Source organism: Sciurus vulgaris, assembly GCF_902686455.1.
Source record: "Sciurus vulgaris genome assembly, chromosome: 15".
NCBI classification, from domain to species: domain Eukaryota; kingdom Metazoa; phylum Chordata; class Mammalia; order Rodentia; family Sciuridae; genus Sciurus; species Sciurus vulgaris.
Window position 1 is genome coordinate 76,307,074 of NC_136476.1, and position 288,358 is coordinate 76,595,431.

The following is a 288,358-nucleotide window of genomic DNA, read 5'->3' on the forward strand; positions in this document are numbered from 1 at the left end:
TGTAGTAGACTGAAACTCCAAGTCTATCCCAAGTGGGATCATGCCCATTTTATATGGGAACAAAGTGAGGTTTAGAGAATGGAGACCCAGAGATGATGCCTGGGGTGTCTTTTGGGTATCAGGATGAGGATGGGAAGTGGGCACTTCAGCCAGGAGACACTTGTGCAGAGCCCAGGGATGCAGATGACTCCAGGGACCTGTGAGAAGAAAGGCAAGGTCCACATGGACAGGCGAGGGGGACACCACCAAGAACAAGCCCAGATCAGTGGCAGTGAAGGCTGGGTCGACACAGAAAGGCCAGGATGTGCAGGAGTGGGAACTGGTCCCAGGAGGGTCCCCATGCAGGGGAGTGATGGAGTTGGGCTTAGCTGCTGGAGCGTACCCTGGCTGTGCAGAGCAGGCGGGGTGGGGCAGGGAGACCGCAGGCCCCCAAACCTGGATGCGAAGGTGGCTGTGAGGAGGAGGTGTGGGGGCGAGAGGGCAGAGGGGAGAAAAGCCAGGAAGGAAGTGGAACTCACTGGCTGTGAGAGGGAGCGAGCTGGAGGCTGGCCTCCGGGGCACGAGGGAGGCAACCCTGAGGTAGATGGGGGTTTTCCAGGGGGAGGAGGGGGGGTGGAAGAGCAGTGCTGTCATCCCCCACCCCTGTCAAAGGTGAGGAAATGGTGGCTGGGAGCACTCAGGTCACTCCCAGAGGGCAGAAGCAGCAGCTGTCCAGGAGCTGCGCGGACACCATCCTGTCTCTAGGCGTCACCCTGTCACTCTAGGGCAGGGCCCAGAGGCCACGTCTTAACAGGAGTCCTGCAGTCAAGTCCCCTGGAGGCCACCTCCAGGTTGGTGTTCCCACGGCTGCATGGTGGAGGCCGCTTCCTCTGGCTGTCAGCCTCCCTGCAGCCCACTGGGACCCCAGTGAGCCCACAGCCACCAGCTCACCCACCTTGGACGCCCCGAGTCCTTCACCCAGCCCGGCAGGCCTCACATTCAGCCTCTTCTGCCTCCTCTCTGACCTTTCTCCATCTCACAGACACAATTGCCATTGGCTTCCCAGTGACCTCCCAGCCTCATGTTTGACATGGTGGCTGCACTTCACAGTCGCAGGTCCCTCTGCAGCCTTTGCACAGGCTGCGCCCTCCTCCTGGAGGGCCCTTCCACCTCCACCTGCTCTGCCCACTGAAAGACGAGGCTGCTGAGTCGCCGCCTCTCCTGCTCTCTCCCTGTGAATGCAGTCACACCACTGCCTGAGTCAGAAGCAGCAGCCCCCACCCCACCCGATCTCACCCCCATCCCAGGGCATGTCCTCCTGGGTGTCTCGAACCCACCACAGCCTTGCCTCCAGGCCTGCCCCTTGCCCAACACCATCTTTCTAGGCCCTTCCCTGCATCCCTGGATGAAGCCTGCTTGCCCCATGGTGCCACCGAAGGCCCTGCCAGCATGGCTGAGTGGATTCTAACCCCAGCCAGATCCAGGGCACAGACTGCGGACCTTTACCAGCTCCATCCTCTGCCTGGCGCCCCCTCCTCTTCACCTGCTCTCCCCACAAATGCCCAGGTGGTCTTTACCACTCACCCAGAGTCACCACAGGACACCCTCCATTCACCTCCAAGGCTATTAGGGGCCCCTCTTCCCGGAGCCTGATGGAGCAGTCACCCATGGGCTTTCTCAACACCCGCCCGGGAGTGCCTCAGGGGTACGCAGGACCTGGCAGCCTTGGAGAAGGCAGGCGCTGGAAGTGGACCTGGCATCGTGAGTCTTCAGAGCCCTTCCTGCACTCAGTACCGAGCCACCGCCCACCTGCTCAGGCCTCTCTCACACAGGTTCCAGCTGGACTCCTGGCCATCGGCCCCGCCCGCAGGGAGCCTTGTGGCCTGGTCACCTATGTCTTTGGACTCTGACCCCACTGTCATTTCAGCCGAGGAGGAGGAGTCCAGGGTGACCCTGTTCGGCTTCCCTGGGCCTGCCAGCCTGTCGTCCCCTGCCCCAACTGAGCTGGGACCACATTGTTCTGTTTACAAGGAAGTGGCGTTAATACAAGTAGAGTGTCTTTTCAAGCCTGCAAACATGTAATTAAGCTCCAGTGTGAACGCCAGCTAACAGCCACGCTGATGACAGCATTTGAGGGGCGCGGGGGAAGGTGTTGGAGACCACTGTGCAGCTGACAACACAGACCCAGGGGCACGGGCTCACCACACCAGTGCTGCCTCTGGGCCAGGCCACGGCAGAGGCCTCCCCACAGATGAGTCAGTGTGGACACTGCTGAAGGGCAGGGAAGGTGCAGACAGAGGCTGAAAATGATGAGCCTTCCACTGAAGATGGAGACGGAGACCAAGAAAGGAGCAGAGATGGGCCAAGCAGGACAGGGCCGGGCTTCGGGTCCCTGGTACGACTCTGCTGGGCAGGCAGCATGCCAAAGTAGACGCTCTGCCACTGCAAACTGTGCACCTGCACAGCCCAGCACTCCAGCACTGAGGGCGGCCCGACCTGGGCCCGGGGCACCTGCAGGCTCCACTGGAACACCACTCCCAGCTCCTGGCCCTGTGATTCAGGGCGGGTGGCTCTGCTTCCATCTTTCATCCGAAAATGGCAGTTCCATCCCCACAGAGCTGGCACAAGGACCACCACGTGGTAAGGTTCCCAATGCCACCTGCTCACAGGACCCCAGGGAAGTGTTCCCTCTTAGCACCATTGTTTGTCTCTTCTGCTCTTGTGGGAGGTGCGAGTGGCTGAGAAAGCTGGGTGAATGATGTATTGGCTGGCCCTGTGCCAGGTGCCAGGGCTAGACACTCACAGAGCCTCAGGCTAGTGACAGGAAGAGGCATCACCACCCCAAATCATACCCATGGTGGACAAACGCCAGTGAGACCGACTCAGCTGGCACCAAATGTCAGCATTAGGGCCCCTTCTGATGGGGGAGACCAATGACTGGGCTCTGGAACATGAGTAGGAGCCACCAGCACGAGAAGCCAGGGTGAGAGGTGCTGGGCTGGGGGCAGCAGCCGGGCCTGAACCACCCAGGTGAGCAGGCTTTCCGCGCCGACCCTGGGGCTACGTGGTTGGCTCTGCATTGCAGGCCACTCTACCCGTGGCCTGGGGGATATCTGGAGAGGGGTCAGGTGGAAGTGGGGAGGTCCCATATTGCAGTAAGTAGTCCAGGTGGGAGCTGATGGCCATCTGGATGAAGCAATGGCTTTGGGAGATAAAGTGGCCCTGAAGGCAGACAGAACAGAGGGTGAGGGACGAGGTGCTGGCTGGAGGCAGGACTCTCACAGACATGAATGAAGCCCTGGGCCTGGGCTGAAGCTTAGGCCTCACCTTGGGCCATTACGTGTCCTTATCTTTCCCTATCTCATGACTTTGCAGATGAGGAAACTGAGGCTTGGTCTTTTCAGGCATCTCCTAAGGCCCAGGACAGACCCCTGGGTCTGTGGATCTGCCCACGGCCGGCCCTCTGGCAACAAGCAGATCCAGCTGGGAAGGCTCCATTGAGGCCAGAGGTAAACACATCTGGCCCCTGAGACAGAGCCTGCTCCTCAGGAGATGGGATGAGTCATCGATAACTGGATTTTTGAGTTAGACATAAAATATGGCCAAGATTGGAGAGGCTATTTGGCAGGCTAGGATCCCCAGGCAGGTTTCTTGGCCTCTGCGAGGCTGAGAACATAGTAACAAGATCATTCTTTTTCTGTCCTTGGGCCATTCACCAGCAGTTCCCAGGCTACTGTGTGGGGGAATTCACCTGTGGGGTTCTGGGTGCCTGCTCTGGTCATCCAGAGACACCAAGTGGGAAAGGGCATGTGGGGACACTGCCCTTTGTAATGTAGGGCAGGGCTGCGGTGTTTCAAACAGACAATAATCTAGAGGGCAGGAAGATTCAGAGAACAGGTTCTGAGTGAGTTTCCTCGTCTGTGAAATGGCGGAGGCAGCGTGCAGACTAAAGAGCTGATCCCAGGGCAGGGGGAGGTGGCCACTGCTATCCAGGCTGAGGCCGCCTGGGGGCCCAGGAGCTTGCCTTTCACCTCTTGGCAGGGAAGGTTCAGAAGCGAGGTCACAGCACCACTCCCAAGGTGGGCCAAGTGGAGCCTCTGCCTCTCCTTCTCCTCTCCTCTCCATATTTAGCCCCTGCAGCTGTTTCTCTCAGGTGTGCTGCACACGTGGTAATTAATTTTGCTGAGGACGTGAAATTGACGCATTTTCTGATTGCTGCTCAGGAGTCTCCTGAATTCAGCTGCTGGTGAAATTAACTCACCAGGGACAATGGAGCTTTTCCCAAGGTCCAAATTGTCCTTATTTACAGAATTTGTTCTTGGCCCTAATCCAGCCCAAACCGTCTGCTCTGCTACCTCCTAGAAGAGGGCGGGCCTTCACTAGAACAAGGCTGGGACTATTTTAAGCTAAGGAATAAAAAAATGTTTGCTTTGATCACCACGTCCTGAAAACCCGTGGTGAGCTGAAGAGAGGGCCACTGGGCTCCCACAGGCTCCTTGCAGGCCGTGCTCCTGGCACCCTGGGTCAGCAGCCCGGCAGGACATACCAGAGGTTCCTTCCTCAGAGCAGCCCCGCTCAGGCCCCATGGGCTGTGCACTAACCATGTGCTAGGCAAGGTGGTACTGTTCCCCCATGGGTAAATCTGAAGCCAGGTCTGACATCAAGCCTGGCCTGAGCGCTAACCACTACACTGTACAACCACCTCTACCCATTCTCACACACACACACACACACACTGCCTTCGTGCACACCTGAAACTTCAAATAATTCTTTAAAAACTTGCTTGGGCCCAGCCACGGAGAGATACTGAAGAGTCATTAACTTTTGACAAGGATGTTACTGTTCGGTCACTTCTAAATTTTGAGGCACTCATCAACTCTGCCATGAGGACTGGGCAGAGGGGTAAGCCCCACCTGACAGGCGTGGAGGCTGGGGACAGGACCCAGGCCGCCTGCTCTCCTGCTGACCAAGCTTCTGCACGGCAAGTCCATGGTGTGACTTCTTGGAAAAGAAACTCCACGTGACACTATGCCTAAACCTGAGTTTTCACACACCGGCAAGTATGAAAATGGTGTGGCTGTGCAGGAAGAGCAGAGGTGATAGGACCCCCGCAGGAAGGGTGCTCTCCCACCTCTTGCCCCAGCCCCTCACTCAGTGGAGAGCAGGGGGCCTGGGGTAAGGCCCACTCCTGGGCTCCCCTGGGCTTCTTCTCCCTCTGTCTCCAGCTAAGCATCACTGCATCTGAGCAGCTGGGTGGGTAGCAGAAGCCAGTCTGGGGTTTGGAAGGACAGGAGGGAGCCACTCATAAGCTAATGCGCTTAGCTGTTCTGGGAAGACAGCGTGATCCTGACCACCACAGCCCCCCGTGGCTCCAGGGACTCCAGGGCAGGACTGCTGGGGGTGTCTGAAGCTGCCCTGGACTGAGCAGTGGAGTCAGTAAGGCAGCCTCTTCAGATCAAGTCTCTCCCAGGGACTGGTCCCACCTGCTCGGCTGTGTACCAGGCCTGCAGGAGCTCAGGGAGGTTCTCGAACAGGGAGCAACAGCTGTGGGGGCTGCAGGAGAGAGAGGAGGGGCGTCAGGAGCATCGGTGGTCAGGAGAGGCTCCCCAAAGGGGGAAAGAGTTCTGAAAGACCACTCAAAGCTAGCTGGAAAGAGAGGGTAGGAGGGGCACTTCAAAAAGAGCATCCTGGTCAGGCTGGGTGGGGTGGCAAGACCCCACTAGGGAGCTGAAGATGGTTGGGTATACCTGGGCCTGGCAGGAATGCAAGGAAGTGGAATGAAAGGGGCCAGGGGCATCAGCAGGGGCCAGACATGGGGCCCAGGCGAATGCTTCAGGGACCTGGGCTTGGACCAGAAGGTGGCGGGAGGCCACCAATCGGTATCGAGTGGGAGGAGGCACTATTTTCTCAGCACCTCAGCTGCTGCAGGGCAGAGAAGGAATCTGGGCAAGGGGACAAGATCCAAGAAACTGGACAGAAAAGGAACTGAAGGCTAGAAAGGGGACAAGAGACAGGAGAAGAGGACGAGGACCAGTGATGAGAAACTCCAAGAGGTCAGGACACAGGGGGACGAGGCAGCTGGAAGCTGGATGCACGGGAAGTTATGGCCAGAGGCTGAACGTCAGCATGAGTGACTTCAGAAGGCAAGCAAACTGCAGGTCATCCAAAGGGACACACAAGTGCCCAGCGCAATGGCGCGAGCAGGGGTAGAGGTGCTTCCTGCCTGGGCTCCCACTGGCACTCCCACTGGCACGGGGCTCTGAGACGGGAAGACAAGGCCAGGCGTCAGAGAAACACGTCAAAGCACGGCTGGAGGCTGTCTACCAGTCTCCAGGAGACGCCCTGGGCCAGGCTTGAGCCCTGCTTTGTTTACTTCTCAGGGACACCATGCTGCTCAGGGCTGTTCCTAAGCATGAGGGTCAATGACAGGGCTGCAGCAAGCAAGGACCCCAGGCAGCAATGAGGACAGCTGGGTAGACAGGTCCCTGTCATCATCAGGGCAGTGCAAATGCCGAGTCCCAGTCTTACTCTGCTCCTTCCTAAGTCAGAACAGCACCACCTCGGAGGCTGTTCCACAGGTGACCGAGAAGCCGAGCGCCTGCAGGGTGCGGGCACAGTCCCGCGGCCACGCTGCCCAGAGCCCTCCTCTCTGGAGACCTGAGTGGGTTCAGCACGAGACCTGATGACCAACGACTCCTGAGACCTGGGAGGTGGGGGCCCAGGCTTTGAGGCTCCACACAAAATGACTGAATCATCCCCTTGGAATGAAATGAATCATTTAGGGAGACTCTTCCAACAGCAGAGCCAGCAAGAGCTAAGCACGCGGCAGCGGACAGGAGCCCAGCACTGTGCCCAGCCTCCGGGAGCTCAGGGCCTGCTCACGCTCACTGCAGAGCACCTGAACCCCTGCGACAACAACCAGGAGCCACCGTGAATGGAAAACAGGAGGGAGGGGTCTCCTCGGCCACGCAGCCCCTTCTCCCCTCCTCCCTCAGTCGCCAGAAGCCTCAGCTGCAACAGAGACGTGTGATCTTGGGGCCACAAGCTTTATTGGCTTCAAGTCCTCAGGAGCCGGGTCTGCTGGGACTGGACGTTCCTGGATGGACACCCCCGGGCCTCAGCTAGGGAAAAGGAGGGGGAAAAGGAGAGTTTTAGGTCCAGGGGAGGGTTTTGGAAGTAAGATCCCTGACAGAGCTAAAGGCAAGACATTGTTCTGAAATTGATTTCAAAGACATATTGTTTAATCAGAAATATTTACAGAACAAAATGGCAATGAGATCATACTGTATTGATTCATTTCAGAAAGATTTAACAAAGTCCTACTATGTGCCAGTCACTGGCTGCTGCTTTTCTCACTGGTAAAAACAGAATAGAAATCTAAAAACCAGAATAAATACTGAAGACAGGCATGGAACTTGTCATGCTTTGTTGGCAGAAAAATACAACTCTTTGTGGAGAACATGATCCCTGGTTCCACTTCCAACTCCATTTTTCAAGAGGTCATCTCTGGTCCTGCACCCATCCCTACCCACAACATGGCTTTTAGTACAAAAAAACTCAAAGGGACATAGTTACCTCTAGGTTTCCTCTGGCCTTCCGAAGGACTTTGTGGGTTACAAGCACTGGGAAGAAAGCAAAGAACAAGGCGATCAGAGATGCCGGTGTCAGGACCACAGGGGAGGAGCCGGAACCCGAGGGCTCAGACACGAGAACCACCCAGAAGCATCCAGAACAGAGAGAAGCTGAAGGCCCTGCCTGTCCCCTCATAGGGCCCAGCACAAGTAACACATCGGAAAGGGGGGACCACTGCCACTCTCACTCCCACGAAGCAGTCCCACAGGGACACACGGGGTGGAGCATACCATGCTGTTGTTAGAGGAATACCAATGTTGTGCAAGGCCACCTGGCTGCCCGGGCAACCCCAGGGCTTGTCTCTGTGGGCCAGGGGGGGCGTTGGTGCAGGCCAGGTATTCCTGGTGTCCTGAGCCCTCTGGGAAGCAGAGGGCAAGCAGGTGTGGTGGTCCACATCAAGTGCCAAGGGAAGTTAAGCAGAGCTGGGTTCTCACAAGGCCAAGTTCCTAAAGGCCTGGGGTGAGGAAAACGGTAGCATTTTTGTCTCCCTGACCCTTCAGCTGGCAGAAGGGCCCCCACGGTCTCCCTGCAGAAGCTGCATTCTGCCCAGGCAGGAGTGGACTGGTGGGGCTCTCAGGATGCTGCCCACTGACCCCTGAGCTGTGTTGGAGCAGACACGCAGAACCGGAACTCCAGAAGAGCGGGGAACAGCTGTGAAGGGACGCCACTTCCTCCCGCCATCTTTTCTTCTCCAACACAAACTCCGGCAATGGCAGGAATGGCACCGCTGAGCGGATTTCTGAGTTTATCGGGAACCTGTTCTAAATAGGGCCTGGTGAGGGTCAGGGAATCAGCCGCTGCCCAGTGGCACACACATGAGCTCTGGATCCGGGCCTTTGGCCAGCAGTGCCTGCGGCTAAAACAGACTGAAACCAACACAACAGCCCCGCTTCCCAACGGCCTGTTCAGAGCAGGTGCTCTGGGGACCTGGAGAAAATATTTTTTGTCCTTCACAAAAAATTCCACCTGGAGGCAATAAAATCTATTTGCAATCTGCAAAATCAGGGGAAGGGACAGTGTGGGCTTTAACTGAACAAAATAAACTTCAGGGGTGGCTACTGCTTCTCTGTACCTCCACCCCCACCACAGGCTGCAGGGCAGAAGTTTGGGGCCATGGATGTGCTCTGGAGAGCCCTAAATCCTGGACATGGTGTGCAGGTTTGTGTGGCTATGGATGTGTGCACTTGTTCTGGGGAAAAAGACCACAGCTTTCTCAAAATTCACCAAGGGGCCTGTGACCCAGAAAAGATTAAGTGTCATGATATTGAGGTTAAAAATAATCCTGAAAGAGTTCTGAATGTACGGAGAGAACAACACCAGGTTTTGATGTAGCCCTTACATCTAAACAGCACCACCCACATTCCCAGGCACAGAAATTCCCACTGTGACGAGAAGACAGAGGGACAAAGTGGTAAAGAATGTATCCCAAATCAAGGCTTGTCCCAGCATAAAGAGGAGGCTCATACCCCGGGTCACACGAGTCAGTCCAGGGCCCTTCCCCACTCAGGGAAGGCTGACAAGGAACATGCCTACCTGAGAGCGCCCCACCTGGCCAGGTACCAACTAGGTACCTCCACCCCACAAGCCACTGTCTTCACTTGACAAGAGAGGACCTGAGGCTCTGAAGTGAAGCTGGTGGTTCCAGGTCACATGCCTAGTGAGCGACAGGGTCCTTAGGTCTCTCCCTACTTTTCCCTGTGAACTCTAGGAGGACACAGGCAGGGACCAGCTCGAGCCCTCGCTCGTCCTTGTCACCATGTGGGAAAGGAGGAGGCAAAACGCTATCCAGCCTTCATTTAGTCACTTCAGAGTGAGAAGCAGGCCCGTGAGGCCGGCAGGATTTGGGGAATTCCCAAGGACCTGGCTGGTCAGGACCAGCTGCAGAGCCTGGACAGGAAGAGGCTCAGCCTGGTCAGCTGCAGCTGCAGCTGTATCTCGGGACGAGATACAGAGATGGTGACAGCTCGTCAGATGGGGAGATGCTGAGAGATGTTCGCAGGCTTGCTATGAGTGACCTGCCACCTCTGTGCCCAGCAGTTCATCTGTACTAAGTGAAAGAAGGAAGCAGCTCTGTCCCTGCACTGTGCTAAGGACAGTCCAGTTTCAGGAGCTTCACATACCTCTACAGATGAGAAACAGAGGTACTGTTTATACAGCATGATTAGAACCCAGGCCTGTGGTGTGTGGCCAGTCTTAGTCCTTTGGAATTACTGTCACCACTGGGGATAAGGCAACTGAAGCTCAGAGTTAAAGTCACACAGGAGAGCAGAGCTTTGCATTGTGCCTGTTCACGATTCCTTGCTCAATGACCCAGGACACAGGGTGTGGCATGGTCTGCTGTGGTCACTAAACTCATCCGAACCTCCTGCCTACTTCTGAAACCTCCTTGTGCCCTGCGACTATCCTGGCCAGGGTGCAGAGAAGAGGGTGCCAGGGCAGAGTTCTGCTTTTCCCAACCTCGGGGGCTACAGAGAGCATCACTTCTGCCCCCTGCTGCTCAAGAGTCTGACCCAAATGTTCCATGGCTCCCTCGATCTGACCAGACTGGCACTGTTTCCCACAGTGCCCCTCTTGCCTAGAAGAGACATGAACACCTCAGCCAGAACTTCATGACACCCGCCCCTCTGCTGGCCCGACCCTCACTATCTTTCCAAACCTCCCCCTCTCCTCCACAGCCTCACCCTGGCCCCTAAAGGGATCCCCACTGCCCACATGGGGACTGGCACAACCCCAGAGACCTCTCCTGCTGCACGGTCCCTCTGTGCATGGGGAAGACCCTCAGCCATGGGGTCTTCTGACACACAGTGGACAGTATCAATCCCTGTCCAATTCAGTCCAGTCCATGAGGCTCCTCAAAGGCCCTGGCACATCGTAAGCATATTCCAGAAAGCTCTACTCTCTTGCCTCCTGGGCTGTGGTATGAGGTCACAAGGTAGTCACCAGAATCCTGTTCCTGCCCCCGTGCTGTCTGTCTGATCCGCTCATCCTTCAAGGCCCAGTCAATCTTGAACCAGAACCTTGTCCAGGGCCTTGACCAGGCCACCTGGGTGCACTCAGCAATCTCCCACAGCTGACCCCTCAGTTAAGCCTGAGCTCACTAACAGGAACGGTGTCTGTCCTCGGAGCCTGTGCCTGCTCACGAGTGAGATTCTCGAACTGCCATTCACTCTGCCAGTCTCAGAGTTCACTTTCAGAAGGTTTGGAGGGAGGTAGCGTCAGTGAAATTCCTGCTTGACAACAATCTATGTTCTGTGCCTCCCAGCATGACCCCAAGAAAACGGGACTTTGCTGACGGAGTGTCCAAGGCTGGCGAGCACCTCGAAGAGGAAGGTGCTCCAGGCAGAAGGTCTCCCAGGATAGGCAAACCAACATGCAGGCAGCACAGGACCAGCCAGGGCAGGGTCACCAGGAGGTGCTGAAGGAAGCTATAGTGAGCAGTGCTGAAGGTTTAAACCAGGGGACCAGGTGAACAGCCAGACCAGAGCTGGGACTGACTGGCTCTGACTCTGGGTTCTGCACCTGCCTTGAGAAGGATTCCTCAAATCCATGCTCTACTCTGGATTCCACCGTCCTTGCCTGTTCTTTCCTGCTCACTGGTAGAGCAGCAAGCCTCTTCACTGACAGGTGTGGCAGGTCAATCGTTTGCTCTACATGAAAGCCACCCCAAGCCTGTCACAGCACAGGGCCCAGTCCCTGGGCCCTTCCCACCTGTCTTAGGCAACCAACAGGAACACTTCTGGTTTATCACAGAAAACCTTATTTCTTGCCTTTGTCCCTGCTGTTCCTGGCCTGGACTGTCACTCCCTCTCCTACCTGATGACACCCATTCCTCCAGATTTGGCTCAAGGGTCACTTCATTCAGGATGCTCATCTTCCAGAACAGTGACACCCGCCCCACTGCCATCTCCAAGCTTCCATGATGCACGTGCCACACCTCCCTAGTGGGAGGAGCTAAGTGAACAGATGGACCTGTGCAGGTCGGAAGAACGCAGTACGAAAAGACACCCCACCCAGGAGGCCTGATTACCACGGTCTGGGCTCCAGCATGGCTAAGCCAGGGCAGGACTCCGCCCTGAGAGGCAGGAAGTGGTCAGGCATGGCGGCCACCCGCACTGCTCACTCACACTGGTCAAAGATGACTTTTTCCTGGTGCTTGCTCTGCTGCAAAAGACTCATGGTGTTCTGCAACTTCTTTTCTTGTTCAAATAATTTTTTATGTAGTTTGGTGATCTCTGCTTTCATTTCTCCAATCTAAAGAGAAAAGGAATCAGAAAACTGAACTAAGAATATAAAATGTCATATCACATAGGAACAATTACAAATCAGATAAAAAGATCCCAACTTCACTAGCAAAGATATTTAAATAAAAACTAGAAGCCTTGTTCTGTCCATCATATTGGCAAAACTGGATAAAATCCAGGGTGGGAGAAAGCAGTCTTGTGACCACTGGTGAACTGAAAATTGGCAAGGCCCTGCTGTAACAGCCAGCGAGGTCCACTGTGAATGCAGACATCTTTGAACCAGCAATCTACCCCACAGCATTTATCTCAAAAGCAGAAGAAGGTTCATGATTCTCCATGGATATTCCCTTGAGCATTGTTAGTGGTAGGAGAAAATAAACAATCTGATTTGTTTAATATGGATCTGGATAAATTACAGTATTTACACAGAAAGAAATAATTCTGCAGCTATTAAAAATGATGTTGTAGAGCTCTATGTATTGATATAAATATCAATATATATAAAAGATGGTAAAGAGACAAAAAGAGCCCAGAACAACAGAGACCGCACTCTGCGTGCATGCATCACTTCATGAAACTGAACAACATCTCCTTCCACAAAGCCGGAGACCAGACGGCAACAAAATGTGAAGTGTCTCCAGGAGATACAACTTCAACTGAGGTGTGTTTATTTTTTTAAATAAAAACTATTATGCTGATTTAAAAATTTTGTGTTTAGATCTTGAAAAATAATAATACAAAAGTATTAGCTGGTGAGTGCGATCCATTAGGAGGGTATCCTTTGATTTTTCAGAGTAGAGTGTGGATGGGAGGCCACGCTGGGTCCCCAGTCCTGGGAGGTGAAACAGAGACCCTCCTCAACAGCTCCCTTCCTCGAGGCAAGTGAGCCTGGCACCTGTTACTCCCGCCTGCGCTGAAACACCTTTGCTCTGCTGAGTCGTCAGCTTATGAAGAGTCCTTTTAGTTTGTTCCCAAACTTATTTATGGTAGTTGTAACAGAATTACAGAATCTAATTAAATATTAAGTGAACCTATGAAGTCTATGTCTGGACAGAGAGAACGGGCTGTATGAAAACTAACATATGCTTCTGGAAGACCAGAGAAAGGCGAGCCACTGAAAAACACATTCTGGCAAATTAGGTGTGGGTGAGACAGCTATATGAGATGTGGGAGGAACACAGTCTAGAAGAATTCTAAATTCAGATTGCTTCACAAGTGTCTAAGTTTTCTCTTCATCTTAAAGAAACAGAAATTGGAAGTGACAGACATACATTATGGATGTGGCTTATGAAAGAAAGGACATGTGGAACTCTAATCAGCAGACCCATATTTAAAGAAAGGCCCTGGCCCTCCATCAAAAGAATGGCGAATGTATGTACATTTATCTGTTTTAAGTTAAACTAAAATGTTTAAGGTATGTATCACTTTTTGATTCCCTAACCTACTTTTAGGATTAGCCAATCATGTCACGTAAAGTCTTCAATGGTTCTCCCAGCAGACCCTAATGCAGACATCAGATTTGCATGGTTCTCTCCCACAATCCAGGGCCCAAAAAGATTTGGGCTGGGGCCACAGTTCCACATCCTAGGATAAACTACCCCAAATTCAGAGCCTTAGTTCCACATCCGTGACACTGGAATAACCATCCCTGACCCAGCCACACACTGCAGGAGGATGAGAGTCAGAGGAGTCCGTGGAAGCCGGGGATGGCCACTTCACTCCTGGCCTGGCTAAACTGTTCCTCCAGGACGCTTCACCTGACACCCCTTCTGCACCAGGAGTGGAGGCTCCCCATAATCACCTACATCTGGTGGACCACAGCAACTGGCCATTGCAGGCCTGCATCCCCTACCCACTACCAGCTCCTTCTTCCCCAATCACCTTTGCCTGATGCAGAGCAGGTGCTGGGACATGCCTGCCAACTGGCAGGGTTGACTCTCATTGGCACTCTTCTAACACCCTGTACACATCCTGTCCAGCACATAAAACCATGGATTTTAATAATTTACATGTCTGCTGTTCCACTGGATTCAAACCTTCATTTTTACAGCATGAATATACTATAGTAAAAACCACAAGGGCTCCAAAACACAGCTCAGCCACTTCCTAGCTGTGATACTGAAGCAAAGCATTTACCTCCCTAGAGTTTCAGCTCCAACTTCTGGAAAATATGAACAAGAATACCTAACTCCAAGCTGGGCACAGTGATGCAAGCCTATAATCCCAGCGACCTGGGAGGCGAGGAGGGAAGACCTCGAGTTCAAAGCCAGCCTCAGCAACTTATTGAGGCCCTGAGTAACTCAGTGAGATCCTGTCACTAAATAAAATATAAAATAGGGCTGGGAATATGGCTCAGTGGTTAAGTGCCCCCGGGTTCAGTCCCTCAAAACAAAACAAAACAACAACAACAACAAAAACCCTAACTCCAGATAGTAGGGTGGATTTTGAATGATCACAAAGAAATGAGAAAAGTCTGGGGCAATGGATATGCCAATGACCCTGATCTAACCATTATGCATAACACATGTGTACTGAAATGTCACACTGTACCCCATAAATATGTAAAATTACTATGAATCAATTAAAAATAAAAACATTTTTAAATAAAAATTAAATTAAAAAATATATAATGGAGGTAGGGGATGGGGAGTGAGAAGAATGGAGGAACTTTATGTAGAAGGAAATGAGAGGGAGGGTGGTATGAAAAATGGTAGAATGAGACAGACATCATTACCCTATGTACATGTGATTATATGAATGGTGTGAATCTACATCGTGCATAACCGCAGACATGAAATGTACTCCATTTGTGTACAATGAATCAAAATGCAGTCTGTAAAAAATAAAAAAACTAAATAAATAATTAAAAAAATAAGAACATCTGAATCTTGTAATTCCACTTAGGACTTTAAAATAGAAAACAAAAAATCTAATTCCCCAAGGTCTTGGAAAGGGGTAAAATAAGATGCTGTGTATGAGTGGTGCCTGGTACCCAGTAGTCACTCAACAGAAGAATTCTTGTTTTCTCTCTTTTTTTCCTTTTTCTTTTCTTTCTTTTTAGTTAATAACAGACAACTTTACTGAAAACCAGTAAACATTTAAAGAAATCTTTCAAAATGTAACAATATACGCAAAAAAAATTGGATAGCATTTTTTAAAAATTTCACAATACTGAAAATTTCAGAGCATAATAGAGTATAATATCTATTTATTGATAATAGAGGAATTAGGAAGTGCTTATATAAGTAAGCCCACTAGTGACAACATCAACAGAACAGCTCTCAGTGAGCCGCCTGCTTACCAGGAGGCCATGATGTTCTCCATCAGTGTCTTGCAGCCTGGCCTCTGGAAAGGGGTTTTGCTTGTTTGCTTTCTTTTATGAGGAACATTTCAAATATTTATGCCAGTAGAAGGAATTCGATAATGACCCCCCAGGAACCAGTACGGTTTAACAATTGCCAATTCAAGACAAAACTTGTTTGGCCTACACCCCTGCTCCTTCTCTCTCCAAAATTAATCCGAAACCAATCTCAGGAACTCATCATATCATCTATAAAATATATCAGTATGTATCTCTAGGAAAAAAAGATTTTAAAACACCATGATATCATAAGTTCACCTAAAAAATGAACATAATTCCTTAGTACAGCTAGAGCATCCCTAAAATAAAAATCCGAAATCCAAAATGCTCCAAAGTCCAGAACTCTGAGTCCATGCATTTTGAGCATTTTGATCTTCAGATTAGGGATGTTCAACTCACAAAGTCTATGCAAATACTTCAAATCTGAAAAAAATTCAAAATCAGAAACACTTCTGGTCCTAAGCATTTCAAGTAACAGATGCCCAATAGGTATCACCAAATATGGAGTTAGTGGATGCATTTCCCTGAGTCCTGCATAACTGTACTTTTTAATAATTGGTTTGATTCAGGATTCAAGTAAGATCCATATTTTGAATTTGTTATTTCTTACATTTAATTCAGGGGGTTCTTGAAGCTCCTAAAAGGGCTGCTGAAACAAACTATTGGGGCCTCTTCCAAGGTGGCAGATTCAGCTGGTCTGGATGAGGCCCAAGAATCTGCATTTCTGATAAATTTCCAGGTGATGCTGATGCTGCAGGTTCAGGGTCCACACTTTGAGAGCTATTGTAAATCTTTGGGTTTCTTCCCCACACCTTTTCCTTTCTTACCAGGATAAAATAAGTTCTAAGCTCCTATTTTACATTTCCTGACCAGATCTAGAATCAAATCATTTCTCCAAAGAGCTCATGCTCCTTTCAGGGGAAAAGGCATTTAGATATTACAATATGGGCATAAGGGGTGCTTGCTGGAACTGGGTCAGATTTTATTACTTCAGCTTTCTACATGGAGTGAGTTAGTAAAGTTTTTTTTTTTTTTTTAACAGAAAACACATCATGAGTTCATACTGATGTTTACAATTTAAATTCAAAATTACAGGGTCTTCATTTCTTTGATTTTATATCTTTTAATTCATAGTAAAAATCTTTGTTTCTAATGAAATTAAGAGTTGTTTTATCTTACAATAGTTTCAGAATATTAATACCAATATTATTATCAACACTGAAAATAGTTTATATTTTAAAAAATGTTTCCGGCAAATTTTCTTCCCTGTAGAGTACTTTTACTAGGAATGTATGGTCAAATCACCGTTGCAGTCACTGAAATGTCCCATCTTTGTGTGAGCATGCTTCCAGTGCCGTCCATAGTAAGGCTGATTGTTTCATTTTTAGAAATTGTTATTTTCCCATTTTGATAAATTTTATTTATAATTGTTAACTATTTATACAGTTCTGAGGCCAACTGTATAAAACAAGTTCTATTCAGAGAAATCTACCTTTATCCCTGCCCTCCAATCTCTCCCCTTACATGCTGACATGAAGCCTATTATTGCTTATTCTTCATTTAAAGAATTATAAGCACATATGTGTCTATATATTTATATTCCTCCAATGACTTTTTTAGGTCAACTGATGTCCATGATGCATGCTTTCCAGAGCAGCCCAAAGGACTGTATGGGATGGTATGTTAAATGCAAAAGGCAAGTCAACGATTCTCAGAGAAAATAGCATGGAGCAAAAAGCCACCAGGTTGCTGAAGATGTGGAAGTCTGCTTTACACACATGCTTCACACCAGGTAAAAGGCACTGTATAAAACACAGGCAGTGACAGAACAGGGGCGAGAGGCAATTTAACACCACACAGGGGTCTGTACTAGCAGCCAGCAGCCACACTGCAGCATCTCCCAATCTCTATCCTAGCTCTAAAATTGTGACACTAAAGTGAACATAATCAGTTATCTGAGAAACCCTCAGAAAGAGGGCAAAACACCTCGAGTGCCAACCAGTTGCTGTACTGATCTGGAAGTCGGGGAGAATCGACACAGCTACAATTTTGTGTGTGTCCATAACGTGTGTTACATACACAGTAAGAACTGCATTCTATTTAACAAGTAAGCACTGCTTGTGCTAAGGACAAAACCATTGTATTGAAAGTCAATTGTTAAGTTCAGACATGTTTGCTTTAAAATTCCTAAGGGAGAGGAAATAGTTTGGTCATATGGGGAAAAAAATCACCCAATCCTACGTGTTATCCAAAAACACGTGTTCCCCTGAAGGAAAGCAGAGGAAGGCAGACATTAAAACAATCCAACAAGTAGTTATCTTTTGTGACGAGATGCTACCACCGAGTGACTGGGGAGCCCGCTCTCACTCAGAGCCAACACTTAAGCTGAGACATGAAGGTGGGAAGGAGCCCGCAGGGCAGCACAGGACATCCCAGGCAGTCAGAAGCGAGGAAAGGCCAGGGGCTGGAACCAGTGAGTCCCACCCACCCTCCTGACACTCGCCTTCCACACAACTCTCCATCAGCAAAAGCAGGCCAAAAAAAAGATTTTAATGGACAATGGGTGGCTATGCCCCTAGCACACCCAGCCTCCCCACAGGGATCCTTAAAAGGAAATCTCAGGACAGGCTCCTCAAGAGGACCTTCAGGAAGGGGGCTGCTCCACTGGCTGCTCCAGTGCCACATAAACAGATCTGAGAGCTGTCCGTGGGCTTTAACTCAAAGAGGCCATCAAATCTCCTTCAGCCTCCTTGCTGATCCGTAGCACATTCATAGGACAGGAGGAGAAAACCATCCAACCCCAACCTCCTTCCCTGCATGGCTCTCCTGGGGAGGTCCCCCTGCTTAGCCAAGCAGGGTGCTCACCCTGTCACAGTACACGTGCACCCCACAGATGGAAACAGGGCAGGGCTCTACCTGCCTGCGTGGGCAGCTGCACCAGGGTTACAGGCTGAGCTCTTGAGTGCTGGGGGGTCAGTCAGGTAAGAATGCAGCAAAGCTGTAATCAACCTGGTGCCTTTCCCTCCCTCTGACACAGCCCCACACTGAGTGACAGCCACTGGGGGTCAGTCCTGGGCTGGGAAAAGGAAGGGACTGAGACACAGGCCCAGGGGGCATCCTTGAACCTCTGAAGCATGTCTCAGCACCTACCTGCCCACAGTGAAGGGTACACTGGCCATCTGTGGGGAGTGAGACTCTCCAGAGGAGCTTCAGCAACCTTGAGGCCTCTTCCAGGATCAGCCTGGCCATGGTCACGCTGGAGACAAACTTGCTCAGAGGCGGCGAGTGCAGACCCTACATGGGGCCCGGGGATGAGAGAGCGGTTACATGTGGTCCTGAGACCATGGACAGGCAGCATAGATCTCCAGACTGCAGGGCTTGCACTGTGTGCTGCAGTGCCCAGAGATGCTCCAGAGCAAACGCAGCAACAGGAAGAGCAGCGACAGGGACGGTTGGCAACAGCGGTTCCTTTCTGTGAACAGTGCTGGGGCCTTTTAAAGTAACGCACCCTCACTGTCAGCAGAAGGAAACACACAGGGGTCGGGAAGAGTCAAGGCATGAGAAAACAAGGACTCAGATGGAGAAACACAAAACAGAAAAGAAATGAACAGCATTTGTCTTTACAAGTAATAAATATAAAAATAAAACCACATATACTTTTTTAGTTATTAAATTAACAAAAAATCATCATGAATAAAAATACTCAATGAAGACAAAGGTCTGTGGTGAGAAGGGTACTTATAAACAAGTGTGATTCTCTGGGAAGTAAGGCAGCAATGGTTATAATCAAGAGCCCTAAAAAGTCCACAAGTTTTGTTCATAACTTCATTTCGTACCTGATTTTTTTAAAAATATAATTTTAAAAACATGTGTGAAGATGCTTGCCCATCATAATTCTTATGTTCAACAAACAGTGAAAGAGAGAGTAAGTGAGGGTCCATCCACATGTGAGCCGATTTGGCAGTCACTAAAAGTGAAGGGTGAGGAAAAACCAATCAACATTGTGTTAGTTGAAACATGTGAAACTCACATATTTGGGTGTAGGTTTGATAAACTTTTGAATGTCCTAAAAGTACACATCAAAATTTTAAGTGCTGACTTCTAGAGATAGTATATTAATAGATGCTGTTTTTATGCTTTTCTATAATTTCTAGTTTTTGTGCAATAAAAATTTTAATCAGAAAAGAACAAGCATCTTATTAATATTTATTAATTTATTCAACAAATATTCAGCAAGCACCTAATCCACACTTGGCCCTGTGCCAGGCGATGGACATACAAAGTTGAATAAAGCAGACCCTCTCCCTGCTCTCCTAGCATTTCTCTGTCTACTGGAACATAAATGGTAGAATTGATTTTTTATAAAGTAAAAACAAAAAGTCAAATCGGGTATGGCAAAGCAGGGGGCTCGGACATCTCCAGTAAAGACCTGAGAAGACGAATCAGGAAATGTGGCTCATGGAAGCTTGAGGGGTCTGGTCAGTCTTGGGGGTGGGTGTGGACCTGACCCCAAGTCTTGGAGGAAGCAAGTGAGGAGGCGCATGCCCAGCAGCTGGGCCTGGACAAAAGGCAACGAGACGGGGAGGAGTCCAGCAGGATGGGTTGGGGGAAAAGAGTGGTAAAAGGGGCCAGGGGTTCCAGGACAGAGGGAAAAGGGAGGAACCTGGGCTGGCAACAGCACGCAGAAGGCAGGCAGGGATGGCAGCATGAAGCCCAGCCTGTTCAGAGTAGGATGCGTAGCAGGAGGGGGAGATGCTGGTGGGGAGGCAGGCGGAAGTCAGCCCCGACCAGAGCTCCCCAGAGCCTCTACCCAGGCAGCAGAGGCAGCTTCTACACAGGGAGTCAGGTGACTAGTGCTGTCCTGTGAGGTGGAAGCAGGGTCACAACATGGGAGGAGAGCACCTTAGAGGACAGAGTTCGGATGTGGTCCGCTCCAAGCCACTTCTCAGCATCTCTAAAATGGGCATGGAATCACTGCTTCACAGGTTGCAGTGAGGAGGGAACAAAATGTCAGAGAGAGCTCTGTGGAAGAGATGGAGCCACGACCACCTCGAGTTGGACGTAGGGTCTCACACGGTCAAGCTCCTCACAGGCCGATGCAGAAATTATGGTGTGCGCTGGTGTGTGTGGCACGGCGTGGCCTGGCATAGGCACAGTATGAGGCGGCATGCTGCTTGGGGTGGTGCAGTATGGCATGGATGATGCTCGGTGCGGCGTGCCATGGCATGGCATGGTGTGACACTGGGGATGGCATGGCATGATGTGACATTGGGGGATGGAGTGGTGTGACACTGGGGGATGGTGGGGTGTGACATTGGGGCTGGCATGGCGTGGCATGGCATGACACTGGGGGATGGCATGATGTGACACTGGGGGGTGGTGTGGCATGGTGTGACACTGGGTGATGGCATGTCATGGTGTGACACTGGAGGGTGGCATGGCATGGTGTGACATTGGGGGATGGAGTGGTGTGACACTGGGGGATGGTGGGGTGTGACATTGGGGATGGCATGGCGTGGCATGGCATGACACTGGGGGGTGGCATGGCAACACTGGGAGATGGTATGCAGTGGTGTGACACTGGGGAGGTGTGGCATGGTGTGGATGGGAAGGTGTGGCATGGTGTGACACCAGAGGATGGTGGAGTGTGACATTGGGGATGGCATGGTGTGGCATGGCATGACACTGGGGGTGGCATGGTGACACTGGGGGATGGCATGCAGTGGCGTGACACTGGGGAGGTGTGGCATGGTGTGGATGGGAAGGTGTGGCGTGGCCCACGTGGTGTGTAAGTACAGTGAGTCTGGCCTGGTCCCACACGGCATGGTAAGGACCCCCTGCCTTGTGAGGGTCAGGGCCTCTATCTTCTCCACAGGATCCTCAGAGTCCAAAAGCACACTGGGTGGCTGGACAGAAGGGAGGCAAACTAGCTAGATGAACAGCTGGACACACAGAGGGACGACGGGACGGAAGACTGGATGAAAGACTGGACAGACAGGCCGACGCGGGCACAGAGCAGCAGATCCCCATGAAGTAGCCACGATCATGCAGGTAAGGACCTCGACAAGCTGCCCCCCCACCCTTCCACGGTTTCCACACTGGACCTGACTCTGACCTCTCCTGGCCTACGCTTTCTGGTTCCTCCTACTTAGGGCCCTACTGAGGACAACTGTGCCACTTGCCTCCTAGCACCCTCAGTCAGTCCCTCCCACTCACTGCCCCAGTGAGCGCCTCTCTTTCCCCAACTCTGGCCGTCAGGTTACCTTTGTCTCCAGCTCTGGACTTGAGGGGCTAGAAGCCTCTTGGGTTTGCATGTCCATCTCAGCAAGGAGCCTCTGTCCCCGGTGGATCTGCTCACACAGCGCATCATAGTCCTCGATCAGGCCCAGGATGTGGTGGCCACTCCTGCTGGCCCACAGGCAATGGCGAGCAGCCAGGTGGGGCAGGCAAGGGGTGCTGGTTACAGAGCTGCCACTGTTGCAGGAGAGGGAGTCTGTGTCGTTTTCAGAGAACAGAGGAGCCTCTGAAGCTGCAAAATGAGAGGCAGAACATCAGACCTACTTGGTAGCACCCTGTGTTCAGAGATTACATGTTGAACCCCAAACCCCTGCCAAACACCTAGTTGGGACAAGGGACCCCCTTGCTTCAATTTAAAAGTCCCACTGCTATACCGAATGCTGCTTCAGTCACGCAGACTTCAGTTTTGTACCTGACTTTGGCATCATGGCCTGGGTGGAATCAAACAGGTCAAAGGAATGACTGCTTGCCATGGGACATTTGTCATCATCTGTAATGTGCAAAACAAGAGAAGGAAATAGACTGTTTCACTGCCACCGTGTTTGAGAAAGTAGTGAATGAGAGTACAGTCTCTCTCTCTCGTACACACACATTCATTCAGAAACACAGCATTCATTCAAGTTCTCCCTGGACGTCAGTCCTGCTAGACCTGTTCAGGACAAGAGAAAAGGAGTGACTGGGCCCAGTCCCTTCCTGGAAAACCTTCTCGTCAGACCAGAAACGAGAAGCTTGTCTCTGTTGCTCAGGACAGAGGGGAAGCACAGGGCTGTGGGAGCCTGGGGAGGACGCCGACCCCAAGGTGGCTCCTGAAGACTGGTGCTGGGCTGTGTTAAGACCACAGTGACTAAGCCCTGGGAAGGAGGGAAGGAGTAGGTGCAAGGTCATAGGGGTGTGAACCCTCATTCAGGGAGAAATAAGCAGGTCCTGAGGCCAAGGCCCTGATGCCAGAGGACACAGGAGGGTGCAAGGCCGGAACCAGGAAGACAGTGGGACCCACTCATGGTGTTAGGTTGGGCAGTACCTGTCGAGATCTCAGTTTGGGACTGCAGGAGTGAGTCTGAAGGCTGACGGAGTAACCTAAGAGAAAGGGAAGTGACCTACAGTAGAATATGGGGGTAACACATTTGAATCACCCTAAGAAGGCAAAAATCAACAGGTGCTCAAGATGACCGAGCAACACTCCATAACTTGGAAAGCACTTTCACATCTGAAAAGCTATTAAGCTTTCAAAAGCCAGTAGGCAGAATGGCACTGTAATTTAGATTTCAGGGAAAGAGAGGCCAAGGGGCAGCATAACCCAGCAAGGATGGTGTCCAGGTCTCAGAATCCCCCAGCTGCTCCTTCCACCCTAGGGAGCCAGGAGGTCAGCTCCAAGAAGTCAGCCCCTGAGAGGAAGCACTTTAAGCCAAAGATCACAGCCTTTAGAACTGAACACTCAGAGGGCTGCACTTAAATACAGTCTGGAAACATCTTTGCAGAGGAAGAAATGCTGCTGCCCAGGATGGAAGCCTGCCTTGTACTCATGGAGACAGAATTTGCCCGCTGAGGCAGCACTGTAAGCTGTGGGTACCCTGGATGGCCCCAGCCAGGCACACCAGGGCGCCTCTGGACAGACTTCAGACGCAAGGATGCGCTCACAGGCAGCCTGCTGCAGCTGCCCTGGCTGCTCTCCATCCGGGGGGCTCCAGCCCAGAACCATTCTCCCTATCTGCACCTCCCCTGGACCGTGACCACATCTCTTGGGTCCTGGCTTCTGGGAGCCCCGACTATATTTAAATGGTAGTACCCCTGCTTGCGGAGTCAGGCTAACACTGCTGCTTCTGGACTCTGCTGGCATAGAGACCACGTAGAAGACAGCGACGTGGCGCCGCCCCAACCCTTGCGATTCCCTAGTAGGATCTTATCCTGAGAACACAGTTTTAACAGAAAAAGCACGTGAACATAGAAATCACTAAAACTCCAAATCAGATACCTGAACAATCAACAGGGTAATGGTTTGGTGACTAATGATAATCCACAAAAAATTATTAGGAAGCCCACCTGAAAATGGGAACATTTATGATGTAACACTGGGCAAAAACAAAGGAAGTGGGGCTGGGGTGTGGTTCAGGGGTAGACTGCTGGCCTAGCGCATGCGGGCTCGGGATTCCACCCCCCGCGCTGCAAAAAGACAAAATCCAGAATGTACAAAAAAGCACATAAAATGGTACAAAAACCAACTTGAACAACATAAACTCAAGCCTGTATCTCATTAACAAATAAAAAAAAGTAAGCAAAGGTTAAAAAAATAATACAGAATCATGAAGAATCCCCCCCCCCCCCATTGTTACATTATCTTTCTGGTTAAAGTTTTAAGATCTTTATCACACAGAAATCAATGACCCAGTGTGGGCACTAAAGCAGACTCACTGGGTGCTCCCTAAGACACATGAACTTTTAAAATTAAGGGAAAAGACTTAATTCTTAATCCAAGTGATGATAAACTTTTGCACAACCCTTGTCTATAAAGCTTGTCAATGGTCCTTGCCCCTCTGAATGCACACAGCCACCTTATGGGCACCAGGATGACAATACCCAGACGCTTGAAGCTTAGGGTCAGGTGGGGTCAGGAATAGCTCTGGACTGAGAGGGAAATGAACAGTGCCATGTCACTCACAGCTCCAATTCCTTCATCCACACAGTAAAAGGGATGGCCTGGTCAACCGCACTGAGCTGATCATTTGTTGGCTAGTCCTGGGTTCTGTTGGGTTGGGGAAGGGATGTCTGGCCCTCTCTCTGCTCCCTCCACATCCCCTCCAAAAGCAAAAGAGGGCCGAGTGTTCTTTACCAAGAGGTTTTCTAGACCTATAGGACACTGAAAATCAGAGTAAGAGGCCGAGTTCTCTGTGAAGGGCAGTAAGAGGACTAAAAAGGCTTCTCAACCTTGGAGAGTCATGGGTAGGATGAATTGGATAAGAGAGAACAAGACTGGAGGCAATGAGGGTGGCTGGAAGCCGAGGCTCCACTTCCCACAGAACCAAGACATCCAGAGAGGTATGCCATTGTTCCAGAGGTAACTGGTGATTAGCGGTCAGGTGCCCTGGCTCGCAGGGTAGTGACGATGCCATCAAAGGCAACACTGGGCAGGGGCATCACTCAGAAGCTCACACATCACACGCAGACATACACAGCTGCATCTTCAAAAACTACAGAGAGGCAGATGCCATACCGTGTCTGTCTAGCTGAAGGGACCACTCAGGGACATACAGGGCTTGGACAGCCACAGTGAGGGCTCCTTCCTGGGCCTTCTTCACCCCCTGTGCCAGCTGCTCCTCCAGCTTGCTCTGCAAGGTGCTGTTGGTTTTGATGCCCATTTCCAACTGTGCCCGCAGAGCCTGGATCTCTGTCAGAAGCTTGTGCAGGTCACTGAGAGGCTCCTGCCCCTTCCAGCTTCCTGATGCCTCTGCTCCAGCCTCTGTGGACATGTGCAAAGGGAAGTCCTGACATCTTCCACAAACAAAGGGTCAGCCTTCAAAGGAACTCAACGGCATTTTCAACCCGCCACCACCATCCACCTCCCCCTCACTGAGAACTAGGTACAATTTAAAATAACAACTCGACTTTAAAAACAAAAATATTGGCTGACTTAATTGCTGCTATTCCACAGGCTAAATAAGAGCTGGAAATTAATTTTCACTTCTGGCCATAAAAGCCTAGCAAATTGCACACCAAACCCTGAAATTATGTCTAGTAGTAATAAAATCTATTTGGGCTGGAATTATAGAATGAAAGGGGATGATTTTAAGAGCCACAGTATATTAAAAAGACACAACAGCACGAATAAGAGAAGCAACTTGAGGAGAAATGAAAGCTGTGAGATGACCCTTTTCTAGATAAACTTTCAATAGGGAGAAACCATCTGGAAAATTAGTTTGAAAAAATCCCACTACACCTCAAAATTGATTCTGAAACATTAGTCCTTATAGTTGAGTCACTCTGATCTGGTATCTCTCTTGAAATAGACAGGACCAGGGCCAACATGGTCCAGCACCTGGTAGGCACCATGAGTATTTGCTGAATGAATGGGCAGAAAGAAACACAAACTAGCAGGAAGAGCACAGGGAAGTTATTTCTTGAATGCCTACTGTGTGCTGGAAGTACGCTAGGGTGCGTTAACACGCAACCCATTCAACTTTTACCACTCCACACTGTGGGTCTTTACAGACATGTTTCCCAAGGCAGGAACAGGCCAAAGGGTGAAGTGACCTGAAGGCCACACAGCCACATCGAGGGAGTGACGCTCCAGACCTGAGTTGGCATGATGCCTAACCTAGTCCTTCCATGTTTCCTGCTGCTATCTAACAGAAGTAGGCCAAAGAGCTGGCTTCAGATAAGCCACGCCTACCCTCAGGGTCACGCGGGTGTGATGGCAGCATGTGGGGAGGGCACGGAGCCAGAGCCCGCCCTCCTGCCCCTGCTGTAGGCGGTGCCAGCGGGCTCGCAGCCCTGGGATGTGACGAGCCTGGTCCCCAGGGCCCAGTACCTCGCCGCAGCCTCTGGTGCTCTTCATCCAGCTTCACGTACACCTTCAGCTCCACCCGGAGAGACTGGAGCAACTTGTGGTTCTGCAAGAGCAGCTGCTGCCTCCACTTCACCTCCTCCTGTGCCCTGCGACACCCCCAGTGGGGAAGAGAGGTTAACTCCAACCCGGGTGGCTTACTCATCCCCCAGGACAGGCCCACGCCACTCAGTCAGAAAAGGGGACAAAAACAGCACACGCATGGTTGAGAACTCCACCACAGCCTCCATTTCCCAAGGGCCTCTACCCTTTCTCCTATAGGCTTCACAGACACCCTAAAAGGAATGTGCTCTCTAATCCTCAATTCAGGGACAAGAGGAAGCCAAGTCCAAAAGGTTGTGTCTCTTACCCAGGGGTGCACAGCTCGGGAGCAGAGCTGGGACCCACACCCGGACCGCCTGACAGCAAAGACAGCGGATGGTCTACACCAGCACGCCCGGGCAGCCGAGGGCGGTGATGGGAACTCTGGAGGAGCAGGGCACCGGTGAATGCTGACACCAACAACTGAAATGCGGGGTGAGTCTAAGGGGACGCCGCAAGAGAGGATAGCCTCTCCTCCACTGGGAATCTCCCAGTGGCTCCCTGTGCCACTCAGAGTGAAAACCAACGTCCTCCTACAGCTCGGAGGCCTGATGTGACTCCACATCTGGACACCTTGTGCACTCGGCCCTACCACACCCTCTTGTCCAGGTGCACGGGCTCCCGGACGCCTCGAGCGGAGTGCACTCTGCTGGCTTTCCCAGAGGGCCACAGCATCATGCCCTCCGTGTGGTTCTCTACCCAAAGGGCATCTTTATAGAGATAGAAAGATGGAACACAGCAGCCCGCCCCCACCTCCCTTGGATGATCATCCCCCGTATTTCAGGCCCACCAGACACACGGCGCGTTTCTGTCCATCCCTGCACACCGGGGCAGAGGCTAGCATGCCTCACCCCGGGACTGCACCCCCAGTGCTGGCTGCAAGGGCTGTGGGGGAGGGGCCTGGGCCCACCTGCCCAGCTCCTGGCTCAGCTGCTGGTTGAGCACGTCCCTCTCGCTGACTTCCTTCCTCAGCCTCTCGTTTTCTCCCCTCGCAGTCGCGTGCTCCTGCCGCAGGTGCTCCAGGCTCGCCACGTTCCTGGAGAGGGACTCTCGTAATTTTTCATTCTCCTTCTGTTTATCTGCAAACACCAAGAAGTGCCACTGAGAAGGGATACCATTTGTTTTTTTCCAACCTTATTACGCAGATAGAGCACTTCAGCTCAAGCACTCCAAGAATACAAAAAGGAACGAGATTTAATCTGACACTGATGATTTTGGTGTTCTAATTATCTTATGCATTTTGGGCAGATAAATCTGTCAACATCAAGGCTGCAGATTAAACATCACTGGCAGGAAATGGGCCTGTTTAATTTTCTATTAAATAATGGGCCCTGCAAGCCTGGTTACTTTGCCTTCACAGAGTGGAGTGTGTAGAAACTACAGGTGGTGACAGGAAGCAGGGCCCCGAAGGCCAGCAGCCAGAGGCGACCGTGCAGGCCTCCCCTCCCACAGTCCGGCAGGGCTGGCAGAACTAAGCCTCCCATGAGGGCCTCACCCTCCTCGAGGTGCAGGAGACAAAGATGCTCAGAGCAGAGTGCTGGGGACAGGGTGGCGGGCTCAAGGGTGGCTCCTCCGCTTACTGACTCCATGGCCCTGAGCATGGGTCTCTACTGCTGTGTGTCTCAGTTTGTTCACATGTGCTGTAGAAGTAAAGGGTTAGCCCAGGGGGTGGTATGCAGGGTCGGGGCTGAAAGAACCCACATGGGTGAGGGGTGAGCAGGGTGGGTGGTGAGATGGCCGCGGCACCATGACACTAACCACGCAGGCATTACGTAAAGCCCACACAGGTGCTGCGGTACTCGACCTCCACAGCACACCTCCAAGTCCCGACTCACAAGTAGGAAACTGGGCATCATTGCCAGTGAGTGGCGGAGGGAGGGGTCAGACCCGGGGTTTCCGATGCCACTCTTCATCACGCAACGCAAGCACACAGAGGGCAACTTAGACTCGGGTGATCCCTCGGACGGCAGGCACCACTGTCCCCCACTCCTGGCCGGCTGTGTGCTCCTCACCTCCGAAGGAAGCTGGACCTGCTTGCTCCCTTCCATTTCAAAGATCTGGTTCTCTACCCTGAGCTACTCTGGCTAACCCCTCCTCATCCTTCGAGACTGGGCTCTTGGCAACCAGCTTCTCCAGGGTCCTGCGCTCCCCGGCCTGCCTTCATGCTGGCCTGCTGTGGGATGTCTGGATGTCTCCCCCATCAGACCCAAGCCCCTGAGAGGAGGACCAGGACTCACTGACTTCAGTAACACAGTCTCCACAGGCTCTGACTCAGAACTGGAGCTGGAGGATGCTTGCTGAGTGAATGATCTCCAGAAGCCCCAACTTCATTTCTAAAGCCCCAATCATATCAATATCCTCCAGAGAAAGCGGGTAAGCTGGCCCAAGCTCCAGCCCCACCTCCAAATAGCTGTGACTGCGGGCACAACAACTCCCACAGCCTGTTTCTTACGTGGAAAACAGGGATGATAATACTTCATTCCAGAATTGTTTTAAGTACTAAAAGAGAGCATGAGGGAAAGTTCTTTAGAGCTAAGCTCCAAATAAGAAGAATTAAGGAAGGGTCTTTTCAACCAACCAGCTGGCTGTTGGAAATCTCTGGTGGAGCCCTTCTCTCTTTCACTGGGAACCAAGACAAATGAGAGGTGGCTGTGTAGAGGGGACGAGTGACAAGGAAACAGTAACGTTTGCTGAGACCTTAGAGACACCATGCTGAGAGCTTTATACCATTTAATTGTCACAACAGCTCTATGAGGTATCCCCTAACCTCTCTGTACCCCATTTTTCTCAACTACGATATGGGAATACCTCACAGGACTGTTGTGAGAGCGACATGGGTAAAGCTGTCACGGGGCCCAGAATTCAACCTAGATTGCTCCGACTTCAGCCCCGCGTTCTTTGCCTGACACAGGGGCTCTGGGGCCCTGGCTGCCGGCAGCTCCTCTACTTCTTCCCTCGAGACCCTTTCAGGAGCATCGTATTGAGCGCCTGATTCTGCTTCCTCAGGAAATGAATCTCTGAGGGGAGAGAACTGTGCAGGTCTGAACCACAAGACAAAATGTTTCTAGACCCTATTAAAAACACAAGCAAACAGCTCTTTATGGACAGTCTCCAGCTTAGTATGGATGGAACTTCCTGGAAAAGTTTTGAACAATGAGGAAATACAACATGCAGTGAAAAATCAGCCCTGGGAACCATCCAAGTGATTTCTAGAGTCCAAGGGGAAACGAGAGTGAGCCTGAGAAGGTGGCAAGAGGGGACCCAGGCCTTCCCTGCCCGAGGTGAACACGGCAGGAGATGGGGCCAGGGTGGCTGAGTAGATGACAGCCTCAGCCTCCTAAAGTGCAAACTCACACACCAGAATCTGCCGGCCTCCAACCAATGAACCGCCCCCTCCACAACCCTCAGGGGACAGTACCACTGCAAGCCCTGGTCTCAGCCAGTACCTGGACCAGTCCTACACTCCCTCTTACACAGCCCAGTCAGGCAACCACACTGCTGCTTCTTCCTCAAGATGCCGAGGACCTGGGAGCCTCTCCTGTCCCCACGCTTCAGGCCTGTGGCCTCGCTCTGACCTGGCCTCCCTCCCCTTCTGCCCACGGGGTAGTTATCCTAAATACAATCTTTTCTTGTAATTCTCTGCTCAGAAACATCTGATGGCCCAGCACTGCAAGAGACAATCAAACAAACAAAACACAAGGTCCCAACTTCCCAGCCTAGAAGGCAGGGATCTCCAGGGTTTAGCTCCAACCTCATGGCACACCGCACCCCTCTCTTTTCAGAACCCATGTCCCTAAATGAAGTCAAACAGGGCCACTTCTGGTCCCCAGGCACACAATATGCTCACACCCCTTGCTGACTTTGCAGAATGAGGCTCCTTCCCTCTTTGCCTGGATGCCCACCAGCCTCTTCATCTGACAAAACCACCTTCAATTCTTGGCTAAGTGCATGGTCTCTGAGTGTGAACTGTAAAGGTCAGGGTCAAGTGGAGTGGAGGCCACTCCTCACTGTGAAGACTTCTCTATGCTGCTGCCCACTGCTGAAACCCTACCTCTTCTTCTAAATCCAGCTCGGATGACACTCCCCACCCTCTGAGCTTCCTCGTCTGCACCATTACAGTGCTCCCGTTCTCAGCTGCCTCGGAGAGCACCTACTGTATGCAAGGTGCCTCATCCGCGTGGCTTTCTTACTGAGTCCACTTACTACACCACAACCCAATGCCAGCTCCTGCTTGCCCAGCCACCCCACAGCCAGAACATGGTCATGGGCCCCTGCTGGTCAATGAGACCAGCAATGAAGTCTGCTGAGGCTACAAGGAGGACTTCCCACAACTACAAAAGGAGGACAGCAAGAAGACTGAGCCTCTTTCTTTCCATGCTTCAGACACCATCCACAGAGAACGGGATCCTCACAGACACCATCCCCAACTCTGATGTCACTGAGTCATGAAACCTGCCTCGGAACCACCTGCCTCTAGATCTCGTGTAAGAAACACAAGCACCATTGTTTCTAACAGTTCATACTCATAGTTCGTTATCTGCAGCTGCAAACATCCTGGTGAGAGAGTGATGACCTCCAACGTGCTCACTCCTCATAAGGTGGGACACCGAGCTCTCCAGAGGTGTGCGCCCACCCCTCTCTGCAGTACGACTGCTCTTCCTGCTAACTGCTCGCTGATCACACTATCATACAATTTTTTAATTCACAAATGTCTCTCCCCACCATCCTCCTCCACCATCTCCCTTACCCCAGGAACTCTGGTGCTGTTTCAGAGACACCTGGATTGAACCATGGCTCTGGCTTCTTAATAGCCGCAAGACCTGAGGCAAGACACATAACGTCCCTCAGTCTTCATTAGTGCAGTAAAAATGACGAATGCTGTTACCGTTACTGCTATTACCATTTGTAGTAACAGCACGATTGATGGCGGGCTGGAGCCAAAACAGGACTGAAGAGTAATCCGAGTGAGCAGGAAAAACTACCCAGGCCTACAGTGACCCAAGCCAAGGCAGTCGCCTTCCAAAGGAATGCCAGGCCAAGGAGCAGTTCTCGACAGTCTAAATCTGAGAGTTAAACCTGAGCAAGCAAGCTTTGAGGCTGGGAGGCCATTTCTTCCTCTGAATGCCACCACTACAGTAAACCTGGATAACTGTCAGCACCTGGAAATTCTAATGCAGAGGTGACAGTGTTTACCAATATTCCACCTCAAGGTTGTAAGGACTCCTGCCTTTCTCAAACCTACTCCCAAGATGAACGTTTCACAGCAGGGGGAGGCAGGGCCCCTTTTATTTCTTTGTCTTTTCAGAGACTGTGACAACATGGTGAGAACAGCATGTCTTTCCACCAGCGTAAATACTTTATGAATGCATTTTTGTAAACCTTCCCGTCAGAGGGAATTACTCTCCAGAGCAATTGCCTGCTCCATTGTAGCCGGTGGCCATTTGAGCCCCCAAATAATTCTATAATTGGATTTGCCAGGGAAAATGTAAAACAAAATGAATCTAATTCAGGCATTACCAAGAGTAAATGTGAAGGGCCCAGGCGTGTATTTCTCTCCTGTGTTTGATATGACTAATAACTCAGATTAATCCATTTCCCTGGGGGCAAGAGGGGGAGGGGCAGGGTGAAGGGAATGGGGTAGGAGGGGGAGAAATAATGGAGCCACTGTTTACCTTGTGAACTGGAGCGTACACAGTGCTTCTGAAAAGATGTTCTTCTACACTGATGGGGTTAGAGAGGAATGAGGAGTAGACTAGGGGTGGGAGGACTTGAGCACCACCATCAAGCACTACTTTTCTAGAAGTCAGTAATCCCACCTCTAAAAATGGAAATGACATTAGGGTCCTTGCCCACTGTAGTGTTTTAATGTTAAACTGGTCATGTTCTAAAATAAATAAAATAGTAAAATAAGACTGATAGTGACGATGGAAGCAGCCACGTGGCGAGCGAGGCATGAGCTGAGCCTCTTCATGGCACTGCCTCATCTCACCTTCAATGACCCAGTTTTGGGAAATAATTGAGCCTGGGAGAGGTGGTGAGCTGCCCAAAACCACGAAAGCAATAGAGGAGCCAGGATCCACACCCAGGTCAGTCCCACACCCAAAGCAAGCCAGGTCTTTCCCAGCACACCAGCTGCTGAGGGGACATTCTTCATGAAGCAAGGGCGCTTCCTGCAGCAATAAGGACAGAAGTCCAACATACACTGTTCAATGAAAATGGGTCAGAAGAGTGGATGCAGGGTATGTTAACTTTTGGATGAGAGGGGGACTAAGAATACATATTTGTACTTGTATTTTAAAAATCACTAGAAAGAAACAGAAGGAAACAACTAAAGTGTGGAGTAGGGCAGAGAGGACAGTGTTAACAGGTAGGATGGAGGGTCTGATTTTTGACCTCTGTGAAACTCTTACCTATGAGAAAAATATGTTTAGTGTTCATGGAAGATCATTTCATTCAGAGCTAGCCATGGTTATGCAGGAAGACTGGTGATCCTTTTGATTGGCATGTGAGAGTTACCAGACTGCTAAAATGCTGACATTTTTATGATCCATTAAGGGCAAAAAGACAAAATATGGCTTTGTCCTACCCTTGCATACCTATCTATATCTCTAAGCTTCCAAAGTCCAGTCAGGATGGTAGGGGTGGCAGACTTTGGCAGTGAAGGAGAAGTCAACATTTATCAGACACCTGCCTTGTCCATAGACTGTTCAATTGGGCAAATGTATCCCAATGAAGCACTCAGAGTTTGCACTGCCCTGTGGGAAAGTCCTTCCTTACCTTGATCAAACTCAGACCCTTGCCGTTCCAGCTGTTTCCGTAGCTTCTCATTTGTTTTAATAGATTCTTCTAAACGTTTTCTCAAAGTTCGAATTTCCTGTATGTGTTCCATTAGTAAGTCTAGAGGAAGGAAGGGCATTTTTAATTTAAAGTCTGAAGCTCCCAACAAATTGAATAATTTATAGACTATGCAGGGATCTTGAAATTCCAAACAGTATCAGAGGTGTTAAGATAGCAACTGGCAATCCTGTCCTAGGCATGGGGAGGCTGGGCTATTGTCCAAGGCCCACAGACATAGCTCTGTGCTGGTTCTTTGTGGCCTTCCACTAGGACGCTATTTTACATCACACGGAAAAATTATATTCCATACAATTTTAATGTTAACTCTAATGTAGCCTTTTATTCTTCTCAATATCAAATATTAATTTAAAATCTTCCTTATGGTGAAACCAACAGATCATTTTCAAGTCTGCTTAGATTGCCTGAGAGTTGATTAAACCACCTTCGTAATGAGTCCAGATATTTTTGAGACTAATTTTTTAAAGGAATGTGTTTATCTAGTTATCACTTATTAATTTAAGTCTGAAAAATAAAGCAAAACAATGCTAGTGAGAATGACTATAAGGGTAATCTCAAGAATACACCCTGTTAGCACAAGAATAAATGCATATGACCTTTTGGGGCTATTTATATCATTAGCCTCAGAAAAGTTCTTTTCCAATGTCTTTTACCAAATAATCCTACTTCTAGGGCTTGATTTCAAGAAATTGCCTGAGATGCTGACAAGTGTTTGCCAGAATACACAAAAATATTCATCTTGGCAGTATGCAACAGTAAAAACTGAAATAACTAAAATTGTTGAATAAACTGTACTGTATTTGTTATGATGCAGTATTTAAAACTGTTATGAAAACTATATAATACTATATAATGAAAAGGTTATCATCATATTATATTAAAATTTAAAACAGACACAAAATTGGTTATTCAATATGATCACAGCTCCACATAAAATCTTACCCAAACAGAAAAGACAAATATACAAAAGAAGGTGATATACTAAATATTGAAAGCAGTTACTGTAGGGCGAGCAATTTTAGATTTTCTAAAAATTCCATATTACATTTTAATATAATACTTAATAATAGATAAAAAAGTTTCCTGAACTTCCTAAAATGGGCCTGTATTATGTTTTCATCCTCTGAAACATTTCACTTTAACAAAGAAAGAAGGAAATTCAGTTTCAATCTAGAGATAGGTTTCTAGAGCCAGTTTAAAACGTAATCACATTAAGTATCCAAAGGCAAAACTAATGTCTTTAATTCATCAATTAGGGTACACTCAGTATGTCTTAGTAATGTTTGTTTTAAAACATTATACTAATGTTATGACCCAGTTTTAATTCCTCCAAAATGGCTTTCATTTAAAAGTAGCACAATGTTACAGATCTTTTCCTAATTAAATAGTAATTTTGCCATGAATTTGAATGTTTATGAGATGACTTAATTCCCAGACCTTCAGCTATCTCCTATTAATGCCAGAAGTGTGGCAAGTAATTTGGTGGCTGTCTGCTGCTCCCTCGGCAGCCCAGCTCTCAGGGACTCCACGTGCGCCACACTCGGGCACATCCCGGCACTGTACCTCCTGTCCCCAGCCTTCTTCCAGGGGCCAGTCAGGCAGGGTCGGCCAGGATCATATCAGCTTTGACTGCAACCTTCTTTGCTGGTTTACCCAAGCTCACTGCTGGCTCTGGGCTGGTAAATGCTCTGCAGTCATGGATACAAGTCAGCTTTCCCTGAGTCTGGCCGGGAGCCGGAAACAACACTGGGGCTTAAGGAAACACGACCAGTTGAATTGGACACCATTTGTTAATTATGCAGCCAAGGTAGAAGGAAATACTACACTAGCCTTTATGAAAGGGGAGAAAAGTATCCCTTACAGTAAATCCTTCTGACAAATGCTACCTCTTTAAAACCATAAATCCTGTAAGAAGCTACTGCCAAAAATAGATAAATAAATACATACATCATTTTGCCTGTTAGTTCCAGTTTAGAGAATCAATATTAAAAAAAAAAAAAAAAAGCCCCCAAATGAGGGGAAAGCTTCATGTTCAAAGATACTCCCCGCAGCACTGTTCACAATTGTGAAATCCTGGAAATGGTTGAAACATTCAGCAATGGGAACATACGGAAAACTGCAGTTCAGTCACTCAATGGACTATTCTAAAGCCATGAAAAATGACCTTATGTAACGGCATGTCAGGATGCAACGTTAGGTGAGAAAAGAAGGAGCAGTAGATCATCTCTCTACACAGATTATGAGCATGACAGAATGAAAAACATGCAGAGAATAAGAGGCTGAAAGAAGCGAGCACGAAGACAAGAGTGGCACATGAGCACGGCTCCAGAGGCACAGTCCCCATTCAGGGCACCGGCTGGTAGTCTACCAAGAGGGCACTAGAGAGCCCGGGTTGCAAGTCCCCAGAGGAAGAGAAACAGAAGCGAGGCCTGAACAGTCCCACGCTGGGAAGAAAGCAAGGCAGGGGAGACGAGGTGAAGGGAGAGAAGGGGCAGGCAGGAGGAGGTGGGCGCCTTCCAGGACGCAGCAGGAGGGCTATGAAGAAGTGGGACCTCAGAGTCCACGTGACATTATTTGGGTTGCATGGCAACCACCTCCTTCCTTCTGGTTCCTCCCCCTCAATCAAGTCTGCACAAAGCACTCGTGGGAGTGGTCCTGGGGTTCCTGGCAAGGAACTGAGCCCCCCACTGGGTTGACACAGCCCAGAAGAAGGTACACTAGGGACAGGCCAACACTTTGTGGTCTGGCCTAAAAACTAGGGAAAGGCAAAACCTAGAGCCAGACATGACCAGAAGGAATCAGCTACTCAGAAAACTGCAGAGGGATACTACAGAAATCCCGAGAAATGAGGTGCAGATAATGCTGCTTTAGACTCCGCGGACCTCTGAAGCACTGAGAAGGTACACTCATTGACAGGTGTGCCTACACCGCGTTCCTCCAGGCCCCGGGAGTACCAGCACGGCCTCAGAGGCACCGCTGCGCGAAGGCTCCACTGGCTTTCTTTGACATATTGGATGGAGCCACCTTGTAAAATTGCGTCTTAAAAAAAAAGAGTTCCATTGTTTAAAAATGGCTTCAAAAAAAAAATTTTTTTTTTTTTTAAACAATAACCTATGTGACCAAGTATCAGTGAAATTTTTAGCAAGAAGATGCCAGTGTCTGGTTTGTGTGGTGGTACTGTGACCAATCCTCAGGGAAGAAGGGAGAGACAACTAGAAACTACACTACCAAAGGGCCGGAACAATAGACTGTGGCCAAAGCTTGGCCCATCTCCATTCTGTCAACACGGTTTCACAGGGATATAGCTGTGCACTCACATCTGTGGCTGCTGTGTGCTGTGACAGCAGAGCTGAGCAACTGCCACAGGACCCTTGACCCCGCAAAGCCTAGAACGTTTTCTACCTGCCCCTTAGCAGGACGTTTGATGACTCCCAGTCTATCTGGTCTGGCCTATATAATCCTTCAAATCTCTGAAGCAAACTGAATCACAGTACAAAGGTCTACTTCTCACCCCAAAGAGGGACTGCACGTACAGAAAAAGCAAAGGGGATCAGGTAGCTTCCTGGGGAGGCTGACTGACTGAACTGGGCCCAAGGTCTGAGGCAGAACAAGAGTATTCGTGCTGAATGTCTGTGTCTCCAGAGGTCTCCTGCTGAGGCCCTCGGCTCCAAAGTGATGGCATTAGGAGGGGTGGCCTTTGGGAGGTAATGACATCGAGAGGCTGGAACCCTCATGAATGGGAACAGTGCCCCACAACAGAGACCCCAGACAGCTCTCTCGCCCTGTTTCCTCCATGTGAGGACACAGTGGGAAGACCACAGTCTGCAACTGGGAGAGGACCCTCACCAGAACCAAAGCCATGCTGGCTGGAACCCCGATCTCAGACTTCCAGCTTCCAGAACTGAGAGAAGTAAGCTTCTGCCATGTGTCAGCCACTCAGTGTGCGGTGTTCTGCTGCGGCAGCCTGGATGCGCTAAGACAGACCACCTGGCCCCACAGGCCGCGGGTCACACCAAAGAGAAACGTGGATCCATATGACCAAACTCCACTACAGAGAACCACCAGAACAGGGGCTCGGTGCTCGTGGCCTTCCTACAACGCAAAGCAGAAGGGTCTTCAGAGTGAGGAGTGACGGGAAGCCCTGGGCCTAGGCACTCCCACTGCTGCAGCTCCAGGGCTCCCAGCCCACCATCAGAGGAGCAAGGCAGCAGGAAGTCGCGTGCCCTTTCCCAGTCCCCACACTTTCACCACCATGGTTCTCTCCGATGATAAATGACACTCAGTGACCAGCTCGGGCCCTGGCGGGATCCCCTCTCACCTAAGAAACAGTCAAATGTCACCACACTCCACTCGGTAGGGCTGGACAGCGGGTCGGTGTTTAAACACAGCTGAGTTTACGATGCCTAATAAAGCTAGCTTACCTTGAGAAAAACGGTCGGCCATGACTGAAGTCCGCAGAGACTCACTGTCTTGCTTCTGGTCTCGAGAGAGGAAGGACTTATCGGACATTTCATCATCAGACAGCGCATGAGAGGAGAAAGGCTCAGGAGACTCAGGCAGAATCCGCTGGTAGTCTACGTTGTCTTCCTCAGTCCTTAACCATTGAGATTGAAAGACAAGTCATTCTCCTCACCAAGATCCCAAGCCAGGGCCAGCACCTAAGTACCCTCGAGGTCACTTTCCCTTCCTAACGGCCCCATGTGCTGACTTCCGTCAGCCTTTTCATTTCTTTACCGCGTTAAGGAATGACATTCTAAAAACAAGAAGGGCTCCATGTGCTTGAGTTTGAAACCAAGGAAGAAGGGGAAGTGAGGGGACTGTGCCTGTCCCACAGTCTGGCGTACAGCAGAATAACTCCAAGAGAGGAACGGGGTCCACAGCAGCTGCTTACCAAGTGCCCACTCGGAAGAGGCACCCCGGGTCTGACCTGGGCCTCCTGGCCCCTGTGAGGAAGGGAGTGTGGTCCTCCATGGAGCCGGAAAGCCCGTGGTTCAGCGTAAAGCAGCCCACCACGTACACTTGTAAGTGGCACCTCCCAGACCTGAACCAGGCCTGTCTGGCTCCAAGACCCCCGGAGAAGGTGGGATTCTGGTCCAAACCATGAAATGGCCTTTTGGACTAAAAAATCTCAAAATCCTTGAGGTCCCCCAGCAGGTCCCGGCCATCATGTGGTTATTAACCCGTACTTCCCAAGGACCACCTGAGCCACAAGGAAAAGCTCCCGTGAATCTCCATTATAGAGAAGCTCCTTGATTTACGCTCCTTTCCCTCCCACTATCCCATTACTTCTTGTCAGTGGCCACAGCCTCATTATTCATGAGCTCAGACAAGAGCAGAGGACTCCGAAGCTGCAACGCATTCATTAGCAGGTAAACACCAGGCGCAGCTCTGCCCGGACAGCCTGACGGATGCACAGGCTCGCCGCGGCCTGCAGGAGTGCGGAGTGGGCCAAGGGCAGCCGCTTAATTAGCTTAGGAGTGACCCATGTGAGGGCTGAGCCTGCAGCTGACAAAGAGGACAGAAGGAAAAGAGGAATCTGCCTGAAATGGCGAGGGGTGAGCACTGGCCGAGGAGGGCTAAAAGACTCTCCAAACTCATCAGCCTCCCCAAATGACGAGTCTGGCCATGTCTAGGCCCAGCCTGCCTTGCTCACGGATTCCCTGCCTCCCACAGAAGAACGTTGGGACTCTCATCACAGCCTGAGGAACGACAGGTCCAGCCTGCCTCTGGCCTTGACCCAGGATCCCTGCTCAGAGGGGCCATGCTGCCCTCATTCCAACAGCCCTGGGCCCTTCACTCATCCTCAGACCTCAGCAAGACCAGAGGCGTCCATGCCCTCCCCACGGCCTGACAGCGGGGTGTGGTCTGCCATCCTAAGGAAGGGAGAAGTGAGGGGAACTGGGCGGGGTCCCAGGTGCTACTGCAGGAGAAGTATGTCTTCTAAACTCATGGAAGACTTGAGTAAAATGTCTTCCAGTGAGTTACGAACCTCTTGCTTGCTGTAATGATGCTGGCAGCCTTTGTAATAACAATAAAATCTAAATTTCAGCATTCCAGACTGGTCTCTATTTCTTTATTTTACCCCTGGGAGTCCAAAGGGCCACATCCTTTAAAGAGAAGGAAGGAACCCTACAGTGTCAATAGCATTCAGAACCTTTAACAAGTTACAGGAGGATGAGACCATGGCATTTGCTGATGGCCATAAAGGCAAGCTAAGAAGGACTACAATTCACACGTTGTCACTGCCCCCAAAAGACTGCAAGCCAGGTACAGTGGCGCACACCTGTAATCCCAGTGGCTCGGGAGGCTGAGGCAGAAGGATAGTAAGTTCAAAGACAGCCTCATCAAGGGTGAGGCACTAAGCAACTCAGAGAGACCTGTCTCTAAAGAAAATATAAAATAGGGCTGGGGATGTGGCTCAGTGGTTAAGTGACTCTCAGTTCAATGCCTGGTACCCGCCCCCACCCCCACCCCCCAAAAAGCAATGTAGAATAACAATAAGAGCACAGGTGTTGATGGTGACAGACCCAAGTTCAAACCCCAAGTCTGCCTCTCAATGGCAAACATGCAACTCTCACGCACAGCCTCCTCACCCTAAAATGGGAATAAAAATGCTCACTTTGTAGGGTCAAAAGTAACAAGTGTGAAACACCCAGGGCGGCAGCTGACACACCAACACCCAGAAAGGCTAGCCAGCTCCTGTCCTGTTCCAAGGACTCTGGGAGTGGAAAGGTAAGGCAGAGTATCCCGACACCACGTAGCAAGTGCTGTGATGTAATTATGTGCCAAGCACGACAGGAAGAATAAGTAGCCCGGATGTGGTGAGAAGGGTACGGGGAGGCCCTTCATCTCCACTCCAGCCACTCTGAAACTCGAGGAGGGAGGCAGGGTGCACAGCGCACGCACAGCCATGGTCAGGGGACAAAAAAGAGCAAGATAAGGTGGGTGTGGGGCTCACGACAGGAAGAGGAAGGTGTGGAGGGGTACAGAGGGAGGACCAGTTGGCCCGGGGAGGGCTCAGATGCCAGGCTGAGGAGTCTGGAAATTTTATCCTGCAGGGCCCAAGAGCCAAAAGAAGCAATATGTCTCCTGATTCAAATCCCTGACAGAAACACCAGTAGTGGCTGGAATAAGTGAAAGGAGGCTGCAGGACACCCCCGTGGTCTCTGATTTGCACAGCTGTGGTCAGTCCTAGAGGTGATGGGAGGGAGCTGGAATATTACAAAAAGCTGGAGTCAAACCCAAACCAGGATGTCCCAGAAAGCCTTCATAACTAACGCTACACTCACCTCTCCATCGGCTCATTCTGGGGACTCGGCTCCACTCCAGATGATTTTCCTGAAAGCAGAAATACCATCAAGAAAGAAGGAAAGCATTTTTTTAAAAAGTGCTCCCTAATATGGTCTTGCGCACATATGTGCAGGGCACTGTTCCACTGGTTTAAACACCCTTTACAACAAGCCCAGATGTTAAAAGTGGGATTAGAAAGAGCACAGTTCAGACGAGAGACTCCTGCTTTATCGCTGGTCTGGCTCTAGTTCCAGGTGACAGCACTGAACCCAAAAGGCAATCACAATAGCATCACTGGGTGTAATTCTTTTTCCCTCTCTAAAATTCTGATGCTAACAGAATATACGCTCATTATAGGAAATGTGTAACAGAATCAAGAAAGCGCTCGGTCCTCCTGGTACCTGCAGACCCGCGACTGTGTTGCTTTTGCTTCTTTCTTCTAGGCCTTTGCGCAGAGAAGATGTTGTACTGACTTAATTTTTTCACTTTCTACTTTATTATAAGCATTTTTCCAATGAAATCTGCTTTAGAAACCTCAGTTCTAATGGCCACACTAATACTCCATTGTAGGTACACGTGTCACAGTCTGGCAGTTTTGCCAGTTCCCTATTCTACATTTAGGTCATCTCCAAATTTTCATTTTAATAAATAAATGAAATAAACATCTTTGTGCATGCAGCTTTATCTGCATTTGAATTATTTCCTTAGGAAAGACTCTCAGAACTAAGATTACTGGGGAAAGGAGTACTCGAGTGCAGCCGAAAACACCACTGTCTACGGCAGGGGCGATGACTAAAAGGGACGACAAAAGAAAACAAAATAAAGCTCAGGACATTGTTGGGCACAAGATGTGCTGCTCTGTTCCTGCATGTCATCATTGCTGTTTGAAAGGAAGCATGAGCCCAGATTTCAAAGAGGCTAACAACTTTATTTTTAAAATACTTCAGAACTCTGGAAATTGCAGACCGGGATGAGCTCTTTGAAGAAACTGACGCGTGGCTAAAGAAAAAAACAAACCCTTCTACAGCGGCACTTGAAAAATGAGACTATAATTAAACTGCACCCACACATACAATTTTCAAAACTACTCCTAAAAGGAAAAGTTCTCAAATGCCGCAGCGGAGGGAGGTGATCACCGGAGCTTGCCTGTTTGCTTCCTGGCTCACGGTTCCCACCTACAACTCGCAGGCACCAGCATGGCCGACCCGGCTCTCTCTGCACCCTTGCAGGCTAGCTGCCTGGGCACCAAGAGCCAGTGCCACATAAGGGCTTGAGAGCCACCTTCCACTGCAGGGCACTTGGGGCACTGCACCACCAGGAAGGAATCTGACGGGCCTGAGTGTGTGACTGGGCCTCCCAACAGCCCCAGGAGTGCGCTGTTCGCAACTCCACTGGAGAGACAAGAGCCCAACGCAGGAGGCCGACAGGCGGCTCTCTCATGCACCCGATCCTCACTCTGGCATTACTGAGTTTTCCAGTTCATCTGCGAAGGAGGTGGGGACAGCCTCATAGCTAGTGCCATCGCAAAGTGCCCAGCCAAAGTGTGTAAAGATATTTTGATTTCTTGCAAGGCAGGGAGAGGCTGGCAGACCTCCAGCACAGTGGACAACCTTGAGGCCTCCGCCTGCCTGTCCTCTAGCTCCTTCTCAAGGGGGAAAGTCACAGCTGATGTGGTCAGACTTCATGACCTTGACCCTAAGTTCCAGATCGGAAGACCATCCCTAATGGGGAGGGACAAATGTATGCTACGGAACATCTCAAGCAGCATTTTTCTTTCTTTCTTTTTTTTTTTTTTTTTAGCAGCTTCAAACAACACAAATTTATTATTTTGCCATTCAGAAGTCTGTAAAGAGTTTCAATGGGTTGAAACCAAAGAATTAGTGGAGTCACACTCCCTCAATAATTTAAGAATTTGTTCCTTAGGTCTGTGGTATGTATAGCTCAGTGGTAAGAGCACTCACCTAATATATGGGAGACCCTGGGTTCCATCCCCAGCACCACAAAATAGATAAATAATTTAAAAAAAAAAAAATCTGTTCCTTGTCTTTTGAAGTTGGAGAGCTGCATTCGTTGCCTTCCTTGGCTCATGCTCTCTTCTCTCTTCAAAGCGACATCCTAGCATCTAACAAATTTTGGTCTCCATCATCTAAGTCACATCTGTCCCTATGATTTCCTGCTTGCGTGTTATTTATAAATAAATAAATAAATAAATAAATAAATAAATAAATAAATATTTTTAAAATATCTTTATTTTGACAAGCAGCATTTTTCATCCCATGCCTGCACTAGGGCTGCTTTCAACATTCAGCTGATGATAGACGCTGACCCGATCGACACTGAAGATGGGCCATCTGTCCCAGCCCAGCCTTCCCTAGAGCTTAAGAGTTACAGGCAATCAGCAAGGAGACCCTTCTCCACATGCAAGAGTGTTCTTCAGCGCACCCCTCCCTCAGGAACCTCACAGAGTGGGTACCCTTGGTTTGAGGCAGGCTTTAAGCATCCTGAGTCTCCTGACCATAAACCCATCAAAGACCTCTCCTCCATTCCTAACAAAACCTGTGGCCACGGAAGGAAGTGCCCCAATGGCCACCAGCAGCATGAGTTCCCTCTTTTTCAAATAAAGACTCTGGGGAACTTATAATAACTCAAGAACAACAGTATCCCACATGTTCCCCTATCACAACAGGGTTCTTTTAAAACTCAATGACAAATGGTTATTGTGGGATTCATAGGGAGATCATAACAACTGATGCATTGAATTTCTTGGTGGAAACTGCCTTCACACAGGTGACAGGGAACCATCTGTTAGGCTATTCCAAATGCTTAGGATGCATGTCATGAAAATACTGCTGCCATCTCTCAGGCAAATCCTGTTGCTACACCTAAAGCCGTGTAGTCCATGGCGGCAGGGGGACTTTGTCTTTACAAATAAAAAACATCTAGTTGTCTCCTTCATTTCCAAACAAGCAAGGGGATCATTATGCAGGACAGACTGATGAGTTAACCCCCTCTAGTCTCCTCCACACACTAATTCATCCTATACATGGCTGCCATTGAAGAAGCCCCCAGTGGCCACACAAGGTGTAGTTCACACACCACAGGCTAGCGTCTCCACAAATATTTCTCCCTTCCCATCTCACTAGGAACTGGACACAGGTGCCCAGCCAGATGCTGGATACAGAGATGACAAGGAGCCATCCTGCCCCTGAGGAGTTCACATCTGAGTGGGAACGATGGACCCAGAAGACAACTACACGACAATGTTGTGATAAAGGGCAGCATGTGACCGTGGGGGCCAGACAGGAGGCAAGCACAATCCAGCAGGATGCTGAGGACATTTAGGGGAGGGACAGTGGAGTATATCTTTGAGGCAGGAAGAACTACTTTATAAAGAAAAAGCTAAGGGGCTCTGGGAAGGGCAGATTGCAGGGGTAATTAGAAGCCAAACCCTCCATTTGATCTGACAGCCCGGGTCACTGTGGTCCTCCTGTTTCCAAGCAGGACACCAAACATGTTGATCTCATTTAATCCTTATAAACAACTTTGTTAAGACAGGTGCTACTATCCCCACAGAGGAAATCTGACCCTTAAGGGGTAAGTGACACGTACAGCTGCGCTTTGAACTCAAACCTCTGAGGCCAAAGGACCTGTTCTTTCCACCCTTGTGAGGGCCTCCGTCCCAGGCCAGACATGAAGGTGTCATATGTGAGCTGCCAACAACCCTGAAGTGGAGAAAATCAACAGTCTGTTTCCTTGGGGTGAACAAAGAAAGCTTTCTGGAGGATGGGTATCACTTCCATAAGTGGAGAAGGAGGGGAGCCTTGGTGGAAAGGGTCTGGGGGGAGCCGTGACAGTGGGCAGATGCAAGGCCTGGCCCATGGAAGCATCCGACCAGGGCGGCCCCAGCGCAGGCAGCTTGATGGGACTGGGAGAGGGCAGCCTCGCGGTGGTTAGGAGGACGGGCTGTGGAAGTAAACTGCCGGGACTCAGATCCAAATGTGAATTGACCTCTCTGGTCCTCATATTAAATGCGGATAATATGTAATGCTTCCTCATAGGTCAGCATACAGCAAACACTCAACAAAGGTAAGCCTTCCTCATTTCCTCATCTTCGTCATCTTTCTCCTCCTCCCCGACCCCCTTCTCCTCCTCGTCTTCTTTACCTTCATCGTCCTCAATAGAGGGCAAAAGTCTGGAAAAGGCAGACTATGCAGGGCCTCAAGAAGAAAGGGCTGGGGTTCATCTCTTACAGCAAAGGAGTGCTGAGACAAGGGATCCCCACAGCTGTCTTCTGTTCACCTGGCCAGACCCTGACACCCACGATGAGCTCACTAAGGGACCACCTCACAGTCTTCTTTGTACCTTACTCAAAAACATTTGAAGATAAAACATTGCCTTCCTCCTCTATGCAGCTGGTCTGGGGAGGCACCAAGAACAAGGATGGGTGGGAAACCAGTTGTAACAACTGTTACTGATCTACTTTGTGTCCAAGGCCTCTTGAGGCATCTAAAAGTTACAGACCTTTACCCCAGAAACAGGGTACATATCCACAAAATCTGCAGAGTTCCAGACTCCTAGAGGAATCCTAGTTTAATGGAGCTAAAGAGGAATTCCAGATCTATCCCTTATGAGCATAAGAAAACACACTATCATCCTACGTTTTAGATTCTACCAACTAAACATTATGAAAAAAATACCAAGGATGTGCACAAAGATTCCAATTCAGTGTTCTTTACAAGAGCCCCAAACCAGACATAACCTGCATGTCCATCTATTGGGGAAGGATTAAATAAATTATGGTACTTTTACACACAAGAATGCTGTGCCCACTAAGCTGCAAAGTGTACATTAATATTTACAATTACTAAACAAAGTGAGAAGGTGCAAATAGTTGCATTTCCATAAAAAATACACATATGTTAAAAAGATGGAAGTGCATAAGCTCCAGGGTGTTCATGCATTATTGTGTAAATGATGCAATTATGAGTGTTTATCTGTTACTCCACAGTAAACATGTAACGTTTTGTATTGATTTTTAAAAGTTGATGTATAAATTTTTAAGAAGTCATGCCATGCAACTATCTCGATATAAAACTACTTCATAATTCAGGAACCAGAACGCTTACATGGCATCTAAGAAAAACCCACCTCCATGCTACTTTTTACTCTTTACCAAAAGGAGATGTAGTGAGGTTTCTGAAATTTTTAGGTCTTCTGTAGAAGAAAATAAAGTTTTATGTTCATGCTGTCTACTAAGCCTGAAATGTTCCTGTCTCCAGAACCCACAGCAAACAAGAAGTGGGATTTCCTTGGGCTGGTCAAAGCCAGTAACTGAAACATAAACCAGGAACAGCTGGATGGTGGGGCGGGGGCGCCACGCTGGTGCCAAGGGTGCTCTCCCTCTTGGCCTTGCACTGCCAGCACCTGAGGATTACAGGAAGAAAAGAGACAGGGACACACCTTGCGTCTGCGAGACACAGCTTTATTAGTCGCCCAGTTATTTCCCCTCTAATAAAATGAAAACCAGCTTATCTGAAAGCAGCCAAAAGAAGGTGTATTCTTATAAAGCTAGGAAAAGCCAAGTGCTCTTATACCCTGTGCTCGAAGGTACTGGGGAACGAGTACTAGAAAAATCAGCCTGTGACGGCTCGAGGAAACGCCCTGACTGCACCCAGATGGCAAACCACCCCTCGGTTATCCAGGAATGAAACAGCAAATGCAGACCCTCGTGGACCATGTGTTTTCTGTATAAGAAGACAGAAGAACGGAGTCCAATCCTGGTTCCCCCAGGCCAGCTGTGCCTCGGAGTGCCACACTCCCCTCTGCTATGGCTAAATTCCCCTATGAAACAGGCTGCATACCAGAAGCCCTCCGTCCAGCAGAACTGCCGATGGAGCACTGGGCTATGGCTCAGTGGATTTAATCCAACCCTTAAAACAGACTGTGAATTGGGTATTAGAATGCCAAGTTCACAGGTGAAAAACTTCATTTTCTCATGAACTGCTGAAGGTCCACAGCCCACAGGTGGGGAGCCAGAGCTCTCAGCCACCCCGGGGACTGTGTTCTTCACTGTGAGACTCACATGCTTAATGTGCAAGAAAGTTCCTGAAGCTCGGTTCAGCTTCAGTAAAACTGGATTCATTCCTCACCTCCAAGGTCACTGGGAAGTGTCAATCAAATAACATGTACCATACGAAGAGGAATGCACGCGATCTTGTGGAAAGAGGATCTTGTCCAGAGATCTGACTTGAAATGCGAGCTCTGCCATTCACTCCATAAATGCTCACAGGTGAGGGACAAGACATGGCCCCCAGGCCCACAGCAGATACTCGAGGTGCTGGCAAGCAGGAGAGAGGAAACAGAGCAGGGCAGGGGAAAGAAATGCTGGCAGCCAGGCAGGGTGCTGGCTGATATACAGAGTCGTCAAAGAGGCCCTCCCTGGAAAGGGAACAACTGAGAAAAGGCATGAAGAGCTGAGGGACACCAGGGAGAAGAGAAACCGAGTCGGCCTGGGAAAGCAACTCCTGGGCAGATGGGGCAAGTGCAAGGCCAGAGCAGGTGGGCGAGCTGGCTGGGCTGGGAGGAGAAAGGGACAAAGCTGGGCAGACATGGCACCCAGCTTGGAGGACTACATCTGCACTTTCCTGCTGACTGAAAGGAGCCTCTCATTTGTGAGCAGAGAAGGGACATGATCTGCCTGACATTTTTTTAAAGGTCGCTCTGACCACTGTGTGGAACATGGACTGTGCTGGGCAGGGGTGAGGCACAGAAGTGGGGTGGGGGCAAAAACCCGCAGGGACGCAAGTGCAAACTGCAGCAAGATGAAGACTGGCCAAACAGAGCAGCAGGAGGTCAGAGGAGCTGGAACTCCAAAGGGGTCCTCTTAGAGGCCAAGTGAGCAAGGCCCTTCTCCAAGGAGGGAGCTATCGAGCTTGCTGTAGTCTGAGAGAAGACACTGATCACTGCACTTGGCAAAGCAGAAGTTGTCAGGGACTTAGGCAAGCCCTTTCTGTGGAGAGGCTAGATTAGTTGAAAGCCCAAGCCCAATGGGATTAAGAGAAAAGGGGGGATGAGAGAGTAATACTAAGAGGTATAAGGAAGAGGGACAAAGATAATGACTTCGAGGAATGTGGCTCGGTGTAAGAGTGCCCGCTTAGCATGCCTGAGACCCTGGGGTCCATCCCCAGTACCCCACACACACACAAAAGACTTCATAAAGGAAACCTGGAAGGATAAAAGTTTTGACTTTGCAATCATGTTAACATGGTTCATATGTGAACAATAAAATTAAGTTAACAAGGATACAGGGTAAAAAACAAAAACCCTAAAATTAAATACAAGTAGAAACAAACAAATATAATTGTATTTCAAATAAGTAACATAAGAATGCTGTGGAAAAAATGAAACCAAGTAACTTTAATTCAATACCTAGTTATAAGTCCTTAACCTAAAAACAAAAAGAATTACAAGTGAATTCTTCTAGCAGATTTTTGTTGTATGGTTGAAGCAATTCTGGAACCATCTGCATACATCACAGAAATGAGCAGATCAGCAGAGACTGACGCTGCTGGAGCAGGGTTCTTACTGCTGGGGAGGAGAAACACAAATGTGGAGGCGGGAAAGATAAGAACGAACTCGGGTGTGCAAGGACTGGGACGGCATGTGAAACAATGACTTCTAAAATAAATTACACACACACACACAACACACACAGTTCTGCCTGCTTGAGGGTCTAGAAACACACTCCAGTGGCCAGGAACACACTCTTCACTGAGTCTTGGTTTTTAAATAGCATTCTCCACTGCAAGGAACCAAGCCTACTTGGAGAGATGACTGACATGGGAACAGGCAGTGTAAGAAAAGGCTAAACATCTTCATTGTGGCTGAAAAGAAGAAAGTGATCCTGAAGAGGGAGACGTATCCATCTTTGGAACACTCAACTTATGAATCTGGAACAATTTGAGCATCAACGTGAATGACAAGAATGGGAAATAGTTCACGGAATAAAATAATCTATAAGTCTATATTGATAATTAACAAATAACAAATACAGAAATGAATGGAAACTAATGTAGAATGCATCCTTTCACTAGCTGTCCCCTGATACAATGGAAGAGGAATGCTGATGTTAGAGAAAAACAAGACCATGTTGCTGCCATCTTGAATGGAGCAAGACTCAATGGATGGTCTAAACTCTCAGGCAAAAGTTTGAAGATGAATAAACTATTTACAGTCACAAAGTATCACCACCAATTAGCTGCTACACAGGGAAATATCATTTACAGTGAGGAAACCAGACAGACACCACCTCGGCCCATCGAAGATGTCAATGAAATGGGACAAACTGATCCTGTGATCCTTCTCGTGATATCATGAGAACAAAATGCCATCTATGTAGCATTCTTGCCAAAGCTGCATAACTAATCCAATCCAACCATGAATCAAATCATGAGGAAATAGCAGACAATCCCAAAGTTAGGGACCAGTTTAAACCCATCAAGTGTGTCAATATGACAAAAGATAAAGGGTGAGGAACAATTCCAAATGAAGAGAGACCGCAGAGACATGCCGACTACAGGTACCATGGGGGTGGAGTGGGGTTCAGAGGTAGAGCGCTCGCCTAGCACGTGCAAGGCCCTAGGTTAGATCCCCAGAACTACGAAACAAGGAAAAGTAACGTGGGGACTAGAGCCTGGATCAGGATTAGGAATAAAAACAACACCGAAACGCGATAAGAATCTGAACCTCTACTATATACCATATGCTGGTATAGCAGATAATGCTACTTCTGACTCCGATAACTGTACCATGGGTATGGAGGAGAAGCTCCTTGACCTGAATAGCTACCCACTAAAGTAGACAGGAAGGGATATGAGGTGGTCAATACACCCCCACAGTTCAGAAAGATGATTACCCGCACGCACGTGGAGGGGGGTGGAGAATGGTAAAACAAATGCACAAAATGCCAACAACGGATGAAGCCAGGTGAGGCTACGTGAAGTTTTTTGTTATGGTCTCAGAAAAAAAAATGTTTCATTGCAATAATGTTATTAAAATACCGAGCAAACAGCAAAGGACAGGTAAAGGTTTCCTTTCACCCTTCCTCTGGCCACTTGGACCCTTGGATATATTTCTTCACTGATAAAGGTTTTGTTTGCTTGGATGGGTTTTGGTTTGTTTATTTGTTTGTTTTTTGGTTCCCAACATTTAAAAATCATGAGTTTTCAGCGAGAAAAGAAAGACACATAATGAAGGACAGGGAAGGGAAGACCAATTCCCATCTTCTCTAGAAAATCCATAAGAACAGGCAACCATGTGGCCAGGGCTGAGGACAGCACCTGCTGGCTGGCTTCACCCATGTACCTCCACGGCATGGCACTGGGGGCACAGAAACTGGATTCCTGGCTTCGAACAGTGCAGATCACAGCCACAAGGAAGTGGCCACTGAAGGAAGAAGTGGCCAGTGTGGTTTCGCTGCCACCTGGTCCAGCTCTGGGGAGGTGACTAAGAGTAAGGAGTCAATTCCTTCCATGCCCACCGAAGAAGCCCCAGATCAATTACTGTGTCACAGGACTGGCGTCCCTCTTACCGTTTCCCACTTACCGCTGAGAAACAGCATTTCCAATTTCTCCAGCAGCTCAGCACATTGATTCAACTGCTCCTGGAAGCCCTCGGCCACACAGTGATCCACGTCGCTGGCCTGCAGCAACTCCTCAAATGCCTTAATCATGGTGTTCACGTGTTGACGGTACATGACACAGATGCCGTGGCTGTCCTTAATCTGCTGCCGCTGAAGGGACAGCTCCCTGGCTTGGGACTGAACTAATGAATCGTATCTGATAAAAAGGGGAAAGAAAATGCTTTTGCCATTTCAGAATTGAATTTTTGTGACCTTAGCACTAATTGGAAAAATGACAGAGCAAAATTTTTTAAAGCCTGCAGCTGTACAAGTATATCTACTTTTAGGAAAAAAATGAAACCATACAAGGTCACTCCTTTGAGTTCAAACAGCCAATAAATGCTAGAACTGAGATCCTTCTGCAATATTTTTAACCTTTTAAAGCCCCCAATTAAAGTAGAGATTGGCAAAGACTCTGAAGAACAATTAGTTTCCATACATTCTTCAAAAACACTATTCAGAATTGCAGAAACAAGTACCCCAAGGGTCAGCAGAGCCACCAAAAATCTTCAAGAAGTACAAAAAAGAAAGTGTACAGCAGGGGAAAAAGTCAGGATCCTCCTGCCAACAAAAAGCCAGGGAATAATCATGCTCAGAACCACCATTCACTGAGTGTCTAGGGCCTGTCAGTCACTATGAGGTATTATATGTGTTTCCTGATCCTCTCCATCTTCCAACAAATGTATGAATGTCGCCTTTTATAGAAAAGGCAACTGATTGAAATGTTAGAAATGTGGTGAACTTGCAGGATTCCAGCCACCTCTAACTGCAAAGCTCTCACATGCAACATTGCCTCCCTTCTGGTCACCAGGTGCCGTCTTTCCCAAGTGGGCCCACCGTATCATCAGGCACTGACAAAAACACAGGTGACAGCAAAGTGGCCCATATATACTGTGGCCACAGCAGCCTGGCTCCAGAGAAGCCTGGCCAACACTTCTATTCACATGCACCCCCTTCCCTCATGCAAGCACCTTCAAGGCCACGAATGGACATACAGACCATGTGACACACAAGTATTGAAGATGGGGACCAGGAGGAACATGGGCACCAGAGTGGGACTGTGTGGGCCTGAACCCTGGTGACAATTCTGAGCAGTTGTGAACACTCACAGGCAAGTCACAGCAACCTACGAGGGACTCGAGGGACTGCTTCTTACCTATCAAAACAAGTTTAGAACAACTCTCACCCAGGGAATTTTTGAGGATTAAATAAGAGAAGTTCCTAACCAGAGGCCTGACATAACAGCCAGTCAAAAAAATACAAGCCTCCTTCAATCTCACTGCTTAGAAAGTCTTGAAAAACTCACTCTGGCTCCTGACAATTCAGAACAATGTGTTCATCTCAAATTAGTGACGAATGAAGGTCAACTTTACAAATGATCCCATTTTTGCCATATCTCATGAAGCAAAACTCTATCTATTTATACTCATAAAGCATTATCTTCATGACCTAAGAATTCTTCTCTTTCAACACAAGCTTATTTCTCTCAGATGACCTTAAAGGGTAAAGATATGGAAAACATTTATATTCCTCCTACCCTGCCTAGGACATCAGTTTTAGTTCCACATCATGGCAAAAGCCAATAACAAAGTCCAAGAATAAACACTGCAGTTCAGCCATCGCGCTATAATTCACCAAATGATTGGTATGAAACCTCCCCAGCCCCGACCTGAGGAGGGCAAAATTTGCCCTGCCAACTTCAGAGGATGCGCGACTCATAAATGATGTTGGCATGCGTGGGCACCATGCTTTGTGGCCTCACATCTCACTTCTCCCCAGGGCCTGGCTGCTTCAGCCCCACTGTGAAGCCTTCCATGCCACATCCACCACCTGTCACACAGCACTGTCTCCATAGCTCATGGGCTTCTGCCTAGTGGCGACATGTGTGGACTGCAGGCTTAAATGGGGAGAAGATGGAGGTGGAGTGTACCTTGAGGGTGAGAGATCTCTGAACTTATTCTGCAGGTTATGGATTTCACTGAACAGTTCCAAGTTCAAATTCTGCTCCTTCTGCAACTCATCCCCCTGGTCCAGCAGCTGCCGCTTGAGGCTCTCTAGCATCCTACCGTCAATCATCTCTGGGGCCAGAGGACAGAGGATTTTCATGTGCTTCACATATCGTACTTGGTGCAAACTGGAAAAGGTCATTTCTTCTTCATCAGCACTGCCCTTGGGCTTGTTCAAGCCATCTGGGGCCCCTTCTGTCCCACACAAAACTGTAATAATGGCCTCGCTGCACTGGGAGTGCTTTTGAAGTTGAAATATGAAATTCCGGTAGCCCTCCAGCTCAGCTTCCAAGTCACGGATTTTCTGTTTTAAGTTTTCCATATCATTTGAGGAACTGATGTTCTCAGACTGGTCAGTCTCAGTCACATTAACTTTAACAGAAAGTTGACTCTTAGAACGCAAGTAAGTAGCTACTGACGCTGGGCCCAGAAAATCTTCAGGATTCTCCTTGCATGTTGGTAACATGGCAAGGTCATCAGGCAGACAAATTTCAGGATCTGAAAATCAAATATGTTAGTCAACATCTCCTTCTGCTACAATCTACCGCTGGCCCGCCTCCACATGTTATTGTTGCAGCAGAACTAAGACCAAGCAACAGCCTCCTGACAAGCTTACCTGTCCCTGGTACTTCATTCTGTTTGGTTTTTGGCTCTTAAATATTCTCCCAAAGGCCCATAAGCTAAAGTCTTGGTTGCACATCTGTGGCTCTATTGGGAGGAGGTCAAACTTTAGGAGATGGAGCCCAATGGAAGGAAGTCCCGTCATTGGGGACTGCCTTTGAAGGAGATCCTGGGACACAGGCTCCTCCCCACTCTGTGATTCCTGGATGTCATGAGGTGAGCAGCTTGGCTCCACCTCTGCTCCCTGCCATGATAGTGTGCCTCACCAAAGGCCCAAAGCAATAAGGCCAAGCAACCACACACTGAAACCTCTGAAACCTGAAGCTAAAATAAACTTTTCCTTCTTCTAAATTGATCTCAGGTATTTTGTCACAGCAATAGAAAACTAACATACCCTGTCACCTCTCAATCCAACCTCTTTCTTAAAAGAAATGTTCAAAGAATGAATTCACCAGTAATAAACCAGCTATATACCTAAAACTCCTCAGTATCCCCACTCCCTACCTGAGACTTTCCATGATCTGGTTCCAGGCAACCTTTCCAGGAACATCCCTCCAGAGCAGCTAGGAGATTTTCTACAAACCGACCATGATCCCAATGCACAGTGTGGGGTCACACGCCTCCAGCACTTTCACAGGCGCTGTGCCCTCTGCCTGGAGTGGCCTACCCTCAGCCCTCCCCTGCAAGTCCCATTTCCCAACTATGCAAAAGCCACTCCCCTCTGAGTTTCCATGGCATCCTACACTCATTACCAAGACGAGAGCACTGCAAGCTGGGGCCAATGCAGGCCTTACAGTCAGCTTATGTATTCATTTACACAGCAATTAGTGACCGTATGCCTCTCTTGCTCACCTGTCTGCAAGCTCCTTTACAGAGGGGCTGGCTCCTTCCATCCTCACATTCTCAGTGCCAAATATAGGACTCAGCACAGGCCAGAGGTCACTAACAATCTGAGAAATACTGAGGGACTCAGCATTTAAAGAGCAGTACTTTACACATCCATAATAGGAGAGTGCTCCTTTCTCCCTTCCACATCAGTGAATTTCCAGGAGAAACCCTGATGTCCCCTTTAGTTAGCTGTTTCACTGACTCACCCCTGGTCAAGAGTCACGACCTAATAGCTAGTTCAATACCCAGAGATGCAGCCCAACTGGTTTGAGAGGTGGACTGTAGAACAGAGAGAATGAAGAACTTCGGAGCCAAAGAGCAGTAGAATCACACACAGACTTGCCACCTGCTGGCTGCACAGCCTTTAACAGGAAATTATAATCCCAGAGTCTCAGTTTACCCTACAATGGAAAATGAGGAGAGATGCCTAATATGGCTGTGTGAGGTTTAAGCTCAGGCCTCATTCACAGCCTCTGTCCTTAATCACTACACCATGCTGCCTGCCACTCAGGAAAGATCAAGAAATTTAAGTACTTGAGTCAGCTGGAGATAACAGGGAAAACCCATCTTTGAAACCCAACAGATCTGTTTCCTGGCATTGGCTCTGCCACTGCTAGAAAAGTTGTATGACTTCAGTTGTAGGCAAATTAACCTCTCTGAGACTCAGTAACTTCATCTATAAAATGCAAAGAACTTCACTCACTATGGAGAGTTGTGTCTGTCTGCTTTTTAGGATTCTATGGAAATGTCTGTAAAAAGGCTGGCATGGTGTCTGGGACAGAGCCATGGAGACCAGCCAATATGAACATCCCCAGAATCATTCAAAGATGGAAAGACACGCCCATGGTGGGAGGCATGCGAGCCAAGGCTGGCCCAGGGAAGTACTGCAAGAGCAGCAATGCAGGCTGCAGCAGGCAACGCAGGAGGCCTCTGGGAAAATCATAGTGCAGCCTTGTGAGACTGCATGTTCCAACCACTGGTTCAAAATCTGCCCCTTGTAAGTTGAGGTCCACTCGTGTCTCTGCTCACAGTGCAAATACTGTAAAGTAAACCTCATTTTGGACAATAGTTACCATGTGACCTAAGGAAATCATACAGCCATTTTTGCTATATAAAAGTTATTAGGATCACAAGTGCATGAGGTCCTGGAGGGTAGAGCCCATGTCATTCACCTGTTTCTCCACTGTCTGGCACAGGAGAGATGGAGAAGGTGTTCAGTAAATACTTCTGGCTGAAGAGTTTAAGAGCACGCATGTGAGCACGAGGGACAAACCTCTCAACCAGGCTGTTCCAGTGCATCACCCCACAAGATAAGGATGTATACCTGTGCTACAACACCTCATAATAATAGAATTTTGTTCATGACAAGAAGCAATGTTTGCTCACAGAACTAACCTTTAGTTCCAATGACTTTCAATAAGTAATCATGAGACAAAGACAAATTCAAGTCCCATAGGAATGTCCCTTTATGATATCCTGTGGTCAGCTCTGATGCCTGTCTATATCCCAAGAATGTCTGGGGGGTGACCTCTCTACTCAGACTGAGACCTCCACTTTAAACTTTGTTCCTAACAATGAAACAAACATAATTTTCAGATACTTTACACTCAATACTTTTGACTTCAGAAAGACCCCCCAAAAGTCCATAATCTAGCGATTTGTGATTTAGCAGAGGCAAGGATTTGATTTCCTGGCCCCAAAGACAGTATACAGACAAGTCTCACAACTAGCACCAGCATGACAAGGCTTTGCTGTTCTCTGCTTAGCAACCCTCAATAAAGGGCCAAAGGAGCTGCTTCCATTGCTCAGTTAAATATCGCCTCACAAAAGGCATGGGGCACAGGGGAGCTCACAGGCTGTGGCATACATATGAACCTGCAAGGTCTCAGGACACACAGCTATATGCCAGGACCTGGCCTATGCACCTAGCACCTCACCTAGGCTGTCTATTTACCACAACCCTGTGAAGCATCACTAATATCCCCATTTTACAGAAGAGGAAGTCCAGGCTGAGAGCTTGAGAATTTGCCCAAGGTTCATGATGAGTAAGTGGAAGGGACCTCTGTCAAAGCCTGACCGCCTGCCCATAACATTCCAAATGCGGCCTCCCACACAGAGCTCCCACAGTAGGGGTCTCTTGCACTGGGTGCACAAGCAAAGAGACAGCTCTGCACCCCCAGTGGAAGGCCAATCACGCCTGTACAAGCCGTTATTCATACCCCAAGTGTTTGCAACAGGGTTCCTGATGAAGACACAGCAGGCAAAGTGTCCCACACAGCACCCAGTCCTGAGGGCAGTCACCGAGCAAGTCAATTCAACACCAGCTGGTGGGGGGGGGGGGGGATATGAGGCTAAAGGCAGTGTTCCCATGAAAACAGAAGTGTAGCAGGGGATCTACAGGATGGAGCTTCCGCTTGGCAGCGGTTACAGAGGCAGTTCAGCAGAAATAACAGCAGTGAAGTCCTAGATGCACATTCAGAAAAGTACAGGAAGGCCATATTGAAAGGAAGAGGAAAGTGTCAGGAAGTTTCCATTAGTCACTAACCATGAACAAGAATGCCAAAGATGTCCCCAGAAACATTTATATGTGTAATAAAATTACTGCAGTTCTAGAACTTTCCACTGAACTAACTAGCAGTAATACTGCCCAGTAGAGTAGTTTTCTCCTCAAAGCCCAGGACACCCAGGAGCGTGTGACCATTCATTCACTGCACTGACTTCTGGCCAACAGACCAGGGCCGCAGCGCAGTCTTTCTCCAGAGACCGGTGTTCTCATGGCCGTCCTATGACAGATTTATTATTCCTCATGGTCATTACTTCTCCAGAAAGAAGGAGAGCCAGAATAATACTATTTGTTTTTTAACAAAGGGAGAAAAAGATCTAAGTTAAAAAGAAAAAAAGTAAGACTTCGCTTATTCTGGTTGAATGGGAATGTGGATATTTGCTGTATGATCCTTTGTATTTACTGGTATACTTGTAATACTTTGCAATTTTTTATAAAAGGCATACAACTTGTCAATGGCATACATCTCTACAAGTTCCCCACTGACCAACTCTGTGCACACCTCAAAACAGCCAGCACCACACTGAAACGCTAATAGGCTGCTGTGTCGAACGACTCTGGTATGTAAGGCACCTTGAGAACAAGCCGCAGGTCTGCCCATCAACCACCAAAAACCACCCACTGCCTGGCACAGGGCCTGTCAAATGGACCATCAGCTCTTCCACCCCCTTGGCAGCTAGGTGACCTGCGTCAGCTTCCCCTGTGTTAGACGGAGTGATGCTGATGCACTGGGAGGCCTGTGGTGGGCCTAGCCTGGCACCCCATCACTGCGTCTTGCACCCAGGGCTGAGTTCTGACCGGTCCTGTAGCTTGCTTGTTGGCTGGTGTCCACCTCCTTGTCTTTCTGGGCAGAGGGCGTGGCTGCAGTTCCCAGCTGCTCTTCTGGGTTCTGCTGGTAGGCTGCTCCCACAAGGGGCTGAGCTGCAGGCACTGGCAAAGAGAAGGAAAAATGAAACCACAGACTTGAAGCTTGGCCAAGCAACTGAGAAGAACACAAAGATACAACAGGGAAAATAAAAACACTGGGGAGGCAAAATGCAATTTAAAAGATAAAATTAATCTATCGAACTGCCATAACAGGACATAAAAAGCATAAATATACTGCAGCTTGTCTGAAATGGTTTAAGTCCAGGCTCTCAAAAAACTATGAGTGAGAAAATGAATTCCATCAACTCATGCCCACTTTTCCCAAACAGAGAGGCCCCAGGATCTTCTGGGAAACGACTGGAGCAGCACCTGGCTGAGATCCCCTAATATCTCAGCAAGAAAGGAAAAGATCCTTCCTTTCCAAAGCCCCACAGCCCTGCACAGGATCATCTGCAGCTGCCCCCACCCCAGCTAGACGGAGCTCCCAGAAGGCAGGGGCTACATCTGAGTCACGGCTCCTACCAGGGTGAGGGGACACAGCAGGTGCTCAAGGACTATTCACTGCATGCGTGAACAGACGCCTAGAGGGTGAAAGAACGGACTGACAGAAAGTGGGGAAGGAAGGCGGGGAGAACGATTCTGCCCAAACCAACCTACCTTGAAACCTCAACTCTGGTAGACCCAAGAGAGAACCTAACATAAGCCACCTCCAGCTACAGATTATAAAATTCACAGAAGTGTCAGATACTAGGCTTCAAGAAACAGGGAAGAATACAGACTTTGAACTCAGGCAAGCTGCTTGGCATCACAGTTCTGAAAGCTAGTAACTGTGACTGTACACAAGGCCCTTCTCTCTGAAACTGCTGCGTCCACTGAAGATGAAGACAATACGGTACCTGCCTCCAAGGACTGTTGGGAGCATTCTGTTGGCTTGTGTGTTTATTATGCATGGTAAGGCTCAACAAGTAGCAGGTGCTTATTTTATGAGCACCACAGGAAATCCAAGCCTCCAGCATCATCTCCAACTCATCTCTGAAAATCCCCTGATCAGACCATCTTCCCCGGTACTCACACTCTTCTTGGCGAAGACAATCAACCTTTTCTCTGAATACTCATCTCATCCCTCATAAGTGGCCTGGGCTGTCCCTGAGGCCACTGCCTCTCCTACAGGTTTCCCAGTAGTGATTTATTCTCACATCTAGAATAAATGTGGATCTAGAAGTGCATAAGTACCTTCACTCTTTACTGTCACTTCCAGATCATTCTCTCTGCCCAAAACTCAAACTCTGAAGCTCATATTGCCAGACTATGCTGCTAACCCTACCTTATTGCAGTCACCAACAATCATCCCCTAATTCACTAGATCCCTGGAGATTCACTGATAATTTGGCTCCTGGATTCCCTATCTCTCTATATCTCTTGACAGTGTAATCCCTCCGAGGTTTCTATTCTTGCTGTCTCCAACAATTCTCCTCTGTTATACATGGTAATCCAGGCCAACTGAGCTCCACACATTCCATGGAAACAGCTCTTTAAAGCTCATGCTGTCAAATTCCAAGGCCCACCCTCCATCCTTGTCTGAGGCATCTTACCACCAACATCTGACACAGCTAAGTTTCTCTACCCAGTTTCTGAGGTGTCAATCTCTCTTGGTTCCCTTTCACTGGGTGCTTATGTGGACCATGATGTGCTACCTGACTATTCTGCAAGAGGGCTCCCAGCATTCTTCGGATACTCAAAGGGCACCCGAGGTGCTTCCTACAAGTCTCTGAATGCTAACCGTTAGGCACAATTTTAAACCAGGGAGTCTTATTATTTTTTTTTTTTCCATGGCACCCAGGAGGCCAGAGGCAGGAGATTCAAAGTGGGTGAGGAGGTAGGTCTCTTCTCGAGGAGGACACAAGGTCAGTAGGGTTCAAAATCTGTTCCAAGATGGCCCAGACATTCCAGAGAACCCTTCAAAGAAGACACTCCCACTCCTACTTCTGATGGCATAGCCTGTGGCTTCCACAGACAGAGTCAGGCCAACAGGCCCAGATTCAAGACATAACACAACTGGGCACCTGTACACAATTCCAACTGAAGGCAGCAGAAACCCTCACGGCCGGAGAGTACCACAAATCCTGTTTACCCAGATTCCAAAATAAAAAGAAAGCAACAGATTTATTTTCCGTATTGTTTTCCTCTACTTTACATTTGTCAAGAGTTAAGATTAGTCACTGCGATTCATGAAATTCATACTCGAACCTTCTGCAATCCTGAACAATAAGGTGGTCCCCTCAGGCAGCTCTCCCAGGCCGTCTAGTTCTTGGAGAAGGCACTTCTGTGCTTACCGTTCAGTAGCGTTGGGTCGGGCGCTGGCCTCCCTTCCATTATTGCCTCAGCCAGAATCAACTTTTGGTGCAGTTGCTTATTGCGAGTTTTAAACTCCTTCAGCTCCCTCTGCAGCTCTAGGACCTGGCCCTGTAGCTGAGACGTCACCCCCTGGGTGGTGGGGAGATGATACATACTTCCTAATGACCGGGATGACTTTATGAGTATAGGCAAGCGGGACTTCTTAGCATCCTGAAAACACACACACAACAATGAGCAACAACACGTCAAATACACTTCCTTTGGTTACCTGGTTGACATCCTCGTGCTGACCCAGACTTCTGGCTCCTGTCATAGTATCTATGTTCCAGCCCCCACTGTGGCTGTTAGGGCCAAGCTTCCCCGATGTCCAGTTAGCCCTGGACCACTGTCTCTAGGGATGATCCAGATGCTTCACATGTGGCAGTTCTTTTTCCAACACAATCTCCTGGAAAACATTTTTTTTAACTCTATTTCCTCTTTCTTGTCCACTCCTAGTGTAGCCAATCTGCCCTCCCCCACTGTTGGGCCACCAGAACCACCCCTTACATCAGTGGCTACTGGGTCTCCAGCCCAGCAGATTTCACAAACCAGAGCTCCCAAACTGCCCGTCCTGGGCATCTTTGTTTGCGATGGCTCATAGGCACTCCCAGGTCACCTGAAAATTCAACTCTCCGCTTCCATCACACTGTGTCGCACAAGTCTACGCCATTGTCCTACTACTATGTATCTTAGTAAATCACATCACCGTCCACTTCACAATCCAGAAACCTGGCATAATTTTGAAGAACCCCTTTATTCCCCTCATATACTTCTGTCACACAGGGTTCAGAAAATCCTAGCAACTCCTTTTCTCTCAATTCTTTCAACTCTTCTCAGCCTCCACTTCCACCAACCCCCACCACTAGCTCTCCCTCGGCCCACAGCATGGGTCTCCTGAGTAGTCTCAGGCATTCACCTTTGCTCTCTCTATCCTCTCTTCACATTGCAGCAAAAAGGCGTCTGCTAGTCTTCTCTTCTGCTTCAAACTATTTTAACTGCTTCTTGGTTCTCTTACAACAAAAGTCCAAGTCCACACCACAGTCTGCATCATTGCCCCTCTCCCACTTTCCCCCACTTTCCAGCCACACTGACCTCTGTCAGTTGTTCAAAATGCACGTTCCCTCGCACCGCAGGGCCTTGGCCTATAATGCCTCCTTTGCCTAGAACGCCCATGCTTGCTCATCCCCACTTCCCCACTTCCCCTAAAGCATTCATCAGCACTCAGTTCAACATGCCTTCCTCGGGAGAACGGACCTCGATTTCCAAGACCAAACACTCACTGTCCCCTACAATTCTCCTCAGAGGACAAGAGGAGTCTCATCATGATTGCGTAGTATAATATGTATGATATGCATGATAGTATGACACTATCTTCTGCACCAGCCTATGAGCTCCAGGCTGCACATACCTTGGTCGCACTCTATCCACAGCTTCCAGCACAAGAACTAGTACACGGTAAGCTCTCAACACTGTGCACACTAGACATACAAATGGTAACCGCAGAGGCCCAATGAGGTACCTGTTAAGTGGGGAATTTTAAACATTCCCAGAGCCGAGAGGGACTTGAATCTAAATATATGGAGATTGATCACAACTTGGTAATAAAAAAACAAATGCTCCAATTAAAAGATGGGCAAAAGACTCAACAGACATTTCTCCAAAAATGTCATATGGCTAACAAGCTCATGAAGATTCTCAACATCCTAAGTCACCAGAGAAACATAAATGATATCACAATAAAATACTATCACTTTATATCCATTAGGATGGCTATAATAAAAAAGATAACAAGTGTTGGTGAGAACCTGGAAAAACTGGAACCCTCACACGCTGCCGGGAGGAATATAAAATGGTGTGGCTGCTCAGAAAACGGCCAGCAGTTCCTCAAGAATTCTAAAAAGGAGAAGCCATGTGATCATCAGTTCTACCACTGGGAAGACACCCAGGAGAAACGAAAACGTACGTACACAAGAATCTGTACATGATGAGCGACGTCATTCCTAAGATCCAGAAAGCAGAATCAGCTCAAATTACATCAACTGATAAACAGATTAATAAAATGTGGCATATCCATACATCAGAATACAACCCGGCAATAAAAAGAAATGAAGTACTGATCCACACTACAGCATGAATGACCCCAAAAACATTATGCTAAGTGGAAGAAGTCAGTTGTCAAGACCATATAATGTATGATTCTATCCATATGAAATGTTCAGATCAGTCAGTGGCTGCTTAGGACTGGGGGTGGGTGGGATTGGGCATGGTTTCTTTTTAGGTTGACAAAAATCTAGCATTGATTGGTAATGGTTATACAACTCTGAATATACTTACAAATCATTGATACTCTCATTTAATTAATACACTGCCCTTGTAAAAAACCCACTGAAATATATACTTTAAATGGATGATATGTAAATTGTATGATATGTGAATTATATCTTAATAAAGTTGTTAAATGTTTTTAACTAGTGCAAAAGAAGGTACGTAAGATCAAAACAGGAACTACCTGGCACTTGAGGTATGAAGAGATCACCAAAGCCCCTCCAGGAAGAAAGAAAAGTAGGGGCCCCTCTTGCACATTCTGGGGTGTAAAATGCCCTCAAGCAGTCTTCCATGCCCCTCAAGTAGACGCTGCATTCTCAGAGCTCACGGGGGAATAGAAGGCATTCTACCTGTTTTCCAGATTAACAGCTGAGATGTCAAACCCCTAGTCCAATGTCAAACCACAAGAAGTCGCAAAGGTCAGACTGAAATCAGCTCCTCAGTCTCCACTGCTCAGGAAAAGCGAGACGCTTTCCACCCTGGCATTCCAGGAAAGAGAGGGAGGTGAGGGAATCACTTGGGAAGAGGTTGCTACCTCAACAAAGGTGGTCAGAAAATACCAGTCATTTGCTTGTCCTGGGTCTCCACCAAACTTTATTCTTGGATCTAAATCTGTGTGTCATGTGGCAGCAGAAAAGACATCTACAAGGGCACAAATGCCAGAGCCACCCTCAGAAGGAAAAAGGGATCAGTCAACTTAACGCCAGGCCGAAAGGAGCGCCACACAGAATGCTACCTATGGGCTCCCAACACTATCCCACCTACCACCTTAGTAGCCACAACATACTGGAACTGCTTACTTGGGAATGGGAAGGGGACAGGAGCCCAGGCACTGTGGGCTCCTACCACATCCGAAGTGCAGCCCCGGGTACACGCCACACCTTGCCTCACTGTGCCATGCCACCATGTCAGCGCCAGGGTCTAGTTCACACGGTCCCAGTGGTCCAGCCACTGAGAGGTAAGGTAACTTCCTACCCAAGAATTCACCCAGGTAAGTGGCCAAGCCCAACTCAAACATAGGGAGGCATGTCGTAAAGCACACCTCTCGCCCCTCACTGAACCAGGAGGACACCCGGTCTCGGTCAGCCTCGGATGCCGTGAAGCTCCTCTGAACAGGAAAACAGAATCTGGCCTAAGTCATGGGATTATCAATTCCGTGACCACCAAAGTCACAAAGAAAGTCACCATTTCTGTGCATACCCTGGAGCCAAGACGGTGACAGGAAAGCAGGTGTGTGATATGGGTCTGTGCTGCCTCCACGGCCAGACCAGCTCACATGCTCTCACCCCACCTGCCAGCTGAGTCACTTGGGACAGTTTTTGGACCTTTTAGTGCCTACGTTTCTTCATAAGTAAAATGTATGTAATACTTACCAAACTCACTCCCTTGCAGAGTAGATAAAACAAGATGAAACAGAATTTAGCACAATCCCTGGTATATATAGCAGATGACAAAAAAAAAGGCAGTTTCTCTCCTTTGGAAAATAAAAGCAAGAAGCATAATTTCAAACTAAAAAAAAATATTTAATATATTTGGGGAAATTAAGTCTATTTAATTATCCAATTTTCCTGAACATTGGATGGCATCTCACACACAATAGAAAGAAAGCAAATGAAAAACAAACAAAATAAACAACAACAACAACAAAAAAAAAACACCTCATTTTCCTAATAAGGAAGGTACAAACTGAAGGAGCTAGGGCAGGTAAGAGCATTTCTATTCTAGCCAAATTGCACAAATTTGCATTTTGAGTACCATTAATATAATGGCAGTGGTGTGTGGGTTTTTTTTTTTTTTGGGTCTCTACTGATATCTTTAGAAAACCCTTTTCCAGAAATTACAGTTTTGGTGCATAATTTAAAACAATCAAAAGCAATTTTGCTAATGATATATCTAACTCTCTTTGGTGTGCACAAAAGCAGTAATTTAGTGGTCAGAAAATAAACTTAATTCTCCATTCTGATGCTATGAAGCACTGCTACAGTGGATTTCTCTGCTACAAAATATTCATCAGAAATAAAAATCCCGCAGTCTTCACTGGAGCTCTACTGGAAACACGGCCTATTTCCCTCTTTACTAGAACACACCTCCCTGCTACAGGGATTCCCAACCCTAACCTTACTCCCACAAGGGCTGCGGTAAAGTGCAATCAAACATTGCCAAGAAAGTTTGGTTTTTAACAATCTGGCATATCTGATCACATCTGCAGAGAGCTCAGAAAGAGTCCCTAGATGGATGGGAAATCAACACGCAGACAACATTCACTCATCAAACCAGACCCCACCATCTCAAGCCACCATGGCTGCCAGGTAGCTTGACGAGGGAGAGGGTGTGGCTGTGCAGTCAGACACTGTGCAAGCCCCAGCTCAGCCCCTTAAGGCCAAAGTGGGGCACTCAGGATCTCGTTTCAATAGAGAGTACCTTTCCTACAAAACAACTTCACTGCACCCCGTAAAAGAAAATGTCTGTTGGGGAGAAGTATCCTCACAATGGACTCTCACGCAGCCATTCTAAGAAACGTGAGCCGGCGTGGAAGAGAAAGCCAGGGACAGATGTATGCCTGTGATTCCATGTGTGATTTTTCTGAGGAAAACACAAAAATGCCATCATACGTAGATAAATGAGATAGTGCTGGGGTGCAGGACAGGTGGGATGGGGTTACTGGGAGAGAAGGAGGGAGGATGCCAGGGAGGACACAGGCCTCCAGGAGTGGGCCAGGAGCAGCCCAGGTGGGGAGACCCCAGACCTTCTCTTCACATAAACAGAAAAACGTGGAGGCAATGGAAGTAAGTTTTAAAGTTTTTGTTTGCACAAACTTACTTTGTGGGTTGCCCGGGGGCAGGAGAGGGGAGAGGCCTGCTGCCCTGGTGTCCTGCACCAGGTCTCTGGCTGAGGCTCAGTGCTGAACATGGTGCCTGTTGGCGTCTCTCCTTCGTGTCTGAACCTGAGCGGGTCGCCATCCTCGGCCACAGTCTGCACTGAGGCATCCTTGAGCTCCACCTTGGCCACTTGGCCCATCTTTGACAGCTGACCCCAACTCAACTTCTGTTCGTCAGGTGGCTTGGAGAATGAGTTGGCTTGGAGGAAATGTCCACGTTCACCTCTTTGCTGAACAGCCATTTGCTGAAGAGTCTTCTCAGTTTTACCATCAAGAAGTTTTGCAGAAATTCCCTGTTCTGCCAAGCATATTCGTTCCAGAAGCAGGTCACCTAGCATTTTCAGAAGGTCTGGCCTGTTTCTCCAAAGGAAAGGAAGTGGGAGAAATAAGCTTCCTGCTACAGCCTTGACCCTACCCAGCTTCCCAAGTTTTCCCTACTGACTCCTGCCCAGATTCTTCCTACACTAAACACAGTAAGTCCCCAAATATGCCAGGAACTATGCCGAGCATTTTATCCCGTATAACCTCACAACAGCCAAATGAGGCTGACCCTACCACACCTAACTCATGGGTAAGACGAGAGGCACACAGCAAGTGAACAGACCACGTGGATGTGCCAATGCATGCTGGGTCCAGGAAGGAACGAGTGACCATGAGGTGCCACAGCAATTACAGGGCGCCCCACCCCACAGCCCTGGCCCCATTCCTACACCCAGAGGCAAATGTGGCTTTTGATGAATCTCACCAAGCTGGCTGGTCCATGGGTGACCTGATAACTCTCTCGGTGCACATAGGTATTCAAGGAACAGGTGTTAATGAAGGGATGTTTCACAACGTGCATACAGGTAAAGGTATAGGTAGAAAGCACCCTGGCTTCAAAGGCAGACAAAAATGGCTCTGGGGGCTTGGGGCATAGCTCAGTGGTAGAACATTTGCTTAGCATGGATGAGGCCCCAGGTTCAATCTCCAGAATCAGAAAAAATAAAATAAAATGGTTTCAAATTCTAACTTCATGATTCTTTGAAAAGAAGACTGAGTCTCTCTCCACAGGACAGCTATGAGGACAAAGCAGGGTAGTGTCTGGGCGGCAGATGCTTTTCACAGCCCTTGCCAGTGTCCTTGGTCCACCTCTGATTCAGCAGCAGCTGTGTGAGCAGTTCCTGTGGACACAAGCAGTCCCACCTCAAGCGCCCTCCAAGGCTCTTCCAAAGCCTCTGAGCCAGCCAGCAAGGTGGTGTGGGAGCATGGGACGGCTGTCACCCCTGGGAAACCCTCAACCTATGGGGCAGAGAGCTGGGAGTCAAGGTCCCAGGCTCTATCCTTCAGAGGCACAACACAGGTCCTACTGTCCCTCAGAGGATACCCAGCAGGATGGGCCCTCGCTGCCCAGTAGTCACCAGATCAATACCATACCTTTCCTGGCTCGGCTTTCACTCCTGTCCTACTCTCCCTGAGCTCTCATTCCTGCTCCCTGCTGCCATTCCCAAATAAATCAGCTGTACCCAAGTCCACATCTCAGGCTCTGCTGTCCAGGGAACCAAAGTTAAACTAGCCCGTAGAACACTGGGGGTGGTGCTGGCACGCAGGGGTTCAAGACGCCCCTTCCTGAGTGCTTCCTTTGCCAGCCACTACAGCGGGCACTAGGGATACAAAATTGCCAGCAGGGACTCAGACTGGCATTAGAGGCAGGTAGTAAACAGACCGCTATTCCGTGAGGTAGCAAAGGAGAGGCGCTGTAGAGTCCTCCAGGGTGCAGGGGCAAGGGCGGGGCTTCTAAAGTCCAAGAAGCCATCCAGGGAGGGGACTGGAGCAGTTCAGGCACAGGCAAGGTGAACAGGCAAGCCACAGGGTGGAGAATGAGGAGGTGGGGCTGGAAAGCCAGCAGGGGAGAGGCGAAGAGTCTTGTATGCAGCGTTAAGCAAAAGAGGGCCTCTGAAAGGCCTGCGATGCGGAGGCCTGCTCACACGTGCGCTTTGGAAAGGCGACTGGTTGTTGGGTGGAGAAGATGGTGGAGTGAGCACATAGGAGCTCCTTCTACTCCAGTGTAATCGCAGAACCGACAGCAAAAAATATGTAACAAAAGATTATTTCAAGGTATTATTCAGGGCTCAAAATCAGGATAAAAAATGGAGGTCAGAAACTGAGGAACACAGCACGAGAAGGGGGCTGGAATGGGTACAGAAAGCAAAGAAGCCAGAAACGCAAACTGCAGGGGAGAGGAAGAACCAGGCAAGTGCCCAGGGCCCTTCATAGACCCTATAAGACCAAGCCGAGGCCCCTCAAGCCTATACACAGGAAGAGGAAGGATGGGCGCTGTCTGTACAGGTAACCTGAGCTTGCACATAAAAGCTGTCACTAAGAGAGACCCAAGAGAGAGAATTCACATTCAAGAAGATCAAAATCACAAAGCAATCTGAAGACTACAAAATAAGAATGTGCAAATCATCTACAAAATGAGAAAGAAAAGAGATTCCTAAGAGAAGAGGAAGGGATGGAATTAAGTTAGAAAACTATGAACAAAGGGACTGAAGAGGCCGGGTCAGAAGGCCCAGGTCGAGGTGAGGGCCTGCAGCTGGCAGGGAGAAGGGGACAGGAGGGGCCCTTGCTATGCTACTTCTCATTTCTTCTTCCTTGCTTTCTCCTTCCTGCCTATTTCAAGAAACCTCATGAGACACACCAGGCTCTACCAAAGCCTTTACTGCTTGCTGGTCTTCACTCCCTCTGACCTTTGCTACCACTAGAAATGATAGGCACCCGTTTATCTTCCTCACTGGGTCCTCTAAGGGCAGGGATAAGGCCCTCCTCACACCCAGATTCCTATGATCCAGATCAGGAGCCGAGTTGAATGAATTAAAATTAAACAGCACACTAAAATGGGTAAAAATAAATAAATAAATAAATAAATAAATAAATAAATAAAACAGAACTAAAACGTAAAACATATCATTCTTTTCTAACATGAAGTATCTAAACTACACAAAACATCTTAAACCGTAGTAAAGCCAGACTTTAAAAATACTTCTGGTACTCCAAGCATCAGGAGATGTTAAACTAATTTTCCTTTCCTCTCCTTTAATACAAACAAGAAATAATGACGACTGCAAATCAGCTAGCCAAAGGAGGACAATTACTCACCACCAAACAACAGGCAATAAAACCCAAAAGAAGACTTTACAAATGGGTAGTAAAAGGTACAAAGAGGCCGTTACAATATACTAAAGTGGTGCTGCCATTAGATAAAACATTTCAAGTGTTACTTTGCTGTGAATCTGAACAGCAGATTCATTAAGCTGTCACTGGAATCAGGACCTCTGGAATAGTTGGTCCAAGGGTCCCGTCAGAGGCCCACGCTACTCTGCCTTCTGGAGCACCAGAGCCATGCAGAAGGCGTAAAGCACGGCACTGCCTTCGCCAAGCACTTGCCACGCACAGAGCCGTTAAACACTCTGATCCTCGCTGGGATCGCAGCTCAGTGATGGAGACCTGCTTAGCATGTGCAAGGCCCTGGGTTCAATCCCCAGCACCCCAAAAACAACAACAAAAAAACACAGACCTTTCTGACTCCCAAGGAGCACCAACCATCTCCAGTTCTCTAAACTCACCTTCTTGCCATGATGCTAAGCTTTTAGTAGTCTGCATGTTTATTCGAATAATCATCAAGTACTCTTCATTTGACATGTAAGGCAGCAGTCACACATGGTAAAAAAAGTAACGGAGCTTAGGTGTCATTAAGGACAAGCCAGACATACTCTGATACACACACAGATAACTAAAGAACCCAATGTAAGGGATGATAAGTATGACAAACAGAAGGGAGGCAGAGTGAATGTGGAGAAGTAGAGCAATCCTTTGGACGAACTGGTCAGGAAAGGTCTCTACAGAACTGACACCCAGCTGAGACACGGCCAGGCCTACACACCTGGTCACAGTGCACTCCAGGGAGAGGGAACAGCTGTCACAAGGCCTGTTGGTGAGAACAAGCTTGGATGAAGGTTCATGTGTCTAAGGCCCAGTGAATGAGAGTGGGTGATGAAGACACAGAAACGGAGAGGTGGAGGAGAATCTCGTATCTCGTATCTGACTCCAAGGGCCACAGAAACCCACTGGAGAGTTCTAGGAATGGAAGAGACATGATCTGATCTAAGTTTTTAAAAGGTCACTTTGGCTGCTCTGTGGAGAAGGACTGTGGAAACAGAGAGACAGGTAAGGAGGCTCTGCTGTTGGAGGAGTCCAGGCAGGGGCTGACAGCAGCATGGATGAAGGCAGGCGTGGAGATGTGAAGAGGCTGAATTAGGCACACAACCAGTCTTAAACATGGACTCAGGAGGATTTGCTGATGGATGTGGGGATGGAGGAAGCCACACTCTTGCCAACAGCAATTAAGCAGCTAGCAAAGCTATTAATAGACATGAGAAAGAACAGGGAAGAAGCAGATTGGAACATGATTGGGTTTTGGACAAATGAATGTTGCAGTGTCTATTAAACATCTAGGTGGAGATGCCAAGTTGCAGCGCCCCTGCACGTTCCAGGCGGCAGGCATAAATCTGGGAGTCACAAAGCACACTCTACAGTCACGGCAGAAGAGATGGTGAGAAAAGAAAGGGCTGAGACCGCAGCTCTGGGACACACCGATGTTCTCCAGCACAGGAGACTGAGGAGGTGCTGTGGGTGGAGGGAAACAGAAGGCCAGGGAGAGGGGCCAGCTCCCACTGCAAGCAAGCACTGGCCCGACCTCACAACCTGGAAATCGTCACCAACCTCGACAAGTGGAGCAGAGGTGTGAAGGCACTCAGGATGGGACAGAGCAACGGAAGGAAGAGCGCACATGTGGTGACTACAGACGGTCCTCTCAGATACCTTGCCTCGAATGAAACACGGAAAGGAGATGGTCGCTAGAATGGACGTAAAACCAGGACGTGGGGTACCTCTCCCAAACGCCTGATATCAAGGCATGTCTTACGCTTATGGAAAATGGCTCAATAAGAGGAAAACCAATGAATGATGTAGAAAAGAGAGAGGTCTGAGGGGGGCAGGAGCTAAACCACCAGGGGAGGGCTGGTCGGGGACGGGAGCAGGGAGACAGTTTGCAGGTTCAGAGGCAAGCAAAGGTTTGAATTAGACTGTTGCCATCTTCTCCCGACTAACCCGGCAAGGTCATCAGCCAGGGAAGGGAGGGAGCAGGGGAAGAGAGCACTGTGTGTGCTGAGCACTCGCCCTCTAATGAATGAGAATGAATACAGAACGCGGCACATCCTGTGAATGTGCTAAGCGGGTAACACGAGGACCTGGCCAGTCGAGCCGGTGAGGAGGGCGGGATGCACCAGGTGAATGTGAGCCGAGGTCTCAGGGTGGGGAATGGAGGCAGCAGCCAGCAGTGTGCCTTCAGCCCTATGGGATAAATAAGCACCCGGCCCCCAACTGCAGGGAAGAAGAAACCAAGGTGGGGAGATGGCACGAGGTCTGAAGGTGCAGCTGGGCCATCCGCTCCCACGGCTGCTTTTTCCAGTGCGATGAACACACCTCCCGGTTGGAAGGAACTTCTGAGCAGAAGACTGGCGTTTCCCTACCAATAAGAATACTGATTACCCCCGGAAAATGCTTTAATGGCTCTGCCATTGACTAGCTAGGGGAATGTCAAGTCCCCAGGAACCAGCTCTGGTCTTCATAAAAAGCTCACTGACAGCAGCACATACAGCAGTCAAGAGGGGCCCGCAGAGTGTGTGTGCAGGTCAGGGCTCCAGCAGGGCCCTTGGAACCACGACTCTACTGCCACAGGGTCAGTGGTGCAGTGAAGGACAGCACGCAGAAACGACGGGTAGGGCAGCAGGTTTGCACTGGCACAAAGCAAGCCTTTAACAGAGCGCTGACCAGCAAGGGCCTGGAAGCCCACGGAACAGACAGACCCACAAGGGTGCCAGGGAAGGAGCAGAACCTGAGCACAGGCGCGGCAAGCCTGCTCACAGGGCCACCTGGCCAAGTGCGGGCCCCTGTGCTCATCTAATCTCTGGCTGAGGCTGGAGAGCACCCCTCCCATCTGCCTCACCCCCACCACAGCCCCCGCCCCGTGCTTCCCAGTTCACACCCCCCAAGAGCATTCCTGTGTGGTCTTCAGAGACAGCAGTAGCTTTTAGTTCTGAGCCAACCTGGGACCCTAATGCTTATAAAATGCTCTATTCCTCAAGTAACAACTCTGGTCACCTCGTTCCCTGTGATAATAAACAAGAAGAGTCACTGAGCATGTCCCCCAAGAGGCCTCATGCTAGAAAATGTTAGATGTCAGTGAGCGGAGAGGGCCAGCCTTGCCAAGCACAAAACCAGAACACAGCCATCCTCTCTCAGCTGAGGAAAGTCCACGAGCTCAGCTCACCATGACAGAAGAACTACCAGGGTGCCTGGCTCTGGCTGAGGGTCGCAGGCGACAGTGACTGACTCCATGTCTCTCTCTGCACCAGAAGAGGACTAGAGACTTTCACCGAACACACTACATGCCAGCCACCTCGCTTGGACATTTTCTTTCTTACTCCTCACAGCAACCTTAAGAGGCAGGCAGAGAAACTGAGGCACAGAGCAATGAAGGCACAGCCCTTCCTGACTCCAACGCCCAAGCAGCTGTCACAGATGAATAAGAAATATGAAATAGGGAAAATGGCCCAGAAAGAATCAACTGAAAATTTAAAAATACAAAGTATTGAATGCTTCTCTTTTTGTGTTTATTTGTTTGTTTATCTGTTTATTTGGGGGGCAGGGATGGGATACCTGGGAATGAACCAGGGTGCTCTATCACTGAGCTATGTTCCCAGTCTTTAAAAAAAAATCTTTATTTGGAGACAGGGTCGTGCTAAGTTGCTGGGGCTGGCCTTGAACTTGTGATCCTCCCACCTCCACCTGCTGATCACTGGGGTCACAGGAATGAATGTGCCAATGCACTCGGCTTCTCCTTTTTGTCTTTAGGGAAGCTACCAGTTGTTTCTCCTCACATAGGAATGACTCCCAGCAGATATAGTGAGAGGAGAATTTTAGTTCAAGCTCAACATAAAACAGCAGACTCACAACCACGACGTGTTTTCCAAGCTATTGTAGACTGGAGATTTCAATAGGCTGATTCCTATCCCGACAGTCAAGCGCCCCTTTCTGGGACTCCCAGGAACCCTTCTCAAGGAAAGCTGTCCCTCGCCTCTTCACAATGGGCTTGCAGGAGGCTCTGTGAAGTTCCCTCCCACCCACCAGCCTAATTCCTTCATTGCATGGCTGGCGAGAGTCCTCCCAACCATCTCAGGAGCTCCACCCCCCAGGTCCACCCAGCAAAACAAACGCCTTCTCCCCTCAACCACGCCTGGGCTGTGTCCTACCTGGATTCCAGGGACAATGCGGCCTTCTCGGGTAGGAAAGGGGCAAGCAGACCTAAGAGCTCCCCTGCTTCTCGGCTCTGGTCTCCAGGGCGGCCAGGCTTGTGGGCTCCTTCGTAGTCTGAAATATTGGAATCTGTGTGTCTTAAATATCCATTTTTGCCGCCCAATTTGGCATAGTCCTCAGTGATCTGCAGATACAAGTATTTAGTCAAATAATGGAATATGGAGGAGGAGAAAGAGGCATGTGAAGGAGAAAACCTGGAGATGAGAGCACATGTGTGAGTGCAAGTGAGCGGAGAGAAAGTGAACGGGACAAGGGAGGAGAGGAGGAGATGCAGACGGGCGGGAGCTATTCACATCACTTCTCAGGCTCAGTTTCCTCATCTATAAACTGGGGGCCGTCATGCTGCCTCCCAAAGTGGTCTGGAGAATGAAATGAGATGACCCAGGCAGGTTAAAGGTCCTCTCACTACAGGTGCACATGGATGAGCATCCACCCACCCCATGGCCCCCACCTCAGAAGTGCTTCCTAAGAAGGACACAGAACCCATGTCCTCAACAACACTCTGGATGTTTATTAGAGTCTTCTTGAGATGCATCTCCCTTATTATATGCCAGAAACCCAACTTCCTCTTTACAGACACATACTAATGAACATGGCACTGAAGGGTCTCATTATGAAGGTGGAGAGTTCCTAATTCCCCTGGAGATGTCATTTACAGAGAGAGCCACCTTCTTGGTCAGTGGGGGGTCCCAGCAGAGCAGTGCCAAGGAGGCATCCAGTTGGAGCCTGTTCCGGGCATGTCTCGAGGTACTACAATTAGCATTCTTCCTCCCCTTGTCAAAGCTGTAAATTTCTTCTATGGTCTATAAATAACTCCTCTTGACTTCATTACTGTTAGTGAAATACACATTAGCCATCACCCCCATCTCTCCACACTGGAAAAATGATTAAGGTTTTTAAGTGGACGACAAGACCCACACAAATGAGCTGTTATTTATAGGTCTTGTTTGCCACCATTTTAGTTATTAAGTCTATCAAATAAGCAAAATCTAAAGAAGGAAAAGTCTAGAATGCAATCATAAAAATAGCAGTTATTGTCATTTACTGAGCATTTATTACATGCCTATTTAAGTATCACGACAATCCTAAAAGGAAGTGTTATATCCTCATTGCTGAGGAAACTCAGGCTTACAAGCCAAGCAAGGGGTAGCCAAGGTCACAGAGACAACGGAGCCACAGGCAGACTCAAGATAAGGGCTGACCCAAAGCTCTGCTCTCCAAAACTATCTATAATTCAGTTTCTCCCAGTCATGACTCCATGAACTTGAACACTGAGAAGACCAAAAAGGCCAAACCTGCAGCCTGCTATCGTCCACACATCTCAGCCTCTGGGGGTCTTTCGACCTTGGATACTGCCTACTCCAAATACTAGGGAGCAATGTGGCTAGAAGGGCATTCTTTGTGGATGGAGGTCAGATTCTCGCAATGCCCAGATGATAACATTCTGGGTTCCAAGAGGCTACAGAGGGCCACTCCGCTCCACTGGTGACCCTCACACTGCAATCAGATGATCTGAGAGTTCATGGTGATCTAGACATGACTCTGTCACTTCGTTACTCCATGTCCTTCATAAAGCACTTCCCCTCACAGGTCAATAGCCAATGCAGGAAATGAGTGGATTAGGTTAGCTCTCCAAACTTCTCTCGAGGTCCGCCACCCAAGCCCTACTATTCCACCTCATTTTTATTTGTTTATTTTTATATAACAGTCCTGGTGATTCTCGAAGGGCCCTATCATCAAGGATATAACTTTGAATAGAAAAGAGAGTTGCTCACCACCAGCACGGCAGGCACCCAACATGGGAGGGATGAACAGAAAACCCACTGGACTCACTCCAGACCAAGACTGGCTTGGGCACAGAGTGGGGCAGATGGCATAAGGAGTTAACTGCCATGTTCCTACCTCATTACTCTGCTCCAAATGCTGGTCATTCTGGAAATTATTCTTGTCATCCTCTCCAATTTTGATCGTGTCCTCGTCCTCCTTGGTAGCTAGAAGCTACATGGAGCATGGGATGGTTTTAAAATGCAACCCAAAAAAGTGTGCAGCATGAATATGCACAAATAGCTTGGTGACGTCTGTTTTAAAAAATGCAGAACAAAAAACAAACAAAAAAAGGGGCAGAAACAAATGCCAAAGCCATGAAATAAAAATTAGCCAAAGTTAGAGGTGCTAGTTCTGTCAATCACATGCAGCTGCCTAGGATCAGCATAATTTAAAGACAAATTCCCCAAGAAATCACTAAAGGCTTTCCCCTGCCCTCGCACGGTCTGTCTGCACTGCTGTAAATTGAATATGCTGTCTGTTGTGCTGCTACCATTTCTGCCTTTGCTAAAGCCACTTTCGGATTATATAAAAGTAACAAGATTTTGGAAAATGGCTATTGATAGAATTGAACATATCAAATAGCAAAAAAGCAATAAATGAAATTTATGGCGTGCCAAATTTATGCATCACGTCTCCCATTTAGCACAGGGCATAAAGCTCTTGTTAGATTGTCACACATCTGACATGGACAATACTGTCAGTTTGCTGACAAAAAGTCCTCATCACTAATGAGAAGTGCACCAAGCTTGCCTGATGATAACCGTATGCTTGTGGAAATGAAGGATAGACATTTATAAAGAATCCATTTATAAATCTCAAATGCTTTAAAGAAGTACAAAACCCAAAGTTTCTACAATAGCATCTTCTAGAAAGGACAGGACAAAGTTCTCCAGAAAGTCAGACCTCAGGTGTCTGGGAAAGCAAAAATCCCAGCCATGGAACAGTGGCATTAACCAGATAAAAGCAAGAGGAGAGGCAGCCATGTCCAGGAAGGAGTCAGCCAAAGCTGTTTCAAATGCACACCAAACCCTCCTCTCGTGGATGAAGCAGCTGGTTCTGCATGGAAGGTGTTAAAACCACTGAGGGCCAGGTCACATGTGGGCACATACGAGATACTATGGTTCCATCTCCACAATTTTATTTTATGCATCCTACATTCATCCCATTATACCCATAGCTCTCCCCGTCCAACTCCAATTCTTCCAACCTTCCCTTTTTGAAAGAAAAACCTTGTTTTGGAAGAACATGAAAACAAAGCAAACAGACTTTAGAATGTCACTTTACAGAAACTTCTCAGGGTCCAAACACAGCCACACACCCACATCCAAACACACAATCATCTGTCACCGTGTGAAGCATCACAGAGCCAAGGTGCTCGTTAAGGCATAAAAGCCCACAGATGCAGGTGAGGAACACGCTCCATACTGGCTTCTTCCCTTGTTATGAAAACATTCTCAAGTGATATAGACCAACTGGGACTATCAACTTGTTGGTGAGAGCATAAAATGTTAACCCACTTTGGAAAAAACACTGGCAATTCCTTATAAAACTGTAACCCAGGAATTCTACTCACAGGTATTCATTGAGAGAGACAGAGAGAGAGAAGCATGCCTGCACAAAAACTTGTACATAAATGTTCACACTACCTTTTACCCAAATGTCTATTCAGAGCAGAATGAATACACAAATGTGTCATGTATTCATACAATGGAACACCACTCTGCCACACAAAAGAACCACTGACTCACACAAGAACATGGATGAATCTCCAAAACATGCTCACCAAAAGTGGGCACAAAAGATGTGTGATTCCATCTATATGAAGGCCTAGTATAGACAAGACAAAATTAAACTGGTACAAAATCAGAGCGGCAGCTAGGGTTGGGTGGAGGCGGGGCTGACAAGAGGTTGCAGAAACAAGGAATCTTTACAAGGGTTTGGGTCACACAGGTACATACATTTGTAAGAGAGCAAATATAGTGAGCTTACAGTTCTGTATGTCACTGTATGCAAATATGACCTTAAAAGAAAAAGAAACTATCAACATACTGGAGTTAAAGATATGCATGCTGAAGTATTTATATTGACGTTTGCAATTTCAAAAAAGAAACTTATCAAAAAGATAATGGAATGATAATGGACAGGTGGGAAGCATTAATAGCATTCAGGTGGTGAATCAAGTGTTCCATGATCTCACTCCTGCAGAATATTAAAAAGATGATTTCACAGAAACTAAGAGTAGAAGGCAGTTACCAGAGTCTTCGAGAGCAGAGGGGAGGAGAGAGGGAAAAGATTCATGGATGGATACTGCAGGAGCCAGAAAACTCTGGTGAGCATGACTAGACATATGTACACCATAAAGTTAGAAGCAAGGATCGTGAAAGTTTTCACCATGAAGAAATATTAAGTGTTTGAAGAAATGGACATATACAACCTGACTCAAACATTATGCAATGTATATATTTACCAAAATATCACAAGATACTCATCAACATCTACAGTTTTTGTCTTTAGGCATCAGTTAAAATAAATTTAACTTTAAAAAGAGATAAAACATGATGACGGGCAGGTAGGAAATGTTAATATAATAGGAGGTAAGCCTATGGGTGTTCACTGTTAATATTCTTTTCATTTTGCTGTGTCTGAGTGGGTTTTTTTTTGCAGGGTGGGCACCAGGGATTGAACCCAGGGGTGCTGAACCACTGGGCCACATCCCCAGCCTTTTCTTGTATTTTATTTAGAAACAGGGTCTCACTGAGTTGCTTATGGCCTCGCTAAGTTGCTGAGGCTGGCTTTCAACTCCTGATCCTCCTGCCTCAGCCTCCAGAGCTGCTGGAATCACAGGCGAGCACCCAGCTTATGTCTGAGGTTTTTTTTTTTTTTTTTAGGATATAATGTTGGGAAATAGCCTCTCTCCTCTTAAATGAAAAAAAGAAAGTCCTTCTGTAGCTCACCAAGCTTCTGGAAAGCTTACCTCCTGAATGTGGCTTTGCTACCTCCAGAAACTGCCTGCCCATGAAAGTTCCCCAAAGACCTTCTGGCATAGGAGGCAAAATCCACACAGGGTGAGGGACAAGGCACAGAGAAGTCCCTCCCTGCCACCTGTGGCCGGGAGAAGAGTTCCCCTAACCCAGCTGGGCAAAGTGCCTTTAACATTCACCATTCCAAGATGAGATATCAACAGCTTTGAAGCCAGTCTGCATTTCTAGAACCACAGCCATGCTGTTACTCAAGATGCCTAGACAAACGCTAACTTTCCCTTCTCTTCACTTCAGCTGGACTTGATCAAATTAAAAATAAACACTCATTGTTCCACAATGATCAGAAAATTAAATGTTGGAGATAAAGAGAAATGGCCTAAATGCCATGTGTGCCTTAGTGATTTTCGAAAACATAGAAGACATCAGGAAGAACTGAGTCACTCTACCCGGGCTCTGCCTCCAGCCCCACCGCCAGGTCTCCCGGATCAGCAGGCTCTTCTCACTACCACCCCGCCCCACTCACTCCACACACTGAAGCTGTCCCCATCACTCTGACCAAGGCCCAGGTCGGCCCAGGTCCTGTGACTCGCTGGAAGCCCCCTGCTGCTGCTCTTCCTTGTCTGAGGAGTCTGCACACTCGTTCCTTAAGGAACGCCACTCTGGAACTCTGCTCTCCTGGTCCTGGCTCCCGCCCGCCTTGCTCTTCTTTCCTGGTGACTCTGAGCTCCCCTTCCTCCTCCAGGAAGAGCTTCCTTTGCAGGCACCAGCTACATGCTCCCCTGGGATTCGCGTTCACCCCATCACGGCTCTAATCACACTGCTCCAGCTGCCCCTCTGCTCATCACTTTCATGCCAGGCAGGGGCCACACTTGTGTTCATGGCTTCAACATCAATGCCTGGTGCTCAATAAAACACTGCTGAAAGGACAAAGGAATGAATAAAGACCCTAGGAAATGGGAGCCGGACCCAAGTAGTTTTCAGAATTACGTCTGCTCTGGCTACTCAATGTGCTCCTCAGTAACAGAGCATCACCACCTAGAAGCTTGTCAAAAATGGAGACTTCCAGACCCCATGCCCGACTTACAGGACCAGAATTGGCATCTTACCAAGATCTCCAGGAAACTCACGTGCCCACTAAACTTCAGATGCACTGTCCTGTGGTGTTAAGACAACTCTAAACAGAGCCAGAAGAGGGTTACTAATTCCTATCTGCTGTAACTTACCAAAAAAGTAATATAGAATTAGCTGTGTTTTATTGAGTGCCTACTACATGCCAGGCACAGTTCTGAGAACTTTATAAAGCATGTAAAACTCACAGTAACTTATAAAGGTGAAATGTTATAAAAGTTCCTCCTTTTAATAAATAAATACACTTCAACTCACCAAAATATACCCTATTATTGGATATTTGACAACCACACTCTACTTCTAATCTCTGTACTCTCTAGAGTCACACATCTACTTCCTGTTCAATATTGAAGCAGGCAAGGGACTCCACACACACACCCAGAAGGCCCTTACCACAATTAAGTAGAAACCCCCACCATATTTGTGGCATGGAAGCTCCCCTTAGCTTGTTAGAAAGCTTTTATCAGCAAAAACCTCTGCAGAAGGGCATTGTGGTCGGTAGTTTCCTCTTTTTGCAAATGCTAGGTTTGCAAGGAAAAAAACTTGTGAAATCTGATCTAGAGGATGGAACTTTTATGTAAACCTCCAAACCCCTCCTTCTACTGGGTATAGAGTTCAAAGGATTTCTAGAATCTTGATCCGGAGACTCTTTCAGGCAGGAGTCACACTCTGGACCAGCCAGCTACAGCCAATAAACCTGCTTCCTGAAAATTCCTCGGGTATCCAGCCTTTTGTCCCACTTCAACGTGACAACCCTACAAACACTTGAGCTCAATTAAATTCTGACCTTCATTCATGTTTCCTCTCCATGCAAAACAAACAAAAAAGCTTTAGTTCTCTAACCACACCTAAGAATGACAATACAGCCACACAATGTGCCAGTACCTGTGCTTACACCATCCTGCCACCCAGAGATGGCGTTCCATGTGCTGCATGGTCCTGGTGTTGGACCCTCACCTCCCTCGCTAAACCTGCTGAAACTGCTCATGTACAGCAACTCTCCACCAAATTCTCCTGATGTTACATCAATTAGTGATCAGCAAATAAATATAAGAGAAGAGGGGCCAGCTCACTAGAGATTTTTAAATGCCCATGAGCAGTTTTCTGCTCCTGGTCTCTGTCTGGTGGCTTCTCTGTGAACCCTCACAGGCAAGGAAGGTGTATGACCTCCCAGCTGCTGGACGTCCACACAGGGAGTCAGGAAGGGGCACTTGACCAACTGTCAGGCCTCCAAACATTTCTACCCTTCTTCAAATTAAAAACTGCTGGAGGGCAGGGGAGGTAGTTCAGTTGGTAGACTGTTTCCCTTGCAAGCACAAGGCCCTGGGTTCAATCCCAGCACTGCGGGGGGGGGGGGGGGGGGTATTGCAGGAGAAGGGTATATCAAAATAATTTTTTTTATGCTCACTATATAGCTATAGCTGTCCTTTGACCCTGAAATTACATATCTGGGAATATAGTCCAAGGAAAAAAATCCTAAACACAGAAAAAGATTTTATACAAAGACAATCAATATGTAATTCAAAACAGTGAATCACTTGAAACAATCTACATGTCCAACAAGAGTGAGACAGTTAAATTTCAATGCCTTCATAAGATGAAAGAAGAGCTATGACTTAACAGCAATTGGAAAAAACAAGATACAAAACCGTATTAGAGTCTAAGTGTGTGCATGTACACAAATACGGAAGGAACAATTCCAAATGGGAATTAATTAGGCCTCTCTCAAAGGGCCAGGATTAGGGGTCATTTCTTTTCTCTGTTTTCTGAAATTTAAAGACACAAAATATATTTGCTCTTTCCCTCCTCTCCTCTTTTGATTTATAGGCTCCCGGGGAGCAGGACGGTGCCCAGCCCCCACCCTACAAGTCCTGCTGCTCAGAAAACACGGTGGACCTTGTAAGCATTCCTGCCTTATTCCTCATCGAAGGAGCCCCACACAGCCTCCCGAAGAACAGCAGGCTCCCCTGCCGTCCCGCCTCACCCAACTCCCTCTGCTCCTTCAGTTCCAGATTATAGTGGGCACACCATCGTCCCCATGCTGATCTCCCCATCCCCTTCCGGGGGGAGTTGGGAGCTGTGCTATAAAGGACAGGGCTATTCACAGGGAACATCAAATTGAAGTGCAATCTGACAAATGACTCAAATCTGAATCGGCTGGTATTAAGATCTTAGAGTGGGCAGAGGAAAAAGCCTCTGTTCTCCAAAGGACATAATGGGACATTTAGCAGATTTTTTTCAAAGGACAAATGAACAAACAAAACTCGCCGTTTATGGCTCAAATGGAGTCGGTGAAGAACGAGCTGCTTATTAAACATGCCACCTTAGAGGAAGTGAACGAGGAGACTTGTTTCCCCTAAATGGATTGCAGTTACTTTTGGTTTTCAAAATTATCTGAGCCCTGGAGGCCAAGATCAATAATATTCCCTGTCTCAAAGAAAGCAGATGGCCAAAGCGCAGCATAAATACCTGTGAGCAGCTCGCACTCTGAAGGCGGAAGGAGACAGCTTAAGGCTGACAAATCTTTCCCAAGAAATGACGTGACAATGAACGCGAGACCTGCATTTTCCTGACGCTCCAGGCTGCGTTCCAGACAACCCCAACTGACAAGATTCTGTTTTTGCTCCTGGGGGACCAAGTACAAAAAGGTCCTTCTGCACCATGATGGCAGCAGTTCCAGTCTTCTGCGCATGGAGCAACTCTCCTGGGGAGAGCGGGGCAAGCCAGGGGCTGAAGGAAGGAAACCACATCCTCCTCCCGCCAGCACAGCAGGGGTTCGGAGTAGAGAAAACCAGAAACAACACAGCACAAATCAGCACTGAGACCCAGACGTCATCCAGGTGAATTCCCAGGGCAGGTATATACATGCACATGGTTTTCAATGTTAAGGGATTCACTAAGGCTACATCTATACACAAATTATCTGGGTGATTTAGAAACTCTAGATCCCTCTGAGACGACATTGCTTATCCAGTTGTGCCATCTGCAGCACAGATCCCAGAGCTGGACAATTGTCAAAAGCATCCCAATAACAAAGACATTCATGGAGATAGGACCTAAACTGTAGGACACCTGTGGACACACCTGGTGACCTAACAAGGTCCTCAAAACCTGCCCACAGCAAAAAGAATTTCAGTTACAGACCTCCCCAGAACAGATGCAATCTTGAAAAATCTTTTGGGTTATTCAATTTCTGCAAATTAGCACATGAAAATGAGAACGTTTCTTCTTACCTCTGTTTGTTCTGTTGACTCAAGTCTAGCATTTCCCTGGAAACCCGCATAGGAGAGATCAAAAAGGGTTTTCTTCAGGTGCTGGTTGTCTGTATACAGTTCCTTCACCAGCTGTATAAGGCCACTGACCTAAGAGGTAAGAGTAGGGAGATGGAGGAAAGGTGATCCTCAGCAAGCTGCCTCATCTGAGCTTCGGCGTCCTCATCCGTCACATGGGTTACTGTGAGAATCCACGGTGACTGTGGTCAGGGCACGCTAACACATCCCTGACACTGCCTCAGTCAAAGACAGTCAATGCTATCTCTGCCTTGCGCTGGAGCCCTCTGGAGGAAAAATACCCAGAGCGCAGTTTCCACAACTGTGCCACAGCCATTTTATAGCACCCCTATCTTCCTTTCACCCCTATCTAGCAGTATCAGCAATAATGATAGCTGTCCATTATGAAGAAATGTTCACGGCTACTGAAATACTTCTGCAAATTAGTCAATCAGTCCCTCAACGATCTGGAGGCAGTGGACAGGATAGCGTGTGTACCCGCATCTTACAGTGAGGAACCAGGGATGCAAAGAAGCTGACTTCCCAGAGTCCAGCACTGGAGTGTCCAGGGAACCACATGGAAAAGAATGGTCAAAGTGCCATCGCCCGTGGGGAAGGGCGACTGTCTCCAGAGGGAACCAGGCCCAGAACGGAGACCCCCAGGTTCCCAGTCCAGGGCTCCCCCTGCAGGTACAGGTCTCGCCAGGTCAGGTGCAGGGGTAACTGAGCAGGCACCACCTTCATTCCCTGCAAGTTTCAATTCCTTGTGTGATCGTTTTAAACTGTTCTTACTGGAAGTGGTCATCAGCTCTTCGAATAAAGTGAGACACCCCACCCTCACTACACATGGTAGATTATACTCCGATATATTTCGAACATGAACAAAAGTTGGATCCAATCCTGAGGGAGGATATGGTGGGAAGAGCAAGACGTCCTGTGTGCACCACGTGCTGCCCGACCACGGAAGGAGGCCTGGCAGCAGCTACCACCACCCCATTCTCCTCGTCTTCAGAAAGACAGCTGACTCAAGACTCCTTGCCCCACTGCTCCCAAAATACCCAAATTCTTATGGTTCTCCTTGCTATTACTTATATCTCTGCTGTACATGTTCTCCTTTCTCTCTGTTGAGAAAACCCTCCATCTGGATACACTCCTATTCATCCTTCAAAACCCACTTCCAGTCTCACTTCTGTCAGGAAGCTTCCCCTATCAGGCAAGCAGCAATTACCTCTCCTCTGCTGTCTCTGCACCCTGAGCAGCTGCCCCTAAAACACCCTCTGCACTCCATATTTCAAGTATTTGTTTACATTTCTGTCCTCTCCATCAGAATGTACATTATACCATGACAGAAACTGAGTCTCAGTCCCACATGTGATAATTTCACAATGTATCCTAGTCTCCTCTGTGCTCACCTGACCTATTCTTAACCATGATTCTTAGAACCTTGAAACCACACTCAATCATGCCACCCATCAACAAATGGAAAAAGCTTTCCTGTTAAAAAAAAAAAAAAAAACACATTTGTCAAATTGGAATCATATTCATTTAAAAGCCATCTATTGGCTCCTGCTATTGTGTGCCAGGCACTGGGACATCAGAAATAAATAAGACATGATCAATAAGGTTGAGATGCTCATAGCCTAGGGACAAATAATTATAGCCCAGCATGAGAAGGATATCAATTTGGATTGGGTACACAGCACAGGTGAAGGCCCAAGGGGAAGGAGGTTCACACTTTGTGGTGGGGCTGAGAGCTGTCCCTGGATGACAGGAGGAAAGGGGCTTTTAGAATCACACCTCTGTTATCAGGAACCCAAGAGATGACAAATTAAAAAAAAAAAAAGTACTGAAAGTTAATAAGTCAATACCTTTTTCTTAAGTTCTTCTTGAGAAAAATGCTCCACTTGAAACTGACTGTTTTCTTCAAGACAAATACTTAGATAAGACGTTTGATCACTATAAAATGAAAATTGTTCTTCTGTCCAAAAACAAGAAGTGAGGGGGAGAACATCAGAGCAGATCTTTCCAGATGGATCCCAGCGACATCCACCCAAGCACTCTGGGCAGGCCAGCACACAGGAGCACATGGGCGTTCACAGCACCACCTTTGGAGCAAAGGTGATCTTCCCTTGCTCCACAGGCTGATATCTCAGTGCAAGGCTTCATGTGGGGCTGTAGGCTTTAGCTGTGGCCAATTCTGAATTATAATCTGCATACCAAATGCTGTGTCTGGAAACCATTCTGAATGGCACAAGCAAACAGTGATTTCAGTTTAAATGAGCGAGTGATTCTGTTTAGGCGAGAATACTGGAAAATGAGATGTGACCCCAAGGGTAGAACTCAAGGGAAATAAAAGTGCCTGATGTATTTTTTACTGGCCCCAGAGCCCTCGTGGAAGTGAGCACACCAAGTGCAGAAACAGCCTGCTAGAGCCGAGACGAAAGCACCTCGGTCACCTGTGTCAGGGTCTGCTTCCTCTGCAGCAAAGGGCATTCTAACAGAGGACGCCGAAGCAGAGGGGCAAGACATTTGCTGAGCAAGCCACAAGTACGAACAATAGCTCATTCAAAAAATACACATGGCTAAGTGCTGGAGCACCACGACAGTGGGAAGGTGAGGAAGAGCTAGACCTCTGGACACCCTGGCTCTCATCCGGGCAGATCAACCCACTCCCACCCCCAGCTCAGCTCGGCTTCTTCACCTGTACCTAATGGGACAACTGTGAGCATCCGGTGGAAAGGTTAGAGCCTAGTACACAGCAGGAGTCCGAGAAATGTGAACCTCCCACCCCATTACCAGTTCTTACCATATGTGCCAGGCACTGGGCTAGAGATTCAGAAAGGAATAACCACCACCCAGGCAGCAGGCTTCCGTTTAGCACGGGATGGGAATTCAGCAGGGCCCCACAGGCTCTCTTCTCATAGCCCTGCCTGAGTGAAGCCTCCCTACAATGCCAAGCAGGTTTCATTCTGCTGTTCTGGGCTCTCTGCATGTTCCAGGGGAAGCAGAGCCAGTCAACGAGGGGGTGAGCAGGGAAGGGGGACGAGCATGGAGAGAGGAAGGGATGGAGGGAGGGAGGGAGGGAGGGAAGGAGGGCCTGCAAGTCCCCAAGGTTAACTAGAACTGGGAGTATCAAACGATGCAGAACATATTAGAAGCAGCAGGGACACCATCCTGCAATGGATCTTCTGCAATGTTAATACAGTTTACTGGCCTCTTCTGCTAGGAAGGCCAAAGTAAGATGGGTAAGACTGGGCAAGCCAACATCAACACCCTCACCATACAAAAGATGTCCAGAGGAAATCCTTCAGCTGCTCCATCTCCTCATGAAGATCTAGGGCTCTCTTAAGTTCAACCAAGGCCCTCTAGGTGGACAAACCAAAGGGAAATACAAAGAAGAGAGTGTGTACCTTCCCGCCTCCGAATTTCGCTGATCTGCTCCATCAGGCTCTTCTGCAAATTTCGATACATTAGCACATCCCGTTCCAGTTGCTTCCGCAAGGCGAAAATGTTGTTCAACTCTGCCTGCAGGTCGTCCATACTTGGTACGACAAAGACACCAGAAATATTAAAATAGACCTAGTTGTGCTTTAACAAGCAAAGAGCAGCAAGCCCTTCTACGATTTTTATGTTACTTAGTTTTTTTGTGGTTACAAAAGTTAAGTATATGTTTACAGAAATAAATATTCACAGAAAATTTAAAATATAAACGTTTAAAGAAAACAAAAATTGTAATGATCCCCACTACCAATTAAAACATGGCAGACCATTTCCCCTCAAGCTATTTTTCTATGAAAATTTTCACAAAGTTGATAAAATACAATGCTGAGTTGTGCATTCCTTGCTTAAATATTTCCCCACATTTCTGAAAATTATTTGTAACATCATTTTTAATGACTATATAAATTAAGTTGGGTGAATGTCCCTCCATTTATTCTAACTCATTCCCTATTAGAGGGCACTTGGATCACTTCCAAGTTTGGCTACAGATGTAACTAGGTGGAAATAACGTGCTTCTCCAGCATGTTCTTCTGTTTAGAATAACTCCTTGAAAGGGCTGGACAAAAGGGGACGCTCTCCAGGCCTGAGTGTCACCTGGCACCCAGGCTTCAGAAAAAGAGGAATTCCTATCGTGTGCCCATCAAAGAAGCCATCCCAGGGGGAAAAGGGGAGGGGCAGGAAGGAAGAAAAACTGAGGAAGAAGAGGGAGTTGACAGTAAAAAAGACCAATCCAGGGGCCAACAGAACTCCACATGGTGGGTTAACCACTTGAAGCTGCACAGTGTGCTTGGATTTTTATTCTGGGACAGGGAGGGTCAGGTTTCACATCCAGATCAGCATCATGCAGTGCTGAGTTGTGTAGATAGCTTGTGCAAATGAGCCAGTGGAGGCCATACAGATGCACACCTCCCAGAGTTCCAGAGTCTGCACTCCTCTTGGGGAGCCCTGGCTACCAGAACTTCCTCTGATGACGGAAACAGTCCCTACCTGCAGGGTCTAATACAGTAGCCTACTAGCTAATGCATTACATGTGAAATGTGGTTTAACACACTGAGGAAATTAATGTTTGTAATGTCATTACATTTAAAGTAAGTTTAAATTTAAATCACCAAATGGCTCATGGGTATTCTATTGGATGGTACAGATCCATATGACAGGACTTGGACTTCAACAGATGTAAACTGGCACAGATTTGAAAGCTCAAACCCATCTGACAACTGCATAGCCTTGGCTCCGTCTCACTTGTCCACCCCGTGCCTGGGTGTGGCCTGGCCTCCAGGCTGCTTTCTTAAGAAGGATTCCCAGCAGTACTACCAGCAGGTCAAAGCACATGAGCATTTTAAGGTTACTAAAACAACTTAACATGGGCTGGGACTGTAGCTCACTGGTACAGCACCTGCCTAGCATGTGTGAGGCACTGGGTGCGATTCTCAGCACCACATAAAAATAAATGAAATAAAGGTACTGTGTCCATCTACAACTAAAAAAAAAAAAAAATTTTTAAACACTTTAACAAATCTGAAAGCCTCCTTTTATAACCACTGAGAAATATATCACTCCTCATCCAGCATCCAACTTATGGTTCCCTAAGAGGGTCCATCAGCACCTTGAAACTATGCATCGAAACTTATGACTATATAGATTGTTCTAGGGAGAGGGCTGGCAAGCCTCCATGTGATCTTCCCACAATGGTTCTGAATGTGTGTGCCAGGCTCACACCCCATTGCTCCTTCAGAGACTGTTTTCCAGCTCCATCTCGAACTGCACACAAATCAAGACAACCTGGAAGGAAAGCAAACCACTCGGTCCAATCTTCTTTGCTTGCTGCTTTGAAAACGGTTCGCTGCAAGGCACCCTTCACGTATGGCAAGGGCCCGACTGGCAGCTTGTAGCTAGCTCCGTCTCAAGACAATCACAATGATCCATTTGTGCGGCTGATGGGAACCTTCCAGGGGAGCACAGCACTCGCTGTGCTGCTGAGGCATTTAACCAGGGAAAAGGGAGATTTTTTCAGCGAGACTCCTGCCATCAGGGCTGGAGAGGAACTGCCACATTCCCCTCCCATCTTCTGACAGGGTGGAAAGTACACAGCTGCCACCCTGGAGCCCGTCATCCCCAACTCCAGAAGCTTTTCCAGGTGCCAAACAAAAAGAGCTTTGCTCAGAAAAAAACAAAAGCCCAAGCAATCTTCCTCCTGGATTTGGGGGTTAGTGCAGGAGGCGGCGGGCAGGCAGGAGCAAAAAGGATGAGTCAGAGAACCGAGCTCAAAACGGCAAGCCACCACTAACCCTGACCTCACCTCTGGTCATGTCAGTCAAACACCTCATCTGTAAAATGGGGATAATACCTTTCCTTCAAACAGTTTTGAAGATTAAATGAGATATTACATGGGAAAGAACTTGGCACAGTGCCTAAAACATTCTAGATGCTCAACAAACACCATTTTCTTCCTTCTGCATACCCAACAATTCCCACAAAAAAAAGATGGTATTTATGAGCCAAAATTTCTGGTTCTCATAAGTTACAAGAGGGATTCTCATCTGCCCTCCTGGGAGACACTTGGTGATACCTGGTGTCATGTTTGGTTGTCACAACAGAGGTTGAGGGGGCAAATATGCTCGTAGCACATGGACAGAGCCAGGGATATTGCTAATCATCCTAAAATGCACAGGGTAGCTCCTCATGACAAAAAAATCATCCAACACTGAGTCCCACTGCGGCTGAGGTTGAGAGCCCTGAGCTACAGGAAGTGCACACTGAACTAGCCTCCAGGCCAGGGGGCGGGCTCTGATCAATCTTCAATCTTCACCTCTTAGGGAGCACTCCTGTCACATGGGGCTAAAGCACCCACTTCTGAGTGCTGCCAGGAAAAATAAAAAGCAAAGGTGAAAGGACCGGACTCTCAGTCACTCATGAGCCTCCCTCCTCCCTGTCCTGTGTGAATCCCAAGCACATCCTGGGTCTGCAGCCACCACCCCACTGCCTATTTCCAGAGGGTGAGCAGTGCAGGGTTAGAAATGGGAGCTCCGCTGGCCTTCACCCGTAGTTCTGCCCTCTGGATATGCCCAGGGCTGAGGATCCAAATACCCCCTGTAAGCTAAGCTTATGCATATGGGGGTACCGAGGTGTGTGGAAGCTTTCCACGTTGTTATTCTTAACAAGTGTTGTCATTTATTGAACACTTACTATGTGTCAGGCAGTGTGAGGAATTTACACACTATCACCCCTTGTATCCTATCTACCCTGTAAGGCAGGTGGGCAGGTAGTCAGTAGGAGGGTAGGAAGAGCGGGTGGTAAGTGGGAGGGAAGCAGAAGGCAGGCACACAGGCACACGCAGGTAAGCAGACAGGTGAGCTGCCACCATCTCCACTCTGTCAACACACTGAGTCTCAGAGAGAAACACCTTACCCAGAGCAGCTGAGTGGCAGGGCTAAATGTGGACCCTGGTCCGACCACCCCAAAACAAAGTCTGAAGACGAGCAGGACCTTTGGAGCAGTTTACCCACTGCCCAGACCCTCTGCAGTCCCACCCACATTTCTACTCATTAGGAAGAGCCTTCGAAACTCAGAGCCCTTCCTGTTGAGAGGGCTTGAGAGCAGGACCCAACCCCAGAAGCTGCGCAATTAAGTGAACTTTGTGCAGTCCCTGTTTGAGCTTCCCCAGTGACTGGACCCCTCCTCCAGTGAAAGAGACCAGCAGCTGAGGCTTCCTGAAAAAGCTCACTTTCAGAGATGCCTACCCCCCAAACTTCATCAGTATGTTTTTGGTTTTTTTTTAACTCAGTTCAGATTTTAAAATCTGGACATTATCTCATAACTCAGAAGATCAGTGCTGGGGACAGACACTCCTGCACAGAGCAGTTCCCCAGAGTCCGCCCTTCCAGGCCCTGGGAGTTGCAGATGGCAAACCCTAGTCCCTTGGAAGCTCCTGGACCAGGAGCAAGCGGAGCAGTGCGGACGCCCACACGAGAGGGAAGGAAGGAACAGAGGCGCAGCAGAACTGGGGTGAGCGGGCGCCTGACAGGCTGCCACCAAGGCTGCTGCGGAAGAAGGAGTGGGAGACAAAGCTGGAAGAGAGGCTGGGAGAGCAGAGGCAGGAAGACAGCCCAGCCGCCGAGGAGGAGCTCGCCACAGCGAAAGCAAGGGCATCGTGAGGGAGGAGGAGGGGTAATGGCTTTGGCTTTTGTATTATGGGAAACTTGGGACACATACAAAAAAGACAAAGTAATGGTGTGAGCTCTCCCCCATCCGCCCACACCCCTGTCCCAAAAAGCAGGGATCCAGGGCTGACCCTGTTCCGACCACGGACATCCCTGCCACCTTCCTCTGCTTCAGTACTGTTCTGAAACAAATCCCAGACGTCATATCCTTTCAACTGAACCACCCCCATGTGTAGAGGAATGGTTTTTAATGCAAGAAATCCCTGAGGCCAGCTCTGCAGAGGCCCAGAGAAGGCCACTTGCCTGGGACACAGCGCCAGAGAGCAAGAGAGCCGGGACTAGACGGAGATCTCTGGCCTCTAACTGGCTCTCTTCACCACACCTCACTGGCACCGTATCATTTCAGCAATCCTGCAGACACAATCGCTCTAAGACACAGGTGTGTTTGGGTCCCAGAGTTCTCACAACACCCGGGTGACTTTGGACAAGCCACTTAACCTCCCTTAGCTTCAGTGGACTCATGTACCTCACGGTACAGCTGTGCAGATCATGTGAGAAAATACACAGGGAAGCACTTTCTAAATATGTGATAAAGTATTTAGAAAATCGAGTAAATACTATATTTTAAACCTAATTTGGTTGTCAAAGATCAGACAATTCTTGATAGAAAACAGGTATAACAGGTATTGTTAAGGAGCAGTCACCACCCGACTACGGAGTCCGCTTCCTAAGCACGTTAGAAGAGCTTCGCTGTGTGTGTGTTCGTCCACCCTCACAGGCACATGACGCCCAAAGAGAAGGCCTTACCTGTCCGTGTCCTGCAGAGACTTCACCAGGTGAGTATAGATGTCCTGCTCCTTCTTTAAGACCTGCATCAGCTCTTCATAATCTGACTGCTGCTTTTCCTGGAAATGATGGTGGACATCTGACATTAGGGGAAGAATCTTAAGAGGACAGCCTTACATGTGCAAACAGATGTGGCTAGGTCTGGCATCTGTGAACCACACCAAGGTGAAGCCCTGGGCCAGACTCTGGCTCAGACCAGTCAGACAGCACCACCTGCAGGAGGAGTAGGGAACGCCTGCCTCTCACTGCCTGCTGCAGCAGGCATCTGCAATGTACCCCAAAAGCCCGGTGTGCTAGAGGCTTGGTCCTGGCGTGGTGCTACTTTGAGGGAGTGGAACCTTCAGAAATGGTGCCTGGCGGGTCCTTAGGTTCTTGTGGCTGTGCCCATGAGGGGAAATGTGGAAGCTCGACACTCTCTTCTTTCTCTCCTTTGCTTCCTGGCCATGAGGTGGGCAGTTTGTTCCACCATACATTCCCTGCATTGCCCATCAGCATACCCATCAGAGGCCCAATGCAACGTGTCCACTCTTAGCCTGGAATCTCTAAGCCTCTGAACCAAAATGAACCTTTTATCTTTGTAAGTCAGTCATCTCAGGTGTTTCATCACAGCGATGTGAATCTGACTAACATACTTACCTAGCCCAAAGCTGAAAGTTGTGCTTTCAACACCCAAAAGCTGCTATGAAGACTCCTCAGTCACCTGATTCACCCATCCTCAAACTGTCACTCCTCAGGGCTGCTGGCCATTGTTTTCAAAACACTACAAGAATGCCTTGCCACACTTGCTCTTGCTTCAAAGAAGAGAAATGCACAAACCCAAGTCTAACAAATACCAAGTACAGGACAAGGAGCTTAGAGTAGAGTAGAAGAGGTCAACTGAGCAGCACTTGGGAGTCTACCTTTAAACATATCACTTTAATTTGTCAATTATACTTCAATAAGGCTTACCGAAAGAAACTTTAAAAGAAGAAATGGTTAAATAGTATTGCGATGCTGTCAGAAGGAAACAGAGGCCCATCTGAAAACGTTCCCATGGCCAGTCACAGTGGCACACGCTTGTAATCCAGTGACCTGGCAGGAGGATGGCAAGTTCAAGGTCAAGCTCGGCAACTTAGCAAGACCCTGTCTCAAAATAAAAAGTAAAAAGGACCGGGGAATGTAGCTCAGGGATGGAGCACCCCGGGTCAAATCCCTAGTATCAAAAAGATACAGAGAAGAGAGAAGAGGCTCCCACCACTCAGCCATGCCCGGGACAATTTGAACATTAAAACAAATGAGGACGGTGATGGATTAGAACTCACTGAATAAAATATGAATTCATGAATCCACACTAACATGAATGAATATAGGAGAAGACTGTTCATTACAGTAAAATGATAATATGTGTAGAAAGAATGATGGTATTAGAAAAATCACCCTTTGGCCGCCATCATGGTACTAAATAATTCAACTAAGGAAAAAAAAAAAAAAGGGAGGCTAAAACCAGTAGGTCAAAGTTTGAAGATTAGGATATTTACACAGATGCAAAACACCTATTTAATAAAAGTAAAAAAGAGCAACTGCCAGTCAAGACCACTGGCAAACACCGTCTTCACAAACTCATCAAAATCAGCCTGGCTAGCAAAGGACAAACTGAAATCACATACCATGGGACAGGACACCAGAAGAGCACAGCATGGCCACTGTGACGTCCCTGCCAAAGACGCACAGCCTGAACCCAGTTGCCACGGAGACATCAGACACCCAAACTGAAGGGCGTCCTACAACAGGGACCGACCTGGACATCTAGTTCCAGGCATCAAGGTCATGAGCCAAGGAGAGACCGAGGAAGCAGAAGACAGACTAGAGAATAACGGCTGCAAGACACAGGCGTGACACGGTGACACGGAACCGTACACACCCGTTCGCTGCAAAGGGAGTTACTGAGACAGCCCGAGGACGAAGAGAGTGATGGGCCTGGGCTGACTTCCTGGCCAAAGTGGGCAGGCAGAATGTCCCCATCTACAGGAAATGCACACTGAAGTCATCAGAGGTGACAGGACTCCAATGGGCAACTTTCTCTCAGATGACTCAGAAAAAATACAATCCTTTAATCTTGTGACGTTTCTATCAATTTGAAAATATTTCAGTCAAATGCGTGCTGCACACCTATAAAGTCAGTTACGCAGGAGAATCACAAGTTTGAGGCCAGCCTGGACAACACATCAAGACCCCACCACAAAAAAAAAAAAAAAAAAAAAAAAAAAAAAAAAAAAAGAATGAATGCCGAAAAAAAAAAAGTTAAAGGGTACAGCATACCTAGCACAGCACTAGGGACAAGCAGGGTGCCCTCCAAGTGCTGACGAGAACTCTCAGCCAACAGAGAAACAGGCTGCCCACAGCCTTGTAGATCACCTTGACCTAGGTCTTCTCCTGAAGTCAAGACACCACCCAGGATAGCAGATCACTCCTGATCAAAATTCACAGGTTGCACGAACGTGATCAGGAAAAAAAAAAATTCAATTATGAGCTAAGGAACACTGTTATTGCTCCAAACAATGACAGTACTGGTGTCATTCCTACAACTTTGTCATTAAAAACAAACAAAAAAAAAAAAAAAAAAAAACCACAGTTAATACAGTTGTTTTGTACACATTGCTGATACCTCAAAATACTCATTCTTGGGATGGGGTGTGGCTTAGTGGGGGAGCACATGCTCAGCATGCAGGAGGCCCTGGCTTCCATTTCTGAACTGAAAGAAAATCATCATCCCTACTTCAAAGCTCCAGCACCGTCCTCACCACTAGACCATGTGATTTAACACATAAATAAAAGGACCACTTCCATAGCATAATTCTTGATATTCTGATGACCAAATTTTAAAACATGTGGTTCCCTTCTTAATTGTCTGCGTGTATTTTGTGCATTAAGCATCCTCAGGGAGTCCTCAGCTTCAGTTAGGCCACCAAAGGGATGCAGAGGGCCAAAGAGAAGAGAACCTGGGCCCAGGAGAACACTACCGTGCTTCCAGCCCACCACACAAGCCCAAGGGAGCCCTGCCCATTGAGGGTCTGCAAGGCTAAGCTACCAGGCTGGTCCTGACAAGTCAGTCACCACTTGACAGAGATGCCAGGCCCTCTTGTAAATCACACAGTATGCCAAGGCCAGGGGCTCCTAAACGCCTTCTGAACGCAACAGTATCAGGTGGAACTCTTTCACCAAGGAAAGCCGACTAACATGATGCCCAAGGTTAGGGTCGTGAGCCAGGGATCTTGAGCACACCCTTCACTGCCCTGTCCTTATTGTAGGCCACACAAAGGCCAATCAAAGAAAAAGAAAATACAGTGACAAAATAAGAAAACCCACTGCTTCCTGAGCACCTAACAAGAGAGTCAGTGATGGTTAGGAACGTGTGACCTTGAACAAGTTTCTCAACCTCTCTGTGCTTCAATGTTCTCTTACAAATGAAGGGATAATTCTATGAAACTCATGGGTTGTTAAGAAGACGACATGAGTTAATCTATATGAAGCTCGCAGAATGACGCCGGCATGCAGTCAACACTTCATAAATGCCCACTAATCCCAAGGCCCCAAGTGCTGCGCTCCGTACTTCCGAGCTCTTATCTCTTGTCACAGCACTGAAAGAGCTACATTCACCTTCCCATTTTCTGGATGATGGAATGCTTCTCAGGGAGCAAAGGTGACTTGTTCGAGTCCACTGAGCTAATAATTGGTCAAATTCGAGTCTGTGTACATATATATGACTTCAAAGCTAACCAAGAAGGGCTAGGAAAAACCAGGCGACGTGGGTTTCCGGTGGATGGGATGGAGGCTTCAGGAATGCGCACACCTGGCACATGGGTGCCCAGTGAAGGACTCCCGAGCCCTGGGCCGTCTCTTACCTCGACGTCTGCAAGCTGGGCTCTAAGCCACGGAGGAGGACCAGCCACTGCCGCAGCAGGGCCCGAGTGCCCGTTCAGCTCCCTGCCCCCTTCTTCCTGGAGGCTACTCCAAACCCTCACCAGGGTGCCCAGGCCACCACTCTCCTCAGCTCCTGCCCTTATCTCCCTCCTGCTTTTCCTTCTCAGGGACACTGGGAAATCCCTCCATCCAGGGCAGAGGACAGACAGTGCCATTCATCGCCACTGCCCACTGACACTCCAGGGCATCTCACATGATCGACCCTGGCCAATCTCACCAGGAAACCCTCCAACTGCGAGAGACGCCCTCACGTGTCACGGCGCAGCCAGCTCACCTGCAACCCAGAGCTAGCATGCCACCACCTGCTCACTGTCAGGGCAACCTGCCAGCAGCGCTGTCCCAAGCCAGGCACAGTGTCTGGTCCAAATCAAATGCTATCACAAATACTTGCTGAGCTGATGATTAAAAAGGTAAGAGAGGAACACAGGGACTGATGTGAATCTTAAGAGCAGAGGTTCCTGTGGATATTTTGCATAATGGAAGTCAGGGTGAGTCAACGTCTTCCTAGAAGCAAATTGCTCACCCGTGTTAAATAAATGAACTCTTTGGAGCCATTTGGGTCCCATTTCATCAATCACCCGTTCCCCGGGTTGAATCATGCCCCATTAGAATGAAGTCATTCGGCTCCCTCAGCAGAGTTCCTCAGCTCAGAGGCAGGGCCAGGCCACCCAGGGGAGCTGCCCCACACCAGGCCCTCCTCACAGAGAGGCCTTGTCGCCACCTCGCGGCTGCTGTGTCTGACCCTCTGCACGTCCTCCAGAGCCCTGGAGTGATGGCGCACTCCCCTGCCTTGCCCTGGAATGTTCCTCAAACCCAGAAGCAAGTCCCAGGAAGACACAGCTCCATTGTGAGCCAGGTCCTGGGCCCAGGCTCACCCAGTACACTTCTCTCCCAGGAATTCCAAGACACCAGACATCTGGAGTCACAGGGTCCAAGTCAAAAGCAGAGCTCCAGAGCCCATGACTTCTGCAGCCGAGGTCCCAGGGGCTGCCACGGTTCCTACCCTCCCCAGCTGCAGCTGCTCAACTCCTGCTTGTAACCCAAAGAACTTTACCTTCTACTCTTACATCACTCTACTCCTCAGAAGGAAGGCACGTAATTCTCCACTTCACAGATTACGTAGGTGCATTTCAGAAACACTAAGCAACCCGCCCAGAGTCACAGAGCTAGTAAGTAACAGCACTGGTATTCTGACACCAAAGTGGGCACTTTCTACTCTGCTAATATTTTCTTAAAGATTTGAAGGAAACACATATAATGTGCAGAACAAACTCTGAGGCAGCAGACATGTAAAGGAAGCTTAATGGATCACTTCTTGGTAATCAGGGCAATTTAGTGGCCTCGTATATAAATGGTCTCTATTTCAGTAGCTATGTCACAGCCCTGCAACAAAGACATTTATTTTAATACTCAGAAAATTCACCACCAATGTTCCAACCACGTCAATAACCTATAAATCTCTAGCTGTAGCAAGTCAAATATGGTCAGTGTGTTTTACTCTCTCTTCTTCAATTCCCTGATCATCTAGCGTTAATTCTCAGGATCACACAATGATTAGAAGGAAAACAGATTGCCCAGAGTCTATGGAGACAACATCACAGCTTCAAGCTCTGGGTAGAAATGGGCAGAGGATAAATCCTAAATCAACACAAAACAGTCAAGGGCATAACAGGAAAAATTCAAGTTTTTTGCAAAGAAAGGACTACAATCTAAAAAGCATACTTTTCTTGGGAGTAAAGAAAAAATAAATAAGACTGCAAAAGTTGGACATCTTGAATTATAGAGACTGACAATTCTTAGGTGATAATTTAATTCTTTATCCAGATTTTGCAATTAGTTTTAAAGCACAGAATTAAAGCCTTTACTAAAATTCTTAGGTATTTTGCACAGCAACTTAAATGTCACTTGGATCTGATATTAGCAAGGTACAGATATCAGCCAGCACAAAATAAAAACAAAATGGTATAGATGACAAAATTAGTGGCATTAAGTTGGAAAATATTCAATTGTTCAGTAAATTTATAAACATTTTGTTCAACGTTTTTTACATGACTAAAATGAGGTTCAAACTAGCAGAGTTTAACTAATCAAAATGAATTCATATTAGTGAAGATATGTCCCTCCAAAACACTAGACAGGCAGCTACCTGTTTCAAAACAGACTGTCTTATTACAAGTTCATGTGCATCTTAACAGCCCAACTAACTTTAGTCAAAATCCAATAAGTAAATGCAAGTTATAATCATAAAATACTAGCCCTCTGAGACTCAGTCATGAGACTTGCCCACAGTTACCTACGTGGAATGACAGAGCCCAGAGGGAAATCCAGGTCCCAGATTCCCAGTCCAGCCCAAGGTTCCACTACCCTATGCTGACACTCTCAAGGATAGTAGCAAAGGACAAACACACATTGAGAAAGCATTCCAAGTGCTTGGCCAATGATGCCCCTAGACCACATCTGCCACAACTGGCACACGGTGCCACAGCTGGTACTGGCTGCTAAAAGACGGAAATACTTGGACACTTTGGACAATGAGCCCTGGCCTATCCACTCCATCCACCCCACTGCCCTGGCCCCTCCCTGGGGCCTGCCCTTGATCCGGGAACCTCAGCGGGGTGCCTGGCAAAAGGCGGGCCTCGAGCTCCCCACTCCTCCAGCCCTGCCTGAGTCTGTTCTGAGGCCTGGTGCCCATGCTGCTCCAGTTGCTAATTATTTTGAGAATCACCCTTCACAAAACCACAAGTCACAATCAGAGTTATTCATCAGAGAACTCATTTGCATAAGAGTCCTCCGTCTTCTGCACATATGAACTTAATTAGAGGCAGGTTATAAAAACAAACCTTGGCTACAGCGAACTCCTTTCCTTCCCCCTATCTGGCTGCCTAGCTGCATTATTCACTCACTCAACCGACATTTACAGAGCTGGGCACTGGACTGTGCTGGGAGTCAGGGATGAGAGCCACCTCCCACCCCTGAAGTGCCTGGCCCCGGTGCTGCCCTGGGGTTCAGAGGTGGGAGGGAGAGCAGAAAGGTGGGATCTACAACACCAACATGAAGAGCAGGGCCCTGTGCAGGGCTATGGGCCAGACAGAAGAGGCCTCACCACTCAGGAGGGTCAGCAACAGCCCCCCAGGGAGGGTGACAGCAGAGTGGCACCTGCAGGATTGCTCAGGAGTCAGCGGGTGAGCAGGGAGGGAAAAGCACCCCGCGGCAGAGGGCAGAAAGCAGGCTGCGCAGAGGCACAAAGAGGGTTTCTGCAGGAATCTACAGCAAATGCTGCTGCTGGAGATGAGAACATGAGACAGGAGAGGTGATCTGGGGCTAGATAAGGAAGGACCTGCCAGGCGACTCCTCACTGCATCTCACCAGGAGAATTCCCCAACCGTTTGGGACCACACAGTTCTTGAGAGGTGACCCCTGGGAGAGCCAACAGGAGGCTCCTCTGTTAACAAGCTGTGATTTCTCAGTTTTGTGTGCAGTGCAAATACAAACGCTCAGTTGGAGGATGCTAATCTGAGGTGGCTAGATGGAGAACTCCCTGTTCTGCCTGTTGTAAGCTCAATTATCAGCAAGAAGACATCTGAGGATCGCTAGATCCGAGGAGTTATCAAATAGGTTTCAGAAGAGAATATGAATACATTCGCATGTGAACATCCAATTTCAGTCAAGCTTACCTGAGAGAAGATGAGCTTGCTGCCTGGTGACTGTTGAGAAGAGCACTTTTCTGTTATTAAGGCTTCGCTCCCGAACTCAAGATCCTCCACAGTCATTAAATACTGGTTCTGCTGTGCTGCTTCCAAATCTTTTTCATTGAATTTCTAAGGAAATGAAACAAATCATAAGAAAGTTTTCATCAAGAAAAAATATTAAGAGATTGTCCTAAACCCTGGAGGGGAAGACTTTTTATTTTGTCACAATACCCACACGTCCCCTAAATAATTTCCATCATCTCAAAATATTAGGCAATTATAAAACTGTAATGCAACTCCATTTCCACTTTATTACAACTTGGAGAAAAGCTGCCTGTCGGCAAGGCTGAGTAGAGGATGGCTCCAGTCGCTCAGAGCCTTCCTGACTTGCCACCATAGTGACTATCCTTTGGTGAGTGTGGAAGACAACGCCCAGGCTCTGCCCGAGAGAAACGGGCCAGTCCTGGGCCTGCCCTGCTCAGGGTGTGATCCCAGGTCTGCTTCCTATCCTGCCAGCCTACTGGGATGAACAGAGGGCTTGTATATTAAAACCCAACCAAGTTTATCTTGAAACATAATAAACATGACAAAACAAGCTGACCACATCCACAAGGAGATCTAACTTTCAGGAAGAGAAAAACAAGACTCTAAATATAGCATTAGGGTCTGGTCACACTCAAAAGGCTCTTTTTTTTTTCTAAATTTTCTTTTTTTTTTTTTTTTTTTTTTTTAGTTGTAGGGAGACACAATACCTTTATTTTATTTTTATGTGGTGCTGAGGATGGAACCCAGGGCCTCACATGAGCTAGCCAAGCACACTACCACCGAGTCACAACTCCAGTCCCAAAAGGCTCTTTCTTGATGACACACAATAAATTCCTCTCCCTGACCCCTTCAGAGACCTGAACCCAACAACAGGACAGGACATTACTCTGGTCTTTGGCCAAGTTCAAGCACAGAACCTATTACCAAGCATTTAAAGACGGGCGACTCCAGAACTAGGGCTCTGTTCCTTCTCTGTGGGAAATCAAGGGCAGGAACCACATCTTGTCCCTAAGCTCCTAGAACTAACTTACGCCGAACATTCAAAGACAGTGGGGGAACACACAGAAGAAAGAGGAGGCAAGTCTTCCTGAGAACCCACTGAACTCTATTAGGAAGAACCAGGAATCGAACCACGAGTGCTGACTTTCTAGAATTGCCTCAACACAGCTGTGCTTGAACCACAGTTTCCATTTTCATTTTTTAAGTCCAATTTGACACATGTAGTTTGATACTCAAACAACACTGGAAGGCTTAACTGGAAAAGAGCAGTCCCTGCCCTCCCTACTTCTCCCCTTGAAGCCCCACGTCCAGAAAGAAAAACACCTCCTCATCTCCCTCTCCTATGGACTTCCACATTTCTAGATTACATTCACCTTCATGTTTCTTGACTTCTTAAGTTGATTCTCTATTGGTTCCCATCATAGTAGCCTAAAGATCTGGCTCTCACATCATCTGCACCTCAATTATATCATTAATTAAATCAATATTCCACATTTATTTATTTTTGGTACCAGGAATTGAACTCAGGGGCACTTAACCCCAAGCCACATTTGCACCCCTTTTTTTATTTAATTTAGAGACAGGGTCTCAATGGGTTGCTTTGGGTCTCACTGCTGAGTCTGGCTTTGAACTTATGATCCTCCTGCCTCAGCCTCCCAAGCTGCTGGGCTTACAGGCACGCACCACTGCACCCAGCCCCACATTATATTATTACAGCCATGTAAATACTGTTCAGCATACAGCACTCCATGATTACTCTTCCACTCATGTTCAATTCTTTGCCATCTTGGAATTAAAAACTATTTATTCTATTTGTTACTTGATCCATAAAATTAAATTATATACTAAATGTAAATTTATTTCCAAACTTTCTAAAAGAACATGAAAACTCTGCTCAGTGGAGTCAAAGACATCAGGTAACTGATGGGTTCCTTGTAAGTTTCTGGAGAAGTCCCAGCTAAAACTCTAACTCAACAGCCAAACCTGAGCTCTCCACACAGGGAGCTCAGCTGTCACCCTGGGGCTCCCCTTGACAACATTCCAGGTGGACTTCCTCCTTTCTGGGTCCCACATCTCTTTCTTTGGGGTTATTCCCTTCTTTGTGCAGAACCAGCCTCCAAGAACTTTCTGTAAAGAGCACACAGTTGGCAGACAACTTATGACACTGAACATCTGAGAACACTTTCTTCTGTACTTAACTTCTGACAGCCGTGGTTCCTCAAACTTCGAAAGAGTTACTCCCTGTCTTCGGCCGTCCAGGAGTGCTGCTGGGAATTCTGCTGCCATCTGAGCCCATCCTTTGTGTGTGCCCTGTGTTCTCCTCTCTCTGGAAGCCTTTCCAATCCTCTCTTTATCCCTGTGTTCTGAAATTTCACAATGACCTGCCCTGGAGTGTGGGTCCTCCCTCATCCCCTTACGATGCAGAACAGCTGGCTCCGTTCTAGGACATGGTCTCCAATTTCTTGGAAATCTCTCTCCCTCAGCTTTTCTTGTTGTGTCTTCCTGGAACTTCTGTTAGTCATATTTTGGGCCCCTTGAACCATGCCTCCAATTTTCCTAACTTTTCTCACCCTTTTGCCCAGGTTTTTGTTTGTTTGATTCTATTTTCTGGAAGACTTAACTTTATCTTCCAACTTTTCTAACTCTACTATTTTTTTTCCATAAGAAACTCATAAGTAATATAACTAACTTTTCTGTTAAATGTTTTATATCTACAATCATACTTTGCATTTCCAATAGGTCGTTCTTCTTTTTTTTAGATATCTTTTATATCAGATCCTGGTCTTATTTCTTATCTAATGATTTAACAGGGGTAGTCTTTTGTTTGGTGGGTTGATTTTTTGTTGTTTTGTAGTGCTGCAGATCAAACCCAGGGCCTCACTCATGCTAGGCAAGCACTCTACCACTGAGCTGTACATACTCCAGTTACAGAGTTAATTTTTTGGAGTTTTCAAAGCTATCTACCTTTGCCCTGTTTACACTTCCTCTGTGCCTTTGTCTTCCTTCTGAAACACTTAAGCCTATCTGCTGAATGCAGGCCATCCACCTACTTTTCATAGATAAAAGTGCACAGAGCTCTACGAGCGTGGAAAGGACATATCAACGGTGGCCTCGTGGGGATGCTCAGGTTGGGACCCGGCTCTCTGGCTGGAGGACCTTTGACTGCCAGCAGCTGGGTCACTTCTTCCCTGAGAGGAACCTCCGGGCTGGGTGTGTACACTTATCCTCCACCCACTCTGATCCCAAGGGCCCACTCCTGCTCTCAGTTGCATCTGGTGGCCCTGGGCCAGAGTTTCTCTGGTTTAAGGTCTCCACACATCTGCTGCTGCTGAGAAGAGGAGGGTCACCTAGAACTGCTCAGAATTCCAGCATGATCAACTGTTTCAAAAGTACCAGCTACATCCAGCACCTACTAAGCCTTCCTGGGGCCATGATAGAAGTCACTTTGCTCCTCTTGGCTTTCCATCCCAGGAATGTAGCAGAGTGGCAACAGCTGAATCCTCTGCAGGTACACATCCATCCATTTATCATCCAAACTTTTGGTGCCAACTCACACTGGCTAGTGTACCTGCTCCCATTGACCACGTTAGTTCTTGTGGTTTTTATACCTTCTTATTCACTCATGTTATTTTAGTGAGGCTTCAGTAGGAAGCAAAATTGAACACATTTTCAACCCATAACTAGACCTGTAAGTCTAGTTATGCTTCAAAGATTCACTACATTACCAAAGAAAGATATTCCAAGACCAAAAGGAGCAATTAAAGAAGTTGTCCAGAGGAGTAAAGGGCATGGCCCAAATAAGGAACAGCAAGTACCCACAGGTACCTCGTGAGTGGACTCTAGAGCAAAACAGCTTAGGGCTCTGCCACTCATCAGATGACCCAGGACAAGTTCTTCCGCTCTCTGAGCTTCCTGTTTTTCTTACTCCCCTCATGGCTGAGACACAAATGACATAAATGACATCCAAAGTTCTCTGAGACACAGCAATGAAGATTATAATCATAACAGTTCCTAGAAAACAATTTCTTAAAATCCATGCTAAATCTAAAGATTTAAAGACAAAAAAAAAAAAAGTTATGGTACCTGAAGCATCAGGTCCTTTTGATTGGCACTTTCTATCAGATGTCTGATTACTTGATCTTGATCATGCAATTTTTTATTGCTTTCACTTAAAAGACTCTTGTAACGATTCTCCACTGCTTTCTCTCTTTCATTGACTTCACTGCATAATTTTTCAACTTCATTTCTCAGGTCCTACCAGGAAAAAAAGAAAAAAGAAAATTTATTTCACAAAAATTTTAAGGTGACAATCTCTTACCTATTGGACTTGCCAAATTATCACTATAAGAGGAAAAGTTTTTGATGTACTAAACCAATGAGTTTCCGGCTCATTTAGAATCTTACAAAAGCCAACTTGAGGGCTGGGGTTGTGGGTCAGTGGTAGAGCACTTATCTAGCACACTTGAGGCACTGAGTTCAATCCCCAGCAACACATAAAAAAACTAAATAAACAAAATAAAGGTATTGTGTCTATCTACAACTAAGAATTTAAAAAAGAAAAAGCCAACTTGAAGAATATCTGAAATTTAGAAAAAGTTTTGTGCACCTATGTTTATCACAATACTATTTACAAAGCTGAAAAACCAGAAACTAGAGTCAACAACAAAAAAATAATAAAGAGAAAATTATAATAGTATGGAGTAAAAAAAGCACAATTTATTCCAATAATATGGAATAAAAAAAGCACAATTATAAAATCAAACCAGGATTCCAAACTGTATATACAACATGAGGCTGGCTGCTTCCTAAATGCTTACACAAAAGTTGCAAGGTCCTCAGGGAACACATTAAAATAATCACCGTGTGCCTACACAGAGGGAGGGGGTGTTTTTCAGTTTTACCCTTTTATTCTTCTGAGTTCCTAAAATCTCCAAGTAATCTCGTATTACTTTCATAATCAGAAAAAAAAAGTTTCTAGATACTATTTACAAAGAATTTGGAATATGGAACTATTTATAAAGACTATAAAATGGAAAATGATAGTGTTATAATGTTAAAAATAAGGGAAAAAAACAGTATATATACAATCTTGACTACCTTAAAATATGTATAATTTGTAATATTGAAGCACAATTGATAATAGCAAAAGGCTGTGAAACCCAAATGTCCACCAACAGAGGAATCAACTATGGCGCGTTCTAACAATGGGGCATTCTTGAGCTATAAAGGAAAAGGAATGAGAACGCTCTCTACAATACACTGCCCTAAAGAAACCTTCAGGATACATTAAGTGGGGGTGAGGGGAGAGAGGGGAACCCAAGAGAAATAAGTATGGACAGCACACTACCATTTATTTAACTATAAAACAAATTAAATGGTGGTTGCCTGTAAGGTACAGAGAGAGAGAACAAAGTAGAAGAGACAGAAATAGAAGTTACAACTCATTTACAGATGTGACGTTGGAACCATTTCAATGTTTACATAATTATGTTAAAATAAAAATCCCCTAAACTAAAAACAGCAAACAAACAAACCTAATTGGAATTGAGTTGATTAGCTATGCAAACATATAGGAATTATTTTAATAACTTGAGACAGAGTAATTTGTATATCCCTGGTGGGATACTTCTCTAAAGACAAAAGAGACTGTAAAAAGTCTTAAACTATTTTCATTAATCGTGTTGTAAGTAATAATATTGGTACTGGTATGCTGAAATGTGTGTATATACATAATATAAATTTATTAAGTAAGTTAACTATTAATCTCATAAGAAGCATAAGAAGAATGCAAACTTAGAAACTAAAATCTGTAAGTCTAAATTTGAATTTGAAATCTCAATAAACTTATATTTTACTTCCTTCCTTCCACTGAATAAGGCCAGCATCAGTGTCCTCCCTGGTATCCAGACTGTAATCGCCACCAGTTCCTTAAAGCAGAAATTCTCAAAATTAAGTCCCTAAAACAGCATAATTAGTATCACCAGACAACCAAATATGCAAATTTAAGTGTCCCACTTCAGATCTATTAAACCAAAACCTCTGAAGTAGGAAGGACTACCAATCTGTGTTTTCACAAGCCTCTAGGTAATTCTCATACACACTCTCAAAACTACAGGATTCCCGTCCAAGAAACTCAGGACCACCTAGAAGAAGTTTTTTCTATTGTCCAAGGATAGAAAAATTAGAATGTTATACAGATAATTACAATTAAAATATATCAAAATCCAGGGGCTGGGGTTGTAGCTCAGCGGCAGAGCACCTGTTTAGCTTACACTAGGCTCTGGGTTCAATCTCCAGAATTAAAAAAAAAAAAAAAAAAAAAAAAAAAAAATCAAAAAATCCATGAATTATGATTTTTTTAAAAAGGGCTTTCCTCAATCTGATAGGCAGAATAGCAGACCCCCGCAAAGATGTCCACATCATAACCCCCACATGGAAAAAGGGAATACGGGTAATGAGCGAAAATAAGGTTTCTAGTCTGCTGACCTTAAAACGGAAATGCTACCCTGGATCACCCCAGTGGGTGAATGGAACCACAAGGATCCTTAAAAGTGGAAGGAGGAAGCAGAAAAGACCCTGCCAACCACTGCTGGCCACGAAGACATAGAGAGGCTGTGGGACTAGAAACCAGGCAGCTCTAGCGCCCAGACAAGACCAACAGGCCAGGGGTGCCCTGGAGCCCTCAGGAGGAGCCCAGCCCCAGTGCCACCTTACTTAGAGAAACCTCATTCAGACCTGACTTCCAGAACTGTAAGATTTTAAATTTGTATTGCTAAGTCACCAAGTTTGTGATAGTCTGCTGCGGCAGCAATACAAAGCTAACACAACAGCCTCTGGAGGAAATGCACCTAAGGGAAACTAAATAAATGATGAAAAATAAGTATCTCTTAATAGAAGTATTTGGCTATCAACAAAAGGAACAATGAAATTAGATTATCACCATTTTGCAAATATTCATCAATAGCTAGTAACATCACAAAATCAGGTACTATCAAATGTTTGGAAGAAACAAAGAAAATGCTTTAAAAATAAAGTGTTAATTTAAAAACATTTTTTTAATTTGAAAAATTAAATGTTAATTTTTTTCCTTGGGTAAAAATGATATGATTGCCCTAAATGTTTAGTGCAAAACAACTCACCAAGAACCTAACATGAATTGTAAACAGTAAAGAGAAATCCAATTCTAGAAGGGGTGTTTTATTACACTGGAGGATCCCAGGGACCCCCAACAGACACCAGAAGTGAACACTGAAGTCCCTGGTGTAAAATGGCAAACTATTTGCATATAACACACACATCATCCTGTACACTTCAAATCATTTCTGGATTACCTACGATACCTAATACAATGCAAATGCTACGTAAACAGCTGTTGCACTTTGTTGTTTGGGGAAGTCTGTATGTGTTCAAGGAAGTCTATGTGTGTTCAGTACACACACAACTTTTTTTCCCTAACATTTTCCATCCAAGGTTGGTTGAAGTCATGGATGCAGAACCCACAGATACAGAGGGCTGACTGTAATACCAAAGCACAAGAGAATTCTAAAATTATAGAATTAAAATATTCTCCCTCAATACAGTCACACCAACAAAATAAGCCGTTTTCAAGGTGTGAATGCTCCTTTCAGTCCTCGTCCACCTGCAGCCAGAATTTTTACATAGATTTAACTTTGGATTGGACCTTCTCCCATTTTTATTTATTACTATTATACCATGACCTACAAAGAAAACTCAGAAATTAAATAATGAGGACATAAAAGGAACAATTAAAAACAAAAAGGGAAATTTAAGAGCATGAAGCCAAGAAAAGGTCTTTGGAATTTAAGTTTCTAGATGAGGGAGGTCCACAGAAGTGCCCCAGCACTGCCACATGGCTCCGCTATCCTTTGAGTCCAAGAGAAAGGGAAGGCGAGATTCCACGTCATCTTCAGATTTACTAGTTTTAGCAAATATGTCACCACGTGTCTAACCATTTGCTCTTACATATAACCAATAGCGATGTGCTATTATGCCTCCTGGGGGTTTTCATTATTAGTCTTTATCAAACTTTTTATGTGATTTCTCAGTTAAATCCCCAAGAGCGGAACTACTAGGTCAAGAGAGAACGTGTTCTGAGGATTCTTTCTACAAACCGACAAACTATCTTCCAAAAAGGCAGTGGCTAAAATACCACCCCAAAGTGTAAGTTTTTATCTCACCACATCCTGGTCAGGAACATTTTCTTAAATGTTTGCTAATGTAGTTGGTATAATGGTTCTTCAAGTGTTTGAATTTGCATTTCCCTTCCTTGATTGCCAACCATGTTTCTAGTATCTGACTGTTCTTTGTATTTCCCCTTGGGCCAAATGTCCTTGCTGGCCAAAGATGACAATATTTTCAAGGACAGTTCTAACAAAATGTTGATGTCTCAAGAATAAATGGCCTAAGGTATACGCACACAAACCTACACAAACTCATTTTCCCCCCACATCAGAAAATCTACCAAGGCAAAGTCCATCTATCTTACTAAAGCTATTAGAGAAGAGGCATAAGGACTCACCTTTCAATAAATGCACTTCATTATATGTCTGCCTTCATGACTGTGTTGTGCGGCCATGTTACCAGTCCCCCAGTGCTAGAACAGCAGGTGGCTGAGTGTGGCATGGATAGGCCAGACCCAGGGCGCTCCCTCTCCAGGGGCCCATTGAGAGCAGAAGCTACTGTGTGCAAGACCTACGATGTTCTAGACCATGTGCCAGACACTTTCACAGTTGCCCACTGCATCTTCACAAGCCAGGATGGCCTACGAGGCCCTCCCCCACGCTGCACAGTCACACCTCACTGTCCTCTCCTGCTGCTCACCCCACTGTCTCTGCTCTGGCAACCCTGGCTTTCTTACTGCTGCTCCTACACAACACAGATACACCAACTCACACCCCATGCATGCTGCTCTCTGCCTGCAGTTCAAGCTGCCCCTCACCTCCTTCAGGTCTGTGCCCCACTGTCACCTTATCAGTTCAGTCTTCCCTGGGTACCCCACCTCAGCCTCACTCTCCGACCGCTTCCTTCACTCTTCCCACACCAGCTTCCAATTTAGGATTTAGTTTATGTGCAAATTCTGTAGGTGCCGTGAGCACAGAAACATTTGTGTATTTTGTTTGCCCCTCTATCGCCAGTCCCGAGAATGGTACCATGCACACTGGAGGCACTGTGGCAGATTAAAGGTGCCCCAAACTTCCCTTTCCCACAACGGAGAGGTGAGGTGTGGAGCCTGTGTTCCCTCCTATCGAATCTTGGCAGCACAGTAACTGGGGCAACCAAAACCATGCAGCAAAAGTGACACTGCCAGATTTTGGGCCCAGGCCTTAGAAAACTGGTAGCTTCCAACTCCTGTCTCTTGGAGCCCTGTGAGTCCTCCATCCAAGAGGATGACGACCCTGATGCTGCTCGGCTGGAGAGCCTCACACAGTGCCCCAGCCGACAACCCCGGTTATGCTTAGTTTTCAGTCATCTCCAGTCATTCCAACAAGACACCAGACACGTGAGTGAAGATTCATGGACTCTCCAGACAGCCCACCCACCAGCTGAACACCATGAGTGACCTGAGCCACAACAGGCAGAAAAATACACAGCTGAGCCCTGCCCAAATCCTTGACCAACGAAATGAAACATAAGGAAGTTATTGTTTAATAGGATCTGGGGTAATTTTTACATAGTAAAAAATAACCATAACACCCCTAAATAAACGTCTACTGGATGAATAAATGAATGAGGTAGATGAGATTGCTTTTCCTTTTTCTTTTTTTGCAGTGCTAGGGATTGAATCCAGTGAACCCAGGCTTTGCGCATGCTCAGCAAGTATTCTACCACCGAGTCACACCCCAGCCCTGCTTCCAGTCTGTAAATGAGGAACAACACCTGCCTGACCCCAGCTCTCTGATCCCAAAGCCTCTCAGTTCACCTGGGGCCACGGCACAGGTTGGCGTCTCTGGCATCACCCACTAATATAGTGATCCCATCCACTGAAATGATCTCATCTGACACTTGATTTTAGAAAATTCCCTCTGAAAACTGCTATGAAGACTATCTATAAGATCTTATGTTAAGTAGCCTTTTAGGTATATCTCTTTAAAGTCACAATGAATTTGCATACCATCCTAGAGAGATCATGCCTTCTTTTAAATTTTATTTTAATCACATTGTTTTAAGTATTTTTAATTGGCAAATAATAATTATATTTGGAGGTAAAACGTGATGTTTTGATATATGCATACATGGTGGGTGATGATTATATCACTAATTAGCATATCTATCACTTCAAGTACTTTCTGTAATGACAATGCAAATATGCCCTTTAGCAACTTCGAAATATAATTATTAATCATGCAAATAAATAATTATTAATTATGCTTAGCATGTGTGCAACAGATCTAGAGAACTTACTTCTCCTAAGAAACGTCATGGCCCTTGGTCAGTAGCCCCCAACCTCCGCCCCAGGCCCAGCCTCTGGTCACCACCATTCTTGCTACTCCTGCAGAGACTCCAGGTTCATCCACTGTCACAAATTAGAGATTTCATGCCTTCTGGTGACTAAATAGTATTCTACTTAAAAACAGACATTTTCCTTATCCATGCATCGATAGGTAACAGATACTCTTGACTACTATGAATGACGACCACATTTTCCTTATCCATGCATCGATAGGTGACAGATAGGTGACTACTATGAATGACGCTGCAGTGAACAGGCAAGTGGACTGTCCAACATCCTCAGTTCAGTCCTTTCCAGTGTATACTCAGAAGTGAAATTCCCGGTCACATGACGGTGCTATCTGGTGCCTGAGGAACCTCCACACTGTTCTCCACAAGGCCAGGCCAATGCGCACTCCTACGATGGTGTACAACAGCTCTTTTACTCCAACCCTCCATGATAGCTGCCATCGTTCATCTTCTTAGTCACGGCCATTCTAACAATGTGAGGTAGCATCTCACTGTGATCTTAATTTGCATCTCCATGATGATTAGGATGTTGAGCATTTTTTAATAAACTAGTGGCTACTTGTATGTCTTCACTTGGAAAAGTCTACTAATCCCTCCCCTTTTGCCTCAGGTTATTTGTTTTCTTGCTGTTGAGTTGAGTTCCCTATTCATTTAGGGTTTGCAAATACTTCCTTCCAGCCTGTAGGCCGTCTCTCCACCGTTACCTGTTCCCTCCCAGTGGGCTGTTCAGTTTGCTGAGTCCCATTGGTCTGTTTCTGCCTTTGTCTCTGGTGCTTCCAGGATAATATCCAAAAAGCCACTGCCCAGACCAATGTTGTGAAGCTCTTCCTGTGTTTTCCTCTGGTAGTTTTGGTTTTAGGTCTTACGTTTTAAGTTGATGTTTTTATGTAGTGTGAGACAAGGATCGAATATCATTCTGCATGTGCATACTCAATTGTCCCAGGACCATTTATTGAGGACACTATCTATCCATTTTTATGCCACTACTATGGTATTTTGATTGTGAAAGCTTTGTAGTCTTCCTCTTTGTTTTAAAAAATGTTCAGGTATCATACCCTATAGAGTGTGCACTGTTCCCATGCTCAGTTAAGTCCATTTACATCATCTTCCAGACTCTGTTCCTTCCATTTTACATACACTTGTCAGATCCATACTTTAATGTCTAATTCAAATTCTAGCATATATGTGTGCACTCAGTAATTTTTACTCTCCTTTTCATTTGCATTTAAATTTTTAATTCAGCTACCTAGGCTAAGCACTTCTTAACCTGGTGATAAAAGGCTACCTGTATTCTGCCACATTTCTCCCACACGTCCTCCAAACATAACAGAGGACACGGAAATGACCTGCAACAGAATTCCACAAAGGACCCGTAGCTCTGCCACTCCCCCAAGATTAAGGGTTCTTAACCCGAGGTCCACTGACTGGACCCTGGGATCCTATGCAAATTTGTCCATGTATATACTTCTGGGGACAGGACCCGCACATCATCAGTCTTGAGGAAATTCAATACACCCATGAGTACAAACCGTCTCTCCTTTTAAATCGTTGTAATAGAAACCACCATTTTCTGAGCACCAGTGACAGCCCAGCTTGCGCCGAGGCTTTTTCCATGAAATCACTCAAACCTCAATGAATGCTGTGTGGTAAGTACCATTAATGCTGCTTTTACAGAAAGGAAACTGACGCTCACAGAGATTGAGAGATTTTGCCAAAACTTTACAAATGATTTCTAATGCTAAAATTCAAAACCAAACTAGCATGACCCCAAATTCTGTGTTCTTTCCACCCAACTGCACTATTGCTAAGACTGAAGGAAGTATAAAACCAGCCTGTGACCTGGGCTTTCATGGTCAACAATTCCAATATCCCAAGCGAACTTTTTAATTTCTCAAGGACTTGGGCTGATGGAATATCCAGACTGACATTGAGGCCCTCCTCCAAATGAAACAGGCAGGACAAGGATGCTGCACCTCTTATGAACAGCAGTCAGACAAGGCTCAACGCAAAGAGGCCACTGGGAAGGGAGGAGGTGTGCTCAGAGGTGGCCTTGAGGAGGCGCGGCTGCCATGGCAACACAAAGACAGCTGAGGGCTCCTGTACTTGCAGCCCATGGAGTCATAATAAATGTTTTGGGGCGGCATGGACATGGCATGTCTTACCTGAGCAAAACAATCAGAACTGATAACTGATGATCTCGGGTTGTTTCCCCAACTCTACTTCAATATTCCTGGGCTGTGAAGGCAGACAGACCTGGCCTTGAATCGTGGCTCTCCTGCTAACCAGCTGTGGGACCACAGGTAGGGAACGTAAATTTCTATGAGTATTTCCTTTCCAGAAATGATAGTGATGCGGGCTCCTAGGGTCCTGAAGGTCAAACGGGAGAATGCAGGACAGGTGCCCAGCCCAGAGGCGGGGTAGGGCAAATGGTGCTGTCTCACCCCCTCTCTCCCCACCCTGGTTTCCTCCAAAGGCCACAGGGTTCAGTGCTTGGGTCTCCCCCTCACACACACCTTATCATCCAATGGGTCACCCAGACCTCAGCACAGCACACGCTGGGTGGAAAGCACATGAGAGAGGAAAAGTGAGGATTCAGAGCTCTTCATGTCCAAGAGCCTCAGACCTGCTCTATCACCCCTCCTACCATCCCAGAGTTACCAAAGGGGCCATACCTAAGAAGCAACAGCAGAACAGAAGTTGAAGTACAACTCTGACAATTTCAAATCCAAAGCTGAACTTTCTTATAAAATTTAAGATTTGAGGCGTTGCTGCTATTGCTATGTTCCTGGAGGAGTGTGTGCACCTTAATGGGGTTTCCTAATTGGATTACGCGATTGGATAGAAGAGGAAGACTGAGGAATGAGGAAGTCAGCCTGCCACATTCCTGAAGAGGAAAGAAACAAATCTAGAACCTAGGTTCTTGCCTGAATATACAGTAAACACCTGCACCCCTCATTAACAAGGACGGCCCAATGAATATCCTGGACTCTGAATATGATTAGTAGCTCCCCACTTCAGGCTGTATCCAAATGGAGAAAGGGTAGAAGTTGCAGTATCGGGAGACAAAGCACCCCTCCCCATCACTCACTGGGTCCCTTCTTTCCCTGCATCCAGCTGCCACTGCCTTCAGATAGCAGCTCACCAGGAGACCATGCAGCTTCTAACTGTCTCCCTGCCTCGGGTTTATCCCGCCAAATCACTTGTGACTTCTGATCCTCGTGTCTGCACAGAACCCTTCAGTGACTCCAGATAACCGTAGAACAAAGCCCTCATAGTGAGCAGCTCCTTCCAGACTCCTGCAGAGGCTCCAGTTTATCTTTAAGCCTGATCTCCAACCAGTCCCTTCACCTGCACTTATTCACACACTTTTCAGGTTCTGTGTCTATTCAGTGCCCTCCACCTGGAAAAAAATGTCATTAATTTCTCACCAATTACACCTAGATATGGTGGCATACTATTTTCAAGGCCCAACCCAAGGGCCATCTCTTCCACAAAGCCCTCCCTGAGTAGTCTGGCCCTGGCCAGCATCCTCCCAAAACACCACCCACCAATGTGGTCTGCAAAACTCTACAGCATTCAGAAGAGTGCAGGGCACTTACCCAGGATCTCATTCAACTCACACAACACCCCTAAGAAGCGGATATTCTGGTTATACCCATTTTATCAAGCAGAGTGCTGAAGTTCAAAGAGTTCAAGCCACTTAACCTAACTATCAGGTAAAAGGTGGTGGAATAAGGATTTAAAACCCAGTCTAACCTCTAAAAGATCATAACTCTCTAGTAACAGATTCCAAAGTTATCAAAATGTCTGACTTCCAGTTAAAAAAATCCAAAAGAATGATTCTTAAAACGAAGAGATCCAAGAGAACACAGATAAACAGTTAAGTGAATATAGGAAGATAATGCAAGATAACATAAACGAGAAATTCAGCAGACATAGTGATTCTGAAAAAGAACCAATCAGAAATCTCAGAAATGAAGAATTCAAAAATTCAGTTGAAAGTCTCAACAACAGACTATACCAAGTTGCAGAAGAAGAAATATCAGAGCTTAAAGACGGGTCTTTTGAGGTAACACATTCAGACAGAAATAAAAATAAGAAGGGGTAAAGGGAACATTCAAAATCTTTGGAATAACATTAAAAATCAAACATCTGCATCATTAGCTAACTAAGGGGAAGAAATGAAGGTTAAGGCCACAAAAAACCTACTCAATGAAATGATAATGGAAACCTTCCCAAATCTTGGGAATGACATGGGCATCTAGGTGTAGGAGGCCTACAGAACCTCACACAGGCATGACCAGAAAAGATCCTCACCACACACGTTAGAGCCAAACTGTCAAAAGTGTAAGACGAAAAGAAGGAATTTTAAAATCTGCTAGAGAAAAGCGCCAATTCACATTCCAGTGCAACCCCATCAGACTAACAGCAGATTCCTCAGCATCAACCCTACAGGTCAGAAGGTATGAAATGATATATTTCAAGTCCTTAAAGAAAAGAAGTGCCAACCGAGATTACTATATATATCAAGTAAGGCTGACTTAACAGACATTTACGGAACCTTTCATCCAACAGCTGCAAATACACATTCTTTTCATCAGTGCGAGAAACTTTCACTGTAACAGACCATAATTAAGGTACAAAACAAGTCTTAACAATTTCAAAAAATTGAAATCGTATCATGTACCGTTTTTATCACAATGGAATCAAACTAGAAATCAACAGCAAGAGAAGTTTGGTAAATTATATAAATACATGGAAACTGAACAACACACCCTTCCACAGCACACCCCCAGTGACCCACCTCCTCCATCCATGCCCCACCCGCCTGCGGTTACCACCCAGGCAGTCCACTCGAACTAGGATGGACTGATTAGGTTACCGCTCCCACGATCTAATTATTTTACCTCTGAATACTCCTGCATTAACACAGGAGTTTTTTGAAGACACAATATCTAAACCATAACAATCAATAACAAATAATGAGTTCAATCCCCAGCACCCAAAAATAATAATAATGAGATCAAATCAACAATAAAGCCTCCCAAGAAAAGCAAAATCCAAGACCAGATGGTTTCACTGCCAAATTTTTCCAAACTTTTAAAGAGCTAACAGCAGTGCTTCTCAAACTTTTCCATGGAATTGAAAGGGAAGGAATACTTCCAAACTCATTTTACAAAGCCAGCATTGTCCTGGTACCAAAATCTAACAAGGACACAATAAAAAAAGAATAGACCAATGTCGCTGGTGAGTAGAGTCACAAAATCCTCAACGAAATACTAGCAAATCAAATTCAACAGCAAATCAAAAAGATCAGACACCATGATCAAGTTGGTTTAATTCCAGGGATGCAAGAATGGTTCAACATACATGAATCAATAAACAATATATCACATAAATAGAATGAAGAATATAAATCATATGACCATCTCCACAGATGCAGAAAAAGCAGTTGATAAAACTCAACGTACCCTTCATAATAAAAGCCCTGAATAAATTAGGTATAGAGCAATCAGACCTCAACATAATGAAGGCTGCATATGACAGACCACAGCCAACATCACACTGAATGGGGAAGAACTGAAAGCATTTCCTAAGATCAGGAACAAAACAAGTGCACTCTCTACTCTTATTCAATATAGCATTAGGAATTTTAGCCAGGGAAATTAGGCAAGAGAAAGAAATAAAAGTCATATAAATACAAAATGAAGATGTCAAATTATCCCTGTTTGCAGATGATGAGATTCTATACAGAGAAAAACCCAAAGATTCCACCAAATGACCATCAGAACTGATAAATTCAGCAAAGTAATAGGATAAAAATCAATGCACAAAAACCAGTAGCTTTTCTATAAACCAATAATGATTTTGCAGAGAAAGAAATCACAAAAACAATCCTATTCACAGGAACCACAAAAAAAATAATAATAATAAAATACCTAGGAATAAACTTAATCAAGGAAGTGAAAGACCTCTACAATAAAAACTGCAAAATACTGAAGACAAATCTTAAGAAGACACTGAGGGTGAAATGATCTGCCATGTTCGTTGACTGGAGGAATTGCTATAATCAAAATGCCCATACTTCCCAAAGCAATCTACCGTTTCAGTGCAATCACCATCAGGATACCAATGACATTCCTCAGAGAACTAGGAAAAAAAATCCTAAAATTCATATGGAAGCACAAAAGAACCCACATAGCCAAAGCAATCTTGAGCAAAATAAATAAATAAATAAATAAAGCTAAAGGCATCACAGTACCTGATTTCAAGACATACTACAGGACCATAGTAACAAAAACAGTATGGTATTGGTATAAAAACAGACACACTGGGCTGGGGATGTGGCTCAGTGGCAACATGCTTGCCTGGCATGCATGAGGCCCTGGGTGCAAATACCCCAGCACCAAAAAAAAAAAAAAAAAAAAAAAAACAGACAGACACAGCAAGGGAACAGAATAGAGAACCCAGAAATAAATCCATGCATCTACAACCAAGTGTCTCATGCAAAGGCGCCCAAAACACACATCGAAGAAAGGACAGTCTCTTCAACAAATGGTATGGGAAAACTGGATTCCACATGCAGAAGACTGAAACTCAACCCCTAATCCTCATGTGGCATAAAAACAGTCAACTCAAAAGGGATCAAAGACCTTAACGTAACATCTGAAACTGCTAGAGGAAACAGTTTAAGATATTGGCAGAGATAGCAATTTCCTGGATAGGACTCCAAAAGCACAGGACATAAAAGCAAAAACTGACAAATGGAATTACCTCAAAATAGAAAGCTTCCGCACAGCACCGGAAACAAGAGTGAAGAGACAGCCCACAGAGAGGAGGAAACCTTTGGCAGTTACTCATCTGACAGAGGAGTAATATCCAGAATATATAAAGAACTGAAAAAAAAAAAAAAAAGTAATTCAACTTTAAAAAATGGGGAAATGATCTGAATAGACACTTCCCAAAAGAAGAAATACAAATAGCCAATAAATATCATCAAAAAATGTTCAAAATCATTAGCCATCAGGGAAACAAGTCAAAACTACAATGAGAAAACAAAAACTAGCAAATGCTGGTGAGGAAGAGGATAAAAAGGACACACACTGTTGCTGTGAATGCAAATCAGCACTGCCACCATGGAAAACAGTATGGAAGTTTCTCAAAAAAACTAAAAAATAGATTTACCATATGATCCAGCCACACACTCATGAGTATATACCAGAAGAAATCAAAATCAACATATAAAAGAGGTATGTGCACATCCATATTTATCAAGGCACTATCTACAATGGCCACCTCATATAATAAACCTAGACGCCATCAATGGATGTAAGGATAAGGAAAGTGTGGTATAATCACATAATGGAGTATTATTCAGTCAGAGTGAAAAACAAAATCATATCATTTGCAAGGAAATGAATGGAAGTGAAGACCATCATGTTAAGCAAGTAAGTCAGACTCAAAGCAAGCACTGCACACTTTCTTTCAGATATGGAATCTAGTGGGGACAAAAGATGACATGAAAGTAGAAGGGGGCTCTTAGGTAAGGGAGAGGAGGTCAAGGAGAGGGAGAAACACCGTCAAAGAGGGCAACAGGGAGGGTGAACATAATCACGCTATGTTACATGCATTATGAAAATGTCACAAAGAAACCCATTACTTTCTGTAATTAATATGTACTGATAATTATAATTTTAAAAAACTAAAGTGAATGACCATATGATCTAGCTATCCCATGTCTGGAGACGCATCCAAAAGAAACGAAGTCAGTGTATAAAAAAGGCACCAGCACATCCATGTTTATTGCAACACTACTCACAGTATCCAAAATATGAAATCAGCCTAGGTACCTGTCAACAAATGAATGCATAAAGAAAGTACTGTACAATAAATACACAATGGAGTATTACTCAGCATCAAGAATGAAACCCTGAGCCAGAGGCAGTGGAACACACCCATAATCCTGGTGGCTGGGGTGACTGAGGCAGGAGGATCGCAAGTTCAAAGTCAGCTTCAGAAACCTAATGAGGACCTAAGCAACTCAATGAGACCCTGTCTCTAAAAAAAAACACAAAAAAGGGCTGGGATGTGGCTCAGTGGGTGAATGTGAGTTCAATGCCTGGTGCCAAAAAAAAAAGAATGAAACCCCATCATTTGCAGTAGAATGGAGGGAACTGGAAGACATCATGTTAAGTGAGACAAGCCTGACACAGAAACACAGGTACTACATGCTAGCTCTCATATGTGGAAACTAAAGAATAAAAACCTTGAGAGGAAGTACAAGGATTACTAAGGAATGGGAAAGGGCAGGTGAAGAGCAGGGACAGGGTAACGGAAGGGTTGACAGACACAGTGGGTTAATGTTAGATCAGTGCATGACGTGCACAGTATGGACATATCACAGTGAATCCCTTTAATTTGCACAATATGTGTTAATAAGAAAAAACAAAAATTAATAAAAAAATAAATAAAAATAAAACCTGCCTATTATGCATTCTTTTTATCACTCCAGTGGTATTTCAAACTGAGTTCAAGAAATCCAAGGATCAGGGACTCTGACACCTTGCTGGCTAGCAGAATCACCTAACTACATGTTCCTGGGCCCCCTCCAGAAATCGATACAGTGGGCATGGGGAAGAGCATACAAATTCACATTTGGTTTTAATACTAAGATATCTACAGAGCCCCTTGGGTGCAACTGTTTTGTTGGCTTATGAACAAGGGTTACTAGAAAAAGTTTGAAAATCCCTACCCTTCATCAGACTCCCACCCTGCTTTACAGCAGGAGTTGCAGCAGGAGCTGCCACGGCAAGATCTGCATGAGGTCACTGACTGACAGGTGTGAATTTCTACACTAATAGACGATTTTCCTTGAAGATTCCTAGGTGCACTCAGGGCCAAGACTAAGCTGAGAGCTGCCTTTGCATATCAGGGCTCTCTTACAGCAGATGGGCTGGTTTTAAAAAGTGGATTATTTGAAAAATAAAATATCCCTCCAATCTTAGAATTGCATTAGAAATGAAAAGCCAGGCCATCACACTTCCTTCTCCAGCCAGCTAGTCCGTTTTATCTCTGGCCAGATGGAGAATGAGAAGGTTCTCATCCATCAAATTTCCACCTTATCAGGTTTCACTGTGAGAAAGCCTGTCAAAGCACTCAGTGGTCACCTTTAAATATACAAAGGAAATTTCTCCAAAATCTTAATGAGGTACAGGTACTCGATGATGTGAGAAGAATTTCCAGAATCAGTTCAAGACATGGTGTTCAAGCCACGTTCTGTGGAGCCTCATTGCTCCTGGGCTGTGGCAGTAACGGTCCCCAAGGGAAAGCAGAGAGGATGCCAGGCCTCCTACCCCACTTCGCCCTGTGCAGCTCCATTTTCAGGCTTTCTCTCCATAAGAGTTCATTTCAACAAAGAATTAATATGATTTTTTTAAAAACCACAATGGAAGCCACTGGAGTGAGACAGTCCTGCCACGGAGAGCTGGCAACCACCTCATCTAGCTGGCGCCACCTGCACAGACTGCAGAAGTTCAGAGCAGGTGGCTCCATGCAGACTTCCCCAGAACTCCCGGGAAGAAGAAACAAAGCAGCTGGAGTTCAAACTGGGCAGGCCCCACCTGCAAGATGCACCAAGGGTACCTGCCCCTCCTCCAGCCCCCACCTTCTCTTCCCCAAGTGCCAGGTTCATTCATGCCCAAGCCTTGGCATAGGCCTTCCCTCCACCAGGAATGCTTTCTACCTCCCACTCACTGGGAAAAACAGGTCCTTATCCTTCAAGTCCCAGCTCAAATCCACCTCCTCCCTGAAGCCTTCCTCGCCACTCTGGTCTCAGCATAGTTCCAATCTCAGCGCTCCCAAAGCATTTAGTCCATCCTGTTATCAGCACTCACCATGCTACATTTTAAACAGTTCTCTGTCCACATTTCTATTTCATTTCCCCACTAGATACCTTCAGAGACTGCCTATTTGATTCAGTCCAGTTCTCCCAGTGCCCAGGACAGAGCCTGGCACAGAAACAAGAAAATAAGGAGCGATAAGGAAAGGTCTCCCTGTTTGTACCCCATGGAGACTACAGCAATTCCTCAGGAAAAATGATGGGGACAGTCTTTTAAAATCACAGCAGCCTCACGCATGAGCCACTGAGATACTCCCAAGTCTCTCAATCCAAGAGCATCCTGACCCTCTTGCTGGTGGGATCAATCGGCTAGACAGGAACAGACTGCACTTTCTTCAGTGCAGAGGTTAGTGTTGATCAAGGAGGAAACGTATAGCTTGGCGACTTGACTGGTAAAGGGCAGACCATATTTATTAACCAACAGTGTCCAGTAGATTCTCACAGGCAGTGGTTTGTCATTCAAAGTCCCAAGCCAGCACCTGCAACAAAATTAACAGCAAGAAAACAGGAAAGAAGCAATCTGATCGAGCTGAGCGTCTACTTCTCTGTACCAGGCAGGATCACAGCAGGCATTTTCTCATGTGTTAAATTGTATTACTCATTTGTTTAATGCTAACATAGATAAAAATCAACCACATTTTAGGGAAGTAAACATTCATTTTGAGAGGTTAAGTAGCAGGCATAGAGGTTAAGCACCTCTAAGGGAAGCTGCAATTCCAACTCAAATCCACACTGACTTACACTACTCCAAAGAAATCTACTAAAATCGCTGTATCTCTCCATTCATTGATCACTTATGATGTGCCACGTATTATGCTAAGGGCTACACCCCATCAACTAATCCGTGTTCTCCTGATAAGAAATGGATGCCACAGCTCAGAAAGGCAGTGTGTGAGTGACGGAGCCAGGACTCAAATCCAGCATGACTCCAGTGTCTCTGCGTTCAGGCTGTCTTATAAGAAACTGGAATTGTCAGGGACAGAACTTCTTCCAACACAGTTCATTTAAACTGCACATTATTCTACAAGGATGCCAACTTAAAATCTTCACATCTGATTTAAGAAACAACAGGAGAGAGTCTGAGCTTGGTAATACACCACCACAATTCTGTACTCTCAGCCTAACCAACCACCTGAGACACTGTCTCTGGTGCCACCACATTTTATCACGGTTCTCCAAGAGATGTACTAAATGCCATCCCAATGTCCTTTGAAGTCATCCAACAATGAGCGATATGCGAACTAGAGGGGTTCAGGCTGAACTCACTGAAGTTAAACCACTCCATGAAAGCACATGGGATAGCCAGCGGGGTGCAGGTACAACTTTAATAAGATTTGGGGGCTTTAGCCAACAAATACATCCCATGGGGCCAACTGCCCAGGAACTAAAGCACACACTCGTCAAGGTAGCAGACAACAGGCCCTGTAACAGATGAGAGCATTATAAGATGTCTGGAGGTGTCAGCTCAGCTGAGGCCTCACATAGGCTGCAGTGCAGAAAGACAAGAGGACTATGCTTCCCTCTTCCTCCTCATCATAGAACACCGAGCGCCTGAGCCAGATCTGGCAATCTAAGATAAAGAGCTCTCTCACCCTTCACCAAACACACACATTCAAAAAATGTGTCATGCTAAAAGGAAGAGTCTTAAGTTTCTGGGGTCAAATAATGCATCAAAGTCAGAGACGAGAGAGCAGGCAAGAGAAAATCCCAGCAGCATCTCCGCCTGCTTCATGAGGCTAGGACACTTCACCACCGTGAGCACAATGAGAATACAGGGTTTTCATTTGGCTTTTTGCAAAGGCCTCCTGAATTTCCTAAAAGCAATATGGGTCCTCTGGCACAAGGAGTACAGCACAATGCAAGGGACTATCTGTGAGCCTCGCTTTTCGACCTTTCTCGTTGTAAAGTAAAAGCGAAAGCATGTACTCACCATGCCCAATAATGTGCCCACACCATTGCAATTACTCAATGAATGTGCGCTAAACAAACTGCGCATCTCCACCAGAACCACACGGAGCCAACTGGCAGGGTCACTGCAATCACAGGCATGGCGACCGGCCCCTGTGACCCAACTTCTCCTCTTCATGCACGATCAGATGCACTGACCCATCTGCTTCCCAACCGAAGTATGCTTCCAGCAAAAGCACTATCTCCCCCAAATGCCTAAGACCTGGCACAATAAGACTGGCAACAAATGCTTTTGGCATGAGCTAAGGATGGTTTGATCACATCCAAAAGAGAATTTGTAGACTGTCATGGAGACCAGGACCACCCAATATGGTCTTCTGTGCAGACTTGAAGTAAGAGCTCATCTATAAACCCAGCTGCAGTATTTCCAACTGATTTTGAAGATCTTGTTCAAGAACAGAGAATAACAGGAAACAGCTAGATACAGTCCCAGGGACTGAAAACCTCAATGCGTACAAGCTCAGTGATGTGGACAGCACCAATCCAGCCCTGCAGAACTGCTTTGATGGAGTGGGGATTGTGGAAGACTCTGTACACTGCCAGTCCTCTTACAGAAACCCACCAGAGGCGATTCTTCTCTCAGGCCCCAGTGGCAGCAAAAGCAACACTTTCATCTTCACATGTTTGTCTTGCAGGCACTGGAGACCTTGTAACAGAATTTCCCTTTTTACTCTCCCTGCCAGGAGCCACCACCTGAATTTTAAGTTCCCTCCTCAGCGGCACAGAGCATCAGAACACGTTTTCACATACTCGCTCCGTGCTGTTGTTTTACCAGTCGCCCTTGTTTTTCCTTGATCCTGAGGCCTCAATTTTTAATCACATTTAATGTCACAACCTTTTATAAACTTTCACGAATGTTTCTGAAACAGAGAAAGGAACAAATTACAATTTTCAAATCTTCAAATAATCAGAATACATCAAGTTGGTTTTCTTGAGAACATAATTTGCTGGTCTGCTGAATATGTAAAACTTTTCCTTTCTGCCAAAAGTACAGTGTTCTTAACTGATGGCTCACCACCGCCATGACATGGCATCTTAGGGAAACTCCATAGTCACGCCACTGAAATTATGAGGCTCAGATGAATCTGCAAAATGGAAATAGCATTCACTGTGCCCAAACACAAGGCTATGGGCCACACATGAGAAAATGGACTATCAACTACAAGGTGTGACTCACAGCTAACGCTCATGCCTACTGCACTTCCAGCACCGAACAGCACTTCCACTACTGAAGAAGGTGTTGAAAACTGGGCTGAATATGGATTGAGAACAACACTGTGCTTTGGACATTTTTTTTAACAATGTTTTCCTCATCCTACCTGTGGGATGTCGTGAAGTTCAAGAAAGCACATGAGAGACCCAAAGCTAAGCACGGAAGTTCTCACGAGGGAAGCTCTGAATGTGCACCAGCTCAAGGAGCCATACCTGTGCACCCCACTGCACAGGGCCAGGTTCCTGCTCTCCTCCTCGGCGTTCTGGCCTCTCAGACCTGGCTAATGTGTGAAGGCAAGAGCTCTTCTCATTTTCTCATGTCCTGGCTGTCCCTCACCAATCCATCCTGTGGACATCCAGCCCACTGGTCTTTCCTAACTGCAGATCCAATCCTGTCAATCTTCTGCTTAAAACCCCCTCCTCAGGGCTCCACATCTAGAGGTCAAGTCCAAGCTCCCAAACTCTGTATCCCAGTCCCTCTGAAAGTCAACTTTTCTCCAGGTTAATCTCCTGCCATGGCCCTAGAGCCCATGGCCCTTCATTACAGCCCCAACTCCTCAAAACCAACCATACTCTCTTCTAGCTCTGAACCTTTGCCTTCAGTATAAAATCCCCCTTTGCCTTACCTATCTGTTGACCTTCAACTCAAACTTCAGAACCAGTTCCAAAGTTACTCTCCTCAGGAGTCTTCTCTGGTCCTGGGGGCCACTTCCTTTCTCTGAGCTCCCAGGGTAGTCTAACTCTGTTTTGTCCCTAACTCTGTTATGGAATTATGACCACGCCCAGGAGAGGGCCTGCACAAGTGTCCAATACTGCCAAATGTATAAATGATCGCTTTGCTTTGCCAGGGGGGAAGGAGAGGCTACTAAGAGGTCTGGGTTTTTGTCTGATTGTTTCAATCCAAAAGAACACCAGTAGCAGCTGGCAAGTGGGAGGCAGTCTGGTTAATTAATTAGAGTCCAGTAAAGAGAAATAGTTGATGAAATATGCAAGGTTAGGTTATGTTCCACCTGTGCCTATCCTCCACCAGGAAGGAAAATCAGAACCCCAGCAAGCCTCCCCATAATCTACACCCCACAATCTGATGCAACACATTCTCGTGAAATGGACGCAGCCAAATTCTTAGCCCATAACCAGACGTGAAGTGCACGACCATTGGGATGCAATATATATGTGAGAGGAAGGAAACCCTGCCCAAATCATCCTGTCAGAAACATGTGTAGGACTTGATGTGTGAGAGTCACGACGAGAAGCCAGGAAGCTGAGTCCCAGGCACGCTGACCTGAGGAAAGCACTCGGCATGCACAGCTGTTGCTCTGGTCTGCCCAGGGCCTAGCAACCAAGTAGTGCTTTCTCTGGGCATCCGCTCATCCCCTCCAAACATGTGGCTCTAGAGAAGGCTGCCAATGACGGTGCACACGTGTGCACACATGCTCTCTTGCCAAAGCAGATGGCACGTGATCCACGCTAGGCTTCTCAGTACCTCACCTGCCTGGCCATCCTGATAGGAAGACCGCGGGGCAGAGGAGTGTAAGAGTCCTCCAACCTGTGATTCCAGCAGGGCTGGCAGCAAGGGGTCTCACTACTTGGACATGGAATTAACCAACGCAAGAAAAAGCAGCCAGCTCTCAGATACTGTCAGCCCTTTCAGCAGCTTCGCCAGGCAAGACGATGCATTTCCCTTTCACCAAAGTTGGCTCCACTGGGCCCCTGACACCTGCAAGGAGCCCCCCTCAGTGTGTACTTGCCCCAACCCCTCTCTCACACCATGCTGCCCCCAGTCCTTGCCAAATGTTTCAACTTCCTTACGAAAATGTGCACGTTAGGCAGGGATGCATCTTCATGACAACAGCAGCGCGAGATTCTTTTAGAAGCACCGGGTTTATGCAGATAAGTGAATCATGGAGCCAACCACGTTTTAGAGAGATTTCAAATGCTGACCAAGTGATAAAGTAAAAAAAGAAGCACGTAATGTATACAAGAATGTATAAATACACGTGTGTTTGTATCTCCCCACCTCCCCACCATCCAAAGTTTACCACACAAACATTTTTATGATGACAGGGCAGGAGGCTATTTTAAACAAACAAAAAAATGTCATCCAACAGTGAAGAATATTAGAATGAATCGTGAAAACTTCAACTCCATAAAGGACCTTGGCCAGGCTTTTCTCTACCTCATCTGTAAGGCCCACTACTCCAGGCTTGCCCTTCTCTCTCAACTCATCTGTCATTTCCTCTGAGGTCTCCCTGGCTACTCCAGCCCACTAGGATCTCCTGCACCAAGTATACAGTAAGTTACGTGAATCAGCTTTAGATGTTAAACTGCCTTACATTTTGTCATGTGTAAGATTTCATATTCCTTAGAAAAGTAAAACCTTCTGTGGCCTTCCCAAGCAGCTAAACCAGACGTGATGCAATTGGTGTTCAGGAACACTGACAAATTTGGAAACAGGCCTGCAAATGGCAGGCAACAATCCAGGATACTCCAGTACTGCTGGTGGCAGCCTGAATTGAGCCAGTTCTCTGCACTAATATCTGGCAGTGTAATTAATCAACATAAAGATTTGCACCATATGACTTAGAAATCTCACTCCTCAGAATCTGCCTAAAGGATTTCAAATAGAAACAGTTTTATACCCACAGATTTTCACTGTGGCATTATTTAAACAGCAGAAGTGTCCAATAAAGGAGGAAATCATCGAGTCATCACATGAAAGCCACCAGTGAGTGAATACACCATTCTGCGCGGTCGTTCTGGAGCCTACACAATGCAGAAGGTGCCTATGACAGACAAGTGCTCCAAAAGCTCAGAACAGGGCTTAGCCACTGATTAGACAGAGCCCAGGAGCACCCCCAGTGAAGTGTAAAACCGTAAACAGTTGCTTTGTCAAGGTGGTAAAACTGTGGCTAACATTTTCTTATTTCTCTAAATTTCCATTGCTGTTCTCTTAATGTTTATTAAAAATGTTACTAAAATACAGAAACATTTATACTTCAATTCTCTGTATGGTCTTAACATTAGGACTGTAACCTAATCCTGGCAGCCCTGCCAAAAGCAACCCCCAAAGAACCAGCCAGTGATACCTGCGGCTCTCTTCTGAGCCCTCTGCCCTAAGGACTGCCTGCCCCAAGCTCTGGAGCAGGTAATTCAATTAACCTGAGTGTCAGTGACCACTCAGATTCAGGCCCTATCCTGCCTGTCTGCACCAAGGCTATGTATCTGGCTGTGACTCTCAGGAGGAATTAAATTAAAAGATGCTGAATACTTACATTCTGATATAATTGAAATTTAATAAGCCTACCAAATTTACAGAGAATTTTTAAATGCTAATACCCAATGCTGAATGGAATGCAGCTTTTTAAAAAGATGACACAGAGAAACCTGGTACAATCTTTGTTCCAGAACAATTTGAGTCTCTAAAAGTCTGTAAAATATTCACTGACCCAGTAATTATACCTTTATCAAAAACAATCAGTGGCTAAATATTATTCATGCAAATATTTACATAGAAAGATGTTTGCTGCAGCATTCGTTACAAGGCCAAAAAAGTGAAACGACCTAAAGCTCTACAGTCAGGGACTAGTTCAACTCGCCGCAGCACATCCGGGTCATGAACTAGGACGCAGGACGCGGAAACTGTTGAAGAACATTCAGGGCATCGCAACTTGCAAAGAATGAACACTGAATAAAAAGAGCGTAGGAAAGAAACTGTGTTTTCACCTGATACCAACAGTGAGAAGCAAAGAGAGAATTAAAAGGGCTGAAACAACAAACAGTGAAGACTGGTGGCTTCTAGGTGGGAAGCTGAATGACGTTCTTCTGCATGCTTTTCCCATTTTCCGGGGTTCTTCTGCACCGAATACCCCTCCCACAACCCCGAGCGGCCACGCCACCCCAGCCCCAACGCACCACGCGGGCCGGCGCCTCACCTGAATGGTGCGGGCTCCCCTGCTCCCCTCGCAGCGGGCTTCCTCCAGGTCCCTCTCCAGCCTTTCCTTCTCCTGCTGCAGGTCGCTCAGCTCCTGGGTGACCTTCTTCATGCTCCTCCGCAGCCTGTGGTTCTCGGAGCTCTTGGTGAGGTTTTCTGAGTGCAGCTCGGCCAACAGGGCTTCCTTTTCGGTCAGAGCAGCCTGGTAGTCTTCAGAGCCCTGGAAAGAGAGGGAGAGGGGAAGAGCTGCTTTTTCATGCCTCATTAAACAAACCAGGAAATCTGCTCCTTTTTTTGCCTTGGGGGAACAAGGAAAAGAGAAAGATTAACATAGACAACATTCAGGTTTTCAAAGCATAAACAATATGAAGATTTTGGACTACAGGATGTTTACCATTTTGATATGATATGAAGAAAAGCACATACTTGTGAAAAGAAGTATTTTTAAACAGAAGAAGGAAAAGCATAAAATGTTAACAGTAACTAACTCTAGTGGGGTGAGAATATATTTTTTCTTCATTTCTCTGTATTTTCAAATGTTCTGAGGTAACCGAGCCATGTTACTTTCAAAATGACTTAAAAAAACAATTTGTCATTTTAAAAAGGTAGAAAATCAGCAGCTTCACAGCTTCACTTGAAAAGGAGTGATGGATCTAAGCACTTGCATGTTAGGATGGCTTAAATCCAGAATCACCTGGAGGACAAGGAGTGGCCAGATGATAGTTCCAAGGCCACTTTAAAGTTTGTTTCTTTGTTTTTCTGGTGCTGGGGATTGAACCCAGGGCCTTGTACATGAGAGGCAAGCACTCTACCAACTGAGCTATCCCCAGCCTCCAAGGCCACTTTGAAAGGCTATAATTTCCACAAAGGTCCAAGGGTTAAATGTATCAAGAACATCTTTATTTCATTAATACAGTATTCATTCTGAAAAAACACATTCGTGATCACAAACATGAAAAGAAGACGGGTCCTAACCCAGCAATAATCAAGAAGAGCAAATTAAAACAAGTTCTCAGATATCAAGCAAGACTGTTTTAGTGAGATAACTTGAGGCTGATGAGCTTGTGTGAATGGACTCTTCACAGTCGTTCTTGACTATGGAACATTGGTCCACTTGATGCTTTGATATATATGGCCCTTGCTGCTCTGCCACTGTGACTTATTTTTAAAGGACATGTTTCTTTCTCTTCCCCTCTCCCTGCTCCTCCCTAATCGTTCCCCCTCCCTAATCTCAGGGGAAACAGGTTACCTTTCTTCCCTATCCTAGGCAGTTATCTATCCCTGAGCACACTCCCGCCACAGGAACAAAGTAATTCAGACTTTGGGGATGGCACCAGAAGATCTCAGAAATGACTGTCTCCCAAATTAACAAGTGAATTAAAACTATGGACAGAGAACAAGTGGAATGTAGCCTTTGTATCACCTCTTTAAAAATCCTCTGTTCCCCCTGATAGGCATAATCTGAGCCTCTGGGACAGGAGTCCCTGTGTTTCTCCTTTGCGAGCAAAGCAATAAAACTTCTTTTTCCTTTTTCTCAAAACTGTGTCCTCATTATTGGGTTGGCATCGGGGACAATGATCAAGCTTTTGGTAACACCCAGAAGCCAGGAAATATATTGGGAGGAATGTAAATAAAAATAACCCTGAGCTTTCAGTAACAATTCTATGATGACTTTGTATATAACCCTCCATATTTTGGGGTCTTCTGAGATTCAATTCAAAGAATGGAATTACTGGGATGAATGTGAATGTGTTTATACTATATACATGTACTCAATGTAGATAATCTGTCCATCTAGGGTTTATTTATTTACATTTCTCACAATATGATTCCTGGCTTCTGGGTAAAAAATTTTTAAAAAACCCTAAATATGCAAAAATAAAGTATGATGAATATACACAATGAACTCTGAAGACTACATTTACAAAGAATCAATAACATGGGAATATTTCCAAGTTACAGTGTTATACAAAAAAGAAAAACCCAATTTTAATGATCTTAAAAAATCTATCATAGAAGAAGTCTAGAAGAAAAACATTAAAACATCAATATTGGGTGGGGTGATTTCCAAATTTCTCTTTTTTTTTTTTTCCTTTTCTTCTTTCTAGTTGCGGGGTGGAGGCAGCATGCATAATCTTCTAATCAGGAGAAAATAAAACTTTTTAATAAATCTGTCTTAAACTAATACTTGAAATTAAGAATTCAAAGGGAAACTGACAGTTGAGTTTTCAAAGTCACAATTCAGACTCAAACAATAGCCCCAGCTTCTTGGCCTTTCCAGGTCTTAGCTGTTCAGGTTGTCAACCCAGTTGTGCAGGAAGTAAACTGCAAGCACAGTGAACCTGGGGGCCTCAGACCTCAGCTGTTTGCAGTCCACCTAAAGCCCAGGCATCTGGCCTATGTTCCCTAACTGCTTATTTGACACAGAGCAACATGAAATGAGAGTGAGTACCAATCAAATTGCAACATAAAAGTTTATAAAAGTTTCTGGTTTTATTTTTTTGAAATAATAAAGAGTGGGAAACCTAGGTCATAAGGGCAAAATATTTTTAAATGTCTATGACATCCACGTACGGTAATGTACTCCTATAATCCCAGTAACTCCAGAGGCTGAAGCAGGAGGATTGCAAGCTCAAGGCCAGACTCTGCAAATTAGCAGGTCTGACAACTCAGTGAAACCCTGTCTCAAAATAAAAAATAAAAGGGCTAGGGATGTGTCTCCTTGGTTAATACCCCAGTGTTCAATTCCCCAGCAACCCCACCCCCAAAAATGTTTAAAACTCAACAAATAAAAGGAAGTATACAATGATTAGAAAATGTTCCTCTGGAACGACAGTTAAAAGTTACCTTTTTGTGCTTTATTAGGCCCTGATTTATTTTTGTTTTATTAAGCACTGATTTTATAAGAGGAGCTAAACAAGCACTTTTACATATATTCTATCTCTCTTTCTCATACCCACTGTGAAGTACACATTTCTGTGCCCATTTAAATAACAAGTTCAAAACTACTAACTGACTAGTCTGTCTTCAGACCACAGCAATTAGATCTGGGATTTCAAATGACTCAGAGACCGTCTTCTTTCCCCAATACTACACTATCCTGCCGGAACCAGTGAGGATTCCAATTAACACCAGAAACAAGGAGAATGAGTTGGAGGCAGGGGTGGAGATCACAGACAGCAACATCAGTTAGGCACTTTTTAAACATGGTTGATATTAGTAGTTATTATCAACTGATGAAAGTTCTGCAGAACTTCCACATAAATAACAATGGTGAAGCTTCTTCAAAAATCTAAGCCCAAAAGAATTCAAGTGCATTGATTCTATTCATTTCATAACACTGCCCACGATGAATTTTCCCTAAACGGCTTTTTGATTTACTTCTCTGGAAGGCTTTCCACCTTAGCCTGAATGATGCTCACTGGCAAACATTTGGTCCCATTAACCATGGTCAGAAACTGAAGGTCAAATATAATCTTAAACAAATCACTCCTGCCGACTGTGTGGAAACATGCTGAGCACAAAAGGGAGAGTCAGAGCCCTGGGTTCAAGGCCAGCTTCAGCTGTGTGACCTGGGAGGCGATGTTACCTTTGATAATCGAGTAAAGAATTTACAGACATCGACACCACATGTGACTCAAGTATCTCAAAATAAAAAAGACAGTAGCTCTATCTATACTACCTTGGCAAGAATGTTAGATAAAGAAAAAACAAGAAGGCCTGTAATCCCAGCAACTTGGGAAGCCAAAGCAGGAGGATCACAAGTTCAAGGCCAGCCTGGGCAACTTAGTGAGACCCTGCCTCAAAATAAAAAATTAAAAGGACCAGGGATATAGCTCAGTGGTTTAAAAAAAAAAAAAAAAAAAAAAACCGGGATCAATACTCATTACCCAAAAAAGGAATAATTTTTAAAAGTAAAAATAAATTTCCTACATTGTGCATTTCACTTTTAATAGCTGGAAGAGGGATGCTATTTCCAATTTGGAAGTCATTTTTTTAAATGGGTTTGGAGGCGTGCCGGGCAGCCCACAATGCACAGAGTCATACCTGGGATCAGAATTCATGTCTCTGCGTCTGTGCCTGGGCAACCACTCCGAGAGTTTAACTACCCCTTACTGCACTTCAATGTCAGGCTTGAAGCCAGCCCTGTGAACTCTGGCTCCTCTACTCATGCTGGATTACTTCAGAACATGTGATATCCAAATGTCCCAATACATGGAAAAATATTCAGTCTGTGAAAACCCCTCAAACAAAAAATCAATATATGAGTACTGGTACATTTATTCACACACAGTAGTAGAAAAAAACATGCTCTGGAGGCAGACTTGTATTCAATCCTGACACAAACTCTCTACCATTCACAAACACACTATCTTCTTAGATAAAGATTTCAAGAAGGTTCTCCAAAACAGCCCGTAACCTCAGGACTTAACAACAGTCCCTGAGCCCTGTGCACTGCAAGACTTAAGGTATTTCTGAACGTCTTTCAACTAGGACTAAGGGTTATTAAATTAATAACTGTATGTAATAAATCTGGGTAACATTTAAATTCATAAGACTCCTTTCTCTCCTTCAAGGCCTAACATAATAAGTAGAATACCATAAAGCTTATAAGAATGTTGGTCTCTGGCTATCAATTGCCACCATATATATTTTTTTTCTTAAGCAATGGAAAATTGGATGGTTTTCCCAAGGATTCAGCTTTTAAAGCTTGTTATTTTCTAAGCAGGGGAGAAAAAACAGTGTAAATGTAATTTCAGCTCCATTTCATCAAGTACTGTCAACACAGTGGGAGAGGGCAGGTCCAAGATTCACAAAAGCAGAGAGTCATCTACGCTTCTAGCATACCGTGATTTAAACCAAATCACTTCAATTATTCTTATTGTGAACCAACGCTCTGCAGAAGATAAGGCGTGGGATATGAAGATTAGGAATCCAACTGTCCTGGATTTAACTTCTAACTTCCACCTTAGAACAGAAGCAGCACGGGGGCAGGGAGAGGAAGAAGAGTTGAGGCAGCACAGACCTACTGTGCTGAGGGACGCCATACCAGAAACGTAGGAAGAAAATCCTTGAATGACTAAAAGCACAGAATTGAAATCAGGGGGAGAAGGAGGGAAGACCAAGGGGACAAAATAGGAGTCCCTCCAGTACAATATGGGGGCTAGCGAAAGAAAAGGGCCTAGAACCAAACCCAGAAGGAAGCAGGTAGGACTGAAGCAGCCAGGTGAGGGAAGGTTCGGGATGGCAGGCAAAAGCTCAGGCTGTGCAAGAGACTGACTCACACCCTCGCTTTATCAACTTACCAGCGTGAGGACCCTAGCTACTTACTTTCATCTGTCAACCTGGACTTCCTCAGCAGTAAACAAGATATTAACAGTGCCTACCTCACAGAGCTGCTGGACAGATGACGGAGATAATCTATGGTGAGCCCTTGGCAGGGCCTGGCACAAAGTATGTGTTCAATAAAAGCCTGCTGTTATTCACAATTACTGCATTTAAATCCTGGTCCCACAACTTGCCAGCTGTGTGGCAGTAAACAAGCTTCACAGCCCTGCTGAGTTTCAAAAAACCTCACAAATACAAGGGAGAGGATAACTACCTTCCTCACAGGGCTGGGGAGATTAAATGAGATAATCCACATGTACTGCACTAATACTTGACACAGAGTAAACTCAGCACTCCAACTCCAAGAGTACCTGTCACTGTTATCATATTGAGGAGGGGACTAGAGAAGCTCCCCTCTGCACAGAAGCTCTCTGTGCAGAGAATTACACAGACTGGGCGGATTCTATCACTAAAGACCACCCACAGCTCTCCTTATTCAAATCATCCAGATTCCCTTCAGCTGCAAGCCCTGACCTCACCTGACATTCACTATGGCTGGAAGTGTGGCTCAGTGGTAGAGCACATGCCTAACATGCCCGAAGTCCTGGGTTCAATTCCCAGCAGCGAGAGAGAGTAAACGTCCCCTTAAACCAAAGCAAACACTTACCTGGAATTTCAGGATCTGTGCTTCCTGTGTTTTCTGCAGGGTCTCTCTGGCCTCAGCAAAGGCAGCACTGAGCTCTTTGATTTCAGAGTTAAGGTCTTCAACCTAGCAAAAAGTAAGGAATGGGAGCCGAGTACACAACTGTGCTCTCTCTCTTCTCAGCCCAAATGCTCTTCCTGCTCAATCATGTAGTACAAGGGCTCTGTGGTCAGAAAAGACCTGGGCGGGATTTCTAGTTGGGCCACTGATGAGCTAGATGAATTAACTTCTTTGAAACTCAATACCCTCAACTTCGGTTGTTTTGCGTATGTTCCTCAAAGACTCATGTGCTGGAAACTTGGTCCTCTGTGTGGCAATACTGGAAGGTGGGTACTTTAAGAGGGATAGCCCAGTGGGAGGTCCTTCCATCAACTGGGGGTATGCTCTTGGAAGGGACTCTGACCCCCAGTCTCTCTAACTTCCTGTTTGGAGATGTGATCTCTTCCTCTGGACCAAGCTCCTACCAACCACCATTAGGTCCTCAAGACAGGCTGAACATATGCAGCTGCCCAATTCTGGATTTTCAGGCTCTACAACTGAGTTAAATAAACCTCTTTTCTTGATAAAGCTATCCCGCCTCAGGTATTTAATAAAATGAAGGTACCACCATTCACTCGACTATACTGCTGTTAGAGTTAAGTAGGTAATATGCATTGTTGCTCAAATGGTGCTTAGCTCACAGCAGGTGTTACTACTATTACTGTCCACAGAGATGACCACCCAACCACCTGGCCTGCCTCGCCTCAGAATTCCTCATCTTCCAGTGACCCCCTCCTATGCCCTAGGGTCAGCCATGAACTCCCGCAAACACACCCTGTACCTTGCCAGCACCCAGAACTGTTCCTCAAGGCACTGACGGCCCCAGCTTGAGCTGGGCCCTGAATTCCCAACAGATATGAATGGTGGCTGCTATTTCTAGAGCCAAACTTTTGCTGCAACCGACACTGGCGGTTACTCAAACTCTTGCATTCCTTTAGCTTCGTTAGCACCCGTTTCCTGCTCAGTCTCCTGCTCCTGCAACCATTTCTGCTGCCTGTTCTGTGCACTCCTGACCCTGTCCCTGAAATCCTGCAGTCCCCTGCAGTCCCACCCTCAGCCTCCTTTTCCACTCCACTCTCTCCTTGGATAAGCAGGTCAACTCTTGGAATGTTAATGTCCACCTGCAGACAGGGAACTCCAGGTCAACTCTTTAGGTCAATAACACTCTCCAAGCTTTAGACTTGCAGGTCCATCTGCCTTCTGGACAACTCACCTGGGGGGCCCAGGGCCCCTCAAGGTCAGTAATCTCCCAACAGCTCATCACCTCCTCCACTGCCCCATCTCACCGTCACACTCCATTTTCTATACTATGACATGAGTTGATGGCACCCCCATGTCCCTAGATATGCGAGTCAGACAACCTAAAGTCACCCTTGACTGTCCCTTCTCTGAAGTCCAACATCCAAACATCAGATTTCCTCAACCTTATTTCTAATCTTTCTCATCTTTGATTACTCCTAATTTACTTCTTGACTGTACCCCTCTTCCCTATCCTAGCCATGACCGCTGCTGCAACGCAGCCTTCCTAGACTCTCACCAGGGATACTGACCTATCTGCCTCCATTTTCTCCCTCCTACAATTCTCCAAATTGCAGAGGTCTCTCTAATGAAAACGGACCATACCCTTCTGCTCAAGTGCCCTCAGTGGCACGCCACCTGAGCAGCCAAGTGCGCGTAGCTCCTCCTCCTCTGGCTGGCCCCAGCTGCTTCTCTCACCTAAGTTCTCCACTCCAAGCTCCGGCAACCCTAACATGATTCTGGTGCCACACATATACAGTGGGCTCTTTTATGACTTGACCGTCTTCCCTCTGTCCGAAATGGCCTCCCTGTCTCTGCCGCCCTTCCCAGCTGATACCCACTCCTCCTTTGAAACATCCCTACCCTCTGCCTCCCCAGCCCCTGCACATCCCTCAGTAACGCCTATCACTCTTGCTTCCCCACTGGACTTACGAACAGAGCTGGGGTTCTCCTCCATGTGGGGCCTAGCACAGTCACTGGGACACAACTGATCCCTCTAATGACAAGAAGACAGCATCTGCCGCCTCCTTGGATCCCAAAGGCAACCAACCAGGTGGCTCTTTAACTGCTTCAGTCACAGGCTTGCCTCCCTCAACTCCTTTATCTCAATTTTCTGTTGGCCATCAAAAAATCAGTAGGGCAGTCACTGGCCACATGAACTGTGGTGAGTGTGGACCGACTTCAAACTCTTAGTGCTGGAAAAAAATGCTAACTGTCTTATTATGACCTTTGTTTTATTGATTATATGTCAAAAAGATAATGTTTGGGAGGTACATATTATTAAAATTAATTTTACTTATTTCTTTATATTTCTTTTAATGTGACTATTAGAAAATTTAAATTAAATGTTTAACACATATTTTTCTTGGGCAGCACTGGATTAGATACACCAAAAGGTTTTCCAATCGAATAAAGGATTCTTTCCCCACTTGTTATGCTATCTCAGCTCTCTTATGAACTTTTTACCTAAAGCTAAAAATTCAGGGTAGAACAGGCCAGTCACAGAAACTAATAAAGAAAAATCTCACTTCTAGTGTATCAGACATACCTCTTTTTCCTTTGATTTTAATGCCATGGTTAGGCCCTGAATGGCTTTATCCCTCTTTAAACTATTTTTCTTCTCTGTAGCAATTTCTCTTTCCTTTTCTCTCAGGTCCTTCTGAAGTGCCTAAATTAGATTAGAAAAAGATTCACTAAGTTGATGCGTTGCAACCAAAATGCACTGTAAATATATCTTTAAGAGCACACTCAAATGCAGTTATTCTATCTTATTCCTGTCAACCTGTGATTAATGTTTCCAAGTTGAGCTGAACGCAGTGGATCAGCTCCCAGTTACTGTGCTGCTGCTCAGGGCAACAGGGCTGGGTGAAGGGAAGGGGATCAGCTCAGCTGAGATGATGACAGCTATTCCTATGGGAAGAACTCCAGTGCCTTCCAAAACCTGAATGCAGTCACATCAGAGTCTTTGAAACTCTACCAGGTTATTTGGGGGGAAATAACAGATCATTAATTTCGTTCCTTAATGCTACAAAAGCTAGCAGAGAATTTGGTTTGATGTAAACTGAACTTCACATTTACAGTGCGAGTTTATTTCTAAAGATAATCACTGCTGCCTCCCTCCTGGGCTGCTGTGAGGATCAAATGAGGCCGTGGACATGAAAGCATTTTCTATGCTGCTGGGCACAACACAAAACCAGCTATTGTGACTTGGGGGGCCCATGGAGACTGGCAGGTCTGATTCCTCACCATGCTTCTTCCCAGCTATGGATCCTGGGCAAGTGACCTCACCTTTCCAAGTTTCAGATACCATCTGTAAAATGGGAATGTCTATAGAGAGTTACTGCAAAGACTGAGAAACTCAGGGCTGGAGTTGTAGTTCAGTGGTAGAGCTCTTTCCTAGCACATGTGAGGCACTGGGTTCGATTCTCAGCACCACATAAGAACAGGTATTGTGTCCATCTACAACTAAAAAAAAAAATTTAAAAAAAAAAAAAAAAAAAGATTGAGAAACTCCCTCTAAAGATTCTTGTATTTAAGAGCACCCAGGAGCATTCAATAACTGACAGCTAATGACACAGAATCGCCTATCACACTTGGAATAAAACAAGAAGCAAGAATAGGAGAAATCTTCAATAAATTTTAAAAACATCAACATACCTGGATCCTCTCTTCAAAATATTTTCTCTCCTTCTGATGCTCCATTTGTGCAGCCTGAGAAAAGGGTATTTATTAGACCAGAGACGCCACCCACAATACCTTCCCTAGAACAAGTAGAATGAGCACCTCGGGTACGTACTTTCCCCCATTGCTATGGGATTCATTAAGTCAAGGGTCCCCTCCTTTTTTCTGCCCCACCCAAAGTTCCACCTGATTTGAGTGAAGAAAAACCTGAAGATAATCCACAGTGGATGATCACCAACGCCCACAGTCCATAAACCAAGGGACTATGGGGCAAAATGAGAGGGCCTTCTGAAGGACAGGCCCAGGGAGCAGGAGGGAGGCTTAAGAGGAGAGGAGACAAGGTCATTTCCTGGTGAGGCTAAAGAACTCACTGCTGGGACAGAGACAAAGGCCCTGCTCCATAAAGGAATCAAGCCCTTCACGAGCACCCAGAACATGCCCACCGTGAATGCCTGCAGGCAGCAGCCACCCTTGCTCCAGCAAGAATGGAAAGTCTAGGGGCTGGGGATGTGGCTCAGTGGTAGAGCGCTTGCCCAGCACATGTCAGGCACTGGGTTCCATCCCCAGCACCACATAAAAATAAATACGTAAAATAAAGGTATTCTGTCCATATACAACTGAAAAAAAAATAGATAGATAGATAGATAAATAAATAAATAAATTAAAGAATGGGAGGTCTAAACCAGGACCTGCCTGCACTTCTTGGCCCAGACCTCCCTCTTCACCTAGAGTCGGGCACTGGTCTAAGGATTTGGGGTCAGCTACCCACCTCTTGGAGCCTGAAAAAATATAACAACTCCTCTGGGCCTGGTTCTAAACTCAACAAGGGGACTGGGATCTCCACCTGGCCAGGTGGCTGGGAGGACTGAATGAGGTGGTCCAATAAACCCCTCCCATGCCACCAGGCCCAGCAGGGGGTTACTCCCTTCCCCCACCACCTCTGAAGTTTCAGACCAAAGCTGGCCTCAAGCCTGCCGCTAACCACAAAGGTAAAACAGACAAGTAAAATGCACCACTGTCTTACCCTAAGAAAGCCCAAAGGATGAAAATAGAGTCCCCAGGCAACAGATGAACACCTGGTGAAACAGGCCAGCAGGCATAGGACTATTTTTTTAATCAACTCTTCACGTGAGGCAGGGAGAAAATGCCAGAACCTGACAAAGGCTGTTTCTGCTCACGGGAACTCATATTTGGAAGCTGACCATGTATGAAGCACCCAGACTGAAGGTCAGTCCGTTTCCCATAGAGGATTTGGATCTGCCCCCGTGGTGCCCGGTCACCTCACCTCAGTATCCCTCTCCTTTTCCTCCCTCAGAGCAGCAGAAAGTCTTCGGAGCTCTCCAGATGACACATCCTCATCAGGAGATGCCATCTGAGATTTCTCCTCTTCAAGGCACTGAATTAAAGCTTCTTTGCTCTTCAAAGACAGCTTCAACTCCTCAATCAGTCTAAAAGAGAACAAAATTTAAATATTAATTCTAAGCTGTTCTCTTAGCTCTGTGGAGCAGGAGGAGGCAGGAAATGGGGCCAGACATCTTCAAAATAGACAGGTCTAATGACTAAACAGAAACAGAAACACATTTTGCAGATCAGATGTCAAAGGCCAGAATCTGTGTGACATTAACAGGTCGCCTTGCCTCTAGCCTGGCCCCAGTGGATTCAACTCTGGGCAGCCACACTGGTCAGATCACACCCCTGCTCCAAGACCTCAACAGCCCCCACCAACTGCAGTGGATTACTATTTTTCTGGCCAAGAAATCCTCTCTCCAAAAGAAATCTGTCACCAAAGCCCGTGCAAACACAACTGATCGAAAGCTGCTCTGGTGAGTGTGGAGAAAACAAGGGTGATCCTCCACAGCTCCTCAGGGCAAAGCTTTTAAACACACTGACATTCAAGTTAGAGGCCAAACTCCTGGACAACATATCCAAGTCTCCGTCTCATCACAGGAAACCATCACCCTCCAACGCTATGCAGGAGCCTCACTTCGGGCTCTCTCCAAAGCCAGGCTAAGGAGCTTCCATCCCTGTGGCATAAGCTGCTCCTAGAATGTCCTTCCAAGCCCTGCCCCACCCCCATCCGTCCCGTCCCATCTGGTCACACTGGTTAAGCTGCTTCCCCATCAGGAAGAAATGCACACATTCTTTACTGAGCCACCAAAGTCCCCATATCAACTGCTCCCTGACCACAGCAAGTTTTTGACATCTCTGAGCCTGCATTTCCTTCCCTATGAAATGGGACACCTTGCTCACATGGACTGCAGTTGAGTCATTTGAAACAACCCTTCGCAGCTCCTGGCATGTGGCAGAACTCAACAACTAAGAGCTGTTCTAATGACTACCTTTTCCAACATTCAACAGTTAGCATTTTGGCAGAGGACCTCAGAAGGCGCTTTCTGTAGCTAAGCCTAGAAAGCAACTCCGTTTAGTAAGAGTAAAGGATTAGAAACACAGCAGAGTGGCCTCTTGAAGCACCCAGTTTCCCCAGCAAAAGTGAGGGAGGAGACCGGCAGCTGGAAGGCTAGCAATGCACTGGGATGGGGCACCCACCGGGCAGCACCTGCATGATGCCCCCACAAATGTGGAGGGAGGAGTAAGACTGCCCTCTAGGGGTCTAGCTGGGAATCATCACATTACTGACAGAGGTAAAGTCATCCAGCAATACACTTCTAAATGGATGCCTTGTATTGTATGTAATTTATAACTCAATAAAATCGATTTTTTTTCCGTTACCATAAAGCAAGTTTCAGACAGGAAGTGAAAAAAGTGGGGCAGGCCTGTGGGGTCTGAGGCCACTGAAGCCTCGGCTCATCCCCAGGGAGCGGCAGCCTTGATGCATCAAGGTGGCATCTGGAGATTTTCAAGAGAAGCTGGAAATCCAGACTTTCACGTGACAATCTGTTAGACACTGGCAACTAACCCAAGCTTTTAAAACTACTGTGTAGACCCAAGAAGGGAAAGTGTATCTGCTGGCCACATTCAACTTGGAGGGCTCTCCAACGCCGACTGCCTCCAAGATACCAACAGAGCAAAGGCCAGACCGAAGGAAATAAAGTGACAAAACTACAACCTGTGTCTCTGAAAAGGGTGGTGGGACACTGAGAGTGCCCACCCAGGTGAGGGGCCAGGGCCTCAGGATCCAACAGGCCCAACAGCGAGTCACCTGGCAGGCCTGGCACCTATCTCACAGGGCCGTAACCAGGGACCCCTGCTCCAATGCAGTGCTAACCTTTTGACCTTGACTGAGCCTGGTAGGCAGGACTGCTTTCAGGGAGGGAAGCACACAGATCTGCATCCCCAGAGTTTCACCACAAAGTGTCAAACCCTGAACAAGAATCTGGAGTTGGCATCTGGCTGCCAGTCTCTGGCAGTGCACCTGGGACACTATCCCTGAGACAGACACAGTCACAGGACTGACAAACCAGATTTCTGTGCCCATCTAGACAGACCTACAGGAACCCAGGAAGATGCAGCCTTTAGCAAAGCCCTGACTGACCACCCACATTCACAGAGAACGTACCAGCTAGACAAAAGTAAGTACTCACCCTCCCAAATTCCCTCTTCCCCCCAAAAAACCCAGAAGTCACGCTTCTGCAGCAACACTGACAGGGACTACCTGACAGGGATTCCATGATCGGGCTGTGTGACAGGCTTCGCACACACCACTCCCTGACCCAGCACTCCCAGGATTCCTCCCGACGAGCATTCCCTGCCCCCTCGCTCAGAACAGAGACTCGATTTGCCTCTTCTACCCTGAGCTCCAGATAAACAGGACTGTGTGCACACCTCTGCTTTGGACATGTGCAGCCCAGGCCGTGCTCAGGCCTGACTCTGCTCGTCCTCCAACGCAGCTCTGATCCGTCCACCGACCACCCACCTCCTCAGCTCCACTCACTCACTCAGAGCCCTCAACCCACTGGGTCCTGAGTGAAAGAGGCACCTGCCCATTCTCCCACCCAAACATGTCTTCTTTTCCTTCTCCCCCAGCTCAGCAAACTGCACTCCCATCCCTCAGCTGCTCCAACTCCAAAGTGGCCCTAGGGGCGCAGCCAGCCTTTTCCCCCAGCCCAAATCCACTCAGTCATCACGTCCACCCCACCCTCTCCATCTCTGCCTGTTCCCCTCCACTCTTAGCTCTTCCCTGTGCTGGTCACACCATCTCCTGTCTGCCAAGCCTGTCCCAGCCGGAGAACCAGTCTTGTACCAGACCCAGTGGGAATCCATCCCCTAGAGGAAGATTCGCTAAATTTAAATCTGATTCTGCCATTGCCTGAGCCTCATCCCTAACTCTTCAGTGGCTTCTCATATGCTCTGAGGATAAAACCCCACTCCAGGGAAGTTTCTCTTTCTAGAGAAAAGATCAAGAAAAACACAAGGACTCGAACAGGTACACTGAAATGATCCTTATTCCACTGAGATTCCACAGAGAACTCAGTTTCCTCATCGCAAAATTTCATTTTCCTCGTCAAAGCTAAGAAAAGGCCACAGCATGCTCAATATGCTAGTTCCTCCAAATGCAGAAGCTAGAGTACTTAAAAATGGAGACCAGGGGCTCTCCTCTTTCACAGGCAATCCTGAAAGGTTTGCTCATCCAATTTCCCCATTTATAAACGAAAGTAAGTAGCAGACACAAATCTCAAAAGGTGACACCAAGACAGAAGTAAAAGCTCTTTGGACATAAGAACTAAACAAATCACAGGGTGGGCTGCAGGGGATTTGGGGGGGCTGTCAATGCAGGGGGCATCAGTGACCAAGAAAAGGAACTAGTCAGCATCCCCTGGAGTTACTTCATTCACTTTGGAACAATTTCCATCAAATTCCAAATAAGTTCCACTCTTTGACAGATAGGTCACAGGTTAGCCAGCAGTCTGACCTTTATCTAACTCAACCTTCCATTCAGTGATCACCAACACAGGGCAGGAGTATCAAAATGTAAGGCTCAAGGTACAAAGAATAAAATGTGAACTTTCTTCTAACAAGTTTTTATCAAAAGCTTGGCTGCAAGGTACGATGAGCATTAAAGATGGCTAAAAGGCCCTATTGTCCACCCATTTCTCTGGACTCCAGCAGACTCCATATCTGAGTTACATTATTTTGCTTTTGGCCCCTTGTTCTGTACTAATTTGGTTCTCCTGCCAGCATTAAAAGATATAACAGAAAACAGGTCACACAATATTCACCAGTATTTATTATGGAGATATAGTCACTTACTGTTCCCTTCGAAAGAACAAGATAAATTTCTCAGACAGTGCCAAGTACAACTGGGATTCTCCTGAGCTACTGGCTTGTTTTACCTAGGGAGGAATGTGAGTCTCATGTTCACCACTGTTTTCCTTTTCTCCTTTGGTTACCAGGAAGCCTAAAGCTAACACTAAATGCTAGATTTAGTATCTAAGTAGAACTTACCCACGTGAATAGCGATCTACTGTCTCTGCCCCATGTCACCATCCTATTCCTTTTTTTTCCTGCCCAACATCATCCCCAGTCTGCTATCTCACTGTGTTGAAGATGTTCCCATAAGCCACTCACATCCACGGGAACAAGGAGAGAATGGAGGGAAGAAGGGAAGGAAAGGAACAATCCTTTTCCCCGCCACAGATAATGAGACGTTAGGATTTCACCAGGGTTAGAGCCAGACCTGTCTTTCTCTTCCAGGACCAGGGCCACCTCCAAGTCCCCCTTGTGCATCTTCTTCATCTCTGAAAGCTTGTTTTCCAAACTCAGCCGAAGAGCCTTCTCTGTTTCTGTTCTTGCAAAGGCCTTTTCCAGTTCTGCTTGGGCGGCTTTCACATCCTAGAGTTAAATTAAATGCATTTGATGCAATTTTTCAATACAATTGGGAACATTTTGAAAGGAAATTGGATTAAAATATAAATATTTATGACTTTTTCTCCGGCACATTTCCCCTCCCTGAATTGTACTATACATGGAAAGAATCGGTAATAAATACATTTGCCAGCCATTTTTCCCTCTTGTATCCTGAAGAGTAATAGGCATTTCCAATGGAAAAGAATCAACTCTACAAGAACTGTACTTTTGGTTTTGAAAAATCAGATCAATATTTACAGCTTCAATGAGAACAAGGAGAAATGCACCTCTCGATACTAAACATGCATAAATTCTAAAGAGTCACCGTAATCTCCATACAAATTCATCCCACCCCCAACCCCCATTTCTTTTTAGGATAATGACTACACAATTCTAAAGTACATTTTCTATATCTCCAAAGTGATTTAGGTGGTGAAAGACTCTATGTTCTTCCTGAGAGCTCAGACAATCCACCGAGGAAATTATACAAATCACCCATGCAGTGTCTGTGTCAGGGGAAAAGGCGTCAGTGCTCACGGGAGTGACCTGGGAGCAGGCCCAGGTCTCTGATTATATTGCAAAGATAAAAGTCAACTCAAACTGGGTTCAAAACCCAGCTTTCCTACTTATCTGCTATGTGACTTCAGACAGTCTCTTAACCTCTCTGAGCCTCACCTTTCAAAAATCCACAGAACAGGAATAACCACTATCCCATCAAAGAGATGCTATGAAACTCTGTTAAAAACCTGTTGTACCACAGGAAGCTCAAAAAGTGCTGGCTTCCTTCTCCCTGCCCTTTCCCTCCCCCAGCCTGTCTCCCCAGGAGGTTTGCCTGTCAGTCTCAATGAAAGCTGGCAAAAATCATCCCCCATATTCTAAGACAACAAACAACAAAGCCTGCTATTTACTAAGTGCCTACTAAATGCCAGGCTCTGAGCAAGAAGCTTTATTTATATCACATTTAATCCTCAGCAACCCTAAAATGTTATAACCAAAGTGGTACAGAACAGCATTCTAGAATGCGGGTTGGCAGCCAGAACACCGGACATGTTCACCCAGGAACTGGAGCCATGACTCAGCCACTCTGCCTGCTTCATCCTCTGTTTAGAAAGAAGGAAGGAAGGAGAAAAAGGACGGTGAAGCTATTTACCCCTCAGCTCACTGAGAGGACTGACCAAGTCCATGCACACAGGCAGCGTGCAAGGGTGCCCCGCCCAACGGCCAGCCCTCCACAGACCGCCGGTTCAGCCCCTCTTGCTACACTTGCTACACTAAAGCAGGTGTCACTCTCCCTGCTTCACAGAGGCAGAGGCGCGGGAAAGGAAAATGCCTCATCCAAGGTGAAAAAGACAGTGAGTACCAGGGTTCTGGCACCCAGAAACACTGGGAAGCACACGATGGGGAAACCGGGTGGCCAAGTCAACAGCCACGTCACTTGAAAGCATCATCATTATATTTTCACTAAACTCCAGAAAGTCCTTCTTTCAAATATCCCGCTCTTCCACTTTCGGCTTAGACTAGTTTCTCGCTCTTTCTGAGCGCAAGATCTACGTGCCCCAAGGGAGGACAAGAGCTGATGTGCACAGCCTGAATGGACAACCACGAGCTGCAAGGTACAGCCTCTGCTTTTTATATCCAGAAGTGCCTTTGGGAGCCATTTCTCTTTGTATCCACTAAAAAGATACCAGAGTTCCAGGCAGAAAAACTGAAATGAGATCAGTTCAACTCCAAAAACCAGAAATTAAGTAACATAGTTTGAGAATCCCTAATCCAAAATCCAAACTCTGAAATGCTCCAAAATTGAAACGTCTGAGGACCAACATGATGTCAAAAGTGGAAAATTCCACACCTAACCTCATGTGATGGGTCAGTCAAAACACAAGTACACTAAAAATATCGTATAAAATTATCCTCAGGCTATGTATATAAAGTAAATGTGAAATATAAATGGACTGCCTATTTAGACTTGAGTCCATCCCCAAGATATCTCGTTAAAGTTAAAATATTACAAAATCCAAAGAAAACCCCAAATCAAAATCACTTTTGGTCCCAAGCATTTCAGATAAGGATGCTTGACCCACATTATTTAATATTAGTTAAAATGGAGGAAAACTTTGTTTGACCCAGGACACAGGACTTTGTTAGCCAGGAAGCATTCTGACTTCCATCACAGGGAACACATAATTGAGAATGAGCAGGAGAAGTTACACACAGGGCCTCGGAGAGAAAGGACAGTCAGTGGGCACTGGGGGGGTGGCTGGGAGGAGGTGGGCAGGGGCGACAGGAGCTGGACAGGCAGGCATGGCTACAGGCCAGGAGATCCAGTTCAGGCTCAGCGAGCTTCAGGTTAGGCAGACATTCCCCTTCTCTGGGCCTCAGTTTCCTCATCTTTATCATGCAAGGACCAAGCTAGACAGTAAGCAGAGCGGTGTGGTTAAAAGAGCACAGGCTTAAAACCCAGGAGTCATGGGTCTAAACCCAGGGTTTAACTTGGACCTGTTAGTATTTCTTTGTGAACCTCAGTGTCTCATGTGGGAATGAAAACAATGGCAGCCAGCTCTCGGGGTAGAATGGTTATGAATTATAAATGTAAACTGCCTAAAATAGGGAGGGAACCCAGGAGACGCTCAATAAGGGTGAGGGTGGCTGTCGCGCCCGTTCAAACACCATTCCCAGCCCATCACTCATCAACCCACAGTGCGAAGCCGTCCCTCCGCCTGTAGACTTGCCCCTTCCAGAAGGAGTATCCTCTGGGTTAGGAGATCTTCCACCTGCTGCACCTTCTTCCGAGCATCTTCTTTCACCTGCTGAATTTCAGAGCCACCCCCTTCTGCTAAGCTCTCAACGGCTTTGCTGCAGAAAGAGGCAGAGGGCAAAACACATTAGGGTGACAGTCTGACAGGAACTTCGGCAGCTTCCAAGAGACGAGGAATATCTGTTAGTCATTTTTCCCACCTCCCTAAGCCAAGCTGCTGCTTCTTTTTTAATGTAATTTCAAAACAAAGATAAGAAAAAGGTAAGATTCGTGCATAATGTTGTCAACTAAGTCGACATGTGAGTATGTAGCCTTTCAAACATTTTGTACACAAAGAAGCCATTTAAGACATATCAGTGAACCGACCTTATTACTTAATACACTATAAACATTCTTCTGGGTCAATAAATATAAATCTAGAGCATCATTTTAAAAGCTACCTATCAGCTTACAGTATGAAATATATTATGATTTATTAAATCAATTCCTTATATTTAAATATTTAAACTTTCTGATTTAACATGTTTGATAATATTCATAAAAATCTGAGAACAGCAACTAGAACAAAGTAAGCATTCAATGAACATTAATGTCATTGTTTAATACGCCCAATGGTTTTAGGATAGGAGCACCCTTGTACATTTACCATCCAGTGATATTCCTGGGGGTAGATTCCCAGGAAGGGAATCGGTGGGTCAAAGGGCAAGCACACTTTTAAGACTCATGAAAGTTACTGCCAGATTTTCCACCAGGAAGCTCTCAGACAAGCAGAGGTCACATCCACCAGGGGTACAGGAAAGCTGGCCTGACATCCAAGGAGCAATATGCAACAAAAGTGCACCTGCAGGGCTAAGGACAGCAGTGTCATGCTGTACCAACAAGAGGGGACAGCACCTTAAGTACAGCTCAGTCCATCTGCTGGAGCTCAAGCTACTTCTCAGAGCAAAAGAGGAGATGACACCAAATACACAAGGCCACTGCTATGGCCCCTGGGAATATCCCTTCTGCAGGATAATCAGTGTGGGGACGGCACCCAGGCCAGATCCGGGCCACAACCACTGACACCACGAGAAAAGAGCGTCAGACACCAATCTGTAGACAGACTCAGACTCTGTCGGATTTCTAGATGATTGCAGGTTTCTAGAAGGCAGGATAACAGAGGAAATGGCTCCACCTAAAGCTGGTTTCTCAGAAAAACTGCAACAGAAAAAAATGTCTTCACCACTAGCCTCCCATGCCCTACTTTAAGGGTGTATAAAATTTCCCCAACAGAGAGTCCTGTGATCAGGCACTCACAGGTCCAGGCCATGTGACCGTCTTACCAAGAACAATAGAGAGTTAAGAGGGCCAATCTGGAGTTGCCAGCAAATAAGGACCTTATTTATATCTATTTTTTCCTTTTTCTCAATAAGGCTTGAGAAGGCCCCGGGTCATGATATCATGTTAATGGAATTCAGTGTGAACACTGGAAGTAAAGAACTCAGGCTCCAAGGCTGGACAGATCTGCTTCCACATGCTTGCTCTATTCTATTGCCAGCATGACTCTGGGTACATTACCTAGCCTCAGTAAATTACCTGTTACACCTCAGTTTCCTCATGTGAAAAATGAGATGATTACCTCTTAGAATTAATGGCTAACGTGCAGGTGCCACTCCCCCTGGATGTGAGTGCTCGCACCAGGCAGAGGCTGCTGCCTCTGAGGCCAGAGCAGCGCTGGCCCCTGCTGAGCTGCGGCAGGAGGTCTGCTGCCATCCCTCTGCTGGGGTCTGAGCTGAGAATAGCTCGCCCACCCCCCAGAACCAGGGCCATCATTTCCACCTCCTGATTAATGCCATTAAGTGTCCTCAGCATCCTCTCCCTTAACTCATTTCTGGATCAGTACTTGCTCAAACTCAACAGTGACTCACGATCACTTCTAAGGCTCCTCAAGGGGCAAGAGAGAGGGCTGAAAGGATGCCAGACTCCGTGTGCCCTCCATCCTGAGCCCAGACAGAGGGTTTTTCTAGCCCCAAGTTCCTGCTACCAGCAGCTCACAAATGTCTTAGCCCCTGGGGCTTTATGGAGCCTCCACTGTAAAATCACACCCCTCTGCGACCCCTGCCCTCACCCCACCCACCAGAGCACAGTCTCCCCCCGCCAGCCCCCATCCAACCTTGACATTTTACAGCCTGAATCATATACACTGTCAAGAGGCTGACTACAATTTTTAACAACTACTGGTATTATTCAGTTTGTTTGTGTTTTAGTTATACCAATAAAATATATTCCCAATAATAAATGTTCCAACTTTTCATTTATCATCTTTGTATTTTACAGTTACTGTAGCAATAAAATTTATACTCAGCAGTATGGTACAATTTTCCTCTGCTAATGGAATTATTATTTTTTGTTTGTGTTTTAAAGCTACAGAGATAAAATTTACTCCCAACAATATGACTGCTTTTGTTTTTAATGCCCCCTTATTGTAACTGATAAATATAACAATGGAAAACCAGCAAACACATATGTTTATTTCACAGCAAGGCAGAGTGGGCTCTGGAGCCAGATCAGACCCAGCTCAGTGACCAACTCAGGCAAGCTCCCCCTCTCCTCTGAGCCTTGGTTTTCTCTTCACTCAAATGGGACACTGGCTGCCTTACATAACTGTTACAAAGATCAAAAGCAAAAAAGCATGTTAAGTGCCAGGAACAGGGTTTGGGACAAAGTAGGATCTAAATCTTGTTAGTTCCCTACTTCTACCCTTTCTTTTCTTATGGACTCTGGGCTAACAGGGAGATTAGGGAGATTACAGGGAAATGGGTTTAATCCAGCTTTCTACCCAACACAAGAAAGAACTTTCTAGAAACACTACCCTCCTTATTTTTTTTCCCAGTGAGCACACTGAGCAGGCACTCTACCATGAAGCTACATCCCAGCTCTCTTCTCATTATTCCGAATCCTCAACAATCTCTCTAGATTCTTTCCCTTCTAATTATAGTTCTCAGGGAAAAGCAAGGGCTTTCCCTACAGTAGGTCCCATCTTCCACCCTCACCAAAAATCATACACTGGAAAAGAGAGCTGAGGGAGGCATATTAGTAAAGGTGATCTTCCATCAGGCATCCACTATGATCGTGCTGCGGGAGAAGGCTCACCGTGCAGTATGGGGTGGATGCTGGCACTGGACAGCCATGGAGATGCTACACATAAGCTGTGTCCACGCATGAAAATCAAAAACCACAATCTGAAGCCTGTGGCTGAGTGCCACATCCGGGAACTAACCCCAGTTCTGATCTTTCTGACGAGGGGTCATAGCCTTTCCGTCACCATGCCCCAGTTCCCTCCTCTATAAAATGAGGGCACCTTGTGAGATTTGCTCAGCTCAGAATAAAGATGGAGCGTAAATGGATGTGAAAGTGTTCTCAACCTCAGAAGTGCTACGCACACGAACTTGTCATTTCATGCCAGAAAGTCTGTGAAGAGACTGATGCGGACTGGAAGAGCCTCTTGTGACCCGCTGCGGACTTTATGAAGGGCGAGGCAGCAGCAAAGGCCCTGGGCTGGGGAGAGAAGAAGGGGAGAGTCCGCCAGGGCGAGGACAGAGCAACAGAATAGGAGCATCGTGGCGCCCTCAACGCGCGAGGGCAGAGCTGGCGGAGAGAGGCTGAAGTGGTGAAGTCCCAGCAACGTTCCTGAGCAGAGCTCATGCTCTGAACCCCAGGAGGCACCAGCCTTGGCCTTGCCTCCTCATCCACTGAGGCCGGCTGGCTTTGCTTCCTAAGGGTCCTTCCCGCCACCACTCAGCACGGGGCTCTCACCTCACCCACTGGATCATATCCTAACTGGCCTCCCTGCTTCCACTCACACTCCTTCCACCACCCGCTTCCCACCCAGCATGCTGTGTGACCTTCTCCAGAGCAAAACTCTTGGCTGTGTCACTTGCTCATGTGATCTTAGGGTCCAAAATCACTAGGGTCCTGGTCTTCTCATTTTCTGGGACATGCATTCCCTCTCCTTCAACCCTTCTCCCTCCAGTCACCTGCCGAATTCCTACGTATGCCTCAGATTTCATTTCAAGTGCCACCTCACAGGGTCACCTTCCCTGGTACGTACCTACATACCTACTCCCACAGCTCTAAACTCTCATGGCTCCCTTTATTTTCTCCTTCTAGCTCTTTCCCAATTTGCATTCATACATTTATTATTGTAAATACTTTACCACCATCACCTCCACTAGAACACAAGCCTCATCATTACCTCTGCATCCTCAGGAACCTTGTCCAGTGCAGCACACAACAGTTGACACAACCAGCACAGCATCTGCCAGTCAGACCACAAAGGGCCTCGAACACCAGGCTGGGCAGACTGGGAAATGTGTGCTTACAAACGTGTGTGCAAGGCCCCATCACTCCATGCTGTGTGCTGGCCCTGAGGCACACACAGGAGCCCTTGTCAGCTGGGATTTCCCTGGGCACACACTCAGCCAACGAGAAGGCCTGGTCAAGGCCTGGTCAAGGCCTGCAGAGCCAGCTGTGAGCAGGAAACACACCAAATTCTATTGCGATCTTCAGGCCTAGGAAAGTAGATTTGCCTCACCGCCAAGAATGACGTGCTTCCAAAAATAAATAAATACCAACAAGAACTTTCAATCTGCTTATATTTATTAATTCATTTACACATTCAGAAAATGTTGCCTGTGCAAGTTCAGCATAGCTCAGAGGAGGAGCCTGGGCCTGGGAACCTCTACTCTGCTCAAAGCGGACACAGGCCAACCTCCAGCTACAGGACCGTGGAATGAAAGAAGTTATCCTGGCCTGGCACAGAGCAGCTGTGCCCCGAGCCAAAGAGCCCACCACGCCCAGCAGGAGCCCTGCTGCCAGGATAAATGGAATGTGCCCACCTGAGCCTTCACCGCCTCAGTGAGGCAGCCACGGCGAGTCCCATTCCCCTCTCTTGGAGCCCAACTGAGCCCAACTTCCCTCCAAAATGCCCTCCATGCTCTATTTGTTCCCAGGAGGGTCCACTCAGCCAGCTCCAGTGAGTTCTGGGAGTGGGCGTGTCTCTCCGCAGAGCCTCGGCATGTGACCCAAGTCATTACAAAATAAATGCTAATAGACGGATGGAGAACCAGCTGACTGCAGGCTGTGTTCTCTGAACTGTGACTGCTGTTCAACAAATACAGGAATGTTTGAATATTGAACTAATTAATGGAAATACCAAAATGTTTGAAATTTTTTTTTAAAGAACCCCTTTCAAACAAAACATTACAGGATCCTAGTACAAATAGCATATTTTTTTTAATAGTTACTCTAGTTGAAGCCCCACTCTCTGCCTCCCTGCTCGCCCACCAGGACCCCTTCAAGTCCCCTTGACTTTTACAGCAATGAGAATGAATGAGCCACTGACATAATTATCAACAGATGAATCTCACAAACATATTGCTGAGGAAATAAGCTAGACATGAAAGAATACATTATTGTATGATTACAATTATATAAAGTTAAGAACCGGGTAGAACTCAGCAGTCGTGACAAGAGAGGCCAGGACGGTAGTTACCTTGTGGGGAAACCAGGAGGCTTCTGAAGCCTGTAATGTTCTGCCTCCTGGTCCGGATGGTTCCCCAGGTGTGTCTGCTTTGTGAAAACCCATCATGCTGCACCTAAGACCTGTTCGTTTTTCTATGTTAGTTCATTGAAAAATCAGTAATTAAATAAAGGACTCCTCCTTGGAGTCCTCGGAGGCCAGTCAGAGAACAAGTGGCTTAGAAAAGCAGTTGGTTCTGTGTTACTGAGCAGCCTAGCGCCCACCAGGAGAAGCCCTGCGACCTCCTAGCGTGGCGGCAGGACAGTACTCACGAGGCTTTGATGAGCAGCTGCTCTCTCTCCTGGAGCTCCCGCTTCAGACTTTCTACTTCCACCTTCAGCTCAATGTTCTTCCAGACGAGAGAGAGAAAGAAAAGAAGCAATGTAAGATTCACAACCTCATCGATGGTGGGCAGACCACTCTTGCACAGCAGACCCAGCGACAGACCCAGTGACGCTTTTAACAGCAGATGTTAGATCCGAAGCCCTCATTAGCCTCAAGGCACAGGGAAAAGGGAATTATTAAACACTGGTGGTCTCAAAAGAAAGCCCTGGGTTTCTCAAGACTTGGAACAATTATGTAAATGCTGCAAGCTTCTAACAGCCAGAGCATTCAAATATCGAGGCATAAATGTCATACAAGTGAGGCTGATTTAAAAATTGTTTGCCTTCCGCCAAGCAAATTTACAGTTTGCTTTTACCATTCCAAGGCAATTACTTCTGGTTGTTTACAATCATGCATGTGGTGGTTGTAGCAGTGGGAACATGCTAGAGCTTACACAAAATAAATAAAAACTGTGAATGGATAAGTGGGAGTCCACATCATGGTCTGTCTGGCTTAGATATAAGATTTTGGGGCACTCACAAAAAAGCCACACTGCACGGAGCAGACTGATGCTAAGGGACAGTGTTCTCCAATGTGCTCTTAATTGACAGGAACAAAGCAAGTCACACATCATCCTCACACACCACAACTCAAATGAGATCCAGAAAGGATCTTAGGCAGATGGAACACCATGTGAGACAGTGGAGCAGAGGTGGGCTTCCCAAACCTATTCCCACATCTATCCCAGACAGAATTTCAGGATGATGCATGCAGCAGAGATAGGGGCTCAGGGTACAGAGTTTGCAGAGGACTGCCATAAATCCAAGATTTCTCTAAATTCACTCTCCTGTTTTACTTTAATAATTAATAACAATTTTATATTCTACACCATGATACGTGTATTATTTCAAATAAAAATAACAAGTCAGGTGTGGTGGCATGCACCTATAATCTCAAAGACTAGGAAGGCTGAGGCAGGAGGATCACAAGTCCACCAACTTAGTGACACCCTCAGCAATTTAGACCCTGTCTCAAATTTTAAAAAAGGACAGGGGATATAGCTCAGTGGCAAAGCATCCCTGAGTTCAATCCCAAGTACCAGATAATCATAATAGTAATAATAGTAACAATTAATAATAATCATATTATTATTATTTCCAGTAAAATTTACAATCTCAGAGGATGTTCCTCCCTTCTTCCTGCCAAACTGTCACTCCAGGTTGAAAGTACTGACAAAATCAGTCTTGGACATGGGAGCAGGGGCCGCAGCTTTCAATTCCACCTGTACACTTCCCAGAAGGAGACCACGGTCAGCGGACACTGGCTTTTCACTCCTTCCCATTGCAGGCACCTACTCTGTGCCTGTGACAGGAGAAAAACTGAGGACCCTGGAGCAAACCGACCGACCCAGGCCTGCCTTCATGCTCTCCTGGGGCCCAAATCTGGAGGTGTGGCTTGCGCCTGTTCTCCAGCACATGGTCAGGGTGAGAGAGCTCCTCTCAGACCCTGGATGTCAAGTGGAAAGCACAAAGTCCACATGCGAGGGGCTCTAAGGACTGACTGACGCACACAGGAGAGAAGCCAGTGTTACTCTTCACTGTACACAACACAAGTGAAGATGTCATCTATGGGGCACAACGTTTTATAAAAGACACTGACCTTTGCGACAGGCCAGGACACTGAGGGCCTGAAGTGTGGCTCTGTGAAAAGTGCGGAAACTCTCCAGACGCAGGCACCTTCTCCAGCTCTCAGAAGGGCAGCACACAGGGCTGCAGTGATGAACGGACACTACGTATTCTAAGAGCTTTGTTTTCCGATGAGCCAACCAGCCCCAGCCCAGCAGATTTAAACACCGAGGCCTGACATGGCCATGAGACTATTCTTCCCAGGCCCAATATCTCAGGTTATAAGCCTACACAAAAGATGATGATTTCCAAACCAAAAGTCAGGACTCTTTATAAGTGTAAATGGACTATTATAAAGCTATTTAAAAAAACAAGTAAAGTCCTTAAACTACTATTAAGAAAAGATATCTAAATGCTGGGCACAGTGGCACAGGCCTAAAATCCCAGGGGCAAGATGATCCCAAGTTCAGCCTCAGCAACTTAGAGAGGTCCATAAGCACTTGGTGAGACCCTTCTCAAAATCTAAAAAAATAAATAAAGGGCTGGGGATGTGGCTCAGTGGTTAAGTACCCCTGGGTTTAATCCCTGCTACCAAAAAAAAAAGAAAAGATAACTAAGATATCATTAAGTAAAAAATGCAAGGCACAGGGCAGAACGTGCGTGTTTTTATGTATAACAGGTTTACACACACACACTCAATCGATAATATTGATTAGATACAGGGGCCCAGGAGATAAGAGTGTCTTTGCAGTATGCTTTTATGTTTTATGAGTTCTGAATCATGGGCACCTACTCACAAAGCTAACCAGGGGTGGGGAAGGTAACTATCCGGCCATCTACACAGACGACGGGGAAAAAACCGGTGAGGAGCCCGGGTCGGAGAGGCAGCACCTCTGCACTCAAGATCCGCCTCACTTAGCTAAATGACATCCACCAACTACTGATCTTCCCTGAGCTGCTTCCTCCCCCATAAGACGAGGGCGACCACCACTGCACAGGGCTGTCCTGGACCGTGCCTGACAGGCACCTGACAGCTTGGCCTGTGATCACCCCAGAAGTTCCAAGATTCGTGACCACAATACTCACACAAAAAACGCTTCACACTACTGCTTTTTCTTTCAGAGTCTGATTGCATCACCACTCCCTTAAGAAAAAGGGACAGCCTTGATATCTGTGCACCCCACCCCTACGAAAGAAGAAAACTGTGCCTTCAGGGAAAAGGGAGGTTTTCAATTCCTGCAAAGGCTGAGGACAGAACAATCCCTCTTCAAAAAAAGTCCATTTAAGTCCCTCCACTGAAATTCAAGGAGAGTTCTTTTTCCTCCTTCAAAAGTTTCAACTGGTACAAACTTCAGAGGAGAAAAGATGGAATAATTCCCAGGCCAAGGGCTAATCTACCAAAAAAAGCTAAAAAATGGGCACCGAAATATTGTTTATGCTCATGTCTTTTCAAGAAAGCCAAGTTCTTTTTTCAACTTTCAGAGGCAAGCTTTGTTTTCAGATAAAGACCTCCAGGTCAAGACTTCAAAGGGGAATAGACTTTTTTTTTTTTTTTTTTTTTTTCTCCTGACAGTTCTAAGTGAGAGCATGGGAATACAGAAGAGTCGAATCACAGAAAAACTGACAAAACTAACTTTGGGTGGCCAAAGGAAGCCTTGATAAGACCATGCTGATTACTGTCCAGCACTGACTGTGTGCTGGAGCGTTTCACCTGTCCTCCCTTTTTAATCCACACAAACAACTCTATGACACAGGGATTATCACTGAATTCTGGAAACAGGCCCAGGGAGTAAAGTGACTTGCCTAATGTTACCCCAGTTAATTGGTAACAGCAGGACTTTCTACCATTCCAATGCCTATTTCCAAATAAATAATTATAAAAAGGCAACTGAAATAAAGACAGTGACTCAGAATTCTGACGTTTAAAAGAGAGTAAGGGACTTCCTTAAAATTAATCATGTGCCTCTTTGCTTAATATGAGGGTCAGCCTAGCATCTTTATGCTCCCCATAATCAATCCAAATTGAGTGAAAGCAGCTCCATCTATCATGCTGACTCTAAGAACAAACATCAATCAAATATCTGCTTGGGATGACTGAGAACAGACAGAAGAGAAGGCAGCAAAGGGGGCCACTTACAGTTTTGTAGACATGTTCAGTGGGGACATCAAGTTCCTCTTGCATTCTCTCCTCCAGGAAATAGATGCGGAGCTTCAGATTAAAGTTTTCTTTCTTCAACTCGGTGATTTGCTGGGAAATGAACACAGAAGGGTTATCTAAAGCAAACAAAAGGCAGCGCATCTAACTGAAGTGTCCTGCATTAATCCCCACAGCTCCCAGGATACAAAATGAATTCAAATGTTAAATACTAGAGTTTACCTTTGCTACAGTTATATCAACCCGGAAGAATCAAGTAGGTCCCAGCAGCCAAATTTAGAACAATTTGAACACCAAAACGAAAAATGACAGAAATGAAGAACAACTAAATAAAGAAAAAATTCATGAGCCCACATTAGATGGAATAAGATGGGAAAGCAAGGGAAGGAAGAAGGGGCTTGCCTCTACAAATGGAACCCAGTAAACAAATTAAGAACAACAGGAGCAGACAATCACCATCATGCAACTTCTAAAGTAATTAATTCAGGTAATATAAGGCATCAGGTGAAAAATCATTAGAAAACAGGATATTCAGTCCCAAGATATTCTCCCACAGATGGCTTAGTACCTACAAAGGAAAAGGTACCTTTACAACTTAGAAATCTTCTGTGTAATCAGCTTAATCAAGAAAATATATCTATTATCACCATTGATGGGACAAACTGACATCACGTGTCTACGGAAATAAATCACTGAGAGCAATTAATTCTATGTAAAGTGCTCCTGTCTACAGCCGTTAACCTAAATCTAATCGAGAGAAGTCACAAATTTAAGTTGAAGGACATTCTGCAAAACAACAGACCTGAACTCTTCCAACAGTCTATGACAAGCTAAGGTGAAAGGGTGGAGGAACTCTTGTAAATAAATGGAGGTTAAAGAAGCATGACTACTAAGTGCAACAGAATCTCAACTAAAAAAAACAAATTATATGATGATGGTAATAACCTGCTATCAGGTTACAGCATTATGGTCTTGTAGGATAAGGTCCTAAGAAAGAGACATGTGCTGAAGTACTTAAGGGAGTGTCATGATGTCTGCAACTACTGAGCAGGGAGAGAGGAAACAGGGAGAGCAAATGTAAAAATTATTAACTGTTCAATCTGGATGAAGATTTTAGACTGCTGTACCATTTTACAACTTTTCCACAAGTTTGAAATTTGTCAAAATTAAAAGCTGGTTGTGGGGGCACATGAAGAGGGCTGATCCTGAGAACCTATTATGTCAACAAGCACTGGCCTAGATCAGTGTCCACAGTCTCTCGGTCCTAAAGCACACGGTGAAAACACACCCAGCTGTACCCACCCAGCTGTACCGTGATCCAAGACCACACCAACAGCTAAGAGCCGGGACTCCTACCCCGTGGTGTCTCCAGTGACTATAATCTGTCACTAAACCTCACTGCCCAAAGAAAATATTTGATTTCTTTGGTCTGGTTGGTCTGCAAGATTTTCTGAGATGGCTAACCTAACTCCAAGAACAGAATACACACAAACCAGCTCCCTCAAGTGTTCATGTCTGCTGCTTAAATAGCTCAATGTTTTCCAAGTCCTTCCACTGTCCCCTACCTTCTCCTTCTCTGTTTCACTTACCTTTGAGTCTCTGCTTACAAAAAGATACCCTTCCTTAGCACCATAAGAAAGAGAAAGACAGAGGCACAGGCTGGGAAAAGACTGGAAATCAGTCCAGGGTAGTGGTCACTTTTAGGGAGGAAAAGTGGGTGGCCTCTGGAGGGAGCCACGGAGGAGATGTCTGGGTGCTGAATGGTTCATTTCTTCCATCAGAGATGATTACAGTACACGGCCTTTTTTTGATAACTCACTGAACTAGTTCACACATGTGTATGTTACCATATGTATGTTGTACTTCAGCTTTAAAAGTTCTTTTTTTGCGGGGTGCGGTTACTAGGGATTAAACTCAGGGGCACTCACCACTGAGCAACATCCCCAGCCCTATTTTGTATTTTATTTAGAGACAGGGTCTCACTGAGTTGCTTTGGGTCTTGTTCTTGCTGAGGCTGGCTTTGAACTCTCAATCCTCCTGTCTCAGACTCCCCATTCCCAGAAATTACAGGTGTGCGCCACTGCACCTGGCTAAATGTTTTTAAGTCAAAAAGTTCATGGTTAATTTAAATTATTAAAAGTCAACTAGTTGCAATCATTATGGAAAGTAGTATGAATATTCCTAAGAACACCTGGAATGGACCCACCATTTGACCCAGCTATTCCACCCCTTCATTTATATCCAAAGGACTTAAACATAGCCACATCAATGTTTATAGCAGCTCGACTCACAATAGCCAAACTATGGAACCAACCTAGGTGCCCTACAACAGATGAAGAGATAAAGAAAATGCAGTGTGTATATATATATATATATATATATATATATATATGTATATGTACATATATATATATACACACACACCATGGAATACTACTCAGCTTTAAAGAAGAATTAAATTATGGCATTTGCTGGTAAATGGATGTTATTGGAGAATAATAGTTGCTAAGCGAACTAAGCCAAACCCAAAAAACCAAAGGCTGAATGTTTTCTCTGATATGCAGATGTTAATTCACCATGGGGAGGGGCGGGGAGTAGCTAGGGAAGAATAGAGTTACTTCAGATTAGGTAGAGGGGAGTGAAGGGAGAGGAAGGAATATGGGAGTAGGAATGATAGAAGAGTGCAACAGACATTATTACCTCATGTACATATATGACCAATGTGATCCTACAATATGTATAATCAGAAAAATGAGAAATTATACTCCATTTATGTATGATCTATCAAAATGTATAAATGCATTCTACTGTCATGTATAATTAGAATGAATTTTTTAAATTAATTTTTAAAAAGTCAACTAGTTTATCATTAAATAAATGATGGTATATTCACTTGATTGGAATATTATAAAGTCATAAAAAAAGAGTGAGAGATTACTGGCTTATTCATAGGACATTATCATCAAGATTCATTATTAAATAACACTATAGCATAGATTATATATGGCAGGTTACCATTTAAATAAAAGGCAGGAGAGGGAGGGTATAAATGGGGAAAGGAGAGATGTTAGTCAAAGGGTACAAAGTTTCAGTTAGAAGTAATTGGCTCTAGTGAGCTACAGAATGGTGACTATAATTTAAAACATTATATTGGGACTGTGAACGCATGCTTTTCACCCTTTTTACCTCTTAAATTTTGTACTATTTAAATTCCTTAATAAAAAATAAAATAGATTTGAAGTAATAATAAATGAATACATTCTTTTCTAAGACTGTATATATTATGAAAAAAGAGCAGATATTTTACTAGATCCTGTGTATCTGCCCACACCATAAAGTCGTGTGTCTGTTGTCCCCTTCCCATTCACAAAGTCACTACTCAAGATCAGCTCTCAGCCAAACCACAAAGACCAGGGGCTTTGAGACAACACAGTATAAGTTCAATATACTTCTTTAATACTGACTTCTAGACATGCTACCTCTCTGAGCCTTGAGTTCTTCATTCTAACATTAGGATAATAAAGTCAATTTCAGGTTTTTGTGAAAAGAAAATAAATGCATTTGACTATATCAAAAGGGAAAAACTTTAAACTTAAATGTCTAAGATATTTGCAACAGATAAAACCATGATCCAAGACACAAGGATGAACAGTCTTAAAAATAAATAAAAAGATATAAAGTCTTAGTTAAGAAACATAAAAGAGCTAAACAGAAATTTTGAGACCGGGGGCTGGGGTTGTGGCTCAGTGGTAGAGTGCTTGCCTAGTATGTGTGAGGCACTGGGTTCCATTCAGAGCAACACATAAAAATAAACAAATAAAAGGATCTGTTCATCTACAACTACAATTATTAAAAAAGAAAAAAACTACAGGGGCTATATACTCCATGTACGTATGATATGTCAAAATACATTCTACTGTGATGTATAACTAAAAAGAACAAATTGAAACTTTAAAAAAAAAAAACTATGGAGGCCAGAGGCAGGGGGAACATTAAACTGCTCAAAGAAATCACCACGCAGAATTCTATATCCACCAAAAATATCCTGAGAAAGGAAGGTAAAATGAAGACATTCTCACACGAAGGGAAAGCGCATGGCTGCTCTGAAAGAAGTGATAAAGGGAGTTCTCCAGACGGAAGGGAGATGATACTCTGGAAATGGGAGAAAAGAAAAACAAGTAGTAAACGTCTAGGTAGCTAGCTCTTGAAAACATCTATACATGACAGTTGAAAGCAAGCCTGTAACACAGTCTGGAGGGGTTTCAGGGTGTGCTGGTATAATACACATTGGGAACGAGCAGCACTAACATTTCCACATCTTACTTATGGTGAAATGTAAAGTTCCTCGTGTACGTGTGCGTGCGTGCGTGTGTGTGTACATGTGTGTGCAGGAGTGTGGAATGATCTCAAAAGTACCCACTAAACATTTTTAATGGTTTTTAAATAAACTATACAAAGAGATATGTTCAAAAAATAATCACGTAAGTGTAAATGGAATACAAAAATAATTCGAATGACCTAAAAGAGGTTTGAAAGGGGAAACAGAAGAATGAAAAATAGAAAACAAATTAAAAATGGTAGGTCTAAATCAAAGCACGCTTTGATATATGTTAAATGTAAATGGAATAAACACACCAATTAAAATACAAAGCTTGTGAGAACAGATTTTTTTTTTTTTTTTTTTTTGGTGGTGCTGGGGATTGAACCCAGGGCCTATGAGAATAGATTTTAAAAACAGTTTTATGCCACACACAAGAAACTCACTTTAAATATGACAGAGATAGGTTAAAAGTAAAAGAATGGGAAAAAATACATACCATGTGAACACCAAACAAAAGAAACCTCAAATGGTGATTAACATCAGAAACTGCAGACTCCAAAGCAAAGTGAATTATTCAAGGACAAAAATGGACATTACATAATGATGAAAAGCCCTAAGGTCCTAATGTACACAAACCTAATACCATGCCTTCAAATCCATGAAGTAAAAATTAATAGAACTGGAGGCAGAAACGGACGAATCCTCAAGGATAATTGGAGATATCAATAGTCCTCTCTCAATCCACAGAAAAAAGTGGACCAGAAACCAGTACGAATACAAGAGAGCCGAACGACAGTATCAACCAGCAGGATGACTTATATCTTAAAAATGCTACCCAGTAACTCAAGCAAACACAGAAGGCTTATAAGATATCCTGGGTCACAAAACAAACCTTAACAGACTTAGAAGAAATGAAACCAAACTATGTTCTCTGACTATAACAAAACTAAACTGAAAATCAATAACAGAAAGAAAACTGAACATTTCCCAAATACTTGGACATTAAATGACACATTTCTAAACAATTCATTGATCAAGGAGGAAGCCTCAAGGGAAACTAGGAGACATTTTGAATTAAACAAAAAAGAAAATACAATATATTGAAATTTGTGGAATGCAGGTAAATCAATGCTATGGGGAAATGTGTACTATCAAATGCTTTAGAAAAGAAGGAGGTCTCAAATCAATCTAGGCTTCTACCTTAAGATGCCAGAAAAAGAGCGAACTGAACCCAAAGTGAGCAGAAGAAAGAAATAATAAACTTCAGAAATCAGTGAAATGGAAACCAGAAAAACAATGGAGAAAAATCAATTTTAAAAGCAGGTTCTTTCAAATGATCAATGAAACTCATATAACTGGCAAGACTGGCAAAGAACAAAGAAGACACAAATTATTAATATAAAAAATGAAAGAGGGCTAAGGGTATAGTTCAGTGGTCGATCACTTTCCTAGCATGCATGAGGCCTGGGATTCAATCCCCAGTACCAAGAAAAGGAAAGACAAAAGAAAATGAAAGAGGGTCCATCAACACAGATCCCATGACAATTAATAAAGAAAGAAATATTGTATGCAACGCTGCACCTAAATTAGATAACTTAAATGAAATAACAATTCAAAATTCACCAAATAAAAGATAACCTGAATCAAATAACCTGATTCACCAAATAAAAGATAACCTGGTAAAATTTGAATTTGTACTTAAAAGTCTTACAAAAAAGAAAACTTCAGATGTAGATGATTTCAGTAGTGATTTTTACCAAATCTTTACAGGAAAAACAATACCAAGTCCACCCAATCTTCTCCAGAAAACAGAAAATGAGGGCTAAGCACAGTGGCACATGCCTATAATAAGAGGCTTAGGCAAGAGGGTCACAAGTTCAAAGCCAGCCTCAGCAACTCAGTGAAACCCTAAGCAACTTAGTGAGACCCTGTCTCAAAATAAAAAATAAATAAAAAGGGCTGAGGATTTATCTCAATGGTAAGCACCCCTGGGTTCAATTCCCAGTCCCCACCCCACCAAAAAAAAAAATCAGAAAATGAAGAATCTTTCCCACTTGTTTTTATGAAGGCAGCACTACTCTAACACCAAAACTAGACAGAAATATTACAGGAAAACTACAAACTAAAGTCTTCATGAACATAAACAGAACAAATTCACTAATTCACTACCTGAAAGTCAACCCATGTAATCCACCATTATGGTTTGGATGTGGAGTCCCCCAAAAGCTCAGGTGTGAAACAACGCAAGAAGGTTCGGAGGATAAATGATTGGCTCACAAGAGTCTTAGCCCAATCAGTGAATTAATCCCCTGATAGGGATTAACTGAGTGGTCACTGAAGGGCAGGGTGTGGCGGGAGGAGGTGGGAATTGGGGCATGGCTTGGTATCTGGCCAGTGGTGTCTCCCTCTGCTTCCTGATCACCATGTGAGCTGCTTCCCTCTGCCACTCTCCCACCATGATGTTCAGCCTCGCCTGGAGCCCCAAGGAATGGAGCCAGCTTTCTATGGACTAAGATCTCTCAAATAAACTTTTCCTCCTTTAAAATTGTTCTGATCAGATCTTTTAGCCACAGCAGTGAAAAAACTGACTAAAATATCCTCCACACCAACAGCATAAAGAATAAAAAAAATACGATTATATCAATAGATGCAGAAAAGGCATGGGATAAACCCCATTCATGGGGCGGGGTGCGGGATTACAGCAAACTAGTAATTACAGGAAATTTCATTAATCTGCTAAGGCATCTACAAAAAAAATGCTTTATGTCTATTAAAAACAATACATGCTTACCTAAGGATGAAAAACTGAATTCTACTGCCCTAAGGTCAGTAATAAAAAGGAGATCCACTCCCACAATTCCTGTTTAACATTTTATCTAAAGATCTGAACAGAAATGTGACAATAGAAGAAATACAGATGGCAAATAGGAACAAGAAAAGATTTTAAAACATCTCAACTTTTAGGGAAATACAAATTAAAATGACAATGAAACGCCAATACACACCTATTAGAATGGATGATTTTTTTTTTAATTGACCATACAAATTCTGATGAGAACATGGAACAAATGGAACCCTCCTCTGGCCACGGGAATGCAAAATCACAGTCACGCCAGATAATCCTTCAGTAGTTTCCTACCAAAAACCTACAATTACCATATGACTCAGCAATACTAGATGTTTATCCTAAAATATATATGAAAACCTATGGTCACACAAAAACCTGCATACACATGTTTACTGCGCCTTTATTATTAATCACCAAAAGTTAGAAGGAACCCAGATGTCCTTCACAGGGTGAATGGACAAACAGTGTGCATCCAAAATAGGAACAGTCCTCAACAACCATGATCCGCAGGGACAGGAATGAATTTTAGAGACATGCCAAGACAAAGAAGCCAGTCTCAAAAGACTGCCCACTGTGTGATTCCATTTAAATGACATTCTGGGAAAAGTAAAATTACAGGGATGGAAAAACGGAACACTAGTTGCCAAGAGGTTTGGGGCAAAGAGAGGGTCTGACCACAAAGAAGCACCAGAAGAGAATATTTTGGCTTCATGGAACTCTTCTTTATTCTGATTGTGGTGATTGTTACATGGGCCTAGAACTGTCCACAAGCACACAAAGAAACTACCTTGATACAATAGTTCATACACATTTATCAAAATTCACAGACCACTTAATATTGGTGCTTTTATTTTATGTAAATTATATCTCAATAAAATTGTTTAAAAAAATAACTAAAATGAAATATAGCAAAATGTGAACACTGGATGCTAGTACCTCTCCGCCTATGTACACTCATTGGGTACTTCTCAGCATTTTAAAAAGTAACTGTAATAACATAATATTTTTTAATAAACATGGTTTAGGACTGGAGCAAATGATAAGCATATTCTACATTCAGCGTATTTTCAAACTGTCTGCCCCTGGCCCTCCGTTAGCACCGCTTATGATTTCAATTTTGCGGCTAACAAGAACAGCACATGAAACAATTGGTAGGCTCATTAAAGCCTCCTCTTAAATGTTTTAAGGAAACAGCACATAAAACATTCATTCAAACAAAAAAGTCTATCCCACCAGATGCTTCCTATAAAGAAAACTTATTCTATTACTCAGCTACCAATAAAATATTTATGGCAGTTGCTCAGAATGCCCACATTGTACATAATGCTAAAATTCTTCTTAACACTTGAAGGAATATTTGTCCTATTTATAGGTAAAGAAGTTTAAAGAAACAGAAGAGAAAAGCAAATATGCCTTCAGAAGGTCACACAAAAGCCAGAGGCCCAAATGAATAAATGGAACACAGCAGCATGTTCCGCAGCCTTCTGCCGGGCTGGGACCCTCTGCTTCCACACGCCCTCTACTCTCCTCAGCACACACGGTCACTCTGTACTGCACCACGGTCACTGCCTTCCTTGCCACCCCTCCGAGAGACAGGGAGCCACAGCCATCTTGTGCATTCAGCACAATAGACAGTGGATGGATGGACAGGTGGGCAGACACGTAAGAATTTCTCATGGCAGTACAATGTCACGAGTTCCACGCAGGCTTCAGAGTCAGTTCTGTTCACACCACTGCCCTGCTTAAACCTTCCATTGTTTTTTCACATCACTCAGAATCCAACTCCCTGCCACAGCACAAAGAGCTGCGAGATCTAGCTCCTGCTGCCTCTCCAGCAGGTTCCCAGTGTTCCAGCCTCACTGGCCTCCTTTCTGGTTCTCACGAGCCAAGCTCTTGTTGTCCTTCAATTTTCTTCCTGTAATAGAAGCCAGGTGGCTGGGTCTCATCCCTCCCATCTCAGCTCAAACGTCACTGCCGAGCCACCCTGCCGCGAGTGGTCACCTCCACCGACCGTGGCACTCTCCAACACACAGCTCTTATATTCTGGCAGTAACTGTTCACAATCTGCATTCGTCTTATTTATATACATGTTTCTTATTCATTTTAATGTTTGTTAAATGAATATAATCCCTCCTTGGGCAGGAACTTCATCTTTCATGGCTGTTTTCTCAGAGGTTTTAGCAGAGAATGGAAAACACAGCAGACACTCAATGAACACAATGCAGACTAGGTATGTGACCTTAGTCAAGTTCACTGTCTGTGCACCTCAGCTCCTTCGTCCATAAAAATGGAATTATACAAATACCTATTTCCAGGGCTGGGGTTGTGGCTCAGCGGTAGAGTGCTTGCCAGTCATGCGTGAGGCCCTGGGTTCAATCCTCAGCACCACATATAAATAAATAAGTAAATAAATCTATCTCCATGTACAGCTAAAAAATATTTTTTAAAAAATACCTATTTCACAGAGTTACTATTAGAAAAAATGAACCAGAATGTTTAGTAGAATGCCTAGCACAGCATAAGAATTTAAACCATATTAAGGTTTTTCTCATGTGTACTTTTCCCTTTACAAAAACAAGGGAGGAAAAAAATACTTGAGGTGGAAGAACTGAAAACAACTTACCACACAGTAGGAATAAACACCCCAAATATAAAACCCACCAAGCATGACTGAGAAATGTAATGCTCAAAAGTAAGCTCAAGAAGGGCCGCATCTGCCACATTCCAGCCCTTGGAGTCCACGTGTCACTGTGGATCGGCAGCCATCTGAAATGGGGACCGTCCCAACGTGACTGAGGGTGCTGTTTGCTGAGGCTGGAGAGAGGGAAAGATTTTGCAGGAGCTCCTGGTCACTCATTCGGGCTTTTGTCCCCAACTCCTCCTGCTTCCACTCTGTCAAACACCTAGCCTAGCCTCATGCTCCATCCAAAAGGGAAGAAAAATTCAAACCCGCAACATAAAAAAGAATCACAGCAACTCCGACCAGCCCTGCCTCAAATAAAATCTAAGCAAGGTGCCTAACTCTTGAGTTTTAGTCAGCTTTTTCACCGCTGTGACCAAAAGGCCTGACAAGAACAATTAGAGGGGGGAAAGTTTATTTAGGGGCTCACGGTTTCAGGGGTCTCAGTCCATAGATAGCCAGCTCCATTCCTTGGGGCCGGAGGTGAGGCAGAACATCATGGCGGAATGGCATGGTGAAAGAAAGCAGCTCAGGACATGGCCACCAGGAAGCTGAGAGTTCTATTCAACAGAACAAAACATGTACCCCAAAGGCACGCCCCAGGGACCCAGCTCCTCCAGTCACAACCTATCTGCCCACACGTAAAACCCAGCTAATCCCTATCAGGGGTATAATGCATTGATTAGATTAAAACTGTCCTAACCCAATCATTTCACCTCTAAACTTTCTTCCATGGTCTCACACATGAGCTCCTGGGAGATACCTCACAGTGAACCATAACACTGGCTATCATCTTCACCAGCCTGCAAAGCAGAAGCTCCCGCTACCAGATCCATTCCCAAGACAGCAGGGCCAGCAGCAAGGTTTCTGGGGGAAGCAGAAACTGACTGAACTCCCAGTGGTGCTACCTGTGAGTCCTGTGACCTTGGGAAGATTATTTAACATCTTGGAGCCACTGTTGCCTCTTCTATAAAATGAGGATAAAATCCATTACCTCACAGGGGTGTTGTGACAACTAATGAGCTAAGTACCTGGCAGAGTCCAGCACTTAGCAAGCAGTAAACACAGTGTGTCTTTATAAAGGAATCCATGTCTCACTTAAGTCCTCAGTAAGCTGATCTTTGGGTTGCCAACAACCTTTCACTCTCTTTGCAAGTACACAAACTGTGAGAGCTCACCTAGACATACAAAAACCAGGCACTCATGCTGCCCAAAATTCACCTTGATAAACATTACTGCATGAAGGTAGTTCTGCCAAGACAGTCAAGTGAGTTAGTGACATGAGGACACTGGAATGAGTTTGTGAGGCCAACACTGTCCCTGGTATCTTCTAATCATCAGGAACAGTGTTACTAGGAAAATATCTATTTACTAACAAACAACACTGCAGCAATAACAAAATTTTAAAATGGAACACAAACAATGCCAGGAATGATCGCCTATGAAACCCACTCTTTTCATAAGCTTTTCAGCCTCCGATCATGAAGATGCCTTTTTGTAGAATTCTAAGTGAATTTGTATATTCCATTGCTTTCACTTAAGATTACATCGTAAGTACTTTTCATGTTGTTGCAGAATTATACTTAAGTATTACTTAAAATTACTGCACTGGAGCCCACTGAACAGTTACTTAATCATTTCTCCATCAAGCACTGACGGACTCAGTGTGCACTTGTGGGGACCACACAGCTTTACGAGCAGAAGGACAAGGTTTGAACTCGACTTCTTTTAGCTTCTCAGTTAAATCAAGCTCCTGGGCAAGTCATTCATCTTTCCAGCCTCAGCTTCCTCACCTGTGAAACACCCTCAACAAAGTCTGTCACAGGAAGTCAGCGATGACAAACATAAAATACAGTTCCCTTGACCCCAGTGTTTCACAATTATATACACAGCATGGCAACAAACACCCTCACAAACAGGTCTTTTCCTTCTACTGGGTTGTTTCTTTAGGACAATTTTCCCCAAAACAGATTACTGAGCTCAAGAGCAATTTTATTTTTATGACTATTTAAATGTGTTTCCAAATGGCCTTCAAAAATACTATAAAAATGCTCACTGCCAGTGCACCGTCTGGCCAGGGTTTTGGAGGGCATGGCCAGACACGCAGAGGTACAGGGACTCAGAGTTCAATCCAGTGAGCAAAGACCGTGCTCCCACACAGACCTACGCAGTACCTGCAGCCGCCTCAGCCGGGAGCCAAACCCATTCCGAGTGCTGGACTCTGCAAAGCCCTGTGTGCAGGGTGTCCAGAGAGGGCTGTGACCCTCACCGCCAGGTACACACCTGTTCCTTGGCACTTTCCACTGCTCTGCTCACCCCCATTCTTGCTTATTGCAAACAGCCCCGCCCCAGATTCCCACTCTTCACCTGCCTGGCCCTCCTAACTGCTTCCCTCCTGTGACCTCGCTCTGCATGCCCCACCCTCATTACGAACCCCTTCCCTCCAGCTTTGCTGTCTGACACTTAATTAACACTAATTACAGCAGACACCATTTGCTGAAAACCTGAGTCTAGCCCTGTCCTGGCATGGTATTTAAACCTCACAAGCCTGTGAGACAAATATTTTCCCTACCCAACAGATAAAGCAATCAAACTTAAAGCTTTACTAGCTCGTGTACTCATCCAATCAACCCATATTTACCAAGCGTCTACCACCTTGTGAGGTTCAGAGGTGCGTACCAGACGTGCAGTAGAGGAGACACGCGTGTTAGGCAAGCACACGAAGACAGAGTGATACACTGTCGAAAAATCCACGGCAGAAAAGACCGGGTGCCGTGCTCGCTACAACAGAGAATAGAGTGGAGCCGGGGGCGGGCCTCTCTACCCAGGCTACCTTCGAGCTGGGGCGTCGGGTCCAGGAGCTGCCGCTGGAGGAAAGGGAGAGAGGGTGTCCTGGCAGAGTAGGACGGACGTGCTGAAGGCCCTGAAACAGGAACAAGCCGGACGTGGCTGGGCAGTTACAAGGGGAGAGAGGAACATGCTGAGCTCAGAGACAAGGAGCTGTCGACTATTCATGGCAGGACCTCGGGGGTCATGCAAGAAGTTTTAGGGACTTTATTCCAAAGTCAAAGAAACATAAAAGGATCGGCACAAAATGAACACTGATGAGGCAGTCCCCAGAGGCAGCAGCTACAACAGGCTGAACTTCAGACGGGAGCGGACACCAGTGCTCCAAGTGCCCATTTCAGGCCAGGCCTCACACCGGGCACTCCAGGCCACAGCTCATGAAATCCTCTCACGACTCCGAGTGAAAGACTCCGTTGGCCCTACTTAACATGAGGTTCTGGAAGCCACTGAGGCAAGGCCACAGGTCAGTTAGGTGGCCAAGCCAGACCTAAAACCCAGTCCTCATCTCAAGTCCACGTTGCACCTACACGTCTCGGTCCTTCCAAAAGCTTCGGGGCTGCACAGACGGGCAGCAAGTATAAAGATGCACCTCCCTGCTAAACCACCGGTAAGACTCAGAGTTGACCAGCTGCCTCAACTAAGACCAAGACTCTTCCACAAGCAGGAGCAAGAGTCTCAACACAAGAAGGTCAGCACCTCTGGGCAGCTGGATATGAGACAAGCCAAGCGAAGGACAAGGACAGAGACCCAGGTGGGGAATGGAAGCAGACAAGGGTTTCAGGCCTGCCTGGCTAAGGGTTCTCCCTTTCCCTCAGAGAGGAAGCCACTGAAATCAGTTCTGCTCTGTAATCTACTGTTGGTTGCATAGGATTTATATTTGAACCTTTGACGTCCCCAAACCCCATTTCCAGGAATATACCCTTAAAAAAAAAAAAAAAAACAAATTACAAACCTGTATCAGTCCTGTTTTTGTTCTTGTTTTAAACTGGTTCTTTTTAGTTATATGACAGCAGAATCCCTTTTGATATAATTATACAAGCATGGGAAATATCTTTTTCTAGTTAGAGTCCCATTCTTGTGAATGTACATGGTGGTGGGATTCGTGTGTTGCTTTCACATATGTATATGGGAAAACTATGTCAGATTCACTCCACTGTTTTTCCTTTGCTTATCCCTCCTCCCTTCCCTCCACTCCCCATGTCTATTGCACTTCTATCTCCCCCTGACCCCCCACCCATATTGTGAGTTAGCTTCCATCTATCAGAGAAAACATTCCACCTTTGGCTTTTTGGGACTGGCTTACTTCACTTAGCATGACAGTCTCCATGTCCATCCATTTGCTGGCAAATGTCATACAGACGTTCTTCTTTATGGTTGTGTAATACTCCATTGTGTACATATACCACATTTTCTCTACCCATTCATCTACGGAAGGGCACCTAAGTTTCTTTCCATAGTATTTCTATTGTGAATTAAGCAGCTGTGAACATTGATGTGGCTGCATCACTGTAGTTACTGATTTTAACTCCTTTGGATATAAACCAAGGAGTGGGATAATGGGTCAAATAGTGGTTCCATTCTGAGTTTTTTGGGAAATCTCCATACTGTTTTCTAAAGTAGTTGCACCAATTTGCAGGCCCATCAGCAATGTAAAAGTGTACCTTTCTCCCCAAATCCTTGTCAACATTTATTGTGACTTATATTCTTGAAAATGGCCATTCTGACTGGAGTAAGATGGAATCTCAGTATAGTTTTGATTTGCATTTCTTTAATTGCTAGAGATGTTGAAAATCTCTTCATATGTTTGTTGACCATTCATATTTCTTCTGTGAGGTGTCTGTTCCATTCTTTCACCCATTTATTGATTGGGTTATTTGGTTTTCTTTTGGTGATAAGTTTTTTGAGTTCTTTATAGAACTATAGAATTTCCTGGAAATTAATGCTCTATCTGAAGTGCAGGTGGCAAAGATTTTCTCCCATTTTGTAGGCTCTCTCATCACGTGCACCTCATACTAGACAAAGGTGCCAATAACATATATTGGAGAAAAGAAAGTCTCTTCAACAAATGGTGCTGAGAAAACTGGAAATCCATATGTGGTAAAATGAAATTCAACCCCTATCTCTCACCTTGCACAAAACTTAGCTCATAGTGGATTAAGACCTAGGAATTAGGCCTGAGACCCTGCACATACTAGAAGCAAAGGTAGGCTCCAACATTCTGGCACAGGAACTGACTTTCTTAATAAGACCCCTAAAGGGCAAGAAGTAAAATCAATAAACAATAAATGGAATGGCATCAAAATAAAAAGCTTCACAGTTTTGTCTGTAATTGTGAGAAACAAGAAACAACCTGAAATGTCCCACAGTAGGCAATTATGTAAATTGTGATTTAATCTATCCATTTTAATACAAGCCTTTATGAAATATTACACAGTCACTAAATAATGCATTCTATCAGTAATGAGATGGAAAGCTAATGATTTCATCCCTTGTCAAAAGCCAAAATCAACTGTTCTACATATTGATAAGGATAGTCATATGGACTGGATGTATCACACCAAATTCTGGGTCTTCCCCATTTACCCAAAAAAAAAAAATAAATATATATATATATATATATATATATTTTTTTTTTTTTTTTTTTTTTTTTGCATTGGGGATTGAAACCCAGGGTGCTCTACTACTGAGCTACATTCAACCCCTTTTTTAAATTTACTTATTTACTTTAATTTCAAAATAGGGTATTACTAAATTGCCTAGGGCCTCTCTAAGTGGCTAAGGCTGGCCTCAAACTTACAACCTCATACCTCAGCCCCCTGAGTTGCTGGAATTATAGGCATGCACCACTGGGCCCAGTTCCAAAACAATGTTTTAAAGGAAGAAAGAGTATCCAGAATGGGTCAGAGCAAAAAAACTCAGGCCTTCATGAAATGCTGTTTTCCAGGCCTCCCCCATTAGGGAGCTCCCTAAGGTATCATCTAGAAAGAACCAATAAGACAAGCTTCAGAGCAGACTAAGCTGATTCACTAAGTTCCCACCACAGGGCCTTCCCACAGCAATCGTGACCTTGGCTTTCGAAGACCCAAAGGAGCAGCGTGGTTTCCACGTATCAGCGAGTACTGGTGTAGCACAGAGAACACACCAGAAAGGACTTTTTATGCCAGAAGACCCAGGTTCAAAGGCTGAACAAGTCCCACCCACTCTGGGCTTCCAGCCTCCACGTGTCACATGAGGGCTGGCTGGATGACATGGCGCCTGAGCTCCTCCAGCTGTCGTCCTGACCCAGCCCAGGCTCGACCCCACGCCCTGAGCCCCATCTGGTCCAGACCACAGCAGCCCTTCACCCCACGTCGAGCCACCAGCCTTCTGCTCCAGGCTCTGCTCCTCACGGTCATCTTCCGAAAGCAGTGTGGTCCTGTCTGTCCCCAGATTAAAATTCATCACCGGTTCCCTTTCACCTTCAGGACAAAAATCAGACAAAGCAGCACAACGTTCAAGAGCCTGCAGGATGGGACCCCGGCCGGCTTCACATGCCAAGGCACACGCGATGCCCTGAACTCACCGTGCCTGCCCCACTCACATGTACACGAGTCCTCATGACCGGTATCTCCCAGCCCTTGCCACCTGTTCAGTCCCTACCTGACCCTCCTGCCCAGCTCAGGCAGCAGCTCCTCAAGGAAGCTTCCCTGAATCCCCCAGCAGGTGCAGACCCACCCCGTGCCCCACAGGGCCCTGCACTTCCACACCTCATCACTGTACTAATTTCCTACCCATCCTCCCTCCTGGCAGGGATACTCACCTGGTCTTAACCCACTGCAGGCTCCCCAGCCCCTGGGGACAGCCTGGCACATGGATATTTTGTGAACTGTTTACTGAACAGATAAACTCCAGGCAAGACTGGAGAGGGCCTAGGTCTTACCAGACTCTAGCTAAATGCAACTGCTAATGTTCAGGCATCAGTCATCTGAAACTAGGTAAGAGTCATGAAATTCCTCTTCAAATCAAAGGCATTTCAGTCCCTTCTTTAGCATGTACGGACTTTAAAATTAGCTTTAGATACCACAAGTATTTTTTATAAGCATCCCACAGAAAGTTCAGACTGCCACCACCCAGAATCTATGACCTGAGCTACGAAATGAAGCTAAGGCCAAAGGAAAAACTTCAGTGACCTATAAAGACCTGAAAGGGAGACACTGAGAACAGTGTGGTCATTTCAATTTCAGCTGCAGAATTTGCTCTTGAAAATGTACAATAAAAAATATTAATGCCGTAAAAACCTAACAGCAGCCAAAGGACCACAGTCATAAAGAAAAAACATAAATCCTAAAACATACTGGCATAGAAGGCTCTCTTTCACATTCAAGAAAAACTGGGTACAGACTGTCAAGAATGGTCTGAGCAAGTGAAACTTCAATCACAGGGCAGAGTGGAGAAACATGACAATAACAAGAATAATAATAACGAGAAGGACAGACAACACACATGGAGAACGCACGCAGCACTGGAACACGGGCCTGCTTACTGATCCTCCAGACTGCCTTGTGAAGGAGGGGCTACTATTAAGCCCATGTTAAAGATGAAACAACAGAGAGGTTAAGTGATAGGCCCAAAGTCACGGAGCAGGAGTGCACAAACAGGCAACCTGGCTCTGGAAGCTGTGGTCAGACTCAGGCAGTACGAACTCCTCTGAGAAAGGCTTTGCCACGCTGCCTCCCCAGCCCTCAGTTTCTCCTCTGAGAAAAGAGAGCTGGATTCAGGATTCCTTCCCGTTCAAAAGGCGGGCAACAAAATGTACAACCAAAATTCTACCATTTTGCTAAATTTTAACAGTGCCCTTCAAATATAAATAATCACTTCCTTGCAAAGCTGCTTTAACAGTAAAGTAATATATATAGTTTAACACTTAAAGTGCCCAGCTTAGAACAAGAGCTCAATAAACAGTAGCTATTATTACTCTCTCACGATAAAAGAGGAACGATCATTTAAAAGTAGAGTATATTTTAATTATACACAATATGGAATAATCAAATCTCATGCATTTGAGGCCCTAGACCCACAGCATAGATGGCATTGTATAGCTGAAATTATAACAACTCAAAGCTCAGAAATTACTTGTTTCCATTAGAGATCTGACAAGTCATTTCTTCAATTGGTCACTGGTGGTTTGCAGATAACTATTAGCAGTAATGAGTATTCTAAATTAAATCCAGAGACAGCACCACTCTGTTCTGTAAAGACAACTGGGAGAGAGAAACATAATTGTGGCGCGTCCTTCTCTCTGTGTCCTCTGTCTTCTCTCTGATACATATCTCCTGTGTCTTGCGTAGTATGGATTTCATTTGGTTACAAATGAAGAAGGGTCTAATTCTTCCCATGATAAATGAGAGCGTTGAGCAGGTAACTTGTTAAAGAGAATTGGAATTGGGAAAATAACCTTATTTTGCTGTTACCTGACAACAAACCCCCTCTGCTAACAAATGAATGACACAGCGCTAGAAGATGCTAAGCATCAAAGGCGAATCTCTCACTGAGCAAGCCACTGGCACACAATTACTCCTGGGCGCTGTGTGCAGGTTGCTCGTGGCCCACTGATGGGCGACCAAGTCTACAAAATGCAAGGGGAAGCGCAAGACACTGGAAAGAATAATGGCATGGAGTCACTAAAACCATGGATTCCAATCCCAGCTCTGTGTCCCCTCACGTATCACATGACCTGAAACAAGGCTCTCCCACTGCTAGGATTCCTTGTCGGTAAAGAGGAGGTAATATAAAATACCTCTAGAGTTGTAGCAGGACCACCTAGAAGCCATAAATAATGCACCTTAGATTACTGCAAGGCCCTCGCCAAAAGTTAGCTCCACTTAACCATGCAGTGTGATAAATCCTCATCTTCAGGACACCAGAAATACACCGAATACCCAAAGCTGGAAACTGCTGTTAGGAGCTGCATGTGGCCCTCCTATGAAAGGCTGATGGCATGCGCATGGAACAGTACCACAGAGAATGCAGGTTCCCAGGAAAGACTCTCTCCTGGGTCTGGCTGGACAGCGGCAGCAAGCATGATTTGTTAGGAATAATAATTTGGCATCTCCACTTACATTTTCAAAGTCCTTCATGTTCCGTACTCTGGTTGGAGACACCTTTTCTTCCAACACGTGCGGGAGCGCTAGAAAAAGGCAAAACAGACACAAGAAAACATCATGGTATGCAAACTGCCCAATATTCCCATTAAGGTCTAGAACCCAGAGAAGAACCCACATGTACCAAGTTGGCACTTTCTGTCTATTGTGATTGAAGGATCTGAGTCTAGAGAAAGCCCTAAACCAGTTTATTTCAAACACTGACAAGGTACTTAAACTATCTCCAGTACAACTGTGCGTATTGGAGGATTAACCCAGAAAACACAGCAGGTACACGGCAGAGCAGACGGTACGACGTGCTTCCTCACCCTCTCAAGTCAGACTCTGGAACAAAGCATGGAAACGAACTTGTTAGCTGGGGCTGGCCAACTTTTCCTTAAAACGCCAGACAATGACCATTCTAGGCTTTGCGGGCTACAAACAAAGCCTATAATCTGTCACAGCTACTCAACTCCTCTGCTGTAGCACAGAACAGCCACAGCCAACTCACGAACAACATGGCTGTGTTCCAATAAAAGTTTACCTCCAAAGTAGCTAGTGGGTGCCAACTGTCGACCCTTGCTTTAGGTGAGTACTGATTTTTCTAGCATCCAAGTCTTACCACAGCTTAATTCAACAAACACCAAACACCTGCTCTGCACCAAGCACCATCCTGTGTGCTGGGGGAAACATGAAGGAGACAAGATCCTGCACCCAAGAGTTCCCAATCAAGAGAGGACAAGCAACTGAGAGCACGCTGAGCCAGTTCCTGGTGCTTCGCAGGTGTTGAGTAAAGTGTGTGGAATAAATGAACGAATCCACTCTCCCAGCAAAGGGGCACCGAGAGCCGACTTTCTGCTGGACAGCTTTTGGATGTGGCCATATCAGGAAACAAATGGAGCTGCTATTCAGAGGAAAACAGGCCACAAACTAAAGTATCAGGCAATTACGGAATAAAAGGTGATAAAGCCACGAAGACAAAGTGGGTGAGGCTGAGAAAGGCCAGGGGTGGGGTGGGGACTGTGACTGTCCTCAGGGCTCACTGAGAAGGCCTCTCAGGGCAGGTTGAAGAGAAGCACCGTCGCCTGGGGAGGATGCTCCAAGCTCAGGGAGAAGCCTGAGGTGGACAGCGCCACCTCACCTGGGCCGCCTGGGAGGTGAGGACCAGCCGTGAGACAGTGGCTAAAGATCAGTAAACAAAGGGCATGGCAGAAGAGACAGGAGAGGTCTGAAGACAGGCTGCAGGTGGCCTTGTGGGCTCTCCTACAGACTGAGCTGCCACTGGGGATCGTGAGCCAGGGAGCAAAAGAGCAGACTCGGGTTTCTGAGCTCCCTCTGGCTGCAGTGCTGAGAAAAGACGGCAAGGGGCTAAGGAAAGAAAGCAGACCGTCAAGACAGCACAGGCTAATGCAGGCCAGAGCCCTGGTGCTGTGGTCCAGGACGGCACAAGTGGAAGAGGACTGGTTTCATTTTGGACATTTTAAAAGTAGTCAACAGGAGTAAACGAACTGAAGTGAAAGCAACACTACATAGGCCACAGGAGAGCCAAAGAAGGTAACAAGCTTTGAGCTGAGCCCAAGATCAGATAAGAGGGACGAACCCCCAGGCAAAGGCCCCAGGTGGGAGTGGGCACAGTGTTCAGAAACCCCTCAGCAGAAAGAGGCTGAGGAGTGGCCAGGGCAGCTGTAGGCACACAGGTCTGTTTTCCTGTTCCTCGAACACGCCACGCTCTACCTCCTGTGTCGGAGATGCCTGACCCTCCTTCTTCCCTACCAAGATCCTACTCCTTCAAGTCTCAGCTCTTGTGTCAGTTTCTCGGGAAACTCTCACCTGACTCTGACCCCATAAATCTCTCTTCACTCCTGACACCGATCATACGATGTCTCATCGTAACTTTTTGTTTGTCAGTGTTCTCAGCTTGAGGGAATGACGTTCAAAGTTGAATCCCAGCACTTCACTCCCAGAGTCTGGCATGAAGCCAGTGTACACCATTGGCTGAATTAAGGAATGGGCCTAATAATTTTCTGCTTCTAACTATCTATAGGCAGGAAGAGCAGAGACCAGGTTTATGGGATTTTTTTTTTTTTTTTTTTAAGTTAACAGGTTCCAAAGGAAAACCTGAGAATGGCCTATTTGTTACAGAATTCTCCAGAAATGAACATGGTGACTTTTTTCCTAGCTGCTCTAAAAATTTTGTGTTGCACATATCTATTTCATTACTCTGGAGGAGGGAAAAAAATCAAAGTCAAGATATCTCTGAGAGCCAGCACAGTAGCGCATGCCTGTAATCCCGATGGCTCGGGAGGCTGAGGCAGAAAGATCAAAAGTTCAAAGCCAGCCTCAGCAAAAGCAAGGTGCTAAGCAACTCAGTGAGACCCTATCTCTAAATAAAACACAAAATAGGGCTGGGGATATGGCTCAGTGGTCAAGTGCCCCTAAGTTCAATCTCCGGTACCCAAAAAGAAAAAAAAAATCTAAGATATTTCAACAAGGCAAATTACTAGCACTAACCACACAGTCTCTGAGGATAGACTTCACTCTTTCCAAAAGTGAAAACGCTGAAGAACGCTTAGCAAGACCTGACTGCACAGCACCTTATAATCCACTTAAACACAAGGCCCCACTTGACTCAGCCACATCTCCTATGGTCCAGCAGCTGTGAGAAGGATGGCCAGTGCGGGAACGCTGGGCCGTGGCCGCTTGGTGGAACCCAGCAGCTGCCAGGAAGGCCCTGGCATGCACACGTTCAGATGGCTCTTCAGGCCTCCAGCCACTTGGCCTGGAGAACAACAGACACCCCATGCCAGAGCTAGTCACCAGTTCCATGTCCAGCTTCAATGCAGTTGTCAGGTTCGGCAAACCCTAGCGGATGCGTACAGGCGTGGCAGCAGGCAACAGCACTCATGAAGTACAGCCTAAGACAGGAATTCCTCTCACCAGCATATATGAAGGGAGGAGGAGGGCAAATCAATACATTTATACTGTAAAACGCTGAGCACCCACTGTGTGCCAGGCCTGGTAGGCTCTAGGCTCCAGGGGGATGGAAGCTCAGCCCCAGGCCTCAGAGCCCTTGGCCTCTGTCTGCTTCCCTCCTTCTCAGTCAAAAAATGCTTGCTCTGCATGCTTACCTCCATTTTCCAAACCAATGCAGGTGCTGCTGCCATCCAGGTCAGCTGGGAAAGTAGGAGCAAGGTTACTAGGAAAGAACATACGGGACAAGGGATAAGCCAGGTCTGAATAACAGAGACTGTTAAGACTGCCTAGACTATGCGTGACAATCATGAGGTTCAGCTGAGAGGAACAGGAAGCTCAGGCACTGGAACTGAGTTCTGCCTTAGAACTGAGTTCGCGCTCTAACTTCAGAGCTGTGCGACCCCTGCTAGCAGGGTCATTCATTCCTTCCTTCACCTGTCTAATGTTCTGTGTGCCAAATGCGTATTAGGTGCAGAGGCACTGTGCCAAGTAAGAGGTACTTACGTTGATTTTGAGTAGACTGCCACGTTCCACTTGTGAAAATTAAGTCAGTTCATGTACATAAACACAGGACATAGTAGGTCCTAAATAAATGACATCTATTGATTTTGTCATCAACATTATTATTATAAATATGCCTGCTATGGTCTAGATATTAGGTGTCACCCAAAAGCTCATGTATGAGACAACGCAAGAAAGTTCAGAGGTGAGCTGACTGGGTTATGAGAGCCTTAACCTAAGCCGTGCATTAATCCCCTGGGAGGGATGAACCGGGTGGTAACTGCAGGCAGGCAGGATGTAGCTGGAGGAGGCGTCACGGAGGGCAAGTCTCTGGGGTTTATATTTTGTCCATGGTGAGGGCAGTGCGCTCTCCTGCACTCTCTGCTTCCTGGTAGTCAGATCCTGGGCTGCTTTCCTCCACCACACTCTTCCACCATGATGCTCTGTCTCACCTGGAAACAGCTGTCTATGAATTGAGAACTCTCAAACTACGAGCACCAAACTTCTCCTTTTCTAAAATTGTTCTTGTCAGGTTGCTGCAATGAAAAAGCTGGCTGAAACAATGCCATTACCAGCTGGGGGTTGCGGCTCAGCGTGGAGCACTTGTCTAGCAGGTGTGAGGCACTGGGTTCAATTCTCAGCACCACGTGTAAAAAAATAAAAATAAAGGTCCATCGACAATTAAAAAAAAATTTTTTAAATACAAATAAAAACAATGCCAATACAATCAAAAAGTTAAAACTCTAGACAACGTCTCAAGAATGTCGGACAGCTGGGGTGCAGCTCAGTGACAGAGTTAGAACTTCATGGATCCCCGCACCAAGACAAACAAAATGTCAAACAAAAATGCAAAATCCACGGATCCAAGGAGTTTACTGGTTGAGTTATGTAAAAAGGTTCAGTGAGGAGTTAGGGACATTGACGGAAAACTAGCCCATAACTGGATGATTTGATACAACTGACGCCGCCCTGGGCTCCAGCACAGCCTCTGTGGAGGTACCTCTCCGAGCCTGGCGCCCTTCAGCTGTGACAGGAGAACAGCAGTACTTCACAAAGCAATCGGCAATTAAACAGGATACAAAGTGCCCAGCAAGGTGCCTGGCATATCGTGGGCCCTCCATGAACAGGAGAAAACATCACTGTCTGGAAACACAGTGCTTACAATTTATGAAATACTGACCATGGTTGGAACTGCCCGATTCCCTGAGGGTTCATGCATTTTTCAGAGGAAGGCTCTGAGGCCCAGACAATGTCAGTGCCCTAGCCAAAGTCACATGGCCGTGAAGTGCAGAACCAAGTGCAGAATCCGGGTCTTTTGTATCTACGGCCCAATAACGCTTCCTGCCCCAATCTGAAAACTCGGAGTTAAAAGAGGCTCAGCTTGACTTAGCAGACTATTCTTTCCCGCTTCTAAATCTAAATGCATTCTGCCCTCTGATAATTTTACCTGATCACCAAATTATGGAGCTGGAATCTACCTTTAAGTTCAGAACTGAGTCAAAAATTGAAAATATCATAGAAACCCAAATCCAACATCAGGAAAATAAAAGAAAATAAAATATGTCTGCTATACAGATAAATTAAAAAACTCGGCGTATTCCTCAATCCTAAATACATACACGTACACAAACATCACCCCAAATCCTCTTTTGGAATGGGTAGGCCATAAATACATACCCAGACAAAAGAAATATACTGAAATATTAAAAGTCATCATTTGTAGGGAAATGAGAGATTCTTTCTTCCTTTTTAATTTTCTCTATTTTTTAAATTTCTTCCAATAAGCATCACCAAGAGGACAAAGTCCATTTTCTACATTTTCCTGAATTTCAAAAATTACAATCAAGTTCAACCACCACCTTATGCAGAAAGTGGCCCAGAAGCCCAAGGTCACAGACCAGGTTTGTGTCCAGGCTTACCCTGGATTTTGGTCCTAGGTTCTCTGTCTGAGATTCACTCATTCATTACATTAACTCCCACTGGCTAGAATGGCCCATGAGTAACTCATGCCGAGGTCAATCTCACCTGAAAACTACCTGGCAGATAAAGACAAAGTTGTTGTCTCAGCTTCCAACAGGCAAACGCTGACGCTGCCAAATTTCCACCTGGGTTTTACCTGCCCGCTTCTAAAATGCTATCTATCTGTCATCTATACCCTCCAGTCAGTTTCAACTATACCTCCAGCCCCAGGCAACCCCCTCTTCCCATTCTGATCACTCACTCACTCTTAGTCTTAGAACCGGTTGGGGCCTCATGGAGAGCCTCTGGAAATAAAAACAAGGTCATCAAAAGAGGGCTCAGACATGAGTTCATCGTTGCATAGACGGAAGAATGAGGCCCAGCAAGGAGGGGAATTTATCTACTCAAAATCACAAAGGGTTTATGAGCCAAGACCTGGTTCCTGGTGCTCCAACCATGCCAGGGCTGCCCAAAGTCACTAAGTGGACCTGACACATGGTGGAGTGCCAGTTTCCTCATGTGCCAAGTTAAGCAGTCAGAAGAAACCCACCCTGTCAGGGCGCCCTCACTGTGCAGGTGTCCTGCGCAAGATGGGACAGGCAGCCTCCCGCCTAAACCTTCTGCAGCCTGCTTAGCAGGTGCAACTTTCTAAAATGCTGACATTTTATTTAAAATGAGAAAACATGGGCCCAGAAAAGTAAAGCTGGCCTGACTTCGAATCCCACGCTCTGTACCTCTACATTACCCTGATGTCCCCAACACCTGGGGTGTGGCAGGGGACCCAATGCGCGGAGGTAGAGGGCTTCCAGCACTTGGCACAGGGGGCTGAGCGAGCGAGCGCCCCGCCCAGCTGCACCACCTCTCCTCTCTTGCTCCATCATCACCCTAGGGGAGCCCTCGCCTTCTGTGCTTATATTTGCAGCAACAATCGTCCTTTCACTCCACAGGAATCCAGGACTAAGCGTTCCATTGACAGTGTGGGGAGAGCCATGGAGGGAACTGGACATCACGTTCAGAAGCATCACACTAACAAGTGCGCTTTTGTTTGCCTTTTAACAATTCCTTTTTCATTCCATGTGATTCATTCTTAATTAGAGAAAGACATAAATACAAAACTATAGCTACACCTCAAGTTCTCATGCCAGTTCCTCACTCCCACCTCAGATCCTTTCAGAGGTAACCGCTGATGTCAGGAAGATGCGTACCGTATCCCCCGAGGCCCTTCTCTGGATATCTACATACACGGAGATATGGTTTTATTTTCTGGCTTAAAAATAAAACACATGTGGATGAACTATACCTATTATTCTGCAACTTTTTCCTATACTCAAAACATGTCCTGAAGATGCTCTGATGATAGTACTGATGAATCTGAGTCAATATCTGTCACTCCTACACAGCACTCCACCACACTGTTCTCAAACTGAGCACTATCCATAAAAGAATTCTTAATTCCAGAACTACTTTCCATTCTTTTCTACTTTCTAAAGGTCTGGTTGCAACCTGCTAAATTGAATTTCATGAGCTACCAAAGGGTTGCAAACAGTCTGAAGGCACTTTTGGAAGGATGGGTATTTACCCAATCTCCTTCTGACAGAAATTTAATGTGTTTCCATTTTTCTTGCACAAGCAAGCTGTATGAACATCTCTATACAGGTCTCATTGTGCACAAGCATGAGGCTTTCTCTAGGATTGATAACAGGGAGTGGAACTGCTGGGTCAAAACATATGCACAATTTTAAAACTGGACAAAGGATTTGATTAAACATTTCACCAAAGAAAACACAAAGGGCTAATAAGCACATGAAAAAATGTTTAATATGATTAGTCATTATGGGATATAAAGCAATTCCACAATGAGATAACATTGAAGGTTGTGCCAATGAAGGTTGTCAAAAAGACAGAAAATAACAAGTGCTGGTGAAGATGTGAAGAAAACTAGAAGCTTCAAACCCTGCTCATGGAAGAGACAAATGGCATGGCCACTTTGGAGTGGCTGGGTAGTGCCTGAAATGATAAACTCAGCAAGTCCCTGGGCACACACCCAAGAAGTGAAAACTTGTGGACAAACACAGGCATGGGGGTACAACTCTATAATCCCAGCTACTCTGGAGGCTGAAGCAGGAGGACTTCAAGTTCAAGGCCAACCTCAGCAACCTTGTCAGACCCTGTCTCAAATTAAAATAAAGAGGGCTGGGGATATGGCTCAGAGGTAGATCTCCTGCCTAACATACAGCAGGCCCTGGGTTCCACCCCAACACTGTAACGGAGGAGAATAAGAAATTGTACATAACAGCAATGCTATTCATAACAGATTTTAAAAATGCAACCCAAATGTTCGTGAACACGAATGAGTAAACAATGTGTGGTACCTGGGTACAATGGAATATTATTTAGTCATAAAAAGAAATGGAATATTGATACATGCTACAACATGTATGAATCTCACAAAAGATTCTATGTGTGTGTTTTTTGCTGGGAATGGAACCCAGGGTACCCAGAATGCTAGGCAAGTGCTCTACCACTGAGCTACACTCCAAGCCCTAAAGATCATATAGTGTAAGACATCACTTATGTGAAATGTCCAGAACAGGGAATCAAGAAAAGCAGACAGTGGTTGCACGGGCTCAGGTGGGCACTGCGGGGCAGTGGAGGAAGAGGGAGTGACTGTTATCTTTTTTGAATGATGAAAAGGTTCTAAAACTGGATGGCGGTAGCTGGGCATGATGGCACACACCTCTAATCCCAGAGACTCAGGAGGCTGCACAGGAAGATCCACAAGTTCAAAGCCAGCCTCAGCAACTTAACGAGGCCTTAAATGATTTAGTGAGACCCTGTCTGAAAATAAAAAGGGCTGAGGATGTGGCTCAGTGATACAGTACCCCAGGGTTCAATCCCCAGCACCAAAAGAAAAAAAAAATTGGATGGCGGAAACAGTTGTACGACTCTGTCAATATACTAAAAAACAGTACACTGTAAATGGGTGAAATTTATGGTACATAAATTATATCTTGATAAATCTTTTAAAAAAAACATACAGGCATTTTTTTACATTAACACATAATGCCAAATTGTGCATTTTCTCAGTGATTGCAAAGCATCATATCACTACTAAATATGGGACCTATATTATAAGGTCTTCATCTTAAAAAAAAAAAAAAAAAACAGGAAACAAACAACCAAACTTGATGTGTTCAGCAAATAGGTGCTGAGCCTCCACCACGCGGATGAGCCGGTGCTGCCCTCAAGCCCCGCGGCCAGTGGCCCTCCTGCCACCCTCCAGCCTTCCCCAGAAGGCCTCGCCAGAAACTGCAACCCACCAGCCTCTTTCCCAACCTCCTCCTTCTAGCGTCCCGTTTCTCTGCCCAAAGCACACACTGTGCTGACAGCGAGACACTTCTGGTCTGCTCCTAACCAGGCAGCAGGCACCGAACGGCCATGCACAGGAGGAGTCCACGGTCACTAGGCAAACTCGGGCCTGCGGAGAGGAGCCTGGCAGAAAACAGTAGGACCCACTGGCCAACATTCGCTCTCCCCAGTAGGTGCCAGGCACTCCCACGTCATTAGCACAGCCATCGATAAAGTAGGCATTGTCATCAAAGAGAAACTGAAGCTCAGGAAAGTTAAGCAGCTTACACGGTCACGCACCTAGCCACAAAGCGGTTTATACAGTCCCCCGACTAGCAAGCCCACGCTCTTTCCACGCCACCAGGCAGGACTTAATAAAGGGTCTTGGTTTGGGCACGGTCCCTGTGGCCAGATTCTGGGCCTAATTTCACAGGGCTAGAGCGGTCTGGAGTACCCACAGGTTAATAGGGAATGATGTACACTGGCCTAATTCAACAACAGTCTAAGGACAAACGGGACTCCAGTTTAGATTTTAAAATTGGGCCTTGGAAATTACCAAGCAGAAGGGTCCTTCAAAAATAGTATATTAGAGTAAAAAAGGTATGATTTTATCCTAGAGACTATCCTCCTGCATGTGACTACCTAATGGAAACTCTGCCTCTCTCAGGAACATTTTAAGGACATTTTTGCCACTCTTCAAGAGCCATTTCAGTGCCAGGAGCTCTGTTAGATCCTCCCTAAATCCTCTCAACCTTGAATTAGTTCAGAGAACTAATTGGAAAGCAGGACAGCTTTGGAGTCAGTAAGCTTGTACTGTGGTCCTAACGTGATCATGTACTCTGTGTGGGTGTGCGTGCGCACGCCCCAGACTACTCACCTCTCTGAGCCTCAGTGATCCCACTTGTCACAAGGGGATATTTGTTAATCAGTGATTTAACAAATAATCGCTGAGCCCCTATTATGTGCCAGATACGGGGTTGGGAACTGGCATTACAGAGATGAACAAAATGCAGTCCTTGCTCTCAAATGGGTCCCCAGCTGATCTGGGCAACAAATATGCTAACAGCCAGCACCTGCGGTGTCCCATATAGGAATCACCAGACACAGGGACCCATTAGCACTTGAAATGTGGTTCATCCAAGTTCAGAAGGGCTTAGATTCAAGCCCTTCTGTATGGTAAGTATCTGTATGATAAGTGCAAAATTCATACAGATGTCAAAGATTTAGTAAGAATGAAAAAGAATGGAAAATATCTCGTTAGTACTCACTACAAATTAGTTGATAATATATGGAAATATTAGGCTAAATTAATAGATTATTAAATTCACCCATTTCCACTGGGGACTTTACTCAGTGTTTGAGGACTTGCTGAGCATGTGCAAGGTCCTGGGTTCCACCACAGCACCATAAAGAGAGAAAGTTTAAAAAATGTAAAAAACAATTTTTTATTCTTTTTAAATTACATATATGTCTTATGTTGTATTCCTATTTGACAGTTCTGGTCAACAAAATTCAGTGAGATCAACAAGGGCTAAGAGAGGTCATGACAGGTGAGGGTGGCTGGAAAGATTCAGAGGGCCCAGGTGAGGATGGCAAGTGTCAGCAGAGGTTTCCCAGCGGTACACCTAAATTAAGACCTGAAAAATAACAAATGTTAATTGGACAAAGGGCAAAGTGCAGTGGGGAGGGCAATCCAGACAGCAGGATCGACAAGTGCACAGGTCTGGCAGTGCACTACAAGGCAGCCAGGCCTGGGAGAAGGGCTCGGGAGGAGGAGTTGGGAAATCAGGGAGGGGAGCTACAGAGGCAGATGAGCCAGAGTATGAGGGACTCCAGAAGCCCTATAAAAGAGCTTACTCCTGAAAGTGGTAGTGAGTCGTGGAGGAGAATGGCAGTTACCAGGTATGCAGGCAGCACCTGGGTCATGCGAAGGCAGGGAGAGGAAGGAAAGGAGTGCTTGCAGATCTACTGCATTTCTACTGTGGGTCATGTATGGGTTAAACCCTTATAGAGCTCTTTTAATTCTCATGCCAACCCTGAGCTTTAAATCAATCCATTTTACAGATGATGAAAACTGAGGGTCACAGGGTTGTCAGTGAAAGAAATGGCCTTGAACCCAGTTAGGTATGGGTCCCAAAGTCCAAATGTTTGACCCACCAACACTGAGATAAAAAGATCAGATAATATGTTTAAAAAAAAAAAAAAAAAGCTTCAAGTGTAGTATCAAAGACTTTATTAGAGGTGTGAAGGAAGATAGGGCACTCCTGGTGAGAGTTAGTGCTAATACAATGGAGAGACAGAACAGGATGAACTTTCATAGGACCCAATTGGGCAGGAGCTGCAAAGGGCCTTGCTCTCTGATACCCAGCAGGTTCTCAATAAACACAGTATCACAATGAACTCTGTCATGTATAACTAAGAAGAACAAAATGAATAAATAAGTAAACATAGTAACTATTTTCCAGTTTGCCCAAGATAGAACCTGTTTATGTCTATCTTGCTATCCAGGCATAAATATTAACTCTGCCCACTTCACTCTGAAAAGCATCCTGGTTTGCACAATAAATAACACGGTCACCTTTCAGTTAGGCTCTGTTGACTAAAAACAGCAGCCTATCCTACAGAACTGGAGAAACACTACAGGTTCTCAGGGAAGAGACTTCCTTTTCCTCCTATCCACTCTCCAACCAGGAGTCCAGAACGACCAAAGGAACCCAGCCTGGAGCAGTCCAGGGCTCCAACAGGTCTGCTACCAGAAGGAGAGATTGTGCACCACCAGTGATGAGGACTCCAGCCACCACTAGGGGCAGGTCCATTGGGACCACTCTCAGCCAACATTCCTGATTTCTACCACTACTGATAATACAGGTTCAGCATCCCCAATCTGAAAATCCAGCATCCAAAGTACTCCAAAATTCAAAACTTTTTGAGTGTCAACATGACAGCCCACAAAGAGGAAAATGCCACACCTGACCTCAGGTCCCAGTCAAAACAAAGGCACATTAAAAATACTGTACAAAAAAAAAAAAAGAAGGAAAAAAAATACTGTACAAAATTACCTTCAGGCTATGTATATAAGGTGTGTATGAAACATAAATAAATTCCATGTTTGTTAGGTTTGTACTGGGGATTGAACCTAGGGGTGCTTAACCACTGAGCCACATCCCCAGACCTTTTATTTATGTTTGTGTGTGTGTGTGTGTGTATATATATGTATACACACACACACACACACACACACACACACATATATATACACATATATATTAGATGTTGATAGACATTTATTTTATTCATTTTATTTATATGTGGTGCCGAGAATCAAACCCAGTGCCTCTCGCATGCTAGGCGAGTGCTCTACCACTGAGCCACAATCCCAGTCCCCCTTTTTTATATTTTATTTAGAGACAGGGTCTCACTAAGTTGCCCAGAGCTGCACTAAATTTCTGAGACTAGCTTTGAACTGGTGATCCTCCTACCTCAGCCTTCTGAGCCAATGGGATTATAGGTGTGCTCCACCGCACCCAGGAATAAATTTCATGTTTGGACTTGGGTCCCATCTCCAAGTTATCTCATTATGTATTGCAAATATTCCAGAAATAAAAAAAAAAAATTCCTAACATTTCTGATTCCAAGCATTTCAAATAAGGGCTACTCAACCCTTAGTAGTAATAATAAGGCAAAACAGTATCATTTCTCCAGCACTGATATGTGCCAGGTCCTACACTTGTCAAGCAAATTTCTGGGCAAGCATTGCTTTTTTTAGTCCTCACACCAAGTATAATGGGAAGATATCACCACCAGCCCATTATACAGATGGGAAAGCAGATCAAGTCACTTTACCAAGGTCACACAGCTAGTCAGTTTACAGGGCTGGTTTGATTCCAGTTCTGTGTATCTCCAGCCAAGGTTCTCAATCACTACACTCCATTACCTCTGTCCAGGGTAGCCACTCTGTGACCCCCATAAGCAAAATCTAGATAAACATAATGACTACACTCCTCATAATGAATGCAAACCCCCAAACCAGAATGAATCATCAATGCCCTCAAGGTCCCTGTCCTCCCTCAAGCCCCCACTGATGGCATACTCCAAATGGTACCCTCTCAATCCACTCTTTTATAAAACCCCCTACCTGTCTGTCCTTCACCTCTACAAAAGTATGTCCCAAAATACTAGTCTAGTGCAGTGCAGGTGGGGACCCCCAGAGCCCACAGTGTCAGCAGGTGGGCCCCCAGAGACCCTCCCCGAAAGAACCCACCCCATGCACTGCCCCTGGCCAAACACTCTCCAGCACCCTCAAAATCAAACCCCAAGGTCGGTTAGGGAGAACCCCCATCAGTGGGGACCCCGGCCTCCAAAGTCCCGGCCGCACCTGCAGCCGCTGAGCGTCCCGGGGAGGGTGACGTCCTCTTTCAACGCCGAGTCCATCATGGGCACAGAGGCAATGGTGGCATTGGTGTCTGTGGCGACGGCGCCACTGGTACCCCTGGCTGTCGCGATCCGCCTGGCTCCCCAGGTCCCCGCCCCCTCTAACCCAGCTCTTGTTGGGACTCCAGCGGCGCCGCTGGAATTCAAACCGCAGCCGCCGCCATCTTTCCGGCCGCTTCTTCCTACGGAAATGAGGCGGGGTCACCGAGGCGCGCGCAGTGAAGCCGATTTGACCAGGCCAGATGCCGGGCAGGGAAAGGTGGGCAGGCGCCATCTTAACTAAGGGCAAAGCACTTGCGCTCGGGCCCTTCAAAGTTAAGGAAGGAGAGGCTAGGTGCCATGTTTTTTTAGGGCACCCAGGCTGAGACCAGGCCCGACGCCATCTTTGTTGAGGGTGAATGCTGGCCCTGGTCCGTTAATTTAAGCGGGAGATGGGGATACAGTGCCTCGCCCCAGCTCAGTTTGTTAGCCGATATTTACTTTTCTAGAACCTTGGGCTCTATACACCTAAAAGTCTTCCTCTTGAGTTAAACTCAGATAATCGGTACTGCCTCGCTTTAGAAAATTTATACCTGCAGAATCCTAAAGCAAGCTGTAATTTGCACCCACAGTTTGAAGCAACTCATCCCAGAGGCCACGTGGTCAGCCACACTCCCACTCCAAACTCTCATTTAGTGATCTTTTGTTACCGTTGAGACACGCACCTGCAATCAGTAAACAGGCCCAATCAGTAAACTCGCCCAAATTAGTAACAGTAAATTTACTGTCAAATGGAACCAAATCTGGGGCTCCTGACAACAGGATCAGAGAACCCTATAATTCTGGTTCTTTCTTAAAGTATAGTTTGTCTTTCCCATTTGTTTCTTTTCCTTCACCTTTGAATTTAGGATTAAGACATAAGGTCTACAACCAAACAATACAATATTTAAGTGATGTGTTGGCTTCTGTTCCTAGAGTAACAGCTTCAGGGTGGCTAAGAGGTGAATCTTAGCGTGGGCAGTCGACTGCAGGACTGGACATGGGCATGCCTAGGTTCTGACTCCAGTTGATCCTGTGACCTGGAGATCTCTTACCCTTGCTGCACCTTGGATTTCCCATGGATAAAGTGAGGCAGATAACGTCAAACTCACATGGTTGCATTTTCTAATAAGATACTTTGTAAACTATAAAGGAGAAAAACTCTGTAAGGGTTTTCATTAGGATTAATCCATTGCCTTATTCAGCAAGACCATGTTCCTAGATTATGTGCTAAGCCCTCTAGTGAACCTGGAAACTGAAAATAGAATCAGTTGCACAAAGGAAAGTCTATGTGAGAAGTTGTTTTTTCTTCTACAGTAGAGTTTCATGATCACAGATAGGGGCCTTTGCCCTGTCTGTCTCTCTATGGCTTTTTTTTTCCGCCAAGCCTGGAGGCAGTATTACTGCCGCCAGCTGTTTGGACTCTCTGAAGCCATCTCCTTGACAGCGGCCATCCAACCACAAAGCTGGCATTATTATTTCCTTGGACAAGGTCACACTGAATGGCTGGAAAGAGCTTGCATCTAAAAGTTCTTTATTTGGGTGGAACCCTGCTGAAATTTTAGCAGCTCAGTTGCCATTACCAAAAGCAAGAATAACTTTTTATAGATAAACACATTCACATTGCTAATTCGCACTGTTCCCTCATCTCCCCATGACACTGTGAAGCAAATTGGGGTGACCACCCTGCTCTACAGATGAGGAATGCTGTCCGTATGTCCTCCAAAGTCCTACATGTTTGGCCCCCAGTCAGTCCATGGTGCCGTTGAGAGGGGGTGAAACCTTTAAGAGGCGGGGCCTATTTGGAGGAAGTGAGGTCTTTGGGGACAGGTTCCTGAAGGAATATTAGGACCTGGTCCCTCTTCTCTCTTCTTTGCTTTCTGGCTGACACCATATGCTCCTGCCATGATTACTATGCTGCCACAGGCCCAGAGGCACTGAGCCCAAGCAATCATGGACTGCAACTCCAAAAACGTGCAGAAATAAACCTGTTCTCCTTATATGCTGATTATCTCAGGTATTTTGTTACAATGACAGAAAGCAGACCAACATAAGGCCACGTTTCTCTCTTCTGAACTTTTCACTTATAGATAATTTAAGAATTAAAAAAGGGTGCACAGATAATACAAAGAATTCCTCTTATAACTTTCACCAGCTTCTTAAAATATCAATCGTACATAACCATAGCACAGTTGTCAAAAATAAGAAGCTACATTGATACAATACCATTTACTACAGACCTTGTTTGCATTTAGTCACTTTTCTCATTAATTTCCTTGAGTCGATCTAGGATCAATCCAGGATTCCACATTGCCGTGAGTTCTCATCTCTCCTTCCTGTCCTCCAACCACTCCCAGCTCTGTCTTTGTCTTTCATGGCATTGACACTTCCTAAAGTTCTTGGCAGGCATCTTTGTGTGTGGTGTTTCCTGATAATTAAATTCAAGCTGTGCACTTTGGGGCAAGAACACTGCTAAAGCAATGCTGTGCCCTTCTCGGGGTACAGATCAGGATAGGACTCTTTAATGAATGATATTTATTCTGATCTCTTGGCCAAGGTGTCTTATGCCAAATTTCTATCTGGTAAAATTACTGTTTTTTCTTTTGTAACTAAAAAGACTATAGGAGGAGATAGATGAGACTCTGTTTTCAATTCTTCCTACTTTCACTGATTTTTTTTCACCCTCATTATCTCTTCCCTAAATTTTTAAATTTTATTTGTCCTAATTAGTTGTACATGACAGTAGAACGCATTCGTACATTTTGATAGATCATACGTAGAGCGTAATTTCTCATTTCTCTGATTATACATATTGCAGGATCACATTTGTCGTGCAGTCACATATGTACATGAGGTAATAATGTCTGTTTCACTCTATCAGTCTCCCCCCATACCCCCTCCTTTCCCTTCACTCCGCTCTACCTAATATAAAGTAACTCTCTTCTTCCCTATCCCCACCTTATTGTGAATTAACATCTGCATATCAGAGAAAACATTCAGCTTTTGGTTTTTTGGGTTTGACTTATTTCACTTAGCATAATATTCTCTAACTCAATCCATTTGCCAGCAAATACCAGAATTTCATTCTTCTTTAAAGGTGAGTAATATTCCTTCATATCACATTTTCCTTATTCATCTGTTGAAGGGCATCTGAGTTAGTTCCATAGTTTAGTTATTGTGAATCGGGTTGCTATAAACATTGATGTGGCTGTGTCCCTGTAGTATGTTGATTTCAAGTCCTCTGAGTATAAACTGAGGAGTGGGATATCTGGGTCAAATGGTGGGTCCATTCCAAGTGTTCTTAGGAATCTCCACACTGCTTTCCATAATGGTCACATAATTTGCAGTCCCACTAGCAATGTGTGAGTGTACCTTTTTCCCACATCCTCACCAACACTTATTGTTGCTTGTATTCTTGATAATTGTCATTCCGATTGGAGTGAGATGAAATCTTAGTTTTGATTTGCATTTCTCTCATTGCTAGAGATGTTGAACATGTCTCATGTCTTTATTGATTGATCGTATATCTTCTGTGTAGTGTCTGTTCAGTTCCTTAGCCCATTTATTGATTGGGTCATTTGGGTTTTTGGTGTTAAGTTTTTTGAGTTCTTTATAGATCCTGGAGTTTAATGCTTTAGCTGAGGTGCATGTGTCATCCACTGATTTTAACATCTCTGGGAAATTCTAACCAAAAACAATTTTGGGAATGGTATGTGCCATTTGGTGATTTTCTATTCCTATCATTCTTTCTCTTTTTATTAATTGGAATTCTACTGTCTGGAAGAGCTGTCTCTTCTCCCCCATTTATTCATATATTTGATTGTTTATTCACATCAATATGGGCTTGTGGATGTATGTTTTATTTTCTGTGTTATAATTCCTTACTATCATATTTGTGTTGTTGCATGATTCAGATTTTGTCAAGCTGCCCTTCTAATACATGTCTGTAACAAAGTTCAAGCCCAGGTCTGTCTAGTCTCAAGGTCAGCAGTGTTTCTGGAACACCAATCTGCTCTCTTGCTTCAAGAACTTATCCCAGCCGAACCTTGACATGGGCAGTCTTGTTAGGGGCCAGTTCCAATGAGTATTCGCTGTCTTCTTCAAAGCATGCTCGTGCATCTAGCCACTGACGCCTCCGGGCCCAACATCTAGCCCAAAGCTATGCACACAGTAGGTACTCAATGCCAATTTGTCAAATTAACCCCAAGCCTGACTTTGCCTCAAGATAGGAAGAGGAGAGTGACTATAGTTCACAGCAACCTATAAGATGTTCGAGAACAAGTAGAAGAGAGGAGCTCAAGTCTCCAAACAAAAAGCATTAAGGAACTAGAAGTGCTGATCTCTCTGATGTGATCTGTACACAGGCACACGTACTGAAATAGCACATATGTGTACAGTTATTATGTGTTAATTTAAAAGAACTGAGAGATTAAGAAGAGGAAGGAGCAATACCGCATATCAAGGGAGTAAAATGTGGATTATTGCACTAAAGAGGGTAATCCACATCAAAAGAAGAGGACCTTAGACTTGGAATTCAGCTTTCTGTATACTGAGTGCTTCCAACTACAATACCAAGGCCCCCTCAGCTCTGATGTTCCATTAATAACTGAAATCAGCCACCCTGTATTGAGCTCTTTCTCTGTGCCAGGCACGGTACTGACTACACTCAATCCTCACGATCGTCTTATAAAACAAGGACTGATTATGCCCAGTGTTATAATTGACAAAGCTGAGGTTCAGAGAGGAGAAGGATCTGCCTGGCCACGGGAGGAAATCCAAACATGTCCTCCTAAAATATGCTACTTTGGCATGGGATGGTTTTGAAGTAAAGCAGTTGAGAATCAGCAAGATACAGGAGGAATGCTGTGCCTTCCCTTTTTTCTGCCTAAAAGCAAGGCATGTGTTTCCCTTTATGTTCTCTGGTCCCCTCTGTTAGTTTCCCCCGTACATTCGCCAGTCACTGTCCCAGGACTTGTCATCCCTTGAAGTCTAAACTCCCTTTCCTTTGTTAAAACAGCACATAAGCCAGGTGCAGTGGCACACACTGGTAATCCAGTGGCTCAGGAGACTGAGGCAGGAGGATTGTGTGTTCAAAACCAGCCTCAGCAACTTAATGAGGCCCTAAGCAACTTAGCAAGACCCTGTCTCTCAATAAAATACAAAAAAGGGCTGGGGATGTGGCTCAGTGGCTAAGCCCCTGGGTTCAATCCCCAGTATTAAAAAAAAAAAAAAAAAAAAAAAAAAAAGCAGCATATAAGCACCCACACCCACATCTAACCACTGCTTTGGCTTTTACTTCTTGTCTGCGAACTCCTGTACATATAACTATTAATAAAAACTATATGCCTTTCCTCCTGTTAATCTGCCTTTTGTCAATTTAATTCACCGACTTCCGAGTACTAACCCTAAGAGGGTAGAGAAAATGTTTCTTCCTTGACGCCGTCTAAGCAGCTAGGTGGGGGAGCTGCAGTGTGAACCCACATCTCACTCTAAAGCCGGTGCTCTTAGTCACTAAGCCATGGGCCTCTCATGGATCGCTGGAATCCCTGCCTTCTGGAAGCTGGCTCAAGTGCACAAATGATACAGCAAAGTGAAACATCCTAAGTACTCTGTTGATACAAGAAAAACAACAGTAAGCTTCTAGGGGCACACAGAGAAAGGACGGAACGCCTCTGATGGAGAAAGGTGTTTCATTGGTACGATCCAGGCCCTGAAAAAGCAGGATTAAAACCCTGTGAACAACAGAGCACACTACTTTGAGTCTCACTTCTTGAGACCTGTGGAACAGTTCTGAGACGAGTGTGTAGTCATTCTTCTGTGGATAAGGAAATTAAGGCTCAGAAACAGAAAGCAATTTCCTCAGAGTCACACAGCAGGCTAATGACAGAGAAAAGAACTTGGATTTCCGTTTTGTTTCCCAAAAGCTGGTGCTCCTGAGCTTTTTGAAACTTACAGATGGTATAGATGCATCTCAGGCCAAGATCTCCCTGCCTAAATTGATGATCCTCAGTACCTCGGCCAGATCTCTGGGCATGGAAACACAGGGTCTAGCTATAAGAGAGCCAAATGCTCCTGAAAAAAATTATCCTCAGATGGCAGTGAGTGCTTTCCAGCACCTCCCCAGCTGTACATCTGAATATGTAAAATAGCAGTAGCTCTTGGGGAAGAAGGATAATTGAATTAATCAATTGTCCGGACATTTTGCAGATTAAAAGAAGCACTTACAGCCTTGAGACTTGTAGAAGGGGACAGTAAACTTCGCCTGTTCCTTAAATGCAGTGCACTCACATCAGAGGACAGGCTGGGACCTAGGAAGGCTGCGAACCCTCAGAGAGATGAAGGCAGGGCCACTTTGCTCTTGCAGGCACCTTCTTCTCTGCCTGGCACACCCACAGGTGCATGGCACAGGTACTTTGAGACAAGGGATGAGTGCAGGCCAACTCCAGCCTCTGCTCTGCTTGACAAGCCATGAGTGCATTCCAAAGAAGGCCTGCCTGTTCAGCACTCCCAGAAGGACTCTGAGTGCTAGTGGTTTGTCATCCACCATGACTCCCTCCCCTCCTTTTTCTTTTCTTTTTTTTTTTTTTTTTTGGGGGGGGGGGGGCGGGTACCAGGGACTGAACTCAGGGGCACTCGACCACTGAGCCACATCCCCGGCCCTATTTTGTACTTTATTTAGAGACAGGATTTCACTGAGTTGCTTAGCGCCTTGCCCTTGCTGAGTCTGGCTTTGAACTTGCGATCCTCCTGCCTCAGCCTCCTGAGCCGCTGGGATGACAGGCGTGCTCCACTGCGCCCGGCTGATTTCTTCCCCTTCTATACTTAATTCTCAGGGTTCTCCCAACCACAGTTCAAGAGGAAGTTTTGGGAGCCCATCTGAGAGATGCCCCCACTTCTGGACTCCCACAACACCCTGAACTTACCTTCTTGAACTTATCTTCATTATACCAGCTCCATAATTGACTGTTCGGTTGGCCACCTCTCCTATGATACTATAAGCTCCTTGAGGCAAAGACTGTATTTCAAGTCACTTTTATTGAGATAGAATTTACATACAATAAAATGTATTCAATTTAAGTATACATTCTGATGAGTTTTGGCAAAATATACACCATGTAGCCATCGTATAATCAACAGTGCTCTCCAATAGAACTACCTAGGTTGACAGAAATATTTTAAATTTTTGGTGTCCCATAATCACTAACCACATGTGGCTACTGAACCCTGGAAATGTGGCTGCCTGATAGAGGAACTGAACTTTTAAATATTTTATGTAATTAGCTTAAATAGCCCCATGAGGCGAGTGGCTACGACATTAACATAGGTATAAAACGTTTCCCTCACCTTAAAAAGGTTCCCGGTGGTCCAGTTAAATCCATCTCCCTTCCCTTGGCAGGTTACTGACCTAGTTTCCGTCATTGCAGATTTGTCTTCGCTACAGTTTCAGATTCCTGGAATTGTACCATATGCCTCTCCTTTGAAGAACAGGGACTTTTAATTCTGTCTCCTAGGGTCTACTATGGTGCCTGGCAGATAACAGGTGTTTAATAAATGTTGGTGAGTGAATTAATAAAACTTAACCAGAATTAACAAATGTATGCCCCAATCCTTCCCACATAATGGAATACAAGAATAGAAAAGGCTGTCACAGAGAACATTTCAGTAAACCTCTTGGACGTACCAGTGGAAAAACTGAGCTCCAGATGGGTTCAGTGGGCTGCCCAAGTTCACTGTAAACTTATAACAGAGCATGAATTAAACCCCAAATGTGCAGACTCCAGGGCTGTGGCTCCCTCACTTCACAATCTCCACTCCCCACCCATTTCCCAGAGGCAAACACAGCAACTCCTAATGGATCTCGGTGGCACCGCAGAATGTCCATGAGATGCCACATTGCCTCATTCAGCCTCCTGGCACCAGATCACGCGCTCAAAACAGAAACAGCAGCAATTCAGCCCAAAAAAGCATCTCATTTCATTGCAAATGTACCAAAAACCTAGGAGTGGCCTTACTCCAGTACTGGTTATAGATTGGGTTTTTAGTCAGATAGCAAGCCGCATGGCACCTGATCCAATTCTCCAGTCACTAGAAAAAGAATTGCACTGCATTCTTGGGGTCAAGTTTCGTTGAGGACCTCTTAAAGGGAGCGAAGAGGAGAACTATCATTCATGGAAGGCCTTGCATGTGCCTGGATGCTTCACGTGTAAGACTTCACCTAACTTCATTGCAACTCTGGAGGTCAGCAGAATTACTCCTTTTACGAGGCTAAGAGCTACCTATTGACTTGCCCACGATCCTAGAGTTGTGAGGCCTCCACTGGAAGACATATCTCTTTGCTTCAAAAGCAGATCTTCTTTGTGCTACAACCTGTTATTTTTACAACCCAGAAAAAGAGATTTTCTGTTGGCATTCCAGTGTTCATTGCTGGGAAGCTCATAGCTCTGTTGGGTGTCAATTGCAAACATAGCCTCTTTAACCTAAATTTTCTGGCATACTTCTGCTTGCTTAGTATGCTTAAAGGTGTAATGATCTTGTTGTTTTTTGTTTTTTTGTTTTTGCTTTTGTTTTTTGTACCAGGATCAAACCCAAGGGCTCTCAACCACTGAATCACATCCCTAGCACCGCCCCCCACCCCTTTTTTTAATATTTCATCTAGAGACAGGGTCTTGCTGAGTTGCTAACTAACTAAGTTGCTGAGGCTGGCTTTGAACTCCCAATCCTCCTGCCTCAGCCTCCCAAGATGCTGGGATTATAGGTGTGTGCCATTGCACCTGGTGATCTCTGTGTTTTAATACAAAAAAGTGAGATACAGGTTAAAAATAAATGAAGTTACTTTTTTTTTTTTTGTACTGGTGCTTTACCACTGTTACATTTTTATTTTTTATTTTGAGAGAGGGTCTTGCTACATTGCAGAGGCTAACCTCAAACTTGCAATCCTTCTTCCTCGGCCTCCCGAGTCACTGGGATTACAGATGTGCACCATTGTACCTGACTGTGAAGTTACTACCCAAGACGGTACCTGTTAACATTACTACCTTTTCATTTTAACACAAGGAAATTCAAAATGCAGCTGTTGCCAAACTCTTAATTTTTTTCCCCAGAATTTGCAAACCTCTCTGTCTCAGACAATTCCTCTGGGGATTAATGGCCCATTGGAGTCTATACAATTTGCTTAATTACCCCCAAATTATTATCTCAACTAAAACAGAATCTTAATAGACAATCCTTAATGTCTTTATCCTTGTCTGGAAGAACTTCATCTGTTGGCAAAAATAGCTTCTTAAAATAAGGCTGGATAATCCCTTAGCCATGGTGATTAAAGACAACAATGGCTCATTTAGAAAACGGGGGAATTAGAAAGCTGAGATGTAGCCTGCTGGTTCTGCAAGTTACTGAAAATAAGGGCAAGAAGGGGCGGGGCCCAAAGCATGCACATATCAGAGGAGTTTGCCTGCCGCCAGGGCAGCACCAAGCCATAACGTGTGGATGTGCAATGCAGGCCAGGAGCGAGGGCTGGGCTCCTCGGAATGAGCTTCGTCAGCACATTTCCACTGAAGGGAAGTCTGCACTATATGTTCCCAGGGTCACTCGCAAACATCCCTGCTTACAAGTGACTTGGTGCTTCCTACAAGCAACACTCTATTTGGTTTTGGGCTTAACTTTGCACTCACTGAAATCCTATGCACTGCAGTATACATAGACATCTTTGCCAGTGATTTACTTACTCACTTACTGACATAATATTGAGTTTTTTGAGGGAACCAGGGTCTGTGCTTGGCAATGGAAATACAAAGATGAAGACAGCACTGGTCCTCCAAATGAACAGAAAATCTGAGAGCAGAGATGAAAGAGGGGAACAGCTCTGTCTACCCGCACACACTTCACTTCTGACGCCAAATGTGTGGGTTTCCCACACCAAACAATTCTCCAATTCTCTGTGAACCCCAACAGGGTGTCCTACAATTTCATGTAATTCTGCCACTGTCCACCTGGAGGTGACATCAGATCCCACAGGTTTAGGACACAACCCACAGGACTGTCCCACTTCAGATGCCAATCCAAAGTCCAGGCCTCCTGTGCTCTTGACTAACTGCAAATTCAGGGTTCCCATGACTCCATCCTCTGGTTTGCTAGAATGGATTGCAGAATTCAGAAACACAGATTACTTATGCTTACCTATTTATTGCAAAGAACACAACCCCGGAAGAGCCAAATGGAAGAGATGCATAGGGCAAGGTATGGGGGCACAGAGCTCCTACACCCAGTCCTGATTTGCCACCCTCCCAGAACCTGCATGAGTTCATCATCCTGGAAGCTCTCCAAACTCCTTCACTTAGGTTTTTTTTTTTTTTTTTTTTTAAATATTTTTTTAGATGTGGATATTTATTTTTTATTCATTTATTTATATGTGGTGCTAAGAATCGAACCCAGTGCCTGACACATGCTGGGCAAGTGCTCTACCCTTGAGCCACATCCCCAGCCCGTCACTTAGGGTTTTGATGTAGGCCTCATTACATAGGCACAATTGATTAAGTCACTGGCCACTGGTGATTAAACACCATCTCCAGTCCTTCCCTCCCCAAAGGTTGGGGCTGTGGCTGAAAGTTCCAACCCTCTAATTGTGAAATTGGCTCCTTTGGCAAACAATGTCCCCTTCTTCAGGGGCTTTTCCAAAAGTCATCTCATTAGCTCAAGTGTGGTGGACATAATAATAAAAGATGTTCCTTTCACCTTTATCACTCTGGAGCTATTTCAAGAGCCAGAGACAAAAACAAAAATTTAAAATAAAAGTTATCACTTTGGAAATTTCAAGGGTTTTAGGATCTCTGACTAGGAACCAGACAAAGACAAAAATGTATATTTTTATTGTATCACAGTAGCACAAGAGTGTATCATCATCATCACCGTCATCTTTATCCTGAATGAATGCTGGATTCTGCCCAATGCTTTCTCTGCATTTGTTGAGGTAACCATCATGTGCTTCTTCTTTTTCAGTCTGTGTAAATGGCATTGATTGATTTTCAAATGTTATACTGACTGGGACAAGACCCAACTGCTACGAAGCACTATTTTTTATATATTGTTTCATTGAATTTGCTATATTTTCTTAGACATATTTATGCCTATGTTCATGAGGGATATTGATCTCTAGTTTTCTGGTGATGTCTTTGCTAGTTATGCTAGTCTTATAGATCAAGTGGGAAAATACTGCTTCCTCTTTAGTTTTTCTGAGAAAGTTTGTGTAGAATTGGTAATAATAAATATTTAAATATTTCTAATATAGTCTATAATAAAATAATTTCTAATATAATATAATATATAATAAATGTTTAAATGTTTCTAGATTTTACCAGTGAAGCTATCTGGACCTGGAATTTTCTTTATGGGAGATTTTAAACTACAAGTTATTTCTGTACTAAATATAGGACAATTTGGGATGTCTATTTCTTTTTGAGTGAGGATGGTAGACTGTATTTTTTAAAGGAAACAGTATTTTTCACCTAAGTCATCAAATTTCTTTGCATAAAATTCCTTTTATCACTTTTTAATGTCTGCAGGATCCACAGTGATTTCCCTTCTCTTTTCTGATATTGGGTTTTGTTGTTGTTTTGATGTGTGTGTGTGTGAGTGTGTGCGTGTGTGTGTGCGTGTGTGTGTGTATTTCTTCTCCCTCTTCTTTTGATTTGCCTGATCATTTGGCTAGAAGTTTATCCATTTTGTTGAATTTCTCTAAGAACAATCTTTTAGCTCTATTGCTAACTCTATTGTCTTTCTTGTTTTTTATTTTTATTAATTCTTGCTCTTTTTTATTGCATATCTTCTGCTTCCTTTGAGTTTATTTTGCTCTTTCTCTTCTACTCTTTTAGGACAGAAGCTTAGTTCATTGATTTGAGAAATTTCCTGTTTTCTAATGTAGACATTTGATGCTATGAATTTTCCTCTAAGTGCCTGTTAGCTACATTCCACAAATTTGAAATGCTGTGGTTCTATTTTCATTCTGTTCAAAATAGTTTCTAATTTCTCTTCCTTTCTTATTTGACCTATGTATCATTTAGAAGTAGGTTTTCAAATATTTCAGAATTTTCCTGATACATGCTATTAATTTTCAATTTAATTTTGATATGATCAGAAAAATTTTATATCAGTCAATATTTTTAAGTTTGTTGCATATTATTTTATGCCTAGTATATGGTCTACGTTGGTAAATGTTCCATGTGTAGTCAAAAAGAATGTACAGCCTGATATTGTTGGTTGCAGCATTCTATGCCAATTAGGTAAAGTTGGTGATTGTGTTGTTCAAGTATCCTGTATCCTTATAATCTTCTATTTGTACTATTCATTGAGAGAGGTGTTGTAATCTCTAAGTATAATTGCAGTTTTGTATATTTTTCCTTTTAGTATTATCAGGCTTTGTTTCAGGTATTTTTGAAGCTGTTATTAGCTGCACACACATATAGGATTGTTGTATCCTCTTGATGAATTTATTCTTTTACCACTGTGAAATGCAATGTTTTGTTTCTTTGTTCTTTAACATAGATATCACCAAGTTATGGTGTTTCCTTCCAAACACTTCCTTTGTATATCTTTTCAACATACTGCATCCACCAGTTTATGCCTTATTAAAAATTTCCACTATGAAATATTACATATATTCCTGTGTGTGCATACACATTGTTTTCAAAAGAATACATTGTCTTCCACATACATAGGTTTCACATCCATGGATTCAAGCAGTCATGGATCAAAAATGTTCAAATAAAAATTGTGTCTTAATTGAACATGGACAGGTATTTTTCCTTGTCATTATTCTGTACATAATACAGTGTAACAACTATTTACACTTACAAATTATTAGGAATATAAGAGACCTAAAGATGATTTAAATTGGACATAACTTTCCTATGATCATTATGAATCCATGACCAGTGTAACTCTACATCATGTACAACCACAGAATGTGAAGTTATACTCCATGTATGTATATGTCAAAATACACTCTACTGTCATACATATCTAAAAAGAACACATTTTTAAAAGAAAATTTAAAGCATTCAGGAGAATGTGCATAGGTTACATGCAAATACTACCCCATTCATATTAGACACTGAACATCTGCAGATTTTGGTATCCTCAAGGAGTTCTAGAAACAATCCTCCATGGATACCAATGGATGACTGTACAATGAAATCCATGTACCCACACACAGATTAGGAAATAGAATATTATCAAGACTTTCAAAGCCATCTATGTATCCCCCATCCCTTCCAAAATTAAATTTACTTTTGTATCAATCAATCCCTTGTTTTTATTACATAGATTTTCTTACCTATGTATTTCTATACAAGAAATTATCTGTATATATTCACTGTAACTTTATTTTCTTGTTCAACATCTTGTTTTGAGGAACTATCCATATTGACATATATAGTTGTAATTCACACATTTTCCACTAATGCATAAAATTTTTTTCAAAGTGTATGAATAGACTATAGTTCTGCTGACAGACATCTGTGCTGTTTCCAATTATGTTACTATAACAAATAATTCTGCAACAAAGATTTTGAAATCTTGATTTTGGGGTGCTTACAAAAGAGTTTCTCTAAATTGGATGCCAGAGTGAAATTTCATGCACACATTCAAATATCCCATTTTTCTTACTTTCACTCTATTTTTAATAATGAGTCCCAACCTTTCTTAATAACTTTGCATTATCCCAAGTATATGCATTAGACTAAATCCCTTTTGTCAAACATCTAGAATCTGCTCCCAGTGTTTGGAACTGTGTACAATTCTGGAAAATAAAAATTTTGTGCAGAAGTTTCTGCTTTTTAGGTTATTTTCTTATGAAGTATTCCCAGAAGTGCAATTTTGGAATCAAGACCAATTTACCAATTGTACCAATTCGCATTCAGTGGGAGGATATTTTATTGCTGAAAAACATGAAGTAATCCCCATCCAAGTAATTGTTAATCCTTTTGGGATCACAGATCCTTTTGAGACTATGATTAAATGTACAGATCTTCTCTCTAAAACAACAAACAAAAACCCCACGATTACATTCATGGACAAAACAACATACAATTTCAAGGGTTTCTCAGATATTCTGAATAAATAAGAAATATTATTCTTCTCTTAGTTCATTTTGTGTTGCTCTAATAAAATATCTGAACTTGGATACTGTTTGCCAGTACTGGACATATGCTTATAATTCCAGTGATTTAGGAGGCTGAGGCAAGAGGATTTCAAGTTAGAAGCCATCCTGGGAAGGTTAATAAGACCCTGTCTCAAAACAAAATTAAGAGCTGGGGGAGGCTGGGGATGTAGCTCAGTAATAGAGCACTTGCTTAGCATGCACAGGATCGTGTGTTCAACTCCAGTACCACACACACACAGAAAAAGGAGGAGGGGGAGGGAGAAGAGGAGGAGGAGAGGAAGAGAAAAAAAGAAGAGAGAGAGAGAGTTAGTTCTATTTAGCTCATGGTTCTGGAGATTAAAGAGCAAGGTGCCAGCATCTGCTTGGCTCTGGTGAGGGCTACATGGTGAATGGCATTCAAGAATGTCAAATGGCATACGTGAAAGAAGGATTCAGGGGAGGGTAAGGCTCACTTATAACAACTCGCTCTTGTGGGACTTCTTGTGAGAGTAAGAACATAATCCCACAAGAAAAGTATCAATCCATCCTCAGACCTAATCACCTCCCACTAGGCCCCATCTCTTAAGGCTTCTACCACCTCAACATTGCCACACTGGGGACCAAGCCTCCAGCACACAACTCTCTGGGGGACAAGCCACAGCAGTCCTACACACTGCAAATAAGATTTCTTATGATACTTCACCAAATAAGTTCACAAACCAACACTTTGTTGGTACCTTTTCTTGTAAACCACCACCTAGTGAGCATCCACAATATACCAGCAATATGCCGATGCCACAGAACAAATGCTCCTGGTCTCAAGCAATACAGAGTCTTCCAGGCAAAACAGAAACCAAAAAGCATTTACAGTAAAATATAGCAGTAAGAAAGGTATTCATTAGCCGAAATGCAGGTACACATAAGGATTGAAACACTTTCCTTCATCAAAGGGTTGTAAAAAAGGAATAAACACTCTCAAAGATGTTATAAATAAAGGAAACAGTTCCAGCCAAAATAGTTCATATAGGCTGGTATATATGAGAAATTTATCATGAGTTTAATATGACTGGGTTAGAATAGTAATGAATGTGGACAGGGCTGACACTCTTATATGGGGCAGAGACTGAAGAAACAGTTTTGACACACAATTTTAGCAGTTGGTTTGACAACACAAAGGAAATCACACAAGATTTCCTCCAAAACACTTCCTTTATTACCCAGGCCAACTCTTATTACATACAAAGAAAACACTTTGCCTGTTTTTTTCTGCAATTATCTAAAGTGCAGTGTTTAATTCAGAATACAAGGTTTCAAACCAACTTCTTATTAATATAATCTAGAAACATTTTAAATTTAATATTGTCTGATGGCTTCCATTTTGTAAGCAGAAGTATTAGAAAGCCTTACAACAATTACTACAATTTCTTTATAAAATTGCCTTGATAATTTTATAGGTGAAACTATGATTTCAATATTCACTTAAAATGTTGATTTTTCAACCTACTGATTAACGCTTCTCACACTATCATTTCATGAAAATATTTTGGTCTTTTTAATTTAGTTAAACTTTTGAAACATAACTGAGCACAATGGTTACTTTGATCTTATTGATTTAATTATAATGGAGCAGCAAATGGAATGTTTAAAAATATGTATCTTGTATACCTGTGAAAAATGAATACAACTAATTTTGATAGTCTAGTAAATGGTTTGATAGACTTTCATCAAAGGTATATTTACTTTCCCTAAAATTTTAATTTGTTTAGAATTCTGCCATAATAATACTGTTCCCTTAGGGTAGTTTCTAATTCATATACATCACAGAACTACATGTATCAATATATAAAGTGTTATAGAGTGTCGGGGTCCTCTCTGCCACATCTAGCATGGAGGAGAAAAGGGTTAACTGCCAGAGGAGGATGTTAGTGGTTTTTCTTTCTATTACCCAAAAAACTTATCTACTCAATAAACACACAAGACTCTATGAGAGGGGACAGGACAGGTGTGGCCATACCAGCTCTGGCCTCTTACAACAAACAACCCGCCCAACCTCCTTTATTTAAAACATACAGGTAAAGGGGGCAAGGACTGGGAGGAGCTGCTTCTGTGATGGACAGGATAGGGTGGAGTTAGGGAAGCCTTTCTCTTAGGGGGAAAAATTCCAGGAAGAGACAGGGAACCACTCCCATGCAGTGCCACATATTTCCTGGCAGTTCCTAGAAATCAGGCCCCTGTGTCTCATGGCTCACCCTAGTCTAATTCTGCTAAATAAGGCTTCCTACAATGGAGTTACAAAATCTGTTTCTTATGCGACTAGAAAGAAAAAACAAGTTTTAAATTTTAAATATCAACTGAGGTAGAGTAAATTAAGTTCATAAAGTTTTCAGCACAAAGAAATGCTTGACTTATTTTTTCTTCTATTTCAAAGTACCCCTTAGCACTCGCTCTAGTGACACATACCTATAATTTCAGCAACTCGGGAGGCTAAGGCAGGAGGATTGCAAATTTGAGGCTAGCCTCAGAAATTTAGCAAAACCTGTCTCAAAATAAATAAATAAATAAAAAAGGGTTGGGGATGTAGCTCTGTGGTAGAAGGCTCCTGGGCTTAATCTCCAGTACCCTACTCCAACACACACCAGAAAGCACCTTTAGATATCTAGATGGCATGCCATTAATCATTGTTTAACTCTCAGAATAGAAGACCTTCAAGGGTACCTTAAAATAATAAAAAGGAGTAGTCTCAGTATGGTTTAACTAATGACCACAAAGACCATGGTTTATGTTTAGATTTCTACCAAAGAAAGGAACTTCCTTACAGATGTGAAAAAAAATCCAAAGACAATAAGGTTTCTCAAAAAAATTTTCATGGAAATACCAATGGATTTAATAGGGGAGAAAAAGTACAAATAAGAGTATATTAATATATATTTTCTTCTCAGGTGTTTGTTTATTTGGAAAAAGGGAATCTTCATGTGGTACTTTTCCCCAAGTGGAAAACATTCTTTAAATGATCTTAACCATACAGACTTGTATCAACTTTGACCACATAAAAAAGTAGAACAACAAATCTACAATAGGTACAAATTATATACATTTATTAATAATTTTAAATAACACTCTTGTATAAATTCTTTCATATATTCAAATCATACACAAATTTAGAAATGCATCATGAAGCCTAGTACAGCACATGAGTGAGACATGTTTTTAAAATTTGTGTTAGATAGAATTGTAGTGACATAAATATAAGTTCAGTGTTTCAGGAACATTCCCTAATTTTTGGGCTAAAATTTAATTCATTATAGAGTGCTTGTGCCTAGCATTAAAACTTGACTTAAAATCATTTAGCTTTTGGACTAACCTGAATCTGAGGCCCTGGGCTCACATCCTAGGCCTGCTGCTGCAGTTATCGCGTATGTATAAATAACAAGAAAGAAAGATTCCCCATTGCTTTGGAAAAAGCATCATTCAACCCCTGATGTTTTATGGTCCGTAACCTTTAGTCCATTTGTTACTGTTTGACTTCTTCAGATGAGTCAGTGTGTTCTTCCTGCTTTTCCCCTTGGCATAGTCACTGGCTCAGGGCTGGAGACAAAGATATGTTAAACTTTCATGACTCCCCAGCACACACCAAACCCATTTTAGCTCTCAAACTCCTTACTGTCAAGATCAAAAGAGACCAGAGGTTCTTTGTGGATGAGGCCAGGAAGACTTTTTAGCTCTAACTTCTCTGAACATTTTGTCAGAGAACTTTCCTTGAGATGTAGAAATTCAACTGCTAACCACATAACCCAAAATATGAGAACCAGGAGATACTAATTACAGGTGGTGTTATATTTACCAAAAAGTGTAGGACCAATGATCTAATAACCCTGTTCCAATTAAATCTTCTAAAAATAAGTACTGTTGCTTTAGCCCTCTGTTTCCACAATAGCACAAGAAGGGCTAAGTATTTTGAAGGCACTCAGCTGACCAAAATCAAGTAGGAGGTCACTGAGTACTTCATTGATGGTCAATTATCCTGGGAGTATTAGAGATGGTGAGTAGCCATATAATTTGAGACTTATACAATCCCTGTCCAAAACTCTCCTTCCATTCCATATATCTGCTCTGTTCTTATTGCTTTAAAATTCAGATATCATTGGGAAAAGTTAAACACTTGGTCCATGGGGCCTTAGTATAAACAACAGTGTTTTTTTATTATCACTCTTTCCCTGTAGTTGAAGAAATTCGATTAATGAGAAAGTCCTGGGAGGCAGAGTGGAGGGAGGGGGAAATAAGGGAGAATGAAGACATAGTTAACAATACTACCTAAGGTATCTAACTATCAGAAATGCATAAGGGCTTACTAAAATTAATTAATGAAGATAAAATATCAATTAATAGTATCAGTCATTTCAACATTGATATTATCTTGTTGAAAAAAAATAACACATTTCTAATCCCTAGAATTTTTGTTCTGTTAGGCTTCGAAAGGATGATGGGATCCTACTGCTGGATGCCAGAGTTCATGTGGATGCCTTTAGAGGATGAACAGTGTGTAGTGCATCATTTCTTACCAATTTCCTAGTCTGATTTCATGGGTAAATCAACTCATGATTGATTTACATTTTGGAACAAAATTATTTCCACAAGCAAAAATGCAGAGTCACTAAAGAAAATTATTTAAAATGCATATTAAGGCCTTAATTTTTTTTGTGTGTGAAAAACTAAGAACATGATCTAGGAGCTGCTAACAAGTATTTAAAGATAAAATTGTGATTCAATTGTTTTGCAATATCTTTTAAGGTCTGTTTCAAGGAATCTATACATGGCTAGAATCCTAACTAGTTAGCTTTGGCTCTTAGACTCCAACACTCTTTCTTTCTTTATTGGATTAACTTCTGTTTAACATATGTATATTTCTCACCAGCCTCAATTCTGACTTCTTTAGGCAGGAGGTGGGGTATCAGGGAGAAAGGCAGTAAGGAAGTAGGTATGCTACTTAACATAATTCCTTAGAATTTCAGGACACAACCTCTATCTATACTTACGCAGCAACTGCTAAGGAAAGCAAACTTCCCCCTCCCTGCTTGGAGGGAGTAGGTCACCTTAATAAAGCAGAAACTGGCAATTTTGTTTTCTTATCACTAATGCAGGCTTCATATAGTAATCTTCCTGTGTTCTTTCCACAGATTCCTTCATAGATCTATGGCCCTGCATTGTACCTGGTAATGACAAAAAATTAGAAACATCCACAAATAGGACCCTTCCTCCCAGCCTTCTTGTGACCATGGCTAGGCAATTTCTGCATCAATGTACAGTTGAAAGAACATGTGCTTCAGAGTTGGGAGTCTTCATTCCAACCCTAATAATGACACACATTGAGAAGCCTTGAATAAGACATTCAGCCCTTCTGTGCCTCAGTCTCCTCATCTAAACATGGTAGAATGATTACTTTCTCAGGGGGCTATGGTAGGAACAAAGGGCACACACATGGAAAAAGTGCTTTGCAAACTACAAAGATCAATAGAAGTATTAAATAACTTTTATATAATATAATGTCTACTCTTGTGAGCAATGGTCAAATATGCAGAATATCCTCAGGTTACCAGAAGCAGATTCTATTCCTACATACCCTCTAGAACATTACCTCCAAACCCTGACAATATTGTAGGGATCTCCTATTAAAGGTAACAAATTCTAGGTTTTTTCTCAGGAAGTTAGGCAAAGGGGTCAACTTGGATTTCCTAGGTCTAAGAAATCTTCCCTTTTTTCTAACTCGTAGTTTGCTGTTCCTCCTGACAAACATCTGTATTTGACTTCTGGTCACCTTCCTTAGCTTGCTCAATCCACAATCTGTCAATATCATAATAGATGAGAGCAATAGTAGTTGCCCTCTGGGAGAAACAAACAAACAAACACTAAACTACAGAGCTACCCTCTACCCAGAGAGCAAGGTATGGAAGAGCTACAGCACTGCAAAGGGAGGGAACACACCTCATGGCAATGAGTGATGGGCTATGTTTAAATGTAGGAGGTTTGTGTGTGTGTGTGTTTTTCCTTATTTTTGAAGGGAGGATATAAATAGTTCACAGGCATAAAAACTAGGGATCCCAAGCGATATGATGGCTTTTCTTTTGGAAATCAAAAACTTTTATCCTTTGGAAGACTAACTTTTACATTCAGGAAAAGTGTTTCAATGAGAATGTTTTGTATTAATGTATGTAAAACATATAGAACGGCTAGTATCCAATTAGGCGAGTGTCTTGGAGAATGCAGCCTGTGTCCAGCTTAACAATCATTGACTCAGAATCTATTGCTTGAGTCTAGAGTAGGTCAAAGAGCATTTAACTCTACTTTTCGGTTGAGAAAGGAAAGAAAGATTAGAAACATTCAACCTCTTATAAATTTCAACAGTGTCCGAAGAGGGACTAAAAATGACTGATGCTCACCAGAGTCCCAGCTCTAGCAATATTGCCATCTATTTTACAGTATTTTAACCAATCCCCATATTTTCTTTTTACAGTGCCATTTACTGCTGTACAAATAAATTCTAGATGATAAAATATGACATGGATTTTTTTACAAATAGATACAAATACAATGTTGACCAGATATACTACATTAACTATGTACACCTTATTTCTCTAGAGGCAGGAATATTCCTTATTTTTAGACAATTTCTCATTTACACTGAGCCCCTGAGGAGGACCATCAGCTTCCTGCTGCCCCAATGCTGCCCTCTGTTCTCTACCATTAGAAGCTTATCCTGTGCTTTAATCTCTTCATTGAGCAAGAATCCTGGGAGGAACAATCAAGCCCTTCTAAAGATCTTCTTGGGACTTTCCTGCCCTTATTCTAGAAACAACCAAGACTGTATATTGTGATACAGCCTAGACACCATCTTTTCCTCAATGATGTCTTTTAGAATAGTAAAATTAATATAATCCCTGGCCCTCCTTTAAAAAAATGTGTTTCAGGAATGGAAATGAAGTCTTCTAGCAGTCCTTTCCCCTTTCACAACCATCATCCTGCTACCGCTGGTAAGGCGAACACTTCCCCAACAGTCTATCAGGAGGTCAAAGAGGATTTGGGCTGCACTATGGGGTTCAGCCTTTCCATACTCCCATGTGGTTTGGTACAAAAATATACTTTACTTCAGGTCCTTAATTACTGAATGCTTCAGATCTTCATGGCAATATTAAAAGCAGTAGATAGGCTAAGCACATTACAGATTTGTACCTGCAAATTTCAGATGCACTATTTGCCTTTGCTTTCTCAGCAAACTCTACCCAGGCTTTGTCTGGCTCAGGGGCTGATGCTGTTTTAGTAAGCACTGCGGTTTAACAATCCAGGAGGATACTTCTAGCTCCTTAGGCTTTGTAGTTATGCATGGGTGTCGTCAGTGTCAGCTGCCCATTGGGAGCCACTTCATTGCCATCATCTTCCAACAGTCCCGACACATCTGCATTGGGAATGCTGTCATGGTAGCTGCTAAAACTGATATTATCTTCTTTCAGCTCGATGGTCCAAAAGGGGGCATTGAGTTTCCGGTTTTGATACTCACGGTACATATATACAGCCCCAACAAATCCCATTAGCAGCACCACCACAATGATGATGACTGTCAAAATGATGATGTTAAATTGGGTCCATGATACATCAGCTAAAGCTGAAGTGCTATTTTCAGAAGAGCTTACTGAAAAGATAGTCTGCAGGGTTGTGGGGGTAAATGTACTATTTATAACAGGGGTGGGCACTGATGTGGTCAAAGAGGCATTGGAAACCAAAATGGTAGAACCTTCAGGTGTTGGAACAATAACTTCTGAAAATAAAAAACAGAGAATGAAATGTAAAAGACAAAATTATCTAGTTTCGAGAAACAATAAAAGAAATACACATGGGAGTGGAAGTTGATGTGGGATGTTGATATGGTACTTTGCTCTAAGGTAATGTAAGTTTAAAATAATTTTTAAAGAAATACAGTGATAAGAATCAGGGTCTGGAAAGCTAGCTTATTACATCCCTGGCTGATCTCCAATATGTATAATATCTCTATTAAAATCTTTGGGAAAATTCCAATGTTGGAGTTTTCCATCCTTCTTCACTTGTGGATAGAATCATAAATTCCTGCAAAGGCAGTAAATATGCCACTCCTGGGTTCTAAATTAGGTGGTTAAAAGTGACAGAGATAGATGGCAATCATTTGAAGTGTAAGTCCAACATGTCTGATGATATTTCATAAAGGTAAAATTTCCTCAAACAAAAATTTCCTTTAGGTACACCTGAAAAACATAATTTAAGTGTTCCAATTTGATGTTGTCCAGGAGAGAAAACAGCCTTCCTTTAATTTCAGGTGTGGTAATTCTTATTTTGTGTAGACCATAGCTATTTTATAATTAAGGTACTACACTTTGTACTAGTGACAGCATAGCTCAGTAGAAGGACCAAAGGCTTTGAACTCAAATAGAATAATGTTGCTATAAATAAGTCAATCTTTTTTCTTTTCTTTTTCTTTCTTTCTTTTACTTTTTATGGTGCTGGGGTTGAACCCAGGACTTGTGCCTAGTAGGCCAGCACTCTACCCCTGAGCTACAACCCCAGCCTGATAGGTCAATCTTTTTAAACCTCAGTTTCTCATCTGTTAAATGGGAGTAATAATGTCTACTTTACAGAATTCTTGGGCAGAATTAAATGAGATAGTGCCCTATACAGCACTATCACAGTTAATGCTTACAGTGCTTGGCACCAGATACAATAAAATTATTATTATTATTATTATTATTATTCATTACAAGTCAACAGATCAATTTGTCTAAAAGGGGCAAAGTTTTTATTACTTAATAACTAATAAAATCCTATCCACTGATGAGTTATTCCTTGGTATGGATAAGATATGAACAAAGTCTGCCTCCCAAATGGAAAAGTGAATTGAGGGACAAGGTCTCTAGTGATAGGGTTAAATTTGAGTCCTTTAGCCTTGATCACAAAAGTATAAGGCTATCAGGAAAATGGCAGAAGGTTTGCACCTGCCACAGACCAAATGCATGTCAACCTAGTATTCAGCATCTGTTATCTGTTAGAAGATCATAGTGGTTTATAGAACATGGTCTAATTGCTTTGTGCCCTAATAATCTCCAAATATCCCCATGAATTTATAGTCATTAACTTTTTCTAAATCTTTACTGAAATTCCCTATAAGAAACATTCTGCCATGTGAATAACTTCTTTAAAAAAGAATCAAAAGACATATTAATACTATTTCTCCCATCACACATGGAACAACTTAAGCCCAAAGTTAGGACAGATGTTGAAATAAACTCTAGTTTCTCAGCTGGAACGTCTAACCAAATGATAGGACCCTACTTGAAAGACCTTTGATGATCACTGAAAGTGATAAGAATAAAGGAAGGAAAGGATAAAAGAAATGATAGGATTTTTAAAGTATTAACATGAAAATAAAAATAGATGAAGGGAAAATGTGAGAACACTTGGTCTTACTGTCGCAATGACTTTGTCTTGGTTCTCAAATTTCTGGTGTTGACTTTGGAATATCAGGAGAGAAGCAGGAAGGGAAGGAAACCTCTTTAGGCAAATATCTATCAAAATCTATTTCCGAAAATTCCTCTGGTGAGATTGGAAGGTTTTACAAAGCTAAAGGTGGCTGTTCTGAAATTTTTAGACAGTAAACATACAATCTTAGGTTTTACCTTTCTTGATGCAGTTTCTCTCGAGGTCTCGAACATAACCTTCTAGGCAGTTCTCACACCAAAACCCAGTGGTGTTATGCAGGCAGTTGATGCATTCACCACTCTCGGGCTTGCAAATCTTTGGAGTTTTATCTGGGTCCACATGACCATGACACTGACACGGTGTACAAATGCTGTCAGAATTGTAATAGCCATTTTCACACGTATTGCAGTTCAGGCCTGTGTAACCATCTTTACACTGGACACACTTAGGTCCCAATTCGTTTGATTCTAAAAGAGAGAGAACATCAAATTAATTTAATAAAATGTTAAGCTACAATTAAAAATAACTATTAGTCCTCAAATATATTTATAAAACCCTCCTTTCTCTCTCTCTCTCTCTCTCTCTCTCTCTCTCTCTCTCTCTCTTTCTCCCCTTTTTTTTTTTTTTTTGTTTTTTTTTTTTTTTTTGGTATCAGGGATTGAACTCGGGGCCACTTGACCACTAAGTCACATCCCTAGCCCTATTTTGTATTTTATTTAGAGACAAGGTCTCACTGAGTTGCTTATTCCCTTGCTTTTGCTGAGGCTTGCTTTGAACTCATGATCCTCCTATCTCAGCGCCCCAAGCCGCTGGAATTACAGGCCTGCGGCCACAGCACCTGGATCCTTACTATCTCTTTTCAATGTTAAAAGATAAGTGGAATCAACCTGACAATCTAAACCTTATTTACCAATTTTCCAGCTTAATGTAGGAATGATGGGACTCTCCTAAGAACCTATTCAGGTAAAAGCAGGAGGTGAAAAAAAATCTTTAAGTCAGGAGTCCAGACAATTGTGATGGATTAACACTCCCAGTTTTGTTTTGTTTTGTTTTTCTTTAATTTTTTTATTCCTTCCTTTTTTAGACATGGCAAATTGGATAAATTATTGCTTTAATGAAAACGTCCTCCATCTCTTCCCTCCTTAAATTCTCGTATATTCTCAGACTTCTATTTTTGGTCTCCTTCGATTCTCAGCCTGTTCATTCTTCTAAGTGAGCTCTTCCACTCACACAATCGACAATTCCAAAATGTCTATCTATAGTCCAATCCTCTGTCTAAAATTCCAAACAGCATACTAACTTGTATGGCTGGATCCACAAACGTTTCAAACTTAATATAAATGATTGTCCTTGACATCTTCACTGCCTGAGTCCTGTTCTCTTCCCATGTTCAGCAAATGGTACCAACATATATCATCTTTCCTTATTTATCCTCCCCCATCCTTCAAGCCGTTATTAATTCATATCAATAATGCCTCATCAAAATCTTTCCAAACTACATATATCTCTCTCCACATCCACAGTAAGGATCTTAGTTTAGGCCTTCATTGTTTCTCACCGAGATTACTGTCACTGCTTACTAATGGGGTCTCTTTTACTGTGGGACACTTTACATTCTCTAGGATCTTCCCCATAATACTGCATGGCATTTGTTTGTATGTTAGTTTCTCCACTAGAAAAAGTGAGTTCTGAAAGCATGAAACTATCTGAATTGGCTGGGTAGTTGCTACCTTTAGTCTATAGTGTATATATGTTCTGGTACACATACATGCAAGTCAAATTGGACTGGTCATGTCCCTATTCAGTCTTTTGCTTTGATTTCCCACTCACCTCTACATAAATACATTTCTAGATGTCCCAATGCTCACTCTTCAAGGCCAAGTTCAAATGTTAACTTGCTTCATGAAAATTTTTCTCTGCTCCAAATAGGAAGTTATCCTCTTCCCTCTAAACTCTCACTAAATCTAGTTTGGTACATCTGACTACTCTCTGCCCTGAGTTATGGCTATGTCCCTTTCTAGTCATTCAACATGAATTATTAACATTAACTAAACACTAGGAATGAAGATAAAGTGATTAAAAATATAGACATGATCTCTGTCCTTATGGAACTTATAGCACCTGGAAAAGGAACAAAGAATTTCAAGCAAATTGGTTTTGTAAGGCATCATCTTTCCATAGAAAGTAAATTCAGTCAGCTATTCAACAATCATTTATAAAGAAATTATCATAAGCAAAATCCTGTGTTCAAAAGGAAAGTTACTCTAGATGAGCCAAGGACCAATACACCTTAAGTTCTTATTTATAATTCCTATAAAGTTCTAAAATCTTAAATTCTTGTCACCTGTAACACATCAATATGCTTATAAAAATAAGATAACCACTGTTTGATATGATGGATGCAGATTTAGGTGCAAATGCACTATATTTTCATATTTCTATCTCTACAATAGTCCTAATTTATTCTAAATGGTTAACATATACTTACATACATAATGATAATTTATAAGGTATGTTACTACAAGTGTCTCTTTTATGAAAAATTTCCTAATATTCATTCCCATGTACAATGGAATACCCTTCCTTTTGTGTCATAATATATTCTATAAATACATTTGCTACTTTTAATGCTATATCTATGTGCTTGCCTCTCTACTAGATTGCAGAGTCCTTTAGAACAAGAACCATATTTTATTTTTTAGATCTTTGTATCTCTTGTCTAATACGATGACAAGCATGTACCAGGTGCTCAATTACTATTTTTGGAATAAGTGAAAGTATCTACACAACCTTTCTATGAAAACAGGAGTAAATGTGTTCCTTTACCAGGTATGGCAACCAATTTTCAAAATGGCAGCTAATGCCCCCAACCTCTAATCCACACTCGTGTGCAGTACCCTCCCACACTTGACAGACACGTGAAACCAATCTCTATAGTTTCAGAGGTTAAATAACAAAATGCATGGCAGCTTCCATCTTGTTCTCTCTTGGATCACTCACTCTTGGAGAAGACAACTGCCATGTTGTAAGGACATTTAGTAACTCTACAAAGAGGTCCATGTAGTGAATAATAGAAGACTTTTGCCTCTAGCAAGCTACATGAGTAAACCAACTGAAAAGCTGATTCTATAGTCCCAGTTAAGCCCTGGAAAACATATTGATTATATTCATGAGAAATCTCAGGCCAACATAAACAATGACAGAAAAAGTTGAATAAATTAAATTTTGTTGGAATTAAAAACTTTTGTGCTGAAAAGAATATCATCAAGGGGGGATCCAAGATAGCAGACTAGAGGGAGGCTGCATTCCTTGTCACTCCGTAACTCAGTATTCAAGCAGAGGAAATTCTGTTTCTCTTTGAGGCAGTCTTTGCTGCTCATCAATCTCCTGCTGTTTACCGTTTACCGCAATCATCTGCTGTCTGCCAGCATATCGCCTACTTTTTGAGTGCAGATTGCCTACTGACTACAGCCTACCATTTGCCCATTTGCCTGCCTCTTACCTGCCCATTGTCCACCTTTCACCTATCCATGGTCCATTGCCCAACATCCACCTTCCAATTGTCTGCCATTAGCCTGCAGACTGCCAGCAGATCGCCTGCTGCCTACAGTGGCCCTGGAAGTCCATTGTCACAGTACCTGCCAGTTTGGTTGCATGTAGCTGCTGCCATTTTGGGACAACAGCCAGGACCTGCAGGTTTGCCACACAGCTGCTGCCATCTTGGGGCCTGGCCACCTTGGTCTGGGGACTCATCCAGACTAATATATCTCCGGGCTTGGAGATATATGAGGATACCTGCAGGTCTGTTGCACCTGAGGTCCTTCTGCTTGGTGTGGTAGTGGCTGCCATCTGGCTGCCTCTTTACAGAGTTGCTATGTGTGAGCACACGCCTAGTGGCTCTGCAAGTTGAAAGGGCATTGAGATCTTGGAACTGTAGCAAGATAGGGTCTGGGGAAGCTGAAGCCGAGGTCGATAAGATTGCAGCTGGGTTTGTGTGGGTCAGTCTTTGTCTGGCAAGCCTGTGGAAAGCCAGAGACTAGGGACAGTTCCCCAGGGGAGAACACAGGTTGAAGAAACTGTAGAAAACTGGGCTCCCTCCAGCTCAGTGAGTCGTGAGATGTGCAGGGATGGAAGGGGCTAGTTACAATGGGTGGGAAGACTGTAAGACGGTGTGAGGGCATCTTGCTATTGGCTCACCCACCCAACCAGTCCGGCACCCACTGGCCTGGAGCTAGCATCAAACTTCAGACAACCCCACCTATCAGTGGAGAAGGGAAGTAGAGAACTTTTCTGAAACCCAAGGGAAGCAACCATTCAATTTTCCATTGAGACTTTCTGCCTTTATTTATTTGCCCTCTGTCTCATACCTTTACCATCTTTGAATCCAAATACTTTTCATGCTTCAATTTATTGAGTAATGGATGTCTGAATAGTATATGACAGTTTTGTTGTGTATACCTATACGTTTACTTAAAAAAAAAAAAAATCTGTACACATTTTTTCTCTCACCTGTCCCCCTAGATTCTCTTTCTCACTTCTGTCATACTAACAGCCATCCTTTATTAATTCCTTCCTCACTCTTACTATAAATTTTTACCTCGATCTTCTCTCCCTTTCCCTCATAAACATCACATCTTACACTACTTTTGTTCCTTCATTGTCCATCATTTGAAATTGTAAACCCTTTTAGCAAACTTACTGTTTATATTGTAGACAATAATTGAACATTTCATTTCTATATGTTGTGACAAAACTGTAAATGCCTTAATAGGAGCCATTTGGTTTAAGGTGGTATATCATTTGCATTGCGTACTGTTAATAATGGTCTTCCCTTTAAAGGTGAGGTACTGGAAGCCTTCAGGGATACTAAAGGACTACAGGGTAGAATCTGTACTGTCTCAGCTCCATATTGCTAGATGAGAAGACACACCAACAGGGGAACAAAGTGCCTGAAACAAACCAAGATGTTCCAACAATAGAATCCACAGACAACACAGAAGAAGAAATGTCAGAGATGGAGTTTAGAAAATACATAGTTAGATTGATCTTCAAAATAAAGGATGGTATCGGAAAGAAAATAAAGGAAGTGAAAGATCACTTCAATAAAGTGGCAGAGATTATAAAAGGGAATCAAGCAGAAATCCTCAAAATGAAGGAAACAATAAACCAAATTAAAAAATCAATGTAAAGTATCACCAACAGAATAGACCACTTGGAAGACAGAACCTCAGGCAATAAAGACAAAATATATACTTTTGAAAATAAAGTTGACCATACAGAGAAGATGGTAAGAAACCATTAACAGAACTTCCAAGAAATATGGGACAACATAAAGAGAACAAATTTAAGATTTATTGGAATAGACGAAGGCATGGAGATACAAACCAAAGGAATGTACAATCTTTTCAATGACATAATATCAGAAAACTTCCCAAATCTTAAGAATGAAATGGAAAATCAAGTACAAGAGACTTATAGGACCCCAAGTGTACAAAATTACCACAGACCCACACCAAGGCACATTATAATGAGAATGACTAACATACAGAATAATGATAGAATTTTAAAGGTTGATAGAGAAAAAAATCAAATTATATATAGGGAGAAACCAATTTGGATCTTAACTGATTTCTCAACTCAGACCCTCGATGCCAGGAGGTCCTGGAATAACACATATTAAGCTCTGAAAGAAAATGGATGCCAAACAAGAATTTTATCTCCAGCAAAATTAAGCTTCAGATTTGAAGATGAAATAAAAACCTTCCATGATAAACAAAAGTTAAGAGAATTCACAACTAGAAAGCCTGCACTACAGAACCTTCTCAGCAAAATATTCCATGAGGAGGAAACTTAAAAAAAAAAAAAAAAAAAAAACAGTGAAAACCAGCAAAGGGAAGAACTACGCTAAAGGAAAGGTCAATCAAAGGAGAAACTAAATCAAGTTAAAAACAAAACAAGGGGGCTGGGGAGATAGCTCAGGATAGCTCAGCTGGTAGAGTGCTTGAGTTCGATCCCCAGTACCAAAAAAAAAACAAGGGCTGGGGTTGTGGCTCGATGGTAGAGGACTTGCCTAGCTTGTGTGAGGCACTGGGTTCAATCCTCAGCACCACATAAGAATGGATAAATAAAATAAAAAGGTATTATATCCATCTACAACTAAAAACAAATTTTTTTAAATGGCTAGGAACACAAATCATATCTCAATAATAACCCTGAATGTTAATGGCCTAAACTCATCAAAAGACATAGACTGGCAGATTGGATTAAAAAAAAAAAAAAAAAAAGACCCAACAATATACTGTCCTCAAGAAACTCACTTCCTAGCAAAAGATATCCACAGATTGAAGGTGAAAGGTTGGGAAAAATCATATAACTCACATGGACTATATAAACGAGCAGGAGTTTCCATCCTCATATCAGACAAAGTGGACTTCAAACAAAAGTTAGTCAGAAGAGATAAAGAAGGACATATCAAACAGCTTAAGGGAATCATACACCAATAAGACATAGCAATTATAAAAACATATGCCCCAAACAATGGAGCATCTACGTACACCAAACAAATTCTTCTCAATTTCAAGATTCAAATAGGCCACAACACAAGAATACTGGGTGACTTGAACATGCCTCTCTCATCACTGGATAGATCTTCCAACTGTGAGGGGCGACAAAGCTGACATATTTCTTCACATTAACATAGGTAGTTCTGCCTCAGGTTACCACAAATGATGAGGACAATCTGAAGAGTAGAAACTAGTACAGCCCAAGAACTGATGGCTCACTAATGAATGAAGTCCCAGATCTGTCAGAGCCAGTGCAAAGCTACTTAAATACATTAGGAAAAAGTGACTGTGATTACATAGATTGGTTCCTCAATTTATTATCCTGGCTTGATTGCATGCAACTTTAAAATATGGACCTAATTTTGGTATGGGTCTCAGGCTTTCTTCATCACACTGAAGTGTATCAGAAGGTATATTATTCTGTGTTTTTGTCCTTCAAAGTAATGTCATAATTATGTTGAAGGTCAAGAAGACCTAACTCTGTAAAGTGAAGTTTTTGTTAAATTTGGCATACACATATAAAGCTAACTTTTATAGATTAAAAAAAAAAGAATATCATCAAGTAAGCAAAAAATTAAGCCATAGGATAAAACAAAATATCTACAAATCATACATCCTTTTTACTTTTATTTTTATTTTTTTAGTGCTGGTGATCAAACCGAGGGCCCTGCGCATGCTAGACAAGTACTCTTCCCCTGAGCTGTCATCAGCCCCTACAAACCATATCTGATAAGGGACCTGTATCTAGAACTCTTTCAACTCAATGACAGAAAGATAAATGATCCAATTTTAACATGAACAAAAGATCTAAATAGACATTTCTCTAAAGAAAATATGCATCCCTTTAAAAACTGGAACAAGACAGGGATGTCCTCTTTCACCACTTCTATTCAACATTGTCCTCGAAACTCTAGCCAGAGCAATTAGACAAACTAAAGAAATTAAAGGGATACGAATAGGAAAAGAAGAACTTAAACTGTCACTATTTGCTTATGACATGATTTTATATTTAGAGGACCCAAAAAACTCCTCCAGAAAATTTCTAGACCTCATCAATGAATTCAGCAAAATAGCAGGCTATAAAATCAACACACATTAATCTAAAGCATTTTAATACACAAGCGACGAAACATCTGAAAGGGAAATGAGGAAAACAACTCCATTTGCAATAGCCTTAAACAAAATAAAATATTGGGAATCAATCTAACCAAAGAGGTAAAAGATCTCTACAATGAAAACTACAAAACACTGAAGAAAGAAATTGAGGAAGACATTAGAAGATGGAAAGATCTCCCATGTTCTTGGATAGGCAGAATTAATATTGTCAAAATGGTCATACTACCAAAAGTGCTATACAGATTCAATGCAATTCCAATTAAAATCCCAATGATGTACCTTACAGAAATAGAGCAAGCAATCATGAAATTCATCTGGAAGAATAAGAAACCCAGAATAGCTAAAGCAATCCTTAGCGGGAAGAGTCAAACAGGGGGCATCGCAATACCAGAACTTCAACTATACTACACAGCAATAGTAACAAAAATGGCATGGTATTGGTACCAAAATAGACAGGTAGATCAATGGTACAGAATAGAGGACATGGACACAAATCCAAAAAAATACAATTTTCTCATACTAGACAAAGGTGCCAAAAACATGCAATGGAGAAAAGATAGCCTCTTCAACAAATGGTGCTGGGAAAACTGGAAATCCATATGCAGCAGAATGAAACAACCCCTATCTCTCACCCTGCACAAAACCCAACTCAAAATGGATCAAGGACCTCGGAATCAGACCAGAGACTCTTCATCTTATAGAAGAAAAAGTAGGTCCAAATCTTTGACATGTCACCTTAGGATCAGACTTCCTTAACACAAGAAATAAAAGCAAGAATCAATAACTGGGATAAATTCAAACTGAAAAGCTTTCTCTCAACAAAGGAAACTATTAGCAACGTGAAGAGAGAACCTACAGAGTAGGAGAAAATCTTTGCCACTCATACTTCAGATAAATCACTAATTTCTAGAATATATAAAGAACTCAGAAAACTCTACACCAAGAATACAAATAATCCAATCAACAAATGGGCTAAGAAAATGAACACACACTTCACAGAAGAAGATCTACAAGCAATCAACAGATATATGAAAAAATGTTCAACAGCTCTAGAAATAAGAGAAATGCAAATCAAAACTACCCTAAGATTCCATTTCACCCCAATTAGAATGGCGATTATCAAGAATACAAGCAACAATAGGTGTTGGCGAGGATGTGGGGAAAAAGGTACACTCATACATTGCTGGTGGGGTTGCAAATTAGTGCAGCCACTCTGGAAAGCAGTATGGAGATTCCTCAGAAAGCTTGGAATGGATCCACCAGTTGACCCAGCTATCCCACTCCTTGGCCCATACCCAAAGGATTTAAAATTGGCATACTACAGAGATATAGCCACATCAATGTTCATAGCTGCTCAATTCACAATAGCCAGATTGTGGAGCCAACCTAGATGTCCTTCGATTGATGAATGGATAAAGAAACTGTGATATCTATCTATCTATCTATCTATCTATCTATCTATCTATCTATCTATCTATCTATGAATGAATATTACTCAGCTATAAAGAATAATAAAATTATGGCATTTGCAGGCAAATGGATGAAATTGGAGAATATCATGCTAAGTGAGATAAGCCAATCTCAAAAAACCAAAGGACGAATGGTCTCACTGATAAGCGGATGATGACACATAATGGGGGGTGGGAGGGGGGCAGGAATGGAGGAAGGAGGGACTGTATAGAGGGAAAAGAGGGGTGGGGGTCGGGGGGGAAGGAAAAGATAACAGAATGAATGAAACACCATTACCCTATGTAGATGTGTGATTACACAAATGGTATGCCTTTACTTCATGTACAAACAGAAACAACATGAATCGCATTTGTTTAGAATAAAAATAAATTAAAAATTTTTAAAAAAGATTTTAAATCATTTGAAAATTCCCTCTTTATCATGCACTATATAGTGTTGATATAATCACTGGTGTTCATGAATAGAAGATTTTCCTAATAATTAAAAACTCTGTATATAATAGTAAAATAGATTTTTCTTAAAATTCCTCTTTGGAAGCATAAAAAAGATACATATCCTAATATTTCTAATAAATAGTACTCTTGCAGAATAAAAAAAAAAGAAAGAAAGAAAATATGCAAATGGTCAGTAAGCACTTAGTCATAAGAAAAGTGCAAGTTAAAGCCAAAATGCAATACCACTTCACATCTGCTAGGATGGCTACAATCATAAAAGACAAAATCAAGTTTCAATGAGGTGGTGGAGAACTTAGAACTTTCATACAATATTGGGGAAAATGAGAATGTAAAATAGTGTACTCGCTTTGGAAAATAATCTGACAGTTCCTCACAGAGTTAAACAAAGATAAGCTACTATATGATCCAGCACTTCCACTCCTGGTTATATTCCCAAGAGAAATGGACACTAGTGTACACAAAAACATGAACACAAATGTTTACAACAGTATTATTTGTAATGGATAGAAAACAGAAACAATCCACATGTCCATCAACTGATGAATGGATAAGTATGATGTATATTCATAGAATGGCATATTATTTGTCAACCAAAAGGAATGAAGTGCCAGTATATGTTGCAACATGAATGAACTTTGAAAATATGCTATGTAAAAGAAGCCAGATACAAAAGGCCATATATTGTATGATTCCATTTATATAAACTGCTCAGAACAGGCAAATCCACAGAGAAGGAAAATAGGTTAATGGTTGCCAAAGGCTGGAGGAAATGGGAATGATTGCTAATAGTTATAGAATTGTTTGTTTTTGCTTTTTGAGATTTTTGATGGGAAGAGGTGATGACAATGTTCCAATCTGACTGTGATGATGGTTGCACAACATTGTGAACATACATTAAAAAACACTCAACTTTACATGTTAAATAAATTGTATAGATATGAATTACATCTCAATAAAGCTGTGATTTTAAAAGAAAGGATAGAAGAGAAGAAGGGAAGGAAGAACCTAACCAGGACTATCCAGCTAAGCTGCTCCCAAACTTGTAACAGAAAATATAGGAAATAAGAAATATTTATTGTTTTAAAGCACTAAATCTTAGGGTAATTGGTTATGAAGCAACTGATAACTAATACACCAGGAATATATGTGTGTTAACTGTGTTTGAAAGATAACTGTATATGGGTTGGATTGTGGCTCAGTGGTAGAGTGCCTGCCTCACATGGGTGGGACACTGGGTTCGATCTTCAGCACCACAAAAATAAATAAAATAAAGACACTGTGTCCATCTACAACTAAAAAAAATTTTTTTAAAAAGATAATTGCATAAACACAATCAGCCAACATTATTAAGTACCTTGGAAGAACTACTTAGTGAGTGTAACATTGAAAGAGTGAGTAAAACGTGCTCAGTTTTGTAGTTCCTGCATTAACTAATTGTGGTGGTTTTTAGATATTTTAAGTATCATTTCACATATGTATTTGGATTAGATTGTAAATTCCTCAAAAGGAAAAATTTGCTGCTTTTATAAGTTCCTTTCACCTATAACATTCAGACTTTTTCAATGCAATTAATAATTATTGATGAAGGATTTGGGGAAGGGTTTCCCCCTGAAATGAAGACTTACTTATAGTACAAATGCCTGTAGATGTCACTGCTGAACAAGGGCAGCGAAGACATTCTTTAGTGGCATCGAGACTCTGATAAAATCCTTCTTTGCATTCTTCACAGTGAACCCCTTTGCTGTTTTCCTGGCAGTTTAAACAAGCACCTAAAAGAAACAAATTATTATTAAGAATTAAAGATTTACTCTGAACAGGAACTTTTAAAAATCATGCCTGCAACAAAAAGACTGTAAGAATTAACCATATTATTTCTGTTCTAGCCATGTCTTTAAGTTCAGTGTGCCCCAGAAGGAAAGAATGGGTACATGATTAGAGTCACAATATTCCCTTGTTGGTCAATTGACAAATACATACTAAAAGCAGGCCAGCTATGTATGTACAAAGAAAAATAAAAACAATCTAAATATCAATTAATAGATGAATAGATAAGATGGCATTTTCATAGTTTGGATGCTGTAGTTAAATAAGTGAACTACACCTATATGTATGAACATATAAACATCTTAAAAACAACACTGATTTTAAAAGAAAATTGTATAATAATACATAAAGAAGGAGAATACTTATTTCAAAAAATTTAAAAACCACACTAAGTAATAACTAAGCCTATATGGCAAAACTTTAAAGGGTATACAGAAAGAGGTAAAGCAATATGCACAATTTTATGCTGTGCTTGTTTCTGCCAAGGGAGGGAGAAAAATGGGATGAAGGAGGAAAACAAAGAAGGCTCCAACTTTTTTTGAAATCTCCTATTTTGAATATGTGTGTGTGTGTGTGTGTAAATATGAAGCAAAATGCTAAAATGTTCAATTCTCAGCACTGCATATAAGTAAATAAAATAAAGGTCCACTAACAACTGAAAAAAAATTTTAAAAAGAAAAAATCTTAAATGTCAAAGTGTTATGCAGCTTATAAAAGCCAAAAACTGCATTATATGCAAAATATGTCTACCTGATCTCCCTCTATAAATGTTCAATGGAAAAAAATTTTTAAGAGAAAAAAACCTTGATAAAGTACTAAACTTTAATATAAAAATACCTCAAAAGAGTTAAGCAGCTCTGGTGCTGGAGTTGTGGCTCAGTGGTAGAGCGCTTGCCTAGCACATGTGAGGCACTGAGTTCGATCCTCAGAACCACATAAAAATAAAGTAAAGGCATTGTGTCCATATGCAACTAAAAATATATTTTAAAAAAGAATTAAATAGCTCTATAACAAAATTTGGACATTTGGGATAAAATATGATCCAATAATAAGTTCTTTGTGTATGCTATAACAAGAAAAGGCCATGTTGCCACCCTTATTTAAAAATGGTAATATATTTATACTTTTAATATTTTGTTCCTACAAAGCTACAGGGCATACATGCTTATTATTTTGGTGCCTTACTATTCTAGTAAGGCCACAAGCTTTTGAAACTGTTGCAATATAATTAGACTATCTTAAGTCATTTACTTACATTTACTTTTACTTCAAAATTTTTCCAGAAAAATTTAATTTGTTTTATGCCATATCCTGTAATAAGAAGTCAGTAAAAAAACAAAACAAAAACCAAGCAACCAAAACAAAAGCCCTACACAAATATCCTAAAAGTAAAAATGAAAGCAAATACAAGAGTAAAACTCATCAATTCTTAAATATCCATCACATTTTGCTTGTTTTAAACATATCATGCACTTGGATACAGATATGGAGAAAGAAAATTAATTAAAGACATACCAGACATCAGTACACCAGAACATTCATAACAGTTGTGAGGGACAACTGTCCTTTCAGCGGTTTTCCCATCTCTGATTTTCAAATTGTCTCATATACATGTGTCACTTTTATTTTTATTTATTTGGTTTTAAATTTTTTTTTTTAGTGTAGATGGACACAATGCCTTTATTTTATTTATTTATTTATTTTTTATGTGGTGCTGAGGTTCAAACCCAGTGCCTCACATGTGCCAGGCAAGCACTCTACCACTGAGCTACAACCCCAGCCCCACTTTTATTTTTATTATCTTGATTTTTTTCTCATTACAAAACTAATGCATCACAAATATATCAGATACGCACAGTAAATGTTGCAAGAACTCAAAAACATTTCATGTAGAAAGTTGAAGGTGATTATTTTTCATAATAAAAACAAAGATCCTAACCTTTAAAATCCACATGTAGTAGGAACTAAGAATGTAAATTGCTTTTATAATATGAACATAAAGTTATAGATTTAAAAATAACAGCTTCTCTGTAGCTCCATTGTAGCTTTTTAAAATAGCTTATAACTCCTCCCAGAGACAATATAGCATAAGAAATACAATATGCAGCTCTCACCAGCTACATGACCTGAAACAAACAGCTTCTGAGTTACACTCTTCTTATCTGTAAAATGGGATAATTCTTTGGCTAATGATTTAATGTAATGTTAATCATTCAAAGGGTGGAAGACTGTTCCACAGATACAATGTTTTCTCTTTATGTCTCACTTTCGTCATCTATTAATTAAGAAAACTGAACTGCTAAACTACTAAAGAGACTAAGTGTCCTATAAATCTAAACTTTGAGGATCTTTCTTTTATGATAAATGAAATAAAAATTTGCTGAAGTTTAATGTTGTTCATTATGCTCTGAGTGGAACCCACCCCTCCGTGTAATGATACTGACTTAAAATGCACATTTTCTTTGCTGAAAGATGGTCAAAGGCTGGTTAAAGAAAGGGAGGGGGAGGGGGAAGAGGAGGAAGGAGGAGGGAGGAGAAGGGGGGAGAAGGAGGAAAATAAGAATGAGGAGTAATAATGAATGTTTCCTGAAGTGATTTCACATTCCTTAGCTAAGCATCTCAAAAATTTGGTAGGGGTAACCAAGAAAATAATTTCAAAGAAAGGAATATAGGGCTCTTTTCCAACTAAATTTAAGGACAAACCTTTGAAAACATAAATTGTCACCTATAAAAAAAAAAAAAAAAAAAAAAAAAAAACCTTTTCCTTATTTCTTTCTTCATTTTACCATTTTCTGGTTTATACATAAGCCTGTCAGAAATTCAGCAATGCACTTTGTTATAGGAAGAAATGTCTGATTCTCTCTACAGGACAGAAGGCAAACTTCAACCTGTCAAACCAAAAGCAGGCCAGAATGGCCTAAGTAAATGAATAAGAGTGTAACAGAAGATAAGGTCAGAAAGAGGAAGGGGCCAAAAAATATAAAATCAAGTAGGCCATGAAAGAAGTTTGAATTTTATTCCAAAACGGATGGGAGGCCATTAGAAGGCTTAGGCATGGGAATGTTGTGACCTCATTTTACATTTTAAGAAGATCATTCTAGTTACATATAGGCCATGGGCAACTAGGGGTGGAGGGACAGGGAAACAGGAGGCAGAAAGGCTAGACATGAGAACGCCAATGTAGTTCAAAGAGATGGTAGTAGCTTGGCGGAGAATGACAGAACAAAGGTCAAGAACAGCAAAAGGACTCAGTATATTCTGAAGCTTACAAAACTCGCTGATAGAATGGATATTTGCAATAGGAAAGAGAGTAATCAAACATGACTCCTAGGTTTCGGAACTGAGCAACGGAGTGGATGATACCAGTTACTAAGATGAAGAGCAGGCTTAGCTTTCAGGGTAACTAAAACAGTTATTTTGGATGTGTTAGGTTTAAAATGCCAATTAAAACATTCAAGTGAAGTAGCCTGTTAGATATTTGAGTGTGGGGATCAAGGGAGAAATGTAAATCTATCAGAATCACATCTCTAATTTAAATTAAATTCAGGGAACTGAATATCATTAGAAGGAAAGTACAAAGGAAGGACAAACTTGTCAAGCTCTGAGGCACTAGTGTTTAGAAGAAGATCTAGCAGAGCTGATTGCAAAGGAAAAGCTAGGTACATTAAAAGGGAACAAGGAAAGTATGATAGTCTGAAGTAAAGAACATTGTGGAAGAGGACGAGACAGTTGGCTCAGTTAAGCTGCCCAAGTCATTACTCACACGGGACACTATGAGTACATGAAGGCACTTTAAAATAAGGGTACTATGTAAACATAAAGTTCTAGGTTAAAAAGTTATAGACCCTATCCCACCTCACTTTAAGGAAAATATGCCCAATAAAGAAAACCCAGAAAAACATGGAATAGAAAAAAAAAAATCACCAAAGAAATCTCATTAAGATTTTGAATATTTTCCTTCAAATTTTTCTTTATTTAGAGATTTTGGGTTTGTTTTTTAAATAGTCTAATTATATAGTACATGTCATTTTATAACCTGCTTCCTTCACTTTCTCATGTTGCTACATATCACTCTTTTCTTTTTCCGTAGCTTTATTGGGGTAAAATTGAAGTACAACAAAATGCACATATTTCAAGTATGCAATGTGATTAGTTTTGACATGTATGTAATCAATACAATCAATAGAAAAAGCATTCCCATTACTTTGTTTTAATTTGAAATCATGCAGATGGTGTTTCCTACATGATTTATTACATTAGAAATCAATCACCTTAAGATATTTAGAACCCCACTCCCACATGTCAATTATTTCAAAATTAAATGGCACACTTACAAAAATCTCAGAGTTCAAGGAAGAAAGTATAAGAAAAATAAATAAAAAGTGCTTTGAACCAATAATAATAAAAGCTTCAAATACCAGGATCTCTGGGATGAAAAAGTGCTCAGATTAACATTTATAACTTAAAGTACTTTTAGCAGAAAGAAGCTGGAATAACAAATTATTTTCAAATTGGCTATATATCATTCTTGATAATATTTTAATGATAACATAATAGAAGTTACTGTTTATTGGTTGCTTATGATAAGTCAGCTCTCTATTAGGGCCGTACAAATGTATTGCATTTCATCTTCACAACAATCTATAAGGAAGATAATTCTCAAAATAGATTACTGGAAGCAGAATTGCTAGATCAAAGATGTATTTCTTAAGGCTTCTGATATCTACTGTCAAATTGTTTCCCATAATGTTTCCCAATATATTTTACGACAGAAAGCACTTGGATATCCATTTCAATGTGAAGTGGTGAGGGTGGGGTGGGATAAGGACTAGGAAACATAGAAAGTGGCCACCAGAGGGCAGTTATATCACAGCACTGTTAAAAAAAAAAAAATCCAATTTGAGATAAAAGGAAAGACTCATCTCATACAAAGCTTGCAGTTTTAGAGCAAGTATTTGCGCTCCTTCATGTTGGATTTCTCTTTCATTATATTTCCAAAAAGGGAAGCCATTTATTTCTCTCATTACAAGCTGCTTTTAGAAATCAACCATGAAAAGGATTTCTTGTGCCTTCAATTATTTTCAGAGCAAGCACAGGTTGGCATTTACTTAACAGTAAAGAAAGTTGCCTCATTGCTGCAAGGACAAATAAAAGTGAAAACCAGCAATGCACATTGCTTTCTGCTACTGTCAAATACCTAGGGAGCAATCCTAAATATCCAAGATTGATGAAGCATTCCTATTGTTACCCAATATTGAATCTCATCTTTTCCTGTGTAGGTTTTTATACTTGTTCATTTATTCAACAAACATTCAGTGAGTACTTAACTGTGTCAAGATCCATGCTAGAGATTGTATATAGAATGGTGAACAAAACTAATATTGTTCTCATGGAACTTAACAATGCAGTGAACAATCCATATGTAACTCATAACCACAAATAGTAAATACGTGACTAAAAATTATGATAAGTGCTAAGAAAATAAAGAACAAGAGCATATGAAAACATATAATAGGGAAGTTTTAATTTAGCAGGGAGCATCAGGAAATGTTTTCTAATGAAGTGACCTTTCATTGAAAACCGGAAGGAAGATTGTGACTTAATAAGGAAAGGGGGCCCAGGTGGAGGCAGATCAGAAAGACCATTCTAGGCAGAGGAAAGCTCATGTATGAGAACCTTGGGACAAGGGAACATAGATTGCTTTAGAAATAGAAGCCAGTGTGCCTGGATCACACAGAAAAGAAAAAGAACAGCACAAGACATTACTGGCAATATCACATAAAAAGAAAAAAAAAATAGCACAATTTCTTCCAAATCAACTTCCCTACATATGCTTCACTGGAAAGTACAGGATTAGAATTCAGAATGAGTTTTCAACACAGATTTTTCTATGGTACTTTCAATTTCAAACATTCTGCTACTCTGTTCTCATCAAAATACTTGTAGTACTTGTCAGATTTTCATGCCCTGATTTTTTGTTGGTAGCAAAAAGATTTTTAAGGAAGTGCCTCTAATCCTTACTCCTAAGAAAACTAAAAATCAGAAGTTAATTGTCTTTAGTTTTTAACAGTGACTAAGTTTGCCTAAATATAGTTTTCTTTTTTATATACTATGTAGGGTTTGCTGAGCTTTCTGAACCTGTGTGTTGATATCTTTCATCTGTTTGGAAAATTCTTAGTCATCTCTTCAGATTCTGCTTCGACCCAACATCTCTTTCCTCCATTTCTGTGTCTCCCACTACTTTGTTAGACCTTTTGGCTGTGTCCCACATGTCTTTCCTGCTTTATTCTTTTCATTGTATTTTCTCTAAATACCTCAGTTTGGGCATTTTTAATTGCACTGAATTTGGGCCTATAAATCTGTCTTCACTGTGTATAATCTGCATTAAACCCATGCAATGAGTGATTGATTTCAAACATTATATTTTTCAGTTCCAGACTGTCCATTTGATTTTTTTATAGAGTGCAATGTTGAATTGAAATCTTACTTCTTTTCACCTACTTTGTCTGATTTGTCCTCTATATTTTCCTAATATATTAATTTTAATTATTTTAAAGTTTCTGTATGCTAAGTCTAAATCTGGATTATTTATGGTTCCTCTTTATATTTTATCTTTATTATTAGTCACATTTTCCTACTGTTCTCTAGTATTTTTTTGTCAGATGCCAAACATGGTATAAAAGAATCAGAAGGTCCTTCTTTCCTCTGGTAGGCATATATAAGGAAAGGATCACCATAATTCAATAAGAAATTAAAATGGGTTGAAAATGGATTGCAATTTTAGTATGAGTCAGTTCACCTCTGGTTCATCACTATGTCTTTGTCATGGCCCTTTTGATTGAGAACCTAGCAGGCCTTCATCTCCTCAGTCCTAAAAGGTTTAGTACTGGCAAGAAAGAGATGGTCGTATATTGTAATTGCAATCCTCCTGCCTCAGTCTTCCCAGTAGCTGGGATTACAGGTATATACCACCATGCCTAGCTTCTAAAAGGACTTTGTCTCCTTAGCATAAAACTGACATATCTTTCTACCTTTACAGCCCAGCCTTCCATCTCCTGCACAGCTAACGTTCTATGGGAAAACTGGCCTTTTGTGTAGGGTCCCTCTAGTTTCCAACCATCGTATAGGCCCCAAATGATTGCCTAACATTCTTCTTGTAACCTTCCTCAAGAAGAAAGCCTTTGCTTAAATCAAACCTCCTTCCTAGTCTATACCCAGAATCAACACATGTTCCCTAAAAAGAAAATTCTTAGTGCAGGGATCCAGCCTTATCTGACTGCAGCCACCTTGAGTCATAACTGCCATGACTGCTCCTGTAGCCAGTTTCCTCACATGCTATCCTAGCACATTACAGATATACAAAACCATTAGAGGAGTTTGGGAAGTTTTACAACTGAACCCTGGTGCTATCAGCACCAGGAATATGCCTGATATCTTTGATGTTAGCTTAAGATAAACCAAGCACATTTCAGCTTAGATGAAGTTACTTTTGTATTGACTACTGTGTAAGATTCTATCCTCTGACCCAATTTTCAGGGATCCACCGGTCTTGCTGCCACCTTGACTATGTTTCTGTCAATAAGTCTCCAATAAATTACACTGAAATCCTAGGCTTGTCCACCTCTTTATTCGGTATCATAGCACCTTGTGGTTGATTCATTTACACTGGATTTTCACAGAGTATCTGGTGATCAGCTTATTTAGGAAGCATTTTAAAGTGTTCTACTCTTTCTGAAAATTTGGTTCATGTAGTTTTTCTTACTTCCATAGCTTTCCAATCAATATGATTTCTAAAATTTATGTATTCTCTCCAAGAAGTTATGAGTGAGTTTGATTTGCTGTGACCTATTACATCCTATTTAGAAAAGACCTTATTAACCATTGGAAAGAATCAAGATACACTGAAAGATTTCAAAATTTTAAAAATGGAATAATTACATTACAAAATTAAGGAAAATATGTACCTGTGAGAGAATCACAACTGGCAGATCGATTATTGCACTGACAGGGCAAGCAGCCACTCTTACTAAAGCCATAATATCCATCTCGGCATTGGTTACATGTAGGGCCGGTGACACCCACTCTGCACTGGCAATTCCCAGAACTGCAAACAGAAGCAAAAACAATGAACAGAAGTAAAGCGGTTTGAAAGTTTCATCACCTAATATCTCAATACAGATGATCTTAATGCAGCAAAGAGTTTCAACTAGATTCTATTTACTAGAAGAGTGACTTTTTATTTTACATTGGAAATTGAAAAACTTCATGATTATATAATTCGACTAATATGGTACTGATAGCTGATCATGTGTGACAATGAATGCTACGTACTTGGGCAGCTTAAAATAAATAATAGCTGGGTGCTGTGCTGCACGCCTGTAATCCCATTGGCTCAGGAGGCTGAGGCAGGAGGATCCAGAGTTCAAAGCCAGCCTCAGCAGCTTAGTGAGGCCCTGAACAACTTAGCAAAATCCTGTCTCAAAATAAAATAAATAAATAAAAAGGGCTAGGGATATGGATCTGGGTTCAACCTCTAGTACCAAGAAAAAAAAAAATTCTTTCCAATATTTCTTGGTATTGTTTTTTCTCTTATAATCATTCCTAATATAATGTTCTTCCTCCTCTTTACCTCTAAAATTTTCTCTGCTTTCCATGAAACTTTTCTCAACTGGTCCACAGAGATCTTTTGGCTTCTTGACTTTATATTCACTTTATATTCAGACATTTTGATCCTAATGTAATTTGTTCTATATTCTTACACTCTGCTAACTCTTATTTTTCTAGTTAGATTGTAAAAGCCACAAGGAAAAGACCATATTATGCAGTCTTCTTATCATTAAGACCTAGCATAAGTATAGAGATCAAGTACTGTAACAAACTGTTTTTATGTCACACACTTTATAAATTTCCTTAGTCCAAGGACCATGTATTAGCCATCTTGTTACCCCTCAGAAAGGATATAAAATATAATGCCTGGTTTGTTGAAGGCACTTAATAACACATGACAAGTGCTCAATAAATATATTAACTAAATTTTAGAATTAAGCACTGTTGGGGGAAAGAAAGATGAAGGGCAACACAAATTATTAGAATTCTCAGAAAAATTATATACTTTCCCTTTTTTCCAATAGTGACCTTTCTTAATATACTCATTCTGGACCTCAAAATTTTAGATTTCATCTGAATAGATTCTGGTACAGTCATATTGAGTAAGAGACAATTTAAGGTGAAACTGCTTTTAAAAACAATTTTTCTTAGAGATGTAGCTCATAATAAAGAGTCCCTCTGGAATTGTTAATTTTAGTTCAGGAGCCCAAGCTAAAATTGTTAACACACAGATTTTATGCATCAGTTAAAGCAATCCCCTACTCCCTACCTCATATACTTCTATTTCTGTACTAAAAATAGAAGTTCTAAATTTGAGAGTTATTGTAACCCAGCATTGAATTTTGCAGAATGGAAATAACACATCTTTCAAGCATATGTATTCTATTTGTAGTATATAAATCTAAGGTTATTATTATTATTATTATTTTAACTTGGGATGTGCCTCAATGTTAAAAATTAGAAAAAACCACAGTTCTCAGAGTTTTAATTAAATAAAATCAGTCCAGAAAAGAAAGAAAGCCAGGATTGTATAATAATTTATACTTACCACATCTTAAAGTCTTGTATCCTAAGTAATAACCTATTGAATTCTCTATTCCTATTAAAAGCTGAGTAACGTATTGGGTCATGTAATTTCTTGGTGAACAACTAACTTTACAGAAAATGTAAAATGGAGGCATCTAAAAGCAGGAGTAGTATAATAATGAATATAAATAATAATAATGTATTCCCTTTATCGAGGCTGCGTTGATAAATACACATTCTCTCTAATCCTCAAGGTAATTCCCTAGTAGGTAAAGGTCATAATCCTCATTTTACTATTGAGAGAATTCAGAGAGGATAAAGCTACTGTCTACAGCTAGTGAGGCAGGTTTATTTATACCAAGCCAGACTTTTCACACTATCATTCTATAGATTCCGAGCATCACAATTTATCATCTATACAGGTTTTGACTTCCGTGATACTTTTTCTGCTTTGTCCAGAATAAATACCAGTCTCCTTTCTTACTGCCAAGTAAATTTCAGGTTTTCCGTAACGAGCTGAGCTGCTCAAAGAGTAACATCTACCTAACAAAGTCCAAGGTTCTCAGAGATACAAACCCAAATATTTTTATGTTTAAGCTATATTAAAGCTTAATTAAACTTTGTACTGATGATATAGAAGATAAGCATTGTTTTTTTTAAATGTAATAGAAATTTACCATGCATGTCTCTTAAGTAACTTCACAAAAAGAAACCCCCCACACACATACATACTCAGTCTCACACCAGTATACTCCAAGGTACTAGAAGATCTGGCAAAGTAAATCTGTATTCATCAAATATGAAGTACAAAAATATCTTATTACTCAACAAGAAAGAAACAGTTAATTTAAGTCCCTTTATACTATCAAAAAATTACAAAGGATATCATGTTCCTTTCAAAGAATGGCTAAGAACACGACATTAGCCAATTTCCAAGGTTTTCTAGATGTTAATCAAAACATGCTAGCTCCTCACTCCCTTCAAGATGTTAGATTATTCAGTATACAAGAGGATAAACAGTTACTTCTAGTGATGGGGTCTGCTTAACCCACCACCTATAAGTAAAAGGTATTATCTTGAAATACAGAATCACTTCGTAATATCATATAGCCATAACATGGCCAATGTTCCAAAGTAGTTGCTAGCCCTATCAGGGGCTTTTCCTTCAAAATTCTGTTCTGAGCATTCAAAAGACTGATGTAAGCAGGCATCTTTTCCCCTGGAGAATCTGTTCCTTAGTTGTCTATTTAAGAAAAAAAAAATCCAAGAGTAACTTCATGAATCCAGATAAAGCCACTGATTAAATCTCGATACCAAGCTTCACTCTTTCCTGGGTAGATTTTAAAATAATAGGAAAGGAGGTGCTTTTCTGTCTTTTAAAAAAAGTATATATATATACTTTTTTATATATTTTTTATGTATTTATATATATATTTTATATATTTTATATATATATATAAAAGTATATATATATACTTTTATATATATATATATACTTTTAAAAGTATATATATATATACTTTTATATATATATATATATACTTTTATATATATATATAAAGATTGGTTGTGGGGCTGTAATAGAAGTGCTTTTCCATCATGTTACTCATGGCCCATGGCCAGTTTCTACATGTAGAAGAATTAAATCACTCAGCAAACATAAAGCTTTGCCTGTGTGACTTCTTTTATACAATAAAGCCTTTACAGCACCCCCTTTCATGGTTTCTCTCTGTTAAAGACTGTTGAATTCTTTTTGAAGCAAAGGTCGATGATATAAATGCAATGCAAAAACAAAAACAAAAAAAGGCCTGTTAACAGATCACTTATAGCTTAGCCATAGATTCAAAAATAAACAAGAAACAAAGATCCACAGCTTCATATCTAGAGAATAAGGGTTCAGAACTGGATTTTGAATAACAATCAGAAATCTATACTACTGAGATCAGCTAACAAAAATTTTAAGATAGAATTTGCTCATCTGGTATCACTTCTTAAAGATGTGAATTTATAGTAAAGTACTAACATAGTATATAGAATTTTGTCACAAAGAAAAATATAGAATATTCATTAAAAAACATATGCAGAGCCGGGGTTGTAGCTCAGTGGTACAGCACTAGTCTAGCTCATGTGAGGCTCTGGGTTTGATCCTCAGCATCACTTATAAATAAGTAAAATAAAGGTATTGTGTCCATCTACAACTAAAAAATATATTTTTAAAAAAGCATATGTATATGCTACACTAAATGTAATGAAGCATATACTACACATTTTCTTACCATGTCAATGTTGTGTAATCTATACACTCATGGGTATGAACAATATTGCAAGATTTTAATTAAAAAGTTACTTTTTGGGGTGTAGTTTAGTGGTAGAATATGTGATTAGCATGTAGGAGGCCCTATGTGCAATCTCCAGCATCAAAAGAAAAAAATTAATAAATAAACAAAATTAAAAGAAAAAACTCCAGACTTCCTCAACAGGACTCCCATAGCACAAGAAATAAAAGCAAGAATCAATAACTGGGATAGATTCAAACTAAAAAGCTTTCTCTCAGCAAAGGAAACTATCAGTAATGTGAAGAAAGAGCCTACAGAGTGGGAGAATATCTTTGCCACTCATACTTCAGATAGAGCACTCATCTCCAGAATCTATAAAGAACTCAAAAAACTCTACACCAACAATACAAATAATCCAATCGACAAATGGGCTAAGGAAATGAACAGACACTTCACAGAAGAAGATGTACAAGCAATCAGTAAACATATGAAAAAATGTTCAACATCTCTAGTAATAAGAGAAATGCAAATCAAAACCACCCTAAGATTCCATCTCACCCCAATTAGAATGGCGATTATCAAAAATACAAGCAACAGGTGTTGGCGAGGATGTGGGGAGAAAGGTACACTCATACATTGCTGGTGGGGCTGCAAATTAGTGCAGCTACTCTGGAAAGCAGTGTGGAGATTCCTTAGAAAACTTGGAATGGACCCTCCATTTGACCCAGCTATCCCACTCCTTGGCCTATACCCAAAGGACTTAAAATCAGCATACTACAGAGATACAGCCACATCAATGTTCATAGCTGCTCAATTCACAATAGCCAGACTGTGGAACCAACCTAGATGCCCTTCAATTGATGAGTGGATAAAGAAACTGTGGTATATATACACAATGGAATATTACTCAGCCATAAAGAATGACAAAATTATGGCATTTGCAGGCAAATGGATGAAATTGGAGAATATCATGCTAAGTGAGATAAGCCAATCTCAAAAAGCCAAGGGATGAATGATATCGCTAATAAGTGGAGGATGACACATAAAGTGGGGGAGGGAAGGGTTAATGTTAGGGTTAGAGTTAGGGTTAGGGAGGGGGGCAAGTATGGAGGAAGAAAGTACTGTATAGAGGGTAAAGAGGGGTGGGAGGGGTGGGGGGAAGGGAAAAAATAACAGAATGAATCAAACAACCTTACTGTATGTGGATTTATGATTACACAAATGGTATGCCTTTGCGCCATGTACAAACAGAGAGGCAACATGTATCCCATTTGTTTATAATAAAATAAAAAAAAAAAAGAAACAGACATCAAAAAAAAAAAAAAAGAAAAAACTCCAAGCTTAGTTCTTGAAACATATATAGATGTTATAAATAAGTATAAATGAAGTTATTAATTTTTCAAAAAGAATCTTGAAAGTTTATCATCTCAAGATATGTCACATATTTATGTCACAGAAATACTAGTTAAATTGTTTTTTAAGTGTTTGTTTCTATTTGAGAGGGTGGAGAATGTTCAAAATTTCCATTATTTTATAATCATATTGATTAGGTTGGGAAGAGTAGAATACAGAAAAGGAAGGTATTGGGGTTTAGGGGAAAAAACAGTCTAAAGAGACAGAGTTTGGTTCATATTCCAGCTCTGCTAGTGGCTAGTTAGCAAAAGCACTTTTTCTCTTAGCCTCAGTATTCTCATTTGTAAAAGGAAGATGATTATTCCAAACTTTGTAGGGTTATTGTAAGATTTAAAGACTGCAACCACAGGGAACTTAGCAGTGCCCAACTGAAATACAGTCTGAAATCAATAAAAAATTGCTGATTATAGGTTCTCTAAATACATTAAAAATAAATTTTAAGAGGTAGCTAAGAAAATTTTTTTCCCTAGAAAGTGTTTTTACATGGGAAGATAAACAAATGAAAACTTATTAACAATTCTAACTTCATGTTTGTGACATAGTTTAGTGAAAGTAATAAAAAAATAGTTTTATTTTTTGTTATGAAAGAAACTCAATAATTGGAAATTTTGGCAAAAGATTGTCTGTTTCTCTATCTACAGTCTTGGAAAAGACTATTATGCAATGAGCAAAGCTCCTTTTCTAGAAGAAAAAAGGATAGCTTTATTGTTGAAACATTGGGCTATTATGCTAAACATTCCTTGTATCTTTGAGAACAAATAGTCCAAAATACGTTTAGAGGAAATCTATATTCAGACAGAAATTCTTAATACTCAGAAAAGAATATAATCTAATTGAAAAAATACTTTCTAGTAACTGATTTTACCAAAATCAAATTTAAAAGTCTACTTGAAAAGTCAAAAGTAAAACTTGAAGGTAAAAAAGTAAAAAGTATCATATTTTCAGGGCCAAAACTTGGGAAGTCTAACTTAACTCAATCAGAAAAGTTATTTCTTAATTTCTTTAATTTTTTTAACAGAAAAAACACAGCCAGAGGAATTCTCAAACTCACTCGACTTCATTATTTTTATGGAGATTTCTGCATTTCAAAAGTCATTTTGAAAAGAAAATGTAGAGATAAACATGGGGACCAGATATCGTCTAGATAAGAGGTTGCCTCTCAGATCTGTTAACATGTGGTAACCATCATGAAAGTCTCACTTCATGAAAGTGTAATCATTAACACCTGATCTCTGTATATACTGTGTTCCAGCAATTTAACATGCGGTGCAGGATTTTTGACTCATTTCTCACAGGAATGTCAGCATAAGCAGTGGCTTAGTTTTCAGATTAGCAAACAACCTGTTTGACCTTAAATGTTGATACTGATAGTACTAAAGATCAAGCCCTTTCTACCCAAATACTGAACTGTATAGGGAGTAGAGTGCTCAGGAGGCACTGTTAATATTTATTAAGTTCCTACTATGGGTTATAAATAAAGTACACAGCATAATATTCACAAATTACTCAATGTAGTCCTTAAAATTATACTATGACATTCATAAATCTCAGTTTTATCACTTTCCAGCTGTTTGAGTATTTAACAAGTTGTTTCTACATTTGAAACAGAAGAGTGATAATGCTTGTTTCGAAAGATTGTAAGGATTGACTAAAATTAAACATTTAAGTGCCTTCCAAACAGTAGGAACACCACATGTGGTGAAATATTAATGCTTTGAACATTCTCACCTGGTAAAGCTTCAGTAACACGAATGGACTTAGTTTTCCAGATAACACAGACAATGGCAGGCAGAATAAGAAACTGGGTATTTGTCTCCTAATACAGTGTTTTTTTCTCTCTTCTTATTTATAGATTACCTCTATAAATTTAATAAAAGCAAGTCAGAAGGATTTAATGTGCCTTATTTAACAAACTTGCAGTACCCCCAAAAGAAGTTTTTATGTTAATCTTCTAACTCAGTAGTCATTTAAATATTTCCTCTGATAAATGAGTTTTAAAAACATAATTGCCAATGAAATGAGACAATGCTTCTGCTCTGTCTCAAAACAATTCTGACTTTCTTTTTTATAATCTCCCTCCCCATCTAGAATGTCAGCTCCATGAAATCAGGATTTGTATGTGTGTTTTGTCTACTGCTGCATTCCCAGTGCCTAGCATAATACCTTGCACGTAATAAGCTTGCGAACTTTGTTTAATGACTGCATGATCTGGCTCCAAAAATCTACGTAAACTTTCTTCATTAACTCATGACAGCTTCTAAGTAATGTTTGTTTTCATTTTAGCCCATTTAATATTTTCCATGCACTAAAACTCGATGCTTTATGTCACATTTGAATAAACCTCTCAGAATACTGGAAATGGGATATTCATCCTAAATTCTAAATGAGCAAAGTGAGAGATTTAATGAGTGGTCCGTGATGGGACAATAGATCTTGCATGACACAGATCTATTGGGTTTGTTTTTTAAAGTAGGACAAAGAAAAGCTTACATTAAAAACGTATTTAAAAAAAAAGAAAAAAGAAAAAATATATACTATCCCTCAAAGAAAAATCTACTTTGCTTAACTCTTATTAATAGATTTTGGATTAATCTACTATGTCCGTGCCAAATGGGCCTTGTTAACTCATATAAAACTCAGATAAACAAAAAATAGAGGACCGCTCCATCAACCTCCTCTTTTTAGTTCTGGTTTTCTTTTGCATGTAAGTCAGCCTTAGGTTTTTGGGGACCACATTATGTCTACTATATCAGTGGCTCTGAAACATTAGCATGCAACAGAATCATCTGCGGGGCTTGTTGAAACACTAAATGCTGGGCCCTACCTTGAGGTTTTTGATTCAATAGTTCTGGATTGGTCCCAGGAATCTGCATGTCTAACCAGTTCCCAGGTTATGCTGATATTGTTGATCTGGGGACCATAATTGGAGAATCACTGAATTACATTAACTGGAAAAATATCATTGTACTTATTTCACTCTATTTTTATATACCTGTACTTTACCGATAAAATTACTTAATTTCTACCTCCAGTCTTAGTGCTGAATCATTAATTTGGTATCAATCCTGACCTAAGAAAAGGGTATTTAAGGCAATCGACCCCAGTGTGTAGCATCAAGCTCCATTTGCTGCAAGTTCCTTTGACCTTAGGCCTCTATGTTCTCTATGACTGAATTACAACTATTGTTCCAGTTTCTCAATGCCTGGCTCCTAGTTCCAGTTACCCCTCCTCCCTACTTCCCACCCCAATGAGTAGGTCCATGACACATGCTTTCAGACATCAAATGGCTGCCATTTAAAGTCCAGCAAGTCAGACATTCTGACACCTCAAACCATGAACTCAGCTTTGATAATTATAATGTCCTAATTCCTATCTCTTCTTTCCAAGTGATTCTCTATATATACTCTCATTACTTCACTTCACCTTTTATGAAACAGTTGTTTCCTTTGCAGTTCAAGCTGATTTCTTGATTTAAGTCCCATGGGTCAGCACCTAAGTTGTTGATTCATGCTCATCCATACTGAGTCCTGCATTTCATATTGAGATGTTCATACTGCCATGTCTAATTTTGCCCATTCTATTTCAGGGTACAGTGGGAAAAGCCTTGGAGCCAGATAGGTCTGGGCTTGAATCTAAATTCTGTCATTTACTAGTTATGCCATGTTGCTAAGTAACACAGTCTCTAAGAGAAAGATGAATGAGTTGTTTCAAGAAGAGAGGTTCTAAGTGTAAAGCATCAAGCACATTAGTTTAATGGTGTTCATTAATGTAACTTCCTTCTGTTTGTCCTGTTGCCTCTCCTGGATCATGCAGCTTCTTCAGACAAATAAGTCAGTCAATAAAGGTAATATAATCCCCTGTGAAAATTTTCCTTCAAATATCTATAATATCTGTTTTGCTGGACATTCTATTCAATTGCTGAACCCTTTAAAACATCAACTCAAGACAAGCAAAAGTAAAAATTAACGAAATGGTCATAGTATATGTGTTGGAAATTGAAAAAAGAGAGGAAGGGTTTTTGTTACTGACAATATAAACTGTATTTTCACCATGGTTTTCAGCAATGTGAAAAACAAATCTATGTCCTTCCTGTATAGTATTAGGATAAAGCAAACTTGAAGGTATTGAGAATCTACCCAAAGTTTTCCTATTCCACAGAAAAAGGAACTTATTTGTCAATACTTTTCCTGTGTCTCCCTGATCTAGAACACTGGGATATCTATACTAACCCAATTCTGAATGCCATGGAACTTTAACTTAGTGAAAGAATGTGGAATACTGTGTTAGAAGACTTTGAACTGATTCATTCTGGTAGTTCATGGTCATTGAAGCTTGGGCTCATGATGTAATCTTTTTTTATTATTATTTCTCATCTGTAATTTGGTGGATAATCATCCTTATCTAACTCTTAGAGTTGTTGTTAGAATCAAATTAGAAGAAAAGAACTATTAATTGGAAATGATTTTATAGATACTAGTAATTTACATTCCCTGGAAACCAACTTAATTTATAAACATAACAGGAAGATGGAAAAATTCACTGGAGGAAAGGTAACCCAGGCAAACTCTTGGTAGTAATATAAATTAATATAAATTTGTACAGTTATTTTGAAAACAGTATAGGGAGATTCTCAAAAAATTAAAAACAGAACTACCACATAATCCAGCAATTGAACCCAGGGGCACTGGTCACTGAGCCACATCCCCAGCCCTTTTTATTTTTTATTCTGAGAAAGGGTTTAACTAAGTTACTAAGGGTCTCACTAAGTTGCTGAGGCTGGATTTGAACTTGTGATCCTCCTCCTTCAGCCTCCCAAGCCACTGGGATTGTACACCCAGCACCAGGCTGGGTATATATCTAAAGGAAATGAAATCAGTATATTGAAGAAACCTCTGCACTTCCATGTTTATCTCAACACTATTCACAGTAACCAAAAATGCAGATGACCTAACTGTCCACACCAACTGATGAATAGATGAAGAAATACATACAAAAGAATACTATTCAGTCATAAAAAAAAGAATGAAATTCTGTTATTTGCAATAATATGGATGGAACTGGAGATCATTATGTTAAGTGAAATAAGCCAGACAAAGAAAGACAAGTATCACATGATCTTACTCATATGTGGAATGTGAAAAAAGCTGTTCTCATAGAAATTGAGAGTACAATGGTGGTTACCAGAGATTGGGAAATATAGCAGGAAGAATGAACGGGAAAAGGTTGATCAATGAGTACTAAATTATAGATAAGAGTAAGTAGTTCTGGTGTGCTGTTGCACAGTAAGATGACTATAGAGAACAATTATGTACTGTATATTTTAAAAAGCTAGAAGAAGGGATTGTAATATTTTTACCATAAAAAATGCTAAATGTTTGAGGAGATAAGTTTAACCGAACTTAAACATTATACAATGTATACAAATATTGAAACATCACATGATACTTTATTAATCTATATGATTTTATGTTTTTATAATCAGTTAAATTTTCAATTCAACCTAAAAAACCACAAATTGTTGAAGTACATGAAATGTGTGCTGAGAATTAATCTATGCAGAACCATAATAATGAAATTCATAATTTTGAGCTAGTCCTACATACTTTGCTAAAATAATCAAGGTTGAAACATATGTCCCTTTTCACAGGAAATCTAGAAAAACTTCAAGTTCAAATCTCTCTCTGGAATTGACAAATATAGATATTTTGAGTGGAAATCATATCCAGGGGGGGAAAAAAGTTAAAAGTCCTGTATTTTTCTCTACCTTCCAAAAAGCACATTTCTTGCTATGAAAAAAAAAATCTGAGATGCAAAAGTCATGCTGATTTAATTCTCTTTCAGGGGACACAAGAAGACAAAGCCTTCTCTGTGGGAACAAAAGTTCTTCTATTTCAGATTAAGTTTCCTCTCATAAGTTCTAGAGGCTCTTCTTTTTAAACTTCAAATAAAAAGGATATTAAATCAGGCTATGAGTTTGACTGGATTTTCTAAGCATATTCTGATTACATATCTAAAGTAGCAAGTCCTCATGGCAACAAAGTAAGTTTTTTCCTTATTCTAATTCCTCTTCTGAACTCAAGGCTAAGAATCACTAGGACCAGTAACTTTGCCCCCATAATAAAATAGTAAACCTGGGGCTGGGGGAGTACATCAGTTGTAGAATGCTTGCCTAGGATTCATAGGCCTTGGGTTCAATCCCCAGTGCTAAAAGGAAAATAAATATATAAAATCATCCATATTTCCTTTGGTTGCTCCAAATACTAATCAATTAACTCTCTATCTTAAAGGAATGGTTTCCCATTGTCCTTCTTCCAGGTTTCAATCTAGGATATCACTTACATTTACTCATTATGATTCCTTAGACTCTTCCAATCTGACAGTTTCTCAGTCTTTCTTGGTCTGTTACAACCTTGAAGTTTTTCAAGAGTTGGTCAGGTGTTTTGTAAAATATCCCTCAACTTGAGTTCATTTGATGTCTTGTCACAGTTAGACTGAGGTTATGAATTCTGAGGAAGAATATCACAGAAGGTACCCTTTCTCATCTCATCATATTAGGGGGTACATAATATCCACATGACTTATCACTGATGGTATAGTATATCATTTAATGTTATCACTCAAATGATGATTTCTTTTTTAAAATACTTTTTAGTTGTCAATGGGCTTTATTCTATTTATTTATATGTGGTGCTGAGATTTGAACTCAGTACCTCACACATGATAGGCAAGTGCTCTACCACAGAGTCACTACTCTAGTCCTCAAATGATAATTTCTAATGCTAGGAATTTACCTATGTGATAGTGAAATTTAAAGGCAATTAACAAACAAGGAAGGTAGTAGAGCTGGACGGATGTGGTTTGAGCCTATTTCTACCACTTTATCATTGTCTGTTTTCAGGCAAATTAAGTTTCAGTTTCTTCATCTGTAAAATTAGAACAATACCACTTCAATTAAATATTGTTTTATCCTTATAATTTAGTACATATAAAGCACTTAGCCTGGTAGAAAGCAAACGTTCAATAAATGTTAAAGCTGTTCATTCCAGAGTTGATGATAGAACAGATTGAGCATCCCTAATGTGAACATCTGAAATCTGAAACTTTTTGAGCACAGACATTACACTCAGAAAGCTTTGGATTTTGGTCAGGTACAGTGCTGCATACCTGTAAACCCAGCTATTCAGGAGACTGAGGCAGGAGGACTGCAAGTTCAAGCCCAGCCTGGGTAAATTATTGAGACCCTATCTCAAAATAAAAATAAAAAACAAAAAGGGCTGGTTAAACACCCCTGGGTTCAATCCCTGAAAAAAAATGTTTTGGATTTTGAAGAATTTCAGACTTTGAATTTTTGGAGTAGGGATGCTCAACTGGTAAAGTCTATACAAATATCCTAAAATCTGAAAAGCTACAAAGTCTGAAATAATTCTGGTCCTAAGTATTTCAGGTAAGAATTACATAGTCTATAGTAATAATGTTAGTATCATTTGCAAGTTTGTGGTATTTTTGTCTCAGAATGAAATCAAACTATAGACCAGAAAACACTGCGATATAAGACTTTAAAACTTTTTAAGGGTAGTGAAATACTCCATTAGGAAGATGTTTAACTAGAGATTAAAAGTGTGGTTTCTTTCTTCTTCAGAAAGAGAAGTTTACAATTGCTTTTCCATTTAGGCAAAAGTAGAAAATAACTTTGAAGCAGATGCTCCTGACTAAGTCAGTTACTTTACAACTTTAGATATTTATTTAAAAACCCTTTGTATTTCAAATGGCTAAAGAATGGTGTCTTACCCTTGGAAAGAGGAGGATTTAGGATTGGTTGGTGAAAAGACTCTACAAAATGTCCTCAATCTCCTGAGACTGGCTTGCACACTGAATATGGCTGCATGTATAAGCTGAAGGAGCTGACTATGGAGATCTACAACTTAGAAGCCCCAATTTAGAGTATCCTTGAAAGAACTTGGCTTTAAGGGAATAGTTTCATCCTCCCTAAAAAAAAAAAAAAAAAAAAACCACCAAACTGCTGACTCTGCAGGATCTGGACCACTGAGAGCATCACTGCAGTAGTGAGCAGGCATCATTCACCAGGTTGTTCAGGGATCAGGCTTCTAGCCACAATTCACATTGCAATGAGAAACAGCAATATCAGTTAGCCCATCGGAATCATGTTCCCTTTTATGCCTACCATCATAGAAGGACTGACCCCTAGAGTTATTGAACAATTGGTAACTAACTGTTGGAGAATGAGTTCTCTCTAAAGGACAGTATTGCACTTTATGTTACTGAGGTATAAGAGAATCAGAGCAATTAATTGGAAAAAATTGGAGGTATAACTATATGTGAGTCATATTTGTGGAAAAGTTTGTCAATTATATAAACTTGCAATTTCCACATTTCTGTTTGCTACCCGCAAAGGCCTCCCTATAAAGACTGACCATTTTAAAAACTTTTAAAAAGGAAAGAGTCATTCAATTTATTTTTAGCAACACTGAAAGAACTGTGAGTATGAGGACACTCAGCAGCAAGGTTCATAGGGGACTAAAATCTCATGGGCTAGTGTGGGTGGTAGCAATTCAATTCCTTCAGCCTGCAACAAAGAAAGAATGGTAAGCATAGGGAAGGGTATGAACCTGAAAAGAAACCCTAGACTGGGTATTTCCATAAATTCAACACAAACTTAGATTGTCTGATGTATTAATGCAAAAAATGCAAAATTTCTAAAGAATTATGTACAGAAACACTGCTGTCATGGCACCATTCTCACTATCCTCCTTTCTGTCAATATTTTCTCCATATATATATATATATATACACACATATACATATATATATTTCTTATACCTATAAAAATATATATTTCTTAATGTCCTTACTAAACTAGAAGCTCCTATGGAATGGAACCCATTGTCTTATTTATAGTTTATCTCTCACTAGTTTTATGAAATTACCTGCACAAAAGTACAGTATTTGGTATCAAGAAAGTAAATATTCAACTGTTGAATAAATGAATACCATAATACCAAATATGACATTTATATGAACTTGATTATACTATTATCATACATATAATTTGAGATGGGGAAGAGCCTCTCAGAAGCAAAATAAAATATTTTTAATACTATCAATAACAAAACATTAAAATACTTCTTTTAAAAATTCCAAATTGACCTAAAAGTGGCTTACTATGATCAAACTAGCAGATGAGTCTACAATAAGGCTTAAGGACAGTAACAAGTCTGATCAATAGAAATATCAACTCATTTGACATCTTATTCACAAAAGTCACCAGGAAAAAAGTTTTCTTTTCATTCTTTTGACTATAGTTGATATCTAATTAATATAGAAGACCAGGAAGGCAAATTATGCCCATTTAAAGACAAAAGTGCACTGAAAAACACAGAGCTTTCCAGACTCTACTAGTTATACATCATTTACACTTAAATCTCAACATACTCAGTACCTTTTTCTGAAAAACCACTCTCTGACCATTTATTAACATCCAATTTTTAGTCTAGTTTGTTTTTCCATGATCTTAACATGAACTTTGATGTGATATGCTTAATATACCTCCTAAGATATAAACCACTTATTTATGGAAACAAATGAACTGTAACAAGATGAAGGTTAAGATGAGGTACTTCTGACCAAGATGGCTACCTTTAAAATTCCATTTTTAAGTAAAAAATATTGAAGTATACAAAAAAAGATAATTCTGACATTGGTATAATTACAGGAATAACAAATAGTATACAGAAAAATGTTATTTTAAAATAAAAGTTATGTCTTTGTTCTATTTCTCTATAAAACAACCTAAGAATATGCTAGCTTATAAGATTTTTTGAATTTGTTTCCAGTGATCAAATGTTTTTCTTACTCTTCCAGAATTACAAAGTTCTAAATAAGAGTTTGCACAAACAGCTGTTTACTCCCATGTATTATACGAGAGATGATTTTCAGAGCCCTAAATGAATGTGGGCTTGGAGGTGTTTTGGCATCTATTTAAAATTTATTTTGGTATTAGTTTACTTCATAAGTAAAATTTGCTTTCTATCCTGCAACATATTCATATCAGTAAAAATGTAAAGTAGTAAATATTTCAAAACCTGTTGTACAGCAGCAACCATAGATTTTAATACATCTTGTAGACTAACCTATTGGAGATACTAACAAAAAATTCTCACATCAGTATATAATAGTCTATATATAAAGTCAGACCTGGCAGAATTTTTAAGAACTCTATGAAGAGATCTGGGTTTTCTCTAGTAATAGTGCTTTTTGAGATCAAATACTATCCATTCATTTATCAAACCTATGTCAAAATGTGAAACAGGAAAACATTAGAACATGTGTTCCCAAAGGAAAAATGAAAAGTTCAGATATAGACCAACTCTTTCCAATTAAACAGGTTGGAACACCAATGGTGACATGAGGGGGTGGCCATCTGTCAGTACATAAAGGACTTTGTGTCTGCATACAAAAGCATTGCTCAACCCACATCTGGCTCCTGCAGCCAAAATCTACCCTCAGTAGGGCAACTCCCACTGAAATATACTGGCATAAAGAACAAGGAAATTAATTTTTTAAAAGACAGTTGTTGGTTCCATAGACTTTCAATGTGTGAGAGAAACAGGACACAGAATTGAGTCTGCTTTTTTACTTTTATTTATTTTTAAAATGAGAACAGGGAGGTGAAAACAGAAGAGAATTTGAGTAGGTGTTAGATCAGATTTCTCATCTCATTGTATAATCTTGGGAAATTCAATTGAACTCTTTTTTCTTGATGGACACAATGCTTTTATTTTTATTTATTTATTTTTATGTGATGCTGAGGATGAATCCAGTGCCTCACACATGCTAGGCAAATGCTCTACCACTGAGCCAGAACCCCAGCCCTCAATTGAATTCTTATATTTTATTCCTACTGATAAGTTCTTCTCATCTCTCTGCCTCCCTAATTCATAACCTATAAGGCACACTCAGTTTTGTGCTTCTCTAGAAATCCTTTCCTTATAATTTCAGCTTACTCCTGTTCTTTTCCTACTCTAAAGAACTCTACTTACAAATTAAGCATGTTTAGCAACTACTTTACATGGTATTCTAGCTGTTTGTGTCCTTTAGTCTTGCAAAGACTATAAATTTCTTGACAAGATCAAGTGCAATATTGTTTTTTATTCTAAAATATTGCTGAATACAAAGAGAAGGCAATATAATACATATTGAAAATGACGTTTGTTCATCAAAGGATTGATCCTCTCATGTTCTAAATTTCTATTAATCTAAAACTGGGAGTAGGTCTTATCAAACAGAGGTATTTACATAGCATGAGTTACATCACATGAGGGTCAAGGGTCATGAGGGTCACCAGAAGACAACTAGAAGATATTCCTAGAAAATAACAAGTAGTGTAAGTCACAGCATCAGAGTTTCTTACAATAATCACTCTCTGCTTCATACCTGAGAATTTGAGAAAGGTTATATCCACACAGTGGCTAGGAATACATATTCTAGATCTAGACTGCAAATGTTTCAGTCTTACCCCTTTTGTGTACTGGCTGTCCCCTGGTAAATTAGGCAAATTGCCTAACTTCCAGTTTCCCTGTACAAATAAATAAGAACAGCAGTAACAGTGCCCATCTCATATTGTTGCTATGAGGATTAAATGAAATAATCACTAAAAAGGACTTAGAATATTGCCTATTTAATTTAATTAATTTTAGTTATTATTATTGTAAAATATAGAATATTTGATTTAAAGTTATATAATAAAGTTTTTATGAAAATGGAAAACAAGTGAAGTTTTTTTTTTCCATTATAATGAATAATTTCTTCTTTAGCCTACCAAAGAAAAACAAAATCCTCAATTCTTACTTACACTCAACTCTGGTTGACCTAGTTCTGCTCTTTTAAGATGCTGAGTCTAGGGCTGGGGAGATAGCTCAGTCAGTAGAGTGCTTGCCTTACAAGCACAAGGCGCTGGGTTCGATCCCCAGCACAGCCAAAAAAAAAAAAAAAGATCCTGATTCTATTCCTCACTTAATGAACAAAACAATTAGGAATAGTGGTATACACCTGTAGTCCTAGCACTTTGGAACCAGTGGCAGAAGGACTGCTATTGAGCCCAGGAGACTGAGAACGGTATTGACTCAGAACCTATTGAGACCTCATCTCAAAAAAAAAAAAAAAAAAAAAAAAAAAAAAATGAAATAAAACAAGCAAACAAAAAAACCCAGATTCAGCTCCTAGGAAGTTATTGAACTGAATCTATGCATCAGTCACAATTATAAATGGATATACACACGTGCACATTTTAATTCTCATAAAAATCCTTCAAGTTAAATATTTTAACTATTTAATGCTTTTAATATTTAATATTTAAATTATTTAAATATTTTCCTATTTAATGCTTTTTATAGAAAAATACACTAAGGTTTAGAGAGGGTAAATAGTTTAATCAAGTTACTAAGTTCATTAGTAAGTTATTAGCCAGTTAGTCAGTGACTAAACCAAAAATGGAATCCAAGTCCCCAAGTTCAGATTCCACTTCCTTTCTACTACTGTACATCACACTACTTGGTGTTATAGTTTGGATATGGAATGTCTCCCATGAGCTCATATACTGAAGACCTGGTTCCCATGCAGCAGTATTCAGATGCAGTGCCTTTGGGAGGTGAGTGGCTCATAAGGACCCTGACCCTCATCAATGGATTAATTCCATTGATGGATTCACAGCTGAACAAACTATCAGGAAGTGGTAGGAACCATACATGAAACCTGGTTGAAGGGAGTAAGTCCTTGGGAGCATGCTCTTGGGGACTATATCTTGCCCCTGGCCCCTTCCCCTTCACCCTCCTCCCTCTGCTTCCTGGTTGCCATGAGGTGGGCAGCTTTCTTCCACGTCATTCATCATGATTTTCTGTCTTATCTCAGGCCCAAATCAACAGAATCAATCATGGACTAAAACCTCTGAAACTGAGCCAAAAATCAATCTTTCCTCTTCCAAATTGACATTCTCAGATATTTTGTCATAGCAGTGGAAAGTTGACTAACACATCTGCCTACAATTTCCTTAACTCACCCCCACATAATTTATAGCAGAGAAGAATGTAGAGGAATTTCCTCAGTGTTCACTCATATATTGTTGCCAAGGAAATATCCTGAAACTTCTCATTTCTCTTCTAGTCTTCTGTCAATTTAATTTTATTTCTGGTACTAAGAAATGCAGAGCTTAGAGTTACATGGATTTACAACTTCTATACCATCCTTATAAAAATTTCTTTTAAGTAAAGTCTCTTAAACAACTTGTGATGTATTGCTTATTCCGGCAAATTACCTAGCATTTTAAAATAATATTTTTAAAATTAAAAAAATATTACTCTGCTAAATGAAAATGTTAATTTTTCTCTAAAATGTATATACCTATTCTTGGGGGCAAAGACAAATAAGAAATAGGGCAGTAAAGGAAAAAAAGATTGGAAAGAGTATGGAGGAAAAGTTATTGGAAGAGAAGTGAAGAAAGAGGCCAAAGTATTGTTAGGATCATCTAAAGATAAGGCAATCATCCAGAAGTATGACAGGTACATTGTCAAAGAGACATCAGTGAGCCATGTGTATAAAATATGGGGTGATTCCCTATAGCAGCAACAGCAACAAGGACTTGGAATAGCATAGTCTGCTGCCATGAGCTTCACAGGTGGGTTATTTTTTTTCTTTTTTCTTTTTCTAGGAAGGAAGAAGGGAGTGGCAAAAGAGATATAAAGAAGAGATACCTCTTTTTCAACTCCAGGCCCAGAAGTAAGAAGATTATAACAGAGAAAATAACTACAGGGGAAGGAAGGTCTTTCCAGATTTCACTTAGAAGAAGCCATAACAGGTTTGAGAAATCAATGTATTTTGACATTATGCAGATAATATAAATTCATAGGTTACTTCATTGTCAAAAGAAACCTACAGGATAACAAAATCTAGCAGGTGCACATAGCAAATAAACCGTGAAGAGTGGGTAATAATACAGATATTTTCTACCTCCTTCTTAACATCAATTGTCCATTACGGAAAATCAGATGTTCTATGTGAGATACTAACAAAGAACCTATTTCCCGATATTTTAAATGAAAAAAAGTACAATTCAAAATGACAGAAGCCAGAGGTATAGCTCAGTGGTAGAGCACATGCTTAGCACATGCAAGGCCCTGGGTTCAAACCTTAGCACAAAACTAACCAACCAAAAAAAAAAAAGTATACTAAAACACAGTCAAGCACCCTAAAAAGGTAACAAATTCCCAGGTTAGGATGTAAAATGCTTAAAACCTCACTTTTGGATCAAAAACACATTTCTGAGATTATTAACAGCTAATACGGCATTAAATCACCTTTGCTGATATCTGGTGTACCTTTCAAATTGTCTACATGTGATTCTGATTCTACCAATTATAACTAGAATTTAACACAGACTCCCCACATGTTATTTTGTTAAAAATGTAGTATCCAGTTTTATTGAGTTTTGGACACAAATAAAAATTATTCTTATCTAAACATCAGCCAAAACACATTGAACATTCAGTAATTTGGGGATATTTGGGAGTCAAATACTAAGACACTTTCTAATAGGAAAAAAAAACTGTGAAGTCATTCTGTGGATTCTTTATATTTGTTCAATTAAACTGAATGGCCGTTTTAGGGTGTAAGATAGGGCAAATTATCCCTTCCAAACGTCAGAATTCTCATATCCCAAGTAGAAAACTGCAGTGTTCTCCTCAAGGGAGTTTCTGTGAAGATTAAATGAGATAAATTAATAAGTTAGCACCGTGCCCTAGCATATAGTAGATGCTCGATAATTATTAGTTACTTATCTATTCCTATGATTATTTTTATTATCTGTCTAGCAATTGTAGCTTACAAATATTTATATATACAGTATTTTGTTTGATCCTTAAGACATAACAACTCTATGCAAGAGAAAGGACATGGATTTCTACCTCAAAAATAAAAAGATAAATGCTTAAAAGTAGTGACTTGCCTAAAGTTACTTGGTCACCTAACAATACCCACCATGACTGGAGATAAGCCACTTATAAACCAAGTTGCCAAACTTTTTCTTAAAAGACCATATGACTTGCAGGCCACATGGTCTCTGTTGCAACTAGTCAACTTTGCCACAATAGCACCAAAGCAGCCATAGACAATGCTAAACAAATGGGTGGGGCTATGTTCCAATAAAACTTTATTTATGAAAACAAGTTGTGGGCTAGATTTGGTTCAGGGACTATGGTTTGTGGATCCCCTGCTTAAGACTTTTAGGTTACTCATCCAATGTACTTTTCTAATACTTTATGGTCACTACCTATTTTCAGGATAGTGGATTAGCATTAAACTTCTAACAGCATTAACCATCAGGAACAAAATAAATCAGAAATAATTTATGAAAAACTTAAAAATAGTAATATATTACATAAATATTATTGTTACTGTTTTTTCCTCTTCTCCAGCTTCTAAAACTCTCTTTTGCCTCTTTCCTTATTTCTTTCTCCTTTCATAGGGCATTTGGCTTAGAAGTAAGTACTTTTCTATTTCCCTAAAAGTATAGAAGCAAATATGTTTGCAGGATATTATCCTAAAAGACATAGTGGACATTTGATGAGATACTAAAATGAACACACTTTTCAATGTCTTGTCTTAAAATAGTAGAAATGTGATACTTTGTAATATAACTTGTATGGGCATGGGTTTTTGCGGGGGAAGAGAGAGGGTAAAGTGGAGGGAACAATGGTTAAGCAACTACTGTATTCTCAATCTCAAAAAACAGAGTTATTACCAGATTTCTCATTAAAGATGCTATGTAGTGGAGTAGTAAAGACACCAGACTTGGAAATGGAAGACCTAATTTAGAACTGCTTTTTTTCTGATTACTATCTTTGTGACCTAGTAACCTAGATATAAGGAACTGCTGGGCTGGGGAGGTAGCTCAGCTGGTAGAGTGCTTGCCTGGAAAGCACAAGGCCCTGAGTTCGATCCCCAGTACCACAAAAAAAAAAAAAAAAAAAAGGAACTGCTGTGAAGATGAAGAAGACAAATAACTATGTTACAATGCCAAGCATCATAAACATTGATTATTGTTGCATTTGCAATTATAAACTTCTTTATCAAGGTCATTTCTATATTTTCATAGAAGTGCAACATGATACAATTTAGTACAATAATATAATATGATTTGTAAAGCATCCAAAATATTTATTGCTAAAGTATAAAGCACTTTTTTTTTTTGCCAAGGAGCTAAAAGTTCTTTACAAACATTCCCTTGTGTAAGCCAAAAATATTTCTTGAAATTAAAACGAATCAGAATTTATTAAGTGATGTGCTAAACATTTTACATACATCAACTCATTTAACCTTTAAAACAATCTTGAAAAGAAACTGAGTCAATGAAATGAAATGACTTGCCCACAGTACACAGACACTAAATGGCAGCAGATCTTGGATTTATGCCTAGATTACACTGATTCTAAAGCTATATTCTTTTTATTACACAATATGAACTCTTCATCTTTTTGACTTGGGATCCACAAAAAGCTAAGTGCCTTATATAAGGCAAAAGAATAATTACTTTCAGTGTAGTAGTAGGTAAACCGTACATAACAAGGCATGGTTCCACTAGATTACGTCTCCTCCCAATCACAAACTTTTTCAAGGTAATTGAAGCTGGTTTTGGTCTCAAACATGTAATAGTAAATAGGATGAAACCAGTCTATTTACCACTAGCTTTTAAAAAAGTGTATATAGCCAAGTGAAGTCTTAGATATTTAAACTTAGAATTTTGATAGAAGAAGTAAACCAAAGAACAAGTTTCCTTAAAATCCAGTCATATATTAATAAATAAAATAAAATATTTTCATTGAAAATACCTAAAAGTTAGCCCTTCCAGAAATCAGATTCCTTAATTTTTTTCTATGAAATTTAGAGAAACCATCACAAAGCAAAATTGGTGTCCCTGGTGTTCTTGAAGAACTAAATCAATAAATGACAAGATTTTAGATCTTGATATTACATATAACATACAAAGTGAGGGAATAAAAGCATACAAAATATTTTATAAATTTATGATCATTCTTTCCTTTTTTTTAAACCAGACTTTTTTCTTCTTGCTAAAATAAAATGAACTTTACCTCCATCCTCTACCGCTTACCTGTTGCAGAGGATGCTGAGGGCCCCGTGTAGACTACAGTGACATGGCAGGCAGAGCCCGGAAGTGTGATTCAGGTAAAAGCCCTCCTTGCAGGCTTCACAGTGACGACCCTGATAACCTTTCCGACACTCACATTGCCCTGTTGTCTGGTTGCAGTGCTTCACATCCAGGCTTCCAACCCTCGAGCAGTTACACACATACTCTGAAAAGGAAAGGAAACAGACATATCAACCAAGATTCAATACCCTCTTAATAAAATGAACTCTACTTTATTTCTCATAATAAATATTTGTGACAAATTTATAAGGCTTAATCAAATTAAGTCTAGTACTAATTTACTTTCCTTACTGTTATTTAGGAAAATGTAGACAGAGAACATAAAATTCTGTAAGGTTCGTAATTATAAAGCTAACATTCTCAATTTCCCTTCCAGTACTCTTTACGTTATTAGCTTTTCTGGATTGGAAACCTCTAAAAACAGGCTTATCTACATGGCACTGAGAGCACATGCTAGAAGTGACATGTTAACTAATAAATAATCCTACTGCATAAGAGCAAAGGCTGAAGGCTCTGATGATTAACTCTGATAACACATACAAGGTCATATAAGATTGTGTCACAGCTGGAATCATGAGCTAATGTGTTCCACCTAGGAAGAAACTAATGGAGGGTTGAAGATTTAAGGTAAGGAAATCCAGAGAAGAGAGTCTGCAGATTCATCATGATCAGTAGTAAAAACCAATCATAATATGACTGTCTTTCCCAAACTGAAAGATTTAGAAAATAAATATTTTCTTAAGGTATATTTCAAGCAGCTCTTTGGATAAAAATAATTAGAAACCCTTAGTTTCTAATACAAAGTCTTATTAAAGGTTAGGATTGGTTTTTTACTACTATGTCTACTCATTTTATCAAAAGGAAATTATTTTTAAAATAGTTTGACATATAATGAACATAGTATTTTGTAAGTACCTCCAAAAAGATGTAGTTAAAATCAATTGCAGTGAAAACAAAACTTGTATTATATTCTGGGAATAAGCCTCAGTTCAAAATAGAGATGAACTTAGACTAATAGAAGTCAGAGAAATCTATGGCAAAAATTATACTCATGAAGAGGTAAGGCAGTATATAAAATGGTAAAATAGTGATAAAAGTTCAGCTTGGAAATATAATCTTTAATGCTATTTTTTATTGTTTTCCCAAAAGTTACTGGATAACTGCAAATGCAAAGACTTGACAAAAGTTATAAAGGGATTTTTATTTTATTTTAGAAAAATAAATCAAGCTTCAAAATTCTTTGTGTGATCACAAGCAGCATATCTACACAAGTCAAAACAAAGGATTCCACAAAGAAATTCCTGCTTGGCCAACTCTGTACCTCCCATGCTTCTTCGGTTCCTAACCCTTGGTGTCAGTTTATTACCAGGCTCTTCACGTTTCTTTTAATTTATAAATAAAACAAATAAATTGTATATATTGGTGGATGATTTGTTTATTTTATGCACATCTCAAGCATGGGTAATGAATTTAAAAACCCAATGGAAAGTTCAGATTTCTTCAGCCCCCAGTTTAGGAAAGGAATCAGCTTGTCACCACAATCATTGTTCTTAGTTTGGGGCTGTCAATGTAGCTCAGTGGCAGAGCACTTGTCTCACAGGTGTCTCAAAAGTCCTAGCACTGAAGAAAAAAAAGAATTCTTATTTTAATTAAGCTACATAAGCATGATATTTCTTCGACAGAGTTACATATTTTCACATGTGATTTCAGGGGGTATGATATCTACCTTCCAGGTAGATGTGTGTGTAGTGGGTTTTGTATAACATAGGTACATTCAGTAGCTTTTAAACCTGCCAAGGACAACTTCATAATAAGACCTTTGCTCCACCAAAAATGGAAAGAATGCTTAAAATAACATTTCTCTTCTAGAATTTGGCAGAAATTAAACATATAGCCAATTCTTCCTGCTGGACCAACTTCATCACAGGTTAGACTAACCAAATTATGCTGGTACTGACAGAACTAGCTAAAGAAAAATTAAAAGATAAAAAGATTGATAATAAAGATAGTGGATTTTATTCAATTATTTCTTTATTAAAAGTATTTCAATCTGACTATTAAATCAGTATTCTTAATGCATTAGATAGCATTAGCAGTATTTTTTAAAGAATGCAATTAATCTAAGACTCAGGTTAAAAACAGTATTTTTTTCAGTAAAGGTTTAATGGATAAACCTTTAGTACTAATCAAGTTCATTGACTATTATTTCTACTGAGTAAATTCAATCTCTTCATTATCTCCTGAACATACTTTTGTTAGTCCTGTCTCTGAACTTTTGCTCATTCTATGCACTTGAAATGTTCTTTCTTCTTCACATATTCAAACCTTCCTCCTATTTCAAGAAGCTGAAACTCACTCCACCATAAGTTCTAATTCTATTGCCCCTACTGTGAAACATAAGAACACCTACTACCTGTAACTCTCCTAAGAATACAAAGAGGCAATAAAGCAAAATAGTTCTGAACGCAGACCAAAGAGGCAGGCAGCTAAGGTTTACTATCCAATTCTCTCACCAACTTTATAACCTTAGGTGAGTTAGTTAACCTCATTGTGCTTTCGTTTTCTCATCTGTAAAGAGGTCATAATAACAGTACCTATACCACTCATCCCCCAAAATGGGATGTGGAAGTACTGCAATAATTAACACAGCAGCTGGGGAAAAGTGGGAAGTGATACTAGATAAAATAACAAATATAATTCAGTTGTTAGATTCATAGGCCACAGCTTTGTTATACCCTATAGACAAGATCTGAGAGCCTGGGAATTGGTTTATTACCATGGTATCTTTGGACAATGTTTGGAAAGCAGAATTAGTGCCTTGTTTTACATAAATTCAAGTTGTGAGCCATTCAGGTAAAAAATAAGAGGACAGACTATAATACTAGCTTCCACAGATCACTAATATTTGTGCCTACAAATAACAGTGATAAAAACAGAAGAATTTAGGGAGTATGAAAAACAAGCATTTATTAATTATTTGCAATGGTAGTAATCATCGTACCCATAGTAGGGTAAATGGCAAATATTTTAGCAAGAGAGATCACCCTAGTTGTAGGAAGGGGCTTATATACCAAGACAAAGATGTGCTATCATGTTAAAACTTTTTCCCCAAATAATCCAAGAAAGGGAAGCAAGAACAAGGTATGCCAAATATCAGAAAGTATGTACATCTTTTCATTTGTAGCTCAGAATCTGAGGTTCCTTGATCAACCAACCTTAAACAAAATGATCTAAGTTAAATGAAAAGTAAAATCTCAGACCCTTCACAGTTCTGGACATTTGTGTGGAACCAGATAGGAGATAATGCAGAAATAATTCAATTCCCTTAGTAGAATGCAACAATAAGAAAAAGAAAAAAAAAAAAAAAAAAAAAGGAAATTTCAGTTGGTAGAAGAAATGGGAAGGACCTATACCAAAGACAACCAAGGAAATTCTGACTTTTAATGAGGTGGAATCACAGACACCAGAACCCAAAGGAGTCTCTGACATGATTAATGTCACTAGTGTGAATGTTAATGAGAATGAAACAACATGAAGAGGACAACAAAAGCTAAGTATAGACAGTATCAACGAAATGCCAAAAAGCTCATTCAGTTGCCTGAGAAAAAATATGGAATAAAAATTTGCCAAGTAGCAGGTTACTTTCCAAAGCCCTGTACTTCTTGGGAAAACTGGATTCAGAAATAATTTAAGCAATGTAAATGTTCACAGAGAGAATACTATCTTTGGCAATTTTTTTTTTCTTTTTGTTATTTGGTTTCTGGAGAAAAATAAAACATAGTGATTTGAACCCTGAAGAAGAATAAGAAATTAAAATCTGGTGCCATGCTGCTTTAGCATTTGAAAAGAGAAATACAAAGGCCCAGTGGCTAGTGGTGTGGTTCGGTGGTAGAGTGTTAACCTAGCATGTGCCAGGTTCTGGGTTTGAGAGGGAGAGGAAGAAGGAAGAGGAGGAGGAGGAAGAAGAAAAGGAAGAGGAGGAAGAAAAAATATATGAAGGCCCAGAGAAAGAACAGTTCCCCAGAGAACTTCAACTTATGGAATAATTTTGATATAAAAATATAAAAAGTAATCACTGCATACAAATCGAATGGTATACTTTTTCAAACATTCCTTACTAAGGACCAAGAGAGTAATTTTGCTTACAAGTTCCACAAGTTTCCCTTTGTACACAAACACCTGTCTTATAGGAGAATATCTACTTGAACACGCTAATGACCTTTTCTGGGCCTTTCATATACCTGGCACGTTTTTCTTTCCATCTAACTTTTAATCATTTATATCCATATTTAGTAAAAAGTTTATTATATCTTCCAAAGAATTTTTAGAGTGTTCCTGTTTCTGCAGCTATTTTGCACTAATGTTGAGAGTTTTAAAAAAATAATTAATTGTGATGGTGTGTCCTAATGAATACGTCCCCACTCTCTGCAGTTCTTTCTGGATGTTGTAATTAACTGATGTCTAGAGGCTCAAGCAATTCAATTCAACGGTGTGATAGGTCTTTATAGATAAAAAAGAACTATAGCCAGTAGCAGTGGCATATTCCCATAATTCCAGTGGCTCAGGAGGCTAAGGCAGGAGGATCACAAATTTGAGGCCAGCTTCAGTAATTTAGCAAGGCCCTAAGCAACTTAGCAAGATCCTGTCTTAAAATAAAAAATAAAAAGGTCTGGGGATGTAGCTTATTGGTAAAGCACTTTTGGGTTCAATCCTTAGTACCCTCCTCCTGCCAAATTAAAAAGGAACTATAAAATTAATAAATGAAAAATTTGAAAATGAAAGTGAAAAAAACCTGTCTTCAGTCAATTCATGATGCAAACCTCTTAGAACAAAGAAGTGTTAAATTGATAACAGTATTGTTGCTAAGTTAAAAGTGATTCTAAACAATATTGCATTTAAGCACAGATATTAGATATTAGATAAATACATGTAACCATAACTAATACAGAAGAATCTGGTTCATGAGTACACCCTGAAATTTTACTATATAACCTCTTTGAAAGTTGAGCAAATACACTTGCAAAACTCAATTTACCACCCCATATTCATTTGATAATAATTACACTCATGCTTCTCAATATCTCAAATACTATTATATATTAAGAATACAAAAACAAACCTGCTCTAGGATTCTCCTAAACTTTTCACTCTCCCTTCTATTCAGAAGACTTATAAAATACACTGTAATATTGATATCATCTTTTGTTCAATAACAAATCAGCAAAAACTAGGAGAAATATATTCAAAATACATTAAGATTCAGTACTTACCTTGTAACTAAAAATTAAAAACACTTAAAAATTCAACTGATAAGTTTAAACTTATCTGAAAAAATATCTAAAACATTGTCTTTTTGAACTATAAGCAAAATATTCTAAAATATACTTTTATAATTAAAGTAATTATAAAGACTGGGGTATAGCTCAGTGATACTATTTGCCTACCTTACACAAGGCCCTGAGTTCAATTGTCAGCACCACAGAAAATACATACAGAAAAAAATTATAAAAGGTATTTTTTAAAGGTACCACCAAATTTTAATTTTTCCAAATTTTCCTTAAAAGAGGGAAAGAATTTTCTTCCAAGGCTTCAAAATATCTAGATTTCATATCTCTATTTGGACCTGCATACTATACTTTAGTATTATCACTAGGAAAACTTTACTTTGTGAGTCAATGGCTAGAGGTCATCTATAGTTATGGTGAACTTGACTATATTGAGTTCAATTCATAGCACCAAAAACAAATAAAACAACAAAAACAAAAAATGGCAATGATTAGCCATCTGTTGAATTGCTAAACAAAGCAAACAAAAACCTGACAATATCAATTGTTGGCAAGGATGCAGAACGGTGAACTTTAAAACAAAAATCACTTGTGTGAGTGCAAAACAATATAGGCACTTTTGAAAATAGTTCAACCACCTCTTATAAAGTTAAATAATACACCATATGACACAGCAATTCCATTCCTAGGTATTTATCCAAGACAAATGAAAGTGTGTCTTCACAAAAATACTTGTACACAAATGTTTTTAGCAGTGATATTCATAATCACAACTTGGAAGCATCCAAATCTCCTTTAACTTGTGACATGGATAAGTCATGGTATAACCACAAAATAGCAATTAAGAAAGAAATAAGCCACTGGCATGCAAGAGAATGAATAAATCTCAAATGTGTTACGCTAAGTAAAAGAAGCTATACTCAAAAAGCTATATTATATGATTCCACTTACCTAACATTCTAGAAGAGACAAAACTATAGGGCAGAGAACAGTCTAGGGCTTTACCAGGTGTTATAGGTAGGAGGAAAAGACTGACTACAAAGGAGAAGCACAGGGGAATTTTGAGGGGGTAAGGAAACTGTTTTATATCTTGATTATACATTTATCAAAATCAATAGAATTGAACATGAAATGGGCAAATTTTATTGGATATAAAATTTTAAATAAGCAAAAAATTTTTAAAAAAGCAATGAGGTTTTATTAGATTAGATTTTTAAACTTCCCTGGAGGGATGCCTTGGTGTGCTACAAGCAACTATTTTAGCTTCTAAAGTAAACAGAAGTTTCAACTAATGACTCAATCCTTTTTAAAGTAAATGTTACAATTAAGATAGAGGGAGGTAATTAATGTTTCAATGGTTTATCACATAAGGAGTTGTATAAAATTCTAGGATTTAAAATGCTATTTAACTAAACGGAGTGGAATCTTCTTCCCTTTGGCTCCAACTTAAATTTGGGGATGTAAATGCTCTTGTGTAAAATGAGGGAAAAGGGAAAAAATGAACAATAAAAGATGTATAAGGATCCCTATTCCTTTTTTCATTTACAATTGTTTAGAGATTCATCATTAAAAATTCAACTCTAGGCACAATAGTGCACACCTGTAATCCCAGCTACTCAGGAGGTTGAGCCAGAAGGATGGAAAGTTCAAGGTCAGCCTCAGCAATTCAAGGAGGCCCTAAGCAACTCAGTGAGACACTGTCTCAAAATAAAAAGTAAAATGGCTGGTGATGTAGATCAGTGATAAAGTGCCTCTGGGTTCAATACCCAGTACCAGCCCCCTACCCCCAAAATAAAAACAAAAAATAACTTTGAATCTAAACTGTTTAAATAAAGACCAGGAAAATGCATATAAGGATAACAACTTTGAATCTACCCAATCTATCCAATTTAGAACTTCATCTTTTTCACAAGCCCAGAATAGGATCTAGAAAAAAACAACATCTCTTCTGGTTTTCAAATTGAAAAGAAAAGGAAAAATGATTGTCAAAAATCAAAGAATACTTAATTCAAACCTCTATCTGTATATCAAATAATTCTTAAAAAGCCAATAAACTATATCATCTTTTCTATCTGCCCAGTCTCCTAAGTGTATGGTATATTTCAAAATGCATTTTTTATTAGGACAATATTTTATCTTTGTAGGTTTGGAGAAACGAAATCTCAGAAAGGCCTCATTCTAGGGAAAATGAATTATCAACAGAGTTTTTATTTTTATAAAGGTCTTAATCTAGCATAACATTGATACTCAAATTACATTTCACATGTATGTTATGCCAGGGTAGGGTCACAAATCTTTGAAAAGCTGGGAAACAATATTAAAACTGATGAGTTTCTTGAGTTAAACCAGACTTTGTAGAAATGTGGGAAGTTTTAAAGCCACCACTTTAAAAGAAAAGCTTTAAGGTTTATCTCTTCAAATGAAAATGTATCCAATAAACTTCCCAATCACAAGTTACTATAGCAAAATCTTTATTCTACTTTATGGTGGACATATGAAAATAATGGGGCTGTAATTCAGTTTTTGTAGAAAATTTTCTGTCTCAGGTTTAAGGGCCATTGTTGTTTAGTGCTGCTTGCCCCTGGCTCACTGCCAATTTTCCACAATCCGTATAATTCATCTAATAAATGAGACAAAAAGACAAGTTCTGAAAATGTAACAGCTAACTTTTACTACTACTAACAAAGATGACATCACCAGTTATTGGGCATGTACTGTATGTATATCAGACATCACACTAGAAACTATACACATATAGTTTCTATATGGCCAGTCTTGCAATATAGGTGCCTTGAATCTGAGTCTCAGAGAGATGAAACAAATCATTCAACTAACCAATACTAGAGAAAGGACTGGATCCCAAAGTGAATAACTTCAAAGTCCATTCATTTCATTATGAGAAGCTTCTACCTATGAAAATGAGTAGAAAAACCACAAGACAGATGAACACTTAAAATCAGACTTTGCTACTAATTAAATATTTCTGTGGTCTTCAATAAGTCTAATTATTCTGAGTTGTAGCGACTTAATCTATAAAGTTGTAGTGACTTAATCTATTCTTATCATCTATCACAAAAAAGATAAAATTATAACTTGTCACAGATACTGCTTTTGGCTTAGAGAATACCCTATTTTCTAATTGAATAATGGGTACATCTAGTAATCCTAATAAGTCAGAAAACATTTTTCTTTGAAAAGTTTAAATGTATCATGCCAGGTTTTAAGGGAAACTTCATAAGTTTAAAATTGCTCATTAAGGGCAAATTTTCTCATTTCTCTAAATTTCTCATAATGGCTTGGCATAGTAATGAACTACTGAGATTTATTCAAAACCTGATTTGACTTTATGAGAGCTGATCGATTTAAAAACCAAAGGTCTTCATATTAAATTAACACCCACAAAATCCAACTACAAACAGGATACATAAGACACAACACAAAAGCATACAGAGAGGCTGAAAGTAACTGAATAAAAGAGATGAAGTAGGTAAATAAAGACAAAAAAAATTAGTAGCGTTCTCTTAATATGAGGTAAGAACAGTCATTTGGGGGAAAAGCATTATTAGGGGAAAAGAGATCTCACTACATAATGATAAAACGTACAATTGATTAAAAAGACATATAGTTCTAAATTTATAGGCATCTAATATTGTAGCCTAGGAATACATAAAGTAAAATGGCAGGAAATATGGGGTTATTTATAAGGATGAAGTGAGATTAAAAATGATTATAATGGTACTTTCTACCTGAATAGGATATTTACTATTTTATCTCCAAGATGTGTCACCTTTCTGGAAATTTTGCAAATTACTACCAGAAATTGGAATCGGAAATGAGACATGACAAGAAATACTCTACAACAGGAGGTGGGTGTGGATACCAAATATTAGGACTGGTTAAAGTACAGCTTTTGCTCATTTTCTAGCAGAGGAAGTCTTCTTTTAACCTGGAATTGGAATAATTATACAAGTTTCATGAAACCATGAAAAGGTTGGAAGAGAGAGAGGCAATTTGACTAAATGCTAGAAAAATATTTACTCTAAAAGATCATTTAAATACTTTCCTCATTAGCATTCTGACTCTTTTTTTTCCCTAAAAGTTCTTTGTGTCTTTTCCTTTCTATCCTCAACCATGTTCCTAGAGTATTAGAGAAAGTCACTATATGAGGACCTGACCTATAAAAGGTTTTACTTGATTAAATCCCTAGAACTGCTCCAAGAGCCTTGGACTTATCTTACAGTTTCTATACCCATTGCCTGCATTGGCTATTTCCAAACTGTCCTTTCCTTTAAGTCATCCATTCCACCCTATGACCAGAAAATTAGTTCATTTTCAACTTCATGGAAACTTCATTCAAGTTTCTCTCCAGTTTCAGGCTATCCAGCTCCTTCAAGATCACACAATCTCTCCAACTGTGCTCTTTATCACATCCTCTCCCAGCTCTTTACAAGAATCATCCCTCCACCCCCTTCAACTTTTTCAAACTTTCACTTTTCACAGAATCTTTATTCAAATATGCATTGAGTTTTTCATAATCTAAAGCATACTTTGTTTAATCTCCTGCTCTGCTTAACTATCATTTATCTTCTAAATAAGATTTCTCAAACCAAAAATACAGACTGCCTCTTTTTCTTCACCACATGTTCTCTTCTTAATGCTCTGTAATCTTTTTCATACACTACTGAAAATACTCTCTCAAAGTGTGACCGAAAACAATATCCTTCTCGGGCCATATTATTCTTAACCTTTTGTTTACTACCCCCTCTTTTCTGGAGGGTGGGGGGTTGCTAAAGATTAAACCCAGGGCCTCACACATATTAACTGCATGCTCTACCACTGAACCACATACCCAGCCACACCCCTTCCTTTCTGAAACTCTTTCCTTCCTTGGTGTCTGTCATTAGATAAACAATCCATGAGCATGTATTGAGAATTAACCTGTCAAGTCTTGCCCTTTTGCTTCTACTCCCATTAAGAGAAATCTTGTAATAATGGTTCCCGCTGAATCCTATCTCCATGTGTCCACATTCCTTTGTATTGTGACACTGCTGCAATTTTCCATCAACCCACTGTGACTGTCCTTATGAACGAGGCATAATTGAAGTAAGGGTTCTAGCATCCAGGTCTCGGGGCACCTTGCATCTTCTGCCTTCATTAATTTTGGACCCAGTTGCCATGTAGAGAAGCAAGGACTAAATCACTGAGTGATAAGAAGACTCCAAGTAGAAAAACTTCACAGCTATCCAGCCATCTCCATCAAAGCCCTAAACATGTGAGTGAGGCCATCTTAGATCCTCTAATTCTAAGTTATCTACCAATGCAGCAACATGGCTGGGAGAGATCACATAAGAACTACACATCACAAGCAGAAATAAATTACTGCTATTGCTTCAAGACACTGAGGTTTGTGGTGACTTGTTACGCTGCAGTAGATAGCTGATATATCCAGGGGCCTGAGTCAGATGATTTCATCATAGCTGTCAATATCTTGGGCTGGAGCTGTGGCTCAGTGGTTGAGTGCTTGCCTAGCATGCTTGAGGCCCTGGGTTTGATTCCTAGCATTGGAGTCAAATGCTTTCTGTTTGTTTTCCTGCCTGTAGACACCCAACTGGACTCCATCCATTACATGATGGTCAAGTTAATCTTCATCAAATCAGACTTGCTTAGAAAAGTCAATGTCTCCTTTTTACACTTTCTTGGTTTGTTTTTATATTTGCTTTCTCAAAAGACACCTTATCAGGGTGTGTTAAATCAACTCTTTATTACAGCATGTGGAGGAAAAGCAGCCTGGTGGTAATAATACTTGGTAACAATTTAAGATCTGTTCAAGAGAAATCTGAATTGTTTTGGGGAAACAAGCAAGGCTGAACACTTATACAAACCTGATAACTATGTTGAGGGGGGGGAATATCACTGGATATTATAGATATTTTTCTTAATTACTTGCCTCTTGGTTCTTCAATAGCCCTATTTTTAAGTTTTTTTCCTTCAATTGTGTAAAATACATACAACATAAAATTTACCACTTTAGTAATTTTACATATATGGATTCAGTGGCATTAAGTACATTCACATTGTTGTATACTCATCACTATTATCTCTATCTACATTCTTATTACATTTTATTTATTATTTTCTATGTATTCATTTGCTTCTTTAACATCAAAACATATAAAAGAAGATAACAGTTAAAAATAACTAAATACCCATGAGTTCATACTGCTATAAATAAATAACTGAATATATAAATAAGTGAGTAGAAGGGTCAGCACTTCCTTACAGTAAAATTCCTATTAATAAATGTAGAAGGGATGATAAAAACAGCAAGACATGAAACTTGGCATTTGCAAAAGGCTCAGAAGTATGTGTGAAGTGCCCACGGGCAGCTGAGTCAGCATGGCTTAACCAGTTTGGGAACTCTTCCACTACTTATTATGGGACCTCAGGCAGAAGCAGAAACAAGACTTTGAGTATGGCTTATTTTTACAATACCAGTAAATGCAGCAGGGGAAAAACCAAAGTTTAATGGGGTTCACAAGTAAAGTCAACAGGTACTTGAGTGCCTCCTCAAAGAACAACCAAAGAAGAGCAGGGACATGTCAACCTCTATACTGTCTCTCCATTTGGGAAAATTGGCTCCAAAGCAATACGTGTTTAGAACAGGTGGCCATAACACAGAGAACACTCACACTAAAAACATGAAAGTGCCAAAGTGCCAGTATCTTCCTTTGCCTCTAGGTTAAAACTCCCTGTGAAGTCAGTACTTTGAAATATACTTTCTCAGTTAAAAACAGAACAAAACAGGGCTGGGAATATAGCTCAGTTGATAGAGTGCTTGAGCACAAGGCCCTGGGTTCAATCCCCAGCACCACACACACACAAAAAAGAACAAAACAAAAACAAAATAATAGGGACTGGGAGTTCAGTGGTAGAGCACATATTTAATATTCACATAACTCTGGGTTTGATCCCCAGCACCAAAAAGGAAAAAAAAAATAATAAGAAAAAGAAAGTAGGAAATTACCATTAGGCAAACACCACAGTAATAATTGTTGAGGAAAAGCTGTAAAAAATTACTGAGTGAGAGTCCTTTGAGAAGTAGGATACTTCTGTACTGGATCTATTGCCAATAAAAGACCTTGATGGAAAAAGTAATAAAATTTAACTAAGAACTGCAACTTAGCAAATAGTATTGTTCACTGTACTAACTCCTAATCTCAATGATTTTGATGATTATATAATGTGCTAATATCAAAAAGAGAACTGAATAAAGAATATATTGGAATTCACCACTAATATTTTTCAATTTTTTTGTGAGTGGCATTATCTCAAAATAATATTTTTTTAAATAAAGGAGAGTTGGGTATGGTCCCAGAGACTTAAGAGGCTGAGGTAGGAAGATTGCAAGTCCAAGGCCAGCCTCAGCATATTAGCAAGGCCCTAAACAACTTAGTGAGATCCTGTCTCAAAATAAAAAATATAAAGGGCTAGTGATGTAGTTCAATGGTGAAGTGCCCATGGATTCAATTCCCCTACCAAATAAATAAACAAATATATAAACTAACAACTATAACTTTAATAATTCAAGATCAGAGTAAATATGTTACAAAGCACCATGATCCAAGACTTAAAATGGAATAACATCTTGAAAAAACATTGTAAGCTAAACATATCGTATCAAAAATGTATTTAATACAGCTAAACTACCAAATATCATAGCTTAACAACATAGTATATTATAGAGTATCTATTATTTATTCATTGCTGTCACTGGCCTCAAATCACGAGACTAATAGAACATAAATTGCTAGCCCAGGAAAAGATGAAAACTCAAAATACGAGGTACGCTTTCTACTGAAGGCTACTGCTTTCACACCAACATAAAGCTGAAAAATATCATTAAGTTAGGGACCACTTGTAATAGGAAAAGATCAAGGCTAGAAACAGAATTCTTAAAATCAGTGATCCTAAGCCAGATAGGTAGCACACACTTGGCTACTTGGCAGAATGACTTGAGCCCAAGAATTTGGGACTAGACTGGAAAACAGAGGTTTATAAAAATCATTCCTACAACTAATAAACAACTTTAGCAATGTTGCATAATACAAAGTTAACATTAAAAATTATTGTATTTCTACATGTTATGAATTTGAATATAATTTTTAAATGCCACTTAGAATAGTGCCCAAATATGAAATGTTTAGATATAAATTAACATATGTATGCCCTTTATGTTAAAAACTATAAAATACTGATGAAAGAAACCAAAGACTTAAATAAGTGGAGAGATATACCATAAATAATTAGATCTAAAAATCAAGGAATTCTAATCAAAATTCCAGAATTTTTTGTTGATATTCACAAGCTGGTTCTGCAATAAAAATGAAAAAGTAAAGCAAACTGATTGGATGTCCATAGGACAAACACTAAAACTTTACCTTAGACCAAAAACTAAATCAAAATGAACTAGCACCTTAAATGTAAAATGTAAGACTATACCACTTGTAAAAGAAAACAGGAGAAAATCTGAGTTAGGCAAATCCTTGGATTAAGCACGAGCTTTAGCTACAATATCAAAAGTAAAACCCATAGAAGAAAAACTTGTAGACTTTCTTAAAACAAAATACTTTGTTCTTCAAAAGACTTCTATAAAGTGAAAACATAAGCCATAGAATAGGAGAAAGTATTGGCAAATCACATTTCTATCAGAGGACTTGAATCAAGAACATATGAAGAATTCTAAAAACTCAACAACAACAAAAAAAGACAGTACAATTATAGATTGGAAGGGGCCAGGAACTGTGGCATACATCTGTAATTCTAGCTACTCAGAGGCTGAGGCAGGAGAATTCCAAGTTTGAGGTTATCCTGGTCAACCTACTGAGAATATGGATCAAATTAAAATTTTAAAAGTGTAGGGATGTAGCTCTGTGGTAGAGTGTTTGCCTAGCCATGTGCAAAGCCTGGGTTCAATCCCCAACACTGTTAATTTTTAAATAGGGAAAATATCTGAACAGATACTTCACCAAAAAAAAGATTGGTTATGGCAAATAATCACCTGAAAAGATGGCCAACATCCTTCATTAGGAAAATGTAACTAAAACCACAATGACATACTACTACATACCTTATGAAAATGACTATTTTTAAAAATTGGCAATACCAAATGCTGATAAGGATGCTGAGTAACTAGAATTCTTATGTTTTTGATAGGCATGTTTGGAAAATAACTTGTCAGTATCTTATAAAGTTAAATATATACCTACTATACGACCCAATAATGCTACTCCTAATTCCACTCCTAGATATCTACTCAAGAGAAATGAAATCCTGTGCTTACAAATAAGTGTAACTGAATGTTTATAGCAGCATTATTCATAAACATCAAATTGGTAATAACCCAAATGTCCTTTAGTCAGTAAATGGTTAAACAAACTGTGGTCCTTTTTATTATTTACTCATTTTTGCAATACTAGGGATTGAACCCAGGGACATTCTGACATTCTACCACTAAGTTATACCCACAACCCCTTTTACTTTTTATTATAAGAAAGGTTCTCGGGCTGGGGAGATAGCTCAGTTGGTAGAGTGCTCGCCTCACAAGCACAAGATCCTGGGCTCGATCCCCAGCACTGCAAAAAAAAAAAAAAAAAGGTTCTCACTAGTTGCTCGGGCTGACCTAAAACTTGAAATCCTCCTGCGTCAGCCTCCAGAGTCACTGAGATTACAGGCTTGTACCACTACACTGGCACTCATATATGAATATATTTTCATACATAAATGTCAATTTCTGACTTATTAAATTGGTCTGACTATTCTTGTATCAATATAGTAAAAAAGTTCTAATAACTAGTTTTATAATTTGTTCCACTAATGAATTTATTCTTCTTTACAATTTTCTTTAGTTCTTCATATTTGTTTTCATCAGAATTTTGTTGCCACTTTTACTCTAAAAAAGAAAAAGAATTCTATTGTAATTTTCTCAATAATTGCACTTATCCTAAAAATTAATGTATCAAAAACTGATAGCCTGAATAATATTTAATTTTCCCATCTGTGATCACTGGAATGCCTCTCCATTTATTTAGTCTTCTTTTATATCACTAAGTGATATAAATTTATAATTAAAAATATGTATATCAGTTTCATGTACACTTCGAGATTATTTCTAAACTTTCTATCATTATTGGTGATGGGGTCAATAGTGCTTAGAACTGTGATCATTTTTTCCAATATATCTTCTAATTAGCACTAGTTTTAAATAATTATTGTCTTCTATTTTGGGTAATATACAAAGTCATTTTGATGAACTCTTGTTATTCCTAATGGTTTTTCTCTTAAAACTTCTATTTTTAAGTTATATGTTATCAGGTCTTCCATTGAAGGTTATATTTCATCTGGGTAACAGAAGATTCTGGGTTTCTTCAATTACAACAGATTACTGGTAAGACAGAACATACTGTTTAATATGATTGTTTATCTTAATCCCTAAATTAGCCTATTATTAATTATAATAAGAATAATTACCATTTTCTATTATCTACAATGCTCCAGGCTTTGTGGACATTTTACTTGCATGAACATTTGTTTCACACAAGCTTGTTAGAAAAGGGATTACAAATATAAGTTTATCAAAAGGAAAATTAAAACTCAGAGAAGCTAAGTACTTGCCTAAGACCACAGAGCTAAGTAAATTGGTGAGGTGACATTCACACCCAGGATTATTGTACTCCAATTCCTTTCCTTATTTCACTTCACCATATAGTCTTCTTCCTTTAATAAAAAGGGGGAGGGCTGGGGATGCAGCTCAGTGGTAGAATGCTTGCCTAGCATATGAGACCCTGGGTTTGACTGCTAGCATTACAAAAAAGAAAGGAAAGTGGGAAAGAATAGGAAAGGAAAGTGGGAAATCTTTTTTACTTACTACTGTAAAATACAATTTTTTCCAATCTTTTTTCTTTATAAGCAAGTGACATCAATTCAACTGATTACCAAATGATGTAGTGGGAAGAAATAGTTGCTCAAGCTGCAAAATTAATTCTCACTTGCTCACAAAGAACACCTTGCATTTGTTTCTGCTACTGAACCTAAATATATTGTTCATAGCCAAAGACACACACTCAGGTTTAATATTTGTCAGCTGTTTATTTTATTTAAATGCATTCTCATAGCTAAAATAACTCCACTAATTAATATTTCAAGTATCTGTCTTTAAAAAGAGTACTATTTTAGGGCCAAAAATTCTGGATACTGACTATGCTAAACTGTCAAACTGCTATAGGCTAAATGGTTATCTTTTGTGCTATGCTGCCATTTTTCCATTTGAATACATTTTTCAAGGTTTTAAGAAGATCCCTCTTCTAAGTGTACTGCTCACTCCTACTCTTCCACACATCATTAGTGGAACCCAGCCCACTCTCACATACATACACAGGCTCATAGGATCCTCAAAAGAAAACTGAGATGATCAGAAGTTACAATACTAAAGATCATAAGACTTCTTTTGGTTTTTTATTTATTTTATTTTATTTTATTTTTTAGTTGTAGATGGACATATTTATTTATTTTTATGTGGTGCTAAGGATTGAACACAGTACCTCACACATGCTAGGCAAGAGCTCCACCACTGAGATACAATTGCAGCCCCTCTTTTTTTATTTTTAATGAGAATTTGGAAGCACAAAGGCATGGTTAGGAAGCAGAAAGGGAGAGAGAAAGAGGCCAGAGTTAAGATATAGTCCCCAAGGCCATGTCCCCAAGGACCTACTCCCTTCAACTAGGTCCTATCTCCCATAATTTCCACCATCTCCCAGTGGTCATTAAAATTATACATCCATCAATGAATTAATCAACTTATGAGGCTAGAGGGCCCAGTCCATGATCCAATTCTTTCCTAAAAGCTCCACCTCTGAATGCATTGGGAACCAAGCCTTTAACATGTGAATCTTTGAGGAATATTCCAAATCCAAACCATAACAATGCCTCCACTCCTGAAGGAAGAACCTTGATAAATCAAGTGGTATTAGCTAAAATACTTAAAGGAAACAGACTAAATGAAGTTTGCCTCCATATTAGAATTTGCCAATTCTTTCTACTGTGCTTCTAATTTCATATATACCATTCACTACTTTTGTATCACCACAGTCTTGGTGACATTGTAAAATGGTGCAACACTGTATTAGATAGTTTGGTAGTTCCTCAAAAAATTAAAAATAGAACTACCATATGATCTAGTAATTCCACTTCTGGGTATTTATCCAAAAGAACTGAGAGTAAAGTCTCAAAGAGGTATTTGCACAACCATGTTCATAATAGCACTACTCAAAAAATGCAAAGGGTAGAAGCAACCCAAATATTCACTGATTAATGGATTTGAAAAACATCTCACACACACACACACACACACACACACACATGCTTGGGCATGCACACTTGTGACAAATATTTATCCAGCCTTAGAAAAGAAGAAACTCGGTCAGGTGCAATGGCACACACCTGTAATCCTAGCTACTCTAGAGGCTGCAGGAAGAGGATCTCAAGTTGGAGGACAGTCCCAGCACCTTAGAGAGACCCTGTCTCAAAATAAAATATAAAAAGGGTTGGGGATGTAGCTCAGTGGTAGAGTGCCCTAGGTGCAATTCCCAATGCCAGGTAAAAATAGGAAGGAAGGAAATCTTCTCACATGCTGCAACATCCATGAAAATTGAAGTCATTATGTTCAGTGCAAAAAGACAGATATTGTATGATTCTACTTACATGAGTTATCAATAATAGTCAGATTCATAGAAACAGAAATTAGAATGGTGGTTACCAAGAGTTTAGAGGAGGAGGAAAAGGGGCTGTTTCATGGATGTACAGTTTCAAATTTGCATGATAGAAAAGTTCTAGAGATCTGTTTTACATTACTGAATTGTGCATTTAAAAATGGTAAATATTTGTATTTTTTAAATCATAGTTTTAAGGAGGGGGAACTATCATTATGCAGTATGTGTGTGTGTACGTATTTATTAACTTACCAAAGAAGCAAGCTAGGAAATTTTAAGTGCTGGAACTTAAGGATCTGATTATCTGCTCTACCACTACTTTCTTTTTATAGATAATTGTAAGTTACAAGTAGTGCACTAATTTCCCAAATAAACTTTGAAGCCAGGCAGACTAGAATCCAAACAATGCTTCTAACACTTAACTGTGAGCCTCAGTTTTCTGACCTGTACAAAATGTGGGGATTAAATGAACAATGCAGTGTGGGACCTGGCACAGACCCTCTTCCCTTTCAGCTCTAGTATGGCCCATCTAATATGTTAGAAGATAATTAAATACTAAGGTAGGAAAGCAAACAGGAAAGGGAGACAAGCTGGTGGATAGGACTATATGTCTGTTGTGGGAGTACAATTTTACATAGGATGTACAAAGGAGGCATGTAGAAGTATATTCAGGAGTTTTCCTCTTACAAGTTCTTTACACGTGCTCCTGGGGAAGGTATGAAGGTTTAACATTCTGTTGAACAATAATTAAATGAGTGAATGTGAAGATAGGGAGAAAAAGATCAAGAACACGAAAACAGAGCATCTTAATTCTTCAAGGAGGCTGCAAAAGAAATGAGTCTTGGCAAAGCACATAACTATTAATTCAGTCATTTGACAAATCTGTATTGTGCTAGAAATAGAGACTATAATATCTAGGTGTTAGAGATGCAATAATAAGAAAGATAGATGTGGCCCATGCCTTCATACAACTTACAGTCTCATAGAAAGAAAAAAAAAGCAGCAATATCGTGTGATACTAAACAAAGAACGCACACGGTGTTACAGAAAAAACATAGGACACGTGTTTGTTCATGAAGAAATATGTAATCTAGATTTTCCAGAAGAAGAAAAATATAACTTGGGACATAAAGAATGAAGAGGCATAACAAAGCTAAAAGTAGAGGGGGAAAATATCCCAAAGGCAAGGGAACAGCATGTGTGATGATATGGAGACAAGACAGAGCACAGTACCCTAGAGAACTGGGAAGAGTTCATTGTGACTGAGGTATAGTAGGAGGCTAGAGTTGTGGTGACACATGAGATTTTTCCTAAGAGCAAATGAGTAGCCATGGAAGAATCTTACGCAAGAGAGAATGATATGATCAGTTCTACATTTTAGAAACATAATTCTGGGGGCAGTATGAAAGCAGACTGGGAAAGAATGAAGGCAAAGAAACATTTTAGTACACTGCTAAAATAATCCAGTTGAGAGGTAAAGACAGCCATAGAAATAAATGCTAAGAATATGTGCATGCTTTTATGGCCACAGGAAATTCATCACTACCTGCACAGGATGGTATGCTCATATCCTAAAAACACAGTTTTTTTCCTACACTGTAGTTAAAAAAGAAAAAAAAAAAGTGCCAGTAAATTATCAGTGTTTCTTACCCAGAAGGTAGGAAATTGCATAAAATCAAAGACCTTAATAAAACAGATCCATAAAAATGTTACCAGAGTTATGCATAATCACCGAGAGTCATTATGCCCTTCCTTAAGAAAGCACCTTTCCTTGCATTGTGTGAATATCTGATAGCACTTTTCATTTTTTCTCTTTCCAAAACAATTTTTCTACCCATTTTAACAGCTTCTAAGACCTTGAGATTCATGCCTGGCTGTGTAAGAGGCAAGTACTGCTTTTCAGCTGAATAAACAAAGACAGACAATGAGGGTAATGTGGCAAACGGGTCTGCCCACTCAGATATTTTCCAAAGTAGGAGTTCACGCTGGGCTCCCTCAGTTGGAAAGCCTGGCGGGGGAAGGAACATTCCAGATACATAAGTGGACTAATATCAAAGTCATACTTCATCAGCACTATCATTTCTGCTAATTGTTGAGTGAACAGTATACAAAAGTTTGGGGAAATTATGAGGTCCAAGAGTTTGAAAATTAAAGAAAGGGAATAAAGATGGTAGACATATTGGGTGGGGTACTTTGTTGGTGACTTCAGACCTGATACATTAGAACAATTTTACTCACCAGCAGAAACCAGGAAAGCAATAAGCTTTCATCAGTTCCTTTAAAAGTCACTGTATATATGTCTATTAAAATATGTGTGGCTACAATCAAAGATTAAATCACTCAAAATGAAAATTATTTGTATTTTAGGATATACTTTGAAAGAAAAATGTTTTATACCAACCAAATATCAGATGTTTGGCTTGGGTGATGCAATGTTTGAGGCAGCTTCTCTATCCTTTTTTTTCATTCAAAATGAACAGTACATTCCTAACCAGGTCTGTTCAGACACCCAGGGTGCTAGCGAATGGTAGTACAGACTCTTCAGTGACCAAGCAACCAATATCCTGGAATCTGAAAAGAACTTTTTATAATGAAAAGTTCCCCCATCAATAGACCATTTGCCTGAGTTGCTTTCAGAGTTGCAGCTGACCCTCTGCTGGAGACCAAAATTTCCTCTGTGTTAGCCCTAAAGTCACTCTACTAGCTAAAAATTAGGGTAGTGGAGGAAGAAGAAGAAGATACTTCAATTCTAATATAACAAAAGATAGAAGGAATTGGGTAATCAAAGAATGCTTTTTGGTATTTTTTGGTTTTGTTGTTTTTTGGTTTTTTTTTTGCGGGGGGTACCAGGGATTGAACTCAGGGGGCACTTGACCACTAAGCCACATGCCCAGCCCTATTTTGTATTTATTTAGAGACAAGGTCTCACTGAGTTGCTTAGCACCTTGCTCTTGCTGAGGCTGGCTTTGAACTCTCAATTCTCCTGCCTCAGCCTCCCAAGCCTCTGGGATTACAGGCATGCACCACTGTACCTGGCAAAGAATGCTTTTATTATAAAAATAATGTGGTCATAGATATTTTAAAAAGAAATGTAAATAGTTAAGTTTCTGGCATTCATAAATATTTATGGAATGAGCATGGTTCAAATGACATGTTTCTTCACAAGTGGTTTGTAGCTCATATGACCACTGACAAATCATTTCTTTGAGTAACAGTTTTTTTCACATGTAAAAACTAGATAATAGGACTGGGGTTGTAGCTCAGTGGTAGAGTGCTTGCCTAGCATGCGTGAGGCACTGGGTTCAATTCTCAGCACTGTATATAAATAAAATAAAGGCCCAGTGACAACTAAAAAAAAAAAATTTAAAAACTGTGCCCTATCCTATACAAACAATTCATCCTCAGTTTTCATCCTGCCAGTTTTTATCCTCATCTGAGCCACCCTGGGAATTCAGCAATGCCAGAAACAATAACAATCAAAACCCACCATTTTTCACTACTTCTTCCAAAACATAATCAATAAAGCCTCTAGATTTAGCTTTAACAAAGTAAATATGAGTATGGGTAAGGTAGGACTGGCCATGAGAGGTCCAGTTGGACAACAGATAGAAGAAAGGTAATTACTCTGTTATATTAATATTTATGTATGCTCAAAATTTTCCATAATAAAAAAGTTTTTTAAATGGCATATTGGCACACCACTGTAATTCCAACTACTCTGAAGGCTAAGATAGGAAGATCACAAGTTTGAGACCAGCCTCAGCAACTTAGCCATACGGTGTCTCAAAAGAAAATTTTTAAAAAGTGCTAGGATGTAGCTCAGGTAGAGTGCTTTCTTAACAAGTACAAGTCCCTGGGTTCAACCACTGCATAGTCAAATAAAAATAAAAAGTTCTACGGGTCTTTATGCTACTCTCAAATGCATATGTTCTTAGGTTTTTGTAGCAAGCACTGAACCCCTGAACAAGAAGTCAGATTTTAAATATGCACAGATGACAAGAGCTCCTCACCATTAATTTGAATAAGGTAGAATAGATTAAGTGCATTTTACCAAAATTCCCTCCATGTTTGAAAGTAGATGAACTGCTATTTCAGGGATGATTTTAACAACTAGCATTTATTGAATTCTCTTCCTGTGCTCTCACTCTTTTAAGTACCTTGACAACATTGTCTCGTAACAGTAGTCAGTGCTCTGTGAACTGGGTTGACAGAGAGGTAATGATAAAGCTGGCATTGGAATCCTATCAGTGTGACTTCAGAGCCTGCACCTTTAACCACAAAATTGTTTGGAGCCGTGTTGGAAAGAATTAAGAAAGTAAAACTACTTCAGGTGCAAAAGTATATATGTACTGCCTTGTCATGGGCAGCAGTGTAGTATACTGGTGAAGGAGAGTAGTGAAAATTAAAATTAGGTAAGTTGATTGAATATTAAATTGTAGTTATGTACCATTCATAACTGCAGGACATTGACTAAGTTAAATAACTTTCATCCTCAATTTCTGCATCCATAGATGGGGGTAAGTGACTGGGAAGTGAAAATGTAAGAGAATCTAATATGTAGTATCCTAGACCACTTGTATTTGTACATGAGTATCTCCCTTCACCAGACAGAATGCTTAGGTCATCCACCACTCTCTGCTCAGCTCCTAGCACAGTGCCTGCTACACAGGTGCTTGCATCTGTCCAACACACACCAGACCCATTAAGAGGTCCAGCATCAATTGCAAGTTTTGTCAAGTCTCTAATTTTAATCTTCTAAGACTGTGTGTTAAACAAGCAAAATAGGTTTCAAATGTTTACTTAATAAGAGAGGATAGAAAACTAATTCATGTCCCCCTCTATTATTATGCCATCTTACCATGTAAACCCTTTAATCCAAATTAATGCTAGAAAAGATTTAAAGAGACAGTCAGTGGTCTCTAATTATCTTTGCTGGGGATCATTTATACTTCCACAGTACACCACAGTTTCCAGACTTATCTTTGCAAAACACAAACCTTACCATGTCACTTCCTGGCTTGTATTGTACTTCTTCATGGCTTTTGGAATAAATTTCTGCGTATGACATGGAAAGCACTTTGTGATTTGACATTGCCAACCACTCCAGCCTCAAATCTCAGAATTCCCAGTTCTATGGTTACATTTCCTCTCCTTTCTTATCAAGCTACTCAGGACTTCAGCTCTTTAAATGGGCCATACATGTGCTCTTCTACCTTCTGCACTTTCTCACATTCTGTTCCCTTTCCCTACAGTGTCCTCCTCCATCACCACCTGGATAATTCCTATTTGTGCTCAAAACTCAGATCAGAGAAAACTTCCTTCAGAAAGCCTAGCCTTAATGTCTGCGTGAGGAGTTCCTTCTTTGCTCATTTAGCAACATGTACATACCACTATGATAGACCTTAGAATTCTGTAGTCTAATTTTTTTGTACCTTCCACTGTGTTCTCAAGCACAGAAATCCTATCTTATTTGTCTCTCCAGCATCTATCTAGGTGACACTAGTGTACAGTGGTTGATTAACAAAGACCACCTTATTTTGTTTGTAATAACACTGGGAAAGCAAACTTATTAACAAAAGCAAAGCCTTTTGTAACTATGTAAATGAAAATGAATGCAGAGGGGGGCATAGCTCAATGGTACAGCACTTGCCTAGCATGCACAAGGCACCACATTTGATTCCCTGCACCATAAAAACATAAAATAAAAAATTAAACTAAAAAGAATGCAAAGCCATCTTATTGAAGCATAACTGAAAACCAATTTGAGCATGAGGAAGAGTAAATAAATCAGGAGAGAAGAGGATCTGAAATTTTGTCTGGTTAAGAAAAAAAGGAAGAAGAAAGGAAAGAGGAAGATACTATTGCAGATTGGTTAAGCAACAGGGAATAGAAAGTAATAGCAGCCTAACGTTTGTGGCTTTGGTCCTTGAAGAAATTTAATCACTGATTTTAAGTGTGTGCATTTCTAAGTGAATACTCTATTACAGAAGATTAGTAACTAAAAGACATGTAGCAAAGAGAAATGCTAACTTTCTAATAAACTCTTAAAAGGGCTGCTGCTATTAAGATCGTACCCTAAGAAAAATAAGTCTCTAAAACAACAACCTTGACTTTTTTTGGATATTAATAAAAGTCTCGAATATATTAGGAATTTTTCAAAAGTATTACATACAAGTTAAAAATGATTAATACACAAAAATTGACACTAAAGAGAGACAACAGCATCTCAATACCATTATTTGCTCTTGTCTCTATTCATGACCAACTTGTGTTTCATCTTTCACACCCACTAAAATGACCCTTGGTGTTTGAATGCATACTATTTGTGTAACTTATATATTTGTATAACTCATCTGACTCATAACAGATATTCAAGTCTTCTCCTCTGGAAACCAATCCACTGTACAGACCAGGTAACAACAAATAAAAATGAAAGCAAAATTAAAATGGACAAAGTAGCATGTGAGGATGTGCTTTGTTCTTTCAAGTAAAGTGCACACTTTCTATTAGAAGTTCAAAGAATCAAGAGGAAACTGGAGAAGGTTGAAAACAGGTCTAAAGAAAAACAAAAGAGAAGCAATGGTAGCAAAGGAGGAAAAGAGGCATTTAAAATCAACAAAAGCAGCTAGAAGGATAAAATAACTTTAAATTCAATTTGTTTCTAGCATGCTAGAAAGTACCTCAAAAATAAGATTTAAGCTTGAATCCCAGCCAACTGACACTTCCCAGCTATGTGACTTATTAGGCAAACAAGTTAACCTCCTCTTAGACTTAGGTTCCCTACTGGTAAGATGGAGTAATACTATCATCAGAATTCAAAGAATTAGATGTAGTAAAGAATTAAAAGAATGGGGTAGTAAAGGTAAATAGTAACTCAAAATATAAAAAGAAAAGCTAACATTTAGAAAGCCAATTTATGCCAAGAATTCTGAGTACTTTTACACATACTATTATTTAATCCTTAAAATAACCCTGTGAAGTAGTCATCCTAAATATACCCATTTTACAAATGAGGACACTAAGACATGACCCAAGGTCTCACAGTAAGTGGTAAAGAAAAGAATTCAAATCTAGATAGTTTTGCTCCAGAAATGACAGCTATCATTAATGACAATAATTCTTAAGGTTGGCTTTAACGAAAGCTCTCTTTCAGTTTGATTTAATTCTGCTTTTGTTCGTGCCAAAATGCTAACCTCTGAAGTTATAAAACTCGGCTCTACAGTATATTTCTACTAGTCTACTACCCTTATACAAATCATGTCACCACTATGGGCCTCCATTACTTCAAAGAGATATGCTACTGTCCTGGGTTATTTACACTTTTCAAAACATGCATACAAGACAGTTTGCCTAACAGCCTTTTCTTCCCAGAAGAGATCCAATCTCAGGACAAAACCGGTTTTAAAAAAAGAGAACAAAAAAGGTTTCATGTCAAACAGGTATGGTACTTCAGGACATTTTTGTTGCTATTGACTATGGTAGTAGGTCTGGGAAAGAATTCTAAATTGCACTTTTCTGGTTATGCTTCTGGATAGAAAGAAGAGTTAGCCAAAGATGAATATGGCAGGTTCCATCCTCTTATTGTCTATAGTCTAGGTGAAAATTATGATATTGTACTTCAAAATTGTCATTCTCATTCAAAGGTCTGACAGTATCATTTCCAGAGGTAAATCATTTACTATTTAGGAGTATTCTCTTATTCAATATATAGTCACTGAGGACCTACCACATACTAAGAATTAATGTAGCTGCTAAGCACACTGTGTGTGGGGTGTGTGTGTGTGTGTGTGTGTGTGTGAGAGAGAGAGAGAGAGAGAGAGAGAGAGAGAGAGAGAGAGAGAGAGAGAGAGAGAGAAAGAGAGAGAGAATATGACAAATATCCCTGTCTTTATGGAACTTTCATTCTAGGGGTGGAGAGAAAGTAAGATTTATGCTTCAGTGCAATTCAATCATTTCTCCAGTATTTATCACATGCTGAACACTATCTTAGATGGGTGTGAAAAGAGTGCAAATGACATTAAGACTATAAGCTATTTGAAAATATGAACACAGACGAGTCAATTACATAAACAATACCTAAAATTAGAGGTTTTTAAAAAGCAAGAATTAAAAATATGTTAATAATATTAGAATGTATACCATAAGGCTGCAGGGATAATGTTTTTCAAGGACAAATAAGTTTGTCAGGTGGCCAAGAAAAGGGGTGTGGTAGGCATCTGTCATTCTTTTTGGCAGCCTAATATTATATTATAATTTTCTACTATTTCAGAATCCCTTCCTATTTAGCCTTGATTCCCCACTACAGAGATTCATAATTTCAGATTTTATTTTTCTGGCTTCCCCAGAACCCAGGGCATGGGCAAGTGACTGAGGCTCCAAAAATCAGATGCACCCTTACTTGTTACACAATTAGAAACTAATGATTCAAAGAACAAGCATAAGGCCCTCTCTCTAGTGGCTGAAGGGGAAATGGATGCAGTATGACAATTAGAAGTAGTACCTGCTATTGCATCCAGTACCCAGGGTTAGTAGTGTCAATTTGTAAATTACAGAACCTAAGGCTCAGTGGTGTCAGTTGCAAATTCAATGGATGCAATTAGGTATTACCTTAGCTCCATGGCCTGATTCGGTCCCTTGAAGATTCTGGAGAACTCTTCAATATCCTTTTAATAAACTCACTTTATGATTAAATCAACAGTCACTGAGGTTTTTTTTTTTTTCTTTTTCTTTTTTTGGTGGTGCTGGGGATTGAACTCAGGGCTGTGTGCATGAGAGGCAGGCACTCTACCAACTGAGCTATCCCCAGCCCAGGCACTGATTTCTGTTGCTTACAATTAAGATCCCTAGTGATAATGAAGAGAAAGGCATTCCAGGCAAATGGAACAGCATAAGCAAAGTAAGGATAGTTTAACTTAGTAATTAAGAGAGGAGGTTCTGAATCTACACAGATTTGAATTTGAATCACAATTCTACATTTTACTAGCTGTGAAACCTTGCCTAGTGTATATAAACTCTCAAAACCTCAACCCTGGCTTAACAGAGTGGGGATAACAATGCATATTTCTTAATAACTTCTTTTTAGAATTAAATGAGGTCATAGTAATTTCTTTAAAGCTCTTTGAATCTGACAGAGTAAGACCTTCACAGATGATTGCTTCACTACTACTAATGATAATGGTTTATGGAAGAAAATATAAGCAATTTGATTCTGCTAGAGATTAAAGCATAAGGAAAAGGGCATAGGAAATAAGATCAGAAATGGGTCAAGTTTTAAGTCATATTAAGAAACTTAAAACTTTATTGGCTTGGATCACAACTGTTTAACAGGAGAATGAAATATAAATTTATCTTAAATTATTAACTAGAAGGATGATGTGATTAAGTTTTATATTGCATAAGTATTCTCAACATCTATGGCTTGACCTGACTATGGTATTGGTATACTTGCAGGATGTAATATTATTATTATTGGTGAGTGTTGATGTAATGCCTACTAAAGTTACTTAATTCTAAAAAATGAAACTTCCAAATTTTTGCATATCATCTGTATATATGTTTTGCAACTGGATCAGATGGAGCCAAATCTATAGTTGAACTAATAGCAGCTCCTCTGTCTGATCTGAGAGACAACTAACCTTTGCAGGAGGAGGGAAATTTATAAAATGGAAAAAGGGAATGCATGCTGAGGTGACTGGCAGACGTATGGAACACATTTGCAAATCTGATATTCTTCCATGACTTTAATATAATCAAATGTCATTTGCTATTTTTTACAACATTTTGTTTGCATCAGCATTTTTATCTTGAGTCCATATTAAGTTTAAGATTAAAGGTTTCATTGTTTGAGTCAAGAACAATCAATGCTACCATTTCACATGTATGATATCACTTGCCAAATGCTAGTAAGCATTATATTGTCTCTGTTAGCGACAACCCTTCTAGTGCTGAAGAGACAACCTCATAGTTGCTGTTGGGTTCTGCATTAGATTTACTATGCTCTTCTACATGTCTTTTCTCATCCATTTTCCACCATCATCTCTCTTCACCCTGACTCAACACATCTGCCTTTGAGAAACATTCTTTGATCTAATTTTGATCTTTATGGTAACTACTGAAAGCAAACCTGGATCACTGCATTCAACTTGGACCTAATGCTGACAGAGAAAAAAATATGATCTTGCTGAAGAAAGCTAGAGAAGGTGGCAAAACAGAACACAAAATGTGTTCTGTAACCATTATGCTTTATTTCATTTTCTGCTACTACCATCTGCTTTGGCAACAACACAGCTTACTCCAAGGAAGAGAAGTGTATAGACTTTTGAGTCAGACAGAGCTAGATCTAACACTCAAGAACCCTAATAGGTAGGTATTATTATACAGAGCACAGTACTGAAGCCCAAGGAGATTATGTGACCTGCACTTGTACACATGGGTTGTATTTGATGTGCTTTTAAAAAAAAAAGTCAATGTGCTAACAATACAGAATTGAACAGGCATGTCTTTCTATTGGCCCAATCTTATTTTCACTTTACTAGACCATATGTGGCGAGGGTCTGATGCCTACAAAAGATCCCAAAGGAGTACAACTGCCAGAACTGGACAATGGCTATTTCAGGAATTCCCTGGAGTCCAATCTTTGCATTGCATTTGCTTTTTGAAAATAGCTTGTATGAAGTCCAGTTCTGAGCAGTTCCACTACTGTTTTGTGTCTAGCAACGTGGCACAGGATAATTCTCACTTGACCTGGTCCACTCTGGAAGGACAGGAGGTAGGCATTGGCGCAAGTATATTGGCCCTACCCTGCACTTAGAACCACCTATTACAGAAGGTTGATCTGCAGCAATGTACAAGTCTTCCCAATTATCAGTGTGTTACCAGACTACAGACTGTGTCAAAGAATATGGTTAATTTGTTAATCTAGAATTGATAGACAAAGTTTCCCCTGCTATTTTTCAAACATTGTGAATAAGTAATAAAACAGCATTAATAATAATAATAAAGTCTATTAATTTATGTGATTACTAAGCACTGCTAAATTGACTTACATTCATTAATTAATTTAATCCCTGTCAATAACACTATAGTTCACTATTGGTTTGATTTCAAAGTTCAAAACTGAGAGAATAGACTTCATTGTGTAAGGGAGATACCAGTTTCTGAAGGACAGAGCCACTCTTGGGCCTATTCTTTGGCATTCTCTTCAGCATAGTACCTAGGATTTTGGCAATGTGTGAGCCAGGCAGCTGGGCACCTTGACTTCTCCCACCACAGTACTGAAAACACCAAATATGTGGCTTGGTTCCACACTGCTTTAGGCTTTCAGGGGCCACCTGAACCCACAAGAAATCATGCTTGTGCTGGAGCTGATATAAGAAAAACAAGTCACTGGTCTGGTTCTGCCAAGGAGTACCAAGTCTTAAATAAAGCATCATATGGACTCTTAGACACTATCCAAAATAGATTTATGTTCTTTCTGATGACATGACAAATAATTTAAATGCAATAGATTTTTCCTATGTTGATCTGTCATGCATTTGCTTCAAAAGACTGCTAAATCCAACTCATACCTTTATTTTCATAACAAATAAGTGATCTCATTCATTGCCATGAGAATTGGAGCAATGTATGCAGTAAAAAAAAAATATTAAACTGAGGTTGTAATAAAAAGCTTTACAGGATAGTTTTTTTTTTTTTATTTGTATTAGGAGGCACCTTGTATCATGGTAATTTGAACATAGTAAGCACTCAAAATTTTACAATTTAAATTATAGTAATAGCCCAACAGCATTAGTTTTAATTTTATTTGAAAACTATCCTATTTCAAAACATTAAAATGTTTGAAATTATGTGAAATTAGTTTCAAAGCAATACATTCAAACAGTATTTCAGTGGCAGAGATAAAATATCGATTTAAAAAATATTTTGTAGTTAACAGTAAAATATTACTTTTCATTACTTCTGGGTTCATTTTTGCCTTTATTCTTTATATTTTATAAAATGAACACTTTTTTAATCACAAAAATGATTAAGTAGAATCCATTCTAAAAAGACCAACAAATGATATTAAAGATTTACAAAGCACAATTTATTTATGTTGTGATTTAATGAGATAAACATTATACTTATTTCTCAAGGTATATGAGAAGAAAAATAACATTAAAGGATCCCAAATCTTTAGAAAATACCAGTACGTAATTGATTATAAAAACATGTTAACTACAAAACAGTATAAAAATATATAGAAAGAAGCCACATGTAAATGCATGTGTGCATTTCTTTGTTGCCTTTAATCAAAGCTTTTTTGTTCATATTACATTATAAATTAATAAAAACCATGTAATCTGGAAAGAATACCAGAAAACGGCTTGAATTCTATAAAGCCTTTGTGTTGGAGGAAAAAAAACAAAGTAATTTATGTGTTACTTCTAAAAAAAAACCTTAGGAGACTGGATATAATGCTTCATTTTATAGTCAGGGAAACTAAGTCACAGGACCATTTTTTAAAAATGTGCTCAGTAACTCACAAAATGAATGAAAAGAAAGACTGGAATTTGGTTATTCTGATTGCCATTCCACAGCTGGACCATTCAGCCCTGCCTTTGTAGACAAGTTGAAGCAACAAACTAACTTAAAAATTAAAACCAGTTGAACAGGATAGGTTTGCAGGCAATACACCAACAATTCAGTATAATAATACCCAACAGCTAAATTGCTTTGTATGTTTGGAACACTGTATAACTATTCATTAACCCACACAACATCAATGGATGGTGTGGTTATACTATTAATGCTGTACACATAGAACTGTAGGATTATAACTAACATAACATCACATAAGACATCTTCAGCAGAAAAAGCCCCATGTCTTCCTCTAACCAAGCCTTCATACACAAATGAAACAGAATGTACATTGAAATACTAAGCATGCCTTCTTTCCCCCCATTATTTCCAGTAACCCGTCTTATATGACAATTACATTTTTATATAAATGACTGACCAGAGAGTGAAGAAAACCTGGTCATCCAATTTCCTTCAGAGTGGACAACATCTAACATTTCCTAGGATATTTTTAAAGAAATTTCACCTTTAAAGACCATTTCCAAAATTAAAAGGAACTAGGGAATATCGTGTTCTCCTTAGAGATTAACAGTTACTTCTTTTGGCTCACATACATCAAGTAAAAGCACTAGATTTTTTTTTTAAATAAATAATAAACATACAAGAAGATCCCTGAAAAAATGCTAATTTCTAGGAAGCATGCAAGACTGAATTTGGTTTCCCAAATCAGTTTATCTAACATGTCTAGCATTTACTAAGTAAAAATTATTTAACATTACCATTCATTGAAAACATTCCTACTTTTTATCATTTTTTCTATGACTAGGCAGAATACATTCCTTTTTACAAATGAATAAATGTTCCCTTCCCTGGGAGCTTAAATCTCTCCCTGGCAAGGCACCATATAGAACAGCTGTTACATTACCAGCATAAAAGCAATCCCATCTGATCTAATTGCAAAACATATGGATAGACTGAAACTAAATTTTGGGGGTCTCTGTCTCTAAGGAAAGAAATAATCAAACACCTTAAAATGCCATGAATTCAAATTTTGCACAATTTAAATAAGATCTATTTGAATAGGTTGCTTTAACCAATTTTAAAAAGAGTTTTTGTTGTTGCTGTTGCTGTTTAGTACCAGGGATTGAACCCAGGGGCACTTAACCACTGAGCCACATCCCCAGCCCTTTTTATTTTTTTTATTTTGAGACAGGGCCTCCCTAAGTTGAGGAGACCTCTCTAAATTGCCAACGCTGGCCTTTAACTTATGATACTCCTGCCTCAGCCTCAGCAACTAGGATTACAGATGTGTGCCACCATGCCCCATTAAGAGCATGTTTTAAATTCCTTATTCAGAGTAAAATGAAGAGAGAACCAATTCTCTGTTTTTATTCTCTGAAGAGCTCAGTTAACCTTTTCTAACAGTACCAAATTTTATATACATCATCGCTACCCTGTTTAAGATTGTCAGACCTCAGGAACAGAGTCTCCTTTCTTGGGTAATGTCTTTAGCAGTCTCCTTCTTCACAATCACAACTCTCTGATGTAGATCAAACTTGCTGAGTTAATGACAGAAACTGTATTTAAATGGTTCTGTGAATATCATCTGGCTTGATCTTACATAAGTAAGGCCTTGCCAAGCTTATTACAACTTTTTATTCTTTTTTTCATTTTATTTATTTATGAATAAAATTAAAACTGGATATATTCATTGAAAAAACTTTAAAAACTTCAAAAACTACATAGAAGGGAATTAAAATTACCGATAATTCCATTACTTAGCTTTTTTTAAAAATTTTTTTTAGTGTCAATGGACCTTTATTTTACTTATTTATATGTGGTGCTGAGAATCAAACACAGTGCCTCACACATGCCAGGCAAAAACTCTACCACTGAACTACAACCTCAGCCCCATTACTTGGCTTTAACCAATTACTATTTCCATATATTTCTCTCCATCTATGTATACTGCTCCTTAACGTTAACATAATGTGAGGTTTTGGGGGGTTGTTTGGTTGGATTGTTTGAGGTGCTAAGATTAAACCCAAGACCTTGTGCAAGTGCTCTACAACTGAGCTACATCCCCCAGTCCTATAATTTCTTTGTCATAAAATTTTAGACTAAGAATATTCCTATTTCAAAAATCTTCACAGGAAGAATAAATCTAATATACAAACGAAATGGGAATAAAGCTAATTAAAGCATGGGTGTGATATGGGAGTGAGAGGTAAGGGATTGGAAGTGGAAGGGTCCAAGAGTAGACCCACTTGGCTCCTCTAGTACCCACTGACTCCCAAATGCATCTGAAGAACCCTAAGTCATAAAATTAAACAGTTTAAAAACCACAAATCTAGTCTCTCATTTTACAAATGAAATTGCCTACCCAAGATCATAAGACTAGTAAAAGAACTAGTAAGAACCTAGGGCTGGGGAGATAGCTCAGTCGGTAGAGTGCTTGCCTTGCTTGCAAGCACAAGGCCCTGGGTTCCATCTCCAGCACCGTAAAAAAAAAAAAAAAAAAAAAAAAAAAAAAAAAACCTAGAGACCCACATCTTACAAAAGTTCAGCTTTTTCAACCTAGCTACTCTTTCTTCAAGTCATCAGATATTCATTTGTACATTCTTCTTTAAGAAAAATAGAAGAGAGTTATGTAACAAAACAAATGAGTGATTAATATAACATTCAAGATCTCAAAGAGCTCCACTTGCCCTAAGTAGGCTCTTATACTATCACCATCAACTAAGGGGGGAAAAAGGAAGAAAAGTTCATTTCTAAATTAAAAGGCCATGATTACATTATTTTCCTGCATGCCTAATGTAGTTGCAAACCATTCTGTCTTCATTCATTCAATCACTAAATATTTATAGAGAATTATCTTGGGCCAAACTGTGAAGATAAAAATGTGAACAAACAAACAGAAGTCCCTGTCCTCATGGATAATGTACGCCTGACAGGCTTGGGCAAACTACTTAAACTTTCTGAATCTCAGTGTCTACCATCCATAAGATAAAGCCAATAATATTTAACTATTTTGTTACTTAATAACTAGAAGATATGACATATGTAAAAAAAAAATCCTGATAGGTAGTCAGGCATATAATAATACATGTTCAGTTAACATTAAATTACCATCCCTGCTTAAGTGTTAAATATCAGATTGGAAAGAAGCAAAGAATATTTCAATCGGAAGAAATGAAATTTAGATGCCCTCCCAATAAAGTTCTGTAGTTCACCTTGTCATCTCTCTCACCATTTACTTTCAATTACTACTGAGATATTTCTATAAGATTTAGCCCTATATAGTGCCTAAGAAAGAGAATGCAAAATAAGCAATCCTCAACTCCAAATACCATTTTTCCATATTTAAATATGGGCAACTAAACTAACCAAAGATTTACATTCAGCAAAATAAACTTCTAGGATAAAAGTTAGACATAAAGACATTAAGTGTGAAACCCAACAAAAATCTGTAAAGGTTTGGTTAATGTTGACCAATAAAAGTATCAACAGGAGACAGAAATTAAGCCATTTTTTCTCATAAAATACACACAAATCAATAAAAGGTGGATGGCAAAGACTTGAGGATTTTAAGAGCGCTTTGTAAACCACAATACACTGCACACTTGTTAATTATTAGAAGCACTCTGTTCACTATTAACTTTAATTATATTTCTACAGGGAAAATTCTGTCATTCAAAAGATCAAACATTTATTTCTCAACCAAATTAGACCTTTTACATTGGTATGCATCCCAAATCCACCTACAAACAAAAACAGCTCATATTACTCATAAGGAGAAAGAAAATCTCTAGTTTCTCAAAATACTTGAATTGTTTTAGAGGCAGAAAACTTTTGTTATGAGTCTTTCCTTCATTGCTCCTCAGAAGAGTGTGGGGGGCAGTTGAGCAATAAAGAAGACCCCAAAGCAAAAAGAAAATCTTTTTCTGTTTTTTTTTTTTTTCAGAAAGATAATTAACACCATGTCCTGAATATTGTATAAACAGTGACATTTCCTTAATAATCTAAATTAAGTAAGCTAAAATCAAGTCAATAGGAAAAAAGTCAAAGTCACAGAGAAAGACAAGTTTTGTTCTGAGTGTAAAGTGTTCCACCCTGTGCACTCTGACACCAGGACATCTTCAAGGACTTTTCATTCATCTAGAAAGACCTCTTGGAAGAATTAGGCTTTGAGGAGGCACTGAAGGAGGACAAAGTGACAAATTGTTGGAGAGGGTAATTTGGATCCTTAAAGAACATGAAAAGAATTGATAGAGCTAAGAATGAGACAAGAAAAGAATAAGAGGAACATATAGAAGAGTTTACATTGAAAAAATAAGCAAAAAGAATGGAAGGGTATTATTTTCCCTAAAGAAGATAAATAGAAAAATATTTGACAATAATAATCTGTGGACCAATGGCATTATTAGGGATTCTTCTAACACAAATTAATCACCTGTACTTAAACACACCTAAAAGCATAATTATTTTGAGGAAGGCTTTACAATGATTCAAATATAATGGATCTAGATATAATCTTTATCCTTTTCATCATGATTTTTAAAAATTTCCCTTTAAAGTTACCACTACAGGTATATAGTTGTTTCTAGTGAAAAAGAAATAAACCAAAATACTTTTAAAAAAAGACTAAATGGTCATAGAAGAGGTGCCTGAAATATAATGTCAAAATTAGCAACAAAGAATTTTATATTATATCTAAAGAAAACAAAAATCAAGATCAAGGCAAAAAGCATAGATTAAGGCTATTTATAACTAAAAGTTTCATCTAATGTTTTCCTTCAGCTAAATGAGATCTTACATTTCTATTCTCTTCTGATCTATTAAGTGCCCTAGAGCAGTACTCTCTCTACCCATAATTTATCCATCAGTAAAAATGGCACTGTGATACTTTTCTTCCATTCTTTTTATAAGGGTGCCAGGACGTCTGGAAGTTAATGTATACATGTTTAGAAATGCTGAGATGAAAAGTAATGCACACTTTAAATTTTACGGGTCTTTAGTAATATCAAGATAAAAAGACGTAGTCGGATTATTTCAATGTGTAAATTTTCAGCTAGCCAAGAGGCTTCCTAAAGACATCATTCAAAATGTTTGAAACTAATGTTCTGGAGTGTATGCTGTCCCAGAAACTAAGGAATTGCTATAGAAACTAGCCACTTGGGCCAGGAGTAAGACATAGTAAATTTAAGAAGTCCTGAGCCTAGCCCTAAAAAGAATTTAGGCAAATTTATCCATGACAGACCAGAATAAGAGCAATTTGATATCACAATCATAAAACATTATAAAACAGAAAACTGGAGATGAATGAATAGTCCACAAAGGAGTGAAAGTCAAAGAACATTGGTCTCCCTGGGTCTCAGTTCCCCTTAAAACTATAAAATGAGGATGGGGTTGAGGGGATAGCTCAGTGGTAGGGTACATCTTAGTATGTTCAAGCCTCTAGATTCCATTCCCAGCACCAAAACATAAACAATGAAAATTATTATGATAATAGCATCTAATTCAGTACCTAACTATTCTGAGGATTAAGTGAATTAAAACATTAAGACACTTAGAACAGTGCCAAGAACATAGTATGTTTGCAGTTACTACAGTGGTCCACATCCCTCAAATCTGATGCTAAGTATCAGAAGCTCCAAAACCAAAAATTTGGTATCACAACCTGACCTAATCAGATGCAAGGTTACTTACAGTCTTTATTTACACCATTCAGTGTGCATCTCGCTGCAGATATCTTAATGTGTTTGATTACCACATACTATCCCAGCTTCACAGGGATGTATTTTCAGATTTTTCCTAAAATCTGAAAATTCTCAAATATATTCAGCCCCAAAGGGTTCTGGATAAAGAAGTAAGTGTGAGCCTATATTACCTTGGGAGCCTAAACAGTTTCTATTTCCTTAAAACAAATGGTATCTTCTTAAACAGCCAAAGTAATAAAACCCTGAGCAACTAGTAGAGAACGTTAGGATAAAGAATTTCCCAGCATACTTAGGAGGACCCTAGATTTCCAGAATGTTCCTTTCAAATAGAATACATTCGTAAAATTTCATTTACATGCATGGTATTTAGGGATTTTCAAACTCTAAATTCTAGGGCTTATTTAAACAAAGTCTACTCTCATAACTTGGCTGACAATTAGGGTTCTTTGGGGACATCACTGTGCTGCCTTGAATCATATCTATCAAATCATCACAGAATTTCAGAGTTGAAAAAGACCCTTGAGAACTAATCTAAACTGTATCCCTTCCCTTTCAAATTGTTTTATCATCCATAAGTTTACTCTCCCCTATGAGGTAAGAATAATCTGCCCTGACTTGTCTTTAGAATCTGTCTATAGGAACACCCTGCAGGTAATGTGAACAAACTGGGTGGAGTACACTGACAGACTTAGGATCTAAAGAATGACTTGAACTTGACATAATCGATCTTTATAAATTCAGCAAATGTCTCAGATTATATTTTATAAAATGACATGACTCATCTAGCACGTATTTTTAAAAAGAAAATATTTTGTTATCTCACTGGATTCAGTGTGTAAACAACACAATGTGGCACCGAAAAAGCTACTGTGATTAGGAACTAAACACATCATCATCAGTATCAGATCCAGAAAGAACAAGGTAACTGCCCTCTCTGCTATGTGCTGGTTGAGCACATCTGCAGCATTGTATTCATCTCTGTTCCACATTTGGGAAGAGTCACAGAAAGACAAAAAAGTCACAATCAAGGTGACCATAACAGTGAAAGAATGTGAAAACAATACCATGAAGACCAGTTGAAGGAGTTGAAGTTATTTAGTCCAGACTCAGAGGGAATACAATCACTATCCCCAAATCCTTGAAGAAGTGTCATGGCACATTGAGAGTACACTTGTTCTACATGGCCCCAAGGGCAGAATCCTACCAGTCAGTGTTAACTACAGGGAGAAATATTTCAGTTAAAACTATACAAGTACTTCTTAATATACAGGACCATGTTAGAAGATAATGACTTCTAAGATTCTATCCAACACTAAAGGTTCATAGTTTAAAAAAAAAAACATTTGCCATTACCTCAGTGTCTTACTGCTGGTTATTATTACTCTCTAGTGTCACAGTATCTCCCTTCACTCTTCTTAAAATGTCCTATCCAGCCAACCCATCTGCCCAGTGTTCCATCAAGTTCCTGGGGAAGAGTGCCTACTTGCAGGACAATTAGTTTCTGTTTGTAGATAAGGGTCCCTGTAAACAAAAAGGGCCCTAAGTGAGGAGTAAAATCT

General features: G+C 42.4%; 2 protein-coding genes across 2 annotated transcripts in view; both read right to left on the reverse strand.

The window, feature by feature from the left end:
- Positions 1-6,633: 6,633 nt before the first annotated feature.
- On the reverse strand, positions 6,634-185,018 carry CDK5RAP2 (CDK5 regulatory subunit associated protein 2). Its single transcript, XM_079112477.1, is given in 39 exon segments — positions 6,634-7,100; positions 7,555-7,601; positions 11,736-11,862; positions 18,364-18,507; positions 21,477-21,742; positions 21,923-22,000; positions 24,719-24,964; positions 26,033-26,157; positions 27,060-27,220; positions 29,097-29,098; positions 29,101-29,220; positions 32,927-33,046; positions 37,426-37,598; positions 40,294-40,342; positions 49,898-50,130; positions 51,904-52,477; positions 56,850-56,981; positions 59,252-59,483; positions 64,458-64,869; positions 71,865-72,052; positions 73,831-73,926; positions 81,098-81,226; positions 83,002-83,111; positions 84,544-84,674; positions 89,602-89,699; positions 97,275-97,418; positions 101,418-101,588; positions 124,824-125,042; positions 130,818-130,919; positions 133,459-133,578; positions 134,568-134,621; positions 135,877-136,039; positions 140,227-140,381; positions 143,126-143,249; positions 148,984-149,060; positions 152,798-152,908; positions 171,610-171,677; positions 174,759-174,826; positions 184,787-185,018. Coding segments are annotated over 39 exon segments (5,685 nt in total). The 5' UTR covers positions 184,846-185,018; the 3' UTR covers positions 6,634-7,043.
- Positions 185,019-202,063: 17,045 nt separating this feature from the next.
- Positions 202,064-288,358, reverse strand: part of MEGF9 (multiple EGF like domains 9) — an 89,488-nt gene continuing 3,193 nt past the window's right edge. The window contains exons 2-6 of the mRNA XM_079112475.1: positions 250,416-250,617; positions 227,882-228,021; positions 219,719-219,862; positions 208,687-208,956; positions 202,064-206,801 (exon numbers count right to left, since the gene is read on the reverse strand). Of these exons, the coding sequence (XP_078968601.1) occupies positions 206,350-206,801; positions 208,687-208,956; positions 219,719-219,862; positions 227,882-228,021; positions 250,416-250,617 (1,208 nt within the window). The 3' untranslated portion in view covers positions 202,064-206,349. The remainder of the gene's footprint in view (positions 206,802-208,686; positions 208,957-219,718; positions 219,863-227,881; positions 228,022-250,415; positions 250,618-288,358) is intronic.